Here is a 243,793-nt window from a genome sequence, read left to right on the forward strand (position 1 = left end):
TTTGGATACCTTTCCCATTTTACTTTTATATCAAAAAGGAATAAACAATTGTTGCAGTTCACCCATGCGGTTCTTGTTTGTCTATCGAACGTCATCCCTTTAAGTAATGTTTCCCAATCGATCATAGCCAACTCATGCCTCATACCTTTATTAGGATTCAAGATCCTTATCTCAGAATCAACTAAATCACTCCATCTTAATGACAAATTCCATCATATTATAGTCTCATCCCTGAGGGGTTGCGCACAGCTAGATTGCCAATTATTACTTTATCATTACACAATACCCAGTTTAGGATGGCTGTTCTCTAGTTGGTTCTTCAACATATTGGTCCAGAAAACCATGCCATATACACTCCAGGAATTCCTCGTCTATGACATTGTGGCTAATTTGATTTGCCCAATCGATATGCAGATTAAAATCTCACACAATTACAAATATTCCTTTTATTGTATACAAGTCTAATTTCCTGTTAATGCCACTCCCAGCATAGCCACTATACTTTGAGAGTTTAGAAACCATGTCCACTAACGTATTTCTCAGCTCTACCCTGTTGCTCGTTATGCTTTCCCTTAATTTGCTCTGTTGTAATTACCTTTGCTCAAGAGTCACCAGGTATCTTTCTGATACCACCACAGGGTTCAAAGCCAAGTACTGATCAATGACTCAATACACCAGTTAGTAAGTTTGAAATCAATACACATTTATTTACACACACAGTCAATTATTACTCATGCATAAACTCTATTCGCTAAACTACAACTACTACTAAAGCCTGTACTTAGCTTCGAGTGGCCCACTCAGTCAGAGGAACAATGGCCATTGTCCGGTTCTGATACTGCTGGCTTAGAACTAGCTAGGAGCGTCTATCTCGTAGCGTGCGTTGACCTTAGACTTACTTGGTTGGTGCTTGGCGGCCTCTCGTCGCCAAGTTGAAGATGGAGAGGAGTCGGGGTAAGAGAGGAGTCGGGGTAAGAGAAGAGAGCGAACTGACCTTGGGGACTCTGTTTTATAGTCCCCAGGGGTTTCGCGCCCTTCTGGGCGGACACCGGACTTGGTCCCAATTAATTGGACCATGTCCCAATCGTTCATATTGATTTTCTCCAATACCGGAGTTGTTCCCTGATCGTTGGGCGGGCCCTATGTAACCGTTGGCCTGCCTTTGTTAGCTCCCACTGGCGCCGGGGAGTCTGCCCTGGTCTCGATTGTTTCAATGTTTCCCTTTTTGTCCCCGGAGATAGCTCATTAATATGCTAATGGCTATTGGTTTCAGTTCTGTCTGGGTTCTGCAAGTCTTAATACACAGTAAACCTTGCACCTGCTTGTTTTCACTAGTGTTGACCGTTTTTCCCTGCACTCTTTGCAAGTGTCCATTTTGGAATCGGGAAGTGGCCACCCCAGGTGGCTACAACCCACAAAGATTCCACATTGCCGCAGCTAATATCCTTCCTCACTATTGCATTGATTTCCTCTTTAACCAGCAATGTAACTTCACCAGCATTTTCTTTTTGGCTGTCCTTCCTAAATACTGAATATCCCTGTATGTTCAATTCCCACCCCTGGTAACCGTGCAGCCATGTCTCCATTATCCCGACTATATCAAATCCGTTTACATCCATCTGCACGATTAATTCATCCACTTTATTGCGAATGCTCCCCACGTTGAGGCACAAAGCCTTAAGGCTTGTCTTTTCAACATAACTTGTCCCATTCCCACTATTTTTCATTGTAGCCCTGTACAAGTCTGGCCCTTTATTTTTCTGCCTATCACTTTTCTTAATCTGCTTTCTGTCTTTGTCTTTTGTCCATGATTCCCCCTCGTCTGACTCCTTACGTAAGTTACCATTCCCCTGGCTTTTTAGTTTAAACACTCTAGCAGATACAGCGCCTAAGATATCAGTCCCGGTCCTGCCCAGGTGTAACACGTCCAGTTTATACTGGCCCTACCTCCCCTTGAATTGGTACCAATGCCCCAGGAAGCCCTTCCCCTCACACCATCTCTTCAGCCATATTCATCTGATAGATCCTGGTATTTCTACTCATGACTCGCGTGTGGCACTGATCGTAATCCTGTGATCACTGCCTTGTAGGTCCGACCCTCAACTTCCTAACTCCGTATATTCTGCTTTTAGGACCTCATCCCTTTTTTATGTTTGTCGTTTGTACCAATGTGCACCACTTGCTGCCTAACCCCCTTGGAGGTTACCTATTCCCTTCCTGCCTGTGGAATCTGAGCCTGCGATGTGACCACCTCTATATGTGCTAACCACAGTACTCTCCGCCTTGTGGATGTTCCACAGTGTCCCCAGCCGCCGCTCCAGGTCGAAAGCCCAGGCTTTCAGGAGTTGTATGACTGTATTAAACTTCTCAAAGTATATGGTTTCCTTCTGACATTACAAATAGACTTCAGAAAAGCATAAATGTGTATTAAGTTTGATCCCACTTTTTTTGTTTCCTTCTCAACTCTGTGAAATTGCAGTTCATTTATTACCCATCCCTAATTTCCCTTGAACTGAGTGGCTTACCAGGCCATTTCAGAGGGCATTTGAGTCATCCACATTGCTGTGGATTTACTATTCGGCAGATTGAATTTTTTTTTTTATGTTGTTGGAACTTTCTATGCAAGGAAATATCAAATTTGTTCTTGAAGTACGTCACTCTCATTTAAATTTTTCATTGGATTTAAAACCAGTTTATTAAATGCAATAAACTGATATTCTTTTAAAATAAGTGGTGTTCCCACCCTCATTCCTATTTCCTTGTAGTTCCCTGTACTGTGAATTACTTGTTTGGAATAATATATAACAGCTTTCCCGTACCTGCCTCCCCGAACAGGCGCCAGAGTGTGGCGATTAGGGGCTTTTCACAGTAACTTCATTTGAAGCCTACTTGTGACAAGCGATTTTCATTTCATTTCAGCTCCTTTTGCTGTTTAACAATGCTGCTGTATATAACCAACCACAGAAAATTGCATAGGATTTTCCTTTTTCCCACAAGGATCCAATGGAGCAACCTTTGATACAAAAATTCTGTGGTACATCAACTCCCCATGCTTTTGTCTTGCATGAAGTACAGTACCATACTAGATGATGAGTCCACATCTTTTTGTATCTTCTAAATTGGGGATTGAAGAGCACAATGTTATAAAATTTGCTGTTCTATTATAATCTATATTTTACAATATTGTCTGCACACATATTTTGAAATCACACTATCTCATGAACCTTTGTGAATTATCGTTCTTCATTCTATAAAGGCTGAAAAATACATTTTGTTGAAGCTTTTTGTCTTGCATTCATCAGAACTGTTGTAAGAATGCCAATGTCACGGGGATCAACAACTTTATACTGTATGAGAAAATATGTTGATTGGTTGGCAAGTGGACTCTGATTAAGCTGCTGGCTTAAAATTCAAACAATGCTTGGCAGTAAACTGTCAGTCACCATCGATTAGCCCATTCTCCATGACAACACTATTACAATCCTGGAACTGACTCCAACAGCCGCTAAGATACTGGGCAGACACCCCAATATTTAATTTTAATTTTGTAAGACTGTGAGGAAAGGATATCTCGCTCCAGAAGTGATTGCATGCAAAATAGGGATACGAAAGCAAACTTTATTACGAACACAGTATTAAAATATCTTTAGTGTTGCACAAGAAAATAGCTTATAATTACCCTTAAACAATGCCAATCAATCCAGTGGCACATTACCATTATTTCCACTTAAACAACAAAACCATCTCAGAGCCCAATTCACTTATAAATATAGTTAGCAGTCAGGAATACTTGCTTTACAAGATGTCTTGAATACTCCACTTTGAGAACGAGAGATCTTTTCGAGACTGCTTTGAAGAAAGAGACCTGACTGCTTGTCAGAATAATGCACAATATCTGGTTATATTTCTTCGGCTTGCCTTCCACCCAGACTGACTCTGACCCTCAACACCTGACTGCTTCAACCTCTGGCCTCTCCCATTAACTACATCTCACTAAACTGAATGCAATGTCTCTAATCAACTACTCCGCAGGGAACCCTCTGAATATAAATAGAAGTCCATTAGCCCTAACTTTTCCGATGCTCTAATTGCACCTCTGGCTCCAAAAAAAACAAGCTGTCTTACAAACCAGGATTTTAAAAACCCTACTGCAGCAGTTATGCACACATTAACCCTTACTGCACAGAATAGATATAACACAATATCGCTAAAACTGCTACATTCATCACAATACATCTACCACTCAGAATCCACTTGCCAACTAATCAGCATTCACACACAGTATAAAATTGATGTTCCCTTTGACATTAGTGTTCTTGTGATTGTCTTGAGGAGTGCAAGATGAAAAGCATTAACCAAATGTATTTTTTCGGCAGTACTCAACTTCTGTATACCAAATGCCTATTTAAATACAGTACCCTGATTGGTACTGGGGGCTTTTTTTAACTATAAGGAAGAGCTACAGAGAAATAAAACAAATTTGACCTGACTTTTTCAAAATGCTTTATATTTTATTCCATTAATGAAAATTAAATTGCATTTACTTGGATGATATTGAATGGCTTGAGGCAGTGGTTAGTGATCTTTGAGAGATTTTCCATTACGTACATAGCCTGCCAAGTCCATATATATTCTTCATGAGTCCTTATAACTTCAATGAATTAATTTTTAGGGAGGATACAATTTGCGTTCTCTTTCCGAATCTGTCTGCATGACTGCCCGGGTATTACTGGGAGACCCTGTGCCTCCATTGGTTGGGGAAATGGTGCCATGCATAAGGTATTTAGTCAGTCATTATATTATTGTTTCTATTTCTGTCCAATTTTAACAAATACCTTGTGGACAGCAAGGGAAGATAAATGATCAAAAGTTAATTGAATTATTGTAAACTTTCCATTTTAGATTTTTGGTGATAATTTTACATGAACAACCGGGTTTTGTATGCTTAATTCTATTTGGGCCTTAACTGTTATGACTTGTCAATAAAGCAAAATATTTTAAAGAAGAAATTAAATTGCCTATGGGGGAAATCACACACTGCATTCAAGTAGGTTTTAGTTCTTCATCCTAAAAGGATTTCTCCCAATTTCAATAAAAAGTACACTACATTTTCAAACAATTTTGTAAGGGAATTTCACAAAGTACATTAATGATTTGGTACTAATAAAATTGAGCACTTTTATTTCTGCATATATAATTCTGATGGAACTGATGTCACAAGATGAAATAATTGGGTATAGTTCAAAGTTGAGAAGTAAGTGAGGAAGTGGGCAGCACGGTAGCATAGTGGTTAGCATAAATGCTTCACAGCTCCAGGGTCCCAGGTTCGATTCCCGGCTTGGGTCACTGTCTGTGTGGAGTCTGCACGTTCTCCCCGTAGATTGGCCATGCTAAATTGCCCTTAAGGTCCAAATTGCCCTTAGTGTTAGGTGGGGTTACTGGGTTGTGGGGATAGGATGGAGGTATGGGCTTGGGTGTGGTGCTCTTTCCAAGAGCCGGTGCAGACTCGATGGGCCGAATGGCCTCCTATACTGTAAATTCTATGAATGAAAGACTTTAAAAATGAGGCGGACAGCCAACTCGAGGCAGTGGGTGTCCCTGTAGAGGTTAGTAGTATCTGCAAAGTGGTTGCTAATATAACTTATATTTACATTAAGTCTAGGAGATGAGGTGACAGTGAATAGTAGTCACCAGAACCTTTATACTTCGTACATGAAATATTGAAGTGTACAGTAAAAATGTTTTTTTTTTTATCTTTTTGTTCCAAAAGTGCCATAGAATCTATTCAGAACGTGAGAGCTGTACATCAGCCGTACTGGATTTTTTTAAAGAATCAAGGTAAATGTTTTTCATAATCTTGTGTATAATTCTTTGATTTTAAAATAGACTTATTTAGGGTTGTATTGGGTGAAATATGTAGTGATTGTCGGTTACTCTCCTGGCCAGTATAATCGACTGATGCAGAATAGAACTGTCCTTACTGTGCTTCAACAAATACGCAGTAATTCCAACTAGTGGCTAGCACCCTTTGTTGCATTTTTTAAAAAGTTCTAGAAATCTTTCACATCTGAAGTTAAATTTCCTGCCTGTCCAGTGGGGAAAAAAGCTATAAATCCACCCCCTGAGCGAGAACACATTGTGTTCTATGTAATTGGCTAGTTTAAGCCATGACCCACAGTTTTTGGGAATTGGATTGACTCCAGATTTTCTTTGATGTTGAGCTCTTGTGTCGTACTGAGAGGAGATGATTTCATCCCATTACTTTGCATTGGACTCAAACCTGCATTATTGTATTATATTTTATATAGAAAAATAAAACTTTCAAAAAATACAATTAAGCATTCAACATGTATGCTTCGCAACAATAATTGTAATTATTTTAGAAATAAATTTGGAGTACCCAATTCATTTTTTCCAATTAAGGGACAATTTAGCATGGCCAATCCACCTACCCTGCACATCTTTGGGTTGAGGGGGCGAAAGCTACGCAAACACAGGGAGAACGTGCAAACTCCACTCAGGCAGTGATCCAGAGCCGGGTTCGAACCTGGCACCTCGTCGCCATGAGGCAGTAATGTTTACCACTGCGCCACCGTACTGCCCTAATAATTGTAATGTTTAACAGATTAAAGGTAAATCGAGTGCCAAATTATCCAGTTTAAAATTCTATATCTTGTCAGTTGCCTAAAACTGTAAATGCCTGACTTATTTAAATGAAAGTAAAGTCGCCATAGTCCCAGATTACCATAGGCTGCTTTCCCCTTTGAGGGTGAGAGCTGACTGGTGGTGATTTAACCTGAGGATCATCTTAGGGGAGGGGCAAGGCTGAGTTGGTGGGGCCTCAACTGGTAGAGGAATATAAAATATATTTTGTATTCAAATATCAAATGATTAGATGTCTGGTTCTATGACTTTTCTCTCATCTGAAAACAAGGAAACCATGTTAAACTTCTATAAGGCACTAGTTTGGCCTCGGTTGGAGTCTTGCTTTCAGTCTTGGGTGCCACACTTAGGAAAGATGAGAATGAGTTAAAGAGGCTGCAGAAAAGATTGACAGGTATGGTTTCAGGGATCAGGAACTTCAGTTATGAAGATGGATTAGAGAAGTTGGGACTGTTTTCCTTGGAAAAGAGATGGCTGAGAGGAGATTTGATAGAGGTCTTCAAAATCATGAGGGATCTGGGCAAAAGTGGATAGGGAGAAAATGTCCCCAGTCATGAAAGGATCGAGACTGAGAGGACACAGATGTAAAGTAATGGCACAAGAAACAAAAGTGAAACGAGGAAAATCTTTTTCACGCGAGTGGCTAGAGTTTGGAATGGACTGCCTGAGAGTGTGGTGAAGGAAGGTTCAATCGACGTATTCAAAAGGGAATTAGACTGTTAACTGAACTGTGCAGGATTTCAGGGAGAAGGCAGGGGAATGGCACCAGATGAACTGCTGATTTGGACAATCTGCACACAGACAATGGGTGATGGATCAAATGGCAGCCGCCTCATGTGTAATAATGCTGTGATTCTGTAAGACAATGACATTTTGTGAATTTAATTTTGGAATGATTTTGAATATTTCCTATGTCTCTCTTATTAATGGTTCTAATATGTTGGCACTGCTCACCATGTTCCTCTCTTGTTCATCCTGAGTTGCAAATATGCCATCCTACACATTCATCCATCTCACTATCAGTATTAAAATTCATTGATCTTTCCCATGAGTTCTGTTTTTCTTTCCTTCTACTATGATTCTATGATCACCAGGGTTTTTAAAACCAGGATTGGCATCTGCAACACAGTAGCATAGTGGTTAGCACAGTTGCCCCGCAGCTCCAGGGTCCCAGGTTCGATTCCCGGCTTGGGTCACTGTCTGTGTATAGTCTGCACGTTCTACCCATGTGTGCGTGGGTTTCTTCCGGGTGCTCCGGTTTCTTCCCAAAGTCCAAAGATGTGCAGGTTAGGTGGATTGGCCATTCTAAATTTAGTGTCCAAAAAAAGGTTAGGTTGGGTTACCGGGATAGGGTGGAGGCATGGGGCTTAAGCAGGGTGCTCTTTCCAAGAGCCGGTGTAGATTTGATGGGCTGAATGGCCTCCTTCTGCACTGTAAATACTATGATTAATTTACTGATTTACCTCATTGCTATTGGAAAGTAACAAATGTGACATCTTTGTTCAAAAAAGGGTGAAAGGATATTCCTAATCATGACAGGCTGGTTGGTTTGACATCAGTGGTAGGGTTTTAGAAATAATAATCAAGAAGAAATTTAACAAGGACTTGGAGAAGTTTGAGTTAATTTAAGGGGACCCAGCATGGATTTGTAAAAGGAAGATTATTTTTGGCTATTTGTTTTGATGCAGTAACAGGGAAGGTTCATACTTTTATGGATTTTAAGAAAGTGTTAGACGAAGTTCCACATAAAAGGCTGGTTAACAAGTTTGAGACTCGTGGAATAGGAAATCACTTTTGGCTCATTTGGCTTAACGGCAGAAAATAGTGATGTGTCAGCGTAAATAATTGTTTTTCAGGATGATCAATAGTTATGTTCCCCAAGCCAGCACCACTGCTTTTTTGATATGCCTTAGACACTGGAATACAGAGCAAAGTTTGCCGATTAACCCAGCTTTTTAATTTTTATGGGGAATGTGAGTATTGCTGGCACGGTAAGCATTTGTTGCCTCCAAATTGCCCTTGAGAAGATGGTGGTGAACTGCCACCTTGAACCACATTGCAGTCCACCTGGTGTAGGTACTCCCAAATGCTGATGGGGAAGCAGTTCCACGTTTTTGACCCAGCAGCAGTGAAGGAATGACGTATAGTTCCAAGTAAAAATGGTGTGTGACTTGGAGGTGAACTTGCAGGTCATGGTTTCCCGTGCGTTTACTGTCCTTGCCCTTCTTGGTTGTAGAGGTTGTGGCTTTAGAAGGCGCTGTTGAAGGGTGCTAGGTGAGTTGCTATAGTACATCTTGTATATGAAGTGTAGCAAACCAATCGACCAATACCAAAATGTATAATACCAATCAACAAGACATACGTCAGCAGAATGTGCAGAAAAGTGGCAGATGCTATTTAATATAAAGAAGTGTAAAGTGATGTATTTTGGCAGAAGTGTTAGGTAGACAATACTGACCCAATGGCATGGTTCTAAGGTGAATGAGGGACAGAGGAACCTTAGGAGTCATGTACACAGATCTTTGAGAGAGTAGTTAACAAACATATGGGATATTGGGCTTCATAAGTAAGGAAACATAGTACATAGCCAAAGGGTTATGCTAAACCTTTGTATAAAATTCTGGTTAGGCCACAGCTAGACTATTGCCTCCAGTTCTGGTCCCCACTTTCGGAAGGATGTGAATTTCCTTGAGACAGTGTGAAGGAGATTCGTTTCAGGGATAAGGAAACTTAGCTGTGTTTATTTTGAGAAAAGGAAGTTAAAGGGACATCTGATTGAGGTTTACAACAATATGATAGGGTTTTTTTGTTTACCTTGTGTAAACATGTTCCATTAGCTATGGTACAAGGATAAAGAGAGATTTTAAGTTTTGGGCCAGAGTTGCATCTGGAATGTGAGAAAGAACTACAGCAAATGGCAACCTAGAACTTCCTACCTAGGAGATTGGTGGAAATAATTAATGACTTCAAAAGGAAATTGGATCAGCACTTGAGGAAAATCAATTTGCCGGGCTACTGGGATACAATGGGGTAATGGAACTGACTGGATTGTTCTACAAAGAGCCAGCATGGACTGGGTGGGCTGAATGGTCTTGTTCTGTGGTGTGCTGAGTCTGTGCTATTCTTTTCAACTTTGGCAGTGCCTGCAATATGGGACTTGACCTTTAATCTGGTAAACTGAAATAATTCGTAAAAAATCAGCTTTAAATGCACACAGTACAATGGGGAGCTCATGTGCCTTGTTTTGGGCAGGGGTGGAAAATGTGCCCAGGAACTCTTCTCAGCTCCCTTTGATTATTCCACAGTCCGGGATCTTCCTCCAGAAAGGGTGGTGATTGTTGAATGTAGACAGCCAGATAAGAATGGGAATAATTTAGAATGGACATTTACTTCTGAAATGGACCATCCTTATTGTATCTGTAGCAGCACTAGATACAAGGGACATCCATATGTTACTTTTGCCTGATGTTCCCATGATCAGTAGGAGGATGGAATTTTTAAAACATCTACTCCCTGAGGGAGTACAATCAATCGTGTAAAAACCTGATTTAGTTTCTTTGGCTGTGGAGGTAGATTGATTCTGTTCTTGAAGGTGTCTGAACCTGACTTTTATGATTATACTGAATCCAGAAGGTCAGTCAGATTTAGCTCTGATGCACAAGGGCAGGCAGAGTCATGCCCTGCAGTGAAAATGGGAAATTTTGCCTTGGGACTTAAATGCGTACTGGTACTTAGTTCAAGAAATAATGGCTTGTTTAATTCAATTTGGAGGTGGTACGAAAGTGGGAGACTAATTGATGTGTACTGTTGACCAGTGTTCCACTTTTCAAAATGTCTTCAGACTGTGTCTTTATTAAAGACCCAAGCACCATTGGTATTGAAGATGATTCTCAATCAAGTACAGCTACAACTGCAGAAGAGAAGGAAGTGACAACGGTCTGTCCCGTGAGCCAAGTTTTTGATGAGTTTATGGATTCCCACATGAAGAAGGTTCTAGTGTTGACTCCCCGTGTCAGAACTGCAGTCAGTGGATGTGGAGAAAAGCTAACAATATTGGATCAATGCCTTCAAGTAGAAAAGAAGAAAATCACCACGGAAGAAGTTGGCATTCTCATCAGGTTTGACTGAATTGATTCTCCCCATGTCTGCGTGGGTCTCACTCCCACAACCCAAAGATGTGCAGGGTAGGTGGATTGGCCATGCTACATTGCCCCTTAATTGGAAAATTTTTTAAAACGATTGTATTGTGGAGGTTGTTATGGCACCCTAGGCTGTAGCACGGTCAATTCCAGTCAATCCAACCAACTTCCTCCAAAATTAGTTCCGAAGATTCACTCGGCGACGACGAGTCTCATTTCTCTTCTCCAAAATACAAAACCTAGAAATGCACTGTCTTGGCTAGCACTCTTCTGCTTAAAGCCACATTCTGATTATGGGTTCCCCGACCAAATAAAAGAAAAGAAATAGGAACAAAGGAAATAAACAATAAAAACTCTTACAAGGCACAGTTCATGGGTAATCTAGAGAGTTTGGGGGAAACCAAAATGGATAAGAACTGGAAAGGGAGGTAATCTGGGAGAGTATACAGCAATGATTTTCCCTGTGGTTTTCACTCTGGGGGATTTCTAATTAAGACAGTCCATAGTTGAGCCAGACGGGCCAGGAATATTTTTTCGTTCAGTGCCTGTTTTGTACTGGGTTTTCTGACATTAGGTTGAAGATAAAAGGCTTCAATTGACCTTCTGTGCTCCTGGGTTAAGGACTGAAAACTTGGCCAGGATTGCCACCCCGGTTAAATGATCCCGCTGGAAATGGAATGGAGTCCTCATTGTTCAAACCAGATGCTGGAAATTGAGTAGAAATGGTGTTCTGGTAAGAATTTCAGGAGAGTCGAGGGAAAATAAAGTTACTGAGATAGAGTAAAATAGAAGTAGAAATTTTAAAAATCAGAATTTTGTTATTTACTGTTTCTGTAGGTTGGAGTGGGGATGAACATAAATTGATGGGAGTGCATCCAAAAACAATTTAAACAGCCTTGGCTGAGAAGTTTGAAAGTTATCTGATAACCACAACATTTCAGAAAGTCAGTAGTATAATTTAGGAATTGCACACGTCTTAGCTTGGCATCTTTAGTTGAAAAAATGGACAGTTATCGATTATAAAGGAAACAATTTGAGAATGTTTAAAATAGGGTAATGGCTGGGGGAGTAACATGTTATTAACTTCAAATACAACCTGGGTTGAGAAATTCTAACTTTATGGAGTGATAATGCGGCCTGCACAAGGTATCCTAGGTGATATATGGGATGATGCTGCCTTTGAACTTCTGTCATTATGTCAGCATGAGGTGAGGTTGACCTTGAATATTCTGAATTTTTCTCCAGTGGTGGTGACTGTGCCCATCTGAAGGATGAATATCTTTTACTGTCCCTGGGAAAAATATTTCCACTGATCGATAAAATCATGAAAAGGGAGGTAGGTGAAATTTGTGCTTTGTTGTGACAGCCTAAATTTCTCACTATGCAGTCATACTATGGCAAGATGAGCAATTGCAAATGATCTTGTGAAAGGAACAAATGATCCTTCCTCATATATGCTTTGTGTTCTGAATAGTGGCGAGTTTAGCACCAACAGTTGGGGAATGTAATTACATTTTAAGTGTTTGCGTGCTTGCAAATTTAATTATAAATTTCTTGTTTTGGATTAAAGAGAGCATTGATGATGGTGATGTAGCAAGAATTCATATATTTGGGGGGAGGAAAATTGGGAGACGGGACGCAAATTTTCCTAAAGGTTTCTGCAGTCCTAACTGCTGGAGGGGGAACTGCTTATTTTCTGCACCCTTTAGTGATGGAGCAAAACTGACCTCTGCTTTGTGCGAACAGAGGACCGCACAGAACTGGAAAAGATAGTTTTGGATCATCTTGCTTTCCCCAAGATTTGACCTTATCCTATGATGTGACCTCATAATATTTAATTAAGCTTGTGTTTACACATTAGGCTTCACTATTAAATGAAGCATTCCAGAATGTAATATAAGTTTTTAGGTTTTACATTATGCAGCAATAGCTACAAAACAAGATGTCAGTATTATATTGTGGAATGTTGCAGCCTTCCATCTTGTAAGATGATGGTTTGCACCGTGGTGGCCAGCTCTGTTAAACGTTGCCTGTTGTGGCTCAAGGACCCCACTCTGGCCTGTCTCCCAGTTATCTGTTTCAATATCCGTCATCCTCATATCTCACTTACAGGTGCCATTCTAGTGGAGGTATGGATTCTCATGTAAGTTTCAGGGATTTTGAGGTGTAAAGCCCTAAGTTCTGAATTCTTAATTTCTTTTTTTTAAATAATTTTTATTGGAATTTTTTACAGAAAATATAAAAATATAACAACAAGTATAGCAACAAGCAGTAATATGCACCTAACAGCCCCATAACACCCACAATTCCCCCCAAACCGTAACATCACATGTATCACACTCCCCCCACCCCCAACAAGAGAACTTAACCATAAATTAAAATTAAATAAATCAAATTTAAATAAAATAAGCAAACATAATCAACGTTCCCACCCCCCCGGGTTGCTGCTGCTACTGTCCCAGTACCCTATCGTTGAGCCAGAAAGTCGAGGAAAGGTTGCCACCGTTTAAAGAACCCTTGCACCGATCCTCTCAGGGCGAATTTGACCTTCTCAAGCTTAATGAAGCCCGCCATGTCATTGATCCAGGTCTCCACGCTTGGGGGCCTCGCGTCCTTCCATTGTAGCAACATCCTTCGCCAGGCTACTAGGGACGCAAAGGCCAGCACACCGGCCTCTTTCGCCTCCTGCACTCCCGGCTCTACCCCAACCCCAAAGATCGCGAGTCCCCATCCTGGCTTGACCCTGGATCCCACCACCCTTGACACCGTCCTCGCCACTCCCTTCCAGAACTCCTCCAATGCCGGGCATGCCCAGAACATATGGGCATGGTTCACTGGACTCCCCGAGCACCTGACACACCTATCTTCACCCCCAAAGAACCTACTCATCCTCGTCCCAGTCATGTGGGCCCTATGCAGCACCTTGAATTGAATGAGGCTAAGTCGCGCACACGAGGAGGAAGAATTTACCCTCTCCAGGGCATCAGCCCATGTCCCGTCTTCGATCTGTTCCCCCAGTTCCCCCTCCCACTTCGTTTTCAGCTCCTCTACTGACGCCTCTTCCACCTCCTGCATAAGCTTGTAGATATCGGATATCTTCACCCCCCTCGCGGGGAGCGCAGGGAATCCCTCCACCTGCCGTCTAGCAAATGCCTTTACCTGCAGATATCTAAGCATGTTTCCCGGCGGGAGCCCAAATTTCTCCTCCAACTCCCCCAGGCTCTCAAACCTTCCGTCAATAAACAGGTCCCTCAGCTGTCTAATGCCCGCTCTATACCATCCCTGAAATCCCCCATCCATGTTCCCCGGGACGAACCTATGGTTCCCCCTTAACGGAGCCTCCATCGAGCCCCCCACTTCTCCCCTATGTCACCTCCACTGCCCCCAAATCTTGAGGGTAGCCGCCACCACCGGACTCGTGGTATACCTCGTGGGAGGGAGCGGCCACGGCGCCGTTACCAGGGCCCCCAGGCTTGTATCCCCACAGGACGCTCTCTCCATCCGTTTCCATGCTGCCCCCTCCCCCTCCATCACCCACTTACGCACCATCGACACGTTGGCCGCCCAGTAGTACTCCGAGAGGTTGGGCTACACCAGCCCCACCCCCCATCTCTACTCTGCTCCAAGAAGACCCTCTTCACCCTCGGGGTGCCATGCGCCCAAACAAATCCCATGATGCTGCTGGTCACCCTTTTAAAAAAGGCCCTAGGGATAAAGGTGGGCAAGCACTGGAAGAGGAACAAGAACCTCGGGAGAACTGTCATTTTGACGGATTGCACTCTGCCCGCCAGCGATAGCGGCACCATGTCCCACCTTTTAAATTCCTCCTCCATCTGTTCCACTAGTCTAGTGAAGTTAAGCTTATGAAGAGCCCCCCAACTCTTGGCCACCTGCACCCCCAGGTACCTGAAACTCTTCACTGCCCTCCTGAAGGGGAGCCTCCCAATTCCCTCCTCCTGATCTCCCGGGTGCACTGCAAATACCTTGCTCTTTCCTAAGTTTAGCTTATAGCCCGAGAAGCCCCCTAATTCCGCTAACAACTCCATCACCCCCGGCATTCCCCCCTCTGGGTCCGCCACATATAACAGCAGGTCGTCCGCATACAGCGATACCCGGTGCTCCTCCCCACCCCGCACCAGACCCCTCCATTTCCCTGACTCCCTCAACGCCATGGCCAGCGGTTCGATCGCCAGTGCAAAGAGCAGGGGGGACAGGGGACACCCCTGCCTGGTCCCACGATAGAGCCTAAAATACTCCGATCTCCTTCCATTTGTGACTACACTCGCCATCGGCGCCGCGTAAAGCAGCCTCACCCATTTGATGAATCCCTCCCCAAATCCAAATCTCTCCAGCACCTCCCACAGGTACCCCCACTCAACTCTATCAAACGCTTTCTCTGCGTCCAGCGCTACCACTATCTCCGCCTCCCCCTCCACTGCCGGCATCATGATAACATTGAGCAGTCTCCGCACATTCGTGTTGAGCTGCCGCCCCTTGACAAATCCTGTCTGATCTTCATGAATTACCTCTGGCACACAATCCTCTATCCTGGTAGCCAGGATCTTCGCCAGCAACTTAGCGTCTACGTTAAGGAGCGAGATAGGCCTATATGATCCGCACTGCAAGGGGTCCTTATCCCGTTTTAGGATCAAAGAGATCAGTGCCCGCGACAAAGCCCCCCCTCCCACGCCTCATTGAAAGTTTGCACCAGCAGGGGACCCACCAGGTCCGCATATTTTTTGTAAAATTCTGCCGGGAACCCGTCCGGCCCCGGGGCCTTACCTGACTGCATTTGCCCGATCCCCCTGACTAGCTCCTCCAACTCTATCGGCGCCCCCAGCCCCTCTACCAGCCTCTCTTGAACCCTTGGGAAACATAGCTTGTTCATGAAGCTCTCCATCCCCTCCCTCCCCCTCGGAGGTTCCGACCGGTACAATCCCTCGTAAAAGTCCCTAAAGACCCCGTTTACTTCTGTCCCCTTCTGCACTACATTTCCACCCCCATCCTTTACTCCCCCAATTTCCCTAGCCGCATCTCGCCTACGGAGCTGATGCGCCAACATCCTGCTCGCCTTCTCTCCATACTCACATACCGCGCCCTGCGCCCTTCTCCACTGTGTCTCCGCCTTTCTGGTGGTCAACAAGTCAAAATTGGCCTGCAACCTGCGCCGTTCTCCCAGCAACCCTTCCTCCGGTGCCTCCGCATATCTCCTGTCCACCTCCAGAAGCTCTCCCACCAGTCTCTCCCTCTCCCTCCTTTCCCTGTCGGCCCAGATGGAGATCAGCTCCCCCCGGATCACTGCTTTCAGAGCCTCCCAGACCATCCCCACCTGGACCGCCCCCGTATCATTGGTATCCAGTACCCCTCAATGCTTCTCCGAACCCTCTTACACACCTCCTCCGCCATCATCCCCACATCCAGGCACCAAAGCGGGCGCTGGTCCCGCGCCTCTCCCATCTCCAGATCAACCCAGTGCGGGGCATGGTCCGAAATCGCTATGGCCGAGTACTCGGCATCCTGCACCCTCGGAATCAATCCCCTGCTCAGGACAAAAACGTCTATCCGGGAATAAACCCTATGGACGTGAGAGAAAAAGGAATACTCCCGCGCTCTCGGTCTCCCAAACCTCCAGGGATCCACCCCTCCCATCTGGTCCATGTATCCCCTCAGCACTTTGGCCGCCACCGGTCTCCTACCCGTCCTTGAACTGGACCGGTCCAGTGTGGGATTCAGCACTGTGTTAAAATCTCCCCCCATGATCAGGCCCCCTGCCTCCAGGTCCGGGATGCGGCCCAACAATTGCCTCATGAAGCCAGCATCATCCCAATTTGGGGCATATACGTTCACCAGCACCACCTTCTCTCCCTGCAGCCTACCCCTCACCATGATATATCTGCCCTCCTTGTCCGACACCACCTCAGCCGCCTCAAACGCCACCCTCTTCCCCACTAGAATCGCCACCCCCCCGGTTCTTCGCGTCCAATCCTGAATGATAAACCTGCCCCACCCACCCCTTCCTCAGACGGACCTGGTCCGCCACCTTTAGGTGAGTCTCCTGGAGCATAGCCACATCCGCCTTCAACCCCCTTAGATGGGAGAACACCCTGGTTCTCTTAACCGGCCCGTTCAGCCCCATCACGTTCCAGGTAATCAGCCGGATCAGAGGGCAACCCGCCCCCCTCCCCCGCCGACTAGCCATAGCTTGGCAGATGTTCGCCCCAGGCCAGCACACCCCGCTCGACACATTCCCCATGGCGATAGCGCCTCTCCTCTTCCCCCCCCGGCCCCCATCGGCTCCTTCCTAGTCGTTCCAGCAGCAACCCGATATCCCCTCCCACCCCCCTCTTCCCCCCCCCCCCCCCCCCCCCCCCAAGGCTAAGACCCCTCCTAGCCGCGACGCACCCTCCATGGTGCTTCCGTGAGTCAGCTGACTTCTGCTGACCCCGGCAGCTCCCGCCAAAACCTATCCCCTCCCGGCATGGGGTCATCCCCCTCTTGCCACACCTCCTTGACATTGCTGCAGCACGTGAAAGAAGACCCATAGAGGCCCCGCCCCCACCGCAAGCTCCACCCCCCTGCCCCGCAGTGCGGGAAACCAGAGGAAAGCCCGCGCTTTCACACTGCCACACCCCACCCTTCTGACGCAGTTTCCCAAAATCCAGTTTCCCCTCAATCCCCAGCCCCGTACAGAAGAGAACATATAGAACACAAACCCCCAACACTCCCCACCTAACCCACAACCATGCCCAACAAACAAACCCACCCGTAAACAGAGCAAACAGAAAACCAGCATACATAACACACATGTCGAAGTTGCAAAAGTTGAAACAGTTGGAACAAAACAGCCAAAGCGGAAACAACGCCGGCCAAAGTATGTCCCCAGGCCCTAGTTCGAGTCCAGCTTCTCCGCCTGTACAAAGGCCCACGCCTCCTCCGGGGACTCGAAGTAATGGTGCCGGTCCTTGTATGTCACCCACAGGCGCGCAGGCTGCAGCATTCCAAACCTGACCTGCTTAGCATGAAGCACCGCCTTCGTCCGGTTGAACCCGGCCCGCCGCTTAGCCACCTCCGCACTCCAGTCCTGGTAGATCCTCACTACCGAATTCTCCCATTTACTGCTCCTCTCTTTCTTGGCCCAGCACACACACCCGGTCACTGAATCGGTGGAACCGCACCAGCACCGCCCTCGGGGGCTCACCTGCCTTGGGCCTCCTGGTCATCACTCTGTGCGCTCCCTCAAGCTCCAGGGGCAAATGGAAGGACCCCGCTCCCATCAACAAGCTCATCATCGTGGTCACATACGCCGGAGATCCGACCCCTCCAGCCCCTCCGCCAGGCCCAGGATCCTCAGATTCTTTCGCCTCGTGCGAACGTCCAGCTCCTCCAAGCGGTCCTGCCACTTTTTATGAAGTGCCTCGTGCAACTCCACTTTCCCCACATGGACCACGGCCTCCTCCTCTCTTTCAACGGCCTGCCGCTGCAACTCCCGAATAGACTCCTCCTGGGCCACCTGGGTCCCAAGCAGCTTGGTCGTAGTTGCATTCATGGAGTCCAGCAGCTCAGCCTTCAGCTCAGCAAAACAACGTAGGAGCGAGGCCTGTTGCTCCTGCGCCCACTTCCACCAGTCCTCAGATGTTGCGCCGGCCGCCATTTTGTTTTTCTTCTCCTGTTTTTTTTGAGCAGTTACTGCAGCCTTTTTCACCATATAGTGTGGGGCAAGTTCTTCCAGGCACCTTCCCCCACCGGGATGCATAGAAACAGCGTCGTTTGGGGCCCTTGAAACGGCCCAAAAGTCCCTAAATAGCGGGAGCGCCGGCCGCCATTTTGTTTTTCTTTCCCCGTTTTTTGGGGGGAGTTACTGCAGCCTTTTTCTTCTTCCCACTCCGGGTGAGCACCATATAGTGTGGGGCAAGTTCTTCCAGGCACCTTCCCCCACCGGGATGCGTAGAAACAGTGCCGTTTGGGGCCCTCGAAACGGCCCAAAAGTCCCAAATAGCGGGAGCTGCCGAACATGCGCTTAGCTCCGCATAGCCGCAACCGGAAGTCCTGAATTCTTAATTTCTAACGGTGGGGTCCTCAGTTGCACTTGACCTCACAAGGTGTAGATAACTTGTATTTAGAAATTGAGTAGAATTTACTAAGCAAGATTCTACATATACTTAACAAAAACAGTGAAGACAACATAGATGATTTGTTTCCCTGAAAGCTGTAGAGTTCCTTAAGGCCTGCCAGCACAGGCGATGTCTTCATTTGTCTCTGAAGTAACATCATTTTGAACTGTCTCTCCGAAGAATCGTGCTAAAGAAACCAGGTAAAACTGTGCCAATAAGTTTCATTTTAAAACTTTTATCCCTACTTCTGATTGTTCCTCATCCCTTAGTTGGGAATAGTCCAAATTACTCCCTCTCATTGGCTTAGGGCGAGGTTCATCTGATGTCCCCAGTCCCACCTCTGTAACTAGAGTCATGTGGACTAAAGACAAATGTCCAAACCTTATTCCCTGGTGCCACAGAGGTACTTTCCAGTGTGAACAAATGACACATCCTTGTGAACAGGGATTGTAACTGATGTAGATGGCTAAAGGGGGACCACGATCAAAGCAGGAGGGAGGGCAATAATTGCCTGTAAATATATGTGCTGATTTCTGCTTATCTTTGACTTCCGACCATGATGTCAGGAAATAACCTTACGTCTCCACACTATCCCCGTAACCCAGTAAACCTGCCTATCCTTTTTGGACACTGAGGGCAATTGATCACGGCCAATACACCTAACCTGCACATCTTTGGACTGTGGGAGGAAACTGGAGCACCCGGGAAAAACCCATGCAGACACGGGGAGAACGTGCAGACTCCGCAAAGACAGTGACCCAAGTCGGGAATCGAACATGGGACCCTGGAGCTGTGAATCAACTGTGCTACCGTGCTGCCCATAACTCCATGAACTCAGACTCTTTTTGGTACCTCGAATTAAATCATCAACACCAGTTCCTCACAAACAGTTGCCTTAACTACAAATTGTCTCACTAGCAGAAATTGAAACTGAACTGTTTAAAAAAAATGGTCAAGATAAAATCCATCAGTGCCGCTTCAAACTGACATAAAACCCCCAAAATGAGCCGTATTATCAAAATCTTAACCCCAAGAGGATGAGAACCAGTGGCCATTTCACCATACTGCAGATCTTCGAGTAGATGGATTCCGCTGTCATCTACTCTATGAACGTGGCCAAGCCAAACCAGGCGTCATGGACTTAGCAGTGAGTGTATTCTGATGGAATTTGGTAGAGTGGTCTATTTACATACCAGAACTGAGGGGAAACTATTTAGCCTTGCTCGCCCGAAATCCAAGACAGAGGTGTATCAAGTCCTCATTAGAGAGTTGAACTACACTGACGATGCTGCACTAACACTCCAAACTGAGGAACACTTGCAGCGGCAAATGGACAGCCCCTTTCATACCTATGAACAGTTTGATTTAACCTTCAGCAACAGGAAGACACATAACTTTGTCCAGGAAATTACTGCCCACCGCGCATTGACAATACTCGAGGTTGTTGATGGTTTCACTCTCTTTTTGTGCACCCCATCATTAACAGCTGTGCTTTCAACTGTTTAGGCCTAAGCTCTGGAATTCAGTCCCTAATGCTCTCCAGCTCTCTACCTCCCAATTTAGGATGCTCCCTAAAAGCTTCTCTTTGCTCCAACGTGGGCATCTGGCAAAGTTGCTCTTGTCTGCTCTGTCCTTGTGTCATATGGGAGCGTAAACCTTTGTGTCTATGATGTACAGTCCCGTTCCATGACATTGGAGAGAAAGTGTGCCCCAGCTTTAAGTTGGTGAGGACGGCACCCTGTATATTCTTAGACCTTCTCAGTGTGTATAGTGACTGAGGAGATAAACCATGCAGGGTACAGTTGCTTGTGAAAAAGAACATGGTGGAAGATTGTGGATGGGTGGGTTTAAGGGTGTGGGGATGGGTTTGGGAACAGGGTGATGTAGCTCTGGAGTGATGGGTGGTTACAGTTCTATCTGATTTGTTTTGGAAAAAAAATTAAATTTTAAAAAAATGTTCACAAAAAAAGCTTCTCTTTGACCACACATTTGGTCACCTACTCCAATATTTCAATACGGGCTCGATATCAAACTTTGGCTGGTGATGCTTCACTTCATTAAAGGCACTATATAAGCACAAGCTGTAACAAATAAAAATTGTGCTGGGTTTTTGAGAATTATCATATTGTACGTCAACATCCATTTAGGTGACATGTAATAGTTTACATGTCACTTCCTTTGTCGAAGCAAGTTCCAGTAAACATCTAATTGCAAACATATGACAATTATTGAAATGATTTAATAATCTTTGTTTCCTATTACATAGGTTAGAAATGGCATTGCGGTATCTTCTACATTGTCATCTGGTGCCTTTGCAGCACGTTACAGTACAACAGTTAGAGCAAGCAGGTATATCAATGTTAAACTGATTTTTAAATTTTCTCTTTGTCAATTTTCATCTCTTGGTGCCTGCTCTCATTAAATCTATACACTTCCATGGGATCACCTGTTCTCGCGCACCTCATCCAGGTGGTAAATGTTTGTTAGGCCAAGTCTAAATTTGTCCCCCCAGGCATTTACACAGGTGCTTCCAGCAAGCAATTTTTAATAGCAATCTCGAACACTTTCATGGGCATTGTCCCCTGCCTAATTTAGTGACATGTGCTAACTGTGGTTCCCTGTAAAGCCACTCCTGCTGAGATCAGCTAAATTAACTCAGACTACAGATCATTCATTGCAAAGTCACAACTATTGGGAAAAGAGATGGAGATTATGTGCTTGTGCATTGACGAGAGTCATTTTTCTGCCAATCATGGATTTTTTGACTGGCAATCAGAATGAAAGGAAACATGAAAAAGATCACGCTGGGTAAGGCCCTCTCTTTAGGTCAAAAGCTCCCCTATTATGGCATATGATTGTATTCAGAATACTCCCAGTGGTTTTTGAAAATTCTTCCAGGTAAAATGATTGAGGTAAACCTCTGTCACTCTTTGAATGAAGACGTTGTTCAAGATTTAATTTCACAAATTTCTATGCATGTCTTCTGGCCTTTAAACTTGGGCCAATTGATGGAACACCTTGACTATCTATCATTTCATACCCTAATAGGTTTTCTAATCTTTTCTTTTTAACTCAACCCATTTATCTATGCGCACAGACTTGTTGTTCTTTCTATACCCCTTGAAAAAACTACATATCATTTATTGTGTGATAGTGATGTAATTTTTAAAAACTTTACAGTACCGAATTAATTTTTTCCAATTAAGGGGCAATTTAGCGTGGCCAATCCACCTAGCCTGCACATCTTTGGGTTGTGGGGCGAAACCCACACAAACACGGGGGGAATGTGCAAACTCCCCACGGACAGTGACCCAGAATCATAGAATTTACAGTGCAGGAGGCCAGTTGGCCCATCGAGTCTGTACCGGCCCTTGGAAAGAGCGCCCTACCCAAGCCCACACCTCCACCCTATCACCATAACCCATGTAACCCCACCCAAACCTTTTGGACACAGGGCAATTTAGAATGGCCAATCCACCTCTTAGGACTGTGGGAGGTAACCGGAGCACCCGGAGGAAATTCACGCAGGCACGGGGAGAATGTGAAGACTCCGCACAGATAGTGACCCAGGCCGGGAATCAAACCGTGGACCCTGGAGTTGTGAAGCAACTGTGCTAACCACTGTGCCACCGTGCTGCCCCAGAGCCGGGATCGAACCTGGACCTTGGCGCGTGAGGCAGCAGAGCTAACCCACTGCGCCACCGTGCTGCCTTGATAGTGATGTGATGAATGTAGGGATTTCAAATGTGTTGTATTCTAGGTATTTGGTGAAGTAAAGGTTAAATGCCTCTCTTAGTGTGTGTGTGTAACTGCTGCAATCACGTTTTAAAATAAATCCTAGTTTGAAAGGCAGGTATATTTTGGAAACCAGGGGTGCAATTAAACCATCATGAAATACTTTGGCTCATGCAGTTTTTTTTGGATTAAAGGGATTCTCTGTGGAGTTAATTAGATTTCAGCTTGCTAGGATGATGCTGTTGCTTGGTGGAACAAAGGCATCGGGACATTTTGCAGAAAGCAGTTGAGTCGTGAGCTAAATTAAGCTGTGATTAGAAGTCAAGCTTGCTCTCAATGTAGGTCAGTTAAAAGAGATTAACAGTCTTTAAAGCAGTACAGACTTGTTTGAGAACAAGGGAATTAAAGCCAGCTGAAACCGCTTCTGAAGAAATATAGCCAGAGTTTCTACATGGTTCGGACAGGACTCGGGTCTTGTCCTTAAAGCAGTGTCAAAAGATCTCCCATTCTCAAAGAACATCTCTGTAAAGCAGATATTCCTATGTGCTAATGGTTGAACAGTGGATTGTGAGCTAAAATATTTTTTCTAGTTGTTTGAGTAGGAATAAAGGTAGCGTCGTAGTCGCTGTATTCAGTAGTATTGCTTAAGGGATAATTGTAAATTATTTTCTGGTGTGTTAAAGATATTTGAATACTGTGTTAGTAAAGATGTTTGTTTTAATACACATATCCCTATTTCTTTGTGTAATCACTCTTGAAGCGAGGTATCCTTTCCTTACAGTCATATAAAATTAAAGTAAATTATTGGGGTATACCAGTCACAGGGTCTGATCTGGAATCATAATAGTGACAAAAGGGAATAATATGTTCAAAATGTGATGAGGTCTGTTCACTGTAATCATAACATAACTTTTACTGTCTACCTTACTATTACCTTTTCAATTACTGTTAGAACATTGAAAATGCCTTGTCTACTGATGCTGTAAATATACATTTGATTTTCCCTTTTAAGAGTTTTACTTCTGCTGCTTGGGGAAACTGATATTCCGACTGACGTTAAAGAGGATGAGTAAGTTCTTGTTACCATATATAAAACTTATATGATAGTTGCCACAGTCCTAGAGGACAGCAGGTTGCTCTCCCCTATTGAGAGAGAGCTGACTGATGGTGATTTAACCTGAGGGCCACCAGACCTCAGGTGAGGGGCAAGCTTGAGAAGGTGTGGCCTTCATGAATAACTTCAGCTGGTACAGGAATTGAACCCACACTGTTGCGGTCACTCTGCATCTCAAACCATATTTTTATAAATAAATTTATATATAAAGTATTGCTTTAAGTTTCATTTAGTTTGAAAATCTCTCAGAATGAATGTTTCCTTTTTTGGGACTTGTAAAATTTGAAAAAGACTATTCAAGCTCCTCCCTGAGTACTTTAATGAGGAGGAAAGCTATACAGATAAGGACATTTTCATCCACAATTGTTGAATTGGCTGTCCTCGGCCAAGGCGATGATGGTAGCAGCAGCACAGTAACGGTATTAAAATTGGCTTTAGTGCAAGGTTAGAGAGGAGAAAATTCTGCTCTTGCTGACAAACAGTGTTCACAGGATAGAGGTGCAAATGTGCCATCAAATAAAGATGGGATTGGCTGTTATGCTGTCTTGATCAGACAGCCTGTTGATCTGTATGAATAATGGCAGCGGAAAAGAACCAAAGGAAGGCCAGTTCTGGTCAATGAAAGCATTTCCCATCAACTAGTCCTTGCCGTGAGCATAGAAGTCAAGGGGGAATGTAATGTCCTTTTAAAAAGGGCACCATGAGGTGACATTCATTTAGTTGAATTATTATCATTCTATTTTGTAGCTAATTTTTATTTATTATGTTCCAAAATGTCCTCTTTTGTTGAAACCTTCTGGCACCTCAGCCTCATTACCATTTGCAATGAGTGAGCTTCAGTTGCAGCAGGCTATTTGTAGGAGGCATGGCAACAACCTAAAGCCTGAAGTCAACACACACACACACACCTTCAAGCAGAAGACACTGCAACAATTAGGAGCCAAAATTGTGACTTATTTTTCTCCTACCTATGCAGGCCAATTGTTTCCTAAACACATCCAGGACCTTGTTTGTATGAATTAGCATTTTAATAATGGGCAGTTTTTATTCTCAACAATGGTCCAAAGAGGACACAGAGTAAAATTTGGTTCCGACTCCCCAACAAAGGGAAAAACTGTTGTATAAAAATATCAAGAGGAGACTTGCAAATGTATGTGGCTCCCATGGGTTTAGCTTGGAACTTGGCAAATCTGACTGAGATATTTCATATCCGTGCCCTGTCTACTCAACATGATAGATGATGAATCTTGTAAATTGAAATATTGTAAATAAAAAGCTAACCTGGTAGGCTTCAGCTAGTTATGAAGTCAATTGTTGCATATTCAAAAAGTGCAATATTTTAACATCTTTTGAAATGTATTTTTCAGAAAAATCTTAGTGGTGCAGGTTTATGGGAAGCAAGTAGAGAAGAAGCAAAGCAAGTACTACATTCCAATTTCCTGGAAAAAGGTGTGTGTAGTTGAAATAAATATTTTGTACTTCACTGCTGGACAGTTTAGAATTGCCTAATGCACTTGGAAAAAACATTTACCCTAATCAGATTACAGTTCAGGGGTTTAGGAATGACAACATGTTAACACGAGGAAGACGATATGGTTCTTGCACAAAAATATTTGTGCTTGCACCACCCACCCCATTGTAGTATGTACAAACCTATATTGTAGTTCACATCTCCAGGATCTCATTGGGAGATCAGTTCTTGGAAATTTGCAGACTTCCTCCTAAGAGATATCCAGGAAAATGGCAGTAAATCTAGATCCATTTCTTTGGCAAGATGTGAATATCCACAGAGGATCTGCAAGATTCAACTCCCTGAACTAGACATTTGTTGAGATGGTGAAATCAATTAAAGCTACATTGTTGGCAATATTTAAGCTGACCAGAATCCTCCAATCAGCAGAGATACAGAGATGTACTCTGCAATGTTCTCATACACCTACAGAGAACTGGAAATGAGTCACTCCAGAGGGAAAAAAGTCTAGCAAGGTGATGACCAATTAGATCAAAGCTGTATAAAGAAGATTAATGGGAGTCCTTTTATGACTACCTTGTGTTGCTTCCTAATGTCACTTAAAACAAGATATTGATATCCTGTTATTTTACCTGTTACCAAGCAAGTTAGAACTGCAACGTTGTTTCCATTGTGTGCTCAGATACTCCCTAAATGATCATGTTTTGTGCACAATAATTGAAGCAGTTAGTGGAGTTATTTGTTTGCCACAGTTAGGACCTAAAGAAATCTCAGAACTTATGATTCCCATACTACTATTTTCCAGTGATGAAGCTTGGTAGGTAGGTTGCTTGTTCGTTGCAGTCAATCAAATTCCATTTACTCATGTATATATGACTGCTAAATGGAAAAATCTTCAGATTATTCAAGGAATGAAGGCCTGAATGGGCAGAAGGTCTAACTTAATGAAAAATAATGTTTTATTACTGTACTGAAAACTATACCTTTACAAAATCATCCATTATTAATCAGACTTTTGGAATAATGCATCGCAGTTGTGAAAAGCAAACGATGAATAAAATGACATTAATTTATCTTCCTTGTATAGTCAGATAATCCAAGTTGTTCAGAGTGAAAACTTAGATGGCATTATACGACTTCCTCACGTCAGGTTTTTCTGTCATCAGCAATTATTTTATTGGTCGTTGAAAAGTCGTGAAATATATAAATAATTTGTTTCGTACTAGTGTGTGAGTTTAAGAAATTAATTGTTCATTTTTCCACTGCAGCAAAAGCATCTTGAACCTTTTTTAAATCTGCCCAGAACCCACTTAATCTTCCCTTGATCCATACTTTGCCATCCAATAAAGACCTGTGCTTGCATTTTCGAAGGCAAATTCCAACGTTTCTATAAATTGTATCCTCCATGGATGCAAATGCTTTAGTCTCTCCAAGAGTGAGACAGGAAATCCCTACAAGCTGGGAAACTAAATCAGGCCCGACTGCTGCCAGTTACTGCAGCAATCCGAAAGCACCAGAGACCAGTTGCACATGATGCTGTCTCCTGACCTCCCCAATGCAGAGACGCAACAGCCCCCCCACGGAGGGGAAACTTTTAGCCTTACCTGTGGGGCAGAAAGCTGCATCTTCAAATTTGAGCACTTTTAACAAATTTTTTGCAGGATGATGAATGGGATGGAGATCTTCTTTCTTCACTCTTTGAGATTATTCTACCTTTGGCATATGGATTTAAGCCTGAACTGGTGATTTTAGCAGTGGGATCTAACATCAGAATTCAAGAAGTTACTCTCGCTCACTTGACCCATTTTCTCCAGGTGCTTGCTGAGGGTCGAATCCTTGTGATAAGCCAGGTATGGGGAAATTAATTGGCTCTTTCGACTCCGGTTATATTTGTGTGGGGAAATTAATTGGCTCTTTCGACTCCGGTTATATTTGTCTGGGGGAATTAATTGGCTCTTTCGACTCCAGGTTATATTTTATTTTGCAGATTTTTAGAATACATGTTTAACTCTTGCAGATTTATCTAAGTGTGTAACTGCCAATCCTGTTTGTATTTACACTGTACTTCTAATCTCATACATTATTATATGTGAAAGGAAGGTTACAAACATCTGTTGCAGATGTGCATCACTTTCTAAATTAATGTTAAAGACACACCCCACAATATATATTTTGAGCCATTATGTAGATCAGGTGCTCGGTTCAATTCCAAGAAAGTCCAATGGTTTGATTCCTGACATGGTATCCACTTAACTATGTCAGCTATGATAGAAGGAAAGGCGCTGCAATTATTCCCAACATTTGTAAGTCAGGAATGGAAAAAAATAGTCTGCATTCCTACTGCTGATCACTTCCTGACCTCTGCTGCAAGCGGCAAAGTATACATGTGAATTCAACAATAATGCCCTCGCTTTGACTGAGCTCAAGTGTGCATTTTGCAAGGTATTACAGGCTCACTGTGCTCGTGAAATCAAAAACCAACATGAGTACATGTGTTCAGAAGTGTGGGATAGAACGTTGGGGAAAGAGAATGAAGGGAGAAATATTTTGAGTTTTTAAAGTAATGTGTACTTGAGTAGACCTGAAATGCTCTGGTTTGTCTTCGAACATCTGAAATAACGTATTTTTAAAAATTGCTGCTAATGTTTCAAAAATTGAGTTTCTCACTTTTTTGTTCAGGCTTCTGACCTTGTGGAGACTTTGGTGAGCTCTTTGCTTGGCAATCCTTTAGCTGCAATGAGTTCTTTTGTTCTGCAACAAGAAAACACACTGGTATTGGTGAAACTGAGACAAGAACTGAAACAGCACTGGAAATTGCTTTAGACCTCGTGGGAAGAAAAAGAAGCTATGTATTAATACAGATGTATTTTCCTTCAGAAACATTAAATATCAGTGATGCAATGCAGTGGTTGGAATAATGCCAAAAGCAGGCATAGAGGGAGAGAAAAATGCATGTCCATTTACTCTGGTCAATTAACTAAAAACTGATATGTAACTATAAAATTTGGCCCATTATGTTTTCCCTCCCAACAGACCTGATGGCCTGTAATATCTCATCCTCGCAAAGCTCACAAGAAATATGAAATTTTAACAACTCCAAACTTGCAGGAAAAAATAAATTGCAATGCAGGACTACGATGTTCAGTGTTGACCAGTTGTGTTCTATAAAATTATATGATGATCTCCATATGACTGAAATCTTTGTGGTTCAGTCAAGTGTTTTGTTAATTTTGCCCTGACAAGCATTGGCCCTGTTAATCAATACTTATTTAGCTAATTTTTTTACATAGGTTAATCAGGATAGCATGTATTGTTTTTAACTGTAGTTTATCCCAAATATCCACTACCATATATGAAGAATCCTTTTTAACTTCTAGTCTTATTTCAGGCCCATAGATTTCATGATTCTGTTACATAGGAACCTAGAAAATAAGAGCAGGATTAGGCCATTAAGCCCTTTGAACCTTCTCTGACATTCATCATGATCATGGCTGATCATCCAACTCAGTAACTTCTTCCCACTTTCCCCATATCATTTGATCCCTTTACCTCCAAGAGCTTTATCTAACTCCTTCTTGAAAACATACATTGTTTTGGCCTCAACTTATTTGTGTGATAGAGAATTCTACAGACTTGCCATTCTCCGTGAAGAAATTTCTCCTCATCTCAGTCCTAAATTGTGTACCCTGAATCCTCAGCTTGTCACCCTGGGTTCTGAAATCCCCACCATCAGGAGCATCCTTTTTGCATCTGCCCTGTCTAGTCCTGTTCGAATTTTATATGACACATGACAGTGACCCAGAGCCGGGATCAAACCTGGAACCTCGGCGTCGTGAGGCAGCAATGCCAACCATTGAGCCACCGTGCTGCCCTACTATCTTCAGAGGAAGAAAGACCAATAACATTTTCATCTCTTACGTTAACAAGTGCAGACTCTAACTACGCTCATTTGGAGAGGGAGGCAATGAGTATTATATTTGGTGCATGGAAATTTCACCAATACCCATATGGTCGTCACTTCACATTGCTGATGGACCACAGGCCCTCAACAGCTATTTTCAGCTGCACAAAGGTAGCCCTTCATTGGCTGCAAGTAGGCTCCAACCATGGTGACACCACGTGTATCAATCATTGTCAACATGCAGTTCTGTGCCAGAACTACCTCAAGAGGTAATGGTCTCCATTCCATCTAACTGTACCTTCTTGTGCATTTACAGAAGAAGAGATTGCAACTAATGCCCCTGCTACTCCGAGTCTTCCCTCGGAAAAAGAGGCTGCAAGGGCCTCCAGGATAGAGCCATCTATTGGAGAATTTGAAAATACATCTGAGGTCGAGGAAGACAAAGTCCCAAAAGTGCACAGGGCAACCAGTGCGAAATAGATACCCACCTGATAGTTTATCTTATTGACTTGTTATTACAATGCAGTAATATGATGCCTGCCCGTGTATATAAATGTAACTGATAATATACTGGTAATCAGTTGTGTTGGATCTTGGAAGTAACAGGGGAGGGATGTTAAAAGTGTGGATCATTGTAGTTGCGTGTAATGTCGCTGAGATCTGAGTCATGTGACTTACGTAACATCATCAGCTACATCACGGGACTTTGGAGAGTCCAGTGTCAAACCTTGTACAGTTAAAAATCTATTCAATAAACCTGTTAATTTTGCATCAAACTCGCCTGCTTTTGAAATCCTGTCTTTTGTACTATTAGTCTAAAGATACAACAGTTGGTAGAGTGTTAATCTGGCATTAAACACTCCAAGTTCCTTTATTAATTATCAACTCAGCTAGCTGTTGTAAAAACTTTTAAATGTCATAACGTTCTTCTCCTCAAGGTACCAGATGTAAGTCTTCATCACTTGATAATTTTACAGGACATCCAAAAGTTCAGCATGGATACTTTAGCATAGGTAAAGGATTTGTAACTAGGCCACCAGTAGAATGGTATCAGTTCACAAAGAGAACTTTAAATAGTTTGTATTAAATTCTTGGGAAAAGAACATCCTTTGGTGGTAAATATCCTTCAATTCAGAATTGGCATAAAATTATCATGGCATAGATTCCAGTGGCGTTCCTAATGTGCATATTCCGTCCAAATGGATGCATTCCAAAATGTATGGAACCCCTATCTCAGATTTATAGGTTGTGTAATGTCTGACTTGCTCTAACACTGTTTTCCATAAGGTATGTAGCACTGTCTTGAGATGGCTACACGTGATTATGTACACCCTTTCACCATGTTTACATGGCTTCCTCCTCTTTCCCCTATCTTCTGGTTTATCCGTTCATTGTTTTTTTGTATTGTATAATCGGAGACACAAAGTTGACTGATTTTTAAAAAAAAATAATTTTTATTCACATTTTCACAAAATATCAATAACAGAAAATACTAAGAACAGAAAGAACAATCCCCCCGCCCCCCTGTATACAAAAAAGAAGAAATAAATTAACGCCCGACATTAGCAAAAAACAAATATACACGTCCCTTCAGCCCCAAAACAAAGGGACGCCACGCCCCCCCCCCCCCCCCCCCCCCCCCCGGGTTGCTGCTGCTGCTGGCCTTATTTCTACCGTTCTGCCAGGAAATCCAGGAATGGTTGCCACCTCCTGAAGAACCCCGGCACTGATCCCCTTAGGGAAAATTTCACCCTCTCCAATTTAATAAACCCCGCCATATCGTTGATTCAGGCCTCCACGCTTGGGGGTCTCGCATCCTTCCACTGAAGAAGAATCCTCTGCCGGGCTACTAGGGACGCAAAGGCCAGAATGCCGGCCTCTTTCGCCTCCTGCACTCCCGGCTCCTCTGCAATCCCAAATATTGCGAGCCTCCAGCCCGGTTTGACCCTGGATCCTACCACCCTCGACATCGTTCTTGCTACGCCCTTTCAAAATTCCCCCAGCGCTGGGCATGCCCAGAACATATGGGCATGGTTTGCTGGGCTCCCTGAGCACCTAATACACCTGTCCTCGCTCCCAAAGAACCGGCTCATCCTTGTCCCGGTCATGTGAGCCCTATGCAGCACCTTAAACTGTATGAGGCTAAGCCTCGCACAAGAAGAGGAGTTCACCCTTCCTAGGCCGTCCACCCACATCCCCTCCTCAATCTCCTCACCCAGCTCCTCCTCCCATTTACCCTTCAGCTTCTCCACCGAGGCCTCATCTACCTCCTGCATCACTTGGTACGTTGCCGAGATCCTCCCCTCTCCAACCCACACCCCCGAGAGCACCCTGGCCTGGACCCCACGTGGCGGCAACAATGGGAACTCCGCCACCTGCCGCCTGACAAACGCCCTTACCTGCATGTACCTAACGATGTTCCCCGGGGGGAGCCCGAACTTCCCTTCCAGCTCACCCAGGCTCGCAAACTTCCCGTCTACAAACAGGTCCCTCAACCTCTTAACACCTGCCCTGTGCCAACTCAGGAACCCGCCATCAATTCTCCCCGGGACAAACCGGTGATTCCCCCGTATCGGGGACCCCATCGAGGCCCCCCACCTCCCCGCTGTGCCGTCTCCACTGCTCCCAAATTTTGAGGGTAGCCGCCACCACCGGGCTCGTCGTATACCTCGTTGGAGGGAGCGGCAGCGGCGCCGTTACCAGTGCCTCCAGGCTCGTGCCCACACAGGACGCCATCTCCATCCTCTTCCATGCTGCCCCTTCCCCGTCCATTACCCACTTCCGCACCATCGCTGCGTTGACAGCCCAGTAATACCCACAGAGGTTGGGCAGCGCCAGCCCCCCCCCCCATCCCTGCCCCGCTCCAAGAACACCCTTCTCACCCTTGGGGTCCCGTGCACCCACACAAACCCCGTAATGCTCCTGTTAACACGCCTGAAAAAGGCGTTCGGGATAAGGATGGGGAGGCACTGGAACAGGAACAGAAATCTCGTGAGCACCGTCATCTTAACTGATTGCACCCTACCCGCCTGAGACAGCGGCAACATGTCCCATCTCTTGAACTCCTCCTCCATCTGCTCCACCAGCCTTGTGAGGTTAAGCTTATGCAAGGCCCCCCCAGCTCCTGGCCACCTGGACCCTCAATTACCTGAAGCTTCTCTCCGCCCTTTTTAGTGGGAGCCTACCAATTCCCCCTTCCTGGTCCCCCGGGTGTACAACGAACAGCTCGCTCTTCCCCCAAGTTGAGCTTGTACCCCGAGAAATACCCAAATTCCCGGAGAATCCTCATCACCTCCGGCATTCCCCCCACCGGGTCCGCCACATACAGCAATAGGTCATCCGCGTAGAGCGATACTCGGTGTTCCTCCCCACCCCAGCCCCCTCCAGTTCCTCGACTCCCTCAGCGCCATGGCCAGGGGTTCAATTGCCAGTGCAAAAAGCAGGGGGGACAAGGGACACCCCTGCCTCATCCCTCGGTATAACCGAAAATTCTCCGACCTCCTCCTATTCGTGGCCACGCTCGCCATCGGGGCCTCATATAACAGCCTCACCCACCTGACAAAAACCCCTCCCCAAACCCAAACCTTTCCAGCACCTCCCACAAGTACCCCCACTCAACCTTACAAAGGCCTTCTCCGCGTCCAATGCTACGACTATCTCCGCCTCCCCTTCTACTGCCGGCATCATTATAACATTCAAGAGCCTCTGTACGTTAGTGTTCAGCTGCCTCCCCTTCAGGAACCCCGTTTGATCCTCGTGGATAACCTGCGGCACACAGTCCTCTATCCTCATGGCTAAAATCTTCGCCAACAGCTTGGCGTCTACATTTAAGAGTGAGATCGGCCTGTATGACCCACACTGCAGGGGATCCTTGTCCCGTTTAAGGATCAAGGAAATCAGTGCCCGAGACATCGTCGGAGGCGGAGCCCCTCCTTCCCTTGCCTCGTTGAAGGTCCTAACCAACAGGGGACCCAACAGGTCTGCATACATCTTATAGAATTCGACCGGGAACCTATCCGGCCCCGGCGCCTTCTCCGACTGCATGCTCCCTATCCCTTTGACCAGCTCCTCCAACTCAACCGGCGCCCCCAGTCCCTCCACCTGTCCCTCCTCCACCCTCGGGAATCTCAGCCGGTCCAAAAAGTGCCCCATCCCCCCCTCCTCCGCTGGGGGTTCGGACCGATACAGTTCCTCATAAAAGTCTCTGAAGACCCCATTAATGTCTACCCCCCTGCGCACCACATTTCCTCCCCTATCCTTAACTCTACCAATCTCCCTGGCCGCATCCCGCTTACGGAGCTGGTGCGCCAGAATCCTGCTCTCCTTCTCCCCATATTCATACACCGCTCCCTGTGCCTTCCTCCACTGAGCTTCCGCCTTTCTGGTGGTTAGCAAGTCGAACTCAGCCTGTAGACTACGCCGCTCCCTCAGCAATCGCTCCTCCGGAGCCTCCGCGTATCTCCTGTCCACCCGCACCATCTCCCCCACTAGTCTCTACCTCTCTCTCTGCTCTCTCCTCTCCCTGTGGGCACAAATGGAGATCAGCTCCCCCCTAACCACCGCCTTCAGCGCCTCCCAGACCGTCCCCACTCGGACCTCTCTATTGTCATTGGCCTCCAGGTACCTCTCGATACATCCTCGAACCCGCCCGCCCACCTCCAAGCGCCAAAGCGGGCGCTGGTCTCTCTCCTCCCCCAGCTCGAGGTCCACCTAGTGCGGGGCATGGTCAGAAATGGCTATCGCCGAATACTCGGCATCCTCCACCCTCGCAATCAGCGCCCTACTCAATGAAAAAATCAATCCAGGAATAGGCCTTATGCACATGGGACAAGTATGAAAATTCCCTGGCCCTAGGCCTCGCAAACCTCCATGGATCCACCCCTCCCACCTGGTCCATAAACCCCCTCAACACCTTAGCTGCCGCAGGCCTCCTATACAAAGTTGAATGATTAAGCTGAACCGACTCCATTGGTCTCCTGTCTTTTTCTGTATTCATGTATGCAGAAGCATTTAAGTTGTGTACTCTATCAGTTTTGAGGGTTTGTTGTGTTATTTATAAAAATGGAAAACTCTAATAAAAATATATATTTTAAAAATCTTACAGAAAGTCACTTGGTTAATTTTGGAATTTTTTTTTTTCCTCTGGTCGCTTTGCGCTCAGACCGGGTAATTTTATGACCCACAACCATTTCCCTTCATGTTTTCGTCATCTTTTACTCTGATTCAAGAATTATTTTTGCCTGAAATAGGTCCTGTCCACAAAACGGACAACAGCCTGTCAAAATTATGAGATATTGCTGTTTCTGCTGGGCCCTTCAAATTGTCCCCATTTTCTTAGATACGCAGGCACACTAGTCAGCATGTTTTAGAAATTCTTTCCTATTTAAAAAAAATGTTTAATTTACCAAACTAAAGTGACAAACTAATTAAACCCCACACAAAGTAATTCACAGTCATTTAAATCTGGTTACTCGCTTTAAAATTGCTGGTGGCTGGTAGCATAGTGGTTAGCACTGCTGCTTTGCAGCGCCAGGGACGCGGGTTCAATTCCTGGCTTGGGTCACTGTCTGGGTGGAGTCTGCACGTTTTCCCTGTGTCTACGTGGGTTTTCTCCCACAAGTTCCGAAAGACGTGCTTGTTGGGTGAATTGGACATTCTGGACTCTCCCTCAGTGTACCTGAACAGGCACAGGAGTGTGGCAACTAGGGGATTTTCACAATAGCTTCATTGCAGTGTTAATATAAGTCTACTTGCGACACTGATGAAGATTATTATGATGGCGCAGGTCAGCACGGTGCCGAGGACCCCGGTTCAATCCAGCCCCGGATCACTGTCCATGTGGAATTTGCACATTCTCCCCATTGGCCTACCCCACAATCCAAAGATGTGCAGGTGGATTGGCCACGCTAAACTGCCCCTTAATTGGACATTTTATTAAAATGCTGGTGCAGACGCTCCGCTGCTGGTAATATTATTGGCAATCTGTCTGGAATTGGCTGAACCAGTGCAAAAGGTCAGGCAATATTAAGTATAATTTTCAAAACCTTTTTTCCCGTATTTTCCGCAACCTTTTATGCCAGTTTGAAGATAGATTTGCTATAAAAGGCACTGCGGACAAGACTAGGATGCACCGCAAGGGCCATGTTGTGAGATCCTGCCAGGCATGGAAGGCTCTTCAAATTGTGTACTATTTCTTAGCTGCAGCGGTGTGTGTGGACATATTTGGGAAATTATTTTGTCGTTATCAACATTTACTAATAAACTGACAACTGTGCCAATGAAACTATAAAATTGTTTAGTTTTCACCCAGAGGGTGGTGGGAATCCGGAATGCACTGCCTGGGAGGGTAGTTGAGGCAGGAACAACTTCACAATCTTTAAAAAATTCTTGGAGTACCGAGTAGGCTAGCTGGGGGGTTCCGGAGATGGCAAAGGGCAGGAATTAGAAGGATGGGGGATGTATTTATAGATAGGAGCTTTCCCAGCTTGAAAGCCTTGGAGGATAAATTTGAATTGCCAGCAGGGAATGAGTTTAGGTATTTGCGGGTGCGAGACTTCCTGAGAAAACAGGTGCCGGCCTTTCCGCTGCTGCCGCCACGGGGGATACAGGATAGAGTAGTCTCCACTTCTGGGTGGGAGAGGGGAAGGTTTCAGATATTTACCAGGAGCTTTTGGAGGCAGAGGAAACTCCGGTGGAGGAGCTCAAGGGCAAGTGGGAGAATGAGCTAGGTGGATGGATAGTGGCGAGTTTATGGGCGGATGCCCTAAACAGGGTTAATACTTCCTCATCATGTGCCAGGCTTAGCCTGATACAATTTAAGGTAGTCCACCGGGCACACATGACAGCGACCCAGATGAGCAAGTTTTTTGGGGTAGAGTATAGGTGCGTGGAAAGTCCAGCAAACATGTCCGCATGTTTTGGGCATGCCCGAAGCTTAGAGGGTTTTGCTAAGGCAATGTCCACGGTGCTAAAAACACGGGTGGTGCCGAGTCCAGAGGTAACGATCTTTGAGTGTCAGAAGAGGCTGACGTCTTGGCCTTTGCCTCCCTGATAGCCTGGAGACGGATCTTGTTAATGTGGAGGGACTCGAAGCCTCCCCGAGTGTAGAGACCTGGGTTAGTGACATGGCTGGGTTTCTCAGTCTCGAGAAGATAAAGTTTGCCTTAAGAGGGTCAATGGTCGGGTTCACCCAGAGGTGACAGCCGTTTGTCGACTTTCTCAGGGAAAATTAAAATGTCAACGGATGCAGTATTCCAAGAGGGGGGGGGGGGGGGGGGGGGGGGATTGTTGTTTTATGGTTGTGGTGTGTGAAGATTAGGATGGGGGAGGGGGGGGAATGTTTATTATACCATGTTGATGTCACTGTTAATGTTATTTTTATAAAATTTTCAAATACTGTACCTTAATAAAAAAAAATTTTTTTTTAAGTTCTTGGAGGAGCATTTGAAATGTCATAACATCCAAGGTTATGGGCCAAGTACTGGGGTTAGTGCTAATTTTATTTTGTCCTGTAGTTTTGATGGGCCAAAGGGCCTCTTCTGTACTGTATGAGTCTATCATTTTTTTAATGGATTTTTCAGTGATTGTGAATCAGATTGTTTACAATTGGAGGACTGGATGCCCTCACTGAAGAGGCTTATTCAGCGAATTGAACGTCTCCAGGTTTTTACTCTTAAAAACATTGAGAGATATATTGGGCAGCATGGTAGCACAAGTGGCTAAAACCGTAGCTTCACAGTGCCAGGGTCCCAGGTTCAATTACCTGCTGGGTCACTGTCGGTGCAGAGTTTGCACATTCTCCTGTGGGTTTCTGGTGCTCCAGTTTTCTCCCACAGTCCAAAGATGTGCAGGTTAGGTGGATTTGCCACGGTAAATTGCCCTTCGTGTCCAAAAAGGTTAGGAGCGGTGATTGGGTTACAGGGATCGGGTGGAAGTGAGGGCTTAAGTGGGTCGTGCAGACTTGATTGTCCGAATGGCCTCCTTCTGCATTGTATGTTCTATGATGCTTCCGAAAAGAATAAAAGGACTCTGGGTTAAGTTATTTACACTGGCCAGTTACGTCCAAACTTTTATGCAACCGAATTTTAACCGACATGTGAAGCCTAACCTCACCACTAATTTAAAAGAATTTTGCCTGTAATTTCCTGATCCTGTCCAAAGTGAATCCTGATTCTTGCTCCATCTGATTTTAACTTTGCATTTCGCGGAGGGTTCATATCACGAAGTTGCCCTGGGTTTCATTATTCCCCATTTAATTGTGTGTTTCTACTTCCCATTGCAGGAACAAGATAGGCAGTAATTAATAACTGTGATCTGTGGTCATATCGGAACGTCGATTGGTAATAAAAATTAATTGGCCTGTGTTTGCTGTGGCAGGGCATGGCGTCCATCACTAAGACTTCAAATTAAGTCAGGACCAGGGCTCGCACACGTGGACAATACAATGGGAAAAAGAAAGGGACTGGATTAAGAAAGGGACAGAAAGGAAAACTGTTTGAAAGACTTGCATCTTTAAAACCTCCAACAGTTAAAACTTCAACGAATGAACCCCAACATTTGTAAATTAATTTTCAGTGACAAGTGTGGTTGATTGGCAGTCGATCAACACTTATCACCACATGGTTAAAATTGAAATAGCAATGATTCTACTGTCTGGAGTTTGCACCTTCTCCCTGTATCTGCCTGGGTATCCTCCAGGTGCTCCGGTTTCCTCCCACAGTCCGAAGAAATGCAGGTGGATTGGCCATGCTAAAATTGCCCCTTAAGTGGCCAAAGCTGTGCAGGTTAGGGAATAGAGTGGGGGAGTGGGCCTGGATGGAGTGCTCTTTCAGAGGGTCAGTGGAGACTTGGTAGGCCGAATGGTCTCATTCAGCACTTTAGGGATTCTATGGACTTCAACAGTGAGGCAGTGAGACATCAATTTCAGAGTTAATAGCACAGCTCCACAATTGGGGCAGCATATTTTGAATCTCTGGGGTTTTAACCGGACGCCTGTTCTTGCATAAAGTTTCCCATCTATACCGGAGGTTACTAGTTACTTACAGGACCATCACTGAAAGTAAAGGAAACAGTAGAGCATCACATTTAGAAGAATTTATATACAGCAATATATTTCCGCAATTATATACACAACATAGCTTCTAATAAAGTTATATCTTTGACAGGCCAATAGTATAATTCCAACCTATACGTTTACAAGCCATGGCAGATGTACATTCGTTTACAATATTAAACATTTATATTTACAATATTTGGAGAGTAGCTAAAGAGGAGTGCATTAATGTACCCGACAACATTGCAGATCAAGCATCCTTCGAGCATTTATGTTGTTTCCATTTGCGAGCGGCGAGCGTCAATTGAGTGTCCCTTTTGTGCCACAAGTAGATTTTGTTAACTATAATGTTGGCATCGCGGACATTGCCGATCAGGACGTACTGCGCGCCTCGGTTGCTGCTCCGTATCATGGTGTGGGCGCAGTTTGCATTGATCAGGAGCCACTGCTGAATAATGGTGCGTGTCCCAAAGGGAAACAGCGAGCCGGGGCTGATCATCTCCACCCGCCCTTGGACATCGTACTCGGAAACTCCCGTGGCGCCCTTCCTCCTGGCCAGTGTCACTTTCACAGCTGTGGGCAGGACAAGGAACAACAATCAGCACTTATTGTCAGGACAAATGTTATTCAAGTCAAAGGACTTTGTTTTTTTTAATTTTGCAACTGGTTAGTTTCCCGTTGCCACCCCCGGCGCTCCCAGGAAACTTACCAAAATTGTTCTGACAAAATGTTTGCAAAACTCTTTTGTGTGCACCTGGCTCCTCTGCAGCGGGGCAGCCCTGGCAAGTAGGTTTCGGGAAAACTGGGAATAACAGAAACAAGGACACTTGTAACAGTTGATAGTGATTTAAACAAAACTAGAACAATAGCCGGTTTTAAAACGATCATATTCCAAATTCAATCGTTCGCGAGTGAAAAGTCGATTCGCTCGCGGTAGACAACGCAATCTAATTGAAGTGGCTCACATTTGCGATAAGCCGCAGACTCTGTATTGATCGACGTGAGGCAGGTGTCTTCATCGGCTGGGAATCGATCACAGTCAAAGGCATCGGGCCACGACTGCCCGTGGCAGGCGAGGACATGGCGACAACTGTCCCTCACAGCAACACACATACTCCTGCAGGGCTGGATGAACCTGGAACGATGTAATGGGGGTATTGTTAATGTACATGCTCGCTCTGCTAATATTCTCAAATATTCACTAACTACTCGAGTCACGAAGCAATGTTGCACATTGTGTCAGTGTTCTCAGAATCATAGAAGATTTAGGGCACAGCAAGAGGTCACTTGCCCCACTGTGTCTGCGCCAGCGAACAACGAGGTCCGCGCCCCAATCCCAGGATTCAGGTCACTAACCTGCAGGTGCATTTCCAGATTCCTTTTAGATAAATTGAGAGTTTCTGCCTCTCCTGGGGCAGAGTTCTAAGTCACTGTCTGGTTGGTTGGGGGGGGGGGGGGGGAGGATCCTCATCTCCCCTCTAAACCATAGAACCCCTACAGTGCAGAAGGAGGCCATTCGGCCCATCGAGTCTGTACCGACCCTCCGAAAGAGCAGTCTCCCTCGACCCCCTTTCCCGCCCCTCACTGGCCCCTCTGCTCAGGTAAAAGGTTCTTCCCGTTCACTCTACCCAGACCCCTCATAACTTCGGACATCTCAAATCAAATTCATCCCTCAGCCCCTTCTGACCCAATCTTTCCTCAGAGCTGCACATGTCCCAGGGTTGGAAACACCCTCACGGTAATAAGCTGCCCACAGCACTCCAGAGGCGTCCCCGCCACCACATGACCCGGAGTAACCCGACAAGGGTGAGAAGCTGGCGGGGTGGGGGAAGCGCTTACGTATCGAGGCAGACTGGAGCGAAGAGCGAGCAGAGGAAAGTGGCGGCCTGCGAGTGACAGCCGGTGCGGAGGAGCGGCTCCCATTCCGCCGACCTCGGGATAACCTCTCCGAACGCCGTGTGACCCATCAGGTTCGGGAGCCTCATTTCGGAGTATCCCACATCCTGGCACAGTCCCATCTCCTTCGGCACGGGCACGCACTTGGTCGATAGTCCGATGTCAAAGCAATGTGTCCGCAGCACAAACCAGGGGACACACAAGAGCGACAGGACACATCCCCTCGTCAGACCTGGCATCTCTCAGCAGCCACCACAGAGGGAGAGTCCGGGGGGGGGAGGGTTTTCCCGCTCCCTGGCTTGTTGCTGTATTTATATCTCCAATGATCTGTCAGTTATCAGTCACCCGTCAAAGTACTTCAGATAAACCTCAACTCTAATCGCCATCCAGATGATGGTTGTGATGACTTGTGAAGGCGGAGGTTCTCGACAGAACACCTCTGCAGACTGCACCGATTCATATGTCCCGGCTTGGCACCCTGAGATCGACTACATTCCCTTTGTTTTAATTCGCAAGGTGTCTCTGGATTGTGTTTAGTGTTAAAATGAAATCCCAAATAAACACAGATTCCAAGTTCGGTTTCAGAAATCCTGCGCATAAACCTTCGGTAGACAGGCAGACAGACGGACTCCAGCAAGCCACTTGGCCCCGCCGTGTTTTGACAAATGGCATTATGCGAGAAATCAAACAAAAGAAATGAATTGGCCGAGTGAAGACATTTCTGCCAGGGCTAATTGTCTCCGCGTCTCTTGTCTTGAGTAGGAGTATCACCCTGGAGACATCTTTCTGACTCCTGAGGAACGTTTAACGTCTGGTGCCCCAGCAAGCAGGTATGACAAAGCTTTGCAGAGCAGGAAGATTGAAGACAAATCGTTACATTGCAATTTCTTACCAAAGGAGCCTAACATCTCAGATAGAGATAAACGATGTCGGCACCGCCCGGTGTAATAAGTAATTATATATTGAATATTGGAACAATTTATTTGCAGTTTCCTCAAATAGAACCTGTTAACATGTACCTTTGTACTTGGGACTGGTACTGAAGTAGAGTTAAACATAGATCTGAAGTAGTATACTTGTGACAGGAAGCTTCAGTGTAATGTTCGATAGGAATGAAGAATTGGCCCAGCCACTTTTGACACATCACACTGACGGTTTTCCATTAGATATTACGTTCGCGTTTTAATTTAACATGCTTTTAGTGTTTAAATAATTTAATAAATGCAATTGTTACTCATTTAAATAAACGACTTGAGGGTAATTAATAATCTGATAATAATCCTTATTGGTGTCACAAGTAGGCTTACTGTAAAAAAGCCCCTAGTCGCCACACTCCGGCGCCTGTTCGGGTACACAGAGGGAGAATTCAGAATGTCCAATTCACTTAATGTCTTTCGGGACTTGTGGGAGGAAACCGGAGCATCCGGAGGAAACCCACACAGACACTGGGAGAACGTGCAGACTCCGCACAGAGAGTGTTCCGAGCTGGGAATCGAACCTGGGATCCTGGTGCTGTGAAGCAACAGTGCTAACCACGGTGTCACCGTGCTGCCCTTTATTATAGTCACTTGTGCGAAAGTTAATAACTTGATGTTGATGTGTAATTGCTGGGTTTTATGTTCTCATTCAAAAGTACAGTTACTGAATATGGTTTGCCACAGGTCTGTTTTTAATGTTTCACCTGGATTAAATTTATTTCCAATCCAAGCGTGGAATTGTGATTCCTTTTTTTAAAATGTTTTTATTCCAAATTTTTCAATACTTTTTTAAAAACACTACAAAAAAGAAAATAATACAAAGAGAACAAAGCAATATATCAACAAAAACCACTTAACCCTCTATCCATCTGAAAATTAACAAATAAAACAAAACAAAATCCACCCCTCACAAATAACGTAAAAACAACCCACCCATCCCCCCTCCCCCCGGGTTGCTGCTGCTGCTGACCTCCACCTAGGAATTGTGATTCTTAAATGATTTGTGGGCATCATGATGGCACAGGGATTAGAACTGCTGCCTCACAGGATCAAGTCTGCAGCGATCCTCTGAAAGACCACCCTAACTAGGCCCACCCCATTCCCATAATCCCACCTACCCCGTTGGACACTAAGGGGCAATTTAGCATGGCCAATCCACCTAACCTGCACATCTGTGGCTGTGGAAAGAAACCGGAGCACCCGGAGGAAACCCATGCAGACATAGGGAGAACATGCAAACTCCGCACAGATATCCAAGGCCAGAATCGAACCTGGGTCCCGGTGTTGTGAGACAGCAGTGTCAACCTCAGTGCCACACATCCAATTTAAATAGTTTCATAAAACCTTTAATTCCCACCTGAATCAGTGAAATCCATAAATGGGGCTTTTTTAAATATTTCACTGGAAGGAGAGCAATTCTGGCAATAAAGCCATCCCTCAGTTTTTCTCCCCTTATGGAACTCAAGTTCAGAATCTTCTGATCGAGAGGTTTGCTAACTCGGCAAAGGTAATGCAAATAATTTGTAACGCAGAATTTTAAAAAATGAAAAACTCAATGTGTTCTTTTCACAGCAATATTGTCACAGTTCATATATTCATAATTGTTCAGAGAACGATAAAACACCAATATTCTCAAATTATAACTGATGGTGTCATAAATATTCTCCAGTGTTCAATAAAAAAAATGAGGATAAAGCCATACTACGCCTGGACTGGCAGGCAGACGCCTGACCCAAGACAGAGGTCATGCATGCATGGCTCCCTCACCATTGGAAAGGTGAGGCAATTCAGAGGCAGATCTGATTAAACATTTATAAACAACTGAAGTATTCACACTTCATTGCTAAGTGCATTCAACAATAGTCAGTCCCACTCCCTCCTTATCTGTCTTGCAGATTGTTCACATTCAGGTATAGTAATTGGTGGCTCCCTTCCCCACCCATTCAATTCAGGATGTTTATAATTTCATCGTTGTAATTTTCTTAAGATATTTGCTGGCTGTAAATTTTAAACGATCCCCCCTTTTTTAAACTAATTTGAAAAAATGATAATGTATTCTTAATCCAGTCAGACACATCCATTGCATGCTGGATAAGAGGTAACAGCAGTGAGTATTATGTTTACTTTGTGTTGCATGCATAACGAGTGGATATGGCTGGGTTTGAGGTTGACTATAAATGTACAGTTACAATTCTAGATATCCTATGAAATAATATTTTTTTACATACATTTACAGCATATAGTTTTTAATATTAAAAATACCCGATTGTACTAAAGGGAAGTAAGATAACAAACAGCAGCTGAGCTAGAAAGTTGAAGAGAGTTGACCAAATAAATCACATGGATTTTAAGGAGGGTTTTAAGGGAAGTAAGGGAGAGGTGGACGGGGGCCAGGTTACAACTCAACGGGCTTTGCTGAACCAGTGATAAGCTGTATTTGGTTCAATGAAACAATGCATTACCACTGAGAGTGCGCTTAATGTGAAAGTGGGATTGGTTACAAAAACATGCCTGAAATCTTCTTAAATCTTGTTCAGTGTTACGTATTGAAAGTTATCGTGTGATACCCAATCGATCTACTTGGAAAGTTAGCTAATATAACAAATGCTCAAAGAGAATTATCAGAATATTATGACTGTTGGGTTCACGTCAATTTATATTTTGACGGTTTTTGAGTTTCAAAGATAAATTGCTGAAATAATTTCTATCTCCAGATTTGCAATGAATGCACAAGTAACAATCCAAATTTGAGCATATCTTCTTTCAAAATAAAATCAATCTGGCAGCTTTTGCAAAATCAGTTTTTGGCTTCAGAATCCACCAACTAAAAACAGGAAATTTGCAGAGCAGAGTGTCTCTCTATAAAAACAATGAGGGACTATTTGCAGGTCTTCTAGGTTATAGTAAGGTACAGCAAGATCAGGCCTTGCAATATAGGTTATGGAAGACATTCAGGTCAGACTGAATGGAGCCTATAAATTTGAGATAGGGGTCACACACCTGACGGAATGTATCCAACTTAGAATGGAGGACAGATGTCAGGAATTCCATAGGAATGCCACAGGAATGACTATTTTATGCCAGTTTTGAATCAAAGGGTACTGGTCACTGATCCGGGAGCAGAGGATTTCTTCCCGAGTAGTAAAAGTAAGGATGTTGGACAGCCATTTTTCCATTAATGTCAATAATTCTCCTATCTGGAAAGCCCAGAATATGGAACAAAGGATCAAGTGGCAAGGAGAATGTTTTTTTCTGGGAGCGGGACCAACTGAAAAAAAACTAGCACCAGCCATGTCAGTAAGGAGGAATAGTCGCATTAGACCACCCTGCTTTGAACCATGAGGCTACTGAGCAGCGTTTACAGGAATGCTGTTTTTCTCCATCATGTTCAGAAGTTCATTGAAGGGTGTGGCAGGTAGGATATTGCCTGATGCGGCTAATGCCATCTACAGGAGCAGCATTATGCTAGGGATCTGGCTGCTGCGTCAGGAAAATATTAATTACACCACCAGTAGAAGAAAAAGTGTGAGCCTTTACACGCGTAAATATTACATGTTTAATTAAAGGGTAATTTCTTCTTGTGCTCGTGGTTTTGGACTAGCAACCGGAAGATCAAGAGTTCAAATCCCACCATAACAAATTGTGTAATGGAGCTGATTAAATCTCATTGGTAGCTGGTGCGATGAAAAAAGAAACCTTGTCTATTATTGTTGGCAGGGAAGAGAAAAAAGTCCTGTTGCCCTTATCCAGTCTGGACTACATGATCTGTATTCTTAAGTTTCACATTTTGCGGTTGACTCTTAATGCCCTCAGGGCAATTAGGGATGGGTAACAAACGTGGTGTCCTCCACATCTTAAGAATACATTTAAAAAAAAATTCAGAGCACCCAATTCATTTTTTCCAATTAAGGGGCAATTTAGCGTGGCCAATCCACCTATCTTGCACATTTTTGGGTTGTGGGGGCGAAAGCCACACAAACACAGGGAGAATATGCAAACTCCACACGGACAGTGACTCAGAGCAGGGATGGAACCTGGGACCTTGGCGTCGTGCAGCCGCAGTGCTAACCCACTGCGCCACCGTGCTGCCCAAGAATACATTTTTAAAGGTAAGCGTGCCAGAGTAGATGCCGAGTCAGCACTCCCGGACCACAAGCTACGTACACACAAAGATCTGGGGCGCGATTCCCCAGCTCCGCGTTGGGCCGGAGAATCGCCGCAACCGCTCCACGCCGCCCCGATGCCGGTGCGCGATTCTCCGAGGTTCATCGGCGCGGCGTGTTTGGCATGGCGCCGGTTGCAGGCCGCTGTACGCGGCCCGGCCACCCATTTTCCGGCCTGGATGGGCCGAGCGGCCGCACGGAAAAAGCAGAGTCACGCCGGCGCCACATCTGGTTGCTGCTGGCGGGAACTCTGCGCGAAGGGTCGGGGGGGCGGCCTGTGGGGGGGGGGGGGGCTCCTTCCCTGGGGGGCGGGGGTGGCTTCCGATGGGGTCTGGCCCGCGATCGGAGTCCATCGATTGGCGGGCTGACCTCTCCCCCCCCGGCCTACTTTGTTGCATGTCTGGCCCCAGAACCTCCGCGTCATGTTGCGTCGGGGCCGGAGCGTTCAGTAAGGCCACCGCACACGCGCAGGTTGGCGCATCGCCGCTGCACATGCGCGGGTTGGAGCCGCCCCCAGTGCACGCCAGGATGTAAAGCTGGAGCGGCGTGAACTGCTCCAGCGCCGTGCTGGCCCCCTGTGGGGGACAGAATCGCTACTGCCCGCGCCCGTTTTGCACGTTGTGAAACACGACGGCGTTCACGACAGCGCGGACACTCTGAACGTATGAAAGAAAATTAACAATGTAACAACTTCAAATTAACTGTACCTCCTTCTTAATGCATATGGAGGTGGCACAGCTGATCTTGTTGAAGCATTGACACATGTTTATTAGAATTAGAAAATATTGTCTATAGTTCTACCGTATGCATGTATGGGGCCATTTGTGAAATGTTATTGTGGAGGGCTGGTTCATGGATGTCATTTTCCTGTGACAAGAATTACAAGAGTAGTGGTGTCATGGTGACACAGTTGTTAGCACTGCTGCATAACAGCGCCAGGGACCCAGGTTCGATTCCGACCTCGGGTTACGGTCTGTGTGGAGTTTGTACCTTCTCCCCATGCCTGCGTGGGTTTCCTCCGGGTGCTCCGGTTTCATTCCACAGTCCAAAGATATGCAGCTTAGGTAGATTTCCCATGCTAAATTGCCCCTTAGTGTTCAGGAATAGGTAGGTTAAGTTATTGGGATAGGGCGGGGTGGACAGAGGAGTGGACCGAGGTAGAGTGCTTTTTCGGAGGGTCAGTACAGACTCGATGGGCCAAATGACCTCCTCTGCACAGTAGGAATCTGTGGATCAATTTCTTAAACACCTAGAATGAACTGAGCACAATCCCAGTGGCTAACAGTTTAAATAATGCTAATCTTAAACAACAGCTACAAGTAAGTTTACCAACCATGATCATTCTGGGTGCCAGTATAAAAGAAGTATAAAATAGTTTAACAATAAAATGATTCTGGCAATGCACCATTCAGTAAAAATGGATGCATTTTCAATCATTGTTGTGTTCAGCTATGTCGCTTAAGCTTTCAGAAGATATGCCCATTATATTTTCAGGCCAAATATATAAGAATAATCTTTATTATTGTCACAAGTACGCTCACATTAACACTGCAATGAAGTTACTGTGAAAAGCCCCTAGTCGCCACACTGCTGCGCCTGTTCAGGTGCACTGAGGGAGAATTCAGAATGTCCAATTCACCTAACAGGCATGTCTTTCGGGACTTGTGAGAGGAAACCGGAGCACCCGGAGGAAACCCACGCAGACACGGGGAGAACGTGCAAACTCCACACAGACAGTGACCCAATTATGCTACTCACTGTTATACAGTTCTTCAGACACACATTACAGAAATTGAACTAAGGCACGGAGAAACTAGAAGACCTATCGACAGGCACTTTTACATTTGACACTTCTATTTTTCAGATAGTGAGAAAATGACTTATGCACCATTTCTCCGCACTTCCCCCACTCCCGTCATTTATATGATTAAACCTAGAACTTTTTTTTCCATAAATTTAGAGTACCCAATTAATTTTTTCCAATTAAAAGACAATTTAGCGTGACCAATCCATCTACCCTGCACATGTTTGGGTTGTGGGGGCGAAACCCACGCAAACACGGGGAGAATGTGCAAACTCCACACGGACAGTGACCCAGAGCCGGGATTGAACCTGGGACCTCGGCGCCGTGAGGCAGCTGTGCTAACCACTGCGCCACCGTGCTGCCCAAACCTAGAACTTTATTCAAAATCGCAAAACTGGATCAGAGTGCAAACAGTTGGTAGAGGAGTAGCTGTGGCTGCCCTGCGAACTAAGGTATTGAAACACAAAATGCTAAATCTTTTTTTTCCCCACAGAATCACAGAATGTTATAGCACAGAAGGAGGCCATTTGGCCCATCGTTTCTGCACCAGCTCTCCAAATGAGCAACTCCCTGTGTTCCATTCTCCTGCCTTTCCCCCCAACTCTGCATATTCTTTCTTTTCAAATAAAAGTCGAATGTTTAAATTGAAAGCAGTTTTTTTTTAAAAAAGCAGTAGTACTTGTCTGAAACTTGCCGTAAAAAAAGTGCATTCAGTGTAGGTGGGGGCTTATCTCTCATTTGCCTGATTTCTACCTTCATGTTCTCAACTGGGTAATACATTTCTAATTGTCTCCATTCTGTCAACTACAGCTGCTAACAGCATTGTGTTAGAAGTGACAGACAACAAGGAGACTGCCCCACAATTATATATGATAATTAACTGAAAAATCCACATATATTTGATTTACTGTAGCTGGTCAAAGTGAACAGATGGTTGCTGTGATGGCAAAAGGTTATGAAGAAAGATTGTGTTGTAGAAACAAAATATTCCAATTAATATAATGGTGAGTATCAGAGTGACTCCAGTTATTTATCATTCTTTATCAGCAATGATCCTATTTGGTTTGTCCTAATGATCCTATTTTAAATTCACAAATTCCTGAAATTCCTGGGATTTCACTCTCTTCCCAGAATAGTGCTGGGCAGGATATTCAGGCCACCCCCATTCTGCTACAGGTCAAATCACCATCCTAAATGCTGGGGTTGAGGTTATGTGCACAGTTGCTGCTATTGCTGGGACATGTGCCCAATGGCGTGAGATGGATGGAAGGAAAGTATTTGGCAGCAATAAACTTGGTGCTCCATGTGAGAACTTTGAGAATGTTTTTTTTAAATCGATTGCCAATTTCAGCTGCTGACATGGCATAAACATCCTCTGACTTTCTGACTTTGCACCGGGAAATCCACCCAAAGTTAGCAATGCTATGAAAAGAAGGTTGAAAATTAAACAACTTATGCGCAGGCTGTCACAGCTTGATTTGTCTGACCAGTTAAAGGTACTACATAAATGCAATTTGTTGTTGTTGAGAAATTTGAAAAGAAGGTTGAGACTTTTAAGATTTAGGTGATTTTTTGCAAGACCAGGAGCCAGTATAGGTAAATAGCCACAGGGATGATGGCTGAACTGGACTTGGACAGCAGAGTTTTGGATTAGTTCAGGTTCATGAAAGGTGGAGAATGGGTGGCCAGCCAGGAGTGTGTTGGATCAGATTCATAACATCCCTACAGTGCCCATCGAGTCTGCACCAATCCATCAAAAGAACACTCTACATAGGTCTACTCCCCTGCTCTATCCCTGTATCTCCATTGTTTACACCGGCGTCAACACTTGGCCGGGATTTCGGAGAATCTCGGCCAAGATACTGAGGATTAAAACAGTATGCCTCATACCTCTCTTGAGCAGCTTTTATATTGACATTATTTAAAGCATCTTCTGTTTTGTGTTGCAAACCAAAAGTTATTTTGTATGGTTTTGATCAAGTCAGCAACCAAGAAGACACATTTGATGGGACAGGAGCACAGTGGTTAGCACTGTTGCTTCACAGTGCCAGGAATCCTGTTTCGATTCCCGGATTGGGTCACTATCTGTGCGCAGTCTGCACGTTCTCCCCGTGTCTGCGTGGGTTTCCTCCGGGTGCTCTGGTTTCCTCCCACAAGTCCCGATAGACTTGCTTGTTAGGTGAATTGGGTATTCTGAATTCTCCCTCAGTGTACCCGAACAGGCGCCGGAGTGTGGTGACCAGGGGATTTTCACAGTAACTTCATTGCAGTGTTAATGTAAGCATACTTGTGACACTAATAAAGATTATTATTTAAAAATAAAAAATGCCTTCCTAACTGCTGGCCTTAGCAAATCGCAGCACCTTCAGGTTGTAGCAGTAACTGGTACTAGTCTGACACCCTTCATATGAAACTGCTCCAGTTTGAATTCCTGTTGGCCATGATCTGTGAATGGACTGTCGCCAGTGTTGTCCACTGTCATTAAATATATTCCTCAAGGTTTCATCACATGAATTGCTTCCATGCTCCAGACATTAGTCGGCCAACACACACATGCTTGTGATGTACTGCCTTCCGACAATAAGTGGAAAGCAATTAAGACTCATTGCCCAGTTGGATGACGTTTGACTGTCTATTTTTACATCTGGTAAAGAGATATGTTCAAAGAAACTGACATAAAGAACAATATTTTTTAAAGCCCCAGAGAAATTTCACCAGGGTTGCACACAGCAGTATATTGGAATTTCATCTTCCATGCCTGGAGACTCCAGGCTGATCCTGGAGTGTTTGCAACCATAGCTGTCACTGTTTACCATCCTAAATATAGCTCCTTTATCCCAGTGGCAGACTCAAAGGCCTAGTTCTTCACTGACCAGTGAGTCTGCCGTCTGAGTGAAGGAGCTTAAGTTAGCAACTTAACTGACTCACAGACGCTACTTTCTGAAATGCAGTATTACCATCATAAAAGTAGTCTTATTGAGAGAATTACACACTTCCATTGAAATTACTTGGCCACAATTCTGCCATTTTAATATATTCCAAGTTTAAAAGTTAAACACTGGTTCAACCAACGCAGTTTGCAATAGGTTTTCTTAATGTATACGTAGGACAAAACTGTTAAATGAACAATTGCTGCTATTTCTCAATTTGTGTTAAATGTAATCTTTGAAAACAGGTCCCAAAACAACTTGGTAGGTAGAACTCACAGCACCGACATGCATCGCTGGCATTAAACAAGAATGGTTCCACAGAGACACTGCAGCCTATTAACTTAGATCAAAGTAAATAACAGGTAGGTGAGACTTATTTATGTACAATCAATCTAGTCTGCTTCTGGTGCTCTTTTTGTCTCCTGCCTCCAGTCTGCCTGCACTGATTACCAGTGATAAGGCGCATGAGCATCACAACTCCACATTCTCGTCTGGTATTAAAGATGTTAAAACAGAAACAAACCGTCATAGTCTCAGCAAAACAATCAAGTGATCAGACACTTTGACACCAACACGTTTGATACTTTGAGTGGTAAATCTGGAAAAATCAATTAAATTTCACTATCGGCTGATAATATTCCTTTGCGTAAAAAGGATTCTGCAAATATATACTTGAAAACGGAATAAATAGGAACCAATATCTCACATTGCAGTATAAAATAATTACACAATAAAATAAGCACTAAAAACAAACATTTCTTTTCTGATCCCAGCAAAATTGGGCTGCATGTGACCAACTAGGTTTTATGAGACCAGCCTTTACTATCCATTTAACTCGGCTCTTTGAACAAGAGCAGAACCTACCTGGATTTCACCCTATTTAAACAAATGGGAAGAAAATCAGGTGTGCTCTAATCCTCGTTTGCAAGACCCTTCCCCAACCGGATTTTCCTATTTGCATTTTACCCAGTTAATACTTAATGCCTAAATGGTAAAAACAAAAGTCTATCTCAATACTTTTCACCTTCTCGTTTACAATGCCGGCAACTACCCAACAATGTGGAACATTGACCAGGTATGTCCTTCCCACAATAGCACGGGTAAATCGAATCTGGCCAATTACCTCTCCTCTCAATCATCAGCAAAATTATGGATAGTGTCAGCAAAAGTGCTATCAAAGGATGGTTACTCAGTACCAAATTGTTCATTGATTCTTAGTTTGGGTTCTGTCAGGGCCATTTGGCACGAGACCTCATTGCAGCCTTAGTCCAAAGATGGACAAAAGAACCAAATTGCCGCGGTGAGGTGAGAGTGACTGCCATCAAAGAGTCCTGGCAAAATTGACATCTAGGGGGATTAGGGGGGGAACTCTTCACTGGTTGGAGTCATACCGAGCATGAGGGAAGATTGTTTTGGTTGTTGGAGGCAATCATTTTAGTCCCGGGCCATCACTGCTGGAGTTTGTCAGGATAATGTCCTATCGGCCCAACCAGTTGCTTTATCATTGACCTTCACTCCATAAAAAGGTCAGAAGGAGGGAATATTCATTGATTTTTAAAATAAATTAGTATCCAATTAGTTTATTCCAATTAAGGGGTGATTTAGTGTGGCCAATTCACCTACCCTGCACATCTTTTTGGGGTGTGGGGATGAGACCCACGCAGACAAGGGGAGAATGTGCAAACTTTGGGGCCTCACGGTAGCATGGTGGTTAGCATCAATGCTTCACAGCTCCAGGGTCCCAGGTTCGATTCCCGGCTGGGTCACTGTCTGTGTGGAGTCTGCACGTCCTCCCTGTGTGTGCGTGGGTTTCCTCCGGGTGCTCCGGTTTCCTCCCACAGTCCAAAGATGTGCGGGTTAGGTGGATTGGCCATGCTAAATTGCCCGTAGTGTAAGGTTAATGGGGGGATTGTTGGGTTACGGGTTACGTGGGTTTAAGTAGGGTGATCATTGCTCGGCACAACATCGAGGGCCGAAGGGCCTGTTCTGTGCTGTACTGTTCTAAGTTCTAAGTTCTAAGTCCACATGGACAGTGACCCAGCCCGGTATTGAACCCGGGTCCTCGGCTCCATGAGGCAGTAGTGCTAACCCACTGCGTCACTGTGCCACCCAGGAATGTTCATTGATGAGTGTACAGTATTCAGTATAATTCCTCAGATATTGAAGCAGTTTATGCCTACAAACAGTAAGACTTGGCCAACATTCAGGCTTAGTGGCATGTGACAATCACAGCAATCAAGTACCAGGCAATAACCATCTCGATTAAGAGGAAATCTCCTCTTGACATTCAAACAAGATAAATTCTGAAGAAATGTAATCTTGACCTAAAATGTTAACTCTGTTTCTCCACAGAAGTTTCATGACCTGCTGGGTATTTCCAGCATTTTCCATTTTTATTGCAGATTTCCAGCATCTACAAGCAGTATTTTGGTTTTGCATTAGTTAAAACAGACAAAATTGTCCTTGTCATAATAACACTCCCTGTTATATCAACAACTGACACTTTGTTGCCTGTAGAACTAAAATGAGAAAGGTTGTAAGAAGGGGGAAACTAGAACACATAAAAGGGATGAGTTACCTTACTGATGATGTGGAGATTCCGGCGTTGGACTGGGGTGAGCACAGTAAGAAGTCTTACAACACCAGGTTAAAGTCCAACAGGTTTGTTTCAAACACGAGTTTTCGGAGCACTGCTCCTTCCAGGAAGTTTTTAAGTTTTTACTGAACAATCCGAGTTTATTCAACCTCTCCTGATAGCTAATGCCCTCCATACCAGGCAACATCCTGGTAAATCTCTTCTGTACCCTCTCCAAAACCTCCACATCCTTCTGGTGGTGTGCGACCAGAATTGAACACGATACTCCAAGTGTGGCCTAACTAAGGTTCTATACAGCTGCAACATGACTCAAAGTCATTCACTATTCTTGAGTTTCCTGAGTGTTGGTGGATTGGGCTGGAGGTGAGATTTGCACCTTACTAAAACTTCAGACAGAGAGTTTGGATTGGGCTGAACTGCAGGAGTCACTGTGAGGAAAAGTTGGGTGCTCAGGGTAGCATTGTCCAATAGAACCACAGAACAATTACAGCACAGAAGGAGGCCATACGGCCCATCTTGTCCATGCCAGCCCGAGGACACCCAGGTGCCCTTTCTAATCCCACCTTCCTGTACCCAGTCCACAGCCCTGTATCTTAAGGTGCAGATCCAGGTACTTTTTAAAAGATGTGCAGATACCGGCATTGGACTGGGGTGGGCACAGTAAGAAGTCTTACAATACCAGGTTAAAGTCCAACAGGTTTCTTTGGAATCACTAGCTTTCGAAGCGCAGCTTCTTCGATTACCTGGTGAATGAGCTACGCTCCGAAAGCTAGTGATTCCAAATCAACCTTTCCAAAGTGTTTAGGGTCTCTGCCTCCACCACCAACTCGGGCAGCGAATTCCAGACTCTCACTACCCTCTGCCTAAAAACGTTCTTCCTCATGTCCCCTCTACGCCTTCTGCCTCTTACCTTGAATCTGTGTCTCCTGGTTCTAGAGTTCTCCACTAAGGGAAACAATTTTATCCTGTGTACTCTATCTCTTCCCCTCATTATTTTGTACACCTCAATTAGTCACTGCTCAGCCTACTTTGTTCCAAGGAAAATGATCCCAACATATCCAATGTCACCTCCAAGCTATACTTTTCCAATCCTGGCAACATTCTTGTAAACCTCCTCTGCACTCTCTCCAGAGCAATAACGTCCTTCCTGTAATGTGGTGACCAGAACTGTGCACAATACTCCAGCTGTGGCCTCACCAGTGTTTGATACAATGCCAACATTATATCCGTACTTTTATATCCCATGCCTCTGCCAGTGAAGGAGAGCTTTCCGTACATCCCCCGGCAACACTAACTCCAGTTCCGACAATGGCCTCCCAAATAACATTTCTCATCCTTGTTCTCAAATTCTTCCATGGCTATTCCATCACCCAGCCCCTGTAACCTCCTCCAGCCCTACAACCCCCTGAGATCTCTGCACTCCTCCAACATTCCTGACCATTCCTGATTTTAATCGCCCAATTATTGGTCAGCCTAGCAGCAGCCTAGGCCCCCCAGCTGTTTGCAGCATGGAAACAGGCCCTTCGGCCCAGCTCTGGAATTCTGTCTCAAAAAGGCTTGGGGTATTGGACTGAGGGCACAGGAGCCGCGCTGGGTGAGCTACTGAACCCGGGGTTTGGAAGGTGCTATCGAAGGAACCTTGCTGAGTTGCTGCGCTGGACTTGGCTGACCCCTCCAGGCAGCCCGGGGGGGAGGGGGGGGGGGTGAGACACGTTTCAATTTTTTTCTCATGGGGCAACTTTTCAAAAGGTGACATTTGGAGCAACAATAAACTGAATAGCAAACAATATGGAATGGAGATAATTTCTGAGCAAGTTTATTCCTAAAGCGGGAGAACAGCCGGAGATTTAAATGTGGGAGAGGAGCCGGAGATTTTAAAGCGAGAGAGGAGCCGGAGATTTAAAAGCGGGAGAGGAGCCGGAGATTTAAAAGCGGGAGAGGAGCCGGAGATTTAAAAACGGGAGAGGAGCCGGAGATTTAAAAGCGGGAGAGGAGCCGGAGATTTAAAAGTGGGAGAGGAGCCGGAGATTTAAAAGTGGGAGAGGAGCCTAAGATTTAAAAGCGGGAGAGGAGCCGGAGATTTAAAAACGGGAGAGGAGCCGGAGCTTTAAAAGCGAGAGAGGAGCCGGAGATTTAAAAGCGGGAGATTTAAAAGCGGGGGAGGAGCTGGAGCTTTAAAAGCACGGAGAGGAGCCAGAGATTTAAAAGGGCAAATGGAGTTTAATGCAGAAAAGTGTGAGGGAATTCATTTTGGAAGGAGTAACAGAAATACAGTCTGCTGGGCTAATGGTAAGATTCTTGGTAGTGTGGATGAGCAGAGAGATATCGGTGTCCCTGAAAGTTGCCACCCAGGTTGATAGGGTGTTAAAAAGGCATACGGTGTGTTAGCGTTTATTGGTAGAGGGGTTGTGTTTTGGAGCCATGAGGTCATGTTGCAGCTGTACAAAACACTGGTGCAGCCGCATTTGGAGTATTGCGTACAGTTCTGGTCGCTGCATTATAGGAAGCATGTGGAAGCATTGGAAAGGGTGCAGAGGAGATTTACCAAGATGTTGCCTGGTCTGGAGGGAAGATCTTATGAGGAAAGGCTGAGGGACTTGAGGCTGTTTTCGTTAGAGAGAAGAAAGTTAAGAGGTGACTTAATAGAGGCAAACAAGATGACCAGAGGAGTAGATAGGGTGGACACTGAGAGCCTTTTTCCACAGATGGTGATGCCTAGCACGAGGGGACATAGCTTTAAATTGAGGGGAGATAAGATATAGGACAGATGTCAGAGGTAGTTTCAGATGTCAGAGGTAGGTTCTTTACTCAGAAAGTAGTAGAGGCGTGGAATGTCCTGCCTGCAACAGTAGGGGACTCGCCAACATAAAGGGCATTTAAATGGTCATTGGATAAACATATGGATGATAATGGAATAGTGTAGCTGGGCTTTAGATTGGTTTCACAGGTTTGTGCAACACCGAGGGCCGAAGGGTCTGTACTGCGCTGTAATGTTCTGTTGTCTATTGTCTACTTAGTGACTGTACGTCATGTAAAGACACAAACAGTTTGATTTTCCTTGAAATATGGTATAGGTACCTGGGATAAAAGCAGGAACTACTAGAAGTACTCAGCAAGTTAATCCTCATAGATCATAGAATCAGATAATCCCTACAGTGCAGAAGGAGGCCATTCGGTCCTTTGAGTCTGCACCTACCCTTCGAAAAAGCACTCCACCAGGTCCAATTCCCCACCCTAGACCCTTAACTCCAACTAGGGGCAATTTAGCATGGTCAATCCACCTAACGTGCATACCTTTGGACTGTGGGAGGAAACCGAAGCACCTGGAGGAAACCCATGTAGACATGGAAGAATGTGCAAACAGTATTCCAAATGTGGCCTAACCAACGTTCTATATAACTGTAACATAATTTGCGAACTTTTATACTCGATGCTCTCTTCGATGAAGGCAAGCATGCTCCGGGTGCTCCTGTTTCCTCCCTCAAGTCCCAAAAGGCATGCTGTTAGGTGAATTTGACATTCTGAATTCTCCCTCTGTGTACCGAACAGGCACCAGCATGTGGTGACTATAGGCTTTTCACAGTAACTTCATTGCAGTGTTAATGTAAGCCTACTTGTGACAATAATAAAGATTATTATTATTATATGCTTTCTTTCCCACTATTTCTATCTGCGCTGCCACTTTTAAGAATCCGTGGACCTGCACGCCCAGATCTCTTGTTGTCTCTATGCTCCTGATGGTTCTGCCATTTATTTTATAGCTCCCACCTGAATTGGATCTACCAAAATGCATCACCTCGCAATTGTCCAGGTTAAATTCCATCTGCCATTTCTCTGCCCAGTTTTGCAGCCTATCTATATCCTGTTGTATTCTCTGACAATCTTCATTCACTATCCGCAACTCTTGCAATCTTAGTATCATCGGCAAACTTGCTAATCAGATCCGCTACGTTTTCTTCCAAGTCATTTATATATATTACAAACAGCAGAGGTCCCAGTACTGAACCTGGGTCTCTGGGGCTGTGAGGAAGCATTGCTAACCACTGTGCCTCGTGCTGCCAAAATACATCACTTCACACTTCTTTATATTGAATTACATCTGCCACTTGTCTGCACATTCTGCTGGCCTATATCTTGGCGAATGATTCATACATTTTGGTATTAGTCAATTGGTTTGCTACACTTCATATACAAGATGTATTATAGCAACTCACCTAGCACCCTTCAACAGCGCCTTCTAAAGCCACAACCTCTACAACCAAGAAGGGCAAGGACAGTAAACGCACGGGAACACCATGTCCTGCAAGTTCCCCTCCAAGTCACACACCATTTTTACTTGGAACTATACGTCATTCCTTCACTGTTGCTGGGTCAAAAACCTGGAACTGCTTCCCCATCAGCATTTGGGAGTACCTACACCAGGTGGACTGCAGTGTGGTTCAAGGCGGCAGCTCACCACCATCTTCTTAAGGGCAATTTGGAGGCAACAAATGCTTACCGTGCCAGCAATGCGCACATTCCCCATAAACATTAAGAAGCTGGGTTAATCGGCAAACTTTGCTCTGTATTCCAGTGTCTAAGGCATATCAAAAAAGCAGTGGTGCTGGCGTGGGGAACATAACTATTGATCATACTAGAACCTGAAAAACAACTATTTACGCTGACACAGCACTATTTTCTGTCCTTATGCCAATCAAGCCGAAAGTGACTTTCTATATCAGGTATTTGGATAATTGGAGCGCATTCTGGGGAAGGTGGGACCTGTACAAGCAGGACGGGTTGCATCTGAACCAGAGGGGCACCAATATCCTGGGGGGGAGGTTTTCTAGTACTCTTCGGGAGGGTTTAAACTAATTTGGCAGGGGAATGGGAACCGGATCTGTAGTCCAGCAACTAAGGTAGACGATAGTCAGGACGCCAAAGCACGTAGTGATGCAGTGGGGAAGGTAACAATGACAAAGGAGAGTACTTGCAGGCAAGGAGATGGGTTGAAGTGTGTATACTTTAATGCAAGAAGCATCAGGAATAAGGTGGGTGAACTTAAGGCATGGATCGGTACTTGGGACTACGATGTGGTGGCCATCACGGAAACTTGGATAGAAGAGGGCCAGAAATGGTTGTTGGAGGTCCCTGGTTATAGATGTGTCAACAAGATTAGGGAGGGTGGTAAAAGAGGTGGGGGGGGTGGCATTGTTAATTAGAGATAGTATAACAGCTGCAGAAAGGCAGTTCGAGGGGGATCTGCCTACTGAGGTAATATGGGTTGAAGTTAGAAATAGGAAAGGAGCAGTCACCTTGTTGGGAGTGTTCTATAGGCCCCCCAATAGCAGCAGAGATGTGGAGGAACAGATTGGGAAACAGATTCTGGAAAGGTGCAGAAGTCACAGGGTAGTAGTCATGGGCGACTTCAACTTCCCAAACATTGAGTGGAAACTCTTTAGATCAAATAGTTTGGATGGGGTAGTGTTTGTGCAGTGTGTCCAGGAAGCTTTTCTAACACAGTATGTAGATTGTCCGACCAGAGAGGAGGCCATATTGGATTTAGTACTTGGTAATGAACCAGGGCAGGTGATAGATTTGTTAGTGGGGGAGCATTTTGGAGGTAGTGACCACAATTCTGTGACTTTCACTTTAGTAATGGAGAGGGATAGGTGCGAGCAACAGGGCAAGGTTTATAATTGGGGGAAGGGTAAATACAATGCTGTCAGACAAGAATTGAAGTGCAGAAGTTGGGAACATAGGCTGTCAGGGAAGGACACAAGTGAAATGTGGAACTTGTTCAAGGATCAGGTACTGCGTGTCTTTGATATGTATGTCCCTGTCAGGCAGGGAAGAGATGGTCGAGTGAGGGAACCATGGTTGACAAGAGAGGTTGAATGTCTTGTTAAGAGGAAGAAGGAGACTTATGTAAGGCTGAAGAAACAAGGTTCAGACAGTGCGCTGGAGGGATACAAGATAGCCAGGAGGGAACTGAAGAAAGGGATTAGGAGAGCTAAGAGAGGGCATGAAAAATCTTTGGCGGGTAGGATCAAGGAAAACCCCAAGGCCTTTTACACATACGTGAGAAATATGAGAATGACTAGAGTGAGAGTAGGTCCGATTAAGGACAGTAGCGGGAGATTGTGTATTGAGTCTGAAGAGATAGGAGAGGTCTTGAACAAGTATTTTTCTTCAGTATTTACAAATGAGAGGGGCCATATTGTTGGAGAGGACAGCGTGAAGCAGACTGATAAGCTTGAGGAGATACTTGTCAGGAAGGAAGATGTGTTGCGCGTTTTGAAAAACTTGAGGATAGACAAGTCCCCCGGGCCTGACGGGATATATCCAAGGATTCTATGGGAAGCAAGAAATGAAATTGCAGAGCCGTTGGCAATGATCTTTTCGTCCTCGCTGTCAACAGGGGTGGTACCAGAGGATTGGAGAGTGGCGAATGTCGTGCCCCTGTTCAAAAAGGGAACAGGGATAATACTGGGAATTACAGGCCAGTTAGTCTTACTTCGGTGGTAGGCAAAGTAATGGAAAGGGTACTGAGGGATAGGATTTCTGAGCATCTGGAAAGGCATTGCTTGATTAGGGATAGTCAGCACGGATTTGTGAGGGGTAGGTCTTGCCTTACAAGTCTTATTGAATTCTTTGAGGAGGTGACCAAGCATGTGGATGAAGGTAAAGCAGTGGATGTAGTGTACATGGATTTTAGTAAGGCATTTGATAAGGTTCCCCATGGTAGGCTTATGCAGAAAGTAAGGAGGCATGGGATAGTGGGAAATTTGGCTAGTTGGATAACAAACTGGCTAACCGATAGAAGACAGAGAGTTGTGGTGGATGGCAAATATTCAGCCTGGAGCCCAGTTATCAGTGGCGTACCGCAGGGATCAGTTCTGGGTCCTCTGCTGTTTGTGATTTTCATTAACGACTTGGATGAGGGAGTTGAAGGGTGGGTCAGTAAATTTGCAGATGATACGAAGATTGGTGGAGTTGTGGATAGTGAGGAGGGCTGTTGTCGGCTTCAAAGAGACATAGATAGAATGCAGAGCTGGGCTGAGAAGTGGCAGATGGAGTTTAACCCTGACAAGTGTGAGGTTGTCCATTTTGGAAGGACAAATCTGAATGCGGAATACAGGGTTAATGGTAGGGTTCTTGGCAATGTGGAGGAGCAGAGAGATCTTGGGGTCTATGTTCATTGTTCTTTGAAAGTTGCCACTCAAGTGGATAGAGCTGTGAAGAAGGCCTATGGTGTGCTAGCGTTCATTAGCAGAGGGATTGAATTTAAGAGCCGTGAGGTGATGATGCAGCTGTACAAAACCTTGGTCAGGCCACATTTGGAGTACTGTGTGCAGTTCTGGTCACCTCATTTTAGGAAGGATGTGGAAGCTTTGGAAAAGGTGCAAAGGAGATTTACCAGGATGTTGCCTGGAATGGAGAGTAGGTCATACGAGGAAAGATTGAGGGTGCTAGGCCTTTTCTCATTAGAACGGAGAAGGATGAGGGGCGACTTGATAGAGGTTTATAAGATGATCAGGGGAATAGATAGAGTAGACAGTCAGAGACTTTTTCCCCGGGTGGAACACACCATTACAAGGGGACATAAATTTAAGATAAATGGTGGAAGATATAGAGGGGATGTCAGAGGTAGGTTCTTTACCCAGAGAGTAGTGGGGGCATGGAATGCACTGCCTGTGGTAGTAGTTGAGTCGGAAAATTTATGGACCTTCAAGCGGCTATTGGATAGGTACTTGGATTAGGGTAGAATAAGGGAGTGTAGGTTAACTTCTTAAGGGCAGCACGGTAGCATTGTGGATAGCACAATTGCTTCACAGCTCCAGGGTCCCAAGTTCGATTTCGACTTGGGTCACTGTCTGTGTGGAGTCTGCACATCCTCCCCGTGACTGCGTGGGTTTCCTCCGGGTACTCCGGTTTCCTCCCACAGTCCAAAGATGTGCAGGTTGGGTGGATTGGCCATGACAAATTGTCCAAAATTCTATGATTAACCTAGGACAAAAGTTCGGCGCAACATCGTGGGCCGAAGGGCCTGTTCTGTGCTGTATTTCTCTATCTCTATCTCTATCTCTATTCCACGAGCCTCAAACCTGTTAACTAAAAGAAATAGCCAAACACAATCTTCCTTTTACAAATCCATGCTGGGTCTCCTTAAATTAACTCAAACTTCTCCAAGTCCCTGTTAAATGGGCAGCATGGTGGTGGTGGGTTAGCCTTGTTGCTTCATGGCACTGAGGTCCCAGGTTCAATCCTGGCTCTGGGTCACTGTCCGTGTGGAGTTTGCACATTCTCCCCGTTTTTGCCTGGGTTTCGCCCCCACAACCCAAAGATGTGCAGGGTAGGTGGATTGAACATGCTAAATTGCCCCTTAATTGAAAAAAATGAATTGGGTACTCTAAATTTAAAAAAAAAATTTGTTCTGATTATTATTTCTAAATCCTTACCACTAATGTCAAACTGACCGCCCTACTGTGACTAGGAATGTCCTTTCATCCTTTCTTGAACAAAGATGTCACATTTGCCACTTTCCAATAGTAATGAGGTAAATCAGTAAATTAATGATAAGCAAATACCAATCCTGGTTTTAAAAAGACTGGAGATCATAGAAGAATTGCAGACGGACGGAAAAACAGAACTCATGGGAAAGATCAATTAATTTTAATACTGATAGTGAGAAGGTTGAATCTGTAGCATGGCATATTTGCAACTCAGGATGAACAAGAGAGGAACATGGTGAGCAGATCAGTACTATCACTAAAGAGACATAGGGGGCAGCACGGTGGTGCAGTGGGTTAGCCCTGCGGCCTCACAGCGCCGAGGTCCCAGGTTCGATCCCGGCTCTGGGTCACTGTCCATGTGGAGTTTGCACATTCTCCCCATGTCTGCATGGGTTTTGCCCCCACAACCCAAAGATGTGCAGGATAGGTGGATTGGCCATGCTAAATTGCCCCTTAATTGGAAAAAATGAATTGGGTACTCTAAATTTAAAAAAAAAAATAAAGAGACGTAGGAAATATTCAAGAAAGATCATATCAAAATTAAATTCACAAAGGGTACGGTCCTCTGGCCATTCTGCGGCAGAAAAGCATCTCGCCATGGCATAGCGTGACCCGTGAAAGCCGGAAGGTCTAATTTCTGGGATCTACCCAGCTCTCACACCTCACGAGATTCAACGCGCTCTCTCGAGATATTGCAAGGGGTATCCAGCCCACAATGGGTAGGATCACTCTTTAGCAAATCTGCACATGAGAGTGGGGCATTAAGCCTTACTCTAATGTGCAAAATACCGAGGTACCTGAAGCTTTGGGATTCAATCCCTTTGCCTTGGGGACTGTGGGTGAGTGCTGTTTGGTGCTAGTTCCCACAAACGGGGACCAGACGGAACAGCACTCGTTGGGGTCTCCAAGGGTATCTGAGGCCCCTAGTTGCATGCCCTTTGGGCAGTGTGGCAGTGCCAGCTTGCCGCCCTGGCAGTACCACCTGGGTGCCAGCCTGACACTGCCCAGGTGGCACTTCCAGCTAACAGGGGAACTTCCAGGTTGGCACTGCCAAGGTGCCAAGCTGACATTTTCTGCATGCGCGCGATTGGGCTGGGGTAGCCTGTTTGGGGGGTGGGTGGGGTGGATCCTCTCATTCGGGCTGAGCGGAAGGTCAGGAATTCTTTTTGGGACATGGTAGTGGCGTCCGGATCTTTCACTACGAAGGGAGGTTCTGGCGAGTGGAGCTCCATGTTGTAAAAAATGGGGCTATGTGCAGCCTCGGCCGCACACTCCCCATTCAGGCCCCTTATTCAAAGAAAGTCATGTTGAATAGCCATGTGTTGAACAGCACTGTGAGTGCCGGGAAACATACGGCGGCTAAATCCGTTTGCTCAGGGACTTTGTTCCCTTTTTGGAAGTTCATGCCCAATATGTTATTGCCCAACAGAATCATAGCATTATTGCAGCACTGAAGGCTGCCATTTTGTCCATCGGCCATTGTGTCTGTGCAGGTTCTCCAAATGAGCAATTCATCTGGTGCCATTCCCCTGCCTTCTCCCTGGAATCCTGCAGATTTCCATTTCAGTTAACAGTCTAATTCCCTTTTGAATACTTTGATTGAACCTGCCTTCACCACACTCTCAGGCAGTCCATTCCAAACATTAACCACTCGCGTGAAAAATATTTTCCTCGTATTGCTTTTGCTTATTTTGCCATTACTTTAAATCTGTGTCCTCTTAGTCTCGATTCTTTCATGAGTGGGAACAGTTTCTCCCTATCCATGTTTGCCCAGACCCCTCATGATTTTGAAGACCTCTATCAAATCTCCTCTCAGCCGTCTCTTTTCCAAGGAAAACAGTCCCAACTTCTCTAATCTATCTTCATAACTGAAGTTCCTGATCCCTGAAACCATTCCTGTCAATCTATCCTGCAGCCTCTTTAACTCATTCACATCTTTCCCAAGTGGGTGCCCAAAACTGGGAGCAAGACTCCCGCTGAGGCCAAACTAGTGCCTTATACAAGTTTAACATTGTTTCTTGTTTTCTGATGAGAGAAGTCACAGGACCATAAATTTAATCATTTGCTATTTGAATATGAAATATATTTTATATTCCTCTACCGGCTGAGGTTATTCATGATGGACCCACCCTCTCAACCTCGCCCCTCGCCTAAGGTGTGGTGATCCTCAGGATAAATCACCACTAGTCAGCTCTCCTCCTCAAAAGGGAAAGCAGCCGATGGTCATCTGGGACTATGGTAACTTTACTTTCATTTAAATACGTCAGGCATTGACAGCTTCAGGCAACTGACATGATGTAGAATTATAAACTGGATAATTCCAGTTCCTTTGGCATTCGATTACTTTTATTCTAATAAACATTACAGTTATTGGTACTGAGCAAAATGTTTACACAGCTAATTTTGAATGCCTAATCATATTTTTTCCAAATTCTATTTTTGTATAGTTTTCTCCTGTAGTTGCCACGTCCCTTTTCTAATACAGTAATGCAGATTTGAGTCCAATGCAAATTAATGGGATGAAATCATCTCTCCGTACGACACAAGGGCTCAACATCAAAGAAAATCTGGAGTCAAGGCAGCAGCTGGCGCAGTGGTTAGCACTGCTGCCTCACGGCACCGAGGATCCGGGTTTGATCCTGGCCCCGGGTCACTGTCCGTGTGGGGGATGCACATTCTTCCTGTGTCTGCGTGGGTCTCACCCCCACAACACAAAGTCGTGCAGGGTAGGTGGATTGGCCATGCTAAATTGCCCCTGAATTTGGAAAAAAAAGAATTGAGCACTCTAAATTTATTTAAAAAAGGAAAATCTGGAGTCAACCCAGTTCCCAAAAACTGTGGGTCATGGCTTAAACTAGCCAATTACATAGAACACAATGCGTTCTCGCTCAGAGGGTGGATTTCACCGAACAGGCGCCGGAATATGGCAACTAGGGGCTTTTCACAGTAACTTCATTTGAAGCCTACTCGTGACAATAAGCGATTTTCATTTCATTTATAGCTTTTTTTCTCGCTGGACAGGCAGGAAATTTAACTTCAGATGTGAAAGATTTCTAGAATTTAAAAAAAAGCAACAAAGGGTGCTAGCCACTAGTTGGAATTACTGCATATTTGTTGAAGCGCAGCAAGGACAGTTTTATTCTGCATCAGGTAATTATACTGGCCAGGAGAGTTACTCCCAGTCACTGCATATTTCACCCAATACAACCCCAAATAAATAAAAAAAAATTACACATTATAGACAGCATTTTCTGTCTTTCATTCAGATTTCCCCACCTTCCACTGTATCGGAAGGAAGAAAAAACTCAGCAGGTCTCAGTTTTTCCAGCGTCCTCTGTTCTTGTTTCAGAGTGCAGCAGCCGCAGTATTTTGCTTTTATCCACAGTATTTAGTGAGCTGGGAGTTGGGGTTGGTTTTTTTGCAGGGTTGGCTGCGGTGTGATAGTTCTGCCTGTAGGTGGCAGCAGCAGCAGCAGCAGCAGCGCCAGGAGGCCAAACGCTGAGCTACCGGGAGGAGTGGGGCTTCTCTTGGCCCGGTCTCTGCCTCCTCGGCTTCAGTGAGGTGGTGGGGGAGGGGAGGGAAGAAGATGGCGGCGGCGATGGAGAAGTTGCAGTTACAGCGGGAAGGGACTGGTGTCCCGTACAAACAGCGGCTGGAGGTGAGTGCGGGCCCGGCGGGACATGGAGGCAGCGGGGAGACGGTTTTTCTCTCCCTCTCTGTCTATCTGTATGACTGACTTCAGCAGCTCACATCCCCAGGTAGATTAATAACACCATTAATAAACTGCAACAACCACCTTGCTGCTTTGGACAATAATGCCCCCCCCCTGTTTTCGACCCTTATGTCTACCCTATTAAATCCTTTCACTATTTGAAAGATGTGTATTAGTTTTCTATTTTTCGAGAGAAAAGAACCCAGCCTATTCAGTTTTTCCTAGAAGTTACAATTTCTCAGTCCTGATTTCATTGCAAATTTTGTAGCGCCTTCTCCAGTACCTTTATCATTTTTGTAAGATGGAGTCCCAGAATTGTGGACCATACTCAAACTTAACCTCGCTGCTTTCCATTTTTTTTATGGCTTGCATTGTTTATTCATTTTCATACCTGGATCCCACACAGTTCTGCGAACAGCATGATAACCTGGGCAAACTTGTGAATGTTGCCCTTTCTTTGAATCCAAGTAGCACTTAAATGTATATTTTAAAATATCCTCCCTTAAACAAGGCCTAATTTACCTGGCACCCATCATCAACCTTGGTAACTGTGGATCTACCTGGTGATCTTAATGCCTCTTTCACCACTCCTCCTTATGGACTCCTCTCCAAGGTGCTGTCAATGCACTCAGTTGTTGCCTTGATGCTGTTATGTGACAAGAGGATGGATGTATACCTAACAAAAACATCTGCCCATGCATGAAGTTCTATGTAACCAGCTGTTAAAAATGCAAACGGAAACGTCTTGTTTCCAATCAACTTTCCTGTCCTAGTAAAATGTACATCTTTTACCTTGCTGATGTTTAATTTTTCATGTGTTTTGAAAGTTATTTGTTTGTGATATATTTTAGATGCTGATTGGAGACTCCACTGACAATTTGATTAAACGTATAATGAGACTTATTCTGCAAGACACCTATGAGGCTCAGTCAGAACTACATACCATCATGCTGAATTTGTTTGAGAAAATTTCTATTAATGGAGCCGAGGACTGTCGCCCAGAAGCACATGTCTTCTTGCAGCGCTTTGCCGAAATTGCGTGGTCTGAACTGGTAGATGAATGCTTTGCCGAAGGTAGCATGAAGTTGATTCACTCACATTCCACATTTTTTCAGGCTTTAGGCTTCTTGCGTCGAATATCTTGTTACATGCCCTGTGTTAGACGAATGTGGGATAAGCGATACAGAATTGTTACAAACATTGGCATCATGCTTGTTTTTGATGGTGAAATTACACACCTGCGCCATTTCATCTGGCAGGAGTGCTTGAAGATTCTTTACAATTGCCTTGTCTTGTGCACTGAAGATGACATAAAGTATCTTTGCCAGTTACAGATCTTTAACTGCCTAGAAGTAGCCTGGAAAATGTCTGATCAAAGATTGAACCTTGGGTTGCTTGTTAAAGCATGGCTGGTCTTGGCGGAGCATTATCACATTCAAATTTGTAAGCAAACATGGGATCGATCCTCCTTCCCCCAAATAATTTGGTACTTGTCACAAGAAGATGAGTATGAAATGGCTGGTGTACATGTCGCTAGAAAAGCCATGATGGCTGTGGAGAATCCTGAAGAATACAAGAAAAATCCTTACGTGCATTATCAACATAAAGCAAGGTATGTATCCACAATTTCGGACATAGAAACCAAACCACCAGAAACATTCCCGATTATATGCTCTTCTCCTCTGTGTAATGAACTGGAAGATTTGGACTGTCACTTCCGCGCTTGTGAACGCTGTCGGCTTACATATTACTGCAGTAAAGTCTGCCAGAAGTACCACTGGAAACATGGTCACAAAGAGGAATGTGTTCCCCTGATTCCAAAGGAAGAAATCCTGAAATACTACACTGAAGATGTGATAAATGACTTTCAACTGTACTGTATAAGCCTGTCGAATAGCAAGATGCTGGAAAGCATTATGGGTCAAACCATTCCGAAGCGCAAGAGAGGAGATGGCGTTCGCTGCTTAGGTGTTCTTGTTAAAAATGAGCAGGGCCAGTGGGTTACCATCGATGAACAAATACCAGATTCCAAGAAACATGCATTTCCTCATCCCAGAAGAAATCGACCCAAAGACTAATTTTTGCTTCCCTCTCAGTGATTCATGGTTATTTATGAATAATGTTCCCAGTGCAGTCAAGTGTTTTTGTGGACTTGGATTCAGCCATTTTTTAGGGGGAATATTATTATTTATTTTGAAGAGCCAGTGGGCTAAAGTGGAACATTTAACACTTCTTCATTAGTGACTTGAAATAAACAAACTCTTTTTTTCCCCATTCTACAATCCTATTCAACGACTGTAAATAATGTATGATGTGTACAGTTAGCTGTGGTTATACACTATTATAGACTCAGTTCCCATTTCCAGTCATTTGTAGCAAATTCCATTTCTAAACCTACTGATGCCATTATCTAGATTTACCCAAATTATTTAAAAGCTAAGCAATACTCACTTAAAATGAGTTTGTGAGGGCAGCACGGTGGCACAGTGATTAGCATTGCTGCCTACAGCGCTGAGGACCTGGGTTTGAATCCCGGCCCTGGGTCACTGTCTGTGAGGTGTTTGCACATTCTCCCCGTGTCTGCGTGGGTTTCGCCCCCACAACCCAAAGCTAGGTGGATTGGCCACGTTAAATTGCCCCTTAATTGGAAAAAATGAATTGGATACACTAAATTTATTTAAAAAAAGATGAGTTTGTGTAAATTGGAGAACTGATTTATAATTTCTCCTGAATTGTCCTATTATTTCTTGCAGCAGTCAATTATAATACCTTTGAGAAAATGTCCCAAAGTGCTTGCAAGAAAGTAATCAGACAAAAAAACACATTGAGAGCACAACATTGAGTCAAAGAATTATAGCCATTTTACACCTGGTGAAAGAAGCTGAATAAAACAAAGTGGCAGAAATTCAGCTCTTGATCAATGAATCAAAGAATCTTTACTTTGTTAATTTAAAACATTGAGCATTTTTGCTTCCGAAGTAATCTGAGTTTAACCGTACTTTGCTGAAATTGGTGGGGACATAATTCAAAATGGGTGCATGGAATTATAGTGTTTTGTCTTTTTAAGAAAAAATGCGTTTTAATTTGATATCCTGTGATTAATTTATAATGTGCCAACAAAGTGACTTGTATTAAATCTGATCAGTTTATTTAATTTGTTTGTTATTTGTACCTGATCTTAAATGAGAAAACTAATCCAGTAGGTAGCTCTTATTTTATTGATAATGTATGCGGATCTAAAAATGTCACTGTAAATTGAATTCATTTCTCAGAAAGGAGATCTCTTATTTTGTAATTAATTTAAAATATCACGGAAAGGTGACCTGGTCTTTAGAAATACTGAGTAGTTGCCATTACTTTTATTAAAAAGCTTAACTCTAGTGTGACAAGTGTTAAATACCTTATTTGGTGGGGGAGCGAGAATAAATCAGCTGCTTAGAATTTTCAATTTTCCCAAAGCAGTCCACATGCGCAAACGTCGGGTATTGAACATAGGGATAAAAGCTGAAATGTAAAATTGCTCTTTGCCTAATTCGGGATATAGCTTTTAATATCATAGAATTAAAATTTTCTAGTCATTTTATTGGGCTGTTTCTCTGAATGAAAGACCATTTATTACCTCTGCCACTGAACGTGGGCGAAGGTTTCAGAGCAGATTGTTAGCCTGAAACCTCCTCATTGAGATGGGAGCTCTGAATAAAATATTAATCTTTTCAGTTTACATCTAATAATCTTTATTGTCGCAATTAGGCTTACATTGCAATGACGTTACTGTGAAAAGCCCCTAGTCGCCACATTCTGGCGCCTGTTCGGGTACACAGAGGGAAAATTCAGAATGTCCAAATTACCTAACTATGTCTTTCTGGACTAGTGGGAGGAAACTGGAGCACCCAGAGGAAACCCACGCAGACATTGGGGGCAGACACAGACAGCGACCCAGCCGGGAATCGAACCTGGGACCCTGGTGCTGTGAAGCCACAGTGCTAATCGCTGTGCTACCAATCTGCCCCCTTTATAGTTATAGACATCTATCAGGCAGGGTAAAGTCTCAAGGAAGTGATGAATAATTGAAATCATGTTAAGTGAACACAGCGTGGCAGAGGTGTGCGCTCTACTGTATGCCCTCTACACTTTTTAAAAAAATTTAGAGTACCCAATTATTTTTTCCAATTAAAGGGCAATTTAACGTGGCCAATTCACCTAACCTGCACATCTTTGGGTTGTGGGGGCGAAACCCACGCAGACACGGGGAGAACGTGCAAACTCCACACGGACAGTGACCCAGGGCCGGGATTCGAACCCGGGTCCTCAGTGCCGTCGGCAGCAATGCTAACCACTGTGCCACCATGCTGCCCTGTGCCCTCTACACTTGTTATATACTCAGAAGATGTAGACCTGGAATCAAACAATATTTGCACTTCAAACTTTTGGGAGATCAAGGACTTAGAATTACTTTAAATAGGAATGCCTCACTTAAATTCCATAGCCTTATAAATAGAATTTACAGTGCAGAAGGAGGCCATTCGGCCCATCGAGTCTGCACCGGCTCCTGGAAAGAGCACCCCACCCAAGATCAACACCTCCACCCTATCCCCACAACCCAGTAACCCCACCCAACACTAAGGGCAATTTTGGACACTAAGGGCAATTTATCATGTCCAATCCACCTAACTTGCACATCTTTGGACTGTGGGAGGAAACCAGAGTACCCGGAGGAAACCCACGCACACATGGGGAGGATGTGCAGACTCCGCACAGACAGTCCAAGCTGGAATCGAACCTGGGGCCCTGGAGCTGCGAAGCGATTGTGCTATCCACAATGCTACCGTGCTGCTATGTACTGAACAAATCCCATAAAATAAAGTTTTAAAGGTAGCTAGGAAATGGCGCAGCCTTGTTTGAGGATCAGGGTAGCTGTGGGAGAGGTGTACTATATGTTGAAATGTTTAAACAAAATAGATCCGGTGGTGCCTTTAGCACTTTGAAAGAATCAAGAGGAAGGAATGCTACTGTACACATTTTAATCATTTACAGTGAGCAGAAAACTCTTCATCTGATCCATGTGACTGCTAGATATGAACACTGCCTGGTGTTTTGTGTTTTTAGACTTCCCAGTAAGGATTATTTTGATCTGGGGCAAGAAGCATTTGTTTCCGTGGCCAGAGAGTATGCTTCTTTTACAAATTGTAGGTGAATTATGTTGGACAATTCAGGAAGTTCTTCTTTTCCCAAACCAATAAAATAAAACCACTAATAAATAGGATGTAACTCTGACTCAGTGATTCAGTCAGGCCTGTGCTATAGTTGGTTGGCCACAAGATGGTGCTGATAAATTGTAGGCAGTGTTTTTCAAACTTTTTTTCTGGGGACCCGTTTTTACCAACCGGCTGACCGTCGGCACCCACGCTGGCCGACCTTCGGGACCCACCATTTTCTCTTGCCTTTAATTCGAGAGGTGAACCTGCTTGGTCCTCACAATCTCACTCCAATCAGGCTCACAGGAGGAGAGATAAGAACTAGTTAGCATCCAAGTTTTATAAGCAAACAAATCAGCCAGAGAGGACAATTTCTCAAGGAGGAAAGCGTGGATTTCGTACCTCTTCGTAAACTCTAAGTAGCTCCCCTGTTGACTGATCATTCCAGTACCTCTTCAAGCGGATGAAGTCCACCATCATTGGGATTGACTGGTCATTGTTTCGATTCAGTGCTTTAATGTAGTCGAAAAGGTCAGCAAAAAACTGACAGCCATCCTTCAGTACACAGGGGTTTGCCAAACGTTCAGTTCTGTCCATGATTAAACCATGAGGAATATACTCTCCAGGTCATTTGAGCAATGTTTAGGGATGCAAAACAGATCGAGGTCATAGCCTTGTTTATCATCGGTGATCACCACGCAGTCAACAGCCGCCATGCCGCTATCGCACTTTGACCCCAGGTTCAGGTCCCAACACACTCAGGCTGCATGCGCACTGATGAGCGGGCACTCTTGCGCAGTGCGCCTGCATTCTTTTAGCTGGTTGCGGCTGGCATTGTTAAAAGCTGGCTGTTGCGCGTGAATTCCCGTGATTGGGAACGTCGCGATGCACAGCCCCGTGACCCTCCTGACACCTGCCCACGACCCACCCGCGGGTCGTGGCCCCTGCTTTGAAAATGCCTGTATTAGACTACAAGCAGCTAAATAATAAGCTACAAGCAGCTGGCTATCATTTTTTCATATTAATAGCTGAAAGTAAGTCTACTTCATTCGGCTTAAACCATTGGTTTGAGAACATTTTCTCTTTGGCTCTTATCAGGTGTTGTTTTACATTGGCTTTAATGTTTGCACTTTATTTTGGTGAGGTATGAACAGTTTGGTGTAGCTATTCAGGAATTGTCCTGCAGGTTCTGTTATCATATCCATATCAGCTGATGGAATGGAACAGAAAATCAGGCAGGTGATGAGATGCCACTTGTTTCATGCTATTGCCCAAAATGAATTATTACTTTAATGTGCGGTGTAAGCTATGATTTGTAAATATGCCTGATGTGGTTTCAGCATCATGTTTACAATTTGTTTTATAATTCAAGTATGTACCTGGGTAATAGCAGGGTGAAACTATAAAAAGGGGGACTAATAAACAGAAGCAAGTATAAAAAGTGGTTCAATAAAATGTTTAGAAAGATGAAATTGGTGCAAGGATTGCCAAGTAATGGAGACTTGACAAGAATTTAGTACGGAGGCAAGCCTCTCAACTATTCAGCTTGTAAATATTGACAACCTTTAGTATCAATGTGCATCTTTAGGAAACATGCAAGAAGTACTTGGACACTACAGCAACTGCAAATGGATTGCTTTTACAGTACTTTCAAAAATAAATGGCGTTATAGGTATCCTTGAATCTGTACACAGCAAGACCTGGATATCATTGCGCTAATAAGTGGCAAGTAACACTCACGTTGCAATACTGTCGGGCATTGACTGTCTCCAAAAAGAAAGAGCCTGACTACTTCACCTTGATATTCAATGAAATTACTATTGTGCAACGATATGATTCCATGAATATCCTGGCGGTCACCATTGATCAGAAACTTAACTGGACCAGCCATATAAATATTGTGGGCACAAGGGCAGATTGGAGGCTATGTTTCTATGTATTGAGTGTTTGAACTCTCCAAAAACCTTCCACCATCTACAAGGCAGAAGTCAGGAATATGTTGGAATAGTCTTCACTTGCCTGGGTGAGTACAGCGTCAACAATACAAGCTCAAAATCATCTGGGGCAAAGCAGTCGCTTGATTAGCACCACCTTTAACATACACTCGTCCACCAGCACACGCTGGCTCCAATGTGCACCATCCAAAAGATGCACTGCAAAAACTTGCTTCTTCAGCAGCAGCACCAAACCTGTGACTCTTACCTCGGACAATAATAGCAGTGCATGGGAACCCCACCACCTGTAATGTTCCCATCCAAGTTACACAATATCCTTTCTTCAAAATATATAATTCCTTCATCGTCACTGGGTCAAAGCCCTGCAACTGCTTCCTAACAGCACTGGGTTTGAATCTCCAGTTTTGCTGCCTCTCAAGGAATTAGTTCCTTTTAGCTGTGCTAAGATTCTCTAAGTAAACTGTCCTCTGGGCATCACACCTAGTTTTTAAGGTGTCAAAAACCCTAGTTGCAGGGACACAGTCTTCACCAAAAATGGCACACATCTGCCGAGCTCCTGAACGTTGGATTACAACTGGCTGGATGGTGCAGATCCACCAATGTTATCCTCAAGTGGCAGAAACAGCTTGCAGCAACTATGTTTGCTTGTTCTCAGCTACTGAACCAAGCCTCTGTTTCCTTCAGCCTGTTTAACTGCACCACTGGAATCTTCATCTGGGATCTGATGGCGTGTACATTTTTATATCACAACCAATTTGAATCTCTCCAGAGGTTTTGGTTTCCAATCTCCATTTCCTTAGAAAGTGGGGTGGTCAGAAGGGCAGCACGGTGGCGCAGTGGTTAGTGCTGCTGCCTCACGGTGCCGAGATCCCAGGTTCGATCCCTGCTCTGGGTCACTGTCCGTGTGGAGTTTGCACATTCTCCCCGTGTTTGCGTGGGTTTCACCCCCACAACCCAAAAGATGTGCAGGGTAGGTGAATTGGCCACACTAGAATGCCCCTTAATTGGAAAAAATGAATTGGGTACTCTAAAGTTTTTTTAAAAAGAAAATGGGGTGGTCAGTTTCCTGTCTCAGTTTTCCTTTTCAATTAGGGTCTGTCTCCAAAAATGCAAGCTTTGGAAAAACAAATCCTATCACATAGTAAGAGAAAGATACAATTAACTGTTCTGCTTCACCCCCCCCCCCCCCCCCCCCCCCCCCCCATACACACACATACACCCCCCGAGTCAAATATCTGTCTGACACTGCCAATATGAGAATGAAGAATGGTCACTTAGCCAAGATACTGGGAAAATATGAGGGGAGGAGAGTAAAATGTAAAAGGGGAGGACGGGTATGAACATCATTGATTTGCAAATTACATAACATGCTTTTTTTATACCATGCATATTAACATAACCCTACTTCAAGTTTGTGTTTCTTATGAAATGTATAATTGGAGGATTGTTCAGTGGCTGTTATTACAGAGCCACTCTTAGTAACAAGCACCAAAGTCCCCACCCAGAGTATTTTGTGTCCTTGTCTCCTGCTAGGTCTGATTCTGAGAGTATAACTGTGTCAGGCAGTTGCTCGACTAATCCATTGGTCATATTAGGTAATTATGGCAGGTTTCCTGAAATACATCAGTGAACCAGTTGTGTTTGTACAACAATTCAACAACTTTGTCCAATGTAATTCGAATTTCCAAGCAGCCATGGTGGGATTTGAACCCTTGTTTACTGAAGTCCAAGCATAATCCCTACACGCCTATACTTTTGTTTGGAAATGCTTAAGTCTTGTACTGCAATGCCACTGACATTTGAGCATCTTTTTGTAACTTCTCATTTAATATGTAGATTTTAACTCATCAACGCATTGCATTCTTTGAAGGAAAATCCTAAACTACCCAGAACTTGTTTATTAATTAAAATTGCATACCTTGGTATCCTGGCTCATGAGCTCCCTGTGGCATTGGATGGTGTGTAATACTGCAAGGTGCTAATCAGGAAATTCCAGGCTCAGGCACTTGTGTGCTGATTGGAAGATTTTAGGAAAATTGGATTATAAATGTATTGGGCAGTTTAAAGATTAAATGCCTGGGGTTAGAGTGTGTTTTATTGCATTGGCCATATTTTTAAAAAGCAGAGTTTTGTTAGGCTTGGGTAGTTTTAGCAGCCAGCATGTTAAATTGACCAAGCAATGTGTTTTTCAGTCTGAACTAATGCCTAGTGGTTTGTCTGGACAAGTCTCTCGGGAGTTAAAGTGCTTTGCAGCCTGCAGAGGTGGCTTTGGGAGATGCTGGCTGGAGCCAAGGAATGGAGAGAGAGATTTTGAGAAGCTATGGAGGAAGGCAGATTTGGAGGAAGCTGTGGTGAGAGAGACAGGGCTTTGGAGAAAAGGTTTTTGGAAGTGAAGTCTGATCTGGCAACCCTTGTGTTTTTTGGACCACATATAAAGGCAGTTTTCTTTTCCAGGAGTAATATTTTAAAAGCAGAGCAAAGAGGCTGAAACAACTGAGTTGAAGCAGCTATTTGAAGGTATTCAGCCAGAGTCTGAAAGGGTTCAAACAAGATCCAGACTCTATTCAGTACCACAAATAATACTCTGTGCCCTGCTAATTTTAAACTGGATTAAGAGCTGTATATTTCTTGTTGTTTGATGGGAAATGTTATAATTCTGTTAAGGGTTAATTGTTCTTTTTTGGCTGCAATGTTAAAAGTTTAATATTGTATTTATAATAAAGCTTTTATTTTAGAAATACCAAAGCCTGAGTTTTTTCATGCAATCACTCCTGGAGCTAATTATTCTTTTAGTCTTAAAATAAACTAAAATATTGGGATTTTGGTTCAGTATCCTATCCATGGTTTGGGTCTGGTCTGGGGTCATAATACGTGCTTATGCTCAACTATGTAATTACAGCCAGTTGACAAGTCCACTCTGTCCCTGTGCTTGAGTCGCAAGGAGCTAGTAAGATCACCGTCCAGTAACCTCTCGTGTAGTATGTGTGTGAAGATGTTAAGTAAAGGCAGAATAAAGCTCAGGAATGAAACCTTTATGCTTGAATAATTTCCTGAGATACACTGTTCATGCAAATATATGAATAATGCTCATTTGGGTGAGGACTATCAGGACCTATAGGACAGTAACTATTATCACATTTATGAGGTGAAGGAAAAATGGTCAGAAAGATGTATTTGTGCATGTCTTAAGTTATTTCCTTTCATTGCTAAGATAGCTGAAACTTTCTTTAATTGCTGAAACTATTTTCAAAATATTTCTTCCACCATTTCGGGTTTCTTCCACCTCCCAAACACTTGTTGTGGTTGTGTGGATATAGGTGAGGGGGAAATGATTTGCTGTATTGTCACCATGAATCTTGTGTGAATACCCATCACAGCAAGACTGATTCTGGTGATGCTCTCTCCCTATTGTTGAATATGAGGTCTGCAAATCACATTCTGAAAATCTAAAAGTTGGCATTCATTTCAAGATGTAACTGATTTAATTTCAGTCCTCATGACCGAGGAATATTGGGGCGGAAAAAATGGAACTTGTCTGACAATATTCAGGGCATTGTTCTTCTTTTAGTCATATTTTTGATCAACTTTGGTATCTGACATGCATGAAAACCCATCACTTAAAGTCTCCGAACCAAGCTAATGAGAAATTCAGACAGGTAGAATTTGTGTTTGCTCAAGATGGAATGCACAAACATTACATTGAGAAACACCCGCTTAACTGTGTCCAAAGAAAATAGAAGCAGGTTGACAAGAGTCTACGTTTATAAACCTCAAATATGCACAGAGTAGAGCTAAAATGGCAAAATTCCATAAGAAAGTACCGCTTTCTACCCACTGCTTGTTGAGGTAGGACAACCCTACCATTGGGTGCTGGTAGACTATCTGAAGGAAGAAATATATAGCATCGTTAATGACTTTAAAATGTCCCAAAAGAGGGCAGCATGGTGGCGCAGTGGGTTAGCCCTATTGCCTCATGGCTCCGAGGTCCCAGGTTCGATCCCAGCTCTGGGTCACTGTCCGTGTGGAGTTTGCACATTCACCCCGTGTTTGCATGGGTTTCGCCCCCACAACTCAAAGATGTGCAGGCTAGGTGGATTAGCCACAATAATTGCCCCTTAATTGGAAAAAATGAATTGGGTATTCTAAATTTTTTTAAAAAAAATGTCCCAAAAGTGGGTGGCAAAGGGAATAATCGGCCTCAAATCCTCTCATGTTAAAAGGAGACACATGCGATAACTTTGGACATTTCCACATACTTCAAAAAAGTAAGCAATGTCCATTGAAACAGATTTATTGTTAAGTTCTAAAGTTGAATCTTTTTTTTTGTGGTTTAGTATAATTTGCAGCACAAACCAAAGCTGCTGATGAGATGTTCAGACACAGCAACACAACCTGAGATATTTTGACAAAGTTTATTCACGATCTTTCATCTTAAAACAAAAGTGAACTGAAATAACAATTGTTGTTTAGGGAGTAACTCTTGCTGGACCATCTTGCGTTTGTGACAATTTCCTAAGGAAATATTCTGGCGTGGGTGGAGTTTCCGTCCCTTGAACTAGTATTGGAATGGTGTAATAAACATAATAAGGCTGAGTTTTGTGCCAGCTGTGCGTACCAAAATCGAGAGTTGGATACTGAGTGAGAATATCAGCACCTCAAGCTACCTTAACATTTGATTCACTGTGGGTGATGGGTAAACTTTTCAAGAAATACCTATTCTGTTCCGTGAGGTCAACACATGCATTTTTTTGCCTCAAGAAAATGACAGATTTGTATTTGTATAGCATCTTTCACAACCTCGGGGAGTCCCAAAGCTAACTGGCTTTACAGCCAATGTACAGCTTACGTAGCACTTGCATTCTATAGCACCCATCTATTGGTTTATTTATCACTCTGTTATGCTCATCCATGCCATATGGACTACTTTATTTACTGTTGATGTTAAAGATAATAGAATAAATTGTTGTAACCTTGAGTGCAAAAAATAAAACATTGGACCTGAGCCTTGAAGTTTATTCCCTGTAGATATTTTAGGATTCTGTTTAAGACTACATCAAATTTACCCTTTATGGTTCAAAAGTTTTGATTGATGGATGATATTCTCAGTACCTGAGCAGCATAAAATATTTGTGGTGCTTAGTCTTCACATCCTCAGAAGACATGAGACTAGAATTTCTGGCATATGGAAAGGAGAGAGAGGAAGAGGTTGGGGTTTGTATGGATGGGAAGTATAGAGTGTGATCTCAGTGGGAGAGGGTTATAATTTGAGGTTTTTTTTTATTCGTCCATGGGATGTGGGGATCGCTGACTCGGCCAACATTTTTTGCCCATCCCTGAGAGCATTGAAGAGGCAACCACTTTGCTGTGGGTCTGGAGTCACATGTAGGCCAGACCAGGTAAAGATGACAGATTTCCTTCCCTAAAGGACACTAGTGAATCAGATGGGTTTTTACAACAATTGACAATTGTTGTTATTAGACTTTTGATTCCAGATTTTTTTACTGAATTCAAATTCCATCATCTGCCCTGGTGGGATTCGAACCCATGTCCCCATAGCATTACGTGAGTCTCTGGATTACAAGTCCAGTGACAATACCACTACACCATTGCCTCCATAAAACCATATCTGACGAGTTTGTACTCACATTGCCCAATGATTTCAGTTTTTGTTAATTAGGCAGTAATCCCAGAGAGATAAATTACTTTTAAAAAGGATGATCCTCTGCTCCCGAAGGTGCAGTTCTCAAATTTTAAGACACGGTTCTCTTTGGTTGTTTTTGGACATAGGGTGTCCTCTGGTGGTGCAGCCTGCTGCCCTGATTTTTGCTTCCTTATTGTTAATACTTAACATACAACAGTGACAAAGTGTTACAATTGTGCTACCGAGTGGCTAACGTACAATTGACTTAATGCATTCCAGTGCAGTAATACAGGTGGTTAGCAGGAATAGTGATAATCTTCAATATTTTAATGTTTTAGCCTACGGTGGTATCTCTGCAATAGAGTTTGTAGTTTACTAAAATTCTGTCAATACTGCTGTTTCAGCAAAGTTTTAATGCTACCACCATAAGTTCAGAAGGCTAGTTATGTACTGGATGAGTATCTGCATGAATACTGGGTAATGTATAGCACAGCTCACAAGGAAACAATTGAAAAGTTACGGTAAATAACTAGATGACATCCCTGAGGAAATTGTTGAAGTATGCTCCCACTGGTTTGCTAGATAATGGGTTGGATTTTGTGGTACAAATCACAGTAAATCTAACAGAAATCACTGTTATTCATGTAAATAAGACAGCAACTTCCAGCGATTCCGCATGCAGTTAAATGCAAAAATCGGGAAGTTGCTGTCTGAGATGCCCTTCTCTTCCAGAAGGTGCGCGAGAGTGGGATCTCACCAAGAAACTTGGCATTGAAATACCCAGAATGGCACAATTGGTTCAGGAGCTGCACAGTTGTTTGACCTGTTCGCATAGGTCCTAGATGCCCAGTGGAGGGTGCTGCACATTTTCCAATAGTTGGCTGAGAAGGAATGCCCAGTGCAACAGCCGGTCTTTGGGCAAGTACAAGTATAATGAACAACACCCAATGGATTTAAACTGTTAATTTCACAGTCATGTAAAATGCAGTTATTAAAATATTAAATGAATGTCCGTTATTAGCTAGACTAACGAAAAGTGAATTAATTTACCCACATGATTGGCCAATGCTGTGGACTACTAGCACATGAAACTTTTAAGAGGTCAGTTTGTCAACTAATCCTAAGCAAGGATTTGAAAAATGCAGCCATTGATAATGACTTCAAATTAGTGTTCCAACAGAGTTATAATGGAATTGAGAATAGATTACTCAGTTTTCAATACTCTTGCACGCTTGTCATAATTCTAACACTCAACCAATGTTAACAACATTTCTATATTTTGCTTACAGCACTTAAGAGAATGCTGATTAAAGACATAATACACCATATAAGAGAGAGTATGCAAGAAACTGAAGACCATGCAGGTAGGACTGACTTTGCTTTCAAAACAACAACAACTTGAATTTGTATAGCACCATGACAAGGTCGGTATAAGGACAAGGCTGCTTTTGCTGCTTCCCCTTCCAATTTATCATCGGAAGGACCTTTCAGACGACAGGCACAAAGTGTTGCAGAATTTTAAAAAAATATCACAACACTGAAGTGATTCCCAGGAAATGATGGTGTAAAGTTTCAGTTCAACCTTCGAAGAGAGAAAGTTACACTATGGACATAAAATTAAAGTATTGTACATTTTTGTTTTTAAAACATTGAAATGAGAAATAACAATTAACGTTTTGAGAGCTGCTTATTCCACAAATATATACTACTTCTGTCTTGGTCCATAGCTATGGTTCCAGTGTTACACTGCAGTTTCTTTAGATTCCGGTACTCCACCTGATGGTTTAAAGTTAGTCACTTCTTTATACGTATGACCTAGGGAGAAAAGAAATGAATTTATTTCCTTGCAATATTCCATCTTTTACACAAATTTCAGTTCCCTTTGTCTCTAGTGCCTTTTTCAAGATTTATCTATAAATAACTCAGTCAGGCTCTCTCTCTCTAAAGGACGCACTGTACCCCTAAAAAAGATACCCTCATTTATATTGTCATTGGAAGTCTTTTGGTGATAACAAGAGGCAGGATGTACATGAGGGAGAGTGGGGGCCAAAGGTAAACCACTGGCCGAACCTCTGGGCCAACTGTAAAATTCCAATTGCTATTTGAACTGAAACTGGCTGCATTTAGCTGGAAAATGCTGGAAGGTTGGTGCAGATACGATGGACCGAATGGCCTCCTTCTGCACTGTCGAGATTCTATGACAGTGATACAGAATCCAACATTTTCTAATTTTTCAATGTACTGTCAAACAATCCTGAGCTCCCTAGATTAGATACATATTAAAGCTGTAACACAGTCTTAGTTCTAAACTTACTGTTTGATTTAGCTCAGATATAAGTAGATTCACCAGTTGAGGTTTTCCAGATCCTATACCAGATACCCTGTACATCCTGAGGATTGTACATTTACATCAAATTGTGTGCAGTTTGTATTCTGGGCACGTGCTGAGTAATAATTGTGCTGAGAATGGCAGAAATGATGGTACTTGGGAGCCTTACATTTGGCAGACAGGAAAGAATATCATCCTTTAACTTTGAATCCAATTTGAACATGAATTAGATGGTAAAACAGAAAATACTGGACAATCTCAGCAGGTCTTGCAGCATCTGTGGAGGGAGAAGGAAGCTAATGTTTTTAGTCTGGGTGACTCTTTGTCATCCAGTCATCCAACAAGTCATGCAGACTCAAAACGTTAGCCCCCTTCTCTCTCCACAGATGCTGTCAGACCTGCTGAGACTGTCCAGTATCTTCTGTTTTTTGTTTCTGATTCCAGCATCCACAGTAATTTGCTTTTATGTTAGTGTAAATGAACCCGTGTTCAGTTGGATAAGAACTACAGGGACTGGCGATAGCAGTTCCAGTCAACAATTCGCAAGAACTGACATGCCAATTTCCAGTGTTCTCATGCTTCTTTTTCAACTGAAAGTCCCTCTGAACTGTTTCCTTGTTTTCTTTTAAAACCCCATCTTCCATTCTCTATGAAAGCTCTGTTCTTTGTTGACTTGGAGAAGCTGCACTCCCATTTGCGTTTTCTTGAACTCCAATGCTGTGAGGCAGAGTGACAACAGGATGGTGAATAGCGAGAGTAAAAATGTGAAGGAAAGTGAGAGATGCAAACAGAATGGAGGGAAAATGTATGCGATAAAAGCATATGAAGGAGTGAGAGTGAAACCATGAATGGGCACAGGAGATGGAGTAACTGAAGTGAAGGAGTGGTAAACAGAAGAGACAGATCTTTTGCAGACTTATCGCTATCAATATATTTATTTAATGAGGTGTGAAAAGTTGTGAGCTTTTGTAGTGAAACAGATTGTGAACAACTGAATTGTGTAGTTCCGTTCAAATTTATTTAAAGAGGGGCAACTGGCTGAAATAAAGCCAAGTGCCTGGTGTGTGATTATGTGTGAGGCACTGAGTGAGCATATCATGTTAATGGATGAGTCTTTGATAGCTCAGCCACCATTTTACATAGAATGTACAGCACAAAAAAACAAACCTTTTCAACCAACGTTGCCAGTATTTGTTCTCCATATGGGTCTTCCACTCTGTCGTGTTAGCTACACTGGTCTAACATTGGCTGCAACTGGATGCAGCTTAGATCGGAAAGATACTCCAGACCTTGAAGTTAGTTCAATCAGATTTATTGAACTAATAGCACAATTAGCACAGTTCCCTGAGAGTTCAACTCTCTGCTAACTTAAGTGTGGTTACTCTGTCTGACTGAACCAGACTAGCTCTTAGCCACATGGTGGAGGTGTGAGATTGTAACAACACCCTTGACTGACTCTCTAGATGTTCATCAGTGGAAAGAGGCAGAGTGTGAGTGCCTCGTGTCTTTTATAGTCAGATCCCACCCCTGAGTGTCCTGCCTGCTTATTGGTCATGTCCTGTTCCCTGTGTCCATTAGCTGCTTGTGTGCATATCATTGTGTGTGTGTCTGCATATCATGACACACTTCACTTCATCAAACCCAATTAGCATATCCTTCTACACCTTTCACCCTTTTGTGTTCATCTAGCTTCCTGTTAAATTCATCTGCTTTATTTGCTTCAAAATGAGAGTCACCATAATCCCCAAAACCATTTTCTTGTGAAAATAAAGTCCACATTCTAAAACGGATGACAACTTTTTCTCTGAATTCCCTATTGGATTTGTCAGTTTTACTTGCTTTAAAATGAAAGTCACCATAATCCCCAAAACCATAGGCTGACTGGTGGTGATTTAACCCGAGGGTCACCACACTTTGGGCGAGGGGCAAGGTTGAGAAAGTGGAACTTTGATGGATAACCTCAGCCAATTGAACCTACAATGTTGGCATCGCTCCGTATCACAAGCCAGTCAACTGAGCTAACCGCCTTCAACTGCTCTTGTGAAAATAAAGTCCACATTATAAAATGGATGACAACGTTTTCTCTGTATTCCCTATTGGATTTATCAGTGACTCTCCTATTCTTATGGTATCCAGTTTAAGTTTAAACACTTGCCCTATCTACATTTATCTTGTTAAGCTCTGCCATAATTTTAAAGACTTCTATTAGTTTGCCCCTTAACCTTAATCTTTCTGATAGATATAGATTCTTGGTTCATCCTTACGAATCATTAAATCTTTTTTGCACCTTCTCCGATGTCAGGGACGAGCTAGGGTCTGATTTTAACTCACTCAAAACTCACTTATTTAGACAGGGTTCAGATCAGAACCCGAATTGGGCATTGTATTATAAATGTGGACAAACCAAGATTGTATATACATTATCGTAATTTCCCTGCTTTTCAATTCTATCCCTCCAGCAATAAACACCAGTGCTTTGCTTTGTTGTTGACTCTGAATGCCCTCTGAAATGAGCCCCAGCAGCAGGGATGGGCAATAGGGTGATCTCATGTGACCCCACAAGTTGAGAACAATTTTTTTAAAAAGTATTAGAAGTGCTTACTTTTCCATTCTTCAATAGTGCAATCTATGTTATCAAAACTATCGTCATATGGCGTCGCCACGGTTTCTTCCTCAGGATCCCGGTATTGTTCAAAGTATGAATGAGCCAAGGCCTCTGCAGCTGTGATTCGTTTTTCAGCATCGAGTACAAGCATTTTTTCCATTAGGTTCACAGCTGTTTTCAGCAAAATAAAAGTCAGCAACATAAGATTATTAAACATATTAAATTCTAAGTTTGAAAGAATGATTATGTACACATTACATAAACTGGTACGATACTCTTCAATGTAGATCAAGCTGCTTCACAGAAGTGAAAAAATTCTTGGACTTGTACAGTGGGCCGTTCATACTGGCGGGATCTTTCAGTCCTGCCGACAGCGCACCCCCGTCGTGCGTTTCCCTGTGGCGTTCAACAGGTAGCCCCGTTGACAATGGCGGGGCCAGAAGATCCCAGCGTTGGCCAATGGCAGATTGCCTCCCACCACTGTGGAATGCACTCAGTAAATCCCGCCCAACTGTCTTTCACAATGTCCCAAAGCACTGAACAGCCAATAAAGTATTTCTGAAGTGTAGTCACTATTGTACTGTTACACGGAGCACCCAACGTGTGCACAGATAGCTCCCACAAACAGCAACGTGACCATGACACGATATTTGATATTTATTGAGGCCCTGGCTACACTTGTCCGAAAAAGTGCCATGGGGTCTTTCATATCTATTTGGAAAGGGTCTCCATTTAAAAAAAAAAAAATGGCACCTCTGGCTGCATTGCACAGAGTGCCAGCCCAGATCTTTGCTGAGTGGGACCTGATCTAACAACAACTGAGAGGCATGAGTGAGAGCACCTTAGCGATGGCTGACACTGCCGTAGAGAAGAGACACAGAAAAACTCCCATGGTTAATCACAGAAAAGAGAAAGAATACAGCCATAGTCATAATTAAGCAGCTTGTGTCACTCATAACATTAAATGTAACGTCTCTTAATACAGCATTAAAGCAATTCACTGATTGGGTTATCAAAGCAAACACAGACGGGCACCATTATCTGTCAGCTTTAATTTAATACTGACAAAATGGCAATAATGTACAAACTGATTGGATGAATGCAAATTTTAGTATTGCTGATGTAAGGTGAAAATATGAATAGCAGCATCTTGGGATGCAAATTAAATCTGACTTCAGATTAACACCCTCACCAACATCAACAAGGCAATGTCCAAACCCATAAGCTTGAGCTGGAATTGGTTGGCATAATTGGTTTGAACGCTTGTAGTTGCAATCAGTAACAAGTGTTTGAGGTATCACATCCACAAACATGCCATGCCCGCTCATTGCCTCACAAATATCCTTGGAGAGAGGTCAGCCAATCGGTGATGAGCTAAGCAGGTTTTAATGCTGAGTCTGCAGTTCAAAGGAAAATATCGCAAGCATTTCACCTTCTTCAATTTCCCATTTAGACATTCATCTGTTTATAATAAGTTTAGGAGCAGAATTAGGCTATTTGGCCTATCGAGTCTGTTCCACCATTCAATCATGGCTGATCTCATCCTGGCCGTAACTTCACAACCCATTACCAATTAAAAATCTGTCTAACTCCTCCTTATAAATTTACTCACTTTCCCAGAATCTACCGCATTCTGGGGTAGCGAATTTCACAGATTCACAATCCTTTGGGAGAAGTAGTTTCTCCTCAACTCTATTTTAAATTTGATACCTCTTATCCTAAGACTGTTGCTATATTTATCTGGTTATAAATACAGCGGTCAATATGGTCACCTTCCTTGATCTTAATTATGTTTGCTCTAGAGTCGCCAGGTATCTTTTGATACCGCCACAAGGTTCAAACCCGAATACTGATCAAAGAACCAATGCACCAGTTAGTTCAAAGTCAATACTATTTATTTACACGCACAGTAATATCCACTCACGCACAAAATACCACAAACTAAATTATCTCTAATGCTAACGCCTATACTTAACTTCGGGTGTCCACTCAGTCAGAGGAACAATGGCCGTTGTTCGGATCTGAGGCTGTTGGGTTCGAAGATGTAACAGGAGAACAGCTAAGGTCATCCATCTGATGGCAAGCGTTGACCTTGGACTTACTTGCTTCTGGTGCAGCTGGTGGACGGGTGTCTCCACTTCGAGAGCCGGGTCCAAGAGAGCGATTCTTTCTTGGAGGCTTCATCTTATACCTGAAGGGGCTTTGCGTGCTTTTGGGTGGGCCTTGAACTTGGCCCCAATGAATTGGGCTGCATCTTGATCACTCGTATTGATCTTGACCAATAAAGGGGTGGGTGCCCTGATGGCTGGGCGTGTCTTTGGTGGCCGTTGGCCTTGCTTTGTTTGTGTCTTTCTGGCGCCGGGGTGTCTGCAATAGTATCGGTTACTTGAGTGTCTTTCCTTTGTTCCCGGAGATGGGCCATCAATATGTTAATTGCCTTACAGTTTCAGTCTCGTCTGGGAGTTGCCTTCTCAATATGCATCCAGGCTCCTGCCTGCTTGCTATCCTGACATTGTCCATATTTCCCTACAGTCATTGCAATCATCCATTTTGTATTCTGGAAGTAGCCATCCCAGATGGCTACAAGACTATGACCTTTCGTTTTAGAATGCCTCACAAGAGGAAGCATCCGCTCCACGTCTACTTTATCCATACCTTTTAAGATCTTGTATACCTCAATTTGATCTCCCCTCATTCTTCTAAACTCCAGAGAGTATAAGCCCAAACTGTTCAATCAAATCTCTCATTATGCTAGAACATGGGATCGTAGTAACATAGGAGGAGTAGGCCATTCGGCCCATTGAGCCAGCTCTGCCCTTCAATGAGATCATGGCTGATCATCTATTTCAATGCCATTTGTCTGTGCTATCCTCATATCCCTTGATGTCATTCGTATCCTAGAATCTATAGATTTCTGTCTTGAACATGCTCAAGAATTCAGCTTCCACAACCTTCTGGGATAGAAAATCCCAAAGATTCACCACCCTCTGAGTGCAGAAATTCCTTCTCATCTCAGTCTTAAATGGCCTGTCTCTTATACTTAACAGCCAGGGGAAGCATCCTGTCTACATATAAACTGCCATGCCCTGTAAGAAATGTCTAAGTTTCAATGAGATCACCTCTCATTTCACAATGATGCTTTTTTTAGTTTGTTTTCTATGACAGCCAGCACCTGGTATTTATATGACTAATTTAGGTTGCCTTATCTCTGTGGCAGAGGCAGGCTGACAAATCTTGGGTGTATGTTTGTACCTGTGCTAAGGGAGTTTTTTTTAGTAACTTAAACAAAATGAGTAATGGAAATTGTCTAAAGAAATGGAAGTATCAAGGGGTCTTTAAGCCTGCTTCGACCTTTGACTGCTCAGATAACCAAGGAAGGAAGGACTTCAATTACCACACCTGACTAACATTTAATTGCTACACTGACTGAAGAATTAATTGGCTATAATCCTTCTAACTCCTTCACTAGAACTCATCAACCTATAGAGGTGTTTCTTACCTGCTTGATTTGCATTTGCAAACAGAGCTTTAAAGTCTTTTTTTGGAACTCTTTGTAAACTTTTGATGTAATTTTTAGCCTGTAGAAAACAAAAATATCACCTGCTAGTTACAGAACACAAATTTTACTGGCAGCGTGTGAGAATTTAATAGTTAATGAATGGCTCCCCAACTATTTAATTTCATATTGTTCCAAGATCTCAATGAACAGCTGATGCCATTTTGCTTTGGAACTAAGCAAATATAATTTTATAACAACATATCAAAAATCCTAAATTTTTATTGGGAAATATGATAAAAAATGTTTTTACATGTTGTAAGTTAAATTGCTAAATAATTGATTTGACATTTTGAAAATTGGAAATATCATTAATGCCTTAAAAATACCTATTCAATTTCAATTGGAAACATTCTTTTATTAAAACATACACATCTCTTTACTATTTCCATTAAAGTCAAGTCAACCGTCGTTATGGCATTCCTCTGTTCAATTCTGTAATTAAAAGCGGGATTTATTGTTGTTCAGTTTCTTGAAGCTATTTTCAAGCTACCAATGAAGTCCCTGATTACCGAATGTGAAAGTCCCATAATGCACAGTCACATGATTAATGCTTGCTTGCATAGAAAGAAAGATCTTGCATCATGGTCAACCTCCGGATGCTCCAAGCTGATTCACAAGCAACAAAGTGCTTCTGGAATGTAGTCAGCCAATTTATACATGGCTGTGTCCCACAAACAGCAATACGATAGATGAGCAGACAATTGGCTTTTTGGCATGTTGGTTGAGAGATTAATATTAGCAAGAAACCTAGAGAATCTTTCTTTGAATCAAGTCAAGGTACCTTTTACGTCCACCTGATAGGGCAGATGGGGCCTCAGTTTAAATGCCTCATTTTAAAGTCAGCACCTCCAGCAGTGTGCCACACCCTCAATACTACAATGAAATGTCAGCAGGGACTAGCAGCACAATTCCCACAGAGGAACTCTCAATCTTCTCCCTCCGACAAGAATGTTATGATTGAAGCAAGGCTGGCATCTAATTGTTAATGTTGTTCATTTCTTCTCTAGTTAAAAATAATTTCAAAGAAGCCATTATTTTGTACATTTCATAATTGTGCTTTTCATCATCGTTTTTAACTGTGCATATTACTCATCTGAAACCCCCGTAGCATTTTGACTATCAACCCTCACTGTTGCTGCAGTTTAGAAGAATTATTAATAAAATAACTACGCATATCTGAATCCTAACTTCTGTTTAGTACTCCCATCATTTTAGAAGAAACATTCACTTTTACCATTTACATTTTGAGGGAATGCAGCTTTTTGAATGTGTCAATTGAAATTGCCATATTTAAAATGCTATATTTTGACAAAATGCAGTGGCATCACTAAAAAATGCAACTTCTAGACTGCAGCATTTTCTAGATTGCATAACTTCCTGTAATAAATAGAAGACGTAAAGAAATTGATTCAGTCTCAGTTTTTAAAAATAGATCCATCAGAAGTTCAGCTCTTATATAGTCCTTATTTAGCTTGCGGTTGATATGCATCTGTTGTTATGGTAATCCTTCTCTGGAACTGAACCTTTTTTTTGCAGCAGTCAGGAAGAGCGCTAAATCTAATTTGCATCTCATTGAGCATCATGACCCAAACATGAAGTATACCATGAACTGATATTTACACAAATAATTAGATGTCATACAATCCACATCTTAAAAATGACCCTATGCAACATTTGACTGATTTTACCTTCAAACATTGTTAGAAAAGTATATCATCAACTACAATTATCAAAGTAATAAAAAGCAAATACTTGCATTTATATAGAGCCTTTCACAACCACTGGTACTTCTGAAGCGTAGTCATTGTAATGTAGGAAACATTGAAGCAAATAAGTGCACAGCTAGCTCTCGCAACCAATGCGATAATGACTAGATGGTCTGTGTTTGCAATGATGATTGCGGGATAAATATTGGTTAAGACACTGGGGATACCTCCCCTGTTCTTCTTGAAAATAGTGGGATCATTTACTTTGCCTGAGAAGGCACTTGGGGGGGCCCCCATTTGCCATCCCATTCATGACATAGCACTCTAATGATGCAGCACTCTTCGTACTGCACTGGAGTGCCAGTCCTAATTTTTGTTATGCTCAAACTTTGGATTGGGACTTGAATGGACCCACAACCTTCTGCCTCAGAAGTGAGAATGCTACCAACTGTGCCACTGCTGACATGATCCTCAAACAATTTGCGCAAGAAAATTAACTCATTGCCATTTAAGCATACTTTGGAGTGAATGGGCCCTGATTTTAATTCACTGAAAACCCATTCACATAGTCAGAATTAAAACTGAGCCTGTTTTCACAGCAATGATCTTTTTCCTATGATTGAGGTTTCGTGTAAGGCTGGAAAATGGAGTTGAGGTGCACAGCACCTATAATCTAAATGAAGGCTTGATGGATTGATTGGCCTACTCGTGCTCTTAATGCTCCAGTGGTATCTGCTGGTGAAGTGTGTTTAGAACTGCTTTTTGTCATTTCTGAGTAAATGTTGTGGATATTTTAAAATTAATGCTGGTTTGACATGGACTGAATAATGTACTGGGCTGAGAACCACCAAAAGGCACTGCATTGGTCTAAAGATCATATCAGAGAAACTACTAAACAATTAAAATGTCATTTTTGTCACTTTTTAAGAGGTTTAAACTATTCTTCTCACCTCTTGACTTTGCAGCTTCTGAACAAAGTCTTGTGTGGGCGTACCTGTTATTTTCATGATTTCTGTCAATTGATCTAGATCTATAAATCGCATGTCAAGGATCATGTTCGATGAACCATATCGCCGGGGGGGGGAGCAAAATCCCTTACCTGCAATTAAGTTAATTAAATACGGTACCCCTCTGTGTTGCCACACATCAATAAGAGGAATTATCACCTGAGAAAAACAGACACATTCAATTGAGAGTACAATGAGTCAAAGAAAGATTTTCACTTAAGTAGTGCCTTGTATAACCACAGAAAGCCCCATAATGCCTTCCAGCCAATGAAATAGTTTTGAAGTATAGTCACTGTTGCAATATCGGAATTGTGGCAACTGATTGGTGCACAGCAAGCTCCCACAAACAGAAATGTCATAATGACCAGATAATCTGTTTTTATGTGCTGCCGATGAAAGAATAAATATTGTCCAGGACACCAGGGATGATTCCTCTACTCTTCTAGATGGCTTCTCCATAGAAATGACAATGCCGTTTCCACCAATTTCCAATCATTTGCCCGAATGTCAGAAAAGGAACAATGGAAACGTGAGACACCATTATTGTTGGATTTCCTTGGACCCTCTGCAAAAGTTATGGCAGACAAATGGGAGTACTTTTATGAAAATTCACCCCAGAGTTTATTAAGGGAACGGCGCTGTGGTGGCTTGAGACAATACATACCCAGTCACAACACAGAGGATTTATTATCTGTAGGCAAAGGCAACTATATACAGGCACAGAGAAATGCTAGTTAAGACTTGACTCTCCGGCTCCAGTCTCCACACTGCTCCCAGGGCCCCCGCGCTTTCTCTCTATTGGTCAGGGTTTGTGCACTCCCACATGATTGGTCCCGAGTCATTCACATGGATCTCAAAGCCTGCCCCCTTAAAGGGGCCATGCTACCACAAGCATATTGGTCATGCCTCTCCGATACTGCCACGGGTGGTGTCTCTTATCAAGGCAAACATTTAAAACTAAAACAAATGAGCAATTCTTCCATGATAGAGGCAGGCAGGACTGTGGGCCAAATAAGAGTCTTGATTTTCCCAGTGCTGAAAATAACATACTGCTTAGCCGTTCATTGTCTGTTGGAGGCTGTTGTTAGATTCCAACTATAATTTACTCATTACATTACTGATCTACACAAGGTTCCCCATCAATTGCTTAAAAGCTCCAGCTATTTCTGAGATCTATTTAGATCTCCACCTTTTATTGATCAGCAGAGAAAATCTGTCAGAATTGCAAAGGATACGATCGATGCCTTTAAAAAGAGGTCGACTTGTAATCATCTCCGCCATGATGCAGCCAACGGACCAAATATCAACTATAAATGATAAATTATAGAAGGTCATTAATCATGTTGCGGTGAAATTGCTTTCATATAGTCAACAATGGAAACAATACTTTATTTGTTTTATGATTTAGGAGTTTAATAAATACAGAGGGCTTGCACTAACTAACATGGAGAGTTCAACCCAACTCTAGAGCGAGAGGTCTGATGGTTCAGAACTAGGACAAGAAAGAGTAAGTCTGACAGTTTAAAATCAGCCCAAAAGGGGAGAGGGAGATTGAAATCAGCTTGTGAGTCTGAGTTGACCACATTTGGAGAGATGAAATAATAAGTGATGTGGCAGAGAAACAGGTAAGTGATTCGTTGGTGATTACTTTGCTCAATTATACTTCAAAACTTTGGCACTTTTTAGTAATTGCATTCTTACAACTTTACTAACACCAATTTTATGAGTATTAGTGAAGTTTACTAGCAGTAATAAAGCTTATTGAGAGTAGTGGGGTTTATTAATTATAAATTAAGAAAAAGCTAAATTAATACTCAACTGAAATGACAGGGGAGGTGATGTGTTGAGACTGCAGAATGTGAGACCTTCTGGATGATAGTGTGATCCAGAAAACCTATGTCTGCAATAAGTGTCTGCTGCTGGAGGAACTGTGGCTCAAGTCATTGAACTGGAGGCCAAGCTGTGGGAACTGAGATACATCAGGGAGGGGGAATGTTACGTGGACACATTGTTCCAGGAGGCAGTCAGACCCTTTAGGTTTGGGTCTTCCGACTTGACCAATGGTCAGGGACAGAAAGGTGAGGGCATTCTAAAGGTAGAAGTAGACAAGCTTCTGCAATTGTCCAACACATCTGAGGTTCTTGCAATCTATGTGGATGAAAGTTGGGGCTGCGGATGGATGAGCGAACTGACCATAGGGCCATGGTACAGGATACCATTCAGGGGTGGGTGGGGGCGGGCATCGATAGGAAAGTAGTGGTAATAGCAGGCAGTATAGTCAGGGGGATAAATACAGTGCTCTGTCGCCAAGAGCAAAAATCCAGAAGGCTGTGTTGACTGCCCGGTCCCAGGGTTCAGGACATCTGCTCTGGATGTGGACTGGAACTTGCAGTGAAAGGGGAAGGATCCAGTGGTTGTGGTCCACGTAGGTACCAATGACATATGTAGAACTAACAAAGAGGTTCTGCTGAGGGAAAATGAACAGTTAAGGGCTAAATTAAAAAGCAGAATCTCAAAGATAATAAATTAAAAGTAAAGTTGCCATAGTCCCGGAAGACCATAGGCTGCTTCCCCCTTTGAGGACTGGTGGTGATTTAACCTGAGGATCACCACACCTCAGGAAAGGGGCGAGGTTAAGAAAGCGGGGCCTTCATGAATAACCTCAATCTCTGGATTATTACCTGAGGCACAAGCAAATTGACAGAGCGTAAACCACGTTAGAGACTCAAATGCTTGGCTCAAAGATTGGTTTGGGAGAAATGGGTTTTGGTTCACAATGGGATTTGATGGGGCACTGGCACCATCACTGGGGAAAATGAGAGCTGTGCAGTTTGGGATCACTGGACTAGTAACCCAGGGACCCATCTTTACCCAAACTGATTCTATACCCTGATTTCCAGAACTGAGGTAATTTGTTTATATGGTGCTAATGTCATTCTTAATTAGCAGAGTTACCGCTCCACCTCTTCCAAGTTTCCTGTCCCTCCCAAATGTCATGAATTCTTGAATATTCAGGTCACAATGTTTGTTATCTTGCAGCCATGTCTCTGTAATGGCTATCAGATCATACATATTTATTTCAATTTCTCAGACCAGCACATTCTAGAGTTAACCAGAGAACAGGCTATACTAGATCTAGCAATGTGCAATGAGATAGGATTAAGGGAAGGACACACCATCTGTGGCTAATTAAGAAATTTAAAGATAGTATCAAATTGAAAGAAAAAGTGTATAATTCCACAAAGGTGAGTGACAGGTCAGAAGATTGTTCAGAATATAAAGAATGATAAAGAATGACTGAAAGATTTATAAGGTGGGAGAAATTAGAGTATGAGAGAAAGCTAGCTGGAAACATAAATACAGATAGTAAGAGTTTCTATAGTTATTTGAAATGGAAAAGGATGAGTGTTGGTCCTGCAGGGAGAGAGCCTGGGGAATTAATACTGGGAAATAAGGAAATGGCGGTGGAATTGGACAGATACTTTGCCTCTGTCTTCAGTGTGGTGGATAGAAGTAACATCTCAGAAATAATTGTGAATGGGGGGGAGGGGGGGGGGGTGAAAGGGAGGGAGGAACTGAAAGCAATTACACCAGGGAAAGGGTAATGAAAACATTATTTGAACTAAAGGCTGACACATCACCAAATCCTGCTGGACTTCATAACAGGGTCTTAAAAGAAGTGACTGCTGAGATGGTAGATGTATTGGTTTAATTTCCCCAAATTCCCTAGATTCTGCAAAAGTCCCATTGGATTGGAAAGTTGCAAATGTGACTCTTCTATTTAAGAAAGGAAAGGAGGCAGGAAACTACTGGCCAGTTAGCTTAATGTCTGCCATAGGGAATATGCTGGAATTTATTATTAAGGAGGTTATAGAAGAGCACTTGTGAAAGGCAAAATGTATTTGATTAATTTATTTGAGTTCTTTGAGGAAATCACAAGAAATATGAATCATAGATCATAGAATTTACAGTGCAGAAGGAGGCCATTCGGCCTATCGAGTCTGCACCGGTTCTTGGAAAGAGCACCCTACCCAAGGTCAACATCTCCACCCTATCCCAATAACCCAGTAACCCCACCCAACATTAAGGGCAATTTTGGACACTAAGGGCAATTTATCATGGCCAATCCACCTAACCTGCACATCTTTGGACTGTGAATGAAGGAAACCTGGGGATGTGCTACACCTGGATTTCCAGAAGGCATTTGACAAGGTGCCATATCAAACATTACTACGTAAAATAAAAGCTCATGTGTTGGAGGTAACATATAAGCTGAGGATTAGTTAGTTAAAAGGAAACAGAGTAGGCATAATTGCCTGTATCCATTAGAGTTTTGAAAATTAAGAGGTGAAATATACAAGATCCTGATGACATGACAGAGTGGATGCTGAGAGGATGTTTCCCCTTGTTGAGAACTAGGGAAAACAGTTTAAAAATATGGGCTCTCCCATTTCAACACAGATGAGGAGAGTTATTTTCTTTGAGGGTTGAGAGTCTTTGGAACTCTTCCTCAGAGAACGGTGGCGGCAGGGTCAATTAATATTTTTAATGCGGGTTAGATAAATTATTGATGAACAAGGGAGTCAAAGGTTATTGGGGGGCAGGAAGGACTGTGGAGTTGAGGACATAATCAGATTAGACATGATTTTCTTGAATGGTGAAACAGCTCAAGGAGCCAAATTGCCTACACCTAATTCAGATGTTCATATGTAGAGCCTCAACACACAGAACTGTGTTGAGTTATCTGACGGCTGTCATGACATTTTAACATGCCAAACTTCACCCCTCTTCCACATTTTGCGCCCGCATGAGAGTGCAAGGCTGGTTGAGTGAGGATAAAGTCTATCACTGCTCATTTGGCTCAAAACTCCTGATTGCACCACTTGACCCAGTTATGGCCCAACTGGAATTTTGTGCCATCCCAATGAAAGAGCGGCATATAGAGAGCATGACTAGTGTTGGCAGCTCGCCCATTGACTTTAAAGTAGCCTGGCCACAAAGTGGCACTGGCCCATATTGGCCCCTTTGGGTGGTGTGGCACATGATCCCCTCAAGTTCCATCTCTCACCGCATCTGCCTAACGTGCACTCTTTAAAACAAGCTTACTCTGCAATAATAAATGCTTCTGGCATTTTATGCAAAAATTAGAAATTCAGATAATGGAAAATAAAATTCAAGATCTGAATGCTATGTGGAACATTAATCGCACATGCTTCAGCTTAATCCATTTCACACATAAGTAGAACATGAATTATACCAGAGAATCATTTCATTTTTGTAGTGCTAGACAAAAAAAATGGAAAGTAGTGATTTCACATCTCTGTTAAATAGGTTACCTGTCTGCGTATAATGCATCCAGTTAAGTATTACTTCTGGGGCACGATACCATCTGGTAACCACATAACCAGTCATTTCCTGATCTGCATGTCTTGCCAAACCAAAATCCAGAATCTATAATTCAAAGTGAAGAGCTTTAAAAATGTCACAAGTTAAACACATCCCTTTGTTACTGTACTTAAGTACAATGATCCTGTTTACTATTGCAGGGCAGCATGGTGACACAGTGGTTAGCATTGCTGCCTATGGCGCTGAGGACCCGGGTTCGAATCCCGGCCCTGGGTCACTGTCCGTAAGGAGTTTGCACATTCTCCCCGTGTCTGCATGGGTTTCACCCCCACAACCCAAAAGATGTGCAGGACAGGTGGATTGGCCACGCTATATTGCCCCTTAATTGGAAAAAATAATTGGGTACTCTAAAATTTAAAAAAAACAACAAAAAAAAAACTATTGCAGAACAAGCCAAACCCTTGGGTCGGTGGTCTTGGTTCCTTAAAGTGAGCAATATTTGCATGCAGATAGTTGCTAAAAGTAGGTGAAGTGGATATGAATAAATGCTTTTTTACTCCTTTTACCCTTTCACAAAGTGTAAATCATGGCACAGACCCCCTATTGACTCCCTTGGGTGGGTGCAGCATATGGTCCCCTCGATTTATGCTCCCAATCCACTCATTTAATCTGCTCTCTTTAAAACCCCAGATTCAGGCTACAAATTGTGTGGTCAGAAGGAGACAACAATATAGAGCGCAAATGCTAAGGGGACAAAACTAGAGCTGATCCAGAGACCACAGAGCACATGCGTACTGAGTGGGGAGAAAAGACACAAAAATTGTGCTGTGAGATGATGTGTTTGTACAAATTTTTTATCTGTTATTTCAGGAAGGTATTAATCCATTTGAAATAAATGGTTTAGCTTCTTTGATAAAAGGCGAGACAAAAGAATTTCCCCTGAATATGCTAACATGGTGGTTATTAATTAATTTCCAAAGAGAGTATTTTTATTCGCACATACACCCGAAGCACTAAGATGTTTATCCAACTAAATGCAGAGCAACAAGATCATCAAGTTTCAGCGCTGGGATAGGGGTGGGAATGAGCAGGTGGCTAATGCTGTGTTACAAAAATTAATTGTGTAATCAGCACTAAGATATTACAAAAATGGTAGTGTAAAATAATGGATATTTCTAACTCTCCCTGTCTGCCAGAAATTAGGAGTTAAAATCCCCAGTGGTGGACATACTCCACCACCTGGAGGTTCCCCTCCAAGCCACTCCCCATTCTGACCTCAAAATGTATCACTGTTCCTTCACTGTCACTGGGTCAAAATTCTGAAACTTCCTCCCTAACAGCACTGTGGGTGTACCTATGCCAGGTGGACTGCAGCGGTTCTAGAAGATGGCTCATCACCAAGATCCCAAGGGTAATTAGGGATGTGCAATAAATGTTGACCGAGCCAGCAAAGCCCACATCCCATAAATAAATTTTTAAAAATACTGCCTACCGACATATTTCATGACCGAGGCTCCAGCCTGAATCCATGCATACTGGGGTATTGGGAGACAAGACCCAGATGCAAACTTTAAACATTTATTCTTTCACGGGAAGTGGCTGTTGTCGGCTAGGCTAGCATTAATTAGCCATCCCTAATAACCCTCAAGAACATGGTGGTGAGACGCCATCTTGAATCGCTGTACTCCATCTAGAGTAGGTATACCCACAGTGCTATTGGGAAGTGAGTTCCAGGATTTCGACCCAGCGATAGTTCCATGTTAGGATGGTGTGGGGCTCGGAGGGGATTTTGCATCTGTTCTCTTTGCCCTTTGAGTTGTCATATGTTGCAGCTTTGGAAGGTGCTGCTGAAGGCGCCTTGGTGAGTTGCGACAGTCATCTTGTACATGGTACACACCGCTGCCACTGTGCGTCAGTGGTGGAGGAAGTGACTGTTGTAGTTGGATTAAGGGGTGCCAATCACACAGGCTGCTTTGACCTCGATGGTCTCTAACGTTCTGGGGGTGCACTAATCCAGGCAAGTGGAGAGTATTCCATCACACCTAACTTGAGCCTTGAAGTTTGTGGACAGTCTTTGGGATTCAGGAGGTTAGTTACTCGCTGCACAATTCCCAGCCACATGTAGTACGGCCGGTCCAGTCCAGTTTCTGGGTCAATGGTAACCCATAGGATGTTGATAGTGGGGGATTCAACAAAGGTAATGTCATTGAATGTCAAGGGGAGATGGTTAGATGATAATTTGTTGGCACTTCCCACTTATCAGCCCAGGTTTGAATGTTAATAATAATGTACTGGGTGCAGCACCAACATCCTGCTCGATAAAATCTGCGGGGATAGGGGCGGCATGAGGAACAATCTGGGAAAGGTAAATGTTAAATTATTTCTGTGAAGTCCGAAAGATCCAGATGTGTTTCTTTGCTCTTCACAAGGATAATATGGTCTGCTGCCACCATGTTTCCACAGATAATAAAATATATCATGGTTTTTAAAACTTTCAATAGGCATTCAAACAATGTTGTGGTCCATGCTGCCCCAGCTTTTAAATAAATGTGTTGAATTACAACCCAAATAGCAAGCTTACCTTTAACTCACAGTCCTCATTGATGGCCAGATTCCCTGGTTTGAGATCCTGACAACAGATCAAGCATAAAGACCGAAGTTAAGTAAGAAAACAGATCTTTGCTAGTGAAGTGTTTCTCAGGATATTTTTAAAAACTAGTATTCTGCAGTCGCCCTGAATTCAGCCATAGTGCTGTATATGTGGTGGTGTTGCTGTCTCTGGAAACTCCTCAAAAGGACGTCTTCCTTGGCACCTCTGGGAGGAGTAGCACTGCCAACTACAAATACATGAATTGGTCTTGGCGGGTATCAATGATTCTGGGCATGTGTGTTTTTAGTCCATCCATATAACTAGTGATGATACTTTCTGATCATTGGGCTATGCAGGCCCTTCTCAGGTCACTGGAGGGGATCCAAATTAAAACAAAACATCCTTACCTTAAGAAAATTATGTTCCAGATAACACACAATTGCCTCCAAAACAAATAAGGCAGAATTTTGATCCCTCCAACGCAACAATCAATTCTTTTTTTTATATTTAGAGTATCCAATTCTTTTTTTTCCAATTAAGGGCCAATTTAGTATGGCCAATCAACCTACCCTGCACATCTTTGGGTTGTGAGGGTGTGACCCACGCAGACACTGGGAGAATGTGCAAACTCCACATGACAGTGACTCGGGGCTGGGATCGAACCATGGTCGTCAGCACTGTGAGGCAGCAGCTGCAGTGTGCTGCCCCTAAGAATGAATTATTCTAACACATAATAGCTTATTGTTAAGAAGCTATTCTATATAGCATGAAATACTCCCCGAGCTTGTGTGGGTTTCACCCTCAACCCAACGATGTGCAGGTTAGGTGGATTGGCCACACTTAAATTGCCCCCTAATTGAAAAAAAAAATATTTGGGTACTCGAAATTAAAAAAAATATATATAGCATCAAAGTAATGTCTTACACATGTTCTTTGAATTGTTTTTGATAATGGACCCCCATAAGCTTTTGATTAGCCATGTAATAAATTCATCCAACAATTCATGATGCCAATTGGGCCTCCAACGTAGCATCAGAGAACATTCCAGATTGAGCACCGCATTTGATTTAAAATCATTAATAGATGCTGATAAAATGTTGTAATGCTCGGAATATTTTTCTTCGCCATGTAACCCTGCCTGTGCGGTGTTGGTCGGGCAAGTCTATTTGCAAAACATGATGCCCAGATAAATTTCCTTACTTTCTACAATTCCTTAGTGACAGTAACATTACAATCATCATTTTATGGTGTTAGACATTCTACATAAAACAGCATGCAGGATGACTTACCCTGTGGATGATCCCTGCAGAGTGTATGTACTATTAAAAAGAATAAGAAAGGTTTAAATTTAATTTAAATTTTTAAAAATCCATCTATTTGGTTCAGGTTAGAGATTCTCTCTACCAGAAATACTTCACCATTCGAATACAGAAAGCATATCTTTGGATGGCTAACTCCTTTAATTATTTACATTATTTTGTGGATTTGCGTTAATGAACAGAGCCAACAGAATTTGTCTTCCATGCTCAGTGTATTATTCTATGCATATTGAAAAGAAGAGCTTGTACAATTTGATGGTTTGCATAGACAAAATTGGGATGCAATTAGAACTTGTTCAATACCATAAGGCCTTAGGTGCTGTAGATCATGGCGTACAGCTTGACTCGCCTTTCCAATTCCCTTTCTGCACATAGTCGTGTGCTAAGGCAGGCTTTTGACTGTTTCCATAGCTAGCAATTCCTGGAGCACGTCACTCGTCTGTCACTAGAGGCTTAGAGCTTGAGGGGCTGACACTCCACATCAAGCCTGGTTGACCAGGAGTCCCTCCTGCTCTTACCACCAGCCATTGGCATGTTGGGAGGATTTTGGTAGGTATTGTATTCTGCTGAAAATAATAATTATGGGTGTGTACATGTCTTGTGAAGATGTCCTGTGGTGCAGTGGATAGTGTCCCTGCCTCTGAGCCAGAAGCACCGGGTTCGGGTCCCAGCTTAGGAGTTGATGACCAAGAAAGGTGCATTCATAACACGGTTAAACAGATTGAGTGCCTCATCCTGCAACATATTTTCAAACCCGCCAAGGGCTGACGGTGAGAGTAGGAGGGACTCCTGGTCAGACACGCTTGTTGTGGAGTGGCGCCCTTGTCAAGCTATACCCTTCAGGCAATAGACTAGCGACCTGTTCTTGGAATTACTAGCTATAGAAGCAAACAACAGTCTGTCTTAATGCATCACTAGGCACAGGAAGAGACGGGAACATGTCTTGTAAATTAGTAAAACATGGCAAAGTAACACAACAAGGTCATAAGGTAGAAAAATATCACCAGTCCAAATTTGTAGAGATTGCATTTTAAACACTGATCAGGACATTAACTAGTATCACATTTGCACAGTCAAAATTGATAACTGAGGTGAAACTGACCTTTAGGCCTTTCAAAATTTGATACACCAGAAATTGGATCCGGTCTTCTGTCAGTTTCTCATGCTTCATTAATTTGCTGAGGTCTGTTCCCATGAACGGCATAACCAAATAGCTGCAAAATAAGGAACATAACATCAACATGACCTTTAGAAATGAATACAAAGCGAGAGTTTGTTGTAATACTTGGAGAACCACTAACCAAGGGACTGGGTGGTGGTTATTTGTCTGTGACTAGCCCAGACTGAGACACAGCAACAGCAACATAACTGAAGCAGTTCCAGAATGGAAGATTAAAGGTTTGAGAATGATTTTTAAAAATGGAGGAGGTATGCAGGACTTTAGATTTTCAAAGTTCTGAAAATTTAAGAATATTAGCAATCTTCTTGAAAAATATTTAAGGATTGAAAATTGAAGCAAAGTATCATAGAGATATTCCAGGATATACCTTAAACAAACATATAACTTCTATTTTCTGCCATGCATCCTGGTTAGGTACACATAGCAATGCATCCAGCATGCTTAACTGTGACTCCACTCAGCAACTTTTGACAGGGCAGAATTACAAGTCATCCCATGACATGTACAATACAAAAAGCAAAGTCATAAATGGTACAAATTTATTTTTCAAATTTACTTTTGTCTGTTTTTTTGTATTTAAATAGTGACAAGATTTGAAATGCAGAAAGTCATGGACATTTAGTCACAATAAGTCTACACTTCAGAACTAATTACATTTTTTGAATGAACAGAATCACACCAAGATGTACTTAAAATTGTAATGGAGCAATTTATTATATGATTTAGTATTTAACACGATCTTTTAATTGTGAAACATCCCTGAAAGCACCTCATCTAACAAAGAGATAAGGTTGGAAATTTATCTTTCCCATCAATACACATAATCCAATTTCCTTTAAATAAGACTTACTATAGAAAAAAATCATTTTGCCCCGAGGACTTAAACATTCACAAATTATGAACTTCAAAGAAAAGGCTTTCAGCTGTGTCATTTCTGTGACATTAGATCGATTGCTGAGGGGTTAAGTGCGGTGTCTCTCATCAGCCATTAACTAATAACATTTCAGTTAATAAACTGTCATTGTTAGTGGATGTTTTCCACATGTTGCCTTTTCTATACTTGTCAATTTTCTCCACTGCAGTTAACTCTTTGTGAGGCTAAGGCACCTGTCATCTTCAACTTTTTCGTTCAGGTCGTCATTCTTCCGTGAGTTTAGAAAGCAACTATTTAATCATGGGGTCATCAACGGTTGAGGACTCTGGGTCTGTACTCGTTGGAGTTTAGAAGGATGAGGGGGGATCTTTTTGAAACTTACAGGATACTGCGAGGCCTGGATAGAGTGGACATGGAGAGGATGTTTCCACTTGTCGGAAAAACTAGAACCAGAGGACACCATCTCAGACTAAAGGGACGATCCTTTATAACAGAGATGAGGAGGAATTTTTTCAGCCAGAGGGTGGTGAATCTGTGGAACTCTTTGCCACAGAAGGCTGTTGAGGCCAAATCACTGAGTGTCTTTAAGATAGAGATAGATAGGTTCTTGACTAATAAAGGAATCAGGGGTTATGGGGATGATAGAAATCTAACTTTTAATATATAATGAGTTTAAAGGAAGCAATGGTTCAGAATTAAAATAGGTTTATTAAGGTCACACAGTTCAAACAGACAGTGAGAACTGCTGAATAGCATGAGAATGATCAGATTAAAACTCCAGACAGAAGCAAGGACACATTCATTAGTATGTAAATCTGGGCAGAGTTCCTAGTCCAGTTTTCATGACAACGGATGAAGTTTGGTGGGACCAAAATATCTCAGTTACACCATATCTAAATTTGATGGACAGACATTCAATCGAACTAAATTAACTATAATTGCTTCACAGCTCCAGGGTCCCAGGTTTGATTCCCGGCTTGGGTCACTGTCTGTGCGGAGTCTGCTCGTTCTCCCCGTGTGTTCGTGGGTTTCCCTCAAGTGCTCCGGTTTCCTCCCACAGTTCAAGGATGTGCAGGTTAGGTGGATTGGCCATAATAAATTGCCCTTAGCGTCCAAAATTGCCCTTGGTGTTGGGTGGGGTTACTGGGTTATGGGGATAGGGTGGAGGTGTGGGCTTGGGTAGGGTGCTCTTTCCAAGAGCCTGTGCGGACTCAATGGGCCGAATGGCCTCCTTCTGCACTGTAAATTCTATGATCTAATTATTATGACCCTACCACAGACAGAAAGGGGACAGAATATTAATGCTAGCAATTACCTTAAAACTAGGTGCCGGTTTGAACAATTCATTCCGGAATCGTCTTACTTCATTTCTTTAACTATTTCCTGTCCTTTGCTCTGAAACCGCCATTTGTCTTTTTCTAACTTCTTTGTATTGTGTATTTTAATTTGAAGAAATCATCAAGAACTGTAATTTGTATTGAATTCAACTCCGTCATCTGTATTTGCTGGGACAAAACAAACTTTAAAAAAAAACTCTGTATTTGCAAGCAAACTGACCTGATCAATGGACATTTGAAAACTGACTGAATAAAGCTACAATTTACTTCACGCATGAAGCTCAGTTTTAAGTTCTGTTGAGTGATATCTAGTGCGGTGACACATAAGATATAGTAACCAAGTACAGATCTATCAGGGGAGAAGGCAGGAGAATGGGAATGAGAAAATATCAGGCATGATTGAATGGCGGAGCAGACTCGATAGGCCGAGTGGCCTAATTCTGTTCTTGTATCTTATGGTCTTACAGGAGAACTTTTCCCTCTCTAATCAACTCTCAAAATGTCGTTCAAGCTGGATAGTCACTGGACAGTGAGTGGAACTTTGTTCAATTTGTCACTCTCTAATGGATTACTAAAATCTAATGTCTCATAGATTACTAAAATCTCATAATTACTGTTATAACCTGCCTGCTTATCATTGGCTGGGGACTAATGACAATCCCACAATCCTGTGGGAGTATGAGCTTCCCCAATGAGGGGTGGGGGGGGGGGGGGGGGGGGGGGGGGGGGGATAAATCATTAGCAGACTCCCTGCATAAATAGAGATGGCCAGTTTGGAACCAGCAGCGAGAGAGGAGTGAGCAGCAAGGGAAGTTGCTGCTGCTGTTGTATATACATGTTATTGTAAATAAATGTTATTTCTTTGTATCCTCAAAACTCGTGCTGGATTCTTCGTGGCCCTCACAAAAATTACCAAATTCAAAATCTTAATCTAATGGATTAGATCCATCACTCATGACCATCTCAAAGTCTCCTTTGATAATTCAATTCTATTCAACATGAATTTGCAATGTGCATTTTGACAAAAATGTACTACTACATGTTTATTATTTTTAAATCTATTTCTCCAGTTCTTCCGAATTTCTCACTTAATAATTGGCACCGTTGCTCGATTCAACTTTGTGCCATGCACACACACTTTTGTCCTGGCTTTCACAGGGTTACACTACAGGAAACGAGTGTACAATTTAGCAAATCTCTCCTAGTAACTGGAAAGGCTTTAGAAATCCACTGAGGAGAAATTTAACCCCAAAAAACAGGCGGGTCTGAGTGCGTGTGGTATTAAAAGTGCTAAGCATCTAAATCCGGAAGCTAACCTGCTTCATCCCCATCCAATTCTGGTTTCAATAGAGTTCCGATGGCAGCAATCAACTTGCCCACTCCAAGGATGTGAGTTAGCACTTTAAACATTACAATGAGACTGAGTGGCTAATTTTTGTTTGCCTTCTGAAATTATAACCTTGGTTGGCCCTTGAAAAACCCAGTAGTTAAACTGAGGCGACAGACTACTGGATCAGGAGACAACATTTTCCGCCTGGACAACTCCCATCCTAATGATTCTCTGCCTGGGCTCGTTATGATCCTAGCTGATACAACTGGATGGGAAGATCCCAGAATGGAACCTGGCTCAAAAGACCATAACTTTTTTAAAAAATCAAACGTGGAGGAACAAAGCCACTGGACCGCAAATTAGTTTTAACATGAAAAGGAAATTTATCAAACATAGAAAAAATGGATTGTAATACATTACTCCTTTACTCCCACCCCCTTAGCTTAACAATGACACATAGGTTTTAAAATTAACACTGATGACAAAGTACATTTAAAGCTCCAGTGGTCTCATTAACACAAAAAATCCCATTGATGCACAAAATATGCCTGTGGTCAAATACACACTTCACTTTGAAACCCCAAGTGAATGTCTGTGGATGCCTCCTCAGAAACCCCCTTCCAGATGAGTGCCACATAAGAGTTTCCAAACACTACTTCCCAAAGTACACTTTAAAATTTTCTCTCATAATCGTACTTTCCATTTGTGGTTTGCATTACGAAATCCAATCCACATTTTCCAAAAGACTCTTGTGAACAGAGCTTCCATTCCACTTTTACCAGTGAATCCAGCCCATGATTTTACATCAAACCCTTTCAGGATTTCTTTGTCTCGAATGACTTCCATGTTGCACACACTCTAATAAGCCAGCCAATACTATCTCCCCATTACTTTAATATTTGCTTCACAGACTGTAGTATGACATTCCAAACGTTTAGCTTACTTCAGGAACGTTTAGGATTACTTTGGAAACCTTTAGAAACCTAGTTTCTCACCAGACAATACCTTCGCAACTTTGTTTGTGGTGCCCATGAACAATATCTTGTTCTTTTTCTAGCTTTCTAGAACCAACCATCCTTTAGTTTCTCTGGAGCTAGTTTTCTTGCACATTACTCCATTCTACAGCTTCTCGTGCCTTGAGCAGAGCTGAGAGATGATTCCTCCGATGTCTCACTGCAATGGCCTGGCAGGGCTTTCAATTAAAAAAACTAGAACAAAGGAAAGCTTTTTGATTTACCTTACAAGGGCCTCTAGTTGCTAAGCAATACCGGCATACTCTGCTAACCTATTCATTTTTCATGCCATAGTTTTCTCTATCACAATAGAATCCCAGCTAGAATTGAAACCAACCCCCACACATACAAACACCTTTGTCCAGCATGAATCTGGCTGTAGGTCTCTTCCAGGCACAAAAATATTAAATTAAACCCACCTGAATCTATACCTTATTTTGACCATGCAATTATAAACCCCTTTAAACACCCTTTGTTTTACGAACAGCTTCTAATCCTGGCAAGCAGGCTGACCTCCAAGTGGGGCACCTGCCATTGATGTCACACACACAAACACACATTATTAAGTTAAAACTCCACAGATTGTAAGGGGCCCCTGATTTCAGGACCTCCCACACTATTCTACACCCCCAACCCCCCCACATTTCCCACGCTGGACCTGTTTTTAAAAAAAAAAAATCCCTCTGGCCCACACCAATCCCAATGTGTATCATAAGTATATCTGATTACCAGTCGCATTGATCACCAGTTTCAATAAACTGCTTTTAAATGTAAAGTTCTAAGAATCATAGAATCAGTGCAGAAGGAGAACATTCAGCCCATCGAGTCTACACCGGCCCCTGAAAGAGCTCCCCATCTAAGCCCACACCTCCCTATCCCGTAACCCAGCAAACCTATAGACACTACGGGGCAATTTAGTGTGACTAATCCACATAATCCGCACATCTTTGAATTGTGGGAGGAAACCGGAGCACCCGGAGGAAACCCATGCAAACACGGGGAGAGCGTGCAGACTCCGCACAGACAGTGATCCAAACTGGGAATCGAACCGGGATCCCTGGGGCTGTGAAGCAACAGTGCTAACCACTGTGCTACCCTGTCACCCCATAAGATATCTTTAGTAATTGGTAAGAACAAGACATGCGTACGTCCAACTAATTAAAGCACAAAATCCTAATGGGACACTCAGTTGAACATATTTACCAAGCTAATTGTGTTATTTGATGGCTTGTTCTGTACACTAGTACAATAGTTAATCATTTTAATATCAGTAGTTAGCTGTAAATACTGTCAATGTAAAGAATATCACAAAAATGTGACATCTATTAAATATGGCATGTTAATCCAATAATGATCCATTAAAGAGAAGACCCTTTCTCAAGCACTTTTCGTCTTTTCCTTCTGCTCTGAAGCATGATTTTAGAAACACATTCCAATACTTTTCCTGGATGGCCAGTCTTCATTATGACCCCACGCAGTGAGTTCCAACAAGTCATCTGACCATCGGGCATATGCCCAAAGTGGTCTTACGTGGTCCATTACCCATCTCCTTTCAGAAGGAAATGTGGTCAACTACCCATCGAACCTCAGCCCTCTAATAGAATTGATGCCTTTAGATGGGAAGGGGAGCAGACAAGAGGGGAAAAGACAAAATATTGTTCCTAATGTTGTTGGCTGAAAAGATTGATAAAACGGATTCTTCTGTTTGGAGCAGTGTTCCAGGATTTTTACCTATCCCTCGTGATCTGCCTGAACACTAACCCTTTTAACTGGGTCAGAGCTCATTTGTGGTACATCACAGATCTCCCACTGAGGAAACCAAACAATGTAAGGGGACAAAATCCCACTAGTCTGGTGTCTAAAGGAGGAGCATCACTGCTGTACCAGCAGAGACAACAGAGGTCGTTAAAGGGTTAATGTGACCTTAATGTGCCCATTGAAGGCCACAGCTGAGATAGAAGCCTTTATCAATTTGCTGCTGGGGTCATATTGAATGGGAGGTAGCCACTAGAAGGTTCCCTCCCTTCCTTGGGGGAAGCTGGGTCATTCATGACCACTTCCCATTTTATGTAAGGTGCTTGGGAGGGAGGGGGACCACATTTCCATGCAGCAGATGGGCATAAAATAACTAACTACATAATATATAAATGCATAATATAATCAAACAATCAGTATGACTTCATGAAGGGGAATTCATGCCTAGAAAATGTATGATGATTCTCTGGGGTGGTAACAACCTGGATAGATAAAGGGGAACCAATAGATGTAATATATTTGGATTTCCAAAATGCATTTGATAAGATACTACACAAAAGGCTCCTTAATAAGATAAGACCCCATGATGTTGGGTGTAGTGTATTAGCATGGATAGAAGATTGGCTAACTGATAGAAGACCAAGAGTTGGGGTAAGTGGACTATTTTCAGGATGGCAACCCGTAACATATCGAGTCCCACTGGGATCAGTGTTGGTGTCACAACTATTTACAGTATATATCAATGACATGGACGAGGGAAGTGAATGTACTATTGCCAAGTTTATTTATGACACAAAAATAGGTGGGAGGGCAAGTGATGAAGATGACACAATGAGTCTACACAGGAATATAGACAGGCTAAGTTGGCAGATGGAATATAATGTGGAAAATGTGAAGTTATTCACTTTGGTAGGAAGAATAAAGGAGCTGAATACTACTTAAATGGAGTCGGATGTGGGTGTCCTCCTGCACAAATCACAAAAAGGTAGCATGCAAGTTCAGCAGGTAATAGGGAAGGCAAATGGAATGTTGGCCTTTATTTCAAAGTGAATGGAATATAAAAATAGGGCAGTGTTGCAAAAACTATGCAAGGCACTAGTTAGACCATACCTGGAATATTGTGAGCAGCTTTGGTCCCCTTATTTTTTTCTTTAAATTTAGAAGTACCCAATTCCTTTTTTCCAATTAAGTGGGCAATTTAGCGTGGCCAATCCACCTAGCCTGCACATCTTTGGGTTGTGGGGGCGAAACCCACACAAACTCCACACAGAGTGACCCAGAGCCGGGATTGAATCTGGGATCTCGGTGCGTGAGGCAGCAATGCTAACCACTGCGCCATCGTGCTGCCCCTTGGTCCCCTTATCTAAGGAAAGATATACTGGCATTGGAGGCAGTCCAGTGAAGGTTCACTCGATTGATACTGGGTATGGAGGTATTTCCTTATGATTGGGCCTGTACTCATTGGCTTTAGAAGAATAAGAGATGACCGAATTGAGACATATAGGATTCTCAGGGGGTTTAACAGGATAGATGCTGAGAGGATGTTTCCCGTTGTGGGCAATTCTCAGCCCAGAGGGCATAATCTTCGAATGTGGTCACCCATTTAAGACAGAGATAAGGAGAAATTTCTTCTCTCGGAAGGTAGTGAATCTGTGGAATTGTTTATCGCAGAGAGCTCTAGAGGTTGGGTCATTAACTGTGTTCAAGGCTGGGACAGACAGATTTGTAATCAGTAAGGGAATCAAAGTTTATGGGGATACGGCAGAAAGGTGGAGTTAAGGATTATCAGATCAGTCATGATCTCATTGAATGGTGGAGCAGATTCGATGGGCAAAATGGCTTACTTCTGCTCCTTCATCTTATGGTTAAAATTCTAGTTGGGAAATGAAATGGCAATCGACATCACAACCCAGATTTTATTCCTCATTCTCTGCCATCCCATTGGGAAAAATCTTAGCCCTGCTAAGTCAGGAGAGCAGAGAAACTAACTTGCACACTGCACCACATTCCAGTAATGAAAATAGCAGTTCCCTTTTTGCTCTAAAATGTATATGTGTCAACGTACTAAGCTTGGAAGACTGATACAGTTCCCAAGGAGCTGACAGCTCCAAATAAACAAAGACATGCAACTTAAAAACAGATCTAAAGGCCTTTGACCAAGGTCTGTGCTTCAAGGCAACTCAATGTGTTCAATACCTTACACTGAATTTCAGGACTTCTTATTTCTGTTTTGCAATTCAGTTTGTCTTTTTGTCATAGCTAAAACTCAAACAGCTACAATGGGAGTGCAATGGCATATGCATCGTTTTAAGCTAAAGCGAATATTCCTGCAGTTGTATCCAAGCAAGTGCAAAAAACAAATGTGTGTAAAAGTGCAATTTTTGCAATGGTGGCATAGAAATGTACTGAATGAAGAAAACAGTGCTGGTAGTGCAAAATCTATTTCCAAGGAGAAATGTCCCTGGTGCCGTGAGAGATTTTAAAACATTTTTGACACTTTTCAAAATGCTACTTCTAGAATTTTGATTTGTACACCAGTTAGACTAAAATAATTTATTCTCATCTATATATCTCCACTTACCCATTTGTTCCCCTTTTGGATATTGCCATTGAATCTTTTATACCCACCTAAATAGGCAGATGGAGCTTTACATTTCTTTTAAAAAAAATTTAGAGTACCCAATTCATTTTTTCCAATTAAGCGGCAATTTATCGTGGCTAATCCACTTACCCTGCACATCTTCGGGTTGTGGAGCAAAACCCACACAAACACTGGGAGAATGTGCAAACTCCACATGGACAGTGACCCAGTGCCGGAATTGAACCTGGGACCTCAGTGCCATGAGGCGACAGTGCTAGCCACTGCGCCACCGTACTGCCATCCTAGATTGTAAATGCTATAGACAGCCAAGCTAATGAACAGTTCCAGACATATACTGTAGACAGCAGGAGTGAGGCACACTAAGTTCTGCAGTATTATAGTTCTGGGAATTGAACCCACACTGTAGGTGTCGCTCTGCTTTGTGAACTAGCCGTAAAGCCAACTGAGCCACACCTGATATTTCTCAGGATTTGAATGTACTCTTGATTTAAATTGATTGCTACAAAACTGAGCCCCAAAATGAAAATGCCTCCTTCATGCAGTCTCAATATGTTAGGTTCCAGTGAAATTGCTTCATCTATGATGCATCAGCCAAAATGAGAATAGAATTGTAATATTCCAATGTGGCAGAAGCTGGGGTTGGTTAGTAAAATGGAAACAGACTTGTGAAAATTTATCATTTAAAAACTTAATTTACAGGATGTGGGCGACGCTGGCTGGGCCAGTATTTATTGCCCATCCTTAATTGCCCTTGAGATGGTGGTGATGAACTGCCTTCTTGCACCGTTGCAGTCCCTGTGGTGTAAGTACACCCTACAATTCTTAATAAAACAATCTGCTGATGGATTCCAATCATCATTGAAGCATTTGGGTGTTTTTGAAAAACAAACAATGCTTGTCTAATTAATCTTTTCATGGCAGTAGCAATTAATGTAACGGTTTGATCAACTACTTTTTCAGAGTTTGTTCCATTTAATATCTGCACTGTTGTGGGGAGAGAAGTTTGTTTTTATCATCTCAATCTTTGTTGGAGACTTATAAATATTGAGTCTGTGCCCGCTAGTCCTTTGTTCAATATCCAAAATAAATCATTACTTACTCCTCATCTATATTTTTCATTATCTGAAGAACTATATAATATATATTTTCTCAGTGGAAGACATTTACATTGCTGGAGTCTTTTCCACAACTTGATAATTGAAAGCCTGAAATAATCCCAGACACACATTTCTGAACTCTTTCGAATGTTTCAATATTGTAAATGTCCTTCCCGATGATTCCCTTATCACCCCTCTCTTTATTTTTGCTGTTATCATTTTGATCCATGGATGCTTAATGGACATGTATCTTTAAGCCAAGCAGCAGAGAGAATGAGGAATTCAGAAGGTTTCAACATAGTACATGGTGCTTTTCGAACAGAGGAGTTCAGTCTTTCTGGCACCCGAGAAATGGGGTGGGACTTACTTCGATTGGTTGGCTGGTGGCTAATAAATTGGTCAAAAGGCCATATTCTGCCCTGTAACCGGTGGTGATGGGGTCCTATTCAGGTGGAATGATATTCGGAGACCCAAGGAGCTCAGTTTTGAATCCTGGACACTCAGGGACCTGCTCTCTTCTCTCGCTCTCTCCAGAAAGGCTGTGAGTTGCAGTATTTCTGAAACTGCAGAGACCTGAAGAATCTACAGTGAACACCATTACGGGCTGGAAAGCAGAAATCTCGATCCGAAAGCCAAATTTAAGGATAGTGTGCTGAAGACAATAATTTGAAACAAAGATGCTTTTTCCTTTTACTTATGATTTTCACCCCTCTCCTCCCCTCTGTGTTTGTCTGTCTTGTGTGTATGTGTGTGTAAAGAATGTTCTCAAATCAGTGAGAGTCTGGCACATCCTTTGCTATGAACCTGAAATTATGCTGAGTCTGCACAGAAGGTAGGCAACCTTGCCAGAGAAAATTGTCTGAAGTGGAGAAGGAAGTACCAAAACGAAAGTCTGAACTTCAAAAAGACATTAACTGCAAGTTATTGCAGTGCATCAACGATTCCTATCCTTGTATTTTTATTGATATTTTCTTTCCTTTTCCACCACCCTTCCCCTTCTGTGTTGTTTGTGTGTGCATGTGTGTGGATATAGTGAGAGTGAGGGGGGGGGGGGGTTAGTTAAAAAGGCAGGATTGGGAAAGGGATAGCAGATTGTCAGTTACATTTTCTGTGTGTTTAATTATAATGCGGTACATAATAAAAGGTCACTTGTGTTTGAAGTTATAAACATGGTGACTGTAGTTCATTGGACTCAACCAAGGAACTCGGATATTTTAAATAAAAACTAATTTCACCTGCGTTGCGACACCGGGTCAGGTGGGGTTGGAATTGACCACGCACTTGCCCAGGGTGTCACAAAAGGATTTTGGAGCCATCCTAAACGATATGGTATGGGATAGGTTAGTCTGTGAACAACAACATGATTCAACATAGAGAAAATGCTAGAAAATCTCAGCAGGTCTGGCAGCATCTGCAGGGAGAGAAAAGAGTTAACGTTTCGAGTCCAGGTGACCCTTTGTCAAAGCAGCTTTGACTCAAAACGTTAGCTCTTTTCTCTCCCTACAGATGCTGTCAGACCTGCTGAGATTTTACAGCATTTTCTCTTTGGTTTTAAATTCCAGCATCTGCAGTAATTTGCTTTTAGATTGCTTTCAGAGGTTGACATAAATTTTAAACGAGCCATGGAAAGCGCTGAAAAAGGTGCACAAGAGCTGCAGAGCTTACAAAATGGTGCCATTCACCAGAAAGAGCAGGAACTGACAGCCAGCCGTGGCGCCAAAACTGCCGAGGCAGCCGTGAAGTGGGAAACAATTTCAGCCACCAACAAAACTAAAAGGTGCAGAATAGGCAACAGGTCAAGTAATGCTTAAAGTTGAATGTTACCGATGTGGAGGTAATTACACTCCTGAATCATGTCGGTTGAAAGAGGCTAATTGTTCTTAGAACATAGAACATACAGTGCAGAAGGAGGCCATTCGGCCCATCGAGTCTGCACCGACCCACTTCACCCTATCTCCGTAACCCAATAACCCCTCCTAACCTTTTTGGTCACTAAGGGCAATTTATCATGGCCAATCCACCTAACCTGCACATCTTTGGACTGTGGGAGGAAACCGGAGCACCCAGAGGAAACCCACGTAGACACGGGGAGAATGTGCAGACTCCGCACAGACAGTGACCCAGCAGGGAATCGAACCTGGACCCTGGCGCTGTGAAGCCACAGTGCTATCCACTTGTGCTGCCCCTTAATTTTAAAAGATAGGACATTTGATAAAGCAGTGCAGAGCTAAGTTTAAGGCCGCTGAGTAACCAATCAATTATGATGTTACAAGTATACAATGTGGAAGAACCTAACGTTCGTCATTCTGGTATTCACTCTGTTTAATCTAAAAACAGGCAAGAGACATCCTATTACTGTAATGCTCCAGGTTAACGGGAAGCCCCTTAAGATGGAAATAGATACAGGGGCATAAACCACAGATGGGCAAGCATACATTTCAGTACCTAAGGGAGTCCAACCATTAAACTTGAAGAGCACTTCTGCCAAGTTTAAAACTTATATGGGAGAAGCAATGAAATTAAAAGGTACCACAATGCATTTTTATGCTGTGGACAACAGTTTACCCAGCGCCCAAGGATAGGGGGTGAAGGACCAAGCCTTCATGCCACGACTGACTTAAAGAAATCAAGTTGAATTTGGTTGAAAAGTTTCAAGTATGGGAAGGGGGACTGCCCAAACTGACAAGCAAATACGAGAGTGTCTTCTGTGATGAATTAGGCATAATCAAAGTGCTACAAGCTAAGATTTTGTGGATCCAGAGGATATTCCACGATACTTCAGGGCAAAACCAGGACTATATGCCTTACAAGAGAAAGTGGATATGGAGTTAAACAGGTTGGAAGAACTAGGCATTATTCAGCCAGTTCAGTTCTCGAAATGGGCAGCACCTATAATCCCCGTATTGAAAACGAACAAGACAATCCGCATTTGCAGCGATTATATGCTGACAGTTAATCAGGCTGCCAAACTGGATAAATATTCAAATCCGAGAATTGAAAAGATGTGCGCAAAGCTGGCAGGGCAATCTTATGCAAAGCTAGATATGAGTCATGCTTACCAGCAATTCAAATTAGATGACGCTTCCTGGGGATATGTCCTGATAGCACAAAGGCCTATTCCAGTACAAATGCCAGCCTTTTGGTGTGTCTTTGTCATGTGAAATATTCCAAAGCACAATGGAGAATCTGCTACAGGGGCTACCGTGGGTTGTAGTAGACCTTGATGGTGTCCTTATAACTGAATTGTCGGAGACTAAGCATCTGGCAAACTTAGAGGAAGCGCTGAAGAGATTTCAGGTGGTTGGAGTTCACCTTCAGAAAGAGAAGTGCACCTTTCAAGCCACTGCGGTGACCTACCTGGGGCACCATGTAGATGCACATGGATTCCACCCCATGGAAGACAAGGCCAAGGTGATGAAGAAGGTGCTTGCCCCCACAAACACAACTGAACGCAAATCATTTTTGCGGATGACAAACTACTTTTTTTAAAAACGAACTTATCATTGGTATTGGCAAACTATTTTTTTTTAAACAAACTTATCAATGGTATTGGCCCCCTTGCATACTCGTCTGAAGAAGCACCATTTGTTGGCGCTGAAAGGCTCCCCAGGAAGAAGCTTTCAATGGAGTAAAGCAATTGTCGCATTCCTCAAACCTATTAGTATACTTTAACCCATCTAAAGAATTGATATCGACCTGCTAAGCCTCTCCATATGCTGTTGTGTGGTCACATGAGATGGACCACGTCTCTGAAAGGCCAATAGGGGATGTGTCACAAACCCTCTCAGAGACAGAAAAGGACTACTCACGAATTGAGAAGGAAAGACTATTAATCGTCTTTGGTGTCAAGAAATTCCACCGGTACTTATTACCTTTGTTTCTGACCACAAACCGCTCTTGGGTCTCTTTAAAAAAAAACATGGCTATCCTGCCGATCGCCTCGGAAAGAATTCAATGATAGGCATTAATTCTGTCCGCCTATGAATGTACCTTCAAGCACTGACCTGGATCACGCAGAGCTCTTGGTCACCTTCCCTTGCAAGAAAGTACCTGTATTCCAGTACCACAAGAAATTATTATGACATTACATTTTTAGACACATTGCTGGTATCGGTGAAGCAGATCAGGAACTGTTCGAATTGAGATCCAGTTCTGTTCAAATTGAGAGACAAAATAATTAGAGGAAGGGTAAATGACTCAGTTTCCAAGAAAATGAAACCATTCTTTACCCGCTAGAATGAATTGAGTTGTCAGGGTGGCTGGGGAGCACGAGTAATCGGTCCTGTACCAGGCAGAGAGCTGCTCCTAACTGAATGAGACAGCGCTCATCCTGGCATCTGTAATATGAAAATGCTGCCAGGAGTTATGTGTGGTGGCCTGGTGTTGAGACTGATACAGAGATTATAGTCAACAATGCCAACTGCAACAAAGCCTCACTGCACCCTCGGGGATGCTTTGGCTGGCCATGGGCATGAATCAATATCCATTTTTTGTTATTCCAGGGCACAATCTTTTTGTTCATGATTGATGCACACTCTAAGTTGATGGACATTTTTGAGGTGAAATAGTCTACCTCGCACGCTGCCATCGAAAGATCACACCAATGCTTTTCAACTCACGGATTACCTGAGGTCATGGTATCAGACAATGGAACCGTATTCACAAGAGCTGAGTTTCAAAACGTCACCACTCTCAATGGTATTAAACACATTAGAACTGTGCCTTACCACCCAGCATCAAACAGACTAGCCGAGAGAGCTGCCCAAACTTTCAAGCCTGGCCTAAAGAAACTGTCAGAAGGAATCTTGGAGACTAATGTATTCCCATTCCTCCTTCGACCACTCCAATGCAACAACAGGGGTTCCACTAGCAGAACTGCAACGAAAACAACATATCAGAACATGTTTCCAAATTTGCATGATGGGGAGGAGCCAGCCAAAACAATCAGAAAGCAAGCCATGATTCACATAGTACAGCACGATCATTTGTGGCAAATGAAGCCTATACATGAGCAACTTCGGTAGTGGATCAGGTTGGATCACCGGAATTATTTTCTCGAAGGCTGGACCCCTTTCATACCAAGTGGACATGGAGGGACGGATTGTTCGTAAACATATGGATCTCTTGAGGAGTAGAGAGATGCTCCAGCAGTTAGTGTTGGCATCAAGAAATGCTTTCGAACATACAAGTACCAAAACAACCAATCGACCTGTTATAGACATAACTGATGAATCGCCTGTCCCAGAGGATTATTATTGCAGTCCCTGTTGATGTCAAACCTGTGGAACCATCTCAGACTACAGAATTATGCCACTCTGCAAGAAGTAGAAAAAACCCTCATGACTTAAATTATAGTTGCCCAACTCACTTACATAATGTTTAGTTATCTAAAGGACTTAAAGAGGGAGGGATGTGGTTATTGTCAGCAACAAAGCAGAGTAAAGGTCACTTGGCCTCTGCGAACCATCAGGACTCAGATTATGGAATCACCCCATTGTGAGAAAGGCTCCTTGGCAGATACATTTTGGGAGTTGATACAGCCATGTGGCTGCTGTACAATTCTTATCAATAAATACCCTTTTGTGCTCACTGATGAAGTCTGTGAAAGTGCATCTTTACAGCCACCGAAGGCGATACTAATCTAAGTGACCAAAAGCCTGCTCAAAGAATTGGGTCTTATGGAATGTCCGAAGGAGGATAGGGCGTTTAAGGAAGGGAATTTCAGAGTTTAGGATCTTGATAAGTGAGGTTGTGGCAGCCAATAATGAAATGATTAAAATTGTGAATGCTTAAGAGGCTAGAATTAAAGGAGCAGAGATATCATGGTGGGGTTGTAGGACTGGCCGGGATTATAGAGATCGGGAGGAGCAAGGCCTTGGAAGGTTTTAAAAAGGATGAATGTTAAAATCAAGACATTGCTTACTCCGGAGCCAATGTAGGCCTACTAGCACACTGGTGGGTGAAAATTAGGATATAGGCAGCCAGAGCTTTGGAAAATGTCAAATTTATGGGTGGTGGAATGTGTGAGGCCAGCCAAGGCTGCACAGGCATAGTCAAGTCTAGAGGTTGCAAATACATTGATAAGGGTTTGAGCAGCAGAGGAAGCAAGTGCAGAGGCAGGCCGTATTGAAGAGGGGGGAAGGGCAGTCTTAGTGATGGAGCAGGTGTGGGGGGAAGGGCAGTCTTAGTGATGGAGCAGGTGTGTGTGTGTTCATCTCAGATCAATTATGACACCAGTGCTGTGAACAGTCTGGTTTAGTCTCAGACAGTTGCCATGGAGAGGGTGACTACGGTAGCTGGGAGAAAGCCATGGGGACTGAAGGCTTTGGTCTTCCCAATATTTAATTGGAGCATATTTTTGTTTGTCCAGAACTGGATGTCACACGAGCAGTCTGGAGAACCAAAACTGCTTGTCTAACACAGTATTCATCACCGATTAGCGCAATGCCATTATGACATGTTTTGACTTGTCGTCCAATGTGCTGCAGCAGCCAAAGTGCCTTACTGATAACTTTGGAAGAAAACAGCACCAGATGGCACCATGGCCTTAGGGTGGAAACTAGGAGGTGCATTGATTGCATGATTTAAGTGGTAAATAAATGAAATGATCTCGATAGTTTAGTAAAGAAGTATTGCAGCAAAGTGGGAAGTTTTCGATTACATATTGTAGAAGCCAACTAACACACCTAATAGGTAAAAGATAGCTAAATATTAAGCCCCTGTCTTACTAAATACCCATTTTAAATTCACTCATAACCTCAGGTCATCTCAAAACATACAGCTTACAAAACAGCATGACACAGCACACGTTCTACAACATAAAAACACATAATTCAACAGAAACACAGACAAATCTGATAGATTAAAACAAAAACTTTGACAAGCCAGTGTCCAAGGACAGGACAGGCTCTATGGCAACAGCATAGCAACGACACGGTGCTATCAAGGCACCATTGTTCTCAATGTTGATAACAGCTAAGTCAGCAAGAAGTCAGTTCAAGCCGGTCGCTATAACAGCATAGAATCGCATTCCATAACACATACAAGAATTCATTTATGAAACATTTCAAGTTAACGTTGCACATTAAAGACTGACCGCTAACCCTGAAATCAACCTCATTTGATTTTACCCAAACCAATTAGGATTACATAGGGGTGTAGATAGATGACTAAAGACTGGTATGATTTAGTATAACTGTGATAGCCCGTACGGCCATCTTTATTCGGATCATTCCACACTTTGATCTAAACTATTCTCTATCTCTATACTTTCATTTTTCCACTCTAACTCTTGAAGTAAATGCAAGCTGTTTGCCGTAAGCAAGAAACCATTTCTGTATTATTTTAAAAGTTAAATTGTGTACAAGTTGCTTCTCCTTAAGTCCTTTTTTGCTAGCCGGACTTATTAGGGAATAAGATTTAAGTGATTCTCAATTGTAATCAAATAGAGACAACAAACGATTTTTATTCACACCCGAGAAATTTTAACTCATATTTCTACTGAGTTTTAGTGTTCGCAAGTGCTACTAGATCCGCAAGGTAGATCTCTGCACATATATATAGTTTCAACAAAAATCTGTGTGTTTCTGCCACTTTTGTTTCTGTACTATTCAAACACTGTCCTGTAGTCACTGTCTCGCATCACCCAGAGATAGTTGCTGGTGTACATCTACAGGAATCTTTTAAATGATAAATCTCAATATTCAGGAAACTATTTCAATTCACATTGAAATGTTGACTTTGTGGAATAAGGAGCCCTTATGTGAGCAAATAAAATAATGTGTTTGACGTATCGGAGTAGAGACCATTGAGGATCAGAGAATCCATTTTGTATAATTTCTCTCAGATCTCACTTATTCAGCATGAAATTAAAGTCAATATTCTGTTCTGACCAAAATAAGCTTGGGAAAGTTATACAAATGATTTTACTCGGGTTAATTTGATAAGTCTTGTCTTGTTACCTGCCCACCCCCATTCATCATCTGGATGCTGAAATAATGCATAAAGTATTGTAATTTCCCTCTTCTGTATTAGGCCTGGACAATATATCTTTTGCAGCAACAGCGCGCAAAGGTGTCAAATAAAAATCATCCACCACTACAGAACTGGTTAAGACACTGGTTCTAAAAAGGGTAGCGACCAGCAGCCTTGGAGCAGCTCTCCCATGTGCCTGTGGGACAAGGCTGTTCGATTGTAGTCACTTTCCAGCAGGCTTCACTAGATAATGGTCAGAAGTGGATATTTCTGCTTCCCTAGAATCATAGAATCTCTACATTGCAGAAGGAGGCCATTCAGCCCAACGGGTCTGCACGGACCCTCTGAAAGAGCACCCTACCTCGGCCTAATCCCACACCCAGTCCCACACCGTATCCCTTGACAAAGGGCAATTTATTCTGGCCAATCCACCTAACCTGCACATCTTTGGACTGTGGAGGAAACTAGAGCACCCAGAGGAAAGCAACGCTGACACAGGGAGATAGCGCCGCACACAGTCACCCAAGGCCGGAATTGAAGCCGAGTCCCTGGCGCTGTGAGGCAACAGTGCTAACCAATGTGCCAACATACCGCCCTAGGCTGGGGTTATTCTGGTCAACTGTAGCTTTTCCATAGCAGCTCAAACATGAACTAACTTGACATAGACCAGGGATCAAACCTTCCATCTTCCTTATTTTATGGATCAGTTCCAAATGGTACATTAACTCGCTGTGCCACTTCAGGAGTCACAACTTCAACAGAGAAGAACTCCCGTCATGTGTTTCATGGAAACGGAGGCCAAAGTGTTGGATTGATACTTTTTTATGGATTTGTGAATATCTTTGATACTTGATACCATTTGCAAGTATATACATGTGCTACATATAAGAAATGATGCAGTAGGGCAGCACGGTGGCACAGTGGTTAGCATTGCTGCCTACGGCGCTGAGGACCCGGGTTCGAATCCCAGCCCTGGATCACTGTCCGTGTGGAGTTTGCACATTCTCCCTGTGTCTGCGTGGGTTTTACCCCCACAACCCAAAGATGTGCAGGGTAGGTGGATTGGCCACGCTAAATTGCCCCTTAATTGAAAAAAAAATTGGGTACTCTAAATTTATTTTTTTAAAAAGAAATGATGCAGTGCTGTAACTTTTAGGGATTATATCCTGAGTATGAGAAGTGCAATAAGGTTTAGGAAGAAGACTTCAACTGTGCACTATTTATCATGAACTTGCAAACAAGTTCTGAATAGGCTCATTGACAATTTCATTATAAATAGAACATAGATTTTCCTGCTTAGCAAACTGAATGAATTTTAAGAACTGCTGTCTGTTGTCAATTTCTGCTGTGGTAAATGAAAAATAGCTTGGTTGCCATGGAAATGCTGAACTACTTGATGAATTTCGAATTTATTTAGTCCAGTTTCCATGGTTACCTAACTATTTTTACTGGAAATGGCAGTTCAGCTGTTGTAGCACAAAATGTGGACTGATTGATCACGAGGACTCAGATCACAGATCTACTTTAAAGAGAAACACATTTAGATTCATCAAACGTTTCACTGAGCACCAAGGCCGTGACAATATGTAATGGCACATTAGCCTATGAACACCAATGTGGTTGTTTGAAATGTGCTGGAAGTATGAAACCTTTTATAATACGCGATTATAAAATTTGCACAAACAGCTGAGTGTGGAATTTCAATTAATATAGATCCAGTACCATAGAGAATCAGCTATCTGCATATTTTAAAAAAGGTACATCCAGTAAAGCTTCCTGCCACTTGGTTACACCGCTAAAATAATCTTAAATTGCTGGGTGTTCCTGAGCTGTCATGTGAAATTGACATGTGCATGTCAACCTGCAAGGTTCCTCAACCAAACAATTCAAGTCTGTATGTGCTGAACCTTAAAACATCAAAATCATGCTTAAAAAATGTCTCTACCAAGGGCAGCATGGTGGCGCAGTGCCTCACGGCGCCGAGGTCCCAGGTTCGATCCCGGCTCTGGGTCACTGTCCGTGTGGCGTTTGCACGTTCTCCCCGTGTTTGCGTGGGTTTCGCCCCCACAACCCAAAGATGTGCAGGTAGGTGGATTGGTCACGCTACATTGCCCCTTAATTGGAAAAAATGAATTGGGTACTCTAAATTTTAAAAAAATAATGTCTCCACCATTATGTTGTAGTCAAGACTTAGAGCAGTGTTAAAATTTGTTAATAGTACAGTGGCACAGTGGTTAGTATTGCTGCCTCATGGCGTCAGGGACCTGGGTTCGATTCGACCTCGGGTGACTGTGTGTAGTTTGCACATTCTCCCAGTCACTGCGTGGGGTTTTTCCGGGTGCTTCAGTGTCCTCCAACAGTCCAAAGGTGTGCAGGTTAGGTGGATTGGCCATGAATAATTGCCCGTTAGTGCCCAAAGGTTAGGGGATTGAGCGGGGGGTTGGTCCCAGGTAGGGTGCTGTTTCGAAGGGTTGATGCAGACTCAAAGGGCTGAATGGCATCTATGATTCTATTCTAAACTGTTCTTCTTTCTACTTGAATCTTTCCAGGTACCTGTTCTTCCTTTCCCTAATATATTCTTACTATTGTGTAATAAATGATATAATAATCAAGACCCATGGTACTCTCTCCTTCAGGATCTGGGGACGTGCCCACATGCCTGTTCTTGGCCTGCTACAATGTTCCAGTGAAGCTCAATGCAAACTGGAGGAACAACATCTCATCTTCCGGTTATGCACGCTACAGCGTCCGGTTTCAAAATCAAATTCAACAACCTTAGATGATCAGCTCTACCCCACCTCGACCCATTTGTTTTCATCCCATATCATTTTAACTGTCTTTTGCCATTTCTTTATTTCTCAATATATATTTAACCCCCCCCCAATCTTATCCGCCTTTCCTTAACCTTTCTCCTCTTTGCTTCCCCCTTCCGCTCCCCCCACATCTACAGTTCATCCTCTGATGTTAGTTTATCTTCTGTTTGGCCTTTCACATCTTTTGTCCTCTCTGGGGACTGCCATTAACACTCTATCCCTTTGGTTTCTGTGGCCATTAGCACCCAGTTTCCCTGGGTTTCTGTGGCTATGACTCATCTTTCATTCTCACTCCACAGTATAAATATTTTCCACTTTCTCTGTCTGTTAGCTTTGACAAAGAGTCATCGGACTCGAAATGTTAGCTGTTTTCTCTCCCTACAGATGCTGCCAGACCTGCTGAGATTTTCCAGCATTTTCTCTTTCATTTCAGATTCCAGCATCCGCGGTAATTTGCTTTTATCTGGGGAACTAATTTCCTTTACCCAATCCTCTTATAATCTTCAGGTTTTAAAAAGCTCACGCTAGGTGCCAATTAATTGCTGCTTCCTGATTTACTTTGCCTTTTCTGCTCTTTTTCTCAGCCTTGTCCATGCCCGATATGAAAAGAATTGTTTTGCAATATAAGAAATGCATTCATGCAAACCTCTCGAATATTCAGACTGCAGCCCCTCCCCAGCTGAAAATATTTGTATCCCAGTGCTACAGAATTAAATATCCTTCGGACACCTCTCAAATACAGAGCATCAGACAGAAGGATTTATTGTCTGGTGTGGTTTATTAGTATCTCTGGGGAATTAACCTAAAAAAAAACAATCAAAATATACTGCAGGGAGATCAGCACATCAGGAGGAAACTGTGAAACAGCGAACCTAAATTAGGATGTTACAATATTATCAATTCTTTAAAGCTTGGGTTGACAACTTGCTGAGTTTCAGGGGCAGGAATGTATGACCAATCCAGTACAACAACTTATATTGATATGGCATCTTAAATAATGAAACATACCAAAGTACTTCACAAGAGCATTATGAAACAAAAATGACACCGAGCTACATCAAGAGATATTGGGCTGAGTTTCCTCAGAGTAACCTCCCTGCCTGCCAGATTCCACAAATGTTTAACAATGGTGGTCGAGAGCAGATTCCAGGATCCCTGGCTCTATTTCTGGTGCTCCCAATTTTTGTCAGTGTGGGATGAGGGTGCAGGCTGATTTGGATTGTCAGCCCACACTATGCACTTGATCCATAGCCGTTTCAGCAGAATAATTAATATAATTCAGCAAAATAATTCATATCTAGGCTCTCACCAGGCCTCATTATCAATAAGGGGCTACGGGGATGAGTGGAGGGGCATGGAGGGTGTAAGGACCCATGTGGGTGGATGGAGGGGCGCGGAGGTTGGAGAGATCATGGGAGTGAGTGGGGTGGAGGGGGAGGGGTTGCGGTGAGGCTTAGTGGCCTGTTTTGTTTAGTTTTCCTGTTATTATTACAGTAGGATGAAGACCTGGAGCACCAACGTGGACCTTTTAGCCAGAATTCCATGGCATGGATTGACATGGTTAAGATTAAGACATGACTGGGGCAATTTTGACAATAAGCAACAGCACAAATGAGGTAACATGGATTCGTCGATCCATGAAACAGGTTTTTTGTTTCCAAATGACTTTAAAATTTAAAAACGTCACAAATCAGTACCCGGGTGCCTTGCTGCGTTACATCCTGACTTAATAGAAATATTGTGAATCCTTCTCAGTTTTTCATCTGCTTTTCATAAATCTCCTTGATTTGCTTCTATTTTTCTTTGCTTTTTCTGTTTTCTTTTCCTTTTCATTAACCCTGCTTCTTAGGTTACTTTGGTATTCCTTTTCTCTCCTTTCTTAGGAAAGAGTCAGGATCTCGAGCTGAGAAAGGACAGTGGGCCGGGTGCAGCTGGTCCTGGGAGCGGCGAGTGGAAAGAGATTACTACAAAGCTGGAACGTCAAAAATAGACGTCAAGATATGAAGCAAAATCAGGAAGAAACCCTGTGTCGCAGATATACCATGTTATCTAAGGATTGTGGTGTATGGTGGAAGTAGTCAGGTTGGTATTTCCCAAACACTTCTGAAGCCTTTATGGACCAGTACAACATATGTTTTGGTCAGATTTGAGCCTGGCAAGATGTGATATGCATCCTTGGTGTAATATATATGTGTGTTTAATTAATGGTGGGTTATGTGATGTAAGCATGGGAGAGAATGCCTTTTCTCGCCTTCTGGCTCCACTCGCCTTTTATTCCTTTATTTGATCCAAATGCACATTCCATAATTATGTTTTTGTTGGGATATATGTCTTGTACTATGTCCCTGGATGATCCTGGTCAGAGTGTGATGGTGAAGAGCCAAATTGAGTCAGAGAGAACCCTCATTTGATCGAAGTGATGGGGATGGATGGGATGTGGCCCATTGCAGTAGCGTTTTGCTGGTGAGTGGGTCCACACCTCGGTCTGGCTGTGTGCATCGGGATGATGACCGCCATTGCAAATGATGTTCTGGATGATGACCTTGGCTCAGTGGTGCAGGTTTTTAGTGCCCAAATTGTGGAACTGTGAAGTATCATTGATAGAAGGTTTGACAGAGCACATTACATCTGGTCTTCAAGGCCTGAGGTCGGGTGGAGGCCCCGACCATTGTCATATACTTTCATGTCAGTGATGCTCATCGTGAGGGGTTGGAGGTGGCTGGCCATGTCGAGTCATTGTCCCCCCCGGCTGGGGCCTGGGTTTCTGGCTGCTGGGGTATCGGGACAACGGCGTGGTGGTGTGGTCAATTTATGCCTGTTCGATTTGTTGAAGTGAGATTCTATAGGCTATGTCACTGCATTGTCGGAGCCCTTCTTCAGTTTTGGGGTAGGCTTGATGGGAGACCGGGTGGTCTTATATATTGGTTTCTTGAATGCCCCCCTCATTCGGTCTTCCATGTGGAAGCAATGTATTTATCTCAGTTGAGGCAGAGTTGCCCTGTCCCGTACTATCCTTCTTGCAAAGGCATACAGTGCTAGACTGTCTAATGTTCTTGGCTTTACTTGGGCGCTCCTTCCATGGGGTGGGGGTGGGGTTACTTCTCTTCATCTGGATAAGCAACATGTTGTTAGAAGTCCAGTTGTGGTCAGCGGGAAGGTGCCCTGGGTGTGGTCAATGAGGTGCAGGGCCAGCTGGGTGGTGGGTCCTGGAGTGTGCTGGGGTTGTTGGGGGTATTGACTCCTTTGTCGCAGAGTATGGTGGACGAGGCCAAGTCCGATGTTGTGATTGATATCTTGGGATGTCCCTTCTCGAAGGCACTTATTAGGGACCTCCTGGGAGGCTGAGTTTTTGGATGTGCTTGAATAGCCTTGGTTTATTGATTTCTAAGTGCTTGAGGGCATGGGGTTGAACCGGGTTCTGTACTGTGGATGATACCCTGTCTGCCCCGCCTTATGATTGAGATGTTCACTTATAGGAACAAGCAGCATTTTCTCGTCTTCATCCTTGGGGTGGGTCTGTGCCAGAGAAATACAGATTTATGGTTGTATCTTGGTCCTCTTTTATCCTGAGAATCTTTGCTGTCCCTTTTTTATCCTGTGTTTTTTAATGTATTGGGAAGCACTGACCACACTGACCACAATCCAAATTTATAGCTGCTGGTTCTTCCTGTATAAATATGTGGAAGAATGATCATTCTGTACTGTGCCTGAGGTTGAGATTATGTGGCGCATGCGGTATATGTAAAACATCCTTCTAGGACTGGAGTTCTCACACGGTATCTTTGTATTTTTCTACTTTTGTTTTTGTGGGCTTTAAGAATCTGTGACTGGGCCATGCAGGGGTACATACAAGTCTGACATCGGGAGGGAGGAAGGTACAGTATGTCATTGGTGTTACTGGAGTTGAGGGAAGTATGTTCTGGTGCACGCCTGAACATGGCTCGAAAAATGTATCATTAACTCTTCTGGTCATAGAATCATAGAATTTACAGTGCAGGAGGCGGCCATTCGGTCCATTGAGTCTGCACTGGCCCTTGCAAAGAGCACCCTACTCAAGCCCATGTCTCTACCCTATGCCCGTAACCCCCACTTAACCTGCGAGCAATCATCACGTGGGAAGGTGTGTATCATTTTATCATGTTTTCATGGCTTAATAATAATAATAATCGCTTATTGTCACAAGTAGGGCAGCATGGTAGCATTGTGGATAGCATAATTGCTTCATAGCTCCAGGGTCCCAGGTTCGATTCCGGCTTGGGTCACTGTCTGTGCTGAGTCTGCACATCCTCCCCGTGTGTGCGTGGGTTTTCTCCGGGTGCTCCGGTTTCCTCCCACAATCCAAAGATGTGCAGGTTAGATGAATTCGCCATGCTAAATTGCCCTTAGTGTCCAAAATTGCCCTTAGTGTTTGGGTAGGGTTACTGGGTTATGGGGATAGGGTGGAGGTGTTGACCTTGGGTAGGGTGCTCTTTCCAAGAGCCGGTGCAGACTCGATGGGCACTGTCAATTCTATGATAATCTATGAAACCTCATTGGACACTAAGGGTAATTTAGCACAGCCAATCCATCTAATCCGCACATCTTTGGATTGTAGGAGGAAACCCAAGCAGAAACAGGGAGAACGTGCAGACTCTGCACAGACAATGACCCATTTGGTGACTGAGGGAGTGGTGAGCTTGTGGCATTTGAGTGCTACAGTGAGAGTTTGGTGACTGAGGGAGTTAGGTGAGGAGGGAGTAAGGTGCTCCTTACATTTCATTTCCTATATTTATCAAAGAGCGTGAAGGGAACCAGGAGTTTAGAGTACAGCTGACTGGGAGCAGAGTCGGAGGGCGGAGGTCCAGTTGGTCCACAGGGCAGCTAATTCTGTAAAGTAAGAGGGGATGGAGGCTAGGGCAGTTGCATGCTCCTCCTGTAGGATGTGGGTGGTGAGGGATACCACTGGTGTCCCCGCTGACTATACCTGCGGGAAGTGCACCCAACTCCAGCTCCTCAGAGACCGTGTTAAGGTACTGGAGCTGGAGCTGGATGAACTTCGGATCATCCGGGAGGCAGAGGGGGTCATAGAGAAGAGTTACAGGGAGGTAGCCACACCAAAGGTACTGGACAAGAGTAGCTGGGTTACAGTCAGGGGAAAGAAAACTAACAGGCAGACAGTGCAGGGATCCCTCGTGGCCATTCCCCTTCAAAACAAGTATACCGTTTTGGATGCTGTTGGGGGGGATGACCTACCGGGGGAAGGCCCCAGCGGCCAGGTCTCTGGCACTGAGTCTGGCTCTGGGGCTCAGAAGGGAAGGGGGGAGCATAGAAAAGCAATAGTAATAGGAGATTCAATGGTTAGGGGAATAGATAGGAGATTCTGTGGTCGCGAGCGAGACTCCCGAAAGGTATGTTGCCTCCCGGGTGCCAGGGCCAGGGATGTCTCTGATCGTGTCTTCAGGATCCTGAAGGGGGAGGGTGAGCAGCCAGAAGTCGTGGTGCACATTGGTACCAACGATGTAGGTAGGAAAAAGGGTGTGGAGGTAATAAACAAGTTTAGGGAGTTAGGCTGGAAGTTAAGGGCCAGGACAGACAGAGTTGTCATCTCTGGTTTGTTGCCGGTGCCACGTGATAGCGAGGCTAGGAATAGGGAGAGAGCGCAGTTGAACACGTGGCTGCAGGAATGGTGTAGGAGGGAGGGCTTCAGGTATTTGGATAATTGGAGCGCATTCTGGGGAAGGTGGGACCTGTACAAGCAGGACGGGTTGCATCTGAACCAGAGGGGCACCAATATCCTGGGGGGGAGGTTTTCTAGTACTCTTTGGGAGGGTTTAAACTAATTTGGCAGGGGAATGGGAACCGGATCTGTAGTCCAGCAACTAAGGTAGACGATAGTCAGGACGCCAAAGCACGTAGTGATGCAGTGGGGAAGGTAACAATGACAAAGGAGAGTACTTGCAGGCAAGGAGATGGGTTGAAGTGTGTATACTTTAATGCAAGAAGCATCAGGAATAAGGTGGGTGAACTTAATGCATGGATCGGTACTTGGGACTACGATGTGGTGGCCATCACGGAAACTTGGATAGAAGAGGGGCAGAAATGGTTGTTGGAGGTCCCTGGTTATAGATGTTTCAACAAGATTAGGGAGGATGGTAAAAGAGGTGGGGGGGTGGCATTGTTAATTAGAGATAGTATAACAGCTGCAGAAAGGCAGTTCGAGGGGGATCTGCCTACTGAGGTAATATGGGTTGAAGTTAGAAATAGGAAAGGAGCAGTCACCTTGTTGGGAGTGTTCTATAGGCCCCCCAATAGCAGCAGAGATGTGGAGGAACAGATTGGGAAACAGATTCTGGAAAGGTGCAGAAGTCACAGGGTAGTAGTCATGGGCGACTTCAACTTCCCAAACATTGAGTGGAAACTCTTTAGATCAAATAGTTTGGATGGGGTAGTGTTTGTGCAGTGTGTCCAGGAAGCTTTTCTAACACAGTATGTAGATTGTCCGACCAGAGGGGAGGCCATATTGGATTTAGTACTTGGTAATGAACCAGGGCAGGTGATAGATTTGTTAGTGGGGGAGCATTTTGGAGGTAGTGACCACAATTCTGTGACTTTCACTTTAGTAATGGAGAGGGATAGGTGCGAGCAACAGGGCAAGGTTTATAATTGGGGGAAGGGTAAATACAATGCTGTCAGACAAGAATTGAAGTGCAGAAGTTGGGAACATAGGCTGTCAGGGAAGGACACAAGTGAAATGTGGAACTTGTTCAAGGATCAGGTACTGCGTGTCTTTGATATGTATGTCCCTGTCAGGCAGGGAAGAGATGGTCGAGTGAGGGAACCATGGTTGACAAGAGAGGTTGAATGTCTTGTTAAGAGGAAGAAGGAGACTTATGTAAGGCTGAAGAAACAAGGTTCAGACAGGGCGCTGGAGGGATACAAGATAGCCAGGAGGGAACTGAAGAAAGGGATTAGGAGAGCTAAGAGAGGGCATGAAAAATCTTTGGCGGGTAGGACCAAGGAAAACCCCAAGGCCTTTTACACATACGTGAGAAATATGAGAATGACTAGAGTGAGAGTAGGTCCGATTAAGGACAGTAGCGGGAGATTGTGTATTGAGTCTGAAGAGATAGGAGAGGTCTTGAACAAGTATTTTTCTTCAGTATTTACAAATGAGAGGGGCCATATTGTTGGAGAGGACAGCGTGAAGCAGACTGATAAGCTTGAGGAGATACTTGTCAGGAAGGAAGATGTGTTGCGCGTTTTGAAAAACTTGAGGATAGACAAGTCCCCCGGGCCTGACGGGATATATCCAAGGATTCTATGGGAAGCAAGAAATGAAATTGCAGAGCCGTTGGCAATGATCTTTTCGTCCTCGCTGTCAACAGGGGTGGTACCAGAGGATTGGAGAGTGGCGAATGTCGTGCCCCTGTTCAAAAAAGGGAATAGGGATAACCCTGGGAATTACAGGCCAGTTAGTCTTACTTCGGTGGTAGGCAAAGTAATGGAAAGGGTACTGAGGGATAGGATTTCTGAGCATCTGGAAAGGCATTGCTTGATTAGGGATAGTCAGCACGGATTTGTGAGGGGTAGGTCTTGCCTTACAAGTCTTATTGAATTCTTTGAGGAGGTGACCAAGCATGTGGATGAAGGTAAAGCAGTGGATGTAGTGTACATGGATTTTAGTAAGGCATTTGATAAGGTTCCCCATGGTAGGCTTATGCAGAAAGTAAGGAGGCATGGGATAGTGGGAAATTTGGCCAGTTGGATAACAAACTGGCTAACCGATAGAAGACAGAGAGTTGTGGTGGATGGCAAATATTCAGCCTGGAGCCCAGTTATCAGTGGCGTACCGCAGGGATCAGTTCTGGGTCCTCTGCTGTTTGTGATTTTCATTAACGACTTGGATGAGGGAGTTGAAGGGTGGGTCAGTAAATTTGCAGATGATACGAAGATTGGTGGAGTTGTGGATAGTGAGGAGGGCTGTTGTCGGCTTCAAAGAGACATAGATAGAATGCAGAGCTGGGCTGAGAAGTGGCAGATGGAGTTTAACCCTGACAAGTGTGAGGTTGTCCATTTTGGAAGGACAAATCTGAATGCGGAATACAGGGTTAATGGTAGGGTTCTTGGCAATGTGGAGGAGCAGAGAGATCTTGGGGTCTATGTTCATTGTTCTTTGAAAGTTGCCACTCAAGTGGATAGAGCTGTGAAGAAGGCCTATGGTGTGCTAGCGTTCATTAGCAGAGGGATTGAATTTAAGAGCCGTGAGGTGATGATGCAGCTGTACAAAACCTTGGTCAGGCCACATTTGGAGTACTGTGTGCAGTTCTGGTCACCTCATTTTAGGAAGGATGTGGAAGCTTTGGAAAAGGTGCAGAGGAGATTTACCAGGATGTTGCCTGGAATGGAGAGTAGGTCATACGAGGAAAGATTGAGGGTGCTGGGCCTTTTCTCATTGGAACGGAGAAGGATGAGGGGCGACTTGATAGAGGTTTATAAGATGATCAGGGGAATAGATAGAGTAGATAGTCAGAGACTTTTTCCCCGGGTGGAACACACCATTACAAGGGGACATAAATTTAAGATAAATGGTGGAAGATATAGAGGGGATGTCAGAGGTAGGTTCTTTACCCAGAGAGTAGTGGGGGCATGGAATGCACTGCCTGTGGTAGTAGTTGAGTCGGAAAACTTATGGACCTTCAAACGGCTATTGGATAGGTACTTGGATTAGGGTAGAATAAGGGAGTGTAGGTTAACTTCTTAAGGGCAGCACGGTAGTATTGTGGATAGCACAATTGCTTCACAGCTCCAGGGTCCCAAGTTCGATTTCGACTTGGGTCACTGTCTGTGTGGAGTCTGCACATCCTCCCCGTGACTGCGTGGGTTTCCTCCGGGTACTCCGGTTTCCTCCCACAGTCCAAAGATGTGCAGGTTGGGTGGATTGGCCATGACAAATTGTCCAAAATTCTATGATTAACCTAGGACAAAAGTTCGGCGCAACATCGTGGGCCGAAGGGCCTGTTCTGTGCTGTATTTCTCTATCTAAGCGAGGGATCGAACCTGGGACCCTGGAGCTGTGAAGCAACTGTGCTAACCACTATGCTACTGTGCTGCCCCGGTCATTGCGAGCAATCATCACATGGGAAGGTGTGCATAATTTTACCATGTTTTCATGGCTTAATAATAATAATCGCTTATTGTCACAAGTAGGCTTCAATGAAGTTACTGTGAAAAGCCCCTAGTCGCCACATTCCAGCGCCTGTTCGGGGAGGCCGGTACGGGAATTGAACCTGCGCTGCTGGCAGTGTTCTGCATTACAAGCCAGCTGTTTAGCCCACTGTGCTAAAGCAGCCCCTAATCATCTCTCTTGTTCTCTGGTGGTACGTACAGAGGCACCAAATTGAGTCTAATGATTGTACTGAGCCAATTATAGTGCTGTTCTCCTGTATCTATATATGTTGAGACGTTTTTGTGTTAAGCTGCAGCATTTGTGTGGTTTTGTTGTGTTATTTGTTTAAATGAAAACTTCAACAAAGATACTTTTTTAAAAATCGAAAGTACAAAGAACAATACAGCACATATGTAGTAATTTCAAAATGATTGTTGAGTCTTGTTACGTGTTAATATTTAAAGCTAACTGTACATGGAAATGAAATGAAAATCGCTTATTGTCACAAGTAGGCTTCAAATGAAGTTACTGTGAAAAGGCCTGAGTCACCACATTCCGGCACCTGTTCAGGGAGACTGGTCCGGGAATTGAACCGTGCTGCTGGCCTGCCTTGGTCTGCTTTAGCCCTGTGTTAAACCAGCCCTTAACCCTAACACTAACACTAACCTTAACCCTGGAAGTGAAAAATAAAGTATTTTCGCAGCGTAAGTTTTAGAATTCACAGGCAAGTCACTAATTTGAATTGCAAATATTTTCCATGCTATTTGATATTCTACTTCTGTTAAAACTTTTAAAAAGACAATTTTTGGACTTCCGCTGGCGGCGTGTAGGTGGAAGTCACGTGTTACGTGGCTCCTGCTCGAGGCTCTGATTTTTAGAATTTAATGCCCGGTTCCAGGAGCAGTTTTTTTGATGAACTGGTGCAGGAAGACATAAGGAAGGAGGGGAATGTCGAAGAACCAGAAAAAATTCTCTGGGAAGTGGGTGAGTGAAAGTTTGCCGTCGAGTGAACAGGTCAGCCCGGCTTCAGGAAAGATGGCCGAGACTGGGTCGCTGGGTGGGGCCTCGCCCTTCACAGTAGAAACTTTGACTGAGGTGATGGCTGGGGAGTATGAGCGGCAGGTCGCCTAACACATGGAGGCGATGCGTGAGAAGGTGGCTGCCATGAAGGAGCTGGTGGTGGAGGTGAACACATTGTCTGAGGTACGAGAGCAAAGAGAGAAGTTGAAGGGGGTGGAGGAAGCTTTTTCGCGGCACAGTGACCTATTCACCTCAATGGGTGAGGAGCTGCGGAGGGTGGTAGAGGCCAACAAAGGACTCAGAGCCAAGATGGAGGACCTGGAGAACAGGCAGAGGCAGCAGAATTTGAGAATTGTGGGCTTGCCTGAGGGGGTGGAGGGCCCGAGGCCGACGTTGCGAAGATGCTGGTGGAGTTGTTGGGGGGAGGGGGAAGATCCCTCCCGGTATGAACTGGACAGGGCTCATTGGTCGCTCAAGTCAAAGCCGACGACAATCGAGCCGCCAAGTGCGGCCACAATCTGTTTCACAAATTCCATATCAAGGAGAAGGTCCTGAGTTGGGTGAAACTGAGGTGCAGTGGGAAGGAGCTGGTATTCGTATATACCAGGACTTGACTATGGAGCTGGCAAGAAGGTGGGCAGCCTTTGGTAGGGTAAAGGCGGCACTCTACAGTAATGTTGTGAGGTTCAGTGTGGTTTACCTATAATTCAAGGGAATTCTACTTTGAAACAGTGGAGGCGGTGGATGCATTTGTGAAGGCTGAAGGACTGGGTTTAAAATGAGAGACGGGAATGGGTTTGGTTCTGGATTGAAGGAAGGTGGGGGTGGCGTGGTAGCACAGTGGTTAGCACTGTTGCTGCATCGCTTCAGGGTCCCAGGTTCGATTCCCGGCTTGGGTCACTGTCTGCGCGGAGTCTGCATGTTCTCCCCGTGTCTGCATGGATTTCCTCCAGGTGTTCTGGTTTCCTCCCACCGTCCAAAGATGTGCAGGTTAGGTGGATTGGCCATGTTAAATTGCATAAAAGTGTCCTAAAAGGTTAGGTGGGGTTGCTGGGTTATGGGGATAGGGTGGAGGCATGGTCTTACGTGGGGTGTTCTTTCCAAAGGCCGGTGTAGATTCAATGGGCCGAATGGCCTCCTTGTGCACTGGTTTTCAATGGGTAGGAGAATATTGACCTTCTCGGATTATGCAGGTTTTCTGGGGCGTGCTTTTTTGCACTGGTTTTGTTTGTTTGTCATTGTTTTCAGGGACTTGATCATGGGGGAGGAGGAGGGGGCCTGGGTAGGCGCATCCGCCCTAGCAAGCGAGAGTTGGCTAGTGAAAGGCAGTGTGGTGGGGGAGGGGGCTGAGGCGGTTGGAATCTGGTCGAACAGGTTTCCATGGGCCTGAGCTGTGTGAAAGGTGGGGGGGAAGGGATCGATTCTGGAAGAGGTGTTTCCAAGAGGAAGTGGAGGGGGGGATTCTGGGAGGGGGGAGGGATTCGATGGCAACAAAGGGACGGGTCAGGCCCGAAGGGCAGAGCTCGGGGCTCTGACTTTTAAAAAAATAAATTTTGAGTACCCAATTTTTTTTTCCCAATTAAGGGGCAATTTAACTTGGCCAGCCCACCTAACCTGCACTTCTTTGGGTTATGGGAGTCAAAACCCACGGGGAGAATGTGCAAACTCCACACGGACTGTGACCCAGGGCCGGGAATAAAATTAGTTTTACAAAAAGACAATTTTTTGAACAAAATTTTATATAGACAAATTAATTATTTCTGTTTTCATAGTTAGTATGGTTTTTGTTTGTGATGTTATGTATTTAATAGGGATTGATACTGGAAGCTATTCTGGAGCATGCTAGTATGGCTGGAGAGGAATCAGTGGCTGGATCAGGGACTAGCTCTCACCATCTGTGATTCTGGAGTGGAAGTTTTGACCTTGGGTAGGCCTCAGCTGTGTCTTTTCCTTAAAGACAGATTAGTTTTTTTCCCAAATGATTGTCTGCTTTGTAGCAAATATCTTTCGCACCAGGGAGTGCGAAATCCTGTTGGCGCAGGTTAATCAGAAGAAGTGAAGATTATTTTAGTTACTGTTAATTTAATTGTTTTTAAGCAACAGAAATAATGTCTGTTGACATGACAACACTGTCCACTTGCCACCTGATATGAAACCAGGCAGGTCTGTAATAATGGTACGTGTCTGCTTGCTATGTGAAAAAGAATATTACTCAGTCGCAGTGTGAAGACAAAAACATTTAATCAGAAATCGCAGTTCCCTTTTTTCCGCTTACAAAAAGGGGATGTGATTTTGCAGATCAAATGTATCCAAGCAAATGAATTACTTCAAGGTGTCAAGAGATTGAAACAAACATCTAAATTTTCCACTTTGAGAGGGAAAGGCCATGCAGAGGAATAGTTGGGGCTGGTTTAGCACAGTGGGTTAAATCGCTGGCTTATAATACAGAACGATGCCAGCAGTGCGGGTTCAATTCCAGTACCAGCCTCCCTGAACAGCGTCGGAATGTGGCGACTAGGGGCTTTTCACAGTAACTTCATTGAAGCCTACTTGTGACAAGAAGCGATATTAATTATTATTATTATTATTTTCAAGGGTGGCAGCTTGAATATTGCTCGAGTGATCTTTCTTTACATATTGGCTTCGGCAGCGGTGGCAGAATTTTACTGGCAAGGGGGATGGGGGGGGGGGGGGGGGGGGAGAAAGAGGTGTGGAACAGGTGCCGATGCAGTTTAAATCACCCCCAAGTGAAAGGCTTGTGCTCACAGGACCTGGGCCTGAATTCTCCTGCAGGCAGCGGGAATTGTGATTGGGTGGAGAACAGCATGCAATGAAGTAATCATGGATTTGTGCCTGGCGCTGGTTCCGTCACTGTTCTCTGGTCCCTCGCTGGCGGGGTCATCGACGTTTGCGCCCCATTCAGGTGGGCCCATGCAAAACTGTTTATGCTCCACGATGCTCCGTCCCTCTTAGGCAGACGTCACGTGGGTGTTAATTGGTGCAAGTATTTACATCGGGGCCTGGGCGACAAGGCTGTTGAGGGGGAGCAGGAGGCCAAAAAAGCCTCTCAAAAACCATTGGGCTTGCTGGGGTGGCTGCCTGGGCTGGGGGCAGTAACTGTGAGCGACTTGGTGCCACATCTGTGGACTCGAGGTGTCCCAGTTCAGACTGCCATTGCTGCAGTATGTGCATTTAAGTGTACTCCTTTGGTGGTACTTATAGGCTCCTGGCTGCTGACTGTGTCCTGTAAATGCTCAGACAGCCTCTGGTGATGTGGCAGCCTACCCTGGCTGCCCATCTGGGAACTGTCACACAACCAAGCCTGCGTCGATCATGCTGCCCATCTAACCTAAAACCTTTTACAATTCCTGGGCTCATTTCCCTTTATTCCCATCCTATTCATGTATTGATCAAAACGCTCCTTAAACGTCACTATGATACCTGCTTCCACCACCTCCTCTGGCAGCGAGCTCCAGGAACCCACTACCCTGTGTGTGAAAAACATCCCTTGCACCTTAAACCTCTTGTGCCCTAAAAATTGAGTCTTCCACCCTGGGAAAAAGCTTCTGATTGTCCACGCTGTCTCTGATCCTCATAATTTGCAGGTCGCCCCTCAACCTCCGCCATTCCAGTGAGAACAAACCAAGTTTATTCTACCTCTCCTCATAGCTAATGCTCTTCATTCTGGTAAACCTTTTCTGTACACTCCACCAAGCCTCCACATCCATCTGGTAGTGTGGCGACCAGAATGGAACATTATATTCCAAATGTGGCTTAATTAAGGCTCTATAAGCTGCAAATTGACTTACCAATTTTTATACTGAATGCCCCGTTCAATAAAGGCAAGCACACTGTACGCCTTCTTGACTAATTGCTCCACCTGCATTGCCACTTTCAGTGAACTGTGCAACTGCACACCCAGATTCCTGTGCTTGTCAATACTCTTAAGGGTTCTGTCATTTACTGTATAGTTCCCATCTGTATTTAGACCTTCCAAAATGTATTATCTCACATTTGTCTGGATTAAACTCTATCTGCCATCTCTCCGCCCAAGTCTTTAACCAATCTATATCCTGTTGTATCCTCTGACAGCCCTCATTGCTATCCGCAATTCCACCAACCTTTGTGTCGTCCTCAAACTTATCAGACATGTTACATTTCCTCCAAATCATTTATATATACTATAAACAACAAAGGTCCCACCACCTGTGGATTTGTTTATTGTCACTTGTACCGAGGTACAGTGAAAAGTATTTTTCTGCATGCAGCTCAAACAGATCATTTAGTACATGAAAAGAAAATATGTAATAGAGCAACACAAGGTACACAATGTAAATACATAGACACCAGCATCGGGTGAAGCATACAGGAGTGTACCAGTCCATAAGAGGGTCGTTTAGGAGTCTGGTAACAGCTGGGAAGAAGCTGTTTTTGACCTGTTCGTATGTGTTCTCAAGACTTTTGTAACTCCTGCCCGATGGAAGAAGTTGGAAGAGTGAGTAAGCCGGGAGGGAGGGAACTTTGATTATACTGCTCGCTTTCCCAAGGCAGCGGGAGGTGTAGATAGAGTCAATGGATGGGAGGCGGGTTCATGTGATGGACTGGGCTGTGTTCACGACTCTGAGAATTTTCTTGCGGTCTTGGGCCAAGCAGTTGCCATACCAGGCTGTGGTGCAGCCAGATAGAATGCTTTCTATGGTGCATCCATAGAAAGTTGGTAAGAGTCAATGTGGACATGTTGAATTTCCTTAGTTTCCTGAGGAGGTATAGGTGCTGTTGTGCTTTCTTGGTCGTGGTGTCGACGTGGGTGGACCAGGACAGATTTTTGGTGATGTGCCCACCTAGGAATTTGAAGCTATCAACCATCTCCACCTCGGCCCCATTGATGCTGACAGGTGTGTGTACAGTACTTTGCTTTCTGAAGTCAATGACCAGCTCTTTAGTTTTGCTGGCATCGAGGGAGAGATTGTTGTTGTTACGCCATTCCACTAGGTTCTCTATCTCGCTCCTGTATTCTGACTCGTTGTTGTTCGAGATCCAACCCCTAATGGTCGTGTCATCAGCAAACTTGTAGATGGAGTTGCAGCCAAATTTTGCCACTCAGTCATGTGTGTATAGGGAGTATAGTAGTGGGGCCTTGATATTGAAGACTATCGTGGAGGAGGTGTTGATTGTGGTCTATGGGTCAGAAAGTTGAGGATCCAGTTACAGAGTGCTAGGTTTTGGAGCTTTGATTTGAGCTTGGCTGGGATTATGGTGTTCAAGGCGGAGCTGTAGTCACTAAAGGGAACACCACTAGTCACAGCCTTTCATTCAGAAAAGCGCCCTTCGACTGCTACCTCTGTCTTCTATGTCTGAACCATTTCTGTATCCATCTTGCCAGCTGACTTCTGACCCCATGTGACTGCACCTTCTGTACCAGCCTGCCATGAGGGACCTTGTCAAAGGCCTTACTGAAGTCCATTTAGACAACATCCACTGCCCTACCTTCATGAATCATATTCGTCACTTCCTTGAAAAAACTCAACCAAGTTAGTGAGACACGACCTCCCCTTCACAAAACCATGCTGCCTCTCACTAATATGTCCACTTGCTTCCAAGTGGCAGTAAAGCCTGTCTCGAAGAATCCTCTCCAATAATTTCCCTGCCACTGATCTGTATTTTTCCTAGGTTATCCTTGCTACCCTTCTTAAACAAAGAAACAACATTAGCTATTCTCCAGTCCTCTGTAGCCAGTGAGGACACAAAGATGTCTGTCAAGGCTCCAGCTATTTCCTCCCTTGCCTCCCTCAGTATTTTGGGGTAGATCCCATTAAGTCCTGGAGACTTGTCTACCGTAATGTTTTTCAAGACGCCCAACACCACCTCCTTTTTGACCCATTTACACAACTTTCCCCAGACTTGCCATCCACCAAATCCTTCTCTTTGGTGAATACTAATGCAAAGTACTCATTTAGTACCTCGTCCATTTCATCTGGCTCCTCAACCCTCTCCCTGGCTACCCTCTTGCTCTTTATATACGTACAAAAAGCCTTGGGGATATTCCTTAATCCTGTTTGCCAATGACCCCAGCAGTATCAACAAGGGGATAGCTGTGTCAAAGCTCAATCAAGGTCCATCAGGTGTTGGCATTCCTCAGAAGTACTGCCCCACTGCAGAGGAAGCAGGATTAGCAGAGCTCACCCCAAACAAATGACAGCTGCACTGTGGCCTTGGGACCTTCCATTGTACTCTGCCCCTCTCAGGCAGAGGTTTGATCAGTGACCCGCACCCCTCAGGATCATGAGCGGTCTCCTCCTGGTGAGGCTGGCAGCACTGGCTGCCTCTGACATCCTCCTCCCAGGCACCGTTCAGGAGGGTGGCTAGAGTCTTTGGCCCACCCTGGGGAAGAGGGTGTCCCTCCTCTCCTCAGTGGCATTGAGCAGTGAGTCCAACTCCTATAATCGAGGAGGAAGGTCTTTTCTGACCCATCTTTGTGGCTACAATGTGCGTGTGGCGAGTAGAGAGCTTAAAAGCTGCTCCAGCAGTCAGGCTCTTTAGTGCTAATTCCAGCCCCAGTGGTTACAATTCATACCGGCAGAGCGCTGGTCTGTTTCCGTGTCCTAAATCGCCGATGAATAGCACCCCCATTGGGAACATGAAGCGCATGCTATTCAGTCCTGGCGGGAACACTTAAAGTCTCCCAAACGGAGAATTCATAGTAGGTCATTGCTGATATCCGCAGCATCTTTTGCAACGGGATCTCCTTCTCAGTGGGACAGGTGGGCACGCATGACAATGGCCGTCAAGGTCAACACAGCCCTGAATTTCTTTGCCTCCATCTTCTTCCAGAGATCTGCGGATGACATCTGAAGGATTTCACAATCCACTGCCCACAGTGCATCGCCCACGTTCCCGATGCCACATCTGTCCCTTATATCCACTTTGTTACTGATGAGGCCAGTCAGAACAATGGACTCTCACTTTTGCTGAATGACTGAATTCCCTCCGATAGAGGGAAGTCATTGACTGTGCACAAGTGGCGTCCTCTGAAACCAGCGGATTTGTCTATCAAAAGTGATTCCGCTCCATCAATGTTCGCTGGAATGTAACCGCCAGAAGACAAATCATGCTTTCATTGCAAGATATCCTGGAAGCTGCGATGATCCCTTCATCCTACACCAGTCGTATCTCCCACAGATCTTCACACCACGTGCAGTTGGCAGGAGGCTCCATTAAGGCAAGGGCAACCCATGATCCCCATCACTGAAGCAGGGCTAGGCTGTAACCGGACGACACGTGTGCAAAGGTTCTCATTGAGCAAGCAGCTGGGTTGCTGAAAATTTGGGACACCTTTCAAGAAGGCTGCCCAGAAAGATATCCTCCTGTATCTGATACAACTTCTATAATTTTAGAAATTACCCAGAGCTCGTCACAATCCTGGTTACTAGTTCTTGCAGTGAAAAAAAAACACCACTTTTTAACAAACCGTTGAAGAGTTCAAAGAAATATTATTTAATCTACTCTGCTTCAGTGAATACACTGCTATTGTTTCTATAGCTTCATCATAACAATTTTCCATCATCCAAGCCATTATCCATTTGAATCTACATTGTGTTATTTCCCTGTGATGCTCATTCATTCTCTGAAATGAGATGCTCAAGAATACACACAATACTCCAACTGTAGTACATCATCATCCCCCTGCTTCTGGATTCAGTGTCCTATATATATATATATATATAATATAAAACCAATATTCCCCTTTATTGTTATTTTGGCTCATCCCAATTTTGAAAGAACTGTGTTTTTCTCCCCATAGATATCTCTCGGTTTTCCACTTAGTTGAAAATTTTACAGGCCTGAATTTTTATCCTCGAAGTGGGTAGCAGGATACGAGAATATTTCCAGCTTGGCGCACCCATGTCGGATGAAAGTACCTGCAAGGACGGGATTTTCATTTTGGGGAATGGATGTGGGCTGGCGTTGGGCCAACTCACTGAGAATAAGTTTGGAGGCAGCCACGGGGGCTGTTGGGTGCCAAGACAGGCTGTTTAAAAGGCCCACTTTGGTGTTGTGGGACATTGTCCCCGTTAAAATAAGAACAAAAGGCCCTCTAGCCCTCGCTCCATGTCCATTCATCCACTACACACTGTATAGAAGTAATGGACCTTATTATCACAGTAGGATATGTAAATAAAATACTTTAGAAAAGAGCATTCACTAATAATTTTCCAGAAAAAAAACAATTATTTTTACTATAGGGCAATGTAGGTGTCAATAATCGATATCCTTTACAGTTTCAATAGATGAAACAGCAAGCACATGAAACCTCAACCTTGTATAATCAACATTGTGAAATTGATAGCAGAGTTCAGAGATCCAGTGCTGTCAATAAAGCAATGTTTTCTCTGCGGCACAGGTGTTTCAACAAGCTAACGGACTTCTAGGCTTTCAGCTAACCCTCATTATTTATTTTTCAGAGTATAGCTTGGCATGGGATGTGGCACAAGAAAAACCATTTGAACTGATCTTACAGTCAGCCCATTCATGTAGAATATAGTCTGTGATACCTCGGAGGGGCCATAAGCAAAAGCTCATTGAAAACCTGGCCGGCTTCATGAAAATTGCTGAGGACTTTAACATGGGTAGCCTCGCAATGGAGCCAACCAGATTGGGAGGGGAGGGTGCAGATCTTGACCAGAACCAGTCCATACAGGGCAGCATTGTAGCATTGTGGATAGCACAATTGCTTCACAGCTCCAAGGTCCCAGGTTCGATTCCCGGCTTGGGTCACTGTCTGTGTGGAGTCTGCACGTTCTCCCCGTATCTGCATGGGTTTCCTCCGGGTGCTCCGGTTTCCTCCCACAGTCCAAAGATGTGCAGGTTAAGTGGATTGGCCATGACAAATTGCCCTTAATGTTGGGCAGGGTTCCTGGGTAAGGGGATAGGGTGGAGGTGTGGATTTGGGTAGGGTGCTCTTTCCAAGAGCCGGTGCAGGCTCGATGGGCCGAATGGCCTCCTCCTGCACTGTAAATTATATATGATTCTTATATACCCCTCCAAAGATCCTGTTGAAAATTGGTAACCCCAGGAATGGGGTGGGGATCCCTTGTTCTTTATCCCCCCCCCCCTCCCTCCCTCCCCTCCCTCCCCTCCCTCCCTCCCCTCCCTCCCCTCCCTCCCTCCCCTCCCTCCCTCCCCCCCTCCCCTCCCCTCCCTCCCTCCCCCCCTCCCCTCCCCTCCCCTCCCCCCTCCCCTCCCCTCCCCTCCCTCCCTCCCCCCCTCCCCTCCCCTCCCCTCCCCCCCTCCCCTCCCTCCCCTCCCCTCCCTCCCCCTCCCTCCCTCCCCTCCCTCCCTCCACCCTCCCCAAATTCACATTTATTTATCTAGAACTAGGTATATCACACAACTGCCCTTAGTTATCTGGTTCTTCCTCACAGGTTCCCATGTTCAATTTCTCAACAATCTTTTTTCTTCATATTACTGTCACTACCTCACTTTCTTTAATGTGGAAAATAATTGAAATTAATTGAAACAGTTAATACAGCAATACTATTAATAAAGTTGTAAGATCTTTGATCAAGTTTGTCAATATAATTAACGACTTAACCTAAAAAAGCTTCACCATGAATTACAATGGAGCTTGCATTGGAGTTAGGAAAATCATTTACTATGACATGACTCCAATGTGTGAACATTTGCATAATGTGCCATTTGCAAATGATATATAACTGGCCTCCCGGCACACACGCTGCAAGCAGTTCAGAGGGCAAATGACTGGCTTTGAGACTTCTTGCAATTTAAAATAAGAGATTGTTTAATCTAATTTCTATAGCTTAAATATTGCCTCCTTTTTTTCTTGCAAGTCTGCACTGAGAACAGTTTTCTGAATTTTCTACCAAGAAAATTCATGAAACCGAACTTCTAATTTTGAAAAAGAAAAATTGGTAAATAGGCAACTTTAAGCAAGTGTGATGAGATTATATGCGTAATGTAACTTGAAGACTTTAAAAAAATTAAATCAGCAATCTCACTCCTGATCAGTCCTATAGGGGTGGTAAAGGACACACGTTGCAGTGAAACAATTTCATGATAAATTTACCACACCAAGGGGAAACAGCATCATTGACGAGTATGAAACAAAAGAATTCCAAGGCCAAATAAAGTAACAGTAAGGAGTCAAAACAAAAGAAAATTCATTTGTGGGATGTGGGTGTTGCGGTCTCAGCCACTATTTATTGCCCTTGAGAATGAGAACTTTCCTGCTGAAAGTATGATGGATCAGAACCTGTACCTGTACTGGTGCTGATCCCACAAAGCCTCTGGCCTCAGTTTAATTATAGAGAGGATGAGATCCAATACTTTCCTTGTAAACACCTGTCACTGTAGGCTTGCCTGGTTGGGGTGGGAAATAATGGCTAGAATTTTGTCTGCCAAAGGGGAGATGATGGGGTTGAGTCCAGGTTAAAACGGGCAGTAAAGCCAAAAAGGCGGCGTTAGATTGGGAACTCAACATGATTTTGCCCACTTCCAGCTTTACCCCACGCGGGTTTGCATGTGTGAGAGAAACCCCTGTGTAATTGTTGGGTAAGTAAATTAACTCCTGTTAAATGCAGACTCCTGGCTTTGAGAGTCAACACGGGTTTCTCGAGCTGCAAGGCGGCACGGTGGTTAGCACTGCTAATTCATGGCGCCGAGGACTTGGGTTCAATCCCGGCCCCGGGAATGTTTGCACATTCTCCTGGTGTCTGCGTGGACTTCGCCCCCCACAACTCCACGATAAGCAGGTAGGTGGTGCACTGGCCATGCTAAATTGCCCCTTAGTTGAAAAAAAAACCAATTGGGCACTTTAAAATTAAAAAAAAGTTTCTCAAACTGTGTGGAACTCACCAAGGTTAATTAGGCGAGGAACAGCAGGGAGTGCTTGATCAGTCAACAGACAGGCTGGGAAGCGTTCAAAGAATAAAACTGAATAACTGCAAACCTACCGAGTAGAGATGTTGGTGCTCACTGCACTTCTCGCTCTCTCTTTCAGTAGGCATACCTGTGCAAGAATCAGGAGCTGGAACCCTGGCTGATTCACCCTACCTTAGCTCAGGATCCTGCGATTAATTATAATGACCTAACTGCGACTCTCAACAAGGTCAAGTGGCTGTTTACAAATAGCAAAGCTGTAAAGCTGAGTGATGGACATTTCACTTTGAAGCCATGAAGACAACCACAAAACACTTTTTATCTGTTTTTTTTTTAAATCCATAAAGTTGCTGCATTTCAATTGACAGAAAAAGAGCTTTGCAAGGCACGATGCATTTCCTTGTCCATGTTGGCAAAGGGTAGAAAACATTGCCTGCCTTGTGCACATTTTGGTTTTAAAAAAAAAAAAATGTGAAAACACACACATTTAGTTTTTAGTTTAAAATGTTTCAATTTAATTTGGCTGCATATTTCATTTGGAGGTGTGGAGGGTTAAGTTGTCATTCCCAAATAAATTACCTCGTTTAAAAAAAAAACTTACAAATCATTAAATTTCTCCAACGACATATCTGGTGTGAAAACATCCAAGAGCCCAATAACCTGGAGAGAAAACAGAAGATTTTTGTAGTCAATTTATCATTCATATAGATTATTATCCAGTATATCTGAAAGGAATAGGAAAAAGACCGATCATGTGATGAGTATTTCTTCCGTTTACAAAAATTGGGCATTTATTCCTGAACGACTTTCATTTTTAGTAAGGTTAAAAGAGTTCTACCTTTACAAAAAAGCATCTGTAAACCAAATAACAAGTGTTTGCCAAACATGTAAAACTGTAACACAATGCAATCAGAAATGCAACCTATGGTTGAAATGTATTACTCTCATATAACGGAATGTAAATAAACATATTTGCGCAAGAGCTGCAAAACTTCAAACAAGGGCAGCACGATAGCATAGTGTTTAGCACTGTTGCTTCACAGCTCCAGGATCCCAGGTTCAATTCCCAGCTTGGGTCACTGTCTGTGCGTAGTCTACACATTCTCCCAGTGACTGCGTGGGTTTCCTTCCACAGTCCAAATGTGCAAGTTAGGTGGATTGGAAAAGCTAAATTGCCCTTAGTGTCCAAAAAGGTTAGGTGGGGTTATTGGGTTACGGGGATAGGGTGGAGGTGTGGGCTTGGGTAAGGGTGCTCTTTCCAAGGGCCAGTACAGACTCGTTGGGCCTAATGGCCTCCTTCTGCACTGTAGATTCTATGAGGAGGTATTGTGGCACAATGGTAACAGCCCTAACTCTGGACCAGAAGCTCCAGAGGTTCAAGCCCAACACCAGGACTACTGAAGGAGCTTTCATGACATGGTTCAAATGGTTGATATTCAGCCTGGGAACCTTCCTCCACTTCCCCATTATTCCCCAAAGGGAAAAACAGTGTCTGTGTGTGACGACACCATTAAAATGTAACTTATCTGGCTACAAATGACACAGGATTCTTTCTGTGTTCTCCTTCCCCTACACAAAAATAGTTTGCAGCACACCTCTTTTATGGACAAGGAGGTAGAAATTCCTCTTGGGAAGTTGTGCAAAATGGACTATAGGAAATCTGCAGATCATTTTACAAGTCTGCCCAATTTTCTTTTTTGTGACTTATTTTATGCAAAAGATATTGCTGCTGCTACTTGTAGCTACTCCGACCAAGAAATCTGCTATCCTGGTATGTCATGCTCGTTTGTCTTGCACCATTCTCACACATCCACTCTAGCTCATCTGCAGCCACTCTGGGACATCCATCATCCAGCTACACCCATGTCGACCCCTCTTTCTGCTGACCCTCCACTTTACCCTCTCGTAGAGATCTCTGTATCATTTTCAGCTCTGATAAAAAGGTTGAAATACTGACAATTTATTTTCTCAATGTCTGTTTAAAAAAAAAAAAAAAAATTTCATTTCGTTCTTGCAATTTCGAGAACCTCTTCATTTGTCTTTTGGCCTGTGTATGGAATTTTAAATATAAATCTCAGCATCCACATTTCAAAGGCCTCTGTTATCTTCCACAGATCTTTATTTATTGTCCAGATTTCTGAGGCACATAGGAAAGTGGTAGAATGTTTTTTCCTTGTTACAAACTTGAATTTTCTTGTTGTTAATACAGCCTTCCTTCACCTCTATAAAATTACTTTTGGTTATCTCTATCTTTCGTCTGTTTTCAGCATCGCATCTACCATTTTGTTGTCATTTGTCCTACTTAGACAATAATCCATTTCAATCTTCACTCTAGTTTCTTCAAATATTTTTCTTCTAACTGCAGTTGCCGTTGTCTTTTTCTCAACTTCTAGATTTTACTTCATCTACAATATTTTGTGGGGCCAGTTCTGACTCTGCAAATAGCACCGTGACATCTGTGTACCGCAAGTTGTTGAAGTGGAGGGAAAATGGGCTGCCAAATCACCTGCGCAACTGTGTAAACCAACTTTATATGCCCAACGGTGTCTGAATCATAGAATCCCTACAGTGCAGAAGGAGGCCATTCGGACCATGGAGTCTGCACCCATCCTTCGAAAGACCACCCTACCTAGGCCCAATTCCCCGCCCTATTCATGCAACCCCACCCGAAGGGGCAATTTGGCATGGCCAAACCACCTAACCTGCACATCTTTGTATTGTGAGAGGAAACCGGAACACCCAGAGGAAACCCACGCAGACACGGGGAGAAAGTGCAAACAACACACAGACAGTCTCCCAAGGTCAGAATCGAACCCGGGTCCCTGGCGCTGTGAGTCAGCAGTGCTAACCATTGTGCCACCGTGCTGCCCCAGTAGAACAGTAGCTTCTGAAGTAGAACAATTAATTTAATGCACAATAATGGAGGGAAAAATTCATGCTTTTATCATGGCACATATCTGAAGCAATGTTGTGTAACAGATTTTGGAGACTGAATTTTCAGTCATATCAGACATTCAAAACTTAATATAATTGCATCAGGGCCCTGGAATTTTATATTGGGATACCCATGCTCAAATCTTAAATACACTTCACTGGAATTCTGTCCGTTCTACCTTGGCAGATGGTTTGGCACAGGGCTAAATTGCTGGCTTTGAAAGCAGATCAAGGCAGGCCAGCAGCACGTTTCAATTCCCATATCAGCCTCCCCGAACAGGCGCTGGAATGTGGCGACTAAGGCCTTTCCACAGTAACTTGATTTGAAGCCTACTTGTGACAATAAGCGATTTTCATTTCATTTTTCATTTAATTTCAGATGCTTAAACTGGTTTAAAATAAATGGATTACTATTTCACTAAAACAATAGCGGACGGGATTTCAAATATCATCAGCATTTTACAGCCGAATTTCAGAGGCTGGTGTTTCGTTCTTGTACAGAGACAATTACTGAGTCGGCGCACTGAAGAACATCTAGATCAAGACTAGTTTATTTTATTATAGTATAATAAGCTGTGGGTAGGCAACTAATGCTATAGATCTGGAACTAATGCAAACACGACTGGCCACGATGGTTTCTCCTCCAGACTCCCCCCAGGCTACAGTGTCACGTGCTACTACTTGCCTGCCACCTACTGGTCGGAGGCTATACACAGTTGCACATGTACTTGTTAATGCATATCACTACGGCTGGTTGTCGTTGGAGTTGAGGGAGCAGATGGAGGGTCTCTTGGAGAATATGAGCTCAGTAAACACATGAGGGAGGAATGGGAGAGAAAGATCACAGGTTCAGGGCTAACAAGAGAACCGGAAGCCAGAGGGATGGTGATGGGTTGTGATCCACCGCAACTCTCAGTACCGCATGTTTTATTTAATTTTTTCACAGGATGTGGGTGTCACAGGCCAGGCCAGCATTTATTGCTCATCCCTAATTGCCCTTGAGAAGGTGGTGGTGTTCTGTCTTCATTAACCCACTTTAGTCTATGTGGTGTAAGTACATCCACAGTGCTGCATGGAAGAGAGTTTGAGGATTTCTCATGAAGGAACGGTGATAGCGTTCCAAGCCAGGATGGTGTGCTATGTATCTGTGCCCACCACAATGTTTCTCGTCAACTTGGTCATTCCACTCCTCCTTGTATTGATCCAGCCAGCATTTGTGCAGCAATGTTTTCTGCACCTACCATTCACACGGGGTCGCCTCTGGACTTCCTCAGGAACCAACCTTTCCTCTCCTCCTCACCGTAATCTTTGTGCAACCCCAAAGTTCTATCACCTGTGCTATTAGGTCAGCTTCTCGAAGTATTCTGACAATACCCAGCTTTAACCATTGACTCTGCAATGCTGATATTAAATGAATTCCTTCAACTGAATTTGGGAATACTGAAACTACCTTCACAGAACCCTGCCCAATATTTTTCTCCCTTGCCACTGACTTCCTGCTCCCCCCCACTGCATGGTTGTTCACCTAGGCTGAACCAGACGGAGCATAATCTCAGAGTTCTGTTTTGACCGACAGCTGAGGTTCAAACCCATATTCTAACTGACATCAACACTGCTTACTTCCAGCTTCACAACCTTATCTTTCTCCACCCCTACCTTACCTACCGCTGTTGAAAGCCTGAAAGTTCTTGGCCTTATACGATATCTTTCACAATCTTCGGATGTCTTACCTCCAAGTCCTTTGAAGTGTCCGCATTTTGTAACATAGGGAAATGCAGCAGCAAATTTGCGCACAGCAAGCTTCCACAAATAACAAAGAAGCTGAGCATTTAATTGGTTTTAGTGATGTTGTTTGAAATCAATACTGGCCAGAACACCTGCTCTTTATGAAAATGGTGCTATGGGATCACATACATCTGCCCATGGGACAGCAGGTGGATATTTAATGCCACACCTAAAAGAGGACACCTCCATAGATGCAGTATCACTAAGTATTGCACTGAAGTGCTAGCCTATAATTTTGTGCTCCTGTTTCGGAGCACCTGTTGTCAGTTCCATGAACACCTAGCTTGTCCAGAACTCAGCCACCTAAATCCTGACTTACTCACAATTCACCCCCAATCTTGTTCACCTGAATTAATATGTCCCCGATATATCACCTTTTAAATCTTCAAGCTTATCTGTAAATTGTTTAGCCTTCCTAACCTCTACTATTCCCTCCAGCCTGTGCTCCCTGCTACTCTGATGCCAGCCTTATGTGTATCCTTTCCTCTCTCTGGTGCATTGTTCATGATAGATTTGTCAGCCCTCTCAGCCCTAACCTCTCAAAAATCCTCCCAGTTCCTACAATCCCTACCTACAATAGCTATACAAAATGTTAATGATCAAAGTCACAAATCACATACCTTGTGAATGTGACACTGGTATACTACCCTTCCTCATCCTTCTCAATCAGTCTGAAGCTGTTTACGTGGGTGGCGGTTGACTACACTGTCCTTTTCCAATCCCTCTCTACTCTTGTACAGCCGGATGAAAAACCACTTACCTATTTCCACTCTTATCTACATTCCCAACCAGAGAATCCTTGCAATGGCTCACTTCTTGCATCCACAACTTACCTCTGGTGTCCCCAAGGATTTATTAGTGCCCCCCTACTTCTCATCTATATGTTGCCCCTGGGTGGCATCATCTAAAAATATGTCCGTTTCCACATGAACACTTAACAACGAGTAGCTCCACTTCAACCCCTCCATGGTCATAATTTATCACATTGTTCAACATTCATTATTGGGTGAGCAGAAATTTCCTCCAACTACATATATGGAAGGCCGAAGCCGTTGTTCTTGTTCTTCACCATAAATTCCATTCCCTATCCATGGACTCCATAGCTCTCCCTGATAACTGCGGAGGCTGAGCCACATTGTTCACAACCTTGGTGCTCCAAGACGAGCTTCCGACCACATATCCCCCCATGCCAATTTTCACCTTTGTAAAAGAGGAAAACTTGCACCTATGTAATACCTTTCATGACTACAGGATTTCCCAAAGGGCTTTACAGCCAATGAGATAAGCCTCAGCTCATCTGCTGCTGAAATCATCATCCATGCCTCTGTTACCTTCAAAAGTAACTAATCCAGCACACTCCTGACTGAACGACCCAACCATAAATTGGAAGTCATCCAGAACTCTACTGCCAATCCTAATTTGCTCATCACCCCTGTGCTTGCTGATGTACACTGGCTTCCAGTTGAGCAACACATTGATTTTAAAAACTCATCCTTGTTTTCAAATTTCTCTATGGCCTTGCCCCTCCCTGGTTTTAACTGTCTCTAACCTGACAACCCTCCAATAATGTCCTCCTTTCATGTCCTCCATTTTAATGACTCCACAATTGGTGGTTATTCTTTCAGCTGCCGGGGTCCTAAGCTCTGGAATTCCCTACTTAAGCCTTTCCGAGATCTTTCAGCCTCTATTTCTTCCTTTAAGATGCTCATTAGTACCTATTGACTGTGCTTTTGGTCATCTGCCCTACCATCTCCTTTTGTGGTTAAGAATTAAATTCCTGTGAAGCATTTTGTGACATTTTAAACACAAGTTACTCTTGTTTCTCAATCAAACCTTCAGTCACTTTTCCCTAACATCCTGTTCCCCAAACAATGGGTCATCATGCTTTCCTTTATCTCTCCAAGAAATGCTTTGGGATGTTATTGCTGTACAACTTTCAAGCAGTTGAAGTAAGTGCCAATTGTTGAACTATGTTTCAATGAATAATTAATACTAGCTTGATCAAAGGAATGAACATATATAATGGCATGCATAGGTTACAAAGCTTTACCTTCAGAAATACACAGTGGGTCAGTTAAATAGAGTTTTAAGATTCTAATATCACAACACACTAAAGTCTACTTTACACTTGTGCTAGTTTTCAGCTGATCGTTAACAAGAAGAATCTCACATTCATTAAATTTTTTTGGACACTTTCTGACCCCTTCTTAAAAGCTCTCTGCCATTGTGTTACTGTTAGCACAAGTGTGGGAACAGCTTGAAGCAACGCAAGTATGTTACTATGGTGACAGTATCTGGATGCTGAACACTGCTACCTAACAAGACAGAACAAAGAAGCTGGCACTGTCTTTATAGAGGCTGTAAAGACCTCGCACAAAAATGTTTTGCTAATTGAATTTCTATAGTCACATTGCTCCTTCATTGCCGCTTCCAAGCATTGAATGTTAGAATTTTGTATCTGAACCAAACTGCTATGTCCTTGAAACTTCTCCATAGAAGGGACATTGGACTGTCTAAAAAAATACTTAATTTTAGTTCTTATTGTCAAAATAGAAAGGCACATAATATAACCTGAGACATAACAATGGCAAGGCACATAACCACGGACTGCAATGCACAGCTTATGTTCCAGCCTCGGAGCTGTTTCAGCAAATTTATCAGACTTAACCTTGAGCGAGTTGACGTTACTAATGTAAACAACTGACAAGCTTACTCCTATTTTGTGTTAACCAATTAAACGAAATTAGACAAACTTACTCCTATTTTTTGCTGCCAAGCTTACTCCTATTTTTGAAATAAAACGTTAACCATTTAAACAAAATCAAGTTAACTGAGGGACAATTTAGGTGGATTGGCCATGCTAAATTGCCCGTAGTGTAAGGTTAATGGGGGGATTGTTGGGTTGCGTGGGTTTGGGTAGGGTGATCATTGCTCGGCACAACATCGAGGGCCGAAGGGCCTGTTCTGTGCTGTACTGTTCTAAGTCTAAGTCTAAAATTTAAAGGGGCAGCCCCTTAAAATAATACTGTATTAAAGAAAAAACAAATCACATACGAAACTTAACACATTAAATCTAAGCATGATTTCATACTCATCATTAGGCTTTAAGTCCAGATTTTTGATTGAATTCAAATGTCACCATCTGCCATGGTAAGATCCAAATCCTGGTCCCCAAAACATTACCCTGGGTCAATCCAGTGACAATACCAGAACGCCATAACTGTTATCTGACAAGCTACTGGTGTATCTTGGGATGAAAAATCAAGGTAATGACGTAGTTTTGTATCTTAACTAGGTTCTTTTATTTCTTCCATTGGCTTTTTTGAATAGGCATATTTAAATTGTACATCCCAATGTGATAACTAGTGCGGGTGTTTAAAGTGTCACTCGACTAACAAAGTGAATCAACTAATCTGTAATGAACCTTAATGGCAGACAGACTCCCCTTTTCATATGTTCCATGGCATTTTGTACCAATCCCTTTTTTCCCCCCAAAGAAATTCTGAGCTGACATTTATAGATGCAAATTCATGGCCACTGCAATTGTGATTTCCCAACACACATGACCGATGAGCAATGCTCCCCATTGGGCTGCATATTCGCAAATTCAGCTCCAAATTGTCAAGTTGGAAGGGTCAACTGAATCTGCAGGGTGTCGTCCAGCATTTAGAGAAGTGAAAGAATATGTGCAAATGGAAAAATGACGGTGGAGGAAATAATACAGGCAAGTATAAAGTACTGCAGAGAGTACAGTCCAAAAATGGCTGATAAGACACTTATTTGAGATAGTTAATAGTGACGTTGATAGGAGGAGCTGGGAGGCGAGATAGAGGATGGTCTATGGGCGGACGTGTTGAGTAGAGTCAACGCGTCCGCAACATGTGCCAGGCTCAGCCTGATACAATTTAAGGTCGTTCACCGGGCTCACATGACAGTGGCCCGGATGAGCGGGTTCTTTGGGGTGGAAGACAGGTCTGCAAAATGTGCGGGAGGACCAGCGATCCATGTCCACATGTTCTGGACATGTCCGAAGCTGCGGGGATTTTGGCAGTGGTTTGTAGATGTCATGTCCACGGTGTTAAAAACAAGGATGGCGCTGAGTTCAGAGGTGGCGATTTTCGGGGTCTCAGAAGACCCGGGAATCCAGGAGGAGAAAGAGGCAGACATTCTGGCCTTTGCTTCCCCAGTAGCCCGGAGACAGATACTATTAGCTTGGAGGGACTCAAAGCCCCCAAAGTCGGAGACCTGGCTTTCGGGCATGGCTAGCTTTTTCTGTTTGGAAAAAATCAAGTTTGCCTTGAGGGGGTCACTGTTAGGGCTCGCCCGGAGGTGGAAACTGTTCGTCGACTTCTTCGCAGATAATTAATCGTCAGCAGAAGGGGGGGGGGGGGCTTAGCTTAGAGTAGGGGGTTAATATAGGTGGGACCTGTAAGGGAGGGAGATGGCTTTTGCACTATGTTTATAGTTTCATGTACATTGTTTATTGTGTTGTTATAATACCAAAAAATACCTCAATAAAATGTTTATTAAAAAAATAGTGAGGTTGACAGAGATCTAGGAAAGTATGAAACTTGTTTCACAGTACACTGTTTAATGAATAGAGTAGAATGTTGAATTGCATATGCAAAGCAGAAGAGTACAAAGCAGAGGAAATAATGCTAGAATTTCACATGACTAGAACCAGCCTACACTTTACATGGGAACTATACTTTGCAGCCAGCGAAATGGTGCAGAGGGAAGTTACGTTACTGATCCCCAGTATGTGAGCAAATGCTGTAAAAGGGTGGACGTTTCATCCTTGGAAGTTGACTATGTACAAGGTGAATAGTATAGCAAAGATAAACGTGGAGCACGCTGCGTCATGAGACACATTTGGAAATATCAGGAAGTTGTTCACAACTACTTTTCATGGACTTCCAGGTTGATGATTGGGGGTGTGTGTGTGCTGCGATTTATTTCACAAACACATGATGCTGTGAGTTGAGTTGGAGCAGTGGATTTATTTTGGACGGTGGACATGACATTGGCCTTCCAAATTCCCTCCCACTATTTTGTTCATTACTCCTCCCCTTTTTGTTCACCAAACCAGCCCTTTGCTTGGATGCTTAAAAGATACACACACACAAAAAAAAATCGAAAATGGCCAAGAAAAGGAAAATAAGGCGTTGGTGTTCGAAAGCGAAAATAAATGTAACCCGCCCCGTCAATGATACATAATCTTGCACATCAAGCAGCAGGAATCTATTACAAAGGGATGTGATTTTAACATATCGTACTGATGGGAAGGATTTACTCACATTCTCGTGTTTCATGTGCTTCAACAGCCGAAGTTCGCGGTAAGCTCGTTTGGCGAAAAGTTCAGACTGAAAGGGTCGGTACAATTTCTTGATGGCCACTTTAGTGTTCGTCCTCTTATCGATGGCTGAGCTGTGGGCCCAAAGATCACAAATCGAGGTTAAGTGAGTGAGTTTGGTGCAGAGATAATTCCGCGATCCTCGCTAGACAAGGGAAGGGAAAGAGACAAGTTACGAGAGAACCCGGAAGAGTTGTGGCCCGGTCTGCAACTCCGATTAAAAGTGTTGATCGCCAAGTACTTGTAACATGCTCAACAGATACTTCTGTGTGTGTGTGTGTGTGTGTGATTTTAAAACGCCGAGATGAATGGGCATGGAGTGGAAGGGGGAAAGCGCTCTGGCCAATGCCCAGCTCAATCTCTGCCACGAAGATAAATCCCAACTCACCAAACACTTCCATAGGCTCCTGAGCCTACAGCGGTGAGCTCTGTGTATCTCTCCAGTACCTCCCAGGCTGTTTTATTAATCTCCTGCTGGTGGAACCCCTTCCTTGCTGTCATCGTAGTAATGTACCAAACTTTGGGAATTGCCCAAACAGGGAGTTTGGTCAGACCCCCCCCTCGCCCTGTTTCAAGTTGCCGGGCTCTGAGTCGCCTCCTTCATCCGCTTTCAGGCTGAACTGAACGTGTTGAATTGGCCGCCTTCATTGACTATGAATGAGTACAAGTCGACCTGGAGTGTCCTCGGGGCACTCCCCCCTTTGTTCGGTTTACAGTGTAGCTGGTAGATTTCGCTCTCACTCTCTGTAATATTCAGTCGTTTCCTTCAAAGAAAATCTTTGAACTTTATAAATCACGTGTCTGATCGATATTTGCTCTGAGGAGGTGTTTTCGATCGCCTCGAGTAAACAGCAGCTGGATTGGAGACTACCCCCTCGTGGAAACGAACGCTCAGTACAAGCTAGCTCAAAATTTGTGTTTTGTGTCGACCTCAGCATGTTTAATGGTTACAGGGCGTCAATTCTTTTTCTATAGTCTTGTAGCTGATGAGATCAGGATCGGATTGAAACCAAAATTTACATCTTGGGATATGTTTCTGTTTTGAAGTCAGCTACTAATTTATTTAGGGGTGGCACGGTAGCACAGTGGTTAGCACAGTTGCTTCACAGCTCCTGGGTCCCAGGTTCCATTCCTGGCTTGGGTCACTGTCTTTGCGGAGTCTGCACGTTCTCCCCGTGTCTGCGTGGGTTTCCTCCGGGTGCTCCGGTTTCCTCCCACAGTCCACAGATGTGAAGGTTAGGTGGATTGGCCATGATAAATTGCCCTTCATGTCCAAAACGTTAGGTGGGGTTATGGGGATAGGGTGGAGGCGTGGGTTTAAGTAGGGTGTTCTTTCCAAGAGCCGGTGCAGACTCGATGGGCCGAATAGCCTCCTTCTGCACTGTAAGTTCTATGGATTCAGCTGCACCTTTCATAGATTTCATAGAACTTACAGTGCAGAAGAAGGTCATTCGGCCCATCAAGTCTGCACTGGCTCTTGGAAAAAGCACCCTACCAAAGCCCAAACCTCCACCCTATCCCCATGACCCAGTAAACCCACCCAACACTAAGGGCAATTTTGGACACTAAGGGAAATTTAGCGACGCCAATCCACCTAACCTGCACATCTTTGGACTGTGGGAGGAAACCCACGCAGACACAGGGAGAACATACAGACTCCGCACAGACAGTGACCCAAGCCGGGAATCAAAGCTGGGAGCCTGGAGCTGTGCAGCAATTGTGCTAACCACTATGCTACACTTTCCCTGCACTTTAAAAAAAAAAATGTCCTGGGCCTTAACAAATTAATTATAAATACCCCTCTGCAGCATCCTTGGGTGGCTTTTCTCCATTTTCTTCAATCTGAAGAATATGGTGGACGACTGGTTGAACTATCCACTGGGAGATCAAGCTGGGCTGGACCACCTAATGGTACTGGGTCCCACAGTTGGAAAATTGCTCATTGTTCCAGAATCATCCTGAAATTTAAGGATAATCTCTGCTGCCAGTTTTAAGGCAGCTTTCTTGAACTCCTCCTCTCCCAATGGGCCAGAAGCTCTCAAACTTTGCCACTGGGATTTAGACAATCTGATCAGCTGCCACTTGCTGCATTGCTCCATCCCACTAGCTCACCTTTCTAAACTTTCTTTAATGTTCTCCATGCCCTGACCCTGAACTTGCCATTTTCTCTTTCTCGCCTCACTTCTCCTCATGCCTTCTCTGAGCTCACCTTGTCCATGCGACCCACCTTCAGTTCCCTTGAACCTCTTCCTACTAAACTGCTGAGAACCCAGCTTCCCCTCTTGGTTCCCAAGTTAGCTGATGTTGTATTGTCCCTCTCTCCTTTCAAATCTGCCATCATCAGACCTCTCCTCAAAATAAACCACCCTTGGCCCCTCTGTCTTTGCAGGCTACCAGCTCATGTCTGACCTCGTTCCAAATTTTGTCGCCTTCCAAATCCATTCCCAGAACCCTGCTTTCTGTCCCTGCCAGGATATCGAAACAGCTCTAATTAAAGTCATAAATGGCAAATTAAGTAACTGTGTCAAAGGTAACGTTCCCTCCTTGTTGACTATGCCATCCTTCTGTAACACCTCACCACTGGCATCCGTTTGAATGGGACTGTTCTCATGTGGGTCAATTCTTATGTATCTAATTGTAGCCAGAGAATCCCTTGCAATGGTTTCTTTTCCTGCTTCCACGCCTTTGCCTCTGGTGTCCTCCAAGGATGTAACCGTCACCATCTCCTATTTCACATTTGCATAGTGTCCTTTGCTTATGTCACTGAAGGCACTGTGCTTAGTTTTCATATAGTTAATAACACTCAGGTTTACCTTGGCACCAGCTCTCGGAACTCCTCTGTTGTTGCTAAATGATCAGACTGCATATCTCACAGCTGTTGTTTTCAGTCCTTTCTCCAAACTCCATTCCCTAGCTACAGATTCCCTTCCTTCCTCTCCCCAGCAACTATCTGAGATTACTTGATGTCACATTTGATCCTGAAATGAACATGGAACGTAGAACATTACAGCGCAGTACATGCCCTTTGGCCCTTGATGTTGCGCCGTCCTGTGAAACCCCTCTAAAGTCCCTCTACACTATTCCCTTATCGTCCATATGCCTATCCAATGACCATTTGAATGCATTTAGTGTTGAGCTTCTGACTTCCTATTCATGCCGTCACAAAGACCGCCAATTTCTACCTTTTGTAACATTGCTCGACTTTGAAACATTCATTAATCCCTTCAGTTCATCTGGGCTTGGCCATTCCAATTCATTCCTGGTTGGCCTCCCACATCCTACCCTCCATAAACATGAGGTCATCCAAAACAACGCTCACCATGTCTTAACTTGCAGAAAGTCTCATCCCTGTGCTTGCTGACTTACAATGGTTCCCAGACAAGTAGTGTTGTGTTTTAAAATTGCTTTCAATTCTCTCCATGGCCTTGACCCTCCCTCCCTCTGATCTGCTCTCATCCCCAACCCTCTTAAGACACCTGCATTCCTCTAATTCTGACCTTTTGTGCATTCTCAATTCTCGTTGTCGTGCCATTGGTGGCCAGGCCTTTGGTTGCCTACAGCTCCAAGTCTTTGAATTCTCCCCCCACATCTCCACTTCTCTACTTTGCTTTTCTTCTTTAAGACACTTATTTAAAATATACCTCGTTGTCTGTCATTATATTTCCTGGTGCGGTTTGGTGTCATCCTTTGTTTATAATGCTCCTGTGTAGCATCATGGGACATTTCATTGATGTAAAAGTGCTCTATGAATTGTTGGTGTATAAGAGCTGCATATTGCTGCAGAAACAGACTTTAAAAATCTCTTCATCCTGTCTTTGCGATATTTCACAAACCACCTTGCCCTTTGGATAAAAAACTTTCCTTTGTCTTTGCTTTCATCGAAATCTAATGTTCTTGTATATTAAAGACTGTGACCAATGGGTTTTGAAGGGATATGGGATAAGGGCAGTAAAGCGGAGTTCAGGTCGAGGTCCAGCCATGATCATATTGAATGGCCGAGTATACTTTTAAAAATAAATTTAGAGTGCCCAATTCATTTTTCCAATTAAGGGGCAATTTAGCGTGGCCAATTTACCTACCCTGCACATCTTTTGGGTTGTGGGGGCGAAACCCACGCAAACACGGGGAGAATGTGCAAACTCCACACGGACAGTGACCCAGAGCCGGGGTCGAACCTGGGACTTCAGCACCGTGAGGCTGCAGTGCTACCACTGTGCCACCGTGCTGCCCTTTGGCCGAGTATATTTGAGCACTGAATGGTCTATTTCTTATGGCCGTGGATTTTTTCCTCTCTCCATATGACTGGCAGTTTTTTTTCCCACCTCTCGTCAGTAAAGTCCCTCGTGATCTCATCTTCTGTTTGGCCCTCTTGTTCAGGATGGATAAAGAGATGCTGCTTTGCAGAATTATCAACTGAACATTTAGATTTGTAAATGTGGCTACTTTTCAAGGGGCGCAAGTAATAAAGGACATTTTTATACAAATAGAAAGACTCACATTTATGTAGCATCTTTCACAACCTCAGGACATTTATAGTCAGCAAAGTACTTTTGATGTGTCGTCATTGTAATGTAGGAAATGTGGCAGCCAATTTGTGGCCAATTAGCTCCAGCAAGCAACTGTGTCATCCATGAACAGATTTTTTGTGACGTTGATTTGAGAAATTAATATTGGACAGAACACCAGAGAGAACTTCCTTGCTCTTCTTTGAAATAGTACCGTGCAATTTTTTTTTAACTTCCACCCGAGACCATACAGGGCCGTAGTTTAATGTCTCAACTGCAAGACGGCACCTCTAACAGCGCAGCACAGACTTGGGACTTGCTATAAAGGTGTGTCAGTCTTGCCTTGTGTGTGCTGGAGTGGGACTTGAAAACCTCAACCTTCTGACTCGAACGATGGGCGTGATACCAACTGAGCACAAAATAAAACTTGCATGGTTAAAGAAATGCAAGTTGTTTTCCGGGGATGGGGGGGGGGGGGGGGGGGGGGGGGGGGGGGTTAAATGAAAAATCCGTTTTGATTTATGACAATGAAAGCTTTTTAATTTTCAGAAACTACTTGTTTCTTGCAAACAATAATAATCTAATAATAACTGCATTTAATATTCAATTTCTCCTTTTCATTAAAGCAGGTTTATTTTTGCAGCTTTATGCTTTGTTCTAGAGACGCTGCCTAGTTGCTCAATCCCCTAGCATGCTGTCTACCTGTAATTGTTACCCTTGCAAGTCACAGGTTGGTGATGACCTTTGGCCCCATTTTAATTGGTCCAACCAGAGTGACATTCAGTGGCACCTGATAACAATCAGTACCACAAGTGGGCACTCGGGGGCATTGCGAATGTAAAAAAAACAAATGTCGTCCAATCACAGCTAAAATAAGCAACAAGATGAATCATCACGCTATTATCAGTATATGCGACACTCCATTCCCTGTGGTTGTGAAGTCCTCTATGGATGCCAGCCCTTGGGACTGGGGATAATCAATGTTGCCTTCCAAATGTGTGTTATGGGATTTGGAGCTAAGCGCACAAATCGAAACACACATCTTGGCAAAGCAACATTCTCAGAAGGTGTAGCAGGTTCCAATTGGAAAGAAGAATGGTGTCAAAATGTAATTGTGTAAAAAAAAGTCCCTTGAATTGAGATGTGATTTTTTTTCATGGAATGCACTTTTCTAGAGTTACTTGTAATTCAGTAAAACTCCTCAAATATGCTGAGGCATTAACAGTGGTGAGGCAATCACGACAAGAAAACTAATGATCAATGGTTGCTCACATAATCATTGTATACTTCAGAGGGACAGTATGGCGTCGTTGCCTTCAAAAATCCATGTAAAGGTTTCCAATGCAAATCCTCAGGCTTTCACCCCAGTCTGGCAGGACGAAAGACATTCCACAACCAGAAAAATGCAAGTTTCACATACAGAGCAGGAGAAAGTCCCCTCCCTGGGGTGTGTGTTCTCATGTTATGGAATCACAGGTTACAGCACACATTGTATCTATGCTGGTTTTCTACACGAACGACTCACCTAGTGTCACACCTGCCCTTTTCCCCACAGCTGTGCAAATAGTTTCTCTTCAGATTATTATCCAATAAGAAAGCCACAATTGACCCTGCCTACTCCACACTTGGGCAGTGCATTCCAGATCCTAACCACTCACTGTCAGTAAGGAAACATTTGGGGCCAGGTTAGGCATGGAAAAGGGCAGGGTAAAACTAATTGAGGGGTGGACCTCCTTTAATAGGATGAGAACCGATCTCGTCCAGGGAAGTTATTTAAATAGTGACAATGTGCAAAGGTACAGGGGAAAGGCAGGTGAATGGCACTAAACCATAATGATCATTTGGAGAACCAGTGCCAGGCGCGATGGGCCAAATAACCGCCTCCTGAATCATAACACTTGTGTGAAATTGGAATCTGAGATTGGCAGGCAAAACAAACCAATGAAACAATGGGCTAACTTTAAATGAGAGAGTTTCTCCACTAGGGGGACAAGGTAAGACGAAAGGCTCCAGAGTTGCCTGGATGACAAAAGAAATAGAGAGATGAAACTGGAAACGGATGCGTATGACAGATGTCAGTTGGATAATGCAAGTGAGAACCAGGCTGAAGATAAAAGCCTCAGAGGGGAAGTGGAAAAAAAATGAGGGAAGCAAAGTAAGTGTGTGAGGAGACTGGCGGCTAACATAAAAGGACACCAAAGAGTCATCAAATAAGTCGTATACCATGTAAAGTGATGGTAAAAGGCGTAGGAGGGCTAATTAGTGACCTAAAAGGGGTTTACAGGGCTGAGGCACTAAATGATCAATTTGCATCTATCTTTATCAAAGAAAATGATCCTGCCCCAGAGTTAGTGCAAGAGAAGGTAGTTAAGACACTGAACTAAAATTGACGAGATATTGAATAGGCTCGCTCTACTTAAGTAGGTCACTCGGGGCGGCATGTGGCGCAGTGGTTAACGCTGGGACTGCGGCGCTGAGGACCCGGGTTCGAATCCAGGCCTTGGGTCACTGTCTGTGTGGAGTTTCTCCCCATGTCTGCATGGGTTTCACCCTCACAACCCAAGATGTGACGGTTAGGTGGATTGGCTACTAAATTGCCCATTATTTGGAGAAAAAATAATTGAGTGGTCTAAATTTCTTTTAAAAGTAAGACACTCGGAAAGGATAAGATGCACCCAAGATTGCTGCGGGAAGTAAGGGTGGAGATTGCAGAGGCACTGGCCATATCTTCCAATCCTCTGGATTGGATTTGTTTATTGTCACGTGTACCAAGGTACAGTGAAAAGTATTTTTCTGTGAGCAGCTCAACAGATCATTACTTACATGAGAAGAAAAGGAAATAAAAGAAAATACATAATAGGGCAATACAAGGTACACAATGTAACTACACAACGCCGGCATCGGGTGAATCATACAGGGGTGTAGTGTTAATGAGTTTAGTCCATATCTCCCCATGTTTGCGTGGGTTTCGCCTCCAGAACCCAAAGATGTGCAGGGTGGGTGAATTGGCCATGCTAAATTGCCCCTTAATTGGAAAATTGAATTGGGTACTTGTGGTAGACACCACTAGTGGTATATTGTATGTATTATGGCACTGCCTGTATATTACAGGTACTACGGTAAATCCCTGCCTGCTGACTCCGCCCAGCAGGCAGTGTATAAAAGTGTGTGCTCGCCTGTGCTGATTCCATTCTGGTTGCAGCTGCAGGAGGCAGAACATCTTGTGCAATAAAGCCTCGATTGTTTCACCATTCTCGTCTCGTGGTAATTGATGGTACATCAATTTATTGCACAAGATTTTAAAAGATAGATCTCCTAATCAAACCTGATCGCCTGCAGCTGAGTCCTCACGCAGCCAATGCCACATCTACCTTCGACCACTGGCTAGCCTGCTTCGAAGGCTACCTCGGAGCAGCCGCTGAAGAACCCTCAGACTCTCGGAAGCTCCAAGTCCTTGACACGCGGGTGAGCCCTGAAATTTTCCCCCTCATCCGGGATGCGCCCACCTACTCAGAAGCGATGACGCTCCTAAAGGGACATTACGTTAAACCGGTGAACCAAGTGTAAGCCAGGCACCTCATGGCCATGAGACGGCAACTCCCCGGGGAGACTCTGGACAATTTCTTGCGGGCCCTACAGATCCCCGGAGGAAACCCATGCAGACAAGGGGACAATGTGCAGACTCCACACGGACAATGACTCAAGTGGGAATCGAACCTGGGACCCTGGCGAAAGGTGTTCTCTTGAATTAGAAGTCTCCAGAAGAGCTTGACATGTTGTTCAACAGGAGGCAGATTCTAGTCCTTCAATACCCCAGCCACATTAGAATCATGTGGTAAATTGACAGTGCGAATGTCAATGCTGCCAAGTGCAGAGGTCACAATACATTTAAATTAGCACAATTAACAGATTTACACAATACAATATTGCAAATCCAGGAACCTCCCTCCATATTTATCCATGATACAAATCCATTCTGAGCTTCAATCACTGAAGCTTTGTTGGTGGATGTATTGGGACCAGAATCCTTAATATTGTCAGCACAACAACCACTTGACCCTCTGGGCTGGTGCAGCTCTTGACAAGTTGTTCCAATGTTTGGTAGTCAGTTGTTCATTGTAGGAAATGTTTGTTTATATTGTATTTTGTGTCTGTTGCAGTCATGCTATTAAAATAACTTGGGTTAAGGTATCCAGATTATATGCCTGCCTGCCCTGTATCTGTTTTTAGTTTCATTTTTAGAGTTCTGCTCTGGTTTCTGAATGAGGAGTGTTTCTCAGACTGACTTCTGAAAGCTTCTCTTCCAAGGACGTTGTGAATAATTCTGTATGACACTGAGTGTTAACTTTATTAATAAGTGGCATTTGACCTGTGTTTGGATTTTGCTTAATTGAAAGTTTAGAAGTAAATGGAAAAGTAAGCTCAAAGACTTTTCTTTTTTTTGTAGGAACTGTTTAACTATTAATTGAAAAGCTGTTTTTGTTCCTTGGATGTTAATGGGGTTAATCCTGTGTTAATAATGAAGTTTGTTTTAAATAAAGATCCCTAGTTGTCAGTGGAATCGACCCTGCTTTCCTCACCGTTTACAAACTGAAAACCTGTTGTGGTCTCCTCTGTTTCCTAATACAAATTGCGGTCTGGTCCCGGTATGGTAAGATCATAATTTTGGAAACAGTGGTAATCATTTAATGTAAAGTTTTTAAAAATAAACTTAGAGTTCCCAATTCATTTTTTCCAATTAAGGGGCAATTTAGCATGGCCAATCCACCTACCTTGCACATCTTTGAGTTGTGGGGGCGAAACTCAAGCAAGCACGGGAAGAATGTGCAAACTCCACACGGACAGTGACCCAGGGCCGGGGTCGAACCTGGGACCTTGGTGCCGTGAGGCAGCATGGCTAACCCACTGCGCCACCGTGCTGCCCTATTTAATGTAAAGTTAAGCATGCACCTTGTCTGCATATAAAATAATTAAATGCCTGATCTTAACCTCCTTGTTCTCTGAGAAAAGTCATTATGTTGACCTTAGTTTGGCCTCAGCTGGCGCATTGAGTCCAGTGCTAAGCACTGGACGTTTGGAAACATGTGAAGGACTTCGAGAAAGTGCAGAGAAGATTTACAAGAATGATTCAAGAGATGAGGGACTTCAGCTATGAAGATAGATGGAGAAATGGGATTGTTTTCCTTGGAGAAGGGAAGGCTGAGAGAAGAATTGATAGGTTTTCAAGATCATAAGAGATCTGGACAGAGTAGATGGGGAGAAACTGTTCCCAATCGTGAAAGTATAAATAATCAACTGACACAGATTTAAAGTAATTGGTAAAAGTGATAGGAGAAGAAACTTTTTCAGGCAGTGAGTGGTTAGGCTTTGAAATGCACTGTCTCTGTCCAATCGAGGTATTCAAAGGAGAATTATATTCTTATCAAAAAGAATGTGTAGGGTTATGGGGAGAAGGTGGAGGAATGGCATTAGATGACCTGCTCATTCAAAGCCAGTGCAGACACGTTGACTCATATAGCCTCCATAGAATTCCTACAGTTCAGAAGGAGATCATTCAGCCCATTGAGTCTGCACCGACATTCTGAACGAGTACCCTACCTAGGCTCTCTCCCCCACCATATCCCCATAACACCTAACTTGCACATCTTTGGACTTTGGGAGAAAACTGAAGCACCCGGAGTAAATCCAGGCAGACACGGGGAGAATATGCAAACGCCACACAGGCACCCAAGGCCAAATTGAATCCGCGTCCCTGTTGCTGTGAGGCAGCAATGCTAATCATTGTGCCATTCTCCTTCTGCACTGTAACAAATCTGTGATTCTTTATTGTTGTTCCATTGACATAGTTCATATTTTGAAAGTATTGTCACAATCTAAGCAGAATTAGTTGCTTTGGTACTCATCATGTAGTCATTTATATTTTCTGCCTCATTGCAGTGATGAAAGACCAACCATGTGTTTATTAGCTTTAATTTCCCAATGACAGGTCAGCTATTTATTTTCTGTTGAGCTTGTTCAATATGGTGTAACCTCCAGACATTTATCTGCTTTACATTCTCACAATATCTGGGGAGCGGCAGAAAAATCTTGAGGCTAATTTAGAATCAAAATTCTGGGAAATCCCTCTGTCCCCAAAAGTGATTAGACAAGTTCCAAGAGACCATTGTGAACAGGTGACATTTCCACAGTACCCATCTAACTTCTTTACATAGTTACATTGGCCATCTAGTTCCATTTTGAGCACCAGTGTTGACTCATTGCACCAGCGCTTGTTTCACAGGTTTCCACATGTTCGGTTTACATCTACAAAATGGAAGTCCTTTATGACATCTAACATAGTTCTAAGCTTACATCATTTATACTTGGGTTCCCTGCATAGCCCTCACTACTATGGTGATATGCATCACTGTATATACACAAGGGGTTATTGTAAATACACTACAACTAAGTAAACACTAGAGGGTGCCCCGGAGACACCATGACATGCAGACATACAGCTAATGAACACGAATAGGACGCGACCAATTGGGCAGAGAAGACACCCAGAGGTGACACTACCACAAGGGGGCAACCCATATAAAAGGACAGGGCACATATGCTCTTTCTCTTTTCACAGGCGACACCCAGAGAGACAGGGGCAGATCTGAAGCATCACATCCACCGCATGGCTTAGAGCAGACTGGTTAGTTAGACTGAGTTACTATAGCAAGATTAGCAGGAGAGTCAAACTCAATTAGGAGAATTGTTAACTGTTCAGTAAATGTGTTAAACCGATCTCCAAGTCAGAACCTTCCTTTGTCAGAGCTTACATTAAGGAAGCAGCTTATGCTACATGAAGAAGCATAACACAACAACTACCAGGCTGGAATGATTTACCCACAGGGACTGAATCCAATCCTTTCATTAAAATTCTCAATCAACTTTTCATAAAGTTTTCACTTTTCAACAATAAAATGCCCCAGTTTCTTGGGTAACCAAAAGCCTTTGACAAAAGGCAACTTGCGTTCCTCTATATCACCTAACATGCATGACCGGTACAGGCTTGGAGGGCCGAAGGGCCTGTTCCTGTGCTAGATTGTTCTTTGTTATATGGGAATTAAAGGTGGGCAGAATCTTCAAAAAGGCCCAAATCAAGAACTTGCACTCAGGACATTCTGTATTTAATCATCCTGGCAATATATTCCTAATGTACGGTTCACTTTTTCAATAGCTCTCTGACATTAACCCTAGGTCTTCAATGACTTGATATACAATAACACCTGGGCCCTTTTCCCATTTGATAGCCTGGAGTACATGTTTTATGTTGCCCACCTACCCACAGAAATAACAGTTACGTTTATCCACATTAAGTAACATCTACCAAATGTGGGCCCATTTCTCTCTCGATTCACCTGTCATCTATTTTCCTGTCATCTATCTTGGCCCTTACACCACACATATCTTGTGGACAGTCTCTTCAATGCCTTCATCCAGGTTATTAATGAAGAAAGTGAAGAGCAGCAGCCTTAACACCAATTTTTGTAGGAGTCCAAATTATTCAGCCCCACATAGAACCAGTGCCATCAGTAACAAATGAAAATTAAATCCAATCCAAAATCTATCTGCTAATTCCACAGGAATTGGCCTTATTTAACACCTTTTTACAAAATAAATTTAGAGTACCCAATTCATTTTTTTCCAATGAAGGGGCAATTTAGCTTGGCCAATGCACCTAGTCTGCACATCTTTGTGTTGTGGGGGCGAAACCCACACAAACACGGGGAGAATGGATCACTGTCCGTGTGGAGTTTGCACAGAGCTGGAATCGAACCTGAGACCAGGGCCGGGATTCTCCCCTACCCGGCGGCGCGGGGGGTCCCGGCGTATTGGAGTGGCGTCACCCATTCCAGCGTCGGGCCTCCCCAAAGGTGCGGAATTCTCCGCACCTTTAGGGGCCAAGCCCTCACATTGCACATTTAGGCAGCACAGAAGCATTGTGGATAGCACAATCGCTTCACAGCTCCAGGGTCCCAGGTTCGATTCTGGCTTGGGTCACTGTCTGTGTGGAGTCTGCACATCCTCCCCGTGTGTGCGTGGGTTTCCTCCGGGTGCTCCGGTTTCCTCCCACAGTCCAAAGATGTGCAGGTCAGGTGGATTGGCCATGATAAATTGCCCTTAGTGTCCAAAATTGTCCTTAGTGTTGGGTGGGGTTACAGGGTTATGGGGATAGGGTGGATTTGTTGACCTTGGGTAGGGTGCTCTTTCCAAGAGCCGGTGCAGACTGGATGGGCTGAATGGCCTCCTGCATGTAAATTCTATGATTGAGGGGCGAGGCACGCGCCGGAGTGGTTGCCGCTCCGCCAACCGGCGCGTACGGCCTTTGGCGCCCCGCCAGCCGGGGCCGAAAGGCCTTCGCCGGGCGGCGGAAGTCCGCGCATGCACCGGTGCGTCAGCGGCTGCTGACATCATACCGGCGCATGCGCAGCGGACGGGGTTCTCTTCCGCCCCCGCCATGGTGAAGGCCATGGCTGGGCGGAAGAAAAAGAGTGCTCCCACGGCACAGGCCCGCCCGCCGATCAGTGGACCGCGATCCCGGGCCAGGCAACCGTGGGGGCACCCCAACCGGGGTCCGATCGCCCCGTGCCCCCCCCCCCCCCCTAGGACCCTGGCGCCTGCCCCCACCGCCAATCCTGCCGGCACCAGAGGTGATTTGATTCCCGCCGGCGGGATTGGCCTGTCAGTGGCGGGACTTCGGCCCATCGTGGGCCAGAGATTCGCCGTGGGGGGCCTGCCGACCGGCGCGGCGCGATTCCCGCCCCCGCCGATTCCCGGGTGGCTGAGAATACGGGCCACGGCGGGGGCGGGATCGACCGCTGGGTCGGAGAATTCCACCCCAGGTCACTGTGCGACAGCAGTGCTAACCACTGCACCACCGTGCTGTCCCTGTTTAGCACCTTTATGATGGGAAACTTTGTGCATCTTATATTTCAAAAAGCTGTTGGCAAATTCAAACAGGTAGCTCAATGTTCGTAATATCCACAAAATTCAGAGATTGACGGGAGGTCCTTCCATTCAGGATGTCGACATTTTCTTATACTTTTGACTTGATCAATGCATCTCTAATAATTCTTTCCACGCACTCATCTATAACTGAATTCAAGATAAAGGCATGTAATCTAAAATTTGGACTGACAATAGGCTCCATATGGATCTCTCTCCAGTCAATTGCAGAGCTTGGTGAGTTAAATACATGAACAAAGAGCTTGCCTGTTCTTCGTTCTGTGAACTACCTTATGTGAGTTATCAGGACCAGCAGCCAATTTATTTGGAGCTTATCTATTCTAGCCAGGATCATATCCCCATTCACTTTGATATGTTGAACTTGAGCATTAACCCTATGATATGTTATTGATTACTTGATCTTTTACAGAAAACCATATAGATGCTAAGTAGACATTTAAAATTCCTGTCATGCCTTGGGCAGTTCTGAACGTTCTCTGAGGAATGGCTCAGTACAGGCCTCAATGGCATTCCATTTTTCGTCTTGAAAAATATTTTGACTCGACTGTTTCAAACATTTGATCATTTTTTGTTCAAAATAAAACCCACTTTACCCCCTCAAATAGCCTTTGTTACGTGGGCCCTATACACCACCTTTAGCTGAATCAACCCCAGCCTCGCACATGTGGTCGAGGCATTGATCGTTCGCAGCACTTCGCACCATAATCCTTCCTCCAGAGCCATTTCCAGTTCTTCTGCCCACCTAGCCTTAATCCCCTCCAGCGATTCCTTCTCCTCCTTTATAATCCTACCATAAATCGCTGAGACAAACCCACTCTCCAGCACCCCCCCCCACCCATTGCCGACAACACCGCCTCCAACAACGAGGTGGGCAGCACCGCAGAAAACTCGGAAAAGCCTTTCTCGCAAAATTTCACATACAGCCAAATCCCTCCTCACGCTGCAGCTCATACTTCGCTCCCAATTCCTCTAACCTTGCAAACCTCCCCTCCAGAAACGGATCCTTTATCTCTTTCACCCCTTTCTCCTTCCATCCCCAGAACCTCGCATCCTTCCTCCCCACATGATTTCCTCTTAGAGGGATAACCATCGGCCCTGACCTCAACTTGAAGTGCTGTCAGAATTGCCCCCAAATCCTCAGCGTGGCTACCACTACCAGATTCCCAGAATATTTGCCTGCGTCCAGCAGTGGTGCCATTGCCAGCGTCCGCAGGCCCGACCCCTTACAGACCCCCACCCACAAAGCTTCCAAATCCATCCTTCAGCCCTGCACTTTCTCAGCATTGACCGCCAGTAATAATGCAACAGATTCGGAAGAGTCAGGCCCCCCAACAGCTGCCCCAGTTGGAGCATCGCCTTCCTCATCTTTGCCAATTTCCCTGCCCACACAAATAACAAGACCAGCCTATCCACCCCTCAAAAAAATACCTTTGGCAAAAAGATTGGCAGACATTGGAATAGGAACAAAAACCATGGCAAAATATTCATCTTGGCTGCCTGCACCTGGCCAGCCAGCGACAACGGGAGACTATCCCACCTTCCCCGATCTTCCTTCACCTTTCCTATCAGGCTGAATTTGAGCTTACGGAGCAATATCGTGCCCCATGCCACCTGCACCCCCAAGTACCTAAAGTGAGTTGTCGCCACCCTGAATGGCAACTCCTCCAAACCCACCTCTAACTTCCTCTCCTCTGCTGGAGAAAGCACCATATTCAGCAGCCACCGTATGTTCGAAGACAGCTGCCTGTTCTTGATGAACACCATCTGATCCTCCCCCACCACCTTCGGAAGATACCCCTCCAGCCACATCACCATTACCTTAGCCAATATTTTGGCATCCACATTCAGTAGAGAAATGGGCCTATACGATCCACACTCCACTTGGTCCTTATCCTTTTTCAATAACAATGAAATAGATGCCTGCCTTATAGTTTCCGGTAATCCCCTCTCCACCATCACATCCTCAAATACTTCCACCATCAGTGGCGCCAACTTGTCCTTGAAATTAAAAAAAAACTCCACCAGGAACCCATCCGGCCCTGGCGCCTTACCTGACTACATCTTCCCTATTGTTACCTTCACTTCCTCCAGACCTAATTGTTCCTCCAGTCAAGCCCATTCCATCTCTCCCACTTCCGGCCAAGAACTCCCTCATCCCAACTCATCCTCTGGTGGCTCCGACTTATATAGCCCCCTATAAAAGTCCTCAAGCCATCACACCTCCTGTCCCATCCCTAAACCGCACAATCTCCCTTGCTGCTGCCTGCCAGCGGAGCTGGCCCGCCAACAATTGCCTGGCCTTCCTACCATACTCATGCATAACTCCTCATGCTTACATAGAACATAGAACATAGAACAGTACAGCACAGAACAGGCCCTTCGGCCCTCGATGTTGTGCCGAGCAATGCTCACCCTACTTAACCCACGTAACCCGTATACCCGTACCCAACAATCCCCCCATTAACCTTACACTATGGGCAATTTAGCATGGCCAATCCACCTAACCCGCACATCTTTGGACTGTGGGAGGAAACCGGAGCACCCGGAGGAAACCCACGCACACACGGGGAGGACGTGCAGACTCCACACAGACATTGACCCAGCCGGGAATCGAACCTGGGACCCTGGAGCTGTGAAGCATTGATGCTAACCACCATGCTACCGTGAGGCCTTGTTTCAACTGTTGAGCCACCCTGCCCGTAGACAAGGGGTCAAACTTCGCCTGCAACTCCTGCCTCCTCACCAACAGCCTCGGCTCTGGATCCCCCGCGAATCTTCCATCCCTCTCCAAAATCTCCTCTTATCAGCTTCTGACGCTCCTGCCGTGCCTCCCTATCCATCTTCACCTTAAACGAGATGACCTCTTTCGCCCCCCCCCCTCACTAACTTTCAATGCCTCCCAGACCCCCGACGAGACCTTCCCCTTTCAATGAAACTCTACATACTCCTCCAAAACCCTCCCATCTTAATGCGAAAGCTTGGCTCTGCCAACAAGCCCACATCTGGCTTCTGGGCCAGCTCCTCCTCCGGGACCACATCCACCCAGATCGGCGCATGATCTGATATCATGATCGCAGAGTATTCCGCCTTTTTAACCCTGCCAGCAAAGCCTTCCCTTGCACAAAAAAGGCGATCCTCGAATACACCTTGTGCACTGAGAAAAACAAATACTCCCTACCCCGCGGGTACAAAAACCTGCACGGGCCCACCCCTCCAGTCTCCTTCATGAACCCCCCCTAACTCCTTCACCACCTCCCCCCTCCCCGAGGGGGCCAGCAAGTGTGGCCTTGGCCTATGAACTATGCACCATTGGGGCCTGCACCATATTCTAATCCCTCCCGTTATCAGTATCCAGATCTGGTATGGCTGCTAGCATCCTCTTCACAAACCCAGCGCCGTCCCAGTTCAGGGCATACACGCGAACCAATACCACCAACCTCCCTCCAGCTAGGCCATCACTATCACGTACCTGTCCCCCTGATCTTCCACCACCATCTCCATTTGGAACCTCACCTGCTTACCCACCAGTCTAGCCAACCCCCTGCCTGCACCCTGCTCTCAAAGCCAGAATGGACCTGGCTCATCCAGCCTTTCCTCAGCCTCATCTGATCCTTTCCCCTCAGGTGGGTCTCCTGTAACAGCACCAGGACTGCCTTCAAGCCCTTCAGATGTGAGAAAACTCACACTCTCTTCACCGACCCCCAACCCTCATATGTTCCACGTCACCACTCTGACCGGGGATGTCTCCCCCCACCACCACCCTTCCTTCCCACCATGATCATCCTTCCAGGCCCTGCCGCACAAGCAGGGCCCTGGCCCGCCCCTACTCACTGCCTCCCCACCCCTGCAACCCCTCCGTCATTTCCTCTTTAAAACACCTTATCCAGTATTGACCCCATCCCCCACCATTCGCACCTCCCAGGACCATCAAAACCTGCACATTCAGGTTCCAATAGCCGTGGTATCCCCCCCTACCTCGCTCCCGATCACTAGCCAACATTGTGTTTGCTAACGCGATGGCCTCTGCCAGAATCCGCTCCCCCACACCCAAAAACGAAACCACATCAACCCCAAAGGCCCCCCTGACCCCTCCAAACCCCATCGTAACCAACCTCCCCAAACAAGCAAAGTTATTCATGACACCCATACAAGAAAAAGAAGCCAGTTCTGAAAGAACAAAGAGAGGAAAAACAAAACACAATCTTAGCCAAAAAACAAATTCAGTCCAATCCCAGGCTTTCTGTCTCCACAAATGCCTCCACCTCCGTCTCGAAGTAATAGTCTCTGCCGTTGTGTGTGACCCTCAGTTTAGCCGGGTATACTACACCAAACCGCTTCCACAACAGATTAACACCACTGGGTACTGTTTGTCGTATCAACGAATCATAAATCTTAACATCTTACTGTGGTGAATGTATAATGCGTATAATTCACATTGTGTATCACTGTGTCCACTGTGGGCTCCATCTGTGAGCCGTTGCGTGGCTCTGCCCACAGGGGGAGATGAGGAGCTTGTACAGGGCTCCACCCGTGGCTCCGCCCATGGCCCCTCCCACTACCAGAAGTGTAAAGTGCTGCGGTCTTGTGAGTCTGCCCTCAGTTCTTCTGGTCGCAGGCAGGCTCAGTTGTAAGTCGATTAAAGCAAACAGTTTACTTCCTCTCGGGTCTTGAGTGAATTGATGGTCGCATCACTTACACATGTACTTTTAGTTTTACTGGGCCACTTGTATTCGTAGTGGGCTCCTCTCGAAGGACAATTCTTTTGCTCTTGGCGTCTTTGGCCTGAACTTTCCGTCAATGGAATCATTACAGGCGGGATGGAAAATGTAACAGACCAGCAAAAGATCTATTGACTTTGGATGGGAATATCCTGTTCAGTGGTGTGCAAGACCAGAAAATCCACACTTTGTCTCATGCCCAGTGGTCCAGATAAGAGTCGCAATTTAGTATCCTTTATAACAGTCACCCAATGCCAGATTCGAACCCGGGTCCCTGGTGCTGTGAGGCAGCAGTGCTAACCACTGTGCCATCATGCTGCCTTTTGCCCTGTAGATTGTATTGACATTGAGATAGAAATGTGAAGGGTGTCTTGACGATTCCAGCAGTATTCATTTTCTTGGTATTAATTTTTTCCATTATAAAATCCAATCTCCAAATTGGGCAAACAGTGCAAAGGAGTCCGACAACTGCATCTGATTCTCAGCCCCCAGAAGTCGTTACACACTAAGAATGATTGTGGTATACATGTCCATCCCTACAGCTGCCAAACATACTATAGATAAATGCTAATTCTCACGAGGCTACACCCTTTAAATTTGAAAATATGATTTTTAACCATTCAACTAATTAGGAAAGTTTGTAATGAGACAGAACACACTACTTCGATGGTGAAGGTGAAAAATCAAACAAGGCTCCCTCAGGGGTGTGAAGAAGGAGATATTTCCCATTATTCAGAGACCCAACTAAACTCATCACTAAGAAAGCAACGTTAAATTGCAGAGTGCTGGATATTGAAACAATGAGTGCCACAGACAGACCCGTAAAACACCTCTTGGAATACACAATGGATGAAGTATAGCCAGCTAAACGCAGCCTCTGCAGAGAGATTTAAAGAAAGCTTTCAGCAGAAGAAACTGACTGAAAGCTGGGCACTCTTTCTCTCAATCTCATTTTTTTGGAAAAAATATATTACCAGGTTCAGAAGTCAATTTTACTAGAAATCTACCAGCCAATTGCGATTTTAGAATAATTGCAACATCTTCTACATCTGACTGTAACCACAGAACAGGCTAATCCAAATTGGCTGCAATATTTAAAAATCCAAGCCTCAAGGACACTCAATCGTATAGTGTTAAAAAATTGAGACTCTAAAATCCCTTGGGTGCGATTCTCCGCTCCCCACGCCGGGTGGGAGAATTGCGGGAGGGCCGGGCGAATCACGACACGCCGCCCTGGCACCCCCCGCGATTCTCCCACCCCCCCAAAATGGCGTGTCGGGAATCGCCGGTCACCGTGAAAAACGCCGACCGGCAATTCTCAGGCCCGGATGGGCCGAGCGGTCTGACGTTCCCGACCTGTTCACGCCGGCGGCAACCACACCTGGTCGCTACCGGCGTGAACATAGTGCGAAAGGTAAGTTTGGGGCCTGTGGGGGGCGGAGAGGGGATCGAGCTCCACGGCCGTGCTCGGGAGGGGACTGGCCCGCAATCGGTGCCCACCGATCGTTGGGCCGGCGTCTCCAAGAGACGCACTCTTTCCCCTCCGCCGCCCCACAAGATCAAGCCAACACGTCTTGCGGGGCAGCGGAGGGGAAGATGGCAACCGCGCATTGGAGCCGGCCAACCTGCGCAGCTGAAGTCACGTAGGCACCGCTGTCGCGTCATTCTCGGTGCCCCGCTTTGACGCAAGCGTCAAGGCCCGGCGGCCGAGTTTCTTGAAACGCCGCTCATAGCCCCCCGGGGGGGGAGAATAGAGGGCGAGGAGCGGCCTCCGACTCCGTCGTGAAACCCGGCCGAGTTCACAACGGCTTCCCCGATGCTGCACGGCATCGAAGAATCGCGCCCCTTATTTTTGGTGCCTATGTGTGTGACATTGCATTTTTATAAATTTTTTTGGTTTATTGGTTAATTTTCTATTTATGTCACGAAAACCTTGTTTGATTAGCTCCTTTATTACTTAAGGCTTCAACAATTAAATTACATTTGGATTCGTAAAAAGCATAACCTCGTGATAAAAAACTGAAACCTTTGTTGTGACCAACTGAAGGTGACCCCTCTGCGGCGCGTTCCCCGACTGGCGAGCCACGCAAAATGCCATGGACCCTAGCGGGATCGAATGATCCGAATGGCGAGCTGTTTCTGCTGCTGGTAACTCGCCGGGGGGGGGGGGGGCATAAAATCCTACCGAATGACTTTTGGGTATCAACACACCAAAAGGAGAAAACTTCCTTCCATGTAAAAAAAAAAATCGATTTGTTCATGAAAATGTAGTTTTTTTTAAAAACACAAAACAGAGGAATCAACCCCTCCCTGCCAGTTATTTTCAAAGCTGTTATATTTTACAGTAAAGTGTCCCTAGCAACAATCTCTTGTAAATTTGGAATCCAAATATAATTGGAATTTCCTGTTTGCACAGGAGGCGTTCCTCGATAAATGGTAACAGTTCAGGTCATAACTGCCGAGATAACAAAGCTACTAACCTAACTGAAATCAAACGTTACACAGTATTGTACAGCTGCAAATAACGTATTCAGTGGGATTAGAGTTGATAGGCCTGGCTGAAGAACTCGCCATAAAGCACCAGGCCGATTGTCTGTTTCTTTGGTGGAATTGGTATAACTCCACAAATCTTCACAAAAATTAAAATGTGAACTAAAATGTGTTTTCCTACTACTGACAAAAATAGAAAAGCAAAGGCTTGTACGAAATAATGTTTATGCTTAAAATTAATATGTACAGAGATGAAGACAAAATTAATTTTATTCAGAATTTTTCTGACTCGCTGTTTTTCCATCATCCTAAATGTATTTCCTGTAAGCAGGGAGAATGATCACAGATAAAGTAAACAGTACAGTTACTAATTGACATTTTTAAAATAATTTGTGCTCTCAAAAAAGGCCATGTTTTTTACAAGTCAGCAAATTGGCCAACTTTAGCAATCATAACATCAGGGTATTGATATAGACATAAAAAGCCATTGATATATCGGGCATGAAAGCCGGACAGTATTAGGTTATTAATTGTTTACAGAAGACAGTCATGCAAAAAAGACATGGCTCAATCAAATAAATGTTTTTAAAAATCAATTATTTTTGGCTTAAGTAGGCTATATCCAAAACACCGGTCCTGTTGTGTGATGAGCTGTGAGGGTGGTGAAACGTAGTCCAAAACGTTGTCCTGTGGTATGTCATGTATTAGCAGGCAGCAGAAATGCTCTGTTATCTTACTACAGATGGTTAATGAGGCTGTTCCTAAGGTTCCATCTCCATGTTATCCATTGTACATTGTGGCAACTCGAAGCTGTTTACCTCCTCAAATGTAAGTTCTGTGAACATAAAAAATTATTTTAACGTCTATTATTCACCATAATAATACTGGAGTGTGCTCCATGGTAGAAAGTCCAAGTGCTTTGCATAAAGAGTCACTTTTTGAAGTACAGTGACTCCCGTTATTTGGGAACATTTTTAAAGTGCACTTGGTGTTCTAGCTCGAGGTTAGAACAAAGAAAGAGTACAAGTAATTACTGGTTGGTGAACTGTTGCTTACATTTATGCATTCTGGCATGTTCCTAAAATCATACTAAAATGGTCCGACAGTGAATGTCGCAAAATCTTTAATAAAAGAATGGGGTCTCTCCTATTTGAGGCCGTGATATTACTGAGGACTTTACAGAAATTGAGATTTACAAAGAAATTTGATCTGGGAGTATCTACTTTCAAACCTAATCACTGCTCCTGAGGTTTCCAAACACTGCCCTTTATTCCAAGAACTGTTCTCAGTACTAATTGGGATAACTAACTAACGGCATCTACTTTACTTGCACTTCCTATTCTGTAGGCAGACTGCATCCAGGTGCAATGATTTTTTAAAAAAATACACCTTAGTTGGCCTGATGTGAATTTTCTGGCTGAAGAATTTTGTCTGGTTAGTCTACCTTGACTGCAACACACACCCCATCATTGTTTTCTGAACCCAATTGGTACACCCATTGCGGTGGGTCAAATGTTAGGATGCTGCATCTTTTTCCCAAACCACCTTCTGCAACTTATTTCCTTTTGTCCTCTTGGTATCTTTTTCTGGATTCCTCACAGTGGGTAGGTAATTGTGCAATTGTGTTTTCACTGGATGGACTCGTAATCCGTCTCTGGGGCCCAGGTTCACATTCCGCCATGGCAAATGGTGGAATTTGAATTCAATTTAAAAAATAAAATCTGGAATTAAAAGGGTCGAATGGTGGCCATGAAGCTCATCTGGTTCACTAACTTCCTGCTGTCTTTACCTGCTCTGACCTACCTGTGATTGCAGACTTAACAAAAATGCCTTGCAAGCCAACTCAGTGCAAGGGCAATTTGGGATTGGTAATGAGTGCTGACCTACCCAGCATTACCCACATGCCATGAATGTTTTTTTTTACATTAAATCAGTGGAGGTGGAGAAAGCGGAGTGATGTACTGAAGACATTGTAAATTATTTTCCTTTCTGACCATTTTCACACAAGCTGACCTCCCAAACAGAGCTCCAGCAGGATTTCTCGCAAAGAGACAATCACCTCACTTGGACTTAAAATTTTCCTTGGGGTGGTCTCTAAAAACAACAACATGGTAAGATCCAGGCAATGTAGTTTTCATAAATTTGTACTTGAGCAAAAGTAAGGGATGGTTGAGGCTGCAGAAATTCAAGAATATATTAAACATTGAAAACCATCGATTCTGGCCTCGGGTCACTGCCTGTGTGTAGTTGCACATTCTCCCCGTGTCTGTGTGGGTTTGATCACCACAACCCAAAGATGTGCAAGTTAGGTGGATTGGCTACGCTGAATTGCCCCTGAATTGGAAAAGAATAATTGGGCCCTGTAAATTAAAAAAAAAACATTGGTTTTCCTTCCTGAATACTTTTGTTGCATCAATATAAATGCTGCCATTTTATTAACATTAAACTTTGCAGTGAGGAGAGATGACCATTTCTAGTCCACTTGCTTCACTGCTCCTGCATGGTTCTGTCTTCCAGGTCTATCAGGATAATTGTTTAGTAGTTTTTCTCCCCTCTTTTTATAAAGACTAGGGGCTGGATTCTCAGGCTATATCCCCATGCTGGCGCGGGAATGGTGGCGTTTTATGCCAGAAAAAATGGTGTAAAATGGCCACCGATTCCCCGTTTTGCTAGGGGCTAGCATGCGGTTCGAGCTGCTGATACCGCCCAGAGATTTGCCGGGGTCCATGGCTGCACATGTGCACAGTGTCCTGCAGCGGCTGCACCGTGCTGCATGGCACCGGCTGCTCGTGGACCAGGCCCGCGAAATAGTCCCTACCTTCGGCCGGCTCGCAGGCCCTGGACCAACCCCCACAGTGCCCCCAGCACCTAACAAAGTCCCCCCCCCGCCTGTGGATCGGGTCTCCCCTGACTGTGGTGGCGCTGGACTGAGTCCGCAGCCGCCACGCTGAGTTCCCAACGGATGAGGCAACACGTGACTGACGCCGTCGGGAACTCGGCCAGTCGGGGGCGGAGCATCAGGGGATGGGCCTCAGGCAATGTCCTGAGGCCGTCGATACGTACCGCAGCGTACTCTCTGAGTACACTGCTTTGGAAAGAGAGGAGCATCACGAAAGCGGCGCTGCCCCCCGATTTTGACGGCAAATTTGATTCTCCGGCCGATAGCCGAACGCGATTTCGGCATCAGCGACCGGAGAATCCAGTCCATGGACTTTATGCAAGGGGCTTTAAAGTTGCCAAGGACCTATTGTGAGCCAAGGCAGTATGTGTTAAATGGCAATTCAATCACTGAGACCATTATGGGTGAGTGTTGACATCTATGAGTGTCAGATCTTCTGGTCTTTATGGCTCAACGTCTGGTGCATGTACCCACTTAAAATGGCAGAGACGTTTGCTTGCTCTTTCAATAAATGGAAAAATATTTGGGACCATCCAATTTTTAGCATTGTCAACACTTGGAATAGCTCAACTAAAATCGTGTAAAAGTATTTGAAATTTATAGAGATATGCCTACCTTTCCATTCGTCTATAGTCCGTTCCTTGTTCTCTATTGACTCATCATATGCCTCTGCTTCTGGTTCATCATCAGGATCATGGTACTGAGCAAAGTAAGGGTGAGTCAGAGCATCTGTTGCAGTTATCCTCTTATCAGTGTCAAGTATAAGCATCTTCTGAAGCAGATCTACAGCTATGAGTGGAAGGGACCAAGATGAACTATATAAAAGATTTACATACAATCGCTAGATTATATTTAACCCTCATTATGGTCACATTGCAATTTATGCAAGAGCTTCAAATTAATCTTGTATCGAGTGACTTGACGAAACATTTTTGGAGGGGGTGATGAAATAGAGCAACTTAAAGCTGGGCAGGGTTTTGCCTTTTGGTTTAGGCCCCTGAAGTTTGGGTCAAATGTGGTCACAACCCCTCAGTAACCTGGCAGTGACCTTTCCCTGAATTGGCCAATTAGCGGACAGAGGGTGATCTCACCATCCCATTAAGGGTAAAGGGCTTAAGCTGGAGGGCCAATAAGAAGTCCTCCAATCTGGAAGGAGCTGTGGCCTGCAGTTCGAGAGAGGTGAGGAGGGAAGGAGGTGAGGAGGGAAGGAGGTGAGGAGGGAAGGAGGGCGGGCGGGCGGGAGTTCTTTCATTTTGAGGCATCCTTGATGCATTTAAAAAAATGCCTGACTGTATTAAGTGGTCTCACCATCCAGGCAACCAGCGTGTAAGAGGGAATGCCACCCACAGTGCAGCTTGCAGGTGTGACCAGGCAGCTTGGGGGGGGAAGGGGGGGGGTCACAGGCCCAGCTTGAGTGTGGCCTTCCAGGTCTGCCACCCAAAGCTGCATCTATGCAGATGGCCTGACTGTTCCTTGATGACTCTGGGGAATTTCAGGCCAAGTGCATAATTTCAATTGGCCTATAATACTGGGCCTGAAGGGGCAGCTCGTCCATTGGCAGCTGATTTTTCCCTAGGGAAAATGACCCAACTGTGCAGGATAGTGCCAGGAAACAGTAACTCCAGCTGGTGCCATGGAAATTTCTGCTCACCCACCTCCATATTCACCCCCATATTGGGGGGGGGGGGGGGGGGGGGGGTCAAAATACTGCCCCTGTTTTTTCCTATTCAATTACATCAGGTTTCCCCACGACTAGAAAACAAATGCTTTCTCTGTCTCATCTATTGAGTGTTAACCAGTGGCAACATCAGCAAGACATTCAGTGAACATTACTATCAGGTGAACCCTCTTAAAGACCTGCCATGTACATCAACACCAGAACTATTCAGCCCACCATTCTGTTCTTGTGCGTAATTAAATCATTCACATTACTGCGTGGTTCAGAAAGCTTATTTTTGTAACTTGCTCAATCGTAATGTATAGTTTAGCACCAGGTTCACAGATCTAGAGGTTAAGTAAGTCAATCCATCTCATTTTTGAAATGGAAGAAAGGGGTCAAAAGTTACATTTTGTAGGACTGCGCCCTCAACCTTTTAAATACATCTGTACAATATCCAAATGCTGTATTTTCTTCTGACGATTTTCATGTCTTTTGACAGCTACCTAAAACAATCTGCAAATGATAATAAGGTTTTTTTTGCATGTTTCAGGAATCCTCAGGGATATTGGTTTTAAAATTTAGAATACCCAATTCATTTTTTTCCAATTAAGGGGCAATTTAGCGTGGCCAATCCACCTACACTGCGCACCTTTTTGGGTTGTGGGGGCGAAACCCATGCAAACATGGGGAGAATGTGCAAATTCCACACTGACAGGGACCCAGAGCCGGGATCGAACCTGGAACCTCAGCGCTGAGAGGCCGCAGTGCTAACCACTGCACCACCGTGCTCCCTCGGTGATATGAACTCCTGCAGAGCAGATAGGGGACCTGGCATTAGACCTGCTCCATTCAGGTCTTCCAAGTGGCCACCACTGAAATAAAGAGTTTGTTTTAAATTAATATTCCTCTTGGCCTCCATAGAACTTCTGCTTGCCATGCTCTGCCACATCTCCCACTGTCCCTTGCTGCCCTCCCGCACAAGATAGCCCCGGACACGTTTCTACCTACTGGTCCCACTTGCATAAATGTGGCACCTTTTATTATTCATCATGATACAGCAACATCACCAGCAATCTTGGCTTTGGTAGCAGTGCTGTTGCTTCCTGCAGGTGGGTTTCCCCCCATGCCAGCGGAGGGGTACAACCTCTACGGTAAAATTACTAATGGTGGTGAATAGTGTCCAGAGGAATGCAAATGTTTATGATGCCACTGCCATCAGCAGTAAACACCCTATGGTGTAAATGAGGCAGAATGCACAATGCCAAGACATAGGCAAAGAAGAATGTTTCTACTCTTTGTTCTGCATAATATAAAATTTGTTCATAATTCCAGTTTGCCGTACAGTAAATTAAAGATGGCCACATTAATCTGAATGTTATGTATGACTGTTAAATCACAGCTTTGTCCAAGACGTTTTTCGTGATATTTAGAAGATATATATTTACTCCAGGGATATTAAACTGAAATAAAATGAGACTGACTCCTAAAGATATATTGAATTGCAGCATTCTTTGCACATGCTTCTTAACTGTACACTCTGTTACATTTTTGGAATTGTGTATGAAGCACGTTTCATTTGATATGGTTTATGAAGGTTAATTTTCAACCCTGTAATCTGGGTGAAGTGCCGAGCCCAATAGTGCAGGATAAACTACAATGATCGAGTACAGATTCATTTGCAAAACTACATTTTGCACTTGTTACAAGAAAGAGGCTGTAAATCCACAAATGACAACAGTTATCCCCATACAGAATGTTTGCAATGAGTTTAAATGCAAAAACCTTACCCAAAGGATTGTCACCATTGAAGAGCTCATTCAAGTCTCTTTGAGGCAAGTACGGTAAAGATTCAATGTATTTTCTAGCCTGCAAAGAGTTAATCATTTGACGGGTTAAAATTTCCCAAAGTCAATCTACTATCCAACTTACCCCTTGGCATTGCTACTATGAGAAATATCACACACTTGTAACACTTCCTCCCCTATAAAAGACTTTCTCGCATGGCATTTTGTTTGCAGTGCTAGGAATAGAAATATTTTGGTGCTTGATTGTACAAAGTACAATATTCCATAACAAAGAACTCTTGCTACAATCGACCATGTGAGTTCTTGTTGCTCATTTTTTCATAAAATCCAAGCTAGCTTTAACCTTGATAAAAACAAATTTCTGTGGATGCTGCAATCAGAAACATAAACAGAATATATTGGACAATCTCAGCAGGTTTGGCAGCATCTTTGGAGAGAGAAGGGAGCCAATGTTTCAAACCTGGATGACTTTGACAAAGAGCCATCCAGACTCGAAACGTTAGCTCCTTTTTCTCTGTCCAAAGATGCTGTCAGACCTGCTGAGATTGTCCAATATTTTCTGTTTTTGTTTCTGATATCACCTCTCCTGTTTGGAGAATCTGCAAATCAAATCTTACAATTCTCAGAAATAATTTGAAAGCAGTGTTGCGAGGAGATTTTAACCCCGCCCTACTGGCTGCAACAGGTCAGCCGTGCAGTTAACATTTCCTCGAACAACTCAGTCTACAGAGTCCACAGCTGCTTCAATCTTCAGCTTTCTTATTCGGTTGATAGGCCCACTGAAGCAGGCAGATGCCTCATGAATAAACATCCATTGGTGTTCCATAATGTCCCTGACCTCTTTCCGATGCGAGACATCAGATGGCCTGCCTAACATCAAACTGCTGAGTAAAATATTATGCAGTGGTTTCAGTGGCTAGTTGGAAGTGATTGGATGCTGGTACTTGGACCATAGGGATCGGTACACTGTTGTATTTATTTTTTTATTCCCAAGAAATTTCTGAGCTTGGAGATTACTCGTTTCTGATCTTTTCTTTGCTTGTCCTGAGTAAGCACTCGTGTATGCCACCTCTAACTTCATTATTTTGGAAGGAAGAAGAGTTGAAGGAAGGAGAGCCGCCATCAGGAGACACTTCCTTCTGACTCATCTTTTTTTTAAAATAAATTTAGAGTACCCAATTATTTTTTCCAATTAAGGGGCAATTTAGAGTAGCCAATCTACCTATCCTGCACATCTTTGGGTTGTGGGGGTGAAACCCACGCGGACACGGGGAGAATGTGCAAACTCCACACGGACAGTGACCCAGGGCCGATATTCGAACCCGGGTCCTCAGCGCTGTAGGCAGCAATGATAACCACTGTGCCACCGTGCTGCCCTGCTTCTGACTCATCTTCCTGTTTTGCAGCAAAAGCGAAACAACAGCAGCATAGTGGTTAGCATCAATGCTTCACAGCTCCAGGGTCCCAGGTTCGGTTCCCGGCTGGGTCACTGTCTATGCGGAGTCTGCACGTCCTCCCCGTGTGTGCGTGGGTTTCCTCCGGGTGCTCCGGTTTCCTCCCACAGTCCAAAGATGTGCGGGTTAGATGGATTGGCCATGCTAAATTGCCCGTAGTGTCCTAAAAAGTAAGATTAAGGGGGAGTTGTTGGGTTACGGGTATAGGGTGGATACGTGAGTTTGAGTAGGGTGATCATTGCTCGGCACAACATCGAGGGCCAAAGGGCCTGTTCTGTGCTGTACTGTTCTAAACAGCAATGTCAGTAAAATGGACGCAATCTCCCTTTAAGAGATGCATTAGGGGCTGGTTTAGCTCACTGAGCTAAATCACTGGCTTTTAAAGCAGACCAAGCATGCCAGCAGCACGGTTCGATTCCCGTACCAGCCTCCCCGGACAGGCGCCGGAATATGGCGACTAGGGGATTTTCACAGTAACTTCATTGAAGACTACTCGTGACAATAAGCCATTTTCATTTTCATTCCTGCTATAAGCAGGACTCTGGAAGCCCACTAGAAATTACTGCCAAGGATTGGCCAGGGTGCCCCTTCCTGATGTGATTGGATGGAAAGCTCGCCAATAATATGTTAACAAGGTACAGAAGTTAAAATATCACCAGTCTGAAATTTATGAGAGTGTAAATGCTTCACTCTTATTCCTCCCCCCCATCCCGCCTGAATTTAGGTTTAAATTCACTCCTTGACATTGTTTAAGCTAACCTCCAGGAAAAGACACACATGGCTTTCCAAGGGTGACTGCTTTGTTCCTGATAGACCATTTACTGAAAAAGCCAGGTTGGAAAGGTGCTCAAGGTCACTGACGAATGCAGAGATGAGCGAAGCCCACCTGTCTGCAATATGGAGAACAAAAATCTCATGCCAAGTCCAGGTGTAATTGCAAGCTTGAAGGAGGCAGGTGGGTATAAATAAGAGATTGCATCCACTGTATCTGCTGCCACAACATGCTGCTCATAAACTTTCAGTGGGTGAGGTTTCAGGCAAGAACGTTGCTGCCACAGGTGCAAGGCTAAGGTTCTATTGTGCCTCAAAAACATATATCAGAACTGTTCGGTTTTGATAGCACAGAAGATTTAAAGGTCTGTGTGCAGCCTTTTCCAGTTTAAATTTTTTTTTTCCCCAATTAAAGGGGCAATTTAGCATGCCCAATCCACCTACCCTCCACATAGAATTTACAGTACAGAAGGAGGCCATTCGGCCCATCGTGTCTGCACTGTCCCTTGGAAAGAGCACCCCATTTAAGCTCACACTTCCAACCTATCCCCGTAACCCCACCTTTGGGTTGTGGGGGTGAAACCCACGCAAACATGGGGAGAAGGTGCAAATGCCACACAGACAGTGACCCAGGGCCGGGATTCAAACCTGGGTCCTCAGCTCCATAGGCAACAGTGCTAACCACTGCACCACGTGCCGCATAGCTTTTTCCAGTTTTTAAACCTGCATTATAAATACATAGTTTTATTCTGACATTATTGGTATCATTCGCTAAATTTAGTGGTAATTTCAGTTCATTTTGTTTTGCCGCTATTTCACCTGGACAGCTTGGTTGTTCCATTAATAATGAATAATCTTGATTGTCATAAGTAAGCTTACGCAATGAAATTACTGTGAAAAGCCCCTAGTCGCCACATTCCGACGCCTGTTCTGGTACACAGAAGGAGAATTCAGAATATCCAATTCACCTAACAGCACGTCTTTCGAGACTTGTGGGAGGAAACCGGAGCACCCGGAGAATCCCTCTCTGTATTAGTGCTAGTTAGAGGAAGAGAAGGAGCAAAGAATGAATGCATACAAGTGAAGTAGTTTGTTCTCACTACACTACAATTTAAACCCCCAACATGTATCCATTGATAGGTGCTTGCTTTGCACTTCAAGCCAGGCAGAACTCCCAAAAATTGCTGACTGATTATAGAAGTGTGGATCTGACATTTGATTAAGTGGGTCGTATTTACTATCACTTTCCAGTAATATGTAGGGGCCTCCAGCTGACTGATTGAACAGGGCCCGGGCAAGGCAAACACTTTCCTGATTGTCTCCCATAATTCTATTACTGTGGCAAATGTTTCATTACCAGCTGAGTCCAGAACCACACGTGCCAGTGACCACCAAGAAGGGGTTGAGATTCTGTTTAAATAAATTAGTATTTTTCAGCAATGCTGCACTTGGTCCTCAGAGAGTTTTAAAAATTAAAATATGTAATTGTGATGGAGCAGCAATTACTTTCTAATGAAGTTTTTACAGTGAAGATATGGAGTTTGGGAAGTGGCATTGGTCTGGCTGTGTGGCTTTGTTCTGGCATGGTCACTGTGGGACTGGTGTGCTGCAGTACAGATTAAAAATGTCAACCAGAAACTCTGAGCTCCGATATAGATTGTATCTAATGAAATTTATAGGGTGAAGTGCAAAATAATCAGCATTTGTTGGTGGAGCACGGCCTAGAAAATATTGAGAACAATTACTTCCAAGGCCAATTTACTCAGTTCATGCATGTGGCAGGAAAATCTGGCCACACTTTGGGTTAATGATGGAAAACCATGGTTTTCCAATATGTGCAGAAAGACTCTCCAGCAGCAGCAGCAAGGATCTTGCACTGGATTCCTTTGTTTCAAACACTGCTTTGTACAATACTTTGACAAAAACGTATATGGTATTTTTGATATGTGTGACCACACATTGCCATTAATTTCCCCGGAAACCTCAAAAGGTGCAAGTGGAATTCCATGGTTCTTCAACCAAAACCACACAGTATGATTTGCAGGATAATAACAGATTTGTAAAGTAACATGAGCCTTGGCCATGTTTTGGTAACCTCTTCATGACTTGGGAGGCGAGGCTGACTCTAAATAAACAGTAAATCTAGGTTTACTCATTGCATATACTGTTTGGGGAGGGGGGGGGGGGAATGGTAGGCAGCTGGTTCTACATAAACAGTCCATAGTTTATTTTGGATTTAGTTTTCATTGGATCCTTAAAGTGCAGGAGGTCATCATTTGGCCCATTAAGCCTGCAACAGCCCTCTGAAAGAGCACCCTACCTTGGCATACTCCCCTGCCCTATTATCGTTACCCCATAACTCCACCTATCCGCACATCTTTGGACACTAATGGGGAGTTTTTAGCATGACCAATCCATCCAACCTGCATATCTTTGGACTGTGGGAGTTTAAAGGTATTTTCTAGAGGCAAGTTCACAGTGGTGAAGAGTTACGTTTTTAAAGATTCTTTCATGGGATGCGTGGGTTACTTGCAATGCCTATATTTGTTGTCCATCCCTAATTGCCTTTGAACTGAGTGGATCGCTTGGTCATTTCGGGTGGCAGTTAACAGCCTACTATATTGCTGTAGCTCTGGAGTCACATGTAGGCCAGACCAGCTAAGGACAGCAGATTTTCTTCCCCAAAGGATATTAGTGAACCAGATAGGTTTGTGCGACAATTGATAATTTCCAGAGACTAGCCTTCAATTCCAGATTTATTTCTTGAATCTGAATTCCACTAGTCGTAGCCACAGTGGAATTTGGAGCCATGCACCCCCGAGAATTAGCCTGGGCCTTTAGATTACTAGTCCAGTGCCATTATGGCTATGCCACCATCTCCATCTTACAGCCCAACCAGGCACTCAATGGCCACAACTTGGGATGGCGTTTCTGCTTTCCCAATGAAGTGGAATTCTGGAATTTTAGGTCCATGGGCTTCTAAAAATTGATTTGTTACTCAAAGGTCTTGAAATTTAGATCAGAATTTGAGCTTGGGAAATCCTAAATTGTCGCGGTGCCATCATTTGTTTCTCAGTAGCCACTAAACGTTAGAATTCACACTGTTGGCTCGTTGAGAAGTGAAGGATTTGTTAATGAGCTGCAGGTCAATTTTCTTTGATGTTGACTTAGAATTTGATACCACATCATATTATTTCCATATACATAATTCATGTGGAAACAAATCCACATGTTTGAAACAAAACTCAAGATAAAATTTTAATGGTGTTTAGAATAACTAAGATCACTCGTGTTTATACTAGCCTTGGGGTCAGCATGTTTGGAATAATTAATACATCATATCATACTGAAACATAAGATTTGAAGAAAAGCAGGCCACAAATAAAATGACTTATAGGAAATGAGCAAGTCTCCAATGAAGTCTGTCTACTGACCTAATTGACACACTTTGCTTAGTGACCTCCACTGACGCCCGGTTAAACGATGCCTTGATTTATAAAATATTAATTCTTGCTTTCAAATTCCTCCATGGCCTGACCCCACCTACCTCTGCAACCCTATAAGGTATCTTTCTTCTTGTAATCCCGGCCTGTTGAGTTTCCCTGATTTTAATCACTCCTTCGTTGGTGGCCGTGCCTTCAGCTGCCTAGGCCCTAATCTCCAGTATTTAAGTCTCTCCACATCACTTTCTTCCTTTAAGACAATTGTTTAAAAATGCAGCACGCACGAGAAGACAACGGCGGTGAAATCCGACCGGGAGAAGCGAGGGGCAACACCGGCACCAAACCCATTCGAGGATTGCCCTCCGGAAGTGCCTCACCGGCACGAACGGATGTCTACTTGCGTATATATAGATATATCATATCCTGTGTAAATAACGGCAAAATATACTCTGCAAAAATCCAATAAAAAACATTTTTTAAAAAGAAATGACCTCTTTGACCAAACTTTTGACCAACAGCCTTAATGTCATCTTCTGTGGAGCTGTCTCATATTTTGCCCTTTTGAAGCACCTCAGGATGGTTTATTATGCTAAAGGTGCTGTATAAATATAAATTGTTATTGTGTGATGAATATTTATTTCCCCGTCATTCATCAAGTATCTCCCATATTTTCCTGCAAATTGGCTCAATTCAACCTCCACTGAATTAATCTCCTTTTCACTAAGTTTCTTCTTCCTTTTCTCAATTTCATCTGTCCATTTTTAGTTTTATTGCTTCCCAATTTTTGTTCCTTCGTTCCTGCCACACTATTTGTTCTTTGTATTTGTCCATTAATGTTTACATTTGCATGCCATTCTTTCTGTGCTAATCCTTTGCGGCCACAGCAACATCTTCCCCCATCTGGTAATACAATACAAAAGGTCAATAGAAAAATTGTTGGGTTTCTTTCCTGGCTCCCTAACCACAACCAGTGACCCTGGGATTTGCAAAACACGAACCAGCACAATTGGGTAGCCATCCTTTTTCGGTTGCTGTGTGGCTATTTTATTTAATTCATTTAAAATGTAAAACTTTAACTTTACAATTTTGGACATGGAAGTGAATCTCCCAAAATATATGTCCAAATATTATTTTGCATTTCTTACAGAGTGATGTTTTCAAGCCAGTTCTTCACTTGACATATTGTGCAGGATTTACCGGCTGTTCACGCCGGCGGCATGATCCTATCCCACACTCGAGTTTCCCGGCAACTGGAAAATCCCGTTGTCAATGACGGGGTCAGCAAATCCCACTGGTGGGCAGCGTCTGCTGCCAAAAAACACGCGGCGGGTTGGGGGGTAAATCCTGCCCATTACCTTATCTCAAATTATTGTACAGGGGTCATTTTTAGATCGCATCAGTGGTTTATTTATGGGATGCTGAGATTTGGAAAACACTACTACTAATAAAGAAGTATGGGATATAACATTATTGCAGAATTGAGTAACAATAAACCAAATAGATCCACAATCATGTGACATCTGGCTAATTTAATTTCTAGGTAATTGTCAGAAATGTTTATTTTTTATAAATTGCAAATTTCCCATTTTACTTTCAGGTAGCTCTAAACTCAGGATTTTCCTCCAGATGTATCAGCAGTGCAGCTCAGGTCATTACTGTGATCAGTGCTGCTGTGTGATGAACCAGCAAGCCTAGGATGAAACTCGGTGACATGACTTCTGTTCCCATCCACAGGTGTGGATGCCTTTACTTCAAAATCGAATGCATGCAGCAATTTGATGTCCATAAATGGATGAAAAACCATGGGCTGCATGTGCCAGAAGGTTGGGAGGCTGCGGGAAGCACCAGTGGAGTAACTGATTAAACTGGAGACCATGTGAACATTTAAGAATTTGTTAGACGGGCAATTGAGGGAAATGGGGGGTGGGGGGATAAAGTAATTTGCAAATAAAGTGAGCAAATGAGTTAGGGCGACTGTTGAATAGAGGATAAACAACAGGGGCTGGTTGGGCCGAATGGCGTGTTATAATTTCAAAGTTATTCCATGTAACATCAGCTCAGAGTTTGTGATGGATTAGCCCTTCTGCACTGTCGAGATTCTGTTATTTCAGCCATGTCAGTATTAGGGCATTACAATTAGTTTCAGCAACCCCTGATAAGAGATGGAATAACTATCTGGATTCCTGCGGCTGATTACTCCTGAGCATACTTCTGCCAGAGTGCTTATGACCAGAAGAGCTTGGTTATGATAGCTTGCGTTTAGGGCGGCACGGTGGCATAGTGGTTAACACTGCTGCCTCACAGCGCCAGGGACCTGGGTTCAATTCCGGCCTTGGTTGACTGTCTGTGGAGTTTACACTTTCTCCCTGTCTGTGCGGAGTTTATACATTCTCCCTGTGTCTGCGTGGGTTTCCTCTGGGTGCTCCTGATTCCTCCCACAGTCAAAGATGTGCAGGTTAGGTGATTTGACCATACTGAATTGCCTCTTCGTGTTCAAAAGCTTAGGTAGAGTTACTGAGTTATGGGGATAGGGTGGAGGTGTGGGCCAAGGTAGGGTGCTCTTTCCCAGAGTCGGTGCAGACTTGATAGGCCAAATGGCCTCCTTCTGCACTGTAGGCATTCTATAATTCTATGAATAGCCTATTGACACACCCTTCTTTTTTTTTAATAAACATTTTATTGAGGTATTTTTTGGTATTATAACAACACAATAAACAATGTACATGAATCTATAAACATAGTGCAAAAGCCGTCTTCCTCGCTTACAGGTCCCACCTTTATTAACCCCCTACTCTAAGCTAAACTAACCCCCCACCCCTTCTGCTGACGATTAATTTTCCCTAATGAAGTCGACGAACGGTTGCCACCTCCGGGCAAACCCTAACATTGACCCCCTCAAGGCGAACTTGATTTTCTCCAGACACAGAAAGCTAGCCATGTCAGGTAGCCAGGTCTCCGACTTCGGGGGCTTTGAGTCCCTCCAAGCTAATAGTATCCGTCTCCGGGCTACCAGAGAGGCAAAGGCCAGAATGTCTGCCTCTTTCTCCTCCTGGATTCCCGGATCTTCTGACACACCGAAAATCGCCACCTCTGGATTCGGTGTCACCCTTGTATTTAACACCATGGACATGACATCTGCAAACCCCTGCCAGAATCCCCTAAGCTTTGGACATGTCCAGAACATGTGGACATGGTTCCCTGGCCCTCCCGCACACTTTGCACACCTATCTTCCACCCCAAAGAACCTGCTCATCCGGGCCACTGTCATGTGGGCTTGTGAATGACCTTGAACTGTATCAGGCTGTCCAGGTTGTGGACGCGTCGACTCTACTCAACGCATCCGTCCATAGGCCATCTTCTATTTCTCCTCCCAACTCCTCTTCCAACTTGCGCTTCAGCTCCTCAGTCAGCGTCTCCTCTGACCCCATAAGTTCCTTGTAAATATTAGAGGCACTCCCTTATAACACCCACCCTCTGGAAACTACCCTGTCCTGTATCCCCCTTGGTGGTAGGAGCAGGAAGGTTGAATCCTGCCTACGTAGGAAGTCCTGTACCTGCAGGTACCTGAATTAGTTCCCCCTCGCCAATCCACATTTCTCCTCCAGCTCTCTCAAGCTAGGAAAGCTCCCCACTATAAACATATCCCCATTCCTCTCAATCCCTGCTCTCTGCCATCTCCGAAACCCCCCATCCATCCTTCCCGGGAGAAACTGGTGATTATTACAGATTGGAGACCAAACTGATGCTCCTTCTGCTCCCACATGCCTTCTTCATTGCACCCAGACTCTCAGGGCCACCGCCACCACGGGGCTGGTGGAGTACCGTGCCGGCGGGAACAGCAGAGGCGCCGTTATCAACGCCCCTAAGCTGGTGCCCTTCCATGAAGCTGTCTCCATACGCTCCCATGCCGACCCTCCCCCCACCACCCACTTCCTGATCATGGCTATATTCGCCGCCCAATAGTAGTTACTGAAGTTTGGCAGCACCAGCCCGCCTTCTCTCCGGCTCCACTCAAGCATCCCCCTCTTTACTCGCGGGGTCTTGCCGCCCATACAAAGCCAGAGATCACTAAGTTGACCTGTTTAAAAAAGGACCGTGGAATAAAGATGGGGAGACATTGAAACACAAACAGGAATCTCGGGAGGACCGTCATCTTCACTGTCTGCACCCTCCCAGCTAGTAACAACAGGAGCTCGTCCCACCTCCGAAAATATTCCTTCATTTGGTCTACTAGCCGGGCCAGATTTAGTTTGTGCAGCCGTTCCCATTCCCGGGCCACTTGAATGCCTAGATACGGAAAGCTTCCCGCTACCACTCTAAAAGGCAGCTCACCCAGTCGCCTCTCCTGTCCCCTCGCCTGGACTGCAAACATCTCACTTTTCCCCATATTTAGTTTATACCCCGCAAATTGGCCAAATTCCCCGAGAATCCTCATGATTTCTTCCATCCCCTCTGCTGAGTCTGGTACATACAGGAGCAGGTCGTCTGCGTAAAGCGAGACTGTGTTTCCACCCCCAGCCCCCTCCCGGACCAGCCACTTCCAGCCCCTTGAGGCTCTCAGAGCAATTGCCAATGGCTCTAGAGCTAGCGCGAACAGCAGTGGGGAGAGGGGGCATCCCTGTCTCGTCCCCCGATGCAGCCTAAAATAGTCCAATGTTGTCCTATTCATCCGTACGCTCGAAACAGGTGCCTGATACAGCAACCTGACCCAGTCAATAAAGCCCCGCCCAAATCCGAACCGTCTCAGTACCTCCCACAGATATTCCCATTCTACTCGATCAAAGGCCTTCTCTGCGTCCATTGCGACCACTACCTCCAACTCCCTACCTTCCGGGGGCGTCATGATCATGTTTAATAGCCTTCTTACCGACTGCCTACCCTGAACAAACCCTGTCTGGTCCTCCCCAATAAAGTCCAGAACACAATCCTCAATCCTAGAGGACAAAATTTTGGCCAGCAGTTTGGCGTCCACATTCAACAGGGATATCGACCTGTAGGGCCCACACAGCTCCGGGTTCTTGTCCCGCTTCAGGATCAGCGAAATCGTGGCCTGTGACATCGTCGGGGGAAGCACCCTCTTTCCCTTGCCTCATTGAACATCCTCATCAACACCGGCCCCAATATCCCAGAGCATATTTTTATATGCTTTTTATAGAAAACTTTTTATAGAACTCCACTGGGTACCCGTCCGGCTCCGGGGCTTCACCCGCCTGCATGGCCTTTAGATTAACACACATTTCTAAGGACCACATGTGAACATGGACCTCTTAGTTTTCACAATTACCCTGGAACTATAATGCACCAAAGTAGTCAATAAACAAGAAAATGGAAGCAAAGCAAAGGGCAGAACCTTATCAGAAAATTTACTTTCACTCCAATACCTCAAAACTATATATGGAGATAAACAACTTGCTTATTAAACATAGTTACTGTGAGGATCAAACAGTCACTTACATGTTCTGAAGATATTTTCTTTAATAATTCAGTACTGGGTGTTCCAACAACTTCCATTATTCGCTTCAGTTGATCAATATCTGTGCCATTATAGGAAAATATAGAGGAAAGAATCTTCTAGTTGAAAAGTCACAGTGTTGCTCTGAAGCCTAATCTATTTTTCACTTTCATTTCATCTATCCTCATCTTGTCAAGAGAAAGCAAGGGTGGTCAAATTCACACTCCAACTATTAACAGTGTTAATTGAAAAAGAGGGAAGAGTTTTGTGTATATCAAGAATATTGATGCTGGGAAGTGTTACCAGTTCTCACCTTTCATACCCAACACTTGATTAGTGTCAGTCCAAGTAGGTGATATGCCATCAATAAACACACGACAAGTGATGAACGTAACTGAGACTTTAATACACTAAACAGCAAGTCTCCTGCCTCTGGACGCAAACTGGGTCAGAGGCGGAGACTTGCCACCTTTATACATGAGCTCGAGGGGAGGAGCCACAGGCGGAGCCAGCCTGGACAAGCCCAGACATGTAACAACACAATACAACGTGTCCCGTCGCCCGTCTTGGTGTGCCACGTAGGCATATTGTGGGTTTGCAGGGAGGAGCAGGACCTTCTCGACGAGGGGGTCGGTTTTATGGCTCCTCGCATGCTTCCGGAGAAGGATGGGCTCTGGGATTGCCAGCCAGGACGGGAGCAAGACCCCAGAGGTGGATTTCCTGGGGAAGGCAAACATATGTTCATGAGGAGTCTCGTTGGTGGCTGTACACAGGAGCGACCGGATGGAGTGGAGCGTGTCGGAGAGGACCTCCTGCCAGCGGGAGACTTCTATACCGTAGGGCCAGTAGGACGGCGTTCTCCCTCTCCACCGGGCCTTTTCCCTGGGGGTTATAGCTGGTCGTCCTGCTGGAGGCGATGCCCTTGCTGAGCAGGAACTGACGCAACTTGGCACTCATGAAGGAGGATCCCCGATCACTGTGGATGTAGGTGGGGAACCCGAACAGGGTGAAAAGACTGTGCAGGGCCTTGATGATGGAGGGAGAGGTCATATCAGGGAACGGGATGGCGAAGGGGAATCTTGAGTACTCGTCAACGATGTTGAGAAAGTACACGTTACGGTCAGTGGAGGGGAAGGGCCCTTTGAAATCGATGCTGAGGCGCTCAAAGGAGCGAGAGGCCTTTACCAGGTGTGCTCTGTCTGGTCGATAGAAGTGCGGCTTGCACTCCGCACAGACCTGGCAGTCCCTGGTCATGGTCCTGACCTCCTCGATGGAGTAAGACAGGTTGCGAGCCTTGATGAAGTGAAAAAAACGGGTGACCCCCCCGGGTGACACAGGCCATTGTGGAGGGTACGGAGTCGGTCCACCTGTGCGCTGGCACATGTACTGCGGGATAGGGCATCTGGGGGCTCATTGAGCTTCCCGGGTCGATACAAGATATCATAGCTGTAGGTGGAGAGCTCGATCCTCCACCTCAGAATCTTGTCATTCTTGATCTTGCCCCGCTGTGTGTTATTGAACATGAAGGCAACCGACCGTTGGTCAGTGAGGAGAGTGAATCGCCTGCCGGCCAGGTAATGCCTCCACTGTCGCACAGCTTCTACGATGGCTTGGGCTTCCTTTTCGACAGAGAAGTGTCGAATTTCGGAGGCATGGAGGGTGCCGGAGGTTCTCGTCATGGTCCTGCTGGTCATGGCCGCAGATGGTGACATTGTCTTAGTACGGGAAAGTGGCCTGCAGCCCGTACTGGTCAAGCATTCAGTCCATTTCTCTTTGGAAGACTGAGACCCCATTGGTAACGCCGAAGGGGACCCTGGGGAAGTGGTAGAGGCGGCCATCTGCCTCGAAGGCAGTGTACTGGCGGTCCTCCGGGCGGATAGGGAGCTGGTGGTACGCGGACTTCAAGTCAACTGTGGAGAAGACATGATACTGCGCAATCTGATTGACCATGTCAGATATGCGGGGGAGGGGGTATGCATCGAGCTGTGTGTATCGGTTGATGGTCTGGCTGTAGTTGATGACCATCCACTCTTGACGACCACCACTTGAGCTCTCCAGGGGCTGTTACTGGCCTCAATGATCCCCTTTCGCAGGAGTCGCTGGACTCCGACCTGATAAAGGCCCTGTCCCGGGCACTGTATCGTCTGCTCCTCGTAGCGACGGGCCTACAGTCCGGGGTGAGATTTGTGAAGAGCGAGGGTGGAGCGACCTCAAGGGTCGCGAGGCTACAGACGGTGAGGGGAGGGGGGGGGGGGGGGGCAGGGGTCCGCCAAACTTTAAAGTAAGGCTCTGGAGGTGGCACTGGAAGTTGAGCCCCAGTAATAGGGCAGCGCAGAGATGGGGAAGGACGTACAGTTTGAAGTTAGCGTACTCTACGCCTTGTACAATAAGGGTCGTGACACAGTACCCCCGCACATCTACTACGTGGGATCCGGAAGCCAGGGAGATTTTCTGGGTCCCGGTAGGATTGGGAGGGAGCAGCGCCTTACTGTATCTGGGTGTATGAAGCTGTCTATGCTTCCAGAGTCGAAAAAGGCAGGCCGTCTCGTGCCCGTTGATCCGGACGGTCATCGTAGATTTTGTGAGGTGGAGCGACCGGGACTGGTTGACCGTGATGGAGGCGATCTTCGGAAGACGGCTGGTAGGCCGGTTGGAGGTAGCGGTGGCCAGTATATGGTCGGGTGAGCTGGGCTCCCGAGAGGCTGCGGAGTGGTATCGGCAATGGTGTCCAAGATGGCGGCCCCCATGGGTCACGCGTGGCAGGTGGCAATGGCGTCCAAGATGGTGGCCCCCCCGGGTCACGCGTGGCGGGTGGCAGCGGCAATGGCATCCAAGATGGCGGCCTCTGTGGATCGCGCGTGGCGGTTGGAGGATGCGTTAAAGATGGCAGCCTACATGGGTCGCACGTGGCAGCCAAAATTGATGATGGCGGCGCCCATGGGTCGCACGTGGCAGGTGGCGCAGAAGCTGGTGGCGGCCCCGACAGGCAGCAGGCAGCGCTGCTGGGCCTAGAAGTTTTAGGGGGTGATTGGGCCTGGCAGGCTTTTGAAAAGTGGCCCTTCTTCCCACAGATGTTGCAGGTTGCGTTCCGTGCCAGGCAGCGTTGTCTGGGGTGATTACTCTGGCCACAAAAGTAGCACCTCGGGCCTCTGGTGTTGGCTGTTGCGCGGCACAGGCTTGCGTCGCGCCCAGGTCAGTTGATGACTGTGCCCACGAGGCCCACGAGGGTGCCGCGCGGTCAGTGGTGTATGCCTCCATGATCTGGGAGGCTACCTCCAGCGAGTTGGAGAGTCGCACTGTCTCTGGGAGGCCGAGTGTCCCCCCTTCTAGTAATCGCTGCCGGATGTAGTGTGATTTCATGCCCGCGACATAAGCATCCCTGATCAGCAGCTCGGAGTGCTGGGTAGCCGATATCACCCGGCAATCACAGTTCAGGCAGAGTATACGTAAAGTGCGCAGGAGTTCTGCAATTGATTCCCCAGGGCGTTGCCGTCTCGTGGCGAGGAGGTGCCTAGCATACACCTCGTTTACAGACTTCATATATTGTCCCTTCAGCAGCATTATTGCCTCCACATACGAGAGGGTGTCCCTGATGAGAAGAAAGACTCTTGGGCTCACACGTGCGTGGAGGACCTGCTTCTTCTGGAGGTCTGTGATGTCTTCGGTGAAGGATCCGAAGTACGCTTCGAAGCAGCTTAGACAGTGTTCAAATGTTTCCATGGCGTCGGCTTCCTGTGGGCCCAGCTCCAGGTGATCAGGCTTGAGTGATGAGTTCATCTTTAGAAGTTTAGTGTATTAAATTGATATGCCATCAATAAACACACGACAAGTGATGAACGTAACTGAGGCTTTAATACACTAAACAGCAAGCCTCCTGCCTCTGGACCCGAACTGGGTCGGAGGCGGAGACTTACCACCTTTATACATGAGCCCGAGGGGAGGAGCCACAGGCGGAGCCAGCCTGAACAAGCCCAGGTATGTCCAACATAACACAATGCAATACCGTGGTTTACCACATCCACTATTGGTCCTCATGGTCTAAGTTGAGCTTAATTTTCCAACTCTAAAGCCCTGGCCTGGAGTTGCAATGGGTCCGTGCACGACATTGAGAAACTGCCCCTCAAGCGAAATAATCTGCACATGGATCATAGCCAATCCACCTCGCCTGCACAGCACTGGACTATGGGAGGAGACCGGAGCACCAGGAGGAAACCCACGCACATATGGAGAGAGAACGTGCAAACTCCACCCAAGACCAGGCAACCACTGTGCCGCCCATCTTCTCTTAATCTAACCCCTGTATGGTTTCTCTGCTACGTCATTCATAAAAAACTTCTCCCTAACACTTTGATGTATAGACATTCGTTCAGTAAGCCTGACCAACTCTGCCTTGAGTGCATTGACCAGCTTGCTAATGTTTCGGGTAAACCTCTGCAGAATGTGGACCTGAAAGGCAAATGTCTCAATTTCTACAGCACCCATACTATTTTCCCTTCTCATGTAACAAAGTTTTAAGCTTGTATGATTCATTTAAAAATCTCGAGCAAAATAACACAAAACTAAATCTCCTCCAATTACATTTCTGGAATTCTTCCTTCTTCCTCGATATTTTTGCTCTTGTCCCTGGCTTATTAATTTGGCAACTCCTTCCCTCATTGAATCCAATTATCATTCCCACCAAATTCCCATTTTTGAAGTTATGGCTCTGTCCCCAGCTCATTGTGCCGTGGTCTCCAGGATTAGCTTTGCACCTCCATCAAGGTCGCAGACAGGGAGGGGAGGCAGGCAAAATCATTAAGGATGTTTCACTAATTTCAGGAACAGTCATTTCTAGACTTTGAAGTTATCAACTCCACGGATCCTGATCCTGTCCCTGTGCAACATTCACACATTGTAATTCCAGGTTAATTTATATTTCACATTATTTCAGGGACAAAGCCATTTTACTTTACATTCTCTCCATTTACAAGTCTAAAATCAGAATGAATACTATAGAGCAAGCAGAACTTGTCAAGGATACAATCAGTTCCTGGGAAAAGGGCTTTTCCTTTTAACAACTCGGCCATAATACATCCAATAGACCAAATATCCACTGGAGGAAAAAGAAATCAAAATAATTTAGAAGAAAAACACAATAAAACTGAGTGCAAAACAATGTTTAGGACGTTGGTGTAACAGTTTACCGTGACGGACTTTCAGGGCAAGCAATTCTCATGTTTGCACCATGCTTGAACGCAATATCAATTTCAGTTGTGTTTTTATACTTATTTCTGTAGATTGCTGATTCTGGGATGAGGAGGCAAATTTTAAAAATTAAAGCAAGATCTTTCGGAGTGAAATTGGGAAACACTTTGGCACGCAAATGGTGGTAGAAGTTTGGAATTCTCTTCCAAAAAAGGCAATTTATGGAATTTAGATCAATCGCTAATTCTGAATTGAGGTTGACATGATTTTCACAACCGAAAGTCTTGAGGGATACAGGCAAAGAGAGGTATGTGGAGTTAGATCGCAAATAGGCCACATCTCATTGAATGCAGGAACAGGGCTAAATGGCGTCCGCCATCTGGAAAATCAAAGCGGTGTTTCAAGAGGCCTAATCAGTTATCCACCGCTGGCAGATGTTGCAAGAAAAAAAAGGACGTCCCAGTGACACATGAATAACAAAAACCTATTCGGCACATTGACATAAGGGCCGGAATTCTCCCAAGCCCCCACTGGCTGGTTCATGGGCAGGCAGAGGAGGGAGAATTTGGAAGGATACCCCCAAAATCAATTTCACATCAGCGTGAATTAGCCCTCAGGATCCTCTGCTGGTGCCAGCCATGGCAAGCGGGATTCCCGATCTGAAGTTGGTGTGAAACTCATTTGCATCCTGTTAATGGGATGAAGGTGAAGGTCCAACCACCCACGCCTGATTCTCCGCAGCGCCAGTGGTAAAACAAGTCTGTGTGAAACATGTTTGGAACAATGTGGCAGTCAGATGCCGGGGGTCACCTGAACAATGCCTGGGGCTGCTTCCAGACTTCAGGATGGAGGCCAATGGTAACACTGGGACACCACAGCAGTGGCTTCTGGATCAAGATTCGGTGTCCTGGAGGGACACTTGTCTCAATGTTCCTGGAGATCCATCTTCTTTCTCAGGAGGTCCACCTCTCTCCTTCAATGGTGGGTCAGTGATGTTGGGTGCCTTTTCAATATGGCAACCAGAGAGGACAGTGGATTACACGCTATCAGGCCTACCCCCCGTGGAATATAGCACAGTACACCCGGCTGCATAATTCAGGAGGACAGGGCTCAGAAGTTTGGTGTGTTTTTCCACCAGCCTGTGCAGCAGGAAACATTCCACATTCCTGACCCCGCCATGGAATTTAGTCCCCAGATTGGAGAATTCTGCCCATAAATTCTGACACGTCCAATGCGACAAAATCTTTAAGTTCCTTAGTGTTACAAAACTCTTGTTTGAATGACCCAAGTTGACAGGTGTAACATGTGAGTCTGTCTATTTGGCCTATGAATTATTCAGGTTTGTGCACACATTATAGTTTACCGAGGATAAATAGCAAGGCGGGAATTTAACAGAAGCATGACATCAGAACACTCAAGGATCAATCGTGTGTTGCACAAAACAACGGAGAGAGGAAATTCCAGAAAAGAAGTCTGCCAAACTGTCTCTGTAAATAACAGCAGCCTATACAGCTAGCGGAAATCTGAAGACATAAAGGGCTAAACAATATTAGAAACATATGTGTCACAGATAAAAAAGGAAGCCCACAAATATGAAGATAACGAGTCGCGGCAGGGTGACACAGTGGTTAGCACTGCTGCTTCACAGAACCAGGGGACCAGGGTTCAATTCCAGCCTCGTGTGACAGTCTGTGTCGAGTTTGCACGTTCTCCCGTGTCTGCGTAGGTTTCCTCTGGGTGCTCTGGTTTCGTCCCACAGTCCAAAGATGTACAGGTTCAGTGGATTGGCCATGCTAAATTGCCCCTTGGTGTCCAAAAGGTTAGAACATAGAAGATAGAACATATAGTGCAGAAGGAGGCCATTCAGCCCATTGAGTCTGCACTGACCCATTTAAGCCCTCACTTTCACCCTATCCCCGTAACCCATTAACCCCTCCTAACCTTTTTGGTCACTAAGGGCAATTTATCACGGCCAATCCACCTAACCTGCACGTCTTTGGACTGTGGGAGGAAACCGGAGCACCTGGAGGAAACCCACGCAGACACGGGGAGAACGTGCAGACTCCGCACAGACAGTGACCCAGCAGAGAATCGAACCTGGGACCCTGGCGCTGTGAAACCACAGTGCTATCCACTTCTGCTACCGTCCTGCTCATCAAGGGTTGGGTGGGGTTACTGGATTGTGGGGATGGGGTGGAGGCATGGGCCTAGTTAGGGTTCACTTTCCAAGGGCTATTGCAGACTCAATGGGCCGAATTGCCTCCTTCTGCACTTTCGGGATTCTATTCTATGATACATTAGCCCAGTGTTCTTCAAACTTTTTTTCTGGGGACCCATTTTTACCAACAGGCCAACCTTTGGGACCCAACCCGGCCGACCTTCGGGACCCAACGCGGCCGACCTTCGCGACCCACGCCGGCCGACCTTCGCGACCCACCATTTTCTCTTATCTTGTTTGCTGCTGATAAAAATGGAGGAAATAGTTTTGGGTCCCTTAGGCCCTCGTACACACTCCTCCAATGGAACCTGTTGGATGAAGGTGAAGCCTTCCGGTGTTGGAAAGTACGGAGTCCCCATCTGTCCAAAGTTCGGCATTTTTTCTTATAAAATGTTATCAAATAAACCCCCCTGAACTTGTAAAAAAAAAATGAATAAAATAAATGAAAAAAAATAAAAATGAATAAAATAAATAAATAAAGTGAATAAACCTCCCCCCCCCCGAACTTGTAAAAGAAAATAAAATGAATAAAATAAATGAAAAAAATAAGAATTAAATTAATAAAATAAATGAATAAAATGAATAAAAGCGCCTGAACTTGTAAAACAAAAAGCTGCGACCGTTTAAACAAATAGCAGCCGCACTGCGCATGCGACCAAATTTGTTTTACATGATCGCGGCTATTTTAATGGCCGCTTGCAGCCGGTGTTATTAAACGCCAGCTGCTACGCGGGGATTTGCGTGATCAGGAGCGCCGTGAAGGACGGCTCCGCGACCCTCCCGACACCCGCCTGCGACCCACCCGTGGGTCGCGCCCCCGAGTTTGAAGAACACTGCATTAGCCAAAGAAATCTTGCCCCAAATCGCTAAACGAAAGCCTAGATGTTTGCTGGCCTCCGGATCAAGGAAGATTTCTCCACCAGCATTTGATGGTTTGTCACTTCAAGCCTTGTGTACAAGATAATTGGCAATGAGGGTAATTCTACTGCAAGTGTGGAATGATGAATGGAAGGCTCATCTCCACAAAATTCTGCAGGTCTATAATTTGGGTCACATTTACAAAGTAGATGTGTCTGCCACATTTTGTTATGTGCAATCTGGACAGAAGTGCTTCACCAACTGTGCACTGGTGATTAACAACCTGCTTCAACTCTTGTCAGTGCCAACATAACTGGAACAGATAGCTACAGTTTTCCACAATGTTAAAGTCAAAAACACGGCAATCATAAAAATGTGAAATGTCTGTAGCCTCGGCTCTCGCCATCTCTGTAATCACTTCCAGTTTCACAACCCTCATGGAGATATCTGCACCCCACTAATTCTAGCTCTTGTACACCACCCCCCCCAGTCTTAATTGTTCCACCATTGGTGGCTGTTCCTTCAGTTGCCTAGAATCATAGAATTTACATCGCAGATGGAGTCCATCAGCCCATCGAGTCTACACCGGCCCTTGAAAGAGCACCCTACTTAAGTCCACACCTCCACCTGATCTCCGTATCTCAGTAGCCCCACCTAACCTTTGGATATTTAAGGGTCAATTTAGCCTGGCCAATCCACCTAACCTGCACATCTTTGGACTGTGGGAGGAAACCGGAGCACCCGGAAGAAACCCACGCAGACACGGGGAGAACATGCAAAGTTCACGCAGTCACCCGAGGTGGGATATACATATATCTCTCTTCCTCTCCATCTCGCTTTCCTCTTTTACAATGCTCCTTAAACCTACCTCTTTGATCAAGCATTTGTTCTTCTGACCAAATATCTCCTTGCATACCATGGTGTCATACTTTGTTCCACAATGCTCTGGGACATTTCATATAAGTTGTTGTTGATTATAACCCTGAGGCTGGATGGCCAAAGTTTGCATGACGCTGATTTTTTAAAAAACGACATGGACCCAAAATATTCCATTAAAAACTGCTCACAAGATATTGTTATTCTTGAATAAATGCTCAATCCACCTCTGTTAATGGCCCACAAGCCATTAAGATAGTTATTCCTCTTCCATATTCTATGGTCTTAATTCAATCAATGAATTAAAGGAATTTTTAAAATCTTAAGCACCACAGAAAGCTCTTCTGTTACAGCAAGTTAGTAACCATTGATGGTAAGGACGAATTTACGGAAAGGAGGATGATGCACATTTCTATTGGGTTTTGCCTACGTAAACTTGTTATCCTGTGCAAAGCTGGACACCATGTTCCACAAATTCCGCAAAACGCACTCTGAAAATCATTTTCTTCTCAGGAGAATTCAAGGAAGAGTAAACAAAGTGTTCGGAGTTAAAGAAACATTTGCAGTAACTAGACTTAAAGTGGGCAGGAGACTTCATAGATAAATTAAACATTTGATGTCATTTTAATAAGGATCTGGAAATAGAGAGTTAAAGCAATTGTCAACAGTCTGTACTGCAGTCAGGACAAATAAATCCTAAAAGTGTTGGTGTACAATCCTGGACTGGAATTACTGGTAAAAGTGGCGCAGAAGCTCTGTTCAAAAGGGTGATTTGGAAAACCTGAACTGGATTTTGGAATGCAAACCACCAAGGCAAAGCTTTACAATGAGAGATTTTAAAACGTGTTTTGGGAGTGGAGTTTGGAAGCTTTCATATGGCAACCATCTGGCAGGGATTCTGAGAAGAAATCCACAGATACTCACTTGGGTTCAAAGTAGAACGTGTAATTGACCATCGGCATCTTGTGTGCTTACAAGGGACTTGGTATGTTAATGAGATCATTGTAGTTTATAATGTACTTTGTAGCTTACAATGTACTTTGTAATCCATGTTAATCTTAAAACCTGTGGGGGAATTGTTAAACTAAGGGGGAAGGGGGAGGGGGGGGGGGGGGGGGGGGGGGGGGGGGAAGTCAAGGTGTAATTTATCCTAATTCAATTTTGTCTTGTTTTTTTCCTTGTTGTTAAAACTAATTAGCGGCCCTTTGATGCTGCTCCTTCATGTTTTATTAAAAAAAAGTAAACGATACGGCCTCTGAGCCTGGGTTTCATTCTGGGATCTTCCCATCCAGTTATAACACCAACTGGGATCGTAACAAAAGAGGCTCTTGCAGGATTTCAAAACATGGAGAAAGGGTTACTTGGATGCTTAACAGTAAAACGTGGTCTGGGATTTATTGTTAAATGGTAATATCTGTCCATCCTTAAAAAGAAAAGGGTAAGTGGGGTACTGAGGTACTGGATAAAGGAATTGGGAGTTCCTGTGAGGTGTAGTGTACAGGTTAGAATCCAAAATGGCATTGGAAATTGCTAAGACGTTCCTAAAGATGGAAGATGTTATTTCTGACTCATTTAGAAAAAGTAACCAAGAGTAAGTGAATTGGTAGATGAAATGGAATTAGGATTACCCACAGGGGTAAGGAAAACTGAGAATATTGAAAGCTGAGTGAAACATTTAAAATTGCATGAGTTGCTTGGTCTGCCAAGTTCTCTGAAAAGTGAAGCAATTGAATTGGCTATTACAGAGAGAAATAGAAATTAAGTAATTTGAAATGCAGGAGAAAGGGAGAGCTTTTCAAAGGGAATTGGAAATGAAGAGGTTAGCAGTGGCAGAAAGAGAAAAGGTGAGAGAGCATTTCATCTTAAGATGTGCAAAGTTAAAGCATAGACACATGAGCAGGTTGAGGAAGGAAATTAGTTCTAGAGATGAACCTAGTGGGTTAGCTAATGATTACGAACTGGTCCATAGAACCAAAACTTTTGTCCGTCATCATTTTAAACATTGGAAGGGAAAATAAAACAAACAGTCAAGAAGAGACCAAATAGTTGGGAATGGTCAGGAAATTTCACCTCAGGTCAAAAAGGAAAGTGTTGAGGGTGGAAGTGACATTCGGAGGCCGAAGTGTTTCCATTGTAACAAAATGGGACATATTAGGGCAGATTGTTGGAAACTAAATGGAAGACCAGTTGCAGTAGTAGGAAAGGAAGCATCTGAAAAGAAAATGGCTCCACTCCCACAGGCCTGTTTCCTCCTCTAGTAGCCTCATTGCCCCACCTCCGCTTCTGGGCCTTCAGCTCCCTGGGACCTCGCCTCCCCGGGCATTCTGACTCTGGGTTCTCGCCTACCTGGTCCTTCAGCTGCCCGGGCCCTCGCGTCCCTGGGCATTCAGCTCCCCGGGCCCTCGCCTCTCTGGGCATTCAACTCCCTGGGCCCTCGCCTACTAAGGCATTCATCTCCGCAGACCCTCGCCTATCTGGACCACTTTCTGGGAAAATTCAGCCCAGAGTTCTCACTCACCCTTACCCATACAAATTCACATGCACTCTCATCCATTCTCACAGTGAGGGTGAGAGAGTGCGCACTCCGAGTCTGGGAGTGAGCCCGACGCACTGTTCCTGTTGCACTCTTAATGCTCACCTTTTTTGTATTACTCATTATTTTTCTGCTCAGTAAGTTCTTTATTTTCATATGTCAGATTTTTATTTTGAAATTCATGTTTAATGTTGTGCCAATCTTTAACTTTCCCAAATTTGCACATTGTTCTCTTGAGTGAGAAAATATTGTAATGTGCTTCCCCCGCCCCCCTCCCCTCCACCCCCCACCCACAAGCGAAAAGATTTGCCACGTCTAAATTAGTCCATACCCAGTGATCTAGCTGGGTGGCCATGTGTGAAATATTAGAATACAAGGTTTGCAGAACACTGTTCCCATGATACCACATCAAGACTGGAACATGTACTCAACAATCTCCACCTTGGCAGCAATTCCCGTAGAAGTAAGTGCCACTTTTACCTGTCTGATTATAATGCATCCAGTTTAACATTATTTCTGGAGCTCGATACCATCTGGTTGCTACGTAACCTGTCATTTCATCGTCGGTCTGCCGTGCCAACCCAAAATCTAGAATCTGTCAAGTTAGATGAACAACATGAAAGTAACTAAATATGAAGAGCAACAGGCAACAGGCAGAGTAAGAGGTAAATAAAAAATATTACCTCTATTTTTTCTGAAACATAAATCAAATAGTAAGTTATTAAGTTATCCTTACTCGTAGTTCACAGTCCTCGTTTACTGCCAAATTGCTTGGTTTCAGGTCCTGCAGAGGGAATATAATATTTTTATCATGAGTGCAAACTGATATAGAAATACTGAATGCTTTGGGGTGCATAAACAAGATATCACAGAGGTTCTGCAATTCATTTTCTTTTTATTTGTAACTGCCGTCATTCTGAATTTTCGTACGCTACTTCCGCCACCATCACTTGATAAACCTTACAGCATGAAGACGTTTATCTTGTTCTGTAGATTTGATTAACTGTCTGTCGCAGTATTTAATTATTCAGAACCCATAGCAGTAATATTATTAGATCTGGCCTTTGGCAAATTCACCGTCATATAAGTGAGGGCCCTTTTCGCAGTTTTGCAGCTGTTCACAGCCCAATCTACCAGCTTTGCTTACAAACAGCCGGGAAGGCCGCATTTTGCTGAGCCCATCTGGTCGAAGCTGCAACGAAACTGGCAGGGTGCCCAGTTACCACGAACCAAACGGAAAGTCTAATGAGGTCAGACTTAGGTCATAGTGTGGTGAAACGACCTGTCCTCCATTCACCCAAGGTCTTTACCCAATTTGATTTTTGCTTATTGTTTACTGATTTGACTTGCTTTGATCCCATTAAACTTCCGCTTAGGGAAGCCACGTGATGCAGGAGCAGGAATAGCAGCTTTTCTACAGACTCTGGTGCCGCTCGCTTTATAACTCATCTTTTATTCACATGCTTACCTAACCTAATCGGAACGTTAATAATTGGTAGGATGTCCGTGGAAGACGTTTGGATAAGTATTGGAGAGAAAATGCTAAAGAATGTGAAGAAATCCAGAGATAAAAGGGCGCAGTCAGATTTGGCGGGGGTGGAGCCACCTATTCAATGTGGCGTCTTGATCCTCAAGCGGACTCTTGATCCGGCGCTCGCTGAGGCGCTGAAAATGTTGCGGAGATTTGAGTTGGGTGAGGAACATATTAAATGGGTTTAGGCGCTGCATCATAGACCCTTGGCGGCAGCACTCACAAATGGTTTTACGTCCGAGAACGTTACTTTGCAGAGAGGGACTGGACAGGGTTTCACCCTTTCGCCCTGATGTTTGCATTGACTATAGAGCAGCTGACAGAGGCTATTAAGTGGGACCCCTTGATCCTGGGGCTGGGCTGTGGGGAGAGGCAGCATAAAATTACATTTTATGCAGATGAAGTGCTGCTGTTTGGGTCAAAGCTGGGTGTCTCGGTTCCCACTATTATTGATGTGGCGGATAGATTTAGTGCCTTCTCCGCTGACAAGATTAATTTTACAAAATCAGAGGCTATGCCAGTGGGCAAGTTGAGGGGCAAACCTACTCCCTTGCCAATTTCCCTTTTAGGTGGCTCCTGTTGGGGTTTAATTACAATGACTTCTTCATTTATGCATGTTATATGGGGATAACCTTCCTCAGTTGATTGCTTCTATTAGGTGGGATTTAACTCGTTGGTCTGCCTTGCCGGTTTCATGGCTGGGCAGGATTGCCTTGCTTAAAATGAATGTGTGGCCGAGGTTGCTATACCGCTTGCAGATGTTGCCAATGATGTTGTCAGCTTAGGGTCTTAAAGGCGATTAATAAAATGATCAGTCCAATTATTTGGAATAAAAAGAAGCCTCGTTCAATGTTCGCCAAATTGGTTCCCGAGGGCGGGGGTGGGTGTGTGCTATATCACCTGGCCTTTCACCTTAGATTTATAAGGGATTGGGGTTAGGAAGGACCCCGCATCCATTTGGCTCGATATTAAAGCGCATATCAGTGGATTTAGCCTTAGTTATTATCTAGAGACAATAAGAAAAGTTCTGCTAGATGCAAACATCCTATTATTTTTAATGCTCTAGCTGCATGGAGAGTGATCCGCAAACTAAAAGGGAGATCCGAACCGACTTCCGCTCTCATCCTGGGCAGCCCGGACTTCCCACCAGGTCTTTTGGACTATGGATTTGATACTCGGGAGAGATAGAGGCATTCGTAGGCTGCGAGGTATGTTCAGTGATGCCTCCTCGTCATCCTTTGAGCAATTATGTCAACAATTTGACATTCAAAAACACTGGGCATGATTCTCCGCACCCGGGAGAAATCGTGAGGCTGGCGTCAAAAACGGGCGGGTTTCACGCCAGCCTCCGCCCCCCGACCGGGAACCGATTCTGCTCCCCGGTCGGGGCTAGCATCCCGCGGCCGTGAACTCCGGCATCGCGGGCTTAACGAATTTCGTTAAGCCCACTAGCCAGAGTTTGCGACGGCTGACGCGTCACATGATGTCAGCCGCGCATGCGCGGATTGGAAGACTCCAACCCGCGCATGCGTGGATGACGTCATCACGCATTTGCGTGAAACCCGCGCATGCGCGGGCCGGTATGCCCCTCAGCCGCCCCGCGAATGGATACAGCGGGGTGGCGGAAGGATAAAGAGTGTGCGGGTTAAGTACCCGCTGCCCGCGATCGGTGCCGATCGCGGGCCCATGGCACCCTTGGCACGGCCGTGGTACAGCCGTGCCAATCGGTGCCATGGTTCACCAGATCGGGACTTTACGGCCGTTTTTATACGAACGGTCAGACCAGGTGTGTTTGACGTTCATAAAAACGGTCGTAAAGGGCTTGGAATTCGGCCCATCGGCCAGCTGAGAATCGCTGCTCACGGTAAAAAAACGGCGGGCAGCGATTCGTGTCAGGAGGCGGGCGTGGGGGGGGGGGGGGGGAGAATAGCGGGAGGGCGTCAGACCAGCATGGCCGTAAAAATGTACGACGCCCGCTATTCTCCGCACCGTCGTGAGTGCGGAGAATTGCGCCCACTGCTCTTTAAGTATCTGCGACACCCGAGATATCTCACGAGATTCATCTGAACCTTTTGAGATGTTGTGAACTACATCTTGCTCACGCTGGGTGAGATCCAGATACACACATATTGAAATGAGCTGCACGGATCCCCCCCCCCCCCCCCCCCGGCTCTCCCCGGCGATACCTGGACCGGGTGCCATTTAGTACTGCTCCACACAAACATGGACCAAACCTAATGGCACCCGAGAGATTTCCCAGGCCATTGGAGACCCCTGGGAGGTTGGGGACCAGGCAGGCTGGCTCCCTGGATTCCCCCTCCAGCACTGGGGCACCTTGGTACTGCCAGCCTACAACCTTGGTACTGCTACCCTAGCACTGCCACGGTGCCCATGTGGCACATCCAGGCTGGCAGGGACATGGCCAGGGTAGCAGAGCTGTGGTGCTGGGTGCCAAGGTGACACTGCCAAGGGTCAGATTCTGAAGGAGGTCATGCCCATGTGTGCGGCAGGTGACATTGCCCATGGTTGGGGGACTGTTCACATAGAGATTGGGGCACCCTTTCAAAATGGCGGGCTGATCTCTGAAGAGCCAGTGTCACCGGTGTGTTCAGCTCCCCAGTATTGAAAAAATGTCTAAGTGTGGGCTTGACAGGGTAGAAACACCCCAAGGCCCCAAAAAAATGCTTAACTGTGGTTGATTAATGGTGTGAATCGCACCCAAAAGGCCGGTGTGAAAAACCCTGCCAAACTTGCCCAAAATGACACATAGAAATGACATTTAGGACATTGCCTGAGGCACGCCCCCCCGCCCCCCCCCCCCCGCCCCCCCGCCCCCCCCCCCCCCCCCCCCCCCCGCCCCCCCCCCCCCCCCCCCCGCCCCCCCCCCCCCCCCCCCGCCCCCCCCCGCCCCCCCCCCCCCCCGCCCCCCGCCCCCCCCCCCCCCCCCCCCCCGCCCCCCCCCCCCGCCCCCCCCCCCCCCCCCCCCGCCCCCCCCCCCCCCCCCCCCCACCCCCGCGCCCCCCCCCCCCCGCCCCCCCCCCGCCCCCCCCCCCCCCCCCCCCCCCCGCCCCCCCCCCCCCCCCCCCCCCCCCCCCCCCCCCCCCCCGCCCCCCCCCCCCCCCCCCCCCCGCCCCCCCCCCCCCCCCCCCGCCCCCCCCCCCCCCCGCCGCCCCCCCCCCCCCCCCCCCGCCCCCCCCCGCCCCGCCCCCCCCCCCCCCCCCCCCCCCCCCCCCGCCCCCCCCCCCCCCCCCCCCCCCCCCCCCCCCCCGCCCCCCCCCCCCCCCCCCCCCCCCCCCCCCCCCCCCCCCCCCCCCCCCCCCCCCCCCCCCCCGCCCCCCCCCCCCCCCCCCCCCCCCCGCCCCGCCCCCCCCCCCCCCGCCCCCCCCCCCCCCCCCCCCCCCCCCCCCCGCCCCCCCCCCCCCCCCCCCCCGCCCCCCCCGCCCCGCCCCCCCCCCGCCCCCCCGCCCCGCCCCCCCCCCCCCCCCCGCCCCGCCCCCCCCCGCCCCCCCCCCCCCCCCCCGCCCCCCGCCCCCCCCCGCCCCGCCCCCCCCCCCCCCCGCCCCGTCCCGCCCCCCCCCCCGGCCGCCCCCCCCCCCCCCCCCCCCCCCCCGCCCCGCCCCCCCCCCGCCCCCCCCCCCCCCCCCCGCCCCCCGCCCCCCCCCCCCCCGCCCCGTCCCGCCCCCCCCCCGGCCGCCCCCCCCCGCCCCGCCCCGCCCGCCCCCCCCCGGCCGCCCCCCCCCGCCCGCCCCCCCCCCCCCCCCCCCCCGCCCCCCCCCCGCCCCCCCCCCCCCCCCCGCCCCGCCCCCCCCCCCGCCCCGCCCCGCCCCGCCCCCCCCCCGCCCGCCCCCACCCCCCCCCCCCGCCCCGCCCCGCCCCCCCGCCCCGCCCCCCCCCCGCCCCGCCCCCCGCCCCCCGCCCCGCCCCCCCCCCCCCCCGCCCCGCCCCGCGCCCGCCCCCCGCCCCGCCCCCCCCCCCCCCCCCCGCCCCGCCCCCCCCCCCCCCCCCCCCCCCCGCCCCGCCCCCCCCCCCCGCCCCGTTGCTCTGCCCCCGGCGGCGTGGACTGATCTGTGGGCAGGGGGACGGAGGTTATTCAGGGCTGGGGGCACTGTGGGGGAGTTGTCCCCGGCACGCAAGCCGCCGCCATGTAGCACAGTGCGGCCGCTGCAGGCAGCCACCGTGCCATTTTCTGCTGTATAATGCCACCATTCCCACGCCGGCGTGGGGCCATAGCCCCAGAATCAGAGAATCCAGCCCTTTATCTTGAATAAGACTACCCTGCGTCTTAACTCCTCTATTTCCTTGGCAGAGAAAATTCTGATTTCTGCGGAGCCTCAACAAATGATTAGCAAGTTCCATGATACCTTGTGTTCTAGATCCTGTGTTAGTACATTGGTTACTTTGCAGTTTTGGGAAAAAGACTTGGCAACTAATATTGATGAGGAGACATGGGGCAGTATGTGTGATTATGCAACAACATTTCGGTTTGCAATAGAATGAAGGAGACTCAGTCTACAATTCTGTACCATTTTAGATACAGGTTTGATTCTGCTATATACCGATGTGCCTAAAGCGCCTCGTAGTGGAAGATAATTATATACGCTGCAAATGGACCTGTATTAAGATTCAATACTATTGGTCTGGGGTAGTCAGGGAGCTCGAGAAGATATTTGACAGAGCCGTGGAGCTTAATCCTTTGTTCCGAATTCTGGGTCTTCCAGATGGAAGAATTACAGACATTAACAAAACAAGCTTGTACAATATCGTAACTTTTGCAGCTCATAAAATATCCACTGCTCCTGGATCAATGACAAGTACCCTTCAATTCAAAATTGGCAAAACTTAATTGTGCAGCATGGTAGCACAGTGGTTAGCACTGTTGCTTCACAGTCCCAGGGTCCCAGATTTGATTTCTGACTTGGGCCACTGTCTGTGTGGAGTCTGCACGTTCTTCCCGTATCTGAATGGGTTTCCTCCGGGTGCTCCTGTTTCCTCCCACAGTCCAAAGATGTGCAGGTTAGGCGGATCGGCTATGGTAAATTGCCCTTAGTGCTCAAAAAGGTTGGGCGAGGTTACTGGGTTATGGGGATAGAGTGATGGTGTGGGGTTGGATAGGGTGCTCTTTCCAAGGGCCGGTGTAGACTCGATGGGCCGAATGGCCTCCGTCTGCACTGTAAATTCTATGATTCTATTATTCTATGGAGTGGATTTCTGTGGAATCCCTGACATCGGTGCTCCCTTCTACGTCTGATGCATTCCTTAAAGTGTGGGACCTCTATCTCAAACTTAGAGGCTCTGCCTTGCCTGATCTGCTCCAGTTAGGCTTCCCTCAAGCCATATTGTAAGTGTTGATCTCGCAATAGATGAGGGTGAGCGGCCCGACAAGTTATCCAATCTTATTTATATTTGCACTAATTCTTGTTCTGTCCTGTATCTGCTTTGCATTCAACATGTTTTGTTTTTGTTTGTTGCGTTATTTGTAAAAAAATTAATAAAACATATTTTTTAAAAGCTTAAGCAGTGCATGCACAGAACAAATTATTTTATACAGGGTACAATGTATAATAAAAACTCAACTTACTCTGTGAATGATACCAGCTGAATGGATATACTGTCAGAAGAAAAATAAGAAATAAATGACATTGTAAATCAAAAGCCTCATCACCTTTGTATATTCTGAAATGGAACTTGAATCTGCCGGATTTTTCTTGTTGAAATCAACCATTTTGTTTTGAAACAGGTAAATTGCCAAAGGGAGTAAGTAAGTCTAACTTTTGATCAAGTTTTAAAAAATAAATTTAGAGTACCCAATTATATTTTCCAATGAAGGGGCAATTTAGAGTTGCCAATCTACCTATCCTGCACATCTTTGGGTTGTGGGGGTGAAACCCACGCAGACACGGGGAGAATGTGCAAACTCCACACGGACAGTGACCCAAGGCAGCGAACCCGGGTCCTCAGCGCCGTAGGCAGCAATGCTAACCACTGTGCCACCGTGCTGCTCCCTTTTGATCAAGTTTGACAAACTGTTTCTTCCACAAACATTGTGAGAAATGACTATACTGAAGGAAAATGGTGCCTGTATGTTGAAGAAGGATGACTTTATAGAAGGGTGACGATGTAATAAAGGAGAATGGTGCTTATATACTGAAGGAGAAGGGTGCCTATATCTTGAAGGAGAAATGGGGCTGGATTCTCCACACCCCGATAGCGAAATCGCGGTCGGCGCAGGGAATCTATTTCCCCGCATGGAATTGGGACCGGCGCCGGTTCGCCGATTTTGCAGGCTCCATTTCCACCCAGAACCTACCGGGGGCCATTGCTGGAGGCCCGCTCCATCATTCCCCACCCCAGACCGGCCGAAGTCCCGACCATGTGGATCTAGCGTGGTCCAGCCGGTCGGGAAGCTAGCGTGGCGGCTACGGACTCAGTCCGCGGCGACATGCTCGGGGATCGGCCGATCTGAGGGCAGGGGGATCCTTATACACGGCCAGGAAATGTTTGTGCCTATATACTGAAAGATAATGATGCCTATACACTGAAGGTGAACGGTGCCTATACACTGAAGGAGAATGGTGCCTATATACTGAAGGAGAATGATGCCCATATACTGAAGGAGAATGGTGCCTATACACTGAAGGAGAATGATGCCTATATACTGAAGAGTGGTGCCTATACACTAAAGGAGAATGGTGCCTATACACTGAAGGAGAATGATGCCTATATACTGAAGGAGAATGATGCCTATACACTAAAGGAGAATGGTGCCGAAAGACTGAAGGAGAATGATGCCGAAAGACTGAAGGAGAATGGTGCCGAAAGACTGAAGGAGAATGATGCCTATACACTGAAGGAGAATGATGCCTATACAATGAAGGAGAATGATGCCTATACACTGAAGGAGAATGATGCCTATACACTGAAGGAGAATGATGCCTATACAATGAAGGAGAATGATGCCTATACACTGAAGGAGAATTATGCCTATATACTGAAGGAGAATGATGCCTATATACTGAAGGAGAATGATGCCTATACAATGAAGGAGAATGATGCCTATACACTGAAGGAGAATGGTGCCTATATACTGAAGGAGAATGGTGCCTATACACTAAAGGAGAATGATGCCTATATACTGAAGGAGAATGGTGCCTATCCACTAAAGGAGAATGGTGCCTATATACTGAAGGAGAATGTTGCCTATATACAAGGAGAATGATGCCTATATACTGAAGGATAATGGTGCCTATATACTGAAAGAGAATGATGCCTATACACTGAAGGAGAATGATGCCTATATACTGAAAGACAATGGTGCCTATATACTGAAGGAGAATGATGCCTATACACTGAAGGAGAATGTTGCCTATATACTGAAGGAGAATGATGCCTATACACTGAAGGAGAATGATGCCTATATACTGAAGGAGAATGATGCCTATACACTGAAGGAGAATGATGCCTAGACAATGAAGGAGAATGGTGCCTATACACTGAAGGAGAATGATGCCTATACACTGAAGGAGAATGATGCCTATATACTGAAGGAGAATGATGCCTATACACTAAAGGAGAATGGTGCCGAAAGACTGAAGGAGAATGATGCCGAAAGACTGAAGGAGAATGGTGCCGAAAGACTGAAGGAGAATGATGCCTATACACTGAAGGAGAATGATGCCTATACAATGAAGGAGAATGATGCCTATACACTGAAGGAGAATGATGCCTATACACTGAAGGAGAATGATGCCTATACAATGAAGGAGAATGATGCCTATACACTGAAGGAGAATTATGCCTATATACTGAAGGAGAATGATGCCTATATACTGAAGGAGAATGATGCCTATACAATGAAGGAGAATGATGCCTATACACTGAAGGAGAATGGTGCCTATATACTGAAGGAGAATGGTGCCTATACACTAAAGGAGAATGATGCCTATATACTGAAGGAGAATGGTGCCTATCCACTAAAGGAGAATGGTGCCTATATACTGAAGGAGAATGTTGCCTATATACAAGGAGAATGATGCCTATATACTGAAGGATAATGGTGCCTATATACTGAAAGAGAATGATGCCTATACACTGAAGGAGAATGATGCCTATATACTGAAAGACAATGGTGCCTATATACTGAAGGAGAATGATGCCTATACACTGAAGGAGAATGTTGCCTATATACTGAAGGAGAATGATGCCTATACACTGAAGGAGAATGATGCCTATATACTGAAGGAGAATGATGCCTATATACTGAAGGAGAATGATGCCTATACACTGAAGGAGAATGATGCCTAGACAATGAAGGAGAATGGTGCCTATACACTGAAGGAGAATGATGCCTATACACTGAAGGAGAATGATGCCTATACAATGAAGGAGAATGATGCCTATACACTGAAGGAGAATTATGCCTATACACTGAAGGAGAATGATGCCTATACACTGAAGGAGAATGATGCCTATACACTGAAGGAGAATGATGCCTATACACTGAAGGAGAATGATGCCTATACACTGAAGGAGAATGGTGCCTATACACTGAAGGAGAATGATGCCTATACACTGAAGGAGAAGAATGACCATTTTTCAAATGTTTTTCCAATCTCATTGATGGTCTTGAAACCCGAGTCATAAACAAAATTATTAGGGCCTGTTGGTTTCTGTGAATCATAGTTGCAGGTGCTTGCATTTACTGTTAGTCCCCAAGCAAGTTGCACATAATAACTAATAAATGGCTTTTAAAACCCTAAGTTTTTCTTCAATAGAATACTCTGGTCATTTCCATATGAAGATTTATTTTTCTCAAGGTAAACTGCATTTTGAAATAAAAGGAGAATGTTCCTTGGCGACATGTTCATTACCACAGATTTGGTGCAGATTGTCAGGATCTGGAAACGGACAATGAAGAAATGATTATGAGTTTTTGCATAATATAAATAAATTATACTAAGACTCCCTCATTTAGGACAAAATACTGCCGTGATTCATAATGCCTGTTTGTGTGTGAGCCGCAGTGGCTGGTTATGTTCTGCAGCTTAGCTGCTTCTGTTTGTTTCAACATGCATGGCTGACAGCCGTTTCTCACTGCAAAGTCATTAGAAAAAGTCCCAACACCATTTCTCGTAGAACAGTCACCATTCACAGGTTGACGAGAAATGTGTCAAAGAGAAATGGCTACCCAACACTTCACACAGTTGCAAAATACAACTCTCCATGCCTGATGCTGAAAACTATACGTTTATGCACTTGGCTTTTAAATAAATATTTGCAGTAAGTCATTTATTTTATCTCCAAAAAAAAACACTTTTGACAGATTCAAAAGGCTACCAAGGGTTTGCTATTACTCTACCAAACTGTAATGTATTAATCTATTTATTTTGACTTAAAGACTGACAAACACTTCTTTTTCATATATTAAAATATCTGACATTTCCAGGAGACATTATTTTGACTTGTAATGTCGAATCACAGTAGGCTCCCTCCAAAATACACCAAATAAAGAGTCAAAAATCAATCACTGTCTTAAATCCTATATTCATATCACGTTTGAGCTGTACTAGCTTGCCTGGGGCCTATCAATTATTTTTAAATTGTTGTTTGACTTTGAGACCTGCCCATGATACCCTAGAGGGATGGCGGTGGGGGAGGGGATGGGGGGGGGGCAGGGGAAACCTTGGTGTGGCGCACCTTAAATATGTGACTATTCAGCTCAATTTAACACTAATAGATGTTTAATTCACAAGACAGCCCGGCTTCTATAGGGCATCTAAGAAATTCTGCGTCGGACAATGAAAGGTTGTTTACCATTCTGATAAAAGGTTATAATGGAGACTTTAACTTCTCTGTTGTCTGCACAAAAGCTGGCTGGCCTACTGGATCTAGGATTGTTCTGCTTGTACATCAGGTTTCCAGCAATAACAATTATATTTCCATTGTGGTTTAACATTCAAATGATTTGCCAGACTATTTGCTTTTGAAACAACTCTCCTCTTTTTATTGATCTCAGGAGGGATCGCTGGTAAGCTAAACTGGCAGAGTCTGCTTAAACTGACAGCGGAATCCGGTTTATTTAAGACAAGACAAGAGGGTGTGAGGGGGGCAGGTCTCACCATGTGCTGAAGGTGAAGATGCAAGAGTTCAACTTCGTTGTGAAAAAAACCTTGCATTATTATAGCGCCTTTCACAACTTCACCAAATTGCTTTGCAGCCAATGAAGTACTTTAAATGCTGCCATTGTTGTTGTGTAGGAAGTGTAGCCGCCAATTTGTGCACTGCCAGTTATGGTACATTAATTGTGTCACAACGTTTAAACTGTACCTTTTCTGTGAAAAGATTATGAACAAACCTGAGGTTTTAAGTTTGATGAATTGGGATGGGTTCAGCAGATAATGATTTTCGGTTTCACTCCTGTAACACCACAGGAGATGTAATCACTGATAATCTAGGTAATACTTTCACCAATGATTAATGAATAATGATAAATTCTGTGTATATCACACCTTGCGCAATGACAATCTGCTGCTTGGTGAGACCGGAAAGAATTGACTTCTGAAGTTCCTCTGTCTGTACGTAAATGAGATTAACAGTAATATTCTCACCATTGAGTAATAATTAAAAATATCTACTGCATCATGGACCTAGGCATTTGGAATCTTAGCAAAAATGTTGTAAATCTGAGAGCAGTGCTTAATTACAGAAACTGGGTTGCTGTTGGAGCAATGACTTATAGAGTTATGTGGGCTTTGGTTGTAGAAACCTGCAAACAGTTTTGAAACCACCACAAAAGTAGGCATTGAGCAGAGAGAAATGAGGATCGCACACCCTTTTTAATTGTCTATTGTTAGTCTAGTTCTATTCCCACATGTAGTGCATTGATTACTGTACCTTAAGTCCCCTGAGTAACTGATACACAAGAAACTGCACATGATCGTCTGTCAGCTTCTGACACTTGACTATGTTATTCAAGTCTGCACCCATGAGGTTTGTCACCAAATACCTAGAGCAGTAAAAATATAACTGGCTTTAGACAAACATTAGAAAGGAAAGAGTTTGACAGACACATAATCAACCTCCACAGTACTCTTTGGGGTCAAATACAGGCCATTTTGATCATAGAATACTTTCCTCAAACATGTTTCTGGCATGCAGTGATACAGACTTTCCACCATCATAATCATGGAGTCTCACTGAATAGTAACTTTCATATTTCAGAATAGAACCGAAAAAAATGTTTTTTTTTTAAAAAACAAATAAGTTGTTGAAGTTAGACCAACTGAAACTTTGATAGATTTTATTTTATTAGGCAAGGATATTGAAGGATGTGCAACCAAGGCAAGTAAATGGAGTCAAGATCCAGATCAGCCATGATCCAAATGAATGCTGCGACACCCTGGAGGGACCAAATAGCCTAATTCTGTTCCTACGTTTATAATTTCTAAAAAAGATCAAAAACAAAACATATAACACAAAATACTTGAAGAAATTTTTCAAAATTGAAACTTTGGTGATGTCACAAAAAATGGAATCAGTTAACAGTCCATTAGTATACTTCAATATGTGGTCACAGAGTGTCTGTTTAGCCGTATAGTTTCCCATGAAATGCATTTTTATTCCTGACTTTGCAGTTGGGTGATGCAAGACGTGGCAATCACCTGCTATGCCTTAAGAAACAAGTTATCTTGCGCTACTTCTGCCCTTCTCCCTGCAGCAATTTAAAGAAAACATCAACAGAAATACTGGCAACAGATTATCAGCTGTCACTTCCTGTGTGTGGGGCTCCGGTGATAAACCAGGGAGGACAAACTAAATGTGCTCAAAACCTAGTATCATTTTCTATTACTACTCAAGCTATCATTGAGTTGCACATTGGGAGTCATGACCATGGTCTCCTGCTGAATTGGAGGAAATTTACCAGGAATAATTGAACCAGAGGCACAGACAATAACACAGCCCTCATTTTAAAATCATACATTCTGTCCGTGTATTTATGTTTGTGTTATAAATTCCTGTGTTCATATTCAGAATGGAAGCTGCATCTACAAGACCAGCTGTGGTCAGTGATGCTGCTTCAGTACCTGCACTGGTAAAAGGGTGGGATAGGTTTACAAGAAACCCCACAAAATTCTATTACCCTGCATGCGTTTTGCAGCTGTAAAACAAGTGACTAATAGCCCAATATGACAGGCCGAGTCTGTGTACTCATTATGCAATGGGAGTGCCCTGCACACCATACTGGAATGTTCTCATCCTCCGCATACAAGGGAAGTATTAAAACTGCTCAGTGTAATATTCAAACAAGGATCCTTGTTGCTCTGCAGCTTGCCATAGAGATCATTTGCTTTCAGAAAATTACAGTGTTAACAGTCAAGATGAGCTCAGTGTGAACGCAATTTAATGGGCTTATCTGGAGTGAAACACAAGTCCAGGTTTGCCTGGAAACCCTGTCTGCTTTTGCCAATATAAACTCTTTTATCTGGCTTTCAGCCAGGGGTAGATTCCATCCTTCGCCAACTCAGAGCTATGCCTGGTCAAAATAGACTGGAATCTAAACTGATCTCTCGAATTCTAACTAATTATAAATTGTGATGCACTGAAACTGTGCCTCACATGTAACACCATTGGAAGAGATTATTCAGCCCATTGTGTCCAGTTTAAAAGTAACTTCCCATGTTTACATCTATACATTTTAACCGCATTTCAAACATTCTATCATATCCATGGACTGTCGGACCAGTTATTATTTTTATAAAAGCAAAACACTGCTGAAGCTGAAAATCTGAAATTAGAACAGAAAATGTTGGAGAAACGCAGCAGGCCTGACAGAATCTGTGGACAGATAAACCGTTAACGTTTCGAGTCTGTAATACTCAGCCTCGGAGCTAAAGAGAGGGTGAAATGTGATGGTTTTAATATTGTTTGCGAGGGGCTGGAGAAAATAGAAGGTCAGGGATCGGGTGGGAACTAGGAGAGATTTGACAAAGGTGTCACTGAATGAGCGTTAATGGAGTGTTAATGACAGCATTAAAGACTGAGGAAGGTGCTAATAGTGACATGAAGGTAAGATTTAAAAAGTGTCACTAGTACCTTGTCAACCACATCTCCCAAAACTGTGCTTCTGTCATCTCTTACTTTTTCCTGAAAAGAGGGTCCCCCCACAATGTGGGTAAGAGTGCTCAATTATTTCTGGCCCATTTCCCACAACACCCTTCCACTCCCTTCTTGAACCATGATATGATCCCCCTTGTCCTCACGTTTCACCCCACCAACCACCACATCAAAGGATCATCCTCCACCATTTCCACCAAATCCAGCATGATGCCACCACCAAACACATCTTCCCATCATCATCAACCCCCCCCCCCCCTCCGCCCTCCACAGTCAGCATTCTACAAGGACCACCCCCTCTAGGACACCCTGGTCCACTCCTCCATCATCCCCAACTCCTTGTCCCAAATACCTTGCAATTGCAGAAGGTACCACCTCCCTTCTCACTGTCCAAGACCCAAACACACCTTTCAGGCGAAGCAGAATATCACTTGCATCTCCTTCAATTTGGTCTACCATACTTGCTGCTCCCAATGCAATCTCCTCTACATTGGGGATACTAAATGCAGACCGGGTGACCGCGTTGTGGAACACCTTTGCTGAGCCCACATGCATGATGCGACCTTTGTTCGCTTGCCATTTCAACTCATCATCTTGCTCTCATGCCCACATATCCATCCTTGGACTGCTGCAAATGTCCAGTGAAGCCCAATGCAAATGGAGGTACTGCACGTTATCTTCCGATTAGGCACTTTACAGCCTTCGGGACTTAACATTGAGTTCAACAATTTTAGGAAAACAAAAAGGTAATTTTAAGGGATTTATTTTTGTATCGGTAACATTAAAAATGAGGTATAGTATTAAGTGGATTTAATTTAATGTTAGTTAGATTCATGCTGGACAGAGGTGTTTGTATGTGAAGGGGTCAGTTAAGTTCCAACTGTGTGTATTTTTAATAGGGCTTGCAGAGGGCTATGATGTGAAGAGTAAATAATAGGCCAGCAGAGGTGGTGCTTAGCAATTGGAAGCCACTTTCAAGAGGGAGGGGCTTTCGTTTGTTCTTCATGTTAGCTGGATGTGGCGGCTGTTGGAGACAAGATCTCGGGGGATGAACAGCTCAACTCTACCAGGAGAAGCTGGATAGGAGAAGAGAGTTGCAAAGATGCAAACTTCCTAAAGAACAAGATACAGTCCAGATAACCAGGCTATTGGGACAGAGACTGTCTGAGAAGTCTGGAGTTAAGAGAACAAAGACCAAGACATTGCTCAGAAGACTTCTACGAAGAGTAAAAACAATTGAGTTAGACAATTGCAGTACCTAGATTTAAAGTGGGACAGCAAACTTCAGAGGCACATGAAATGTTTGATGTCATTTTAATACAGTCTGGGAATCGAGAATGAAAACAATTGTTTGCAGAGCAGTCAAGACCAAGAAATCCGAAAGGGGTTAGTGTGAAATTCTGGATTAGATCCCCTGTTAAAAGTGGAGCGGAATATGTGTTTGAAAGCATCATTTGTAAAAGCTGGAATGGATTTCAGAATGCAAACCTCCAAGCGAAAACACGATTATGAGAGAAGATTTTAAATTGTGTTTTTGGGAGTAGATTTGGAAACTCTTAAGTGACATCCATCTGTGGGGGGCTTGGAGGAGAAAACCACAGAGACTAACCTGGGTTCAGGGCGAAGTGTGTATTTGACCACAGTAATCTTGTGTGCTTAAAAGGGACATTTTCTGTTAATGAGATCACTGTAGCTTAAGCTGTACTTTGTAATTCATATTAATCTATAAATTGGTGTTATTTCCTTAAGGTAAGTAAAGGAGCTTTGTATTATAATCCAATTTTTTTCATGTTTAACAAATGTTCTTTTCCTTGCTGTTAAAACTAATTAGTGGTCCTGCGTCTGTTCCTCCATGTTTTCTAAAAAAATGCAAGTTATGTATTGAGCTAGTATTCCATTGTGGGATCAATCTGTCCAGTTCTAACACCAATTGGGATTGTGACACCATGAACTTAGCCCTCTATTTTTGACCCCCCTTTTAAAATCAAGTTTTCTTATGCAAATGCAACCTCCCCCTCCATTAAGGCCTCCATTCTGCTATCTTACCTTCATGCCACTATCAGTACCTTTGTTAGTCTTTAACACTATCATTAACACACACTTTGTCTTGTAGTCCATGACATCTTTGTCAAATCTCTCCTAATTCCCACCAATCCTGACCTTCTGTTTGGCTCCAACTGCTCCATCGCCTCTTAAACAGTATAAAATCCATCACATTAGATCTCTTTACCTCTGAAGAACAGTCATGCAGACATGAAACATTAACTTGGTTTCCTCTCTCCACAGATGCTGCCAGGACTGCTAAGTCTTTCCAGCATTTTCTGTTTTCATTTTTTGGAGTTGCTTATGTTTTCCAAGAAGATACTTGCAACGTCATTTAAATACCAAATCCTGATTGATCAAATGGACATCTACTGTTCCGTTTCTACTCTAGGCAGGAGGTGTTCTCCGAATAGCCATTGAGTGATTCAAACAAGGAAACTCAGACTTCGCCAGTTCTTCGTCCTAAGCTTGAACAATACATCACAATAGTGCCAGATCTCACTCTTGAGGATGCAATGAAGAACAAGCAAAAAACACTACGCAAGTGGTAGAAAAGCAATTCCAGATTTATTTTCACAAATCTGCAGTCTTTTGCCACTATAACCTGTTTCAGCCCTCCTGTTCAGAGTCGCTTGCGGGCCTGAGCTAGTCTCCTTCTGAAGCGGCTCCAGGAACATGCAGAGTCTTTAGAGTGCAAACTGGTGAGCGACAACTACTGAACAGAAGAATCCCTTCAACTTACACTTCGCGGAAATTCTCCAGTGTGACGGCTGGTGTAAAGACATCTAACAATCCAATTACCTAAAAGAAATCAACAGAAATGTTGATGAAATTAAAGCACCTGTTTGTGAAACAATGGAAAGTTAAAGAATTAAGCAGACGTTAAAGCTCCAATGGACTCTCCATGATTATCTAATACTTTTGTGAGAGACTTCAAGTGCTTGCAAATTTTTTGTAAGATTCTTTTGTATATAATAGCCTTCAATAACATTGTAAAAATGACAAGAAAATCCACAGTCATTTAATTGTATTTCTCTCTATGACAGTTATATTAATGCAATCTGTCATGACCAAATAATATGATATTTCCTTCTTATCAGACCATGAAGTCATATGACTTATTAAGAGCTAATTAATTGACTTTGAGAAATCAGGCCAAAAATCCATCTGTAACGTTCAGGAAATGGGCAAAAAGGTAAATTTATTTCTTCAAATTGAATTGATAAATGTTCTTCAAAGACTATAAATTATTTTTTTCTTCTTTTCCAACATAGTTTATACCTCATGCTGGGGTGGATGTTCATTGTAAAGACTCTTTATATGGCAGTACTTCAGGCATATGCCTGGGCATTGGAGTCAAGGGCACTTCCAGTGTGGGCATGCTGAGGTCAATTAGACTTAATAACGATGGAAAGTGCAAGATCAAGCCACTCAACACTGGGATATTAATGGTTTATATGGCAGAGCATCCCATAACACAGTACATATACCCATTAAGCCATTCCCCAATGTCCTGCTGGCATTAATTCCCCTTCCTGAACGAAGCTCCCAAGGGCAGCCATCATTCACTTGTGCTTTCACAATGAGTGTCTGACATTAAGACATGAAAAGGAACCCACATTTGTAGATAGCAAAACTGTATCGATTTTTGCTGTTCTTAAAATGGACTTCCTGCTGAACCAAAAAAGATGGCTGCTAAAGTCACATGACCACCGGAATTTATTTTGTGTAACAGTAGGTACACAACCTCCTCATGATCATGGAATCTCACACCCAATTGCAAGGAAATTAGAATCACAAAACCAGGAGACTCACAGATCGAAACTCATTATTCCTGCAGAGCTGTTGACAAACTCACTTCACACCTGGGACTGTCCAGGTCCATTTCAAAGGTGGACCACTGAAGTGACAACGAGTGTCATTGCAGCTTGATAAGCTTTCTACTTTAGCGGAGTCAGAGGGTCTGCCCAAACAATGGCTTCCCAACAGATATAAGTTTTTCCAAAGCTAATGGCTGGAACATTATCAGTCTTGAAACCAAAAGCCAATTCCAGACAATTGATAAACACCCATTTTGACATCTCTGTAGTGCTTTGAGAGCAGAGAAACCCTCAGATTGCTGTTTTAACATCAACTGGAAATAATTCCGCAGCCCAGCTAGCCAAGCAGCCGCTCACCATTTCTCAACTCCTTGATGCCTGTTTAATTTTTAAAAGTCCCCAATCATTGCCTGTCAAACAGTTTAAGCACAGAAAGCCCATTGTGCTGGGGCAGCATTCACTTCAAGGATATTCCGTGTTGTTGTCTTCCTCCAGGAACTGATCTTGACCTAACTCAGTCACAAGGAGATATACCCTCTGAATTGTGACTTCTCAGACTTTGAAAATTAAATGAACTAATATTCATTTCTGTGGTTCTTTCACTGTCGTTGCCCTTAGTTTTAAATCTTCCTATTCTCTAATCAACCTTACCTTATATATGACCTTGCCAGGAGTTTAAGACTCCTGACGTCATTGCTCTCGGGATCAATGGAATGTGCATGCCTCTCCACAAGGGCAAGGAAAGGTCGGGGGTGAGGAACCAGACAAAGCTCATATACCTGGACACTTGCCCAGGAGGCAGCCACATGAACCAATGCAAAGGAGCACTGTTAAACATAACAATAAGCCATTGAATTCCTGGAATCTAACAGCCTGACCAGCTACCAACACAAAAATCTCATGGACAAATTCAGCCATTGACAGAAAGTAAACATTCATAGTTGGAACAGTGGGAAAGTAATCGGAATGAGTGAGACAGAGGAGGGTGACAGCAGACAGAATTTCAGGTAAGGTGGGAATAGAGGCAGGGTGGCTGGAAAATATGGGGATGAGCACAATCTGGCTTCATTGTTGAGACCTACCCACCTGGGTCTCTGTAGTTACTCTGTCGAAATTGGCTGGGTTCGGGAGATAGTCTTAGGAATGGAGAATCCTGCCCAGGGACTAAGTGTTGACACCGGGTAGGATCGTGAACTTGCACGACAACAAAACTGGCACTCAACCTGGACCGATTCAGCGACTGCGGAGGAGCTAGCACTAGCACCACATGGAAAACAATTGATTCCAATGAGAAACGGTGCGGGATTAGTCAGGGCCATGATTGACACTCGGGAGGCTGACAAACTGCAACCGCATATACACATTACACTCCCCACACACACTCATCCCATCCAACAAGATGGCACTGGTTCCGCTGGAGCGCACCCATCCTGCTGATGGGTTGGCTGCACCCAGAGGGCACCTAAGGGGATGAAAATGAATGAAAAAATGAAAATCGCTTATTGTCACAAGTAGGCTTCAAATTAAGTTACTGTGAAAAGCCCCTATTTGCCACATTCCGGCGCCTGTTCGGGGAGGCTGGTATGGGAATTGAACCCGTGCTGCTGGCCTGCCTTGGTCTACTTTCAAAGCCAGCGATTTAGCCCTGTGCTAAACCAGCCCCAGGATGCCCTGGGGGGGACACCCATTTGACCTGTGGTCCTAAGTTTACAGTGGGCAGTCAACGGCATGCGCAGCTGCATGGCTGCCTTGAAGGCCGTGGCAATGGTGCGCTGTGCCCGTCCACCCCAACCCCACAGCCCACCACCTGGCCACCACCCCTGGCCCTGGCAGAAGCCCCCCCCCCCCGGCCAGCTGCACGATTGTCAGCAAACTATGGCGATGTTGGGCACTTTCTGTAGCCCCTCTCTCTCCCTCAGCAGCCATGACACTGCTTTCATGATTTTTAAAAGCACACGTGAACCTCGCCGTCTGGAATTTTGTCCATAGGAGGCGGAGAATCGCGGACTCCCCAGTGAATATCGGGTCGAGCCTGCTAATTATATGCAAATGGTGTTTACTGTATGTAAATTCTGAAATGCACTAACGCCGCTGTTGAGGCGGCGGACAATTACAATTTGGCCTGAAATCAGTGCCCACCGCGATTTCAGCGTGGTAACCAATTCTCCGCCCAATCACGTTTCGTGATTCTGCTGTTAGCCCACAGGGAATCCCACCCCCTGTCTTTCATGGCGATGACATCCAGAGAAGAGGCTCAATGAGGAAGGAGCAGCAGGCTGGATTTTCTGCAAAAAGGTACATTTATCCCACCCACCTCCTCACCCCCCGGCACCCCTTTGTAAGTAGACATGTTTCTAAGAGATTCCAGAACTTGATCCTGGCCTCAAACCCCAGCGGAGTTCCATTTCTTCCCTTTGGCATTTACCCCCCGCCCCACCAAAACCCCCAACCCACCAAGGTGAATAACTCACTTTGGAAGTTTTCGATATGTGAAGCACTCCATTGGGAATGCAATAAAAATTACCCTGAACACTTTATACAGGCAGTTAACAAATTTTTAGAATAAAACATCCACTTACGTTTTCATGTTTCATGTGCTTTAACAATCTCAGCTCCCTGTATGTCCTCCTGGCGTGAATCAGGGACTGGAATGGTCTTGACAGCTTTTTTATAGCTACTTTCTGTCTTGTTCTTATATCATACGCAGAGCTAAACAAATAAAAGAGCAAAGTCAGCATACCACTAAAACCGTTCGAGCACAAAAGAAACGGTGACGTACAAGAAGAAAGCTTTCTAGGCAGCTACTCTAAAAGTTCACATTTGTACATCATTTAGCTGTTCACCGATTGCGATTCCCTTGGGAAACTAAAGCAAAAAACTGAGCTTTTGCGTATTTTGGGAGCTTGTCACATTTTCCGTAACAGCAAACAGCTGCTATAGTAATCTGAATTGCAACATCACGTTGAACCATGCAATATGTCTCTTCCTGCTTCAGAAGAAACAGCATGCCATATTTCTGTTGTGTGACTGAAAGAACTTTAAATAGATCTGCATTGGCAATGCTGTATGGTTACACAAGCGAACAAAGTTCCATTTGTTTCTTCAATGCCTTAACTTACCAATAAACATTTTACATTTCCACAGTGCAGATCCGTGATTATTGCTATTAAGAAAACATAAAATAAGCTCCTTAACTGGTTCAGTAACTACCCCAGTGATGGTGTCAGTTCTGCTAATCAAGCGGCAGCACGGTGGCGCAGTGGGTTAGCCCTGCTGCCTCACGGCGCCGAGGTCCCAGGTTCGATCCCGGCTCTGGGTCACTGTCCGTGTAAAGTTTGCGCATTCTCCCCGTGTTTGCATGGGTTTCGCCCCCACAACTCAAAGATGTGCAGGCTAGGTGGATTGGCCACAATAATTGCACCTTAATTGGAAAAAATGAATTGGGTACTCTAAATTTATATAAATAAATAAATAAAACAGTTCTGCTAATCAGAAAATGGTACACGGTATAGGAAAAGGAGCTAAAAAGCCAAACTTTACTCGTGCTAGAGGAAATCTAGTTTGGAACTGATGGCAGGGGCTGGATTTTACCAGCCTGAGGGAGCATGCTAGGAGGCTTGAGGGGCAGGACAATTGGGTGGGATGACATAGGATTGTATACTCATTGCCCTCCCACTGCCACGGTGGCTAGGTGGCAGACAGCCTGCTCACCCATCGACAAATTGAGGCTCAAAGTGGCAATTAGGACTTCCTCCATAGTAGTAATCTAGCAGAAGCCAGCGTGGAGATAGTACCTAGTCAGGGAGATACCTTGGAGATGTACATAGTTCTGAACTGTTAACAAACACTTAATGTTCAAGCCTCTTGGTGAGACACCGAACAAAGGCTTGCACATGGGGCTGGTTTAGTACAGTAGGGTAAACAGCTGTCTTGTAATGCAGAACAAGACCAGCAGCGCGGTTGCAATTCCCGTACCGGCCTCCCTGAACAGACGCCGGAATGTGGCGACTGGGGGCTTTTCACAGTAACTTCATTGAAGCCAACTTGTGACAATAAGTGATTATATTATATTATTATTATAATATATACAGTTCACAGGCCTCCCTCCCAACCCTCACCAACAAGGGCCACCGCCACCCTGTAAAATCCAGGTCAAGATTTCTAAATGAAGGACTAGGAACACAACGATGGGAATGCACAGTAGTTGAATGCCATCTCCAGAATTAAGAAGAACTGCCACAGTAAAGCATTCTGTGTAATATTGCAGAGATGGTGCATTGATTGATGTTTAGGCTCGTGTATGTAAATACATATGCAGCTACACTCACCCAAATAAATGTGGAGTGTCCGCCACAATACCCACCTGTGTCATACAGCTGGTGGGCATGCTTTGACTGGTCGTGTGGTGAGCCACTCACTGCAGAATAGCCAACCTCTAACCTGTTTCAGTAGCCACAGCATTACTGTGGCTCATTTTCATTCAGTCAGGGTTCTGGACAATGATGATCCCAGGATGTTGATGGTGGGAACTGATTGATGGTCATGTCACTGGAAGGACCATGTTCATTGAACAAGCTCTCTTATTAGAAATGATGATTTGTGCCACAATTGGCACAAATGTTACTCCTCACTTATCAGCCACATGATCCGAGTCTAGCTGCACATAGGCCTAGTGGACTGCTTCATCAGCTGAGCAATTGTAAATGGAACCCAACACTGTACAATCATCAGCAAACAGCCTCACATCTGACTTCACGACAGAGAAAAGGTTATTGTTGAAGCAGCTGAAGATGCTCAGGTCTCGTGCACAATGAGGAACTTCAGCAGCACTGTCCTGGGGGCTAGGATGATTGTAGTTGTTAAAAGATCCTGAGGGATCTTGACAGAGTGGATGTGGAGAGGATGGTTCGTCCTGTGGGAAAATCTAAAACTAGGGGTCACTGTTTATAAATAAAAGGGGCCGTCCATTTAAGGTGAATCTCTTAATAGGATTGGCTCTCTTTGAACTCCCTTCCTTGAAAGACAGTGGAAGTAGAGTCTTTGAATGTTTTCAAGCAGGGGTAGATAGATTCTTGATAAGCAAGGGGGTAAAAGTTTATTGGGGATGGCAGAAGGTTACAGACGGATCAGCCATGATCTTATTGAATGGAGGAGCAGGCTCGAGGGCAAGATGGTCCACTCCTGCTCCTAATTTGTATATTTGTATGTAAAACAAGATTGTCCTTTGTGCCTGGTAAGATCCAGTGACCCTTTGATTGACACTCACCAGATCTGCTAGGGCCACACTCGGTCAAATGCTGCTTTAATGCCAAGGGTATTTACTCTCCCCTCACCTCTGAAATTCAGCTCCTGTCCATATTTTAACCAAGGCAATAATGAAGTCTGAAGCGGAGGGATTATGCCAGTACCCACCAGGAAGCAGATGGATCCCACTTTACAGTGCTGTTGATGATTCCTTTCATAACTGCTGATAATTCAGGGTAGGTGGATAGGGCAGTAATTGGCTGGTTGTATTTGTCCTGCTTTTAGTGGTCAGGCCAAATCTGGGCAAAGTTCAAATTTGTAAGTAGATACCAGAGTTCTAACTTTCATGGAACAGTTTGGCCGTGTTGTGGCTAGTTCTTCAGCAGAGCTCCTCCGCACTACAGCCAGGGTGTGGTCAGAACTTTTGCTGTGTCCAGTGCGCTCAATCTTTTCACAGGAATCAAATTCACTGAACACTGCTACCTGTATTGGTGGGGAGGGGGGGGGGGGGGGGGGGGGGGGGAGGGGGAAAGAGACCCGGGAGGAGGCCAAGGAGGATCATCCTCTTGACACTTCTTGCTGCAGATGGCCTTGTCTTTTGCATGGATGTGCTGGACTCCACCATAGTTGAGAAAGGGGACATTCAAGGACGCCCCCTACTCATCCCATTAGTTTCTTTATGATACGCCATCATTCACCATTGGATGTGGCAGCCCTGTAGGGTATTGATTGGATTCAGAGCCAGCACCCATCAGGCAAGGTGGATCAGGATACCATCTGCAGATGCCAACAATGCGCTGCCGCTATTTAAGCTGCAATTGACTCAGTCTTAGGTGGGCACAGACAGGTGCACAGAGCATTCATTCCATCGAATTACGGGCTTGTTAGTACAGAAGCCAAAATCCTCCTCCTTGATTTTAGGTGAATAGTGTGAGCTTTTAAAAGAATTCAATACAAGTAATAATCCAAGATGTGAAAGTTTGCATGCTGCGCACAAAACCTGGCAGGTGTAAAGGTCAGATTTGTTTCTGCGCTCATTCACTGGTGCGCTATGTGAAGAGAGCTGACAACCACAAGAATGTTCATGACCTGAAGAACAAAGAGAAAAGGGGCAGTGCTATAAAAGGAAACCAGATATTCAGCCACCTGGCAACAGAGGTTCCTGTTTAATGAAACTTCATTCGGGTAAACAAAGCTGCTTTGCGATGCTGATGCCCACAAGGGCCAATTTAAAATTAAACACCGTGCAGCGTGCAAAGTCAGTGTTCCCATGGCAGGTGAAGGGCAGGCTCGGCCATTCCAGCCCCTTCATTTGACAAGTTTTTTAGGCTTCCTGTCATTTTTCAGAAAACAGCAACGTGTTTCTTTTGTTTTAAAAAAAATGGGCATGTAGCCTTGCAAGAGCCGCTTTCCAACCCAGACTTCACAATTCACACTGTGCAGTCCTGAGTCTGTCTGGACATGTTTAATCTGTGAGGACTGAATGCCACTAGACAGAGGAAACCACTATTGAGGTCAGGTTCAAATCTAGGCCCCAGAGATAAATGGGTCCTTAATGTGCTCCTTCCCATTATTGCTATTATTATTTAAAGGATTTTAAAAAAAATTTAAGAATGCCCAATTCTTTTTTTCCCAATTAAGGGGCAATTTAGTGTGGCCAATTCACCTACCCTGTGCATCTTTGGGTTGTGGGGGTGAGACCCACGCAGACACGGGGAGAATGTGCAAACTCCACATGGACATTTGACTCGGGGCCGGGTCCTCAGTGCCGTGAGGCAGCAGTGCTAACCACAGCGCCACCGTGCCGCCCAGTATTTAAAGGAAAATAATGGCAACTATTGTTTGATAAGAGAAACGAGTGACACCTTAATTAATTACTTTGCGCTTTATGCTTTGCAGTAGCTGAGTAAAGTGAGGGACTTTTCCGCATTCCTGCCGGCTGGATCTTCTGGTCCCACCGAGGTCAACCCCGCATTGCGGGATCCATGACCATGATGTGGAGTTGCCGGCGTTGGACTGGGGTGGGCACAGGAAGAAGTCTTACAACACCAGGTTAAAGTCCAACAGGTTTGTTTTCGAATACAAGCTTTCAGAGCACAGCTCCTTCATCAGGTGAGTGATGAAGGAGCTGATGAAGGAGTTGCGCTCCGAAAGCTAGTGATTCAAAACAAACCTGTTGGACTTTAACCTGGTTTTGTAAGATGTCTTACAGGATCCATGGTGATTGGGACGGTTGGAACTTGCAAACTGCCATTGACTTCAGCAGGACTGCACCGGTGGCCAACAGCAAGCCACCTGCGCTGCAGGAAAACCCAGCACTGGGTGGTTCAGAAAGTCCCGGCCTTTCATGTGCCATGGGACCCTTGCCAAGTATTTTACACTTTCTCATCTCAAGTCTATGATCTTGAAACCAGTTTCTATACTCTGCTACCCTTAAACACTTCAGTGTTGTAATCTGCAAACGTCCCAGACAGTGGTCAAATCGGGTGTTATGTTTTAAACCATCTCCTTTAAAGCAAGGCATAATGGTACAGCTTGTGGTGGAAGGTGTAACTTCCTATGAAATCAGTCTGGACATAGGCCCATGTGACATGCTTGTTCTGGAGATGGGAACTCAAATCAAAACTTACTTAAAGTAAGATGCAAGTTTTAACACCTTGACATAAAAGGAGGCAGCTTGCGTTGCTCACAGACTCTCAGGATGTTATTTTCCCACCACTTTCCCCCGCCCTGGCATCGATCTAATTGTGCTGGGTGCATTGTGGAAAAAACCCAAAACGGGTTTTCCACCAGGAACTAAGCCATTGGGAGTTACCCGACTCGCTACGCCAGGCACGATTTGGATCATGCCCTCGCTGGGCCTGATGTAGATAATATTTAAATGAGCCATTAAGCTCATCTAAATATGCGTGGCCCGTTTGAGGCGGCATTCTCCCAGCTCAAAGGAGACATCAACCGCACTGGCAAGGCCTCACTCGGGCGTAGATTAGTACCGGTCTCCTCAAACAAGACCAGGAGTGACGGCCACGCTGGCGGGAGTTTGGGGGGGGGGGGGGGGGGCTGAGAGGCCATTGGAGCCCCATGGGTGGTCGGGGACAGGCCCTGGCACACAAAACTGGCACCTGGGCAGTCTGGAGTTTCTGGATTAACCACTAAGCATAGTGAGGATGGGTTCCCAGTTTAAAGGAACAAAGCTTCTGGTAAGTATAAGAGAAAGAAGTTGCCAGAGGGGTACCTTGGACTGGAGCTCCTTTCAGTTAAGGTAAGAAGATTGAATGTTTGTTTAAAAGAAGACTGGAAGATTTACTCCAGTGAGTCAGGGAGGAAAGGTCTTGTGGACGTCAGGAGGAGCTTGGGGGATTTAAACAAAAGACTGCTTTTCAACTGAGAGTGCGGTATTATGTACGAATGTGACGTGGGTTTTTCAGTTATATTGAGAATGAATGGGGATTACCTATAATGTAGTTTAATGTATAACTTGCCGACTAAGTAACATTTAGTCAAAGCTTTTTGTTACAGTAGAAGTCTCAAAATGTCAAATCTTATTGTACGATCCTTTGCTTCGGTCACAGGGAAATTCATGTCCATTTTTAAAAGTTTATGGGGATTGCAGCAAATGCTTTCAGACTCTTGTCATCTCGATGTATGGCGGTGTTGCAAATGTATCTGTGAAGGTTTCTAGCAAAGTTGCTAAATCATTCTAAAAGGGAGCTATTTGAAATATCAGAGGAAAGCTTCACCAATGCAACTATAACCCAGCTGCACATGGCAACTGGAGCAATTCTCTGGATACTGGCTGGCCCACTCTGCAGTGCAATCATAACCCGATAGATTATCCATGATGCTGTTTGAAAGTTTCACACAAGCCTCAACAAAATCAAAATGCTACTCCACCCAAATGCATAGGGATAGCCCTGTAAACATCAGACTTCCTTTGGTGGAAAAACATGACGCACAATGCAGCTACTCTCCAGATTCTTTAGTTTAAAAATACATCACATATGTTCACTGATATTGCAGTATATTTTGCGGTGGCATAGTGGTATTGCCATTAGACTAGTAAACCAGAGACCCAGAGTAATTCTCTGGGGGCACAGGTTCAAATCCCACCACAACAGCTGGTGAAATTTGAATTCAATAAAGAAATATGGAATTAAAAGTTTAATGATGACTATGAAACCATTGTTGATTGTTGTAAAAACCCATCTGGTTCATTAATGTCTTTTCGGGAAGGAAATCTGTCAACTTTGCCTGGTGACTCCAGAGCCACAGCAGGTGGTTGACTCTTGATTGCCCCTTTCAAGGGGCAATTAGCGATGGGCAGTAAATGCAGGTCCAGCCGGCGATGGCCACATCCCATGAACACATTTTTTAAAAAATCATTTCTGCATTCATTGAGAATGTGGCAATATTGGTCTAAACCATTGGTGTTGTATGGTATTGATTGCAGTTTTGTAGGTCTTATTAAGGTATCATAGATTATCATAGAATTTACAGTGCAGAAGGAGGCCATTCGGCCCATCGAGTCTGCACCGGCTCCTGGAAAGAGCACCCTACCAAAGGTCAACACCTCCACCCTATCCCCATAACCCAGTAACCCCACCCAACACTAAGGGCAATTTTGGACACTATGGGCAATTTTGGACACTATGGGCAATTTATCATGGTCAATCCACCTAACTTGTACATCTTTGGACTGTGGGAGGAAACCGGAGCACCCGGAGGAAACCCACGCACACACGGGGAGGATGCGCAGACTCCGCACAGACAGTGACCCAAGCCGGAATCGAACCTGGGCCCCTGGAGCTGTGAAGCAATTGTGCTATCCACAATGCTACCGTGCTGCCCCTGTATCTATCATCGTAGGTAGTTCAAAAGTATTTATTAACTACTAGGAACTATATACACTGATACAATAAGGGTGCAAGTTAGGAGCCATCTCCATGCTTGCTTCTACACATGGCTCTGTCCCACACTGCACTGACCCCTCGGTGTGGGGCATGTATTCTCTTACATTACTGTGTGGCAGTACTGTACTCAATCCCACATTAACTCTTTTATGTGCCAGACACTTGTACTACAGCTGGCTATGGACCAGAAGGTGATTCTAATGGTGGGCAAAGGGGAAGCAAGAGGTGCACGGGTTAAATGTTCAACTGGGAGGAACAAATGTGCTCCTCTTGGTTCCACAATACAAGTTAAAAAAAACTCTAAAAACTTACATTTGAATTAGTGGCTTCCATTCACACAGTCATTTCAAGGCCAGCTGTCTTACTTGCCGAGCCCCTGAAAAGGACTGACCACAGTGCGTATTGGTTCTCACAGTGATCATTCATTGATCAATTTCTCAAAGGAGCCTGAAACAGCCAGTGGACCTCCACCCTACACCTACCCACCTTTGAATATGCAATATGGGTCAACTGCCAGTTTCAAAGGAGTTTCAAACAATATGGCAGAAAGTGTTCTTCCAGCACAGAATGGGTGCCTACTCACTATCTGACATATTAGTCCCGAAGGCAGCTAAATTACGCAATCCAATTACGAGAACAAGTTTGTTTCTCTCCACTCCACAGCTCAGTGCCATAATGCTACAATAGTTAGTGCCCCTGTCCAGTGCTGTCCATGTTCAGTTACAATTCACGTAATGAGTGCCTTCCATTCTAGCTCAGGTGATGATTTGTCCAAGATTAAGCCACCTCATTAATTTCATATTTCCTAACGATCATAGAAAGTTGGAACAAAGGGGGTAAGTTATTTAATACTTTCTGTTTTGAAATCTTCTGGTGCCACACATTTGTATAATGTTAACGTGGTCCCATACATCTGCTACAGTACTTCATAATTACCTATTAGAAAATATGCAATGTGTTAGTTCGAATCCTCTGACACTGGGGGTTTTCCTTGTGATAAATTATACATTTGCTGGTTCACCCGATGATGCAGTCTGGACAGGCAGAGAGTCTCAGTGCTGAGCATTTGTGGTAAATTCAGCCAAGTAATGCAGTGGTGACTGGGTTGCAATGAAGCAAATATCTTTGTCCCTCCTATCGCTCTCTCAAAATGCTGTTCGAACACATGACTGAAGCTATGGCCAAGTCAGCAGGAGGCTGACTGTGGCTTTTTTGAGGGTATTTGCTATTTCTTACTGTTATTTTTTATTTAAGTTATTAACACTGCACGGTGCCCAAGGTTAGGCTTTATTGAAGTGGGACGTGTGCAACTACAGCCCAGGCAGACTTGGCCTACATTTGTCTCTATGCTTCACCTGATGATCCTCAAAGGTGCAACTGAGATTTTATCAACGCCCCACGCGATACCAAATTGATGCTGTTTCCTTGCATTCTGCATTAATGCCGTTTGTATCTGAAATTTTGGTGAGAATTATCAACTTATATAAACAACTTGTTTCTTTTTAAATATAAAAGCAAAGTGCTGCAGATAATGTTTTTTCTTCACATCTCCTCACTGGATTACATGAAAATCTCGGCAAGATCAGACACTGAATTTATCCCAACAGGGCTGCCTATGGGAATCTCTGACCCCATTTTAACATGCATCATTTATATTTATACAGCGCATTTAACTTAATGAAATGTCACAAGCAGCTTCGCAGGTTTACAAAGCAAAATAGAACACTGAGCCACATAAGGAACTATTAAATCAGATGACCAAAAGCTTGGTCAAAATGGTAGTTAGGTTTTAAGGGGTGTCTTTAAGGGGGAAAGCAGGGTGGAAAGGCAGAGAGGTGTAGGGAGTGAATTCTAGAGTTGGGGCCTTGGCAACTGAAGGCACAGCCACCAATTTTGGAGCAGGTATAATTGGCAATGCAGAAGAGGCCACAATTAGAGGAGTGCAGACATTTTGTGGGGCTGGAGGAGGTTATAGAGAAAGGGATGGAACCAGGTGATGGAGGGAGTTGAACGGGCAGCACGGTGGCACAGTGGTTAGCATTGCTGCCTAAGGCACTGAGGACCCGGGTTCAAATCCCGGCCCTGGGTCACTGTCCTGTGGAGTTTGCACATTCTCCCCGTGTCTGTGTGGGTTTCGCCCCCACAACCCAAAGATGTGCAGGTTAGGTGGATTGGCTATGCTAAATTGCCCCTTAATTGGAAAAAAATAATTGGGTACTCTAAATTTTAAAAAAAACGGAGGGAGTTGAAAACAAGGATGGGAATCAAAGTCAAGGGGGGCGATTCTCCAATATGGAGCCCAACTGTTTGCGCCGTCGTGAACTCCGTCGCGTTTCACGACGGCGCGAATTGGGCCCGGGTACGACCGATTCTGGCCCCCACATGGCGCTGGAGCGGTTTAATCCGCTCCAGCCTCCTTTCTCGGCGCCAAATGGGCGCCGCGCCAACCCGCGCATGTGCGGGGGACTTCTTTAGCACGCGGGCCCCGACTCAACATGGCGTCGGTGTTCAGGGGCCAGCCGCGCCAGAAATTAGGCCTGGGGGTGGGGGAAAAGAGGCTGGCCTGACGATCGGTGGACCCCGATCGCGGGCCGGACCCCATCGGTGGCCCCCCCACTTGGTGAAGGAGCCCCCCCTCCCCCACCCCACAGGCTGCCCCCCCCCCCAACCGTTCGCGCAGAATTGCTGCCGGCAGCGACCAGAGGTGAACGGCGCCGGCAGGACTCTGTCGGATCCACACGGCCACTCGGCCCGGATGGGCCGGATAATCGGCGGCCCCACCGATTCCAGCGGTCCGCGGCCAGCGCCACGCCAAACACGCTGGTGCAAATGGTGCCGATTCTCCACACCTCGGAGAAATGTATCATTTGTAATTCTGCAAAAAAAACAAGGGACGAAATTCACCGACCCCCAGCAGGGTCGGAGAATCGCCTGGGGCTGCCGAAAATCCCGTCCCCACCGTGGCAGAGATTCTCCGCCACCCAGGCAGTGGCGGTGGCGGGAATCTCGCCACTCCGATCGGCGAAGTCCCTGCGGCAATTCTCCGGCCACGATGGGCCGAAGTCCCGCCGCTGGGAGGCCTCTCTCGCCGCCGAGGTTTGAACCACCTCTGTAACGGCGGGATCAGCGGCGCGAGCCGGCCCCGGGGTCCTGGGGGGTGGGGCGGGGGGCGATCGAACCCCGGGGGGGGTGCCCCACAGTGGCCTGGCCCGCGATCGGGGCCCCCCGCTCAGACTCCGGGCCAGTGCCTGGGTGCACTATTTCTCCTCCGCGGCAGCCACGGCCTCTGCCATGGCGGAAGCGGAAGAGAAACCCACATCGCGCATGCACCGGTGGTGACGTCAGCGGCAGCTGGCCGCTGACGTCACTGCCGGCGCATGCGCCGACCGGCGAAAGTCTTTTGGCCAGCCCCGCTGCCGGGGGCGCCGGTTTTTTGCGCCAGTCTTCTAATGCCAACCGCTCCGGCGCGGGGCTGGCCCCCAAAGGTGGGGAGAATTCCCGACCCACGAGTGGTTGGTGCCACTCCCCTACACCGGGACCCTCCGTCACGCCGGGTAGGGGAGAATCCAGCCCAAGAACTGGGAAAATGTTATAACCATGAAAATGGTAGACAGGAAAAAAAAATCAAGTTGGCTCATCAAACGTAATTTATACACACCTAGCACCCTGCCCCAGCCCAGTCATCAAACCTCAGGTCAATAGTGGAGAAAAGCAATTTCTTCTCTTATCCCCGAAGGCAAATCAAACAAGTTCCAGGAGACCACAGTAACTAAATGCAAGAGCGCCTTCGAAATGGGGATCATGGCCCTGGTGCGTCTGGAGAACGTTTGCTCTGTTGATGAGGGCAGACCCTGTCTTGGCACATTTGACGGACTGGGGAGTGCAGCATAGAAATCTGTGTGGCCTCAGGCATATTTCTCAAGTAGGGGCTTGACCTGTTCTACCAGGCCATTGGACTGTGGGTACAGGGACGACTCAATGTACTTAAACTCCCCAGTGGGTGCAAAGTCCCTGAACCCTCTGGAGACCAACTGGTGAGCATTCTCCATCATTATCCTCCAAGGGATGCTGTGTCTGGCGAAGTGTCGCTCAAGTTTGCTAATGACTGCGTTGCTCTACATGTCTGGCAGGTGGGTGACTTCGAACCAACCAGACCATGATATGACTAGGAGCAAGTGCTGGTTACCGTTCTATTCAAAGGTATCAGCTGCCGTGAATGACCATGGCGGTCTGGGACCTCATGTAGGGGCAGTGACTCTTTGACTTGAGCGCATTGCATGATGCACACCTGGATACTTCCCACTCCATGTCTTCATACATTGAGTGTCAGTATAGGGATTCCTCTGCCTTATACCTTATTGCTTCCAGCCCTGCATGCCCTTGATGATGTTGCTGTGTATAATATCTCTGCAGGGAGGTGGGGGATGATGAATCACTGCTTCCCCTCTCTTTATTTCACTTTCTGTATCCGAATTGACATGGATTCCACGCACTACAATTCACTTCCTTTTCAGTCCTTGCACTGTAAATTTCAGAAATCATCAATCTGATTTGTAAGGAGAGAGAACAAGTTGCTTGTCCAATTTGCTCAAGTCCCAGGTGTCTGTTTTCTCTCTCTCTGCACCATTATCAGTTCGAGCAATTTGGAGCACAAAATGTCACTGAGATTAAACAGGCAAGGTCAAACAAAACATCTTTAGAATCAGTCCTCTCACAAATTAGGACCCTTTTATGTTTCGGAAAGTAAACTTTTTTCTCAGCAAGAAGTTTTGTGATCAGATTCAATTTGATTTATATTAAACTGCTTGATGAATCATGTTTAAAAAATAAGAAAACTTCCTTCATTATTACAATTGTGCACGAAATGCATTTTAACCCCGTTACGGGTAAGACATTGACAAGGGACACATAACATTAATTTTATTTTGCTGTGCCTAGTGCAAAGGAACAATGAGAGGGAAAAACAGTTTTATTTCAGTGACTCAGGGCACATTGAATTTTATTCTGCAATTTTTCAATGCTTGGAAATTTGCACCATTTGCTTTTGAGGCAGAGCAGATGTGAAGCACAATTCTAAACACTGTGATACCCAAGATCCATTAAATTCAGGGGCATCAAGTCAAGTTGCTGAATTAATATTAATTACCTAATTTAAATGAATTTATGGCATGTCATAAGAATTACAACCAGAAACTAAAACAGCCTCCCAGACTACATGATACCATAAAATTAAAGGGTTAAAGAGACCAAAACAAAATTCCAAAAAATGACCAAAGCTGTGAGTGAAGCCTTCAGTCTATCCGTTTCCGGGATGTATTTGTGAATTACATTAGAACACTGACTGACATGTTGTCATCACAACATTATATTCCAACTCGTGACACTGGTAGTATAAACACACTACTGCAAAGTCAATGTGCACTCAGCAGTACTTCTAACTGTTATAGCATTAATTTACACTATTTATCGGACTAGTAATCAGAGGCTTGTGTTTGCAATCTAGAGAATGCAAGTTTAAATTCCACCATAACATCTTGAACACAGATTTTAAAAATCTACAAATTAAAAAGCTGGTATCCATTAAAGACATGAGGCCAATACTGGATTTCCGTAAAAGCCCAATGGGCTCATTAATGACCTTTGGGGAGAGAGGTCTGCTATCCTCACCCAGCCTGGCATGTATGTGGCTCCAAAACAACACCCACGTGACTGCCCTCGGAAATGACCTGGCAAGTGACTCCATTATATCAAACATCCATCCAAAACAAGAGAAAACCCATCATCAGCCATGTAGGACAGCTGGGGGTGAACAGCAAGTATAGGTCTTACTAGAAATCCCCACATCCTGGGAGGTTGTGGCAAAACTAAATACCATTCTTTACCACCGAAAATGGTGCACCACCATAAAACTGTTAGTGCCACAGAGCGAGAATGTAATAAAGCTAACCAAGATCCTTTCTTTTGATTTGAACGAAAACTCTTCTTTATCAACAAAGCACAAGACAGCACAACAGCGTCTATACTTTGGGAAACTAACGAAATTCGGCATGTCCACATTGCCTCTTACCAACTTTAACAGATAGATCATAGAAAGTATCCTATCTGGCTGCATCACAGCCTGGCATGACAACTGCTTGACCTAGGACCATAAGAAACTACAGAGTCGCGAACGCCGCCCAGTCCATCACGCAAACCCACCTCCCACCATTGACTCTGTCTACAACTCCAGCTGCCTTGTGAAAGCGGGCAGCATAATCAAAGACACTTCCCACCCGGCTTACTCACTCTTCCAACTTCTTCCATCAGGCAGGAGATACAAAAGTCTGAGAACACACACTAACAGATTCAAAAACAGCTTCTTCCCCGCTGTTACTAGACTCCTAAACCACCCACTTATGGACTGATCTGACCTGTTCACATATCTCTCTACTGAGTAGTACTATACTCCTGTATGCTTTACCCGATGCCTGTGTCTATGTATTTACATTGTGTATTTTATATTTGCCCTATGTATTTACTTTTCATGTACAGAACAATGTGCCTGAGCTGTACGCAGAATAATACTTTTTACTGTATCTCAGTACACGTGACAATAAACAAATCCAAAGGCAGGATGAACAAGTTGGCGGTACAACCAAAGTGTAATTGGGTACATCTTAACCACTGGAAATAGGTATAAATTCAAAAAACTTACAGATGACAAAACTTGGAAATGCAGTAAACAACGAGGAGGATAGTAACAGACTTCAGGGAGACATAAGGTGGTAACATGGGTAGACATGGCAGATAGCTTATAATGTAAGGAAGCCTGAAATGATACAATTTGACAGGAGGAATAAGGAGAGGCGACATAAACTAAATGGTACAATTTTACAGGGGCAGGGGAAGAGAGAAAACTTGCGGGATGTATGTACACAAATCTTTGATCATGGTTGGACAAGTTGAGATGTCTGTCAAGAAGCATAAAAGGGATTGTTGGTTGATCAATAAAGGCACCGACTACAAAGGAAAGACAGTTACACTAAACCTTTACAAAACACTAGGCCTCAACCGGAATGTTTTATTCTGGGCATCACACTTCAGGAAGAATGTCAAGGCCTCGGAAAAAAAAAATGTTGAAGAGATTCAGTGGAAGTTTACTAACAATGAAAGGCTTATGTTAGAAGACTGCAGAGACTGGGGTTGTTCTCCAGACAGCACTGAAAGTTGAGAAGAAATTTGATTAAGCTATTGAAAATCATGAAGGATTCTGATAGAGTAAATTATTAAAGAGAAACTGGTTTCCAGCAGCTGACGGTAACCAAAGGATACAGTTTAAAAGTATTGGGCAAACGAACCAGGCAAAATGAGGAGAATGCTTCTATGCAGCAAGATTTTTTTTTGAAATAGAAGGAAGGAAGGTGGAAGCAGATTCAATGACGACTTTCAAGAGGGAATTAAATATATTCGTGAAGGGAAGAAAATTGCAAGGCAATGATTGAAGGACAGGGGTGTGAGATTAACTGGATTCTTCTTTCAAAGAGTCGGCCCTGCTGTATCATTCTATGTGGGTGATTAATTGCAGTAGTACCATCCATGGGAGACACAAGACATATTTTAGGCAAGCAGAGGCCTCAACATCAGCTAATGGAAAATTCAAATAACTAATGCAACCTCTGTTTTCAGTCACAAAACTTACTAAGAGAAATATTTCAAGATTTCACCTGTCTGTTCAAATATATATTTCACTATTAGGATAACATTGGCCAATAAGACATTCGCAATTGCATGAACCTGAACACCCTTTGGGTCCTTGAGGGAATTGAAGCCAAAATGAAAGACACATCATGACAAAAGATTACAACTGTTCTTGATATAATTGCGCCCTTGTTATCAAGTAGTTTTCTCGAGGTTTCACGGAGCAAATTACAGTCACCTGTATTAGATGTTGTCACAATTAATGCCACCATCACTCAGCAAAAGGAGGCGAAATTAAGACCTGCTGCTTGTGCAAATGGTCTGAGTGAGAGGCTTGTTAACCGGCTGGCACGGTGCAATTATAAAAGGCACATCAAAATCGCTTTATTTCAGAATATCACCCACACAGCGACATGGAGAAATTTGCCGTGCCCAGCCAGACCACGCCTATACAGCCCATTCCAACATGGTTACCTCTTCATTCATCCGGATAAAGTAGTCATTGCAAATGCTTTTTTTTTGTTGAAGAACTGAAATTGCACTCATCTTTCCTCTGATCAATGTTTCCTTTCCACAACCACAAAACATCCCAGATATTTATCAAGCACTATTTTGAAACGACGTTGAGCAGTCCACAAGATGCGGTTTAAAAGAGAGGGGAAAAGAAACCAGCCACGAAACAACATGAAACTGACAAATCCCCCGTGAGGTGAATCTATTACCGTGCGGGGCAGATTTCACTCACCACACTGATCCATAAGCCCCCGAACCAACGGGAGTCAGATTCTGGTATCTCTCCGGCACTTCCCATATCGTTTTGTTCAATTCTTGCTTGTAAAATCCAGCCCTGACTGACATCCTTACTCCATCAAACGCTGCAACCCGGCAGCGACTGGACACCCACCCCCACAGCCTCCCCTCCCCCGTCAGCGGCGTCGAATCGAAACCGATTACAAATTGCAGCTACACGTTTGCATTTGATGACATTTCGACGCTCAACATTGAGCATTGCAACATGGACCAGGCGCTGAAGCCACACCACGACCGGCCTTTGCCACTGAAAAGTGGCCGACCGGACAGTGTGATTATTTCAGTTGCTTTAATAAGAATGTGGTCTCACACTTCAAACCATAAGTCATCAAGGGGAGAAACTCCCGCTGTGCAGATTTATATGCCCCACATATATATACCCCCCTCCCCAAAATCCTCCTTTCCTTCAAAAGTGTGCCGGTTTCCATTCGCACCGATCAGAATTCAGCACATCTTCAGAGTCGCAGACAGAATTTTTTGGTGTTCTCTACCGTGGTCAGCAAGTTTTCTACGGGAAGAAGTGCCTTTTTCCCCACTCTTGGATTGCCTATTCCAATTCAAGGGAAGTTTTGAGTGGAGGGTTTTTTGGGGGTGGGGGTGGGGGTGGACAAGATTTAAGGAATTTAACAATATGTATACTGTACGGGAGATAAAGAGTTAACAATTTCATGTACATATTTCTTACCACCAGATGGTGATCGAGAGCATTTACATATATGTATATATATATCGTGTGACATCCCTGGGTTCATAGAATTTCATAGAATCGTAGAATTTACAGTGCAGAAGGAGGCCATTCGGCCCATCGAGTCTGCACTGGCTGCTGGAAAGAGCACCCTACGCAAGGTCAACACCTCCACCCTATCCCCATAGCCCAGTAACCCCACCCAACACTAAGGGCAATTTTGGACACTAAGGGCAATTTATTATGGCCAATCCACCTAACCTGCACATCTTTGGACTGTGGGAGGAAACCGGAGCACCCGGAGGAAACCCACGCACACACGGGGAGGATGTGTAGACTCCACACAGACAGTGACCCAAGCCGGAATCGAACCTGGGACCCTGGAGCTGTGAAGCAATTGTGCTATCCACAATGCTACCGGGCTGCCCCTGTATCTATCATCATAGGTAGTTCAAAAGTATTTATTAACTACTAGGAACTATATACACTGATACAATAAAGGTGCAAGTTAGGAGCCATCTCCATGCTTGCTTCTACACACGGCTCTGTCCCACACTGCACTGACCCCTCGGTGTGGGGCATGTATTCTCTTACATTACTGTGTGGCAGTACTGTACTCAATTCCACTTGGGGCAGCAGGGTAGCATGGTGGTTAGCATAAATGCTTCACAGCTCCAGGGTCCCAGGTTCGATTCCCGGCTGGGTCACTGTCTGTGTGGAGTCTGCACGTCCTCCCCCTGTGTGCGTGGGTTTCCTCCGGGTGCTCCGGTTTCCTCCCACAGTCCAAAGATGTGCGGGTTAGGTGGATTGGCCATGCTAAATTGCCCGTAGTGTCCTAATAAAAGTATGGTTAAGGGGGGGGGGGGTTGTTGGGTTACGGGTATAGTGTGGATACGTGGGTTTGAGTAGGGTGATCATGGCTCGGCACAACATTGAGGGCCGAAGGGCCTGTTCTGTGCTGTACTGTTCTATGTTCTAACTCTTTTATGTGCCAGACACTTGTACTACAGCTGGCTATGGACCAGAAGGTGATTCCTTCTGTTCTGTTCAGAGAAGGGCGTGAGAGATTAGTAGTATATTTGAGAGTTCTGTAGTTAGAGATATCGCATTGTTTAGTTTAGCAACCTTTTACCTAGGAATACGTTCAAATCTTATTTAATAGTGGTAATACGTCAGCTTTGTTAATCTACTTAACTTGATGTTCTTTGGTGAAGAGAATTCACAACACAGACAAAATCTCAGTCCATGCACAAGACCAAATAGATGCCATAATTGAAAAGTTTCCAAATGGTAACGTATCCATGGAATGGATACGTTATCATTCAAGTACAAAATACAGCTGAAGGAGAATACCAAGCCGGTAATTCAGCTACCGAGGAGAGTACCTACTCCCTTGAGCGAACACTTGAAACAGGATCTCAACCGCATGCAACAGCTGGGAATCATCACAAAAGTGATAGAACCCACTGACTGGGTTAGTAAGCGTCAAAAAGCCAAATGGAGATCTTAGAATCTTCATTGATCCAAAAGATCTCAATCAAAATATAAAAAGGGAGCATTGCCCTATTCCAATATCACAAATGAGATGACACATGCCAAATCATTTTCAAAACCATATGCCTCGAGAGGGTCTTGGCAACTGAAACTGGATAAAACCAGCAGAAAGTTATGCACTTTCAATACTCCATATGGAAGATATTGTTTTAATTGAATGCCTTTTGGTATAGTATCAGCCTCAATAAATATTTCATTGTGCGAATGAAGGTGTCAGAGTCTACATTTACGATATAATTATATGGTCAGTAACCCAGGAAGAACACAACATAAGACTTCATCAAATAATGCAATGAATAGAGATGTTTGGTTTAAAGCTCAATTGAACCAAATGTCAATTTGGTATATCCAAACTCACATTTTTAGGTGACCAGATTTCAGCTAAAGGTGTGAAGCCAGACACCGAGAAGGTTGCAGCAATTAACAAGATGTCTTCACTGAAGGACAAAAAAGCAGTTCTTAGACTGCGAGGTGTGGTCAACTTTCTTGGAAAATTTATTCCACATTTATCTTCAAGAACAATGGCTTTGAGCCAACTGATAAGAAAGAACTTTCTATTCACATGGATGGAAAAACAGAAAAGGAGTGGTCTGATTTAAAGAGAGCATTCACAATGGCACCAGTTCTGACATTCTTTAATCCAGTGAGTGAAATGAAGATCTGAACAGGTGTAAGCAAGGACAGCATAAGAGCTGTGCTACTTCAGAAAACATCTGATGGGTAATGGCAACCCATAGCCTATGCATCAAGAAGGATGACTCCCACTGAACAGCGCTATGCGCACATTGAAAAAGAATGTCTAGGTCTTCTCACAGGAATGGAGAAGTTCCATAACTATGCATATGGGTTACCTACCTTTACCAAAGAAACAGATCATCATCCACTTGTATCAATCATCAAGAAAAAAATTGAATGATATGTCACCGAGACGACAACACATAATAATGAAACTTCAATGTTATGACTTTGAGCTTGTATACACACCCGGTAAAGACCTTCTGGTAGCTGTTGTGTGCAACTGAAGAAGATACTGGGATGAACGATATAGTGCAGGCAATAGAAGCTCAAGCTAACTTAATAGAAGGAAATCTACCCTTCGCGGATTGAAAAATGAAATGAATAAAAGAAGAAACCACCAAGGATGACACGTTACAGCGTGTGATGCGTTATATCAGAGATGGTTGGCCTAAAGGATGTTGTTCCACTTATAGGAACATTTGAGCCGATCTGAGTAGCATTAACAGATTCCTGCTTAGGCAAGACCGGATAATGATTCCAACTTTGTTGAGAAACATCCTCACCACGGTTCACGAAGGACATCTGGGAATTGAAAAGTGCAAACAAAGAGTTCGACAATCAGAATATTGGCCAGGCATTTATGACAACATCAGCAACCTTGTGGCAGAATGTGAGACATGTCAAAGAAACTAATCACAGCAAAAAAAGGAAACACTGATGATGCATCAACTAGTCAAGGCTCCATGGTCACAGGTTGGCATCGATCTATTCTACTTCCATGGTAAAGATTATTCACTAATCATAGATTACTTCTCAAACTACCCCGAGGTGATCAATTTGCCCAATTCTAGATCAAAAGTGCTAATTGTCATAATATACACACAAGTATATGATGGTGCACAGACAGGCATTGATTGGCACACAGGATGACCAATGAACACACAGAACACAGCAGCCAATCACCAGACAGGATACGGCCACTATAAAGCCAGAGGGCACTAGTTTTCCCGCTCTCTTGGGATCCAGCCTCTGAGACAGTCAGAGCCCATGAGCAACGACTAGAACATCCACCATGTGGTAGTAAGATAGTCTGGTCAGGTTAGCCTCAGGTCTCCAGTCAACTCAGCATAGTATCAATCCACAGTTTAAAAAAAAAAAAATTTTTATTGGAATTTTTTGAAAAATATATATCAACAAAACAATAATAACAATAACAATAATAGTAATAAACACCCCCCAGCACATGTAACAACGCATATAACAAACCCCCCCCCCCACCCCCCCCCACCCCAATAAACAACAAAATAAATGAACAATAAGCAATTTAACTTAAACACTATCCCCCTAAACACCCCCCCTACCCCCCCCACCCCTCCCCGGGTTGCTGCTGCTGCTGACCTAGTATCTTATCGTTGAGCCAGAAAGTCGAGGAAAGGCTGCCACCTCCTAAATAACCTTTGTACCGACCCCCTCAGGGTGAATTTGACCTTCTCCAGTTGAATTAATCCTGCCATGTCATTGATCCAGGTCTCCACGCCTGGGGGTCTCGCATCCTTCTATTGTAGCAAGATCCTCCGCCGGGCTACTAGGGACGCAAAGGCCAAAACATCGGCCTCTTTCGCCTCCTGCACTCCCGGCTCCACTCCAACCCCAAATATCGCGAGTCCCCAGCCTGGCTTGACCCTGGATCCCACCACCCTCGACACCGTCCTTGCCACCCCCTTCCAGAACTCCTCCAGTGCCGGGCATGCCCAGAACATATGGGCATGGTTCGCTGGACTCCCCGAACACCTGACGCACCTGTCTTTGCCCCCAAAGAACCTACTCATCCTAGATCCGGACATGTGGGCCTGGTGCAGCACCTTGAACTGGATGAGACTAAGCCTCGCACATGAAGAGGAGGAGTTCACCCTCTCCAGGGCGTACGCCCATGTCCCCTCCTCAATCTGCTCCCCCAGCTCCACCTCCCACTTAGCCTTCAGCTCCTCTACCGACGCCTCCCCCATCTCCTGCATTACCTGGTAGATGTCAGACACCTTCCCATCCCCGACCCACACCCCCGAAAGCACCCTATCCCTTACCCCCCGTGGGGGCAGCAAAGGGAACCCCTCCACCTGTCGCCTAGCAAACGCCTTGACCTGAAGGTACCTGAACATATTCCCCGGGGGAGCTCAAACTTCTCCTCCAGTTCACCAAGGCTCGCGAACCTCCCATCAATAAACAGGTCTCCCAACTTCCTAATGCCCGCCCTGTGCCACCCCAGGAACCCGCCATTCATGTTCCCTGGGACAAACCGGTGGTTCTCCCGCAGCGGGGCCTCCACCAAGCCCCCCACTTCCCCCGTGTCGATTTTGAGGGTAGCCGCCACCACCGGGCTCGTAGAGTACCTCGTTGGAGGGAGCGGCAGCGGTGCCGTTACCAGTGCCTTCAGACTCGTGCCTCCACAGGACGCCATCTCCATCTGTTTCCATGCTGCCCACTCCCCCTCCATTACCCACTTACGTACCATCGAGATGTTAGCCGCCCAATAGTACCCAGAGAGGTTGGGCAGCGCCAGCCCCCCTCTATCCCTGCCCCGCTCCAAAAAGACCCTCCTTACCCTCGGAGTCCCGTGCGCCCAAACAAATCCCAGAATGCTGCTGTTCACCTTCCTAAAAAAGGCCCTCGGAACGAAAATGGGGAGGCA

The 243,793-nt window shown here is 44.7% G+C and overlaps 5 protein-coding genes, 1 long non-coding RNA gene and 1 other non-coding gene across 12 annotated transcripts in view; 4 read left to right on the forward strand and 3 right to left on the reverse strand.

Annotated features, from left to right (window-relative positions):
- The window catches only part of hdac10 (histone deacetylase 10), a 61,351-nt gene extending 31,441 nt beyond the window's left edge, over positions 1–29,910 (forward strand). The window contains exons 12-20 of one of the 2 annotated variants that reach the window (XM_038811461.1): positions 4,673–4,779; positions 5,771–5,838; positions 10,505–10,781; positions 12,048–12,138; positions 21,180–21,262; positions 23,661–23,717; positions 25,130–25,211; positions 26,895–27,083; positions 27,913–29,910. In XM_038811461.1, coding sequence (XP_038667389.1) covers positions 4,673–4,779; positions 5,771–5,838; positions 10,505–10,781; positions 12,048–12,138; positions 21,180–21,262; positions 23,661–23,717; positions 25,130–25,211; positions 26,895–27,083; positions 27,913–28,056 — 1,098 coding nt within the window. In that variant the 3' untranslated portion in view covers positions 28,057–29,910. The remainder of the gene's footprint in view (positions 1–4,672; positions 4,780–5,770; positions 5,839–10,504; positions 10,782–12,047; positions 12,139–21,179; positions 21,263–23,660; positions 23,718–25,129; positions 25,212–26,894; positions 27,084–27,912) is intronic. The other variant, XM_038811462.1, reaches the window with a different exon arrangement.
- Positions 20,504–20,717, forward strand: LOC119974068. The gene has a single exon (XR_005462455.1). It is a non-coding gene; the product is annotated as a small nucleolar RNA SNORA73 family (small nucleolar RNA).
- Positions 29,911–38,216: 8,306 nt separating the features above from the next.
- On the reverse strand, positions 38,217–40,687 carry szl (sizzled). Its single transcript, XM_038811463.1, has 4 exons — positions 40,026–40,687; positions 39,152–39,321; positions 38,896–38,988; positions 38,217–38,759 (listed from the first exon to the last, which is right to left on the reverse strand). The coding sequence occupies exons 1-4, from the start codon at positions 40,319–40,321 to the stop codon at positions 38,437–38,439; spliced, it is 882 nt and encodes a 293-aa protein (XP_038667391.1). The 5' UTR covers positions 40,322–40,687; the 3' UTR covers positions 38,217–38,436.
- A 23,920-nt stretch (positions 40,688–64,607) lies between these two features.
- Positions 64,608–67,913, forward strand: LOC119973408. 2 transcript variants are annotated; one of them, XM_038811465.1, is made up of 2 exons: positions 64,608–64,705; positions 65,611–67,913. In XM_038811465.1, exons 1-2 carry the CDS (start codon positions 64,634–64,636, stop codon positions 66,835–66,837), a joined length of 1,299 nt encoding a protein of 432 aa, XP_038667393.1. In that variant the 5' UTR covers positions 64,608–64,633; the 3' UTR covers positions 66,838–67,913. The 2 variants fall into 2 exon arrangements, with proteins under 2 accessions (XP_038667393.1, XP_038667392.1); XM_038811464.1 differs by having other exon boundaries at positions 64,637–64,805.
- Positions 67,914–76,307: 8,394 nt separating this feature from the next.
- On the reverse strand, positions 76,308–152,001 carry LOC119973410 (mitogen-activated protein kinase 12-like). The gene is made up of 12 exons (XM_038811470.1): positions 151,508–152,001; positions 151,064–151,193; positions 141,649–141,707; positions 99,114–99,225; positions 97,982–98,011; positions 96,684–96,731; positions 94,093–94,207; positions 89,992–90,063; positions 88,700–88,779; positions 85,984–86,062; positions 82,482–82,655; positions 76,308–79,365 (listed from the first exon to the last, which is right to left on the reverse strand). Exons 1-12 carry the CDS (start codon positions 151,618–151,620, stop codon positions 79,292–79,294), a joined length of 1,086 nt encoding a protein of 361 aa, XP_038667398.1. The 5' UTR covers positions 151,621–152,001; the 3' UTR covers positions 76,308–79,291.
- On the forward strand, positions 121,478–218,910 carry LOC119973411. Its single transcript, XR_005462306.1, has 3 exons — positions 121,478–121,602; positions 121,870–122,068; positions 217,913–218,910. It is a non-coding gene; the product is annotated as an uncharacterized LOC119973411 (long non-coding RNA).
- mapk11 (mitogen-activated protein kinase 11) lies at positions 172,041–238,262 on the reverse strand. 4 transcript variants are annotated; one of them, XR_005462305.1, is made up of 12 exons: positions 238,066–238,262; positions 222,069–222,198; positions 218,412–218,470; positions 213,407–213,518; positions 208,095–208,124; positions 201,722–201,769; positions 201,466–201,580; positions 194,337–194,408; positions 189,319–189,398; positions 178,179–178,257; positions 175,347–175,431; positions 172,041–172,667 (listed from the first exon to the last, which is right to left on the reverse strand). XR_005462305.1 is itself a non-coding variant. In XM_038811466.1 (12 exons), exons 1-12 carry the CDS (start codon positions 238,176–238,178, stop codon positions 172,594–172,596), a joined length of 1,086 nt encoding a protein of 361 aa, XP_038667394.1. In that variant the 5' UTR covers positions 238,179–238,262; the 3' UTR covers positions 172,041–172,593. The 4 variants fall into 4 exon arrangements, 3 of the variants coding, with proteins under 3 accessions (XP_038667394.1, XP_038667396.1, XP_038667397.1); XM_038811466.1 differs by having other exon boundaries at positions 175,347–175,520; XM_038811468.1 differs by lacking the exon at positions 208,095–208,124 and having other exon boundaries at positions 175,347–175,520.
- Between the last annotated feature and the right edge of the window lie 5,531 nt (positions 238,263–243,793).

Source organism: Scyliorhinus canicula, chromosome 11 (assembly GCF_902713615.1).
Source record: "Scyliorhinus canicula chromosome 11, sScyCan1.1, whole genome shotgun sequence".
NCBI lineage: Eukaryota > Metazoa > Chordata > Chondrichthyes > Carcharhiniformes > Scyliorhinidae > Scyliorhinus > Scyliorhinus canicula.

Coding starts and splice junctions, on each gene's coding strand:
- szl (XM_038811463.1), bottom strand. CDS start 40,321: ATGCCAGGTCTGACGAGGGGATGTGTCCTGTCGCTCTTGTGTGTCCCC. Junction 38,989..39,151: donor GTCTGCGGCTTATCGCAAAT/GTGAGCCACTTC, acceptor TGTTATTCCCAG/TTTTCCCGAAACCTACTTGC. Junction 38,760..38,895: donor ATTTTGTCAGAACAATTTTG/GTAAGTTTCCTG, acceptor TCCTGCCCACAG/CTGTGAAAGTGACACTGGCC.
- LOC119973408 (XM_038811464.1), top strand. CDS start 64,728: ATGGAGGCAGCGGGGAGACGGTTTTTCTCTCCCTCTCTGTCTATCTGT. Junction 64,806..65,610: donor TCAGCAGCTCACATCCCCAG/GTAGATTAATAA, acceptor GATATATTTTAG/ATGCTGATTGGAGACTCCAC.
- LOC119973410 (XM_038811470.1), bottom strand. CDS start 151,620: ATGACAGCAAGGAAGGGGTTCCACCAGCAGGAGATTAATAAAACAGCC. Junction 90,064..94,092: donor GATGCATTATACGCAGACAG/GTAACCTATTTA, acceptor TATCATTTATAG/TTGATATTTGGTCCGTTGGC. Junction 86,063..88,699: donor AGAAGCTGCAAAGTCAAGAG/GTGAGAAGAATA, acceptor TGTTTTCTACAG/GCTAAAAATTACATCAAAAG.
- mapk11 (XM_038811466.1), bottom strand. CDS start 238,178: ATGTCAGTCAGGGCTGGATTTTACAAGCAAGAATTGAACAAAACGATA. Junction 201,770..208,094: donor CAGCTGGTATCATTCACAGA/GTAAGTTGAGTT, acceptor TTCCCTCTGCAG/GACCTGAAACCAAGCAATTT. Junction 172,668..175,346: donor GACTATAGACGAATGGAAAG/GTAGGCATATCT, acceptor TTATGTTCACAG/AACTTACATTTGAGGAGGTA.